Source organism: Neovison vison, chromosome X (assembly GCF_020171115.1).
Source record: "Neovison vison isolate M4711 chromosome X, ASM_NN_V1, whole genome shotgun sequence".
Classification (NCBI taxonomy): Eukaryota; Metazoa; Chordata; class Mammalia; order Carnivora; family Mustelidae; genus Neogale; species Neogale vison.
Genome location: NC_058105.1, coordinates 46,614,354 through 46,902,711, shown reverse-complemented (window position 1 = coordinate 46,902,711; position 288,358 = coordinate 46,614,354). Strand labels below are relative to the sequence as shown.

Here is a 288,358-nt window from a genome sequence, read left to right as displayed (position 1 = left end):
TATGTATACAAAAAAATGAGGTTAAATATAATGAAAGGATAGAATATGAGTATAAAAATGAAAATTAAAAAGGATTTTTATTTTTTTAAAGATTTCATTTATTTGCCAACGAGAGAGAGCACAAGTAGGTAGAGCAGCAGGCAGAGGTAGAGGGAGAAACAGGTGCCCTGCTGAGCAGAGAGCCCGATGCAGGACTCGATCCCAGGACCCAAGGATCATGATCTGAGGCAAAGGCAGATGTTCAACAAACTGAGCCACCCAGATGCCCCTAAAAAGGATTATAAAAAATGTATTGAAAAGATAAAATAGTTATAATAGGTTAAAATAGGGGCGCCTGGGTGGCTCCGTGGGTTAAAGCCTCTGCCTTTGGCTCAGGTCATGATCCCAGGGAGCCTACTTCCCTTCCTCTCTCCCTGCCTGCCTCTCTGCCTACTTGTGCTCTCTGTCTGTCAAATAAATAAACAAAATATTTTTTAAAAAAATAGGTTAAAACAGGAAAGAGGAAAAATTTTCTAAAAAAAGAAAAATAGAAAAAGAAAAAATAACGAAAATTTTAAAAATTTAACTTTGAAAGACTAAAGCGTCATGGGAAAAGAGTCATGAAATCTGTATTGCATTCCCTTAGCTATGGAGTTCCACTGTTCTCATTGATCAATGGACTTGGTTTGGTTGGATGTTCTTGCTGATCTTTGAGGGAGGGGTCTTTTGCAGTGATTCTCAAATGTCTTTGCCTGAGGGGGAATTGTACTGCCCTTGCAAGGGGCCAGGGTAAACAATCTCCTTGGGTTTGTTCTCAGGAGCTTTTGTTCCCTAAACGCTTTCTGTACAGCTTTGGAAGATGGGAATGAAGATGGCAGCCTCCCAATCTCTGGCCCAGAGGAGCTGAGAGCCCAGGACCCCACTCCTCAGTGCGCCCTCAGAGAAAAGCAGTCAGTCCCTCCCATCTCCCTGGTCTCTGGCTGCACTCTGAGCTCACCCAGCCTGTGACTGAGTGTTTCTATCTCTGGTGCATGGCCCCGTTTGGAGTCTCCAAACCCAGCAGATTCCTGCAGTGTGCTTCCATGCCACTCTTCCCAGTGGAGGAAGGGGGGTGCCCCCGATCTGCCACTTGTGGGGTCCCTGCTTTGCCACTTGTTGGGTCCCTGCTTGAAGAGCAGTGGCCCAACAGAGCCTCGGATCACTGTTTAAGGTAATTCCGAGCTGAGAGTCCACTCCTCAGCTCTGTCTCTGCAGCCGGCTTCCCTGCTCCAATACCTGGGAGCTCTGCCACATTCAAGACACCCCTGGTCTTTTTGTGACCCTGCAGTTCATGAGACCACACTGTACCAGTGCGGGCTCCACCCCCAGCTTAGCCTCTTGAGTGACGTCCCTCAGTGGAGCAGACTTCTAAAAGTTCTGATTTTGTGCTGCGCTGCTCTACCACTTGCCAGGAGCCCCCACCCCCCGTCTATCTTCCCATATATATCGCCTCAGATTCAGTTCTCCTCACATCCTACCTTCCAGAAAGTGGTCGCTTTTCTGTTCTTAGAATTGCTGCTCTTCTCTTCGATCTCCTGTTGAGTTTGTCGGTGTTCAGAATGGTCTGATAGCTATCTAGCTGAATTCCTGAGACCAGATTTAGGTTTCCTATTCCTCCACCATCTTGCTCCTCCCTGGGCAGTAGAGACATTTTAGCAATATTTTTTCTTCCAATCCATGAGCATGGAATGTCTTTTCATTTCTTTGTGTCATCTTCAGTTTCTTTCATCAGTGTTTTATAGTTTTAGAGGGTTTTCACTTCTTTAGTTAGGTTTATTCTTACACATTTTACCATTTTTGGTGCAAGTATAAATGGGATTGATTCCTTAATTTCTCTTTCTGCTGCTTCATTGTTGGTGTATAGAAATGCAACATATTTCTGTACATTGCTTTTGTATCCTGCAACTACTGAATTCATTTATCAATTCTAGTAGTTTTTTGGTGGAGTCTTTAGGGTTTTCTGTATATAATATCATGTCATCTGCAAATAGTGAAAGTTTTACTTCTTCCATCCTGATTTGGATGCATTTTATTTCTTTGTGTTGTCTGATTGCTGTGGCAAGAACTTCCAGTACCATGTAAAAGTGTACTCCAGTACCAGAGTAAAAGTGGTGAGAGTGAATATCCCTGTCTTGTTTCTGACTGTAAAGGAAAATCTCTCAGTTTTTCCCCATGGAGGATATTAGCTGTGGGCTTTTCATATATGGTCTTTATTATGTTGACATATGTTCCCTCCAAAACTACTTTGTTGAGGGGCGCCTGGGTGGCTCAGTGGGTTAAAGCCTCTGTCTTCGGCTCAGGTCATGATCTCAGGACCAGGATCGAGCCCCGCATCGGGCTCTCTGCTCAGCAGGGAGCCTGCTTCCCCCTCTCTCTGCCTGCCTCTCTGCCTATTTGTGATCTCTCTCTATCTCTCTGTCAAATAAGTAAAATCTTTAAAAAAAAAACTACTTTGTTGAGGTTGGGTTTGTTTTTTTTTTTTTTTGGATGTTGTACTTTGTCAAATGTTTTTTCGGCTTATATTGAGATGATCATATATTTTTTACCCTTTGTTTTATTGATATGGTGTATCACATTGATTGATTCGTGAATACTGAACTACCCTTGTAAACTAGGAATAATTCCCCTTTGATTGTGGTGAACGATTTTTTAAATGTATTGTTGGATTTGGTTTGTTAGTATTTTTAAAAAAGATTTTGTGTGTATTTATTTGACAGAGAGAGAGAGCAAGCACACAAGCAGCCAAGCAGCAGGGAGAGGGAGAGGGAATGAGAGGGAGAGAAGGAGGCTCCCTGCCGAGTAGGGAGCTCCACATGGGGCTTGATCTCAGGACCCTGGGATCATGACCCAAGCTGAAGGCAGATGTTTAACAGACTGAGCCACCCAGGAGACCCTTGGTTTATTAGTATTTTATTGAAAATTTTTGCATCCATATTCATCAAAGATATTGGCCTATATACGCCATTCTTTTTTAGTGGAGTCTTTATCTGGTTTTGGTATCAGGGTAATGCTGGCCTCATAGAATGAATTTCAAAGTTTTCCTTCCTTTTCTGTTGTTTGGAATAGTTTGAGAATAGATATTAATGTTTCTTTAAATGGGTAGAATTCACCTGCAAAGCCATTTAACCATGGACTTTTGTTTGTTGGGAGGGTTTTTTTTAATTATTATTACTGATTCAGTTTCTTTGCTGGTTATCAGTCTGTTCAAGTTTTATATTTCTTCCTGTTTCAGTTCTGGTGATTTATATGTTTCTAGGAATCTATCCATTTCTTCCATGTTGTCCAGTTTGTTGGTATCTAGTTTTTCATAATATTCTCTTATAATTGTTTGTATTTCCATGGTGTTGATTGTTATTTCTCCTCTCTCATTTGTGATTTTATTTATTTGGGTCATTTCCCTCTTCTTGATAAGTCTGGCTAGAGGTTTATCAATTTTATTAATTTTTCCAAAGAGCCAGCTTCTGGTTTCATTGTTTTGTTCTATTGTTTCTTAGTTTCTATATCATTTCTGCTCTAATCATTATTTTCTTCCTTCTGCTGACTTTAGGTTTTTCTTATTATTCTTTTTCTAACTCCTTTAGGAGTAAGGATAGGCTATTTGAGTTTTTTCTTGCTTCTTAAGGTAAGCCTGTATTGCTATATACTTCCCTCTTAGGACCACTTTTGCTACATCCCAAAGGTTTTGAGTTGTTGTGTTTTCATTTTCCTTTGTTTCCATGTATTTTTAAATTTCTTCTTTGATTTCCTGGTTGACCCATTCATTGTTTAGTAGCATGTTGTTTAACCTCCATATGTTGATGGTCTTTCAAAATGCTTTCTTGTGTTTGACTTCCAGTTTCATTGCATTGTGGTCAGAAAAGGAGCATGGTTTCACTTCTTTTGTATTTGTTAAGGTCTGATTTGTGACCTAATATGAGATGTATTCTGGAGAATGTGCCATATGCATTTAAAAAGAATGTGTATTCTGATATTTTAGGATGGAATATTCTGAATATATTTGTTAACTCCATCGGGTCCAGTGTATCATTCAAAGCCATTGTTTCCTTGTTGATTTTCTGTTTAGATGATCTCTCTGTTGATGTAAGTGGGGGTGTTAAATTCCCCTATTATTGTAGGAGATGAATTAGATCATTTATGTTTGTTATTGTTTTATGTATTTGGTTGCTCCCATGTTGAGTGTATAAATATTTATAATTGCTCACTCATGCTCTCTCTCCCTGTCTCTCTCTCAAATAAATAAATAAAATCTTTAAAAAAAATATTTATAATTGCTATATCTTCTTGTTGGATTGTCCCTTTTATTATGATGTAGTACCCTTCTTTGTCTCTTGTTACAGTCTTTTTTTTTAAGTCTAGTTTGTCTGATACAAGTATTGCTACTCTGGCTTTCTTTTGATAGCCATTTGTATGATAAATATCTCTCTGCCCCTCACTTTCAATCTGCAGGTGTCTTTAGGTCTAAAATGAGTCTCTTGTAGGCAGCACACAGATGGGTCTTTTTTCATCCATTCTGACACCCTGTGTCCTTTCATTGGGGCGTTTAGTCCATTTCCACATAGAGTAATTATCAATAGATATGATATTGAGTTCCATTTTATTACTTGTTTTGTCATTGTTTCTGGGGATTTCTCTTATCCTTTCTTCCAAAATATTCTATAAGTAATACAAGATTAGACTAATTAGAAAAGCTAGTTATGTCTTCTGCTCCCTCATTTCAGTCTCTTCACTTCCTTTATTTGTGGTTTGTTCTGTCCAAAATTTACTAAGGGATTTAATCTTAAGTGTTCTCACCACACAGATACACAGACACACACAAAACTAAACTATGTGAAGTGACATATATGTCAATTAGCTTGACTGTGATAATAGTTTCACAAGGTATACATATAAAAACATAATCTTGTACACTTTAAATATATACAAATTTCACTTATCAAGTATGCCTCAATAAAGATGGTAAAAAAAATTTTAAAGAACTTATAGAATATTTTGGAATACAATTAAACATAAACACACAGGACTTATTTGAAGAAAACTGTAAAATCTCATTACAAATATTTTATAAACATGAAACAATCTCATGAACCCATGAAAAGGCACATTCAGTGTTCTCAAATGGGGAGACTTAATGTCATAAAAATGTTGATTCTTCCAGAATTAGTATATAAATGTAATGTAATTCTGATTAGAATCCCAGCAAGATTTTTTTGTCAAGGGAGTTGGATATAATGAGTAGCCAAGAAAAGTAAAAAATAAGAACACTTAGTGAGGGTTTTCCTTCGTAGGTGTTAGGAAATGCTATTAAGCCAGTGTGATCCAATCAGTCTAATAGTAATACAAGATTAGACTAATCAGTGCAGCAGAATAACAAATCCAGAATGAAACTCCAGTATATACAAAAAGTTAATGTATGACCAAGTCAATAGTTCAATGGGAAAAGGATAGATTATTTAATAATTGAAACTGGCACAATTGGCTATCCATTTCAAAGAAAATAAGAATGGATTCTTACACAATTTCAAAAAATAAATTCCAGATGTCTCAATACTTAATATACAAGTAAAATGGTACATATACAGAGTCTGGCAGATTGGGGGTACAGGGCAGGAGCAGAGGATATCTTTCTAATAATGATTGTATATCAATAACACTATATAAAAGAAGAGATAGAACTATTCAACTATGTAAGTATTAAAAGTATTTTTTAAAGAAGAAAAATAAATTAGTTCATTCTGATATTTCCAGTTCAAAATTAAGATTATTGAATTTGTACTCAACTTCTTTGATTTTATAATTGTATCTCTTTTCTCTTGTGCTGAAATCTCAGTTGCTAGTGATATTAACATAATTATTTACTTTGTTATTCTAAATATCTAATAATTTTAAAATAACAATTCCAGTATTGTTGCTAACAAATATGATTATTGGATTAATTCAATATTTCTGTGTGATTCTTTTTGTCTTTGGACTATAGCCCATCACGTTAGTCATATTACTGTGCTTTAAAGAAAACTGAAATAATTCTCTGGGTAGTTCTGCCAACAACTAATACATATTTAGAGTTATTTTTTGCATTTTTGTTTTGTCCTGTTTTCAACTTTTAGGGATCTTTGGTTACATTTTTGTTATAATCATGAAAAAAATTTACATGATTTCAGAGTCAAAACTATGAAAGATACATTCAGAGAAGTCTAGCCTTCATCCCTTACTGCCAACAGCCTGTTCCTTCTTCTCAAAGTTAATAATTTTTATTAACTCTTAGTTTATACTTTCATTGTTTGTTTTTGAAAACAAATAGCTATATGTTTTTATTTTCCCCTTTATTTCATAAAAGTTAGCATACTGTAATACTGCTCTGCACTCTGTTCTTTCACTTAACGGTATATACTGGAGATCACACCATAGCAGCATATAGAAAGATTTCTTATTTATTTTTATAGCTGTATGGCCTTCTGTTGTTCCAATGTACCATATTTTACCCAGAAAATCTCTTATGAAGGAAATTTGGGTGGTTTAAGACTGGCTATGAGGGGAAAGGGTATTGTGAAATAAAAGAAAACATACGTTGACCTCTGCCCCCAATTCCTGGCACAAAGCTCCTAAAACCCTTGCAATTGCCTAAGTGATAAGAGCATCAGTACCATTCCCCCCAATATTTGGTTTTTAACCTTAGTTCCTGATACAGAGCTCCTAAATCCCTAGGAGTTTCCTGGGTAATAAGGCTGTCGTTTAGTCTAACAAGGCAACACTTCATGGACTCTTTAATGACTTCAGGAGTCATTCAGGAAACTAGCCATCAGAAAAACCAGGCCATGATTACAAGCTTGGAACTTTTGTCTCAGCCCCCAATCCTCCAGGAAGGGGAAAGGAGCTGGAAACGGAATTAATAATCCATCATCCTATGTAATGAAGCCTCCATAAAAATCCCAATCATATAGGGCTTAGACAGCTTCTAGGTTTGTGAACACATTTACATACTTCGGGGGTGGCATATCCCAGCTCAACAGGGCCGAAAGCTCCTGTGTTCAGGACCCTTCTGAACTTTGCCCTATTTCTCTTCATCTAGCTGCTCAGTCACTGCATTTATTATATCCTTTATAATAAACCATAAACCTAATTAAGTGTTTCCCTGAAATTCATAAGCCATTCTAACAAATTACCAAACCAAAGGAAGGGGTCATGGGAACCCTAACTTATAGCTGGTCAGTTAGAAGTACAGGTGACATGCACCCTTAACTTATAGCTGGTCAGTTAGAAGTACAGGTGACATGCACCCCAATGTTTATAGCAGCAATGTTCACAATAACCAAACTATGGAAAGAGCCCAGCTGTCCATCGACAGATGAATGGATAAAGAAGATGTCAAAACAAACTGAAGGTTGCTGGGGGGAAGGGGGTATAGAGAGTGTGGTTGGATTATGGACATTGGGGAGAGTATTGCTATGGTGAGTGTTGTGAAGTGTGTAAGCCTGACGATTCACAGACCTGTACCCCTGGGGCAAATAATACATTATATGTTAAAAAAAAGAAATATGGCCACTAAAAAAAAAGAAGATGTGATACACACACACACACACACACACACACACACAGGAATATTATGTGGCCATCAAAAAATGAAATCTTGCCATTTGCAATGACATGGATGGAACTAGAGGGTATTGTGTTAAACAAAATCAGTCAGAGAAGGACAACAATCTTATGATCTCACTGATATGTGGAATTTGAGAGACATGGCAGAGGATCACAGGGGAAGAGAGGATAAAATGAAACAAGATGAAACCAGAGAGAGAGATAAACCGTAAGAAACTCTTAATCTCAGGAAACAAACTGAGGGTTGCTGGAGGGGGGGATGTTGAGGATGGGGTAACAAGGTGATGGACATTGGGGAGGGTATATGTTGTAGTGAGCACTGGGTATTATATGAGACTGATGAATTGGAGACCTGTACCCCTGAAACATATAACATTATATGTTAATTTTTTTAAAAAGGAGTACAGGTGACAACCTGGGACTTTGAACTGGTATCTGAAGTGGGGCAGTCTTGTGGGAATGAGCCCTTAACTTGTGGGATCTGATGCCAACTCTAGGTAGTGTTAGAACCAAACTGAATTGTATGACACCCATTTGGTGTCAGAAGTATTGCGTAGTAGTACTGTGAGAGTAATAGAGAAGCACAGGAGGGAGAATATTTTTTTCCATACAGGTATTCTTACACATTGATGGTAAAAATATTTAGTATCATAGTCATGGTAAGCAATCTGGCAATATAAAAAATGTTGAAGATGCATTTAATATGATCCCATTTTTTAAAATAATCTATGATCAATAGCATATCTATCTGTCTGTCTGTCTATCTATGTATCTGTCTATCCTTATCTAAGTATGGGGGAAATAGAAAGATAAATATTAAGTTGTTAATATGTATGACAGGGGTAGAAATGGAGAAGAGTTGGGGTAGCCAAGCTAAAAATGAAGACAGAATGGAAGGAAGGAAGGAAGGAAGGAAGGAAGGGAGAGAGAGAAGAAAAGAAAAAAAAGACTGTACATGTTAGCTAACTGAACATGATTTAAAAAAGAAAAAGAAAAGAAAAAATGTTGTAGTTAATAAATATGGTACCCATATATTCACATTTATTCATTTAGGTAAAATTGTGTGGATATATGTGAAAATATTTTTAATTATTTTCAAAATATGGGAAAAAGATGCCATGTCCTATAACACTGTAAAATTTTGAACATTTTTCTTCATTTAAAGGTTTTATTTATTTATTAGAGAGAGAGCACGAGCAGGGTGAGGGGCAGAAGGAGAAGCAGACATCCCGCTGAGCAGGGAGCCCGATGCAGGGCTCGATCTGGGGCTCAATTTCAGGACTTCTGGATCATAACCTGATCTGAAGGCAGACCCTTAGCCAACTGAGCCACCCAGGCACCCAGCAGTGTAAAATTTTAGATTGCTTAGGAATAAAATATATGTAAGGGCCTATATGGAAAGAACTTTGAATCTTTAATGAGAAACACAGGAGAAGACTTGAAAGAAGTATGCCATGTTGCGTGAGAGGAAGACTCAATATTGCAAAAAATATGGTCTCAAAAATATTTACAATTATAATGCAAGCCCAATAGGATTTTTATTTTGGAATTGGGTAAAATATTCTGAATTTCATCTAGGAGAGGAATCAGCCAGTTTTTGGAGAGAACAGTGATAGGTACTTGCTCAACTAGATATTGAGATATATTCTAAAGTAACAATAAGATAGTATGGCAATGGCACAAGAATAGGCGGTTGATAGGGCAACCAAACACCCCAGTTGGCCTGGGAGTGATTGGTTGCCCAGGACACAAAACTCTCAGTGCTAAAACTGAGACACTTCTGAACACACTAGAATGGTTGGTCATCCTAACAGTGGAAAAGAAAAGCCTAAAATCAAACCTTAATAAATAAGAGGGAATCACAAATCAGTGGGAAAAGGAAGGGTTTGGGGGTGCCTGGGTGGCTCAGTTGGTTAAGCGTCTGTCTTCAGCTCAGGTCATGATCCCGAGGTCTCTCTCAAATAAATAAAATCTTAAGAAAAGAAAAATTTTGGGGGCGCCTGGGTGGCTCAGTGGGTTGAGCCGCTGCCTTCGGCTCGGGTCATGATCTCGGGGTCATGGGATCGAGTCCCGCATCGGGCTCTCTGCTCTGCAGGGAGCCTGCTTCCTCCTCTCCCTCTCTCTGCCTGCCTGTCTGCCTGCTTGTGATCTCTGTCTGTCAAATAAATAAATAAAGTCTTTAAAAAAAAGAAAAGAAAAGAAAAGAAAAATTTTGTAAGAGAGGGTTTCAGAGAAATGGCAGCTATTTGGAAAAAATGAATTAGGCCCCTACTTCATAACATATACCAAAATAAACTCCATATGGATTGGTGAGTTAGATATAAACATAAAAAGTGAAAATGTGAAACAGTAAGAAATTATGTAGGTAAACATTTCCCTCATTTGGGTATAAGGAAGAACTTTCTAAGTATAAAGACAGCAGAAGATATCACAGAAGAAAATGTTGAATATATAAGAAATGTTGAAAATACTTGAATTTAATACATATATTCTATGTATAGAATTTAATTATTGTACACATCAGAAAACAGCACACATAAGTGAGAAAAGCAGATTATAAATAGAAAGTAAAAAAATTTGCAAAAATATATGATAGACTAAAACAGCCACAGCCAAAGGAATCAAAGGACACATGACAACTAAATGTATTGTGGTATCTTGGATGAGATTTGGAACCAAAAAAGACAATAGGTGAAAAATAGGGAAATGTGAATAAAGTATGGACTTCAGTTAATAATAATGTAGCAATATTGGTTCATTCATTGTGACAAATGTACCACACTAACATAAGCTGTTGACAGCAGAAACTGAGTGTGGGGCATATAAAACTTATTGGTACAATCATCACCATTTTTCTTTTTTTGAAAGATTTTATTTTAAGTAATCTCTATACCCAGCATGGGGCTCAAACTCATTACCCAGAGATCAAGAGTCACATGCTCCACCCATTAAGCAAGCTAGCCAGGTGTCCCATTCACAACTTCTTGAACTCTAAAGCTATTCTAAAATAAAAAGATGGTTAAACTATATATATGATATAAATACAAACTGGTGGTTGCTAGTGGCACAGGGGTGGGGAGCATGGGCAAAATGGGTGAAGGGGAATGGGAAGTACAGGCTCCCAGTTATGGAATAAATAAGCCATGGGTATAAAGATACAGCACAGGAAATACAGTCAATCATATTTTAATAGTGTTGAAAGGTAACAGATGGTAGCTACACTTGTGGGGAGCATAGTACAGTATGTAGACTTACCTAGACTTGTGGAATCACTTTGTTGTATACCTAAAACTAATGTAACATTGTGTATCAACTGTACTTCAATATAAAGTACATGAGAATCACAAAAAAAGAATATACATATACGTGTGTGTGTGTGTAAAGACACTGACCAATATGTATAAAACTATATGTGAAGGTTAATATATGCCAATATATTATATGTAACATGTATACACATATAACATATATAATATATATAACATGCAAACAAATTAGAAAGATGAACATCTTTAAAGAAACATGAGCAAAAGCATATAGATAAGTGGTAAGTATGTGAGAAGAAATGTTCAACCTTTCTCTCATACAGTACCAAAGGTATGTAAATGATTTTGACCTTTCTGGAAAGGAGCTTACCAGCATATAAAAGCTTTAAAATGTTCATACTTTTTGACTTAGTAAGTCCCCTTCAAAGTAACTACCTTAAAGGGTTTATCTAACTTGCACACAGTGTTTTATGGTCGAATATATTCTTCACTGGGTTATCTGTGATAGGAAGTAAGTGAAAAAGGTCTAAATGTGCAACATTTAGGGCATATGGTGGTGAGCTTTATGATCTGTACATACTCTGAAGCCATTCAAATATATCAAAGAAGAATGTAGCCTAATGATCAAGAACATAGGTTTTGGGGTTTTTAAAAAATATTTTATTTATTTATTTGAGAGAGAGCGAGTGGGGTGAGGGGCAGAGAGAGATGCAGGCTCCCCGCTTGGACTCAATCTTGGGCCTTCAGGATCGTGACTTGATCCAAAGGCAGACACTTAACCGACTGAGCCACCCAGATGCCCCACAGTTCTAGAATTATTTTTTTTTTTAAATTTGGTCTTTGGTGTGTTTTGTGTTTTGTTTTCTGTTTTGTGTTTGTTTGCTTGTTGTTTTTTGTTTTGTTTTGTTCAGTGAAGCCAAGAGGCTGAGGAAGTACATAGGGGTGTGGAGGCCAGAATCTAGCCTGATGAGCAGGATGATGCAGGTTCCCCAGCATACCGTCAGGTACATACCCAGCAACAGGACAAAGAACACTGTTCGTGGCGCTAGCCGGTTGGGGAGCCCCAGGAGAAGGAACTCAGACACACCACTCTGGTTCTCTCAGCTTATGTTCGTCTTCTGCTGGGGAGAAAAGGATAGTGAAAAAAGCAGAAATCAACAAATGTTGTTTTAACAGCTGATAGATTGAAATGAGATCCTTTCTACTGATGAAGAAAATTATTTGTTCTTTTTTTTCTAAGTGTCCTTTTCTCATGTTTTCAATTATGTCTGTAATCATTTTACACAGAGTTCTGGTGTTCAATGATTCTAATACTGAAGAGTTACCTGAAAATTTGGAGTCCAATTCTGCTATTGTGTCTTCAGGCATTGGCTGTTGGCGGGGTATTGCTTCATGTGTTCTGTAATATTTTTATTATAAATCATGTTCAGTGTGGTTTTACCTGTGGGGATCTTGTGGAAGATTCGTCCGATTAGAGCTGTTTTAGGTTACTTCTGCCAGGTATTTCAAGGGGTATCAACAGCTAGGAAACACTTTCTACTAATTTTTTGACGTGGGGGTATTCTTGGACCTTACAGGATGTTTTAAATCCCAAACCCATGTGAAAGCAGGCTTGAGATTACCAATTCTTACAGGGAGACCTTTTTACTGCCTTCCCAGGTATGAGGCTGTCTGCCCTATACCGGTGAATGGAATTTAATCTAGTTCACTCTTATCATAGGGGTAGTCCCTGAAAGTTTCAACTTTCTACAGGAGTCTTAGTTCCAATCCCTGTCTTACTTTTAGGCTCAAGGCTGTTTCCTGGCTCTGCCTAGTCTTCAAAATCTAAGCCACCTGCATCCCATCATTAAAACAGCTAAATCCTTCCATAGTTTGGCGACCATGGCCATTGCTGCTATAAACATTGGGGTACAGATGGCCCTTCTTTTCACGACATCTCTGTCTTTGGGGTAAATACCCAGGAGTGCAATTGCAGGGTCATAGGGAAGCTCTATTTTTAATTTCTTGAGGAATCTCCACACTGTTCTCCAAAGAGGCTGCACCAACCTGCATTCCCACCAACAGTGTAAGAGGGTTCCCCTTTCTCCACATCCTCTCCAACACATGTTGTTTCCTGTTTTGTTAATTTTGGCCATTCTAACGGGTGTAAGGTGATATCTCAATGTGGTTTTAATTTGAATCTCCCTGAGGGCTAATGATGATGAACATTTTTTCATGTGTCTGATAGCCATTTGTATGTCTTCATTGGAGAAGTGTCTGTTCATATCTTCTGCCCATTTTTTGATGTGTTTGCCTGTTTCGTGTGTGTTGAGTTTGAGGAGTTCATTATAGATCCTGGATATCAACCTTTTGTCTGTACTGTCATTTGAAAATATCTTCTCCCATTCCGTGGGTTGCCTCTTTGTTTTTTTGACTGTTTCCTTTGCTGTGCAGAAGCTTTTGATTTTGATGAAGTCCCAAAAGTTTATTTTCGCTTTTGTTTCCTTTGCCTTTGGAGACGTATCTTGAAAGAAGTTGCTGTGGCTGATATCGAAGAGATTACTGCCAAGATGCCCTTCAACGGATGAATGGATAAGGAAGATGTGGTCCATATACGCTATGGAGTATTATGCCTCCATCAGAAAGGATGAATACCCAACTTTTGTAGCAACATGGACGGGACTGGAAGAGATTATGCTGAGTGAAATAAGTCAAGCAGAGAGAGTCAATTATCATATGGTTTCACTTATTTGTGGAGCATAACAAATAGCATGGAGGACAAGGGGCGTTAGAGAGGAGAAGGGAATTTGGGTAAATTGGAAGGGGAGGTGAACCATGAGAGACTATGGACTCTGAAAAACAATCTGAGGGGTTTGAAGTGGTGGGGGGGTGGGAGGTTGGGGTATCAGGTGGTGGGTATTATAGAGGGCACGGCTTGCATGGAGCACTGGGTGTGGTGAAAAAATAATGAATAATGTTTTTCTGAAAATAAATAAATTGGAAAAAAAACAGCTAAATCCTGCTAAATGCTCTGGTTTGAGGTTTTCCACTTTGTGTTTGGACCTCTAGTGACTTCCTTTACTTACTTGCACACCCAGCTATATTTCTGAAAGGGCACTATATTCTATTCTGTATTCCTCCATGTTTTACAGTATGGACAGACTTTCAGGTTACTTTCACCACATTACTAGAAATGGACATGAAAGATTATTTTTGAAGGAAAATAGTCTTAGGATGGCAAGAAGCACTGGCTTAGATGTTAATCCTTCACTGAGGAGGCCATCCCCCTTTCATGGAAGAATGTAAACAGATATTTTTCCTGCCCTACTCCACTTTAAAATATTTTTGCTTGCCTAAAAAGGAAACAAAACTGTCGACCTATCAGTTACCTAAGGTCTACTGCCTCTTTTATTATTCTTTTTACCTAAATCTTGGTATATTTGGCAGAATACCAGATTTCTTGCCAGTTTCTTGCCAAGGACTATAGTGAAGGTGGGGAGGATACATCTCACATATGCACATATGCATATATTATGGATGGGTCATTTTTAGTATGAGAAAATTGATCAGATGAATGACTCTCCAGTTTTTTGGTGAGCTCTGTTACAAAGGTAAAAGCTGTTTGGCGTGCCTTTTAGGAAAAAGAGAATAATTTACCTCCTTTCACATATTTCAAGAATGAATGTATAATATAATATGGATACAGAATAAGTTGTGAATGGGTGAAACTTGAATGGTTGGTCATCCTCATTTCTTCCCTCTTAGTCATCAAAACCCAGCCTATCTACCTCAGAATTGCCTTTCTACCTTAAAAAGCTATCCAGTCTCCTCCTCTATTCTTGTCCTTCTGTCCTTGGCACTGTTGTGATTGTCCTCTTCCTGAAACATATGCTTAAAATATTTTAGATGCTCCCCATCACCCTCAAAATAAAATGCAAACTCCTTAGCATAGCATAACTAAAATAGTCCATGTCTACCTCACGATTCTTATCTCGAGAGTCTCCGGTATATATCTTGCATTTCAGTTGCAACAGATTACTAGCACTTCCCCCAAACTCTACATGTTCTTATTAGGCCTAAGAAAACACTTAATAAAAATATTATCGGTTTTAACAAAAATATTATTGATGAGTTTTCTTCCATTTCGGCCAGGAAAGTAAACCATAATAAATTCTGGTATTGGTGTAAATAGAATATTGAACCTTAATGCTGTAAGCTTTAATGTATCTACGTTTCAATTTTTCAACTGCTTTAATGTTCTGGAAAAAATTAACCATTCAGGAATACTTAAAATCATGTATATGGGGCCCACATTTTTCCTTTTGCCTCAGGCTCCAGTATGGCTCAGTATGGCACTTTTGTTGATCCTGTCCTTACTGAAAATTTTGATTTCTGTTCATCATGGATTTTTGCATTAATTTTAAATGACAAATACTGAATTGTCTAGATTAGGGAGGTTTTCTTTTTGTATCCCCTGAAATTCTGCGCACACAGTGAATGCCTTATTCATCCCACCCTTATCCCACACTTGCTTGAGATTCTTAGGTATATAAATCATCCATTTGTGACTAGTGGGCATCTTAAAATATTGCAGTTGAAATACAGAGCTTTTATTCCTGGAAGTGGTTTCCACCATACCTCCCCACATTTTAGTACAGAGCTCAGAGTTCTGAAGTGGGAGAAATTTTATTTTTAAAATAATATTTATTTTTTGAATAGGTAATACAGTCACATGATTCAAAATTCAAAAGGCATACAGAAAAAATGTAAAGTCTCCTCCCATCCTTACCGTCTAACCACCTGGCCCCTCTCCTTGGAGGCAAACAACACCGATATTGTTTAACAATATCCTTCAAGAGATAAGTTATGCTTATTCAAGCAAATGTGTACATATATTTTAATCTCCTTTTACACAAATGGTAGCACATTGTGTCTTGTATCTTGCTCTTTTAATTTAACTATATATTGGAGCTCAAGTCATATTGGTATGTAAAGGCGTTCTTCATGCATTTTTATAGCTGCATAGTTAAGTATCTCATTGTAGGAACATTATTTAATCAGTATCTCAATGAGAGACACTTGGGTTGTTTCTAGTCTCCTGTTATAATGCCACAGTGAATAACTTTGTCATTGTGAACATGTGAATATCTATGGGATGAATTCCTAGAAGTCAGATTTCTGGAATAGATCTGTACATATATAATTTGGTAGATAATATTTAACTGTTGTCCATGGAGATGGTACCAATTTACACCTCCACCAGTAATGAAAGGACAACTGTTTAGCTTACACTGGCCACATGTTATCAGGCTTTTGCTTTTCCAGTCTAACAGGTAAGAGATGGTATCTCAGTGTAGGTTTTTATGGGCCCAGCACGCTTCTGCTGTGCTACTCTGCTTCTCAGTGTATGTTTTTAAATTTCTCTTAAAAAAAAAAGACTAGACTATGGACTGTAAAAAACAATCTGAGGGGTTTGAAGTGGCGGGGGGTGGAAGGTTGGGGTACCAGGTGGTGGGTATTTTAGAGGGCATGGATTGCATGGAGCACTGGGTGTGGTGAAAAAATAATGAATGGAAAATAAATAAATAAATAGGAAAAAAAGAGAAACAACAAACAGGAAGCAAATATTTGAAACTTTTCTACAAAGGACTAATTTCCTTATTATATAAAGGGTCCCTATAAATAATAAAAGACCATTCAATAGAAAAATGGACAAAGGGTATAAAGAGACAATTCAAAGAAAGGAAATACATGTGGCTCTTGAACATGTGAAAAGATGTTTATATTTAAGAGAAATTTTTTTTCTTTTTTTTTAATTTATTTTCAGAAAAACAGTATTCATTATTTTTTCACCACACCCAGTGCTCCATGCAATCTGTGCCCTCTATAATACCCACCACCTGGTACCCCAACCTCCCACCCCCCCGCCACTTCAAACCCCTCAGATTGTTTTTCAGAGTCCATAGTCTCTCATGGTTCATCTCCCCTTCCAATTTACCCAAAAGCACATACCCTCCCCAATGTCCATAACCCCACCCCCCTTCTCCCAACCCACCTCCCCCCAGCAACCCACAGTTTGTTTCGTGAGATTAAGAGTCACTTATGGTTTGTCTCCCTCCCTATCCCATCTTGTTTCATGGATTCTTCTCCTACCCACTTAGGCCCCCATGTTGCATCACCACTCCCTCATATCAGGGAGCACATATGATAGTTGTCTTTCTCCGCTTGACTTATTTCGCTAAGCATGATACGCTCTAGTTCCAACCACATCACCGCAAAGGAAGATGTTGCTGCAGCTGAGGTCGAAGAGGTTGCTGCCTGTGTTCTCCTCAAGGATTTTGATGGATTCCTTTCTCACATTGAGGTCCTTAATCCATTTTGAATCTATTTCTGTGTGTGGTGTAAGGAAATGGTCCAATTTCATTTTTCTGCAGGTGGCTGTCCAATTTTCCCAACACCATTTATTGAAGAGACTGTCTTTTTTCCATTGGACATTCTTTCCTGCTTTGTCGAAGATTAGTTGACCATAGAGTTGAGGGTCTATTTCTGGGCTCTCTATTCTGTTCCATTGGTCTATGTGTCTGTTTTCGTGCCGGTACCATGCTGTCTTGATGATGACAGCTTTGTAATAAAGCTTGAAGTCCGGAATTGTGATGCCACCAACTTTGGCTTTGTTTTTCAATATCCCTTTGGCTATTCGAGGTCTTTTCTGGTTCCATATAAATTTTAAAATTATTTGTTCCATTTCTTTGAAAAAGATGGATGGTACTTTGATAGGAATTGCATTAAATGTGTAGATTGCTTTAGGTAGCATAGACATTTTCACAATATTTATTCTTCCAATCCAGGAGCATGGAACATTTTTCCATTTCTTTGTGTCTTCCTCAATTTCTTTCATGAGTACTTTATAGTTTTCTGAGTATAGATTCTTAGCCTCTTTGGTTAGGTTTATTCCTAGGTATCTTATGGTTTGGGGTGCAATTGTAAATGGGATTGACTCCTTAATTTCTCTTTCTTCTGTCTTGTTGTTGGTGTAGAGAAATGCAACTGATTTCTGTGCATTGATCTTATATCCTGACACTTTACTGAATTCCTGTATAAGTTCTAGCAGTTTTGGAGTGGAGTCTTTTGGGTTTTCCACATAGAGTATCATATCATCTGCGAAGAGTGATAATTTGACTTCTTCTTTGCCGATTTGGATGCCTTTAATTTCCTTTTGTTGTCTGATTGCTGAGGCTAGGACTTTTAGTACTATGTTGAATAGCAGTGGTGATAATGGACATCCTTGCCGTGTTCCTGACCTTAGTGGAAAAGCTTTCAGTTTTTCTCCATTGAGAATGATATTTGCAGTGGGTTTTTCATAGATGGCTTTGATGATATTGAGGTATGTGCCCTCTATCCCTACACTTTGAAGGGTTTTGATCAGGAAGGGATGCTGTACTTTGTCAAATGCTTTTTCAGCATCTATTGAGAGTATCATATGGTTCTTGTTCTTTCTTTTATTGATGTGTTGTATCACATTGACTGATTTGCGGATGTTGAACCAACCTTGCAGCCCTGGGATAAATCCCACTTGGTCGTGGTGAATAATCCTTTTAATGTACTGTTGAATCCTATTGGCTAGTATTTTGGTGAGAATTTTTGCATCTGTGTTCATCAAGGATATTGGTCTATAGCTCTCTTTTTTGATGGGATCCTTGTCTGGTTTTGGGATCAAGGTGATGTTGGCCTCATAAAATGAGTTTGGGAGTTTTCCTTCCATTTCTATTTTTTGGAACAGTTTCAGGAGAATAGGAATTAGTTCTTTAAATGTTTGGTAGAATTCCCCCGGGAAGCCATCTGGCCCTGGGCTTTTGTTTGTTTGGAGATTTTTAGTGACTGTTTCAATCTCCTTACTGGTTATGGGTCTGTTCAGGCTTTCTATTTCTTCCTGGTTCAATTTTGGTAGTTTATATGTTTCTAGGAATGCATCCATTTCTTCCAGATTGTCAAATTTGTTGGCGTAGAGTTGCTCATAGTATGTTCTTATAATAGTTTGTATTTCTTTGGTGTTAGTTGTGATCTCTCCTGTTTCATTCATGATTTTATTTATTTGGGTCCTTTCTCTTTTCTTTTTGATAAGTCTGGCCAAGGGTTTATCAATTTTATTAATTCTTTCAAAGAACCAGCTCCTAGTTTGGTTGATTTGTTCTATTGTTTTTTTGGTTTCTATTTCATTGATTTCTGCTCTGATCTTTATGATTTCTCTTCTCCTGCTGGGCTTAGGGTTTCTTTCTTGTTCTTTCTCCAGCTCCTTTAGGTGTAGGGTTAGGTTGTGTACCTGAGACCTTTCTTGTTTCTTGAGAAAGGCTTGTACCGCTATATATTTTCCTCTCAGGACTGCCTTTGTTGTGTCCCACAGATTTTGAACCGTTGTATTTTCATTATCATTTGTTTCCATGATTTTTTTCAATTCTTCTTTAATTTCCCGGTTGACCCATTCATTCTTTAGAAGGATGCTGTTTAGTCTCCATGTATTTGGGTTCTTTCCAAACTTCCTCTTGTGGTTGAGTTCTAGCTTCAGAGCATTGTGGTCTGAAAATATGCAGGGAATGATCCCAATCTTTTGATACCGGTTGAGTCCTGATTTAGGACCGAGGATGTGATCTATTCTGGAGAATATTCCATGTGCACTAGAGAAGAATGTGTATTCTGTTGCTTTGGGATGAAATGTTCTGAAAATATCTGTGATGTCCATCTGGCCCAGTGTGTCGTTTAAGGCCTTTATTTCCTTGCTGATCTTTTGCTTGGATGATCTGTCCATTTCAGTGAGGGGAGTGTTAAAGTCCCCTACTATTATTGTATTATTGTTGATGTGTTTCTTTGATTTTGTTATTAATTGGTTTATATAGTTGGCTGCTCCCACGTTGGGGGCATAGATATTTAAAATTGTTAGATCTTCTTGTTGGACAGACCCTTTTAGTATGATATAGTGTCCTTCCTCATCTCTTATTATAGTTTGGCTTAAAATCTAATTGATCTGATATAAGGATTGCCACTCCTGCTTTATTCTGATGTCCATTAGCATGGTAAATTCTTTTCCACCCCCTCACTTTAAGTCTGGAGGTGTCTTCGGGTTTAAAATGAGTTTCTTGGAGGCAACATATAGATGGGTTTTGTTTTTTTTATCCATTCTGATACCCTGTGTCTTTTGATTGGGGCATTTAGCCCATTAACATTCAGGGTAACTATTGAGAGATATGAATTTAGTGCCATTGTATTGCCTGTAAGATGACTGTTACTGTATATTGTCTCTGTTCCTTTCTGATCTACCACTTGTAGGCTCTCTCTTTGCTTAGAGGACCCCTTTCAGTATTTCCTGTAGAGCTGGTTTGGTGTTTGCAAATTCTTTTAGTTTTTGTTTGTCCTGGAAGCTTTTAATCTCTCCTTCTATTTTCAATGATAGCCTAGCTGGATATAGTATTCTTGGCTGCATGTTTTTCTCGTTTATTGCTCTGAAAATGTCATGCCAGCTCTTTCTGGCCTGCCAGGTCTCTGTGGATAAGTCAGCTGCCAATCTAATACTTTTACCATTGTATGTTACAGACTTCTTTTCCCGGGCTGCTTTCAGGATTTTCTCTTTGTCACTAAGGCTTGTAAATTTTACTATTAGGTGACGGGGTGTGGGCCTATTCTTATTGATTTTGAGGGGCGTTCTCTGAACCTCCTGAATTTTGATGCTCGTTCCCTTTGCCATATTGGGGAAATTCTCCCCAATAATTCTCTCCAGTATACCTTCTGCTCCCCTCTCTCTTTCTTCTTCTTCTGGAATCCCAATTATTCTAATGTTGTTTCGTCTTACGGTGTCACTTATCTCTTGAATTCTCCCCTCATGGTCCAGTAGCTGTTTGTCCCTCTTTTGCTCAGCTTCTTTATTCTCTGTCATTTGGTCTTCTATATTGCTAATTCTTTCTTCTGCCTCATTTATCCTAGCAGTGAGAGCCTCCATTTTTTATTGAACTTCATTAATAGCTTTTTTGATTTCAACTTGGTTAGATTTTAGTTCTTTTATTTCTCCAGAAAGGGCTTTTATATCTCCCGAGAGGGTTTCTCTAATATCTTCCATGCCTTTTTCAAGCCCGGCTAGAACCTTGAGAATTGTCATTCTGAATTCTAGATCTGACATATTGCCAATGTCTGTATTGATTAGGTCCCTAGCCTTCGGTACTGCCTCTTGTTCTTTTTTTTGTGGTGAATTTTTCCGCCTTGTCATTTTGTCCAGCTAAGAGTATATGAAGGAGCAAGTAAAATACTAAAAGGGTGGCAACAATCCCAGGAAAATATGCTTTAACCAAATCAGAAGAGATCCCAAATCGTGAGGGGGGATTTCCCCCCTCACGATTGGGTGAGGGATCTCCTCTGATTGGGATCTCCTTTGATTGGGATCTCCCAATCTCTTCTGATTGGGATCTCTTCTGATTTGGGGATAAAAAGAGGTTCGAAAAAAAAGAAAAAAAGAATTAAAATAAGAGATTGAATTAAAAATTCAATCAAGAATTTAAAAAAGAATTAAGAAAAAAAGATTGAAGAGATTAGTATCTCTTCTGATTTGGGGATAAAAAGAGGTTCAAAAAGAAAGAAAGAAAAAAAGAAAAAAAAGAATTAAAAAAAAGAAAATGAATAAACAAAAGTATAAAAAAGAAAAATATATATATATTAGATAATCTAGTTAAAAAACGTTAAAAAAAGAAAAGGGTAAAAGTTATAAAAAATTTTAGCAGAAGAAGAGAAAAAAAATGAAAAAGAACAAAATTAAATTAACTGCAAGACTAAAAAATCACAGGCAGAAAGCCATGAGTTCCGTGGTTTGTTTTCTCCTCCTCTGGAATTCTGCTGCTCTCTCCTTGGTATTGAAACTGCACTCCTTGGTAGATGAACTTGGTCTTGCCTGGATTTCTTGTTGATCTTCTGGGGGAGGGGCCTGGTGTAGTGATTCTCAAGTGTCTTTGCCCCAGGCGGAATTGCACCGCCCTTACCAGGGGCCGGGCTGAGTGATCTGCTCGGCTTTGCTTTCAGGAGCTTTTGTTCACTGAGCGCTTTCCGTAGAGTTCCGGAGGACGGGAATACAAATGGCAGCCTCCTGGTCTCCGGCCCGGAGGAGCCGAGAGCCCGGGACCCCACTCCCCTGTGCGCCCTCAGCGAACAGCTCCCAGTAACTCGCGTCTGCCTAACCTCCGGCCGCGCTCCGAGCTCACCGAGCCTGCGACCGGTTCAAGGCAACTCCGAGCTGCGAGCTCACTGTCGGCTCTGTCTCTGCAGCCGGCTTTCCCGTTCCAATATCCGCAAGCTCTGCGACACTCAGACACCCCCGATCCTTCTGTGACCCCGCGGGACCTGAGGTCACGCCGACCCTGTGTGGGCTTCGCCCCGGTTTAGCCTCCGGAGCGATGTCCCTCAGCGGAACAGACTTTTAAAAGTCCTGATTTTGTGCTCCGCTGCTCCGCCGCTTGCCGGGAGCTGGCCCCTCCCCCCGGGGTCTATCTTCCCGTTGCTTTGGATTCACTTCTCCGCCAGTCCTACCTTTCAGAAAGTGGTTGTTTTTCGGTTTCTAGAATTGCTGTTCTTCTCTTCGATCTGCCGATGGATTTGCAGGTGTTTGCAATCTTTAGATAAGCTCTCTAGCTGATCTCCTGCTAGCTGAGGTAGTCTCAGCCTGCTACTTCTCCGCCATCTTGACTCCTTCTTCTGTTGTTTCTCTTTTAACTTTGCTTATAGAAGTTTTTGCTGTTCAGAATTTTATGTAGACAAAATTAAAAACCTTTTATTTTATGGCTTCTGAGTTTTGTGTGAAGTGAGGAAGCTTAATGAAAACTCACTCAAGAATAAAGACAAAGGGGATCTTAATAATCACTATATCAGTAAGGAAGGGAATGTGAATCAGCTGACCATTAGAAATTTCTAAAATTCCATAACCTCTGCAATTTCCCCATATTTATTCTGTATTTTGTCCCCATGTCTATCTCCCTAGAGTGATTAAAACAAAACCCTTGACATGTTGAGGGCCTATGTGTTTGTCTTGAATAGGAAGAATGGGCTGAATTGGGAATAATATTTAATCTGATAGGAAGAAGACTCCTGAAGTATTGGCAGCTTTAAGAGGAAAAGAAAGCATCTCTGGGACCTGCCTGAGGGAAGAAAAAAAGAAGAAAGTGCTTGAAAAATGGGGATCAGTTCTTTCGACCTGGTGGTGTAACCTGCCTCACAATGATAATGAAAGACAGCTGTTTAGAAAAAGAACTAGACAAAAAGGAAAAAAAGAAAATTAAAAGAACTAGACAGTGTTGATAATGTTTCCTTTTTCATGACAAGGTACAACTAGCAATATCATGACATTAGATTTTTAATTTGAACAACACTGGTTTAGTACCCAAGTGAGTTATATCATATAGAAAATGGCTTAAGCCTTTAAGGAAGTGACAATAGGTCTCAAGTACAGCTCAACAAATATTGCTGAGTCCCTGACTCTTGTTTCCTTCTTTTTCCTTTTTGTCATTCTACTCCTGTCTCACTTCTTTACCAAAGTACAGTGTTAAAACCAAGTGGGATTTTATCTTACTTTTTCATGGCTTGTTTCTCAGCTTCCCTGTTAAAAGTTTATAGAACACTAGAGGAGCCCATGTAGCTCAGTAGGTTAAGCAACTGCCATTAGCTCAGGTCCGCACAGGCCATGATCTCAGGGTCCTGGGATAGAGCCCCCACGTCGGGCTCCCTGCTCAGTGGGGAATCTGCTTCTCCCTCTCCCTTTGCCCCACCCCTCCCCCCCAGCTCATGCTCTCTCTCTCTCTCAAATAAATAAAATCTTTTTTAAAAAGTTTATAGAACATTGTATTTAAGTATTTCCAACATTAGGGGTATGCTTATGTTCCTTAAATTGGAAGATGTCAAGAAACACTTCCAGGGGTTACCCAGACACTGGAACTATAGAATGGGGATGGCCATTTGTCTACCTTCCCTTCTGCAGCCTGTTCAACGTGATTAGTTAACTACCATCCTCTCTCCCTACTCAACTTTGCTGCCCTTTGAACCTCAAGGTACCTCTCATTGGCACATTATTCTATACCCTGCCTCCTTTCCTATCTGTTTTACTCCCTTTCCATGTTACTCCAGATTTCTCTCACAGCTCCCCCATATTCTTAATATGTCCCCAATTGCACTATTTAAATCCAATCCTACAGTGTCTTGCCTGAATGAGTGAAATACTCTTACTACTATTCTGCCTTAATCCAGCTACCATCTAGCTGCTAAAGTGATCTAAATACATACATGACAGTAAGGGGAGGACTTTGATTCATTTCAAACAATTCTATACTGTTTTAAGTTTTAAAACATGCATATAGTACTGTTGTCATTAAAAAAGCACAAATATCATATTACTCCACTGTTTAAAATCCTCCAATAGTTTCTCATTGTGAGATAAAACTCAAAATTCTTAGTATCATACAATCCATTAGCTCTGCCACTTCAATTAGTCAACTTCATTGACTTCTTTTCTCTTGTTCTCCCAGATAATGACTTTGCCAGGGTTATCAAAGATGCTCAGTTCTGAAAAATGGTAATAAAGAGCTACGGTTTAAACATCTGGAGTGTGCCAAGTGCTTTACATTGTGATCTCATCTTTCAACCCTGGTAGGTGGGCATTACCATTTCAGTTTTATGAAGACACTGAAGATCAGAGGTTAAGTGACTTCCCTAAGGTCACACAAATGTTGGCAAGTAGATTCAGGATTTGAATCCAGTTCTGCCTAACTCTCAAACCTATTCTCTCTCCACTATACCATGCTATCTCTAGAATGAAATGTTCCAGTCACTCTGGCCCTACCTTTTAAAAAAGCATTACTTCCTATCTTTAGGTAGGAAGTTTAGGAGTTAGTTTAGCATCGTAGTTCAGACCATTAGTTCTGGGGTCAAACTGCATGGATTCAAATACCATCCCTTTAATTTATTAGCTTTATAACCTTGAATTAAGTTAATTTCTCTTGAGCCTCAGCTCTCTATCAATAAGTGGGTATGGTAGTAATAGTTCCCATCTCATAGAGTTGTAATTTTTAAAAAGATGACCCATGTAAAATAATATGTGGCAAATAGTACGCATATCCTCAGCAAAGCACAGCTATTATCAATATATTGCAGATACATCTCAAAATTCTGTTGGCCCTTTTGTTCCTCTAGAGTTCCTGATCAGTACATCTGAATCTTGGCTTGCTATATCCTAATTGTTCCTTCTATGTATTTCTGTGTAAAAGAAAGTACCATAATTACATTGTATAGGCAGGCTTTGCCTTTAGTTTTTTTCTTTCTTTCTTTTTTTAAATTAACATATAATGTATTATTTGCTTCAAGGGTACAGGTCTGTGAATCACCAGCCTTATTACACAATTCACAGCACTGAGTGATTTTTTTTAAAGATATTGCTTCAGAGGCACCTGAGTGGCTCCGTCTGTTAAGTGTCTGCCTTTGGCTTAGGTTGTGATCCACGGGTCCTGGGATCAAGTCCTACTTTTCTTCTCCCTCTGCCTCTCACAAATGACTAAAATCTTTAAAAAAAGATACAGCTTTAGATACAGACAACAAATTTTATTAGTTCTTACATTAAATGACTGATTGCTGAAATGTTCCTCATTTGCTAAGGTATCACAGAATGTAATGATTTAATTGTCAAACTGCTTTAGCATTTCTTATAGGAGTACTAAAAGTAGCAATGGAATTATTTTCTTCTATCGCAGGATTTGTCAGTTTTGCTATGTGTAGTGACCAGCTCCACTTGCTTGTCTTCAGAGTGGGACTTCATGATGGCCCGGATAACCTACTAGTGTATATTCCTATCTGCTCTCGTTGGCTCACTTTCCATGTCGGGTATCAAGTTTGGGCATCACCTTGAAGCAGCTGTTTTAGGGAAGTCAATCACAAAGCCAGCTCTCAACTGGATACTCTTGACTTGTGATTGGTGTAGCACTCAAATGAACTATCTAAACAAGGCCTTGGATACTTTCAGTCCCTACACAGTCATGGCCATGTACTGTCTGCCTCTCCAAACACCTGTCCTCACCTTCTCTCCCACTCTTTTTAAGGAATGGCAACATAGGCCCTCAACAGCCTTGGCTGGTACCACCTGTGGTTTCCTTACCATAGTTCTTGGACTTTTTGCTGCCACACTTTTTTTTTAATAGACAGAGATCACAAGTAGGCAGAGAGAGGAAGGGAAGCAGGCTCCCTGCTGAGCAGAGAGCCCAATGTGGGGCTTGATCCCAGGACCCTGGTATCATGACATGAGCTGAAGGCAGAGGCTTCAACCCACTGAGCCACCCAGGCACCCTGCTGCCACACCTTTTAAGATGTCCCTTGTGGTCTGTCTCTGTTGCCCTTTGACTGGAGATTAATCTAAGCAATATTCTTACTCTTCCATGGAATAAACATGCAAGTTACCAGACTTTTCTGCATCAGCCTCTTTTGAGTCCAGATGAAACTGGAAGAGAGTATGAAGAGTTTTAAAACACCACTGAGTGGTCTTTGAAATAAAATCTTCCTAGGCCAAGATTTTTTTTATTAAGGTACTGATAGGAGTGAAAAGTTTTCTTTTTTAAAGACCACCGATTGCTTTGCATGTAAATGTTATCTTACATGGGGTTTATTGACATATTTTTTAAAAGATTTTCTTTCAGAGAGAGGGAGAGAGACCAGCAGTGGGGAGGGGCAGAGGGAAAGAAAGAAGCAGACTTCCCGCTGAGCAGGAAGCCTGATGCCCTCTGGGTTCATGACCTGAGCCGAAGGCTGACTCTTAGCCAACTGAAGCACCCAGGTGTCCTCTAACTTGTTATATTTTATATCTAGACTCCCTCTAGAGATTTGTCACCATAAATAAATACAAAGTTCTTGCTTGGTTTCCTTGTATCTGTTATCTCTAATGTTCATTTATAGACTCATGAGCAGGGGCCTTAGGGATAGTCTTGGTCCAGTTTTCACAGTATGTTTAATAAAACCCGGAGGTCCTAAGACAGTGCCTTAGGCACCACAGAAGTGGGTAAAATGGGGGTGGGGGTGACAACAGTGGGCCTCTTCCAATGCAGCTTTGGTTTTCTATTTTATATACTAGGCTTTCAAGTAAGATTTCATTTCAGAGGAAGATTCTGCTAATGCAATCCTTTTGTTTCATATTCAGAGTCTTAAGCATTCTACCCTGAATATTGAAATGAGAACTTTGAGTTTTATTAGGGCTGAGAGTACCACCTTTCTATCAAGATACTGAAGTTTCTGAGATTGACAAAGCAAACAAAAGCTCATATTGTTGCTCTGGTATACCTAACCTCCTTGACAATGAGGACAAATGTTCTACCTTTTCTCTCTCCCATTATCTGGTACCAAGTAGTACTGAACATATACTTGGTGCTCAAGCATATTGTATAAATCCGACAGACCCTCTCTCTCATTATGTACATTAGCTGAGCAAGCAGTTAATATTGTAAAAGAAAACAGTTACATTTGTGTCTAAATGTGATGAGAGTATCTTAATACCAAATGAAGGAAGACTAAGAAGGAATAGTTAATAAATTAAAAAACAGTAATATATAATAAAAAGGAGGAATGAGGGGCACCTGGGTGGCTCAGTGGGTTAAAGCCTCTGCCTTCGGCTCAGGTCATGATCCTGGGGTCCTGGGATAGAGCCCCGCATTGGGCTCTCTGCTCAGAAGGGAGCCTGCTTCCTCCTCTCTCTCTCTCTCTCTTAGCCTACCTGTGATCTCTGCCAAATAAAATAAATAAAATCTTAAAAAAATAAAAAGGAGGAATGAATTCAAGAAGGCAAAGACTAAAGGACCCTTCGTTTGACTTGAGGTTTTCTGTGAACACACTTAAATTTTGTAGAGAAAAAAAAATCAAAGAGGATATATAGACACAAATTATATGCTAGATACCTACCCTAAGAGCCTGATTTCTCCTGGACTTCAAAATGCCATTATTCTTACTACTATACACATACATGTTCTCCAAACAGCAGCCAGACCCTCCTAAAACTTAAGTTATATCACTCATCTGCTAAAAACCCTCAAATGGCTTCCCATTTTGCTTGCTAAAAGCCAAGTCCTTGCAATGGCCTATAACCCCCTACATGATCCGTGCACTTACCCGCCTCCCAGCCCCAATCTGTCTCATGCTTATGTCTCTGACTTTATTTACTCTTCTCCTTACTTATTTTGTTCCAGCCCTGTGGACTTTGACTGTTCTCCCTCAGCATCATGGCATGCTGCTCTGACCATGGGATCTTTGGACCTGCTGCTACCTCTGCCTGAAATATTCTTCCCAGATACCAACATGGCTTAGTCACTTAATTCTTTCAGGTCTCTGAGAACTGCCACATTCCCAAGGAGGCCTTCTCTAACCATTTTATCTCAAATAACAACAGCCCCACAAACATTCCCTAATACCCCAGACTCCGCTTTCTCTCCATGGCACTCATACTGGCATATTTATGGGTTTGTTGCCTGACTCCCCTCTCATAGAACATAAGGTCTACATGCGCAAGGACTTTGGTTTTTTGTGCACTCTTGAAGCCGTGGCACCAAAAAGTGTCTGGCACAAAAAAAAAAAAATCACTTGAAACTTTTGTGAATTTCTTCACCAGGATTTAAAAAAATTTCCTCATAGTACCTATATGGTGGAAAACTTAAAGGACTTGAGGCTTCTAGAAATGTGTATTTCCCCAGCCTTCATAGATCTGAACTAGAGGCTCCCAAGTAGTTCCATATTAGGTCTATACTTCAGTCTACTGGCATTTGAAGTTGGGAGGGGAATCCAGTCAATATAATCTCTTCTACTACACTGTGGGAACTGACTGTCAACCCTGAACCCCTTCCCTCCCCATCTCATCTCAAGGTTCTCCTTTCTCACAAAAACGCCACACAGACATCCCTGGAATACCATGCTGTTCCTCGCACAGAGCAAGTGCCCAGACAGGCACTTCAGTCTTGGAACCAGCCTACACCAAATCTCTCCAGGGTGTAGGTGATAACCAGAATAGAAAGCTTTCTGAATCAGAGTTGAATTTTGTAGAAGCCTTTATTTCAGTGATCAAAAGAATGCAGTAAATGGAGTCTACACTGATTAACATTAGGCATGCATCTCTACTTGAAACTGCTGTTAGTTTCTGACTGGCCTAAATCTTTATCACCTATTTAGGCACATCTTTGAATATTTTGGACTCTGATATACAGGGTAAGTAAGCTTCTTCCTTGTGGCAGTTTAGTAATGAGAATTATGCTCACTTGCTAGATTCCTTTATAACTAAAGATCTCTAGACACTCAGGCTACCTGTACTACCTTGAGACCATACCTTATACATTAAAGTAAGTCACAGCATACGGGAAGGAGAGAATCTAGAAAGCTCAGTGTATTGTTTAAATATCCCATAGATTTTTTTCCAGCACTGATAGTCAAAACACTAGATAAGGAGGCCTAGAGTTAAGTACCAAATTACTCTTCTCCCACTGCTGCCCTTTCTGAGAGACAAAAGGTGTATATCCAATCTCCCCAGAAATCTAAAATGAATCCACACAAATGACAGATTTTACCTTATGTGGTCCCACAATCAAATTATAGAAAGCAGTTCCACTATCAAAATTATACGGAGCAGTTACTGGGACTTTGAGAAAGCACAGTCCCACATACAGTAATATGCATCTATTAGAGTTTTCCATTCATCTGTCAATTGTTTTCACAAGATTAGCATTAAAAAACACAACCAAGTACACATATGACCCTCAAAACCCACCCCCCGCACACACACACGTGCGCGTGCACGCACACACACACGTATTGGTCTTTGTTCATTCTCAGATGACAGGATGTCCCAAGAGTGACAAAGGTGGGAGCCAATTCCCCCATAGCCTTTTCTTTAATTATCCCATCAACCGCTCTTCATTTCTTGAAGTACCTTCCTTTTCCAAAGACGTAATGCTGAGATTAGTCAGAAAGGCTTTCTGAGAAAACTGGCTTGGATTTCTGGGTCTGTTCCAGTCGATTCAAGATGAACTGGCTTGTATCAATGAAGCGCTCAACACAGTTCACAAAACAGGCCTCAGCCCGACTGTCCAACTTTGGCCCAGGCTTGTCCATGCACTTCTCCTGCCCAGGACAAGATACAGAAACACAAAGAGAACTTGAGAAAAAAATCAGGAGGTGGGGAGGGAAAGGTTACTTCTTGTTATTTAGAGGAAAAACTTCACCTAAAAACAGTATCTGATATGTTACTATTTCACATTTGACATGTAGCAAGCAGTTATCTAGAGCCTTACATTAAATTCTCCCAACAACCCTACAAAAGAGATACTATCATTAATCCTCATTTTACAAAGAGGGAAAGAAACCATGGCAGAGATATCTTACCCAAAGTTATTGGAACAGAAAATGGGGGCGCTATTATAGAGCCAAAAAAAAAGGAGGGGCGGGGGGAAGCAAAATGCAAGTGAAGTAAACTTTCACTGAATTTGGTTATAACTCCAGAACGCTGCCACCATTAAATGCCTTTAGAGTAACTGCAGGGGAAAAAAAGGGTGAAAGAATAAATCACAGCAGTGACACCCCAAAACCTACCAAAGGAAAAAAGGAATCTATTACCCAAGATTCTATAACCTTTTCTACTTAAGCCAGAAATTCTTGAATGCTCTCAAGATGAATGGAAAATTATATAAATTATTCCTAAAGGGCCCAGAGCTTACAAATTCTTAAAGGAGTCCTTAACCACACCCCCTCCCGGCCAAAATGTAATGAATCACATTAAAAAAAAAAAAAAAAAAAACACCAAGGAGTATATAGGTAAGCATCTGTTAGGGGTCAGAGTCCAACAATACCATAAGCTTATGTGAAAGGGACTATGGAACTGATGACTACATTCAGTTCAAGATAAGTGGTTCAAATGAATTTTATTCGTTATTATCTGCTGTGTGCACAAGCTTCACACTCTCCACTTCCAAGAAAATTATCCTTAGCCTCTGAATACGATGAGGGTTTTTTTACCCCCCACAAGCTGTCCTTGGCAGCCAGAGAACATTTTGATCCCCAGCTGCAAATGCCTTTCACCCTTCTGCCAAAGTCCCCTGACATGCATACTCAATTCCTCAACCTTCAGACCTGAAAGAGCCTGGTATTACACAACAAGAAAGCAAGTAAGTGTGTGTGGGGGGTGGGGAGGGTAGATATATTACGCCACTTTTACAGTTACTGGGCTAGAGCCACTCATTTCTCATGGACGATGGTTAAAGCAACTGGGTAATCAGGTAAACCCCGAGTAGCCCAGGAACAGGAGACTCACTCCGTGGGACTCGGGGCTCCAAAAAAAAAGAAAAAGAAAAAATCTCTGTGCTGGTGGCTCTCATCAGTGTCGGTGGCCAGCACTAGGCAGCTTCAACCTCAGGTGCATAATGAGCTGCTTGGGACAGGGGAAAAGTCGGCTGCGATCCCCAGTCCTCTGCAACAACAAAGCCAAGGTCTGGGGTGAGAGTCCCCCGAGAAGCGGAGTCACCTTCACCTTTTCTATCTTCCGGCTTGATCTGAGAAACCTGAGGAAACCAAGGGGGTGCTACCGGGTCCTCCCGCTCCCCGAATCCCAGACGTCCTGGGCAGCCCCGCCGGGCAAGAACAGGGGGAAAGTAGGTACAGTGGCCAGGTCCCAGCCCCAGGCTGCTTACCCAACAAAGTTCCGTCATCTGGTGCACCAGTTGCTGGAAACGCTGCTTCTGAGTCTCCACCTCGATGAAATGTTGCAGCTGAGGGTCCACCGAGCCCAAACCCGCCGCGGACGAAGACGAAGAGGAATCCATCCCAGCGCCGCCACGCTTGCCAAGACGAACTCCGTACCAACTCACCGACCTTCACGTGTCTCCGCGACGGAACCGGAACCACAACCTGACTGTCTCTGGGCCCGCCCCGTGAGCGCACTGCGCTGGCGCGCAGTCCTGAGCGTGGCCCCGCCCGCCGCTCCTCCCAGCCGCCTATGCGCCCGGCTCCCGCCCGCGACACCGCTGCGGCGCTTCAGGTGGACCCTGAGGCCTCACGGCTTTGCAGCCCAGTGCCGCGGTGCTGAGAAGAAGCTTTCCGAAGAGAGAGGGAAAAAACCTAACATCACGTGGCCGGTTTCCGCCGGCCCAACAGCCCCGCCCCTCCCCACTTCCAAATTGGCCCGCGCTTTTCGTGTTACAGTGCTGGTTCTGCCAAGGCCCAGACACTTGGCCCATCTGTTAGCCGTCCTGGGGTTCCAGTTTTCTTTGAGGGTGTATTCCCACCTAACGGAGGAGAAAGAGACTCCAAAGGAAATTGTCTCCAACTTGCGGTAATATTCCGGTAATATTACATGCCTGCTGTGTGCCAGGTGCTTTGGTGCTGGTGCTTTGCTTGTGAGTTTGTCTCTGACTCAGAGCAGGGTTAAATTGCTGAGGATCTTGTGGAGTTCTTAAAGAAGGAATATGCCAAACCAATGCCACACAACAGTTTTCTGGAACACTGAGATAGGGTGCTTCAGGGAGGTTAGGGTGCTTCAGGGAGGTTGCATGACTAATCGAGATAGCAAGAAACCCTCATGCTTTCCAGTAATTTTTATTTTATCAAAACACCCTCCCCTCCCATTTTTATGACACCATTTTATTCTTGCCATATTCTGCCTCCCTCCCCCCAAGTTCTAATGCCTACCCAAAGATCTGTTGGACTCCTTGTCAGGCTATTTACACCCCTCCCTCCCCTAAACTTTGCATCCCAAATTCCGTCTGTCCTGACTCCTGGAAATTGGAAAATTTTCTCTCTGAGGTCAATACCAGGCACAGAAATTCCTTGGCTTTTGCTCAGAAGGTACTATCTCAGAGAATCAAAGAAGAGAGTCATTCTTAGATGTAGAGAGAGGCCCTTGTGTATTCACTGAGAGCGTGGAGGCTCCAGGACCTGTAAGCCTGGATTTCCTCTGAAGAAGTGAAACTGGGGCTTGTGGAGGAGAGGAATGGAACCAAGAAGCTTATTGGTGAGCTCAGGATTCTTCATCCATGACATCTAGGATGTTGCTCAGAAGAACTTTGAAAGTGGGCCTTTCCTCTGCTTTCTAAAACCAAAGAAAAAGCAGTGTGTTACAGTGGGCTAGAATCCAGAATTCAAAGGAAATGCAATGAGTAAGCAGAAATGTTTATTAAGTATATACTATACGCCCTTTTGTATACCGTGTCAATTACACACACACACACACACAAGAAAGAAAAAGGAAAAGAAATAGAAGTGCTCCATGAAGTCCTTGTTCACTTTTCATTTTTAGTAACTGAGGTTATTAATGTGATGATGACAATTTGCAGATTAAACTGACAAACACTGATTAAAAACTGAGGGTGAGGGGCACCTGGGTGGTTCAGCCGTTAAGCATCTGCCTTCTTCCACTCAGGTCATGATCCCAGGGTCCTGGGATTGAGCCCCCATCCCATCAGGCTCCCTGCTCTGTGGGGAGCCTGCTTCTCCATCTCACACTACCCTTGCTTGTGTTCCCTCTCTTGCTGTGTCTCTGTCAAATAAAAAAAAAAAAAAAACTGGGGACGCCTGGGTGGCGCAGTTGGTTGGACGACTGCCTTCGGCTCAGGGCGTGATCCTGGAGTCCCGGGATCGAGTCCCACATCAGGCTCCCAGCTCCATGGGGAGTCTGCTTCGCTCTCTGACCTTCTCCTCGCTCATGCTCTCTCTCACACTCTCTCTCTCAAATAAATAAATAAAATCTTTAAAAAAAAAAAAAAAACTGAGGGTGAATTCATTACAGAATTGTACAACAGTGCATCATTATTTTGGATCCTCAAATGAAAAATGGCTACTAAACAATGTTTGCCAGAACTGAAATCTTGTAAACTTTCAAGCACCGTTTTCTCATCCCATAGCCGAAGTTTTACAGAGGAATTAACATTTCAAGACCATGGGCTGCATCACTGAGCAGGGATCCTGAGCACCTGGGACATTTTATTACCACTGTCTGGCCTGTAGACTGAGGCCCTTTGTGACAGTCATGGTCCATAAACCCCTGAGGTATTTAGTGATTCACAGCATCTTCATGCCAGAAGGGTCTCAATCCATCAGAACCAAAAAGTCATCAGTTTCTTGTTCCTTTGAATCAGTGGCTCTTAAACCTAGCTGAGTATCAGAATTTCCTGGGAAGCTTAATTTTTTTAGATTTTTATTTATTTATTTGACAGACAGAGATCACAAGTAGGCAGAGAGGCAGGCAGAGAGAGAGGAAGGGAAGCAGGCTCCCCGATGAGCAGAGAGCCGGAGGTGGGGCTCTATCCCAGGACCCTGGGATCATGACCTGAGCCAAAGGCAGAGGCTTTAACCCACTGAGCCACCCAGGCACCCCTCCTGGGAAGTTTAAAAGGGCATTTCTGGGTTCAGCTTCAGACATACCTAACTGGAATCTCTGAGGATAAGGCCCAGTCATTTGCACTTTTAATTTAGAGTTCCCCAGAGATTCTGACATGCATCCAATTTCAAGAGTATTACTTTAAACAGGCTGTGGAGAAAGGGCCTGTCTGAAACAGTTTAACTAGCAGAGTGAGGATGTCCTAGCCGGGAGGGAGCATAGTCAATCCCCCTTAATCCTGGATGGCACAGGAGAGAGAAAAGGGAAATGGTTGTCCCTTTCTCCATGCTTCCTTTGTGACCTCAGTCATTTGTTGAAGGGAAAGGAGCCGCGCTCTGATCCAAGTACCCACTTTTCACCCCACCAAGAGGGCTCCAGATTCACATATGTGCTTGTTGGACACCGCCCTGCCCTGTTTCTACTGTGCAGCATTCATTTCCTACTAGAGGTTGCCAAATTAAGGTTGCCAAGAAACTACTGAAAAGTGGAGAAAGCACCTCTGAAATAACCCAAGTTCAGAACACCAAAACATTTTAGTAATAGTGGGACAGACTTCTTACTTTCAAAATACCACATCTACCCACATACTCCATGATGTACCCTATTTTAAAAAAATGAATAAAATTAATTTTAGTTCCCTTTCAGGAGGGTTTTTTTTAATTCCAGTAGGACTACAGCCAGAAAAGTTGGCAGCTAGTTAGTAAAGTCCAAGAAAGGTCTAATGGCTTCCAAAGGAATTAACATAAATTTTAATAGCTTTTCTTTTTATGTGTCCATACATTTACCTGAGTGCCTTTAGCTGCCAGCTTATGCTAGGGGATGTAGCCTCACAACATCCCCTCCCCTAAAGCTGAGTTGGTAATGGGGTCCGCTGAGACAACTCTAGTGAGAACTAGATAAGCCTGGGAAAGTCTCTGGCCATTAAAGGAGTGGGGTACAGGTGGGGTTCCAGAATGTGTGTGGCTGTCAGTGTGTCCCCAGCTGCCACATGGCCAGGGAGAGTGGGGACTGGGGGCCTGGCTGGCTAAATGGGAAAGGAGGCTCAAGGAAATAATTTAAAAGATCCCCCCCAAAACACTTACCTCATGCCAGCAGCTGTACATGATGGTATATACCCTTTCTGAAGCCAGATGAGGCCTATAGAGGCGTAGGCCTTGGGTGATGTGTTCAGCGGTTTCACTGTTAGAAAATCTTTCATATGGCATCTTCCCCAGAGAGTAAATTTCCCACATCAAAACCCCTAGAAAAGGAAAAATGTAGTAAGCTGATTTGCAGTCTCTTTGGGTAGTTGGGATCCTCGTCTTCCTAGATTAACCTCAAATACTAGATTCCGCTGATTCCCTACTCTGTGAATTTTACATTCCTTTCAAACTTCTTCTCTAGTACTGACCACACTGGAGGATAATCAGGGTTGTACTGGACAATTAGCTCCTCTGGAGTGAGACAGCCTCTTATTTGTCTTTGTAACTAGCCAGTCTGGCAGAGTCCGTTGGGACATAATCAGTATTCAGAATCTGTGGAATACTGAATAAATTGTTTGTTCCTCTCAATATATTGCTTAAGTTCTAAGAAAGCAGGGATCATGTCTAGGTTATTTTATCCTCAGGAACCCCTGTGGTGCCTGACAATAGTAAGCACTCCCTAAGGATTAGAAGCAGGAAAACAACACATAATAATCTCTCTGTGTGGTTACAAAATGCCAATTTCCCCATTGCATTCTTCTTTTGAGCTGTGTAATCTGTATATTTCCTCCACTTACCAAAAGCCCAGATGTCAGATTTGCTGCTGAACTTGCTATACATAAGGACTTCTGGTGGAGACCACCGGACTGGAAATTTGGAGCCTACTGAGCTGGTATATTCATCATCCAGGACATACCTGCCAAGGGTTCAGGACTTGTTACTGTTACAATTTTGAAGAGCTTGACATTTACAATTTCTTGGCTTGGCACAGTGGCAGGAGCCGCACAAATACATGCTTGCTGGCCCCACTGTCTTTTACAAATGTTTCTTTTAATGTACTCCTGTTTTCAGATCTGATTTAGCTTTCCTGATGGACAATATGGTTACAGCAAGGATGACGTGAAATAAGATCTATTGGGTACTCCCTTCCTCTTCTCTGTCCCCCTCTCTGTTTTATCCTTCCTTCTATTCTGCCATTGCCAGTGGAATTAGACTGCTTAGGAAAGGAGGAGGCACAGGTGGGGGGGTTGCTGGTAAAGACAACAGGATTAACAGATCAAGGTAAGGTATTGGGGAATATTCGCTTGAAAAAGAGGGAGGGAGAAAGGCAAGGAGAGGGATATTACAATAAACCAAGAGGAGGAAAGAAGGGACTTAAAGAATTCAAAGAAAGAGAAGGAAGAGAAAGAGGGTGAAAAAGACTAGAATGAGGGAGCAACCAGAAAGGGAGAGGATACAAAACAATAATGCTGTTTCATGTATGTACTGTGCTATTTTTCCTCTTAGAGGGAAAGGTGAAAAAGGCACACCCACCTGGAGAGGCCGAAGTCAGATACTTTAACAACTCCTTGATCATTTACCAAACAGTTTCGAGCCGCCTGTAGTAACAATAGGTACCAGTGAGACTCTGTCCCTGGCACACGGGTTAAAGGCACAAAACTCCTGCCCACCGTGGGGAATGAAGCCAGGGAAGCCTCATTTCTTTCAGCTCCAGAGACCTTTTCCCACCCAACAGGAGTCAGGTGATGCCACTGAGAAGCTCTGATGTGTTGCCACTACATCTAAAGCAACCTGCTGTCTAGACAGAATTCAAGCACCAGAGCGCACGCAGAATGATTTCGTTCACACTGACAATTCTCCAACACCCCATCCTTTACTGAATTGCTGAGAGAATTAGGGAGAACCAAAGGCAGGTGTGTTTTGTTTGCTTTTCTGCCAGTGGGACTAAGACACTTTGAGCCTTGGTCTGGCTGAAATAAACAGGGCCACAAAACTCTGATGCCTCCAGAGGCCAGGTGGGCAAAGTGATAGAGGGACTCAGAGTGCAGGAAAATTCAGAGCACACCATTGCGTCTGTAAGAGAAGCTGCTCCTGGGCTCCAGGCGACTGTTAGCATGGCCTATGAGAATGAGCCTGGTGTTTTAAGATGGCCAAGACTGTCAAGAGAAGCTGGAAATTCAGGTTTTTTAAATGTGTTTTTAAGTGTTTGCTAGCTAATAAAAAAAAAATTAAAACAAAACAAAAACGAATGACTCTGATGTAACCAAACCATGGCTCTGTGCCAGGAGCAGCCCCACTGAGAAGCGGGGTTGCCCCTCCGTCCTGGGTGGGGGACCCCACCATTTCCTTGTTGCCGTTGGGGGCTGGGCGCGAGTGATGGCTCCCACTCCCACTATGGCTCGACTTGTAGCGTTGAGGCTGGAGATCCTTCACTGGCTGACCACTGGGGCACAGGCCCACCTAACTCATAATGCTTTCTAGATAAAACTGAGATGATGATCCCGGCCACCCTCCTCATCCAGAGATATCATTCCACTGTTACTTCCACCCCCTCAGTCCTTGATCTCAGACCAGTCCTTCTGAGGTCCTACCAGGTCTCGGTGAAGGAATTGCTTTGACTCCAGGTATTCCATGGCTTCACAGACATCCTTGCACATCTCCAGCAGCTGCTGAGTCTGGAAGCGGTTGCGCATTTCCCTCAGGTAGTTCAGGAGGCAGCCATTGGCCATGTACTCAGTGATGATGAAGATGGGGCGCTGTTTGGTGCAGACGCCATACAACTGAACCAGCTTCTCATGGGAAAGATTCCTATGGGAGAGGCAAAGACCCAGTCCTTCTGGCTCTCCATACTAATGAGAAAGGGGCTGGAGAGGAAGGGGGCTGGTCCGGAAGTAGAGCATCAGATAAGGGACCGTGATAACAAGTGGAGTTTCCTCCTTCCCACCCTAAACCCCGGAAGTGCCTAATATGTGAGGGCGGGGCAGGGATACAGAGCCCAGACAGAACAGAAAATAAGCCCAGGGCTAACTGAACACTAAGGCTAGTCAGAATCTGTCTTCTCTTTGAAAGTCTAATTTTTTAACACATATCACCCAATGCTACTGAGCTAGTACACACCCAGTTCCGACACTGCTATCGCCCATATCCAAAGCAAAGAAATGGTTACCTTAGCAGTTAGTACTTCTGCCAATCAAAGATTGACCTCAGGCCCTGGCCCCAAATCTCTCTCACTCAAATTCACCTTAAGCCACAGTGGAAACTGTTCTGGTAATTCCTAGACTCCAGCAACTGGACTGAAGGTTGAGTTTGGGCTGTAACTCACATCATGACTTTGGCTTCTTCAATGAACTCATCCTCAGACATGGAGCCTTCTTTGATCATCTTGATGGCCACGTCGTACTGGCCTCTCCATTTCCCATACTTCACTACCCCAAACTGTCCAGTCCCCAGCTCCTTCAAGAAGGTCAGGTCCTTTGGATCAATTTCCCATGATCCTATAACAGCAAAGCCTAGATATGATTTTTTTGGGAATTGTGTATGTATAATTCCTATAATAGATAAGAATCCCTACTAGGGGTAGAAATAGGCAGGCAGTACAAGGGAAATGCTCAAGAGTACTAATCTATCTTTGCTCAGATAAATCTCAGGGACAGGGTGGTTACTGGTTGGAGGGATTGGAATTTTAGGTGCCAGGCAGCCATAAAGGAAGGAGAAACTGGACAACCTCTTAAAAGCCCTTTATGATTTTTTTTAATCACACAATTAAGAAGTAATCCCTTCATGAATCAATGTGTTTGCAGTGCCTGTAGGAGCCACCAGAGGGAGAAAAATTATTAAATAATTTGCTTGGCTCTGCCCTAATCTTCCTCGAGGCAGCTAGTGCAGAGCAGCGTGCTGCAAGGTCTACTTGGGTCTGCCCAAGGTAGTCCTTGTCACTGGCCATCCATCCTCCCCTAGAGAAATAAGCAGTTACCGTAGCCCAGGCCTGCAGTGGAAGGTGCATTCTTGTTTTGTTGAGACACCGGATATTTGAGTCTAGATATGAGCCCTGAAACATACAGAGGAGACGGTCATGTTGCTGGTGCAGTGTAGGAGACGGGATGATGCACACACCCTCACATAAAGCCTCGCACTTCTGACAGTCATCCTTCTGGTACATTGTGAATCCCAGAAGATCTCCATGAACCCAAATGTTTCTGGAAGCTTCTCCTCTCACAAAAGAATTTTCAGAAGAGAAAAAAAAAAGACAGAAAATACTAATTGATGTATACTCCTCAACTAAATATATCCCCACCTCCCAGCCCAGACTTAGCTCACATCTAGCTTCTGCTTTTGTTACTTCAGTAACAAAAGCATAAGGACCCCCTAAAATGACAGTCTTGACACCTGACACTTGACACTGCCTTGCGTGGAGGTAGCAGAAAGCAGCAAGTCTTCCCAATGAAGCTTATCCCATGTCTTTATGTCCTCACCAATCTCCAGGTTTTTAAATGTCTACCCTACTTAGAAACTGTCTTTGGGTATTTTCTAATCTGTATGTTCTCTGAGGGCAAGGACCTTGACTGATAATTTCACTGTGTTCTCCTCCAGTACCGAGAACATTGCTGTGTATACAGTAGGAGCTCAATGAGTACTTGCTGATTTGTTAATTACCAGGATCTTCTATGGCTTTCCTTAGCACTGAGTATCAGCCACCAAATAAAAAGTCACTCACTACTTGCTGTAAAGTCACCCTTTGACTTCCCCTTTACTTGATCTTGACCTGGCATCCTACGGGTTTTCTTTCACCAAATTTGCACTGCCCTGTGAGGCTTTTTCTTCCCCTCACCACCTTGTCCAGAATTGCCTTTCCTGGTTCTTGTCACGTGCTTCTTCTCTGGTGCCTCTGATACTCACCGGCAGAGTTATGCTGATGGTAGTTGATGAGCTCAGGTATGGTGCTGAAAAGGTGCTTCTCTGCCAGGTAATACTGGCTCTGAGGTGTGGAACACACAACATAATGGCGGATCACCCCTTGAGGGTCCCTGAAGAAGTGGAGGCTGGGTCAGTGACTTGGGAGCAAGGGTCAGGAGGACCCAAGAAGTAAAGCGAAATGAATTTTGCGTGTAAGGGGCAGAAACCATAGGAGGGACACACCATGAAAACACCTCTGTCCTTTGTCCCCAGGGCCTTGACACAGTAACACTCACCCTGTTGATTTAGCAAACACAGACACGGTATATTTTCCAGCTTTGCTGGAGTCTCTGACAATGAAACCTCCTTCTTTCCCCTGAAACAACAAAAAAGAAGCCAACTTTAAGGAGGAAGTGGCATTCACACCTGCCCGAACTTGAGAGAAAAATTGAAGACTGAATTTTACTGCTGAGTGAGTGCCATGTTTTAGCAGCAACATCACTGCTTTTGATAGTGAAAAGTCTAATTGAGACCACCACCCCCCATAATATGACAGTCTTGACACTGCCTCGCTTTGAGGGGACAGAGAGCAGAAAGCCCTCACTTGTTGTGCAAGGAGACTGCCATTTGCCTGTGGTCACACCCTTACCTCTTGCTTTAGCAGCTGTTCAGCTTGACTCCGGGTCATGTGTTTGGAATACCACCTGTAAAGGGAGAATGTTTCAGTGGCTCTTAGGCCATGGCATTAGCTGCTTAGAGGTTAGAGCGCCTTCCACAGTTCATCTATGCCAGTGGTTCAATCCAGTTCACTCAGCTCCTACTTATGGAGTACCTATCATGTGCATAGTACCCTGCATCTTTTTCCCAGAGCCTGGTTGGAATTGAAGAGTAGAGGACAAAAGGCAGGTGGCAGAGGGATGTAGGGATGAGATCAGGGACAGGGCACCCAAGGACAATCCATTTCCACAATTCAGGAGAAGGGACAGTGACAGAAGGTTGACATTTTCACCCTTTCAAATGCTTCCTATCCAGCCGTCAAATCCTTTTCCTTGGTTCTTCTGGATTTGGGGGGAGGGCATGATGATCTATCCAGCTCTCATAAGCAAAGGGTGTTTGGAGTGAGGGTAAGACATAGCTACTAATTTAAGGTGGTGGCATCATTTGACCCAGTTGGTACTGACTTTAATAAGTATCTTGAAATAACATATTGAAAGTATAAACATGTATATACTGTATTCAGTTCCTCTGGGAAGACTGTGCTCTGGGCACATAAGCATACTCACTCATACATTTCTATGGAGTCTTCTGCTTCGGTGACATAGTTACTAGGGATGTAGCCTTCCTGCCTGAAGAGGAGACAATGTGGTAGATCACCCAGCACTTCCCATCCTTGTGGGAGGAGGGGGGATAGATTCATATGCACCCCGTATCTCTGAGCTCAGAACCAATCTCAAATGGAGATCTATAAGCCACTCCCCTCCCTCAAAGAGGATCATGCCACTGATGCATGGCTAGGCCAGTGAAGTGTGTGGTTTCTGCACATGCGGCACTGATATATGTACATGGCAACATATGGCCCAGACCCTATAGGCTTAGAGATGTGGCGACAAGCAAAGCACTCTGGGAAGGATTTGGCAGGACAGCATATTCCCTTTGGGGTGGAAAGAACAACTGCTGACTGGGATACCACGTAGGGGAATTAAGCTGCAAGCTTCTGCACACGTGTGGAGAGGGTTCCAGAAGAGCTGGAGTGGACTCACCCATTTTTATCCCGTGCTCGCCACCAGGGTAAGTTGCTCTCCTCCAGGATAAAATACTCGTCACCCTTTCGTAGCTGTAGGTCATTTGCATTCATCGGCATGTAATCATAAAGGGCTACAACCTTTTTCAGCTCACTTGTAGAGACAGGTGTTGCTGTTGGCTCAGGGGGCAGTGGCTTTTTCAAGATCTGTGTAGTTGGGGGAAAAAGTAGGGGTGTTTGGCTAGATTTGAAGCACCCACCTCTTCTCCCACAACTCTCTGGCTTACTCGAAACACCAGTCTAACCTAAATCAGGCATAAACAAAAAAGGTTTATTCAGCATTCATTCAACAATGATTCTCAAGTATCTGTGCTGGGCTCTCAGCCTCGAGTGCACGTTGGAATCATCTGGAGAGTGGTTAACAATCCCGGGCAGTTTCCTATATTAATCACGTCAAAATCTCAGGGGCGGGGCCCAGGCATCAGTATTTTAAAGCTTCCTGGACAAAAACCACGAACAGCCACGATCAAGAAAGCTTGGCACTAAACTAGTACATGGATCTGCTAAGTGGCCCTGAATCTTGGTTTCCTTGTTTGTATAATGAGCATAACTCCTACCCTGCTTACTTACAAAGTATGAGAAAGTGCTTTTTAGACTTCAAAAAGTAACCAAAAAACCAACTTTTAAAATAATATATTAGTGGTAGGGTCAAGTATTGGGTATATGGGTGTTTACTGTTAAATTCTTAAAACTTTGTTTGAAAAATATTTTTTTTCAATTTTTTCCCATTTATTTATTTTCAGAGAAACAGTATTCATTATTTTTTTCACCACACCCAGTGCTCCATGCAAGCTGTGCCCTCTATAATACCCACCACCTGGTACCCCAACCTCCCACAAAAAATATTTTTTATTTAAAAAAACAGGATTTGTTTTGTTTTAAACAGGTGATTGGATTAAATTGTTGCCAAGAACATCCTAACAGCCCCCTCTCTCACCACCAAAGAGTGGTAAGATTTGTCCTATTCAGGACAAATCCCATGTCTCCACATGAACATCAATTAACACTGCCAATTCCCATGGGAGTTCTAAGACAGGTGTGTTTTCAGAGTGTTACTGTAAGATTCCTTTTTTTAATTTAAATTTTATTTTTAAAGTGATCTCTATACCCAACATGGGACTCAAACTCACAACCCCAAGATCAAGAGTCACAAGCTCTACTGACTGAGCCAGCCAGGCACCAGTGTAAGTTTCTATTTAAGCAGTAACAGCATAATTTCCCTGTATACCTGGTCCTCCTCAGGCGTGGGAGGAAGGGGCTTTTTTGTCTTTCTGTGCGAACTCCCAGGTTTTAAGCCTGCAAAGTAAGAAACCAGTATTGATATAGAATGCATCTTAGGAAAGGGCCAGGGACAGATTTGCTCAGGAACTTAGCTTTTGTACACAGTTCCTTTAAGACAGTTCGGAGAAGTCTGAGGGCGTACAGCCTTGTGAGAAGTCACATGGTTTGGAGAGCAGAGCGCCAGTGGTATTTGCGCCCCGACTAATCCCCCTCCCCAGGCCCCTCTGTGCATTGGCCAACCCTTTAAAGAGTGACGGATAGAATCCAAAGAGACAGAAATTTATCTTGATCGTATCTCTTACTTCCATTCCGGTTCTCCAGAATTTGGCAGCCCATCGCATTTTTGGCTGTCTGAGAGCAGCAGAGATACTGCCCATCTATCCAGAAGCAAGGGTGGTATTTCTGTACCAGGTCGCTATTGTACCGGATTACTGTAAGAGGGAGAAAAGAGAGAAAGAGATCACATCTGATGTTCTGAAGAATTCACCATTTGCATGTTTTCCTCTTTGACAAAGGGTAGTGGTGAGCTTCAAATAACTCTCCCTTCCTCCCCCACCCTGAAGGAAAGCAGACGACAAACCAGTTAGCTCACATCCCTGGCCCTGGAAAGTTCGTATGCAGTTCTCTGCAGTGGGCTGTCATGATGACTGTCTCCTGACTACCAAGATAAGAATATCTGATGTCTCCAGAGCCCAAGAGAAACACACACACACACACACACACACACACACACACACAGAATCTGTTTTCCCAGTAAGCATTTCAATCCTCTTGTAAGACAAAGTGTTGATGACGGTGTTCTTTTCCAGATACAGGAAACAATGTGCCCAAGCCAAACTCTTATTCCAGTTCTTAGCATACCAGTGTTCCAGCCACCTGAGTGATCTTTTATTTTATTTAAGATTTTATTTATTTATTTGACAGACAGAGACAGGGAACACAAGAAAGGGGAGCAGCAGGCAGAGGGAGAAGCAGGCTCCCAGCTGAGCAGGGAGCCAGACATAGGACTCTATCCCAGGACTCTGGGATCATGACTGAAGTCCAAGGCAGATGCTTAACCGACTGAGCCACACAGGCGTCCCCTAAGTGATCTTTTAGAGATATTTGCTTTGGTGAGAATGTCTGCATCAGGCTTTCGGTGTTCAGAGAATAGTCAACAGAATGGAACTCAGGAGCAAATGAAGTGATTCTTCCTGGTTCCATTATTCCTAGGGCCACTGAAGTGGCCTGAGCTCATTGTGGGAAACAAACACAGCACCTCCATTTCCTTCACAGAGTCATGAGGCTCAAAAGAGGTCCCAGAAGCCAAAGTCCTTTGTAAAGAATACAATGGTTTGCAGATAGGAGGAATTGGCATCACTTTTTTTAATACTGTGGTATCTCTAGGATCTTAGCATGAAGTCAATTAGTCAAGTCCTCCTGGGATCATGTTGTCAGATGACAGAGAAGCAAAGACAACTGAAATAATTGACAACAGCTAGCATTAGGGCAAAAAGACCTTAAATGGTCTAAGAAAATGCACATCTGAGGGACACCTGGGTGGCTCAATTGGTTAAGCCTGTGCCTTCAGCTCAGGTCATGATCCTGGGGTCCTGGGGTTGGGCTCCCTGCTCAGTTAGGAGTGTGCTACTCCCTCTCTCCCTGTCCCTTCCTGCCATGCTCTTTCTCTCTCTCAAATAAAAAAATAAAAAATCTTAAAAAAATACAATGTGCGGGGGGTGGGAGGTTGGGGTACCAGGTGGTGGGTATTATAGAGGGCACGGATTGCATGGAGCACTGGGTGTGGTGAAAAAATAATGAATAGTTTTTCTAAAAATAAATAAATTGGAAAAAAAATACAATGTGTACATTTGAGGACCTACACATTTCAGTGTTTACTGCTAAGAGGAAGTCCATATAACTTCTTTAAAAGATTAAAAAACAAGTCAAAACTTTCCTCTATAGAGAACAACTCAAGTTCTTAAGAGCTTGCTAGTTACACTCATTCACTTAAGACTTTGGGGGAAGCCTAGAAGCTTCTGATGGCCAGGCGCATTTTACAGGCAAATGAACAAACGTGCTGTTTTTTTTTTTTTAAAGTACTATTTTAATGCTTTTCTAAGAGCATTTGAAGACTTCTAACCATTAGTCCCAGTCCATCCTCACCCCTTACTTTCTTAGCACTCCCTTTCACCATCTTACCAAGCACAGTGTGGTGGGAGCTATTCAGATAAGGAGTTGCATTGTCTGTAGAGAATTTTATTTTATTTAATTTTTAAAAATATTTTAAAGATTTTTATTTATTTATTTGAGAGAGAGAGAGAGAGCATGCATGGGGGGGCAGAGGAAGAGGGAGAAGCAGACTCCCTGCTGAGCAGAAAGCCCCACAATGAGAGGCTCCACATGGGGGCTGGATCCCAGATCCCAGGATCCTGAGATCAGAGGTTTAACGGATTAAGCCACCCAGGCACCCATCTATAGAGGATTTTAAAACAATAATAAAACCAACCCAAAGTCTTTCTTTTATTATTACCAGCCACTGGCAATTCTGAACCATGTTCCAGATATCAACCGAACTGATTGCTCTCACTATTTCCACTCTCTGCCCACCCTCCCCCAACCATTATTCTTCACTCAGGGATTTGAAGACCCTCTGGTCAGGCCTAGACGTTGGTAGACCTGTAAAGAATTGTTTCTCTCTCTCTCTCTCTCTCTTTTTTTTTTTTTTGGTTGTATATAAGAATTTCTTTTTTTTTAATTAACATATAATGTAATGTTTGTTTCAGGGGTACAGGTCTGTGAATCATCAGTAATACACAATTCACAGCACTCACTATAGCACATACCCTGCCCAAGGTCCATTACCCAGGCACCCCAAACCTCCCAGCCCTCTCCCCTCTAGCAACCCTCAGTTTGTTTCCTGAGATTGAGTGTCTTATGGTTTGTCTCCCTCTCTGGTTTCCTCTTGTTTCATTTTTCCCTTCCCTCCCCTATGATCCTCTGTCTCATTTCTCAAATTCCTCATATCAGTGAGATCATAGGATAATTGTCTTCTCTGATTGACTTATTCTGCTTACCATTAATACCCTCTAGTTCCAACCACATTGTTGCAAATGGCAAGATTTCAGTTTTTTGTTTTTGATCTGCCAAGAATTCCTAATCAACCCCTGGCTACTCTGATAAAATAAGGTATGCAAATAAGCTAATGAGGGCACATAATGCTTTCTGCCCTCTCTACTTCCAGCAGATCATAAGGAGCTCACCATATGTTCCCAAATACTGCCTGCCTCTTAAGAGGTCCCTTGAAGATGACACCTTTTCCTTTTGTTGCCCAATCCAGAGCTGGTATTTCTAGCTACTTAGTTGAGAATTGCCAAAGTAGAGTGTTTGTCATGGACTGTGTCCCTTCCACCCCCGAAATTCATATGATAAAGCCCCTCAATGTCATGGTATTAGGAGATGGAGACTTCGGGAGGTACTTAGGTCATAAAAGCAGAGTCCTCATGATGGAAATAGTGCCCTTATAAGAAGAGACTTGAGAGAGATTCTCTCTCTCTGGCATATGAGAAAGTAGCCATTCTGCAAGCCAGGCAGATAGTTCTCACCAGAAACCAAACCCACTGGCACACCGATCTTGGACTCCCAGCTTCCAGAACTGTGATAAATCAGTATTTGTTGTTTAAGCCACTTGGTCTATGGTATTTTTTTTTTTATTAACAACCCAAGCTGACCACCACTGTGTCCAAGTGAGAGGGCCAGGAAAGACTACTGCACTGATGCATAGGGCCAGTCCTGTCTGGGAATATTAATGGTTGGTGCACATATCCTAAGTACTTGATGGGCTGAAACTCTGCTTCAGGCATGCACGAAGTAGCCCTCCCTATACTGGTTGTTGGAGTTTTGCCAATGCCCCTCTTTCTTTCATTATCGGTGAGCTCAGGCCTTTTGCTTATTTTTGATATTGCAATTTGGAGAGGATCTACTGAGCTTGACCAAAGAAAGATTCTAGAGAAAATGCAGACAACTATCTGTGGTGCTATACCATTAAAGTGTGCACTGCTGTGTTCAAGGAAATGGAAGAAGAGAGTGTATGGCTACGTCCTCAGGGATGAAACCTCTGCATGGAAGGTGCCACTGAAAAAAGATGGCAGCTGGATATGGGGCACCTGAAGCCCTACTTTTATTTTTTTTATTTTTATTAAAAAAATTTTTTTAAAGATTTTATTTATTTGACACAGAGAGAAAGAGCACAAGCAGAGGGAGCAGAAGGCAGAGGGAGAGGAAGAAGCAGACTTCCTGCTGAGCAGAGAGCCGGAGGCAGGACCTGATCCCAAACTCCTGGGATCATGACCTGAGCCCAACATAGCCACTTAACCGACTGAACCACCCAGGCATCCTGAGGCTCAGATCCAGGACTGGAGAAGTTTCCCTCATGTACTTTCATAGCTAATACCCCTGCAGACGTAGCCAGTACCCTGATGAAGTCTCCTTCTCATGTTAGTGATTTGCAGTTGGTGCATTTCATCCTACAGTAGGATAACTTAACCCCGGAGTAGGATTTTATGCTGGCTAGATTAGTTCATGACTGGCATTGCCAAAACCTGGGGCCATTCTGGTGTTGTTAGAACTTGCACCTAAATCTCCTAGCAACTGTGGTATTTGTTGCAAGGTCCTTCCTTTTTGGGTCATGTTGTTGGCCCAGGCAGGCTCAACAAGACACACACCCAGGTCTAGAACAACTGGAAATGAAATGCCTTCCGTCAAATGCAAGAGAGAGAAGGCAACAATGCACCTTAACTCACACTAACCATCCACACTCATAACCCAGTTGAAAGGGTGGTGTTTTCTGTTTGTTTTGGCTTTATTTTTACTGTTGTAAGTTTACCTGCCCAGTGAACTTTAATAATAGTGTATAACCAGAATAATAGGTTTGCCATTTGAGTCAGTAAACCAAGTTTACAAGCTGAATATTCTTATCCTCTGTCATTGCTCATACCTTGAATGTAGAGGGCACTCTAGAAGTATTTGTTAGGCTAATCTATGACTGGTTTTGAAATTCGTCGTTTAAGTGTAAAGGAGTTACTAACTTGCACATGTTACATTTTTTTTCTTTTCTGATTCTCCCTCAGTATGTCCCATCATCCCCTATCTCCAAACTAAATCCTAGCTGTCCATCAACATGGAGCCCAACTACCCATGGTGGTTGTTTACCCTTACAGAAATATCTGTTGATACAACAGATATGCTCCCTTTCTGTATGCAAGGCACTGTATGACACACTGTGGAGAAAACCAAGGAAGTACAAATATATAGGCCCTCTGTGTACTCGTTTTGTACCCCTAGGGCTAAAGCAGGCCTCTTATTTCAAAACATGCCAAGAATTGGACTTCGTGGTACAAGATAGCACCAATTTGCAATCTCAACATGGCCTTCCTCTAGAATATCTTGCAGCCAACTACAGGTGTACTTTCTGGACTTGAGAACACCCAAGCAGCATGACACTAGGCAATAAGCTTAGGTTCTGGAGTCCTACAGACATAGGGATGTGGTGAAGACCCAGGCTTCACCTCTCTGCATGTCTCTGAGTGTGACCATGAGCAGGTTACTGAACCTCTTTGAACCTCAGTTCCCTCATCTGTAAATAGGGGAATGATACATACTTCATAGGCTTATTGTAAGGATTAAAAGCTAGTTTACTTGAAACAGTTGGCACTGAGCCTGGAACATACTAAGTGCTCATTAAGTGAGTAATTAGTAATTACTATACGATTGTCTTGAACCCAAGGTAGCTGTGGGAATTCAATGAGATAATAAATGTAAGATATCTAGCTCAGTGTCTGGCATGTAGCAAGGATTCAATAAATGACCCCTTTCTTCCTTTCTCCTCTCCTCTTTCAGCTTGAAAGATTTGGTGATGTTTATTTTGGCCAATCAGACTTGCATTCAAGGGAGTGAAAAAGGGTGGTACAGTGAACCACTGAATATCAGAATCTAAATGTTAAGACAAAGGGCTGTCGTGCAATAACCCAACCATGCTGTTATCAGTCTGCCATCCTTCCTGTTTCTCTAGGCAGCCTTTCCTGATGTCAACTCAACCAGTTAATCTCTCAGTCACTTGACATGTGGCTATATATACACACAAATATGTCTGCATGCATCCTGTGCTGCAAGCCTTTAGAGTCAAGTTTATCTCAGCACACTGTATGGGCTATGTCAAGTGCTGAAACTGTGTTCAAGTTTAAGTCCTCACAAAGCAAGGAACATGAACATGTTCCTTAGAAAATATTTAGCCACAGTGAAGAGATGTACAGTGCTTTTCTGTACAGTGTTTTACAGTTTTCTAAGGCTTTCACACACATTACTTCATTGGATCATTCGGACAACCTTGGAGGTAGGTATGGCAGACATTGTTATGATTTCTCTTTCAGAAGAAGAAATGATGCCTCAGAAGAAGCTTCTTGGCCTACATTCCAGAGGTCACCCAGTTTATTTGTGGTGGGAGAGGGCTTGGAAGGAGATTCCCCACTGTAACTTCAAACATTCTTATGATAATCTAATCATTGGAACTAGGTATTTTATATTTAGGACTTGAAATATTGCAATGACCATTGAATGACACACCACACCACCCTCAAAATGGGTGTAAAGAGTGGGACTGTTTTATAGATAGAGAAATAGAGGTGCCTACAATTGTAGAATTGCACTAGAGAGATAGTGGTAGAACTGGGTTGAAACCCTGAGTCTAGCACATTATATTTTATTCATAAAAGGGAATATGAAACTCAATTGTATCACTAATAATGGAGAAAATGCATTCTACCATCCTTGCTCTCTGTCATCCTCCTTCCCCCTCCCTCCTCTCTTTCCTTCCTTCCCTTCCGCCTCTTCTCTTTCTTCTTTCTCTCACCTCCCTTTTTCCATCCATTCTTCTTTTCCCTCTCCTTCTCCCTCCATCCATGTCTCTTTCTCCTTCCTCTCTTCTCTCTTTTTCTCCATCCCCACTTTCTTCCCTTCTTTCTTTGGAAACTTTCTTTTCCAAATAATTCTCACCATTTTTGAGCTGGTGAATCCAACGCTTCCGCAGTTCTTCAGTTGGGGAGAAGACATAAAGAGGCCCTTCATCATACACAACCTGAATGAAGCAATGGACACACAGACTTCAGCAGTTAGGATTCAGAAGAAAGAAGAAAGTCTTTGAAGGAACTAATCTTAAGCTACAATTTTGTATATCCATAGTGGAAAACAAAGAAAGGTAGGGTCTTCTGTCAGTATCCAGGGTTGTAGGATTTAGAAATTCTTAGCTTTTTAAATAGTCCCAGATCCTCATGACTTATGTTTCAGTTTGTGTGTAAACTTAGTTCATAATATTTCCCCCAGCCTTGGTGGAGACAGGATTTGTGTTTATTCAACAAAAAATATTTTATGATCTTATTAAAACTTGAGTTTGTATAGAAGAGAAATGGAAGTAATGATTTGTATAACTTAAGTCTTGTTTGGTAGATGAGGGTTATTCACTTGGATAGTATGAAGCAAAATTTTAACTTATGGCTAATTTTTCTCCTACTGCCTAGAGGCCTCCCCTTGCCAAAACAAACCAAGTTTGAAACCACAAAAGAGTAAAGTATATATTTACTTCAAAAAGAGAAAAATATATATTAAGCTTTGTCTTCAGATCAAACAGGCAGTAATTTTTTGAACACTTCACATGTACAAGACATTGTGTTAGGTGTTCTGGAGGTTCATGAAACATGTGGTTCTAATCCTCACAGACTCAACAGACATTACGTACTGGATTCTGAAATCAAATGTAAATTAATTTGAATTATCTGGTATTTGGCATTACCCACTAGGCCAACCAAACAACATCTTGTTGAAAGACGATAGTAAAAACTATGTCTAAAACACTCCTCCTTCACAGGTTTTGTCGACTTTGATATAGTCAGGGACATGAACAAGATCCTTGCACATTTTTCTCTTTGGTTCTTAATCTAGCTGTGCTCATAAATCCATGACAGAAAGCCCCCTCCCCTGAGACTTTCCACTTCCTTTTCTGGCTTTCACTGTTTGCAGAGGCTGCTATGTTCACAACATGTGACCTACAGAGTTTTTAGGACACAAGCAAACCAAATTGTAGATTGAATCTGAAGCTTTACTCTCCTTCATGGGTTACAGTGCACCTCTGAAACAGATGTCTATGTGGCTCTTCAGTTACTTCAGACTAGAATAGAATTTAGGTTTATGGGTAATGTAATGAGCCTTCCCCATACCGAACTTCCTAATAACTACTCCTTCCCTCCCCTTTTCTGTCTTTTCAACCCACATGACCACCACTAGACAGATAGGCAGAACCAGAAGGAAGTGAAATGCTCACCCAACAAACAAAGCATCTTTCTCAATGCAGTTACCATAGACAAGACACACTATAATAGAATTACTGCCATTATGGATTCTCTTTGAGGTGTAGGGACTAAAAGGTACCATGTTAAATTGGGAAAATAGAAAAGAAAACAGTCTTAGCCCATGTCAGTCTCATTTCTCCCTTCAGCTTCCTTGTCCACCTCAAATTCTGTTCACTGGGACCTAGTATTCTTCACTGTGCCCTGCACCCCAACCCTAATTATTACATTACAGGTACCTTTGAGAGATGGTGAGAGAAAACACTTTACCTGGAATGGGTAAGGGAACCTTTCAATGATTGAAATCTGCTCCATTTCACTGGACTCTTCACCCCTTCTCTGCAATGAAAGATGAAAGCATATGCCACTGTAGAAAACAGTGTGGAGATTCCTCAAAAAGTTACAAATAGAGCTACCTTACAGCCCAGCAATTTCACTATAGGTACTTACCCGAAGAATACAAAAACACTAATTCAAAGGGATATGTGCACCCCAGCATTTACAGGAGCATTACTTACAAGAGCTGAGATATGGAAGCAGCCCAGATGTCCATCAATTAATGAAAGTATAAAGAAAATGTGATATATTTATATAAAGGAATGTTATTAAGCCATTAAAAAGAATGAAATCTTGCCATTTGCAACAACATGGATGGAGCTAGAGAGTATAATGCTAAATGAAATAAGTCAGAAAAACACAAATACCATATGATTTCACTCGTATGTGGAATTTAAGAAACAAAACAAACAAGCAAAGGAAAAAAATGAGATAGTCAAGGCAAGAAACAGATTTTTGAGTATAGAGAACAATCTGATGTTTACCAGAGGGGAGGTGGGTGAGTGGGTTAAATAGGTGATGGGGATTAAGGAGTGCACTTGTGATGATCACAGGAAGATGTATGGAACTGTTGTACTATATTGTACACCTGAAACCAATATAGCACTGCACGTTAACAAACTAGAATTAAAATAAAAACTTAAAAAAGAAAGCATAGTTATTGGTTGATGCATTGTTCTTTTTTGGATTTCCTTAGGTATTGGGAGTCCTCTGTAGTCGCTCCAGAAGAATTTCCTGCCTAGACAATGCTAATTATTAGAGATTGCTTTCTTTAACCCAGTAGGGACACATGTCCATAAGATTCAGCACATACATGTTCAAAAAAAACCTCAGGCATCTCAAACTATCGAGGAAAGGGAGGTTACCACTACTTCTGGTGTGTGTGTTGGGGGGGCTATTTCACACCATACATGAAAGTAAATTCAAAAGCTTAATGGATGGATTCAAAGCTTAATATAAAAATGGAACAATGAGTGGACAGAGAAAAGAAATAAATGACTATATATAATTTTATGGGAGACAAGACTTCCCACTATAATGCTAAAGGTTAGACTCATTAAGAAAAGATGAACTAATTTGATGACATAGATTTTAAAACCCAGAATGGTAAAAATGAACAAGTAAAAAACACCATAAACAAAGTTCAAAGATAAATGAAAAACTGGGGAAAATATTTTCAACATGTATTATAATTAAGGATTGATTCTTTTAATATATCAAGATCTCTTTTTTAAAGATTTTATTTATTTATTTGACAGACAGAGATCACAAGTAGGCACAGAGGTAGGCAGAGAGAGAGGAGGAAGCAGGTCCCCTGCTTAGCAGAGAGAGCCCAATGCGGGGCTTGATCCCAGGACCCTAAGACCATGACCAGAGCCAAAGGCAGAAGCTTTAACCCACTGAGCCACCCAGGCGCCCCTATATCAAGATCTCTTAAAAAGTACTTGCAATAAGGTAAACATTTCAATGGAAAAATGGCAAAAAATAAACAGGCAATTCACAAATGGAAAAACATAAATGAACTGTAAGACATATAAACGTTCAACCTTATGAGTAACCAAATATTGAAAAATAAGTCAGCAATGAAATATCACTTTTCTTGGCTGTCAAATTAACAATCATATAAAATATCTGGTAATGGAAAGAATGTAGAGAAATAGAGATACTCTCATGTATAGCTTGTAGGAGTGTACAAAATTTAAATTACACTGCTAGAAAATAAAATCGAATAAAAAGATAAACATAACCAAATTGTGCAGATTTAATAAAGAGAAGAACAATATTTTACTTCTAGGAAGTTATTATAAGGTAAAGAATAGCAAAAGTTCGTAAAGATGTATGCAAGGATGTTCTCAGTGTGGTTATAATATCAAGTTGGAACAACTTAAATGTGTAATAGTAAGAGATTGGTTAAACAAATTGCAGTATATTCATAATAGAGAATACCACACAGCCATTAAAATCACATTATTAAAGAGTATCTATTCTCATGGGAAAAATTTCCATATATTGTTAAATTGAAAAAGTACATTACAAATCAAGATGTGTAGTATGATTCTAAGTTTTAAATATCTAAGTACATAGGGGCACCTAGCACACTCAGTAGGAAGAGCATGTGACTCTTGATCTCAGGGTCCTGAGTTTGAGCCCTACATTGGGTGTAGAGATACTTAAATAACATTTTTTAAAGATTTATTTATTTATTTTAGATGAGAGAGAGAGAGAGAGGAAGAGAGGGTGCAAGTGGGGGGAGGGGCAGAGGGAGAGAATCTTCAAGCAGCAGACTCCCAGCTGGGCCTGGAGTCCATCACAGGGCTGAATCCCAGGACCCTTGAGATCATGACAGGAGCCAAAACAAAGAGTTGGATGCTTAACCAACTGAGTCACCCAGGTGCCCCCTAAGTAAATAAACTTTACAAAAATAAATACACAACATACATATTAGTGTGAACATAGGTGTTGCAAGTGGAGAAAAACAACTCTAAGTCTGTATACCAACATACATTAGTCATTTCTAACTGAATAATGGGATTATGCATGATTTTATCATCTTTATTGTGCTTTTTTGTATTTTCTAGAGTTTCTATAATAGGTACACACTACTCTTGTAATTAGGAAAAAATAATAAATGATATTTTTAAAAGACTCAACTCAGAAATCCATAGGCATTTTGCCTTGGAGAGGCTCTGGGAAATGAGAGGAGAATCAAGAGTGAGTTGTTAAAGAATCTCATGACTCAGGGGTGCCTGGGTGGCTCAGTGGGTTAAGTCTCTGCCTTTGGCTTGGGTCGTGATCTCAGGGTCTTGGGATCGAGTCCTGCATTGGGCTCTCTGCCCGGCAGGGAGCCTGCTTACTCCCTCTCTGCCTGCCTCTCTGCCTGCTTGTGATCTCTGTCTGCCAAATAAATGAATAAAATCTTTTAAAAAAAAAAGAAAAGAAAATTTCACATATTGGGACCCCTGGCTGGCTCAGGCAGTGGAGCATGTGACTCTTGATCTCAGGGTTGTGAGGTGGAGCCCCACGTTGGTTGTGGAGAATCCTTTTATTTATTTATTTTATTTTTTATTTTTAAAAATAATTTTATTTTTTTATGTTAGTCACCATACAATACAACATTAGTTTTTGTGTAGTGTTCCAAGATTCATTGTTTATGTACAACGCCCAGTGCTCTATGCAATACGTGCCCTCTTTAATACCCACCACCAGGCTCACCCACCCCCCTCCCCCCTCCCCTCTAAAACCCTCAGTTTGTTTCCCAGAGTCCATAGTCTCTCATGGTTTGTCTCCCCCTCCAATCTTCACCCCCGTATTTTTCCTCTCCTTCTGCTAATGTCTGGAGATTCCTTTTTAAAAATAAAATCCTTCCAAAAAAAAAAGAGAGAAAATTTGATATGTCTTCGTAAAATTGGTATTAGAACATTTCAACATTAAGTGAGTTGTTCTGCATCTGGGGGAAAAATGCTGAAACTCAGTATAACCAAGAACAGAGTGAAGAATTTTGTGAGGGAGCTTTAACACATTGCACAGCATCACGGGTTTATTTACAGAGAGTTGAAGTGTTCTAAGTTTCTCACCACCCATTCCTGCTCTGACAACAGGCTCTACTTACTGGAATCTGTCTCTCAGGGGGAGGATTTTTTTCAGGAACCACTGTTTCAACGCAGGTGATCTTCTCAACGTCTATCGAGCCCTTCTTACTGCCTCTTCTCTGAGAGAGAATGAGGAAGAAAATGGAGAAAGATTAGGAGTGACTAAGCAAACAGATAATTAGATTTTGTTATCTAATCATTGAACCTAGTGAAGTGACACCCACACCCTATCCATCAGGACCTGCCATTCTGGGTGGGGGGGGGGGAGCAAGAACACTTCCAGATCTATTAATCTAAACTTCCTTGACTACCAGATAGAGGGCAAATACTATAGAAGAGTGGATGACTGTGTGTGCCTTTACCATAAAAAATAAATAATTTTTGAGACTTGGATTTCCTTCTCAAAAATATTTAATGAATGATTACCAACTGCAAGATTCCAATGGTAAGATTACCCCCTCCTCGCCCATGGTTTCTTCGCACCTTTGAATTTTTGCGCCAGTGTGGATGCAGTTAGTTCTAGGCTAGGAAACATTTTCCCGAGTTTGAAATAGACCTAGGTCCCTACCCACCTCCCTCCTCCAACCAAAAATTATCTACCTCCTCAAGGAAGATCTAAGGCCAAATCCTAGATACTCAGGTTTCACAGCAGAGAAACTTACCCCACGTTCAAAGTCATACTCATAGTAGGAAAGTTTGTGCACAGTCAAGAGAAAGAGGCGCTTCTTGAAGTTTAAAGGCGAGGTCTTCTTTTTCTGTTGGGATCGCTTCAGAAAGATGCTCTCCAGTATCACGGCAGCCATAGCTTCTTTCTGGAGCTCACTTGTGTGCTGTTGATAAAGAAAGTTCTTGAGGACCCAGCACATAAATCCTCATCCCTCCTGGTTTCCCCTTAGCCTGGCCACTTAGTTTCAAATGGAACAGAATCATGAAAAGCTAATGAAGAGCCTTCCTCCTACCTTCACATCCTTCTTCCACAGCCTCCATCTCGGCCAGTATTCAGGTGTAATGGATGCGCATTGAATAGGGAGGACGGGTTCAGCGTGAGTTCATGTACACTGGTTTTTTGTATAAGATCATGGAATGCTCTGGAGTCAAAGGCCATGTACCTGTGTGCTTGGTAATGTCTGGAGGCCATTTTATACTAACCACCTTTTATTTTACGTGCAGGATCTGTGAACAGCAAAAGTCTCAGTGCAACTGTTGATTCTGATATCCCCAGAAGGGACAATGCAGGTGCTAGAATTCCACTGAGGCAGATATTGGACTTTCAGTTCCCAGTTTCCTAGACAGTGAATGCAGTTTTTCAAACAGTGTCCCACCGGGTCTGTAACCCAGGGGTCTAGTAAGAATACGGAGGCTGCACCTGCAGTTATGGACGTATACTAACTGCCGCCCAACCGATTTTGCCCATCAGCCACTGGCTGAGCTACAAAGGATACAAGCTTTGTTCTAAAACTGAAAAACAATTTTGGGGGGAGGCAGTTATTGGTTGTTTTTGGTTTTGGTTTTGGTTTTGGTTTTTTCTCTCCTTTTTTTCTTAGATTGGTTCTTGTAGACATTGTCATACAGAAGTGATGCAACTGTCTTGCTCTTATGAATGCCATCTCTGATTATTTACGAAAAGTAACCTGTTTACCCTCTCTAAACTCACAATACTCTAGAAAGACTCGGTTTAGGTAACTGAAGTACAAAAGTGCAAAGAAAGTTATGAAAAATCACCATTGGCTCTTTTGATTCACGCAAAACATGCTTCTTATTAGTTATTCACTTAAAGTTTATGCACAATTGCATAGTACAAATTCCAAACCTTCCTTAGAAAGATAAAGTGAAAACATAAATACTGTCACAAAATGGGGCACTAAATAAGTATTGAAAAAATCACCAGCTCACCTCAAATTTTGTTACATGTGGGTTTTTCTTAAGGGGGAAATAGATGGCATTTTGTAAATCTAAACTCCTTGTGCTTCTGGTGGCATCGTGGATTCTGGATAAATAAAGTCAGCATCATTTTTTTTACCTGCCAAGCACAGATTATTGCTCACACCAGGGAAGCAAGGGAGTGGTTTTTATCAAAGTCTGAGGCTATCCGCACCGTTATTTTGCTCTTTCCTGTGGTGTAGAAAATTCTATTACCATACTGGGGAGACATTAAAAATAGGTTAAAGGAACACCAGGGATGTTCAGAATGATCACTTTGCCACTTATTCACCATGTTGATGCGACTCTCTTCTGGTGCTGGATTCATTCAATGGTTTATAAATGATCTTTTGAGAAAAATTAGGCCAAGGAGCGTACCTCTTCCCACACCTTGCCACACAGTTCCCTGACTCCTTGGTTTAAATGGTCTCCTGCAGGAGTGACGAACTGATAAGACTTTACAACCGGAGGACTTTCTAATGCTCAACACCCACAGAGATTTCTGTCAAACCTGAAATTATTCAATTATTCAGAAGTAGTGGTAACCAAGTAATGATACCGTATTCTCAAGAACTGTCAACGTATAGAGATCCTTGTAACAATACCATTTTTTTCCACAGTGAATTCCGATTAAGTACCTCTTCACAATCAAAAAGACTCTGATTACAGAGGAAAAAATAAAGCCTTAATGAAAGTGAGTAGCATGAGCAGTAAATTGGATCAGAAGCCTCCCAACAAACTACATCCAGTTTTCTTTCTGTTAGCTGAATAAAGCATACCCATCATTTTACCTTCAGTTTTGTTGCAAGCTCTTGATGGACACATTCCCTGCTCTGTCCCAGCATCCGCTTTAGTCTTGGCCTCTGCTCTTACTTCCTATAAGATAGGTCCTTCTGGAAGCTGCCTCTGCTCTTTTTCTCTTTTAGAACAAATCCAGTTTGTACAAGAGGACGCCTTCCTCTCTTTCAAGTGTCTATTGGGTTAGGGTTCAGTGCTGGTCTAAGTATGAGGAAGTAAGCGAGTCTCTCACTAGCCATCACCCCTCAGAGCAAGGGGTGAAATGGCCTCTACGGCTAGACTATTGAGTTAAAGGATTGCCAGGATTTCCAAGGTCTGGTTTCCCCATCTTTGACTGCTTTCCCCTTAATTCCTTGTGATCCAGTCCAGACACACAGCCTGAAAATGTGGTAGTTCCTCCTTAGCCATCACCGATCCATCCACCAATATAATGTGAAAGGAGGTAAATCTGTCTTTATGTCTTCCTGAAGGTTGGTGTGTGATGGACCCTCTGCATTGGAGGGCAGCTGCAACTTATTTGTGGAAGTTTCTAAATTTCTTTCTAACCATATCAGCAGCTGACAGTCAATTTGACCACAAAGGACGCACCGTGAGGGCTGACCCTCCACTTCACTCAGACAGTGGGGGTGGGGGTGGAAACCAGAAGTGACATGAATATTATACACACACACACACACACACACACTGTTGTTCATATAAAGAAAGAGGAAGAAAAATAATAGAAAAACACAGAGCTCTTCATTTAAAATACAGAATTCCAGCATTAAAATGTTCTCTTTATTATACTACAAATTCAAGGATTTTCATGTAGCCACATTTGCAGCCTCCCAGCTCCCTGTGGAGCAGCAGAATTCATAAAGAGAATGCTTGTAAGAGCTCAACCATCTTACAAACTTCACTATGCCAAGGAATTGATACAAAAAGCACCTGCAGGATCCGTAAACTAAACCTTTGGCCCTATCATTTGGCCTTTGGCCCTATCATTGCTCAAGCTAAGAGAAACACTATCAGGGACAACACCAGAGCAAAATTCAGAAGACTGCACAGCCTGCCTATGATTGGGAAGAGTCCTGGAGATGCTAGTTAGAAATAACCAGTCAGTCATAGTTCAGATAGCTACTTAGCCAGAATATCCAAGAAATAGCATTCTCTCTTTATTTCTCCTTTAAAGCATTACTCAATTGCCCAGAGCCTATCTATTTGGTTTTCTCCCCAGGGAATGGGAGGAAACTTGTGTTTCTTTCAGTGCAGTCTATACTCATTATTTATACTCATTATTTCATTTATTTCTCTCAACACAGAGCTGAGGAAAATGAGACTCATGGAAGTTGTGTGACTTGCTCAACCTCATCCATTTGTGACTCCATAGCCCTTGCTGTTTCTGTGATACCTACCTCATTGCCTCCCGGATATATAAGGCATATATATATATATATATATATATATATATATATATAATTATTATTTTTTTGCCTTCAATGAATTTTGATGCTATCTACTTCAGCACCCTGTCATCCCCCATGGTTATCATCAAAGAGCAGTTGGGAGAGACCCTCTGCATCTTCTAGGAACATTTGGCAAAAGAGGAAATGGTGGTAAGTTCAGGGGATGAGAGAGATTGCAGGGTCCTGGAGCATTTTCCTCTGCAATAATCCTCCAAGTAAAAAGGATGATTTAGCTCTGTTAACTGTCAACTGTACCTTCTCCCACATGTGGACTCTTTTTAGTCATGCCAGATTTTCTTACGTTTTCTTTTAAATCTTCCACAAGGAGATCCTAACTGGTGTTACTTGCTGTTTTCTTTTCAGGATTTCTTTTCATTGTTGATGGGATAAAAGCATAAGATTAGGTGAAACACCCATCCACTCTTTGTCCCTAGGGTTGTTATTGCATCCTGTGAATACAAAATTTTGATCAAATGTATTTTCTTTTACACTATAAAATGTTTCAAATAGATGGTATAGAGAAGAACAGTACACCCAGGTACTCACCAAGCTCTAATACAATCTTAACATTGTGCCATAATTGCTTATGGTGTTTTCAGAAATAAAATACTACCCATAGAGTCAAAACCTCTTTGGATACTCCTTTGCAACCAATCCCCGTCCTTCCTCAGAGGTTAACAATATCTTGAATTTGGTGTTTATCATTTCTAGGCATGTTTTTACATTATTACTGCATATGTAAATATCCACAAAAGATATTTAATTTGGTTTGCATGTTTAACATTTTTTAAAAGATTTTATTTATTTATTTGACAGAAAGAGATCACAAGTAGGCAAAGAGGAAGGCAGAGAGAGAGGAGGAGGCAGGCTCCCTGCTGAGCAGAGAGCTCAATGCGGGGCTCGAACCCAGGACCCTGGGATCATGACCTGAGCTGAAAGCAGAGGCTTTAATTCACTGAGCCACATATTCTTCAGCAGCTTGCTTTTCTTCTCAGTATAATTTTTAAAGAATGATTTACTTATTTATTTGAGAGAGAGAGAGAGAGAGAACACACTTCGGTGTGAGTGGGGCGAGGAGCAGAGGGAGAGAGAGTATCCCAAACAGACTCCCAGCTGAGTGTGGAGCCCTGCATGGGGCTTGATCTTACCACCCATGAGATCATGACCTGAGCCGAAATCACAAGTGGGATGCTTACCCTACTGAGCCACCCAGGTGCCCCTCCCAGTATAATAGTTTATGATTTATTTATGTTGGTAGCTCTAATCTATTTCTATATGTTTAAAGTATTCTGTATGATGAATTCATCACATTTGGTTTGTCCATTCTCCTATTGATGGATATTCAGATTGCTTGTTTTCAATTATAAGCGATGCTGCTGTGCACATCCTTGTGCAAGTGATCATGGTTTTCCACTCTCAGAATGAATTCTCAGTTACTCAGACGAAGTGGCAAACCCAGGTCTGGCTTATCTGTTGGCCTATGTGCTTTGTGTTATCCCTTGTTCCCGTTTCAGTCCTGTCTTCCTGAAGTTTTACTATGGAATGTGGTAGAATTAGCAACTGTCTGAAATTAGAATAGGTATGACGGGCTAAATTTAGCTTCCCCCCAAATCTCTTCTCAGTCCCAAGAAGCATCTCTCAGGTTCCGATTGAGATTTTCACTGAGAATTCCTTGGCCTGGGAACCAGAAGAGACGTCTTCTTTAGAATATAACCATAGCAACAAAGAAACCAAATTACTCTTGCTAAATTCCCAAGAAGCTCTAGTCATTATTTGATAAACTTCATGGTCAGTGTAACAGGTGACCAAATTTGTGGTGAGGCCCTCCAGCCAAAATCAGTTTTCTGGCTGTGTGTTGCCCAGGGAACTTCTCACCTCCCGCAGTCCTTTCTAAGAGGTCTTGGGTCTCTGGTTCTTCTTCAGCCTCTTGTCATGTTAACATTGACTGTGGGAGCCAGATAGTTAATCTGAAGTCTGCACTCAGCATCAGACTGGTGCTAATACTTTCAGCACTGTCCCTCTGCTCTGAGGGTGACTCCTGTGGTGTCCATTTTTAGCTCTGGACTTGAGAGGCCCTTTGGCCTTCTCTTTAGGTTCAGTTTTTGTTTTCCATGGCTTAAACATATGCTTTGTTTTCTCTTTCAATAGTAAATGAACACATTTAATTATAAAAAATGTTTCAAGGACAAGAATATTGAAAAGAAAATCTCAATTACAAGCTCATTTTGCAAAGGCATTAATCTTGGGGCATATTACCTTCCATTTTTTCTTGTGCATTTCTCTTAGGTTGGAGATCGCGTTATGTATAGTATTTGCAGTTTCCTTGCATTCCTGAACATTATCTATCCATCCATCCTCCCAACACACATTTTCCCCAAAATATCTGAAGGTCTTGTTTAACAGTATTCCTGAGTATTTTTCCGTGGTATTAGTATCTCTATATAAGTATCATTTACCAAGTCAGAAAGTGCGTGCATTTTGCATTTGGAAATATATTGACAAAGTAGTTTCCAGAGGCATTTTACCAATTTCCACTCCAGACATCAGTTTTTGAGAGTCTGCTTTTCCCATTTCTTTATTTATTTTCAGCTCCATTTCTAGTCAGTTTTTTTACTCTGTTTTTATTGCCGACTAGTCTGCTTTTTCATTGAGCCAGTGATCTGGAACTCCAGTGTATTCCAACCTACAACTTGTCTAAAATTTAACTTATCTTGACTCTATAGAATCTTGTCTTCTAGGGGTGAGCTAATTAACTATAGTTTATTGTTTTTAGGGAAGCAAGGCTGTGAGATGAGCTTGACGTTCAGATAAGCAACATTAACTCTCAGGGCATCTGGTGATGCTTCTCCGAGAGTAAGAAGGAAAGCCTGGGATTAAGGATTTTGTGTTTCAAACACCCTGTGTCAGTGCACAGGAACCTCTATAGAAACTGAAAGTCACACGTGGCCTATTTGTTTCAGGGTCCTCAGAGGAGTTCTCTCTCCCCCTCCCCTGATGGCTTCATTTGCATAACCAAGCAGCTTTGGAGTGAATTAGGTCAATGTCTTGTTTCTAGCTTCTTGTTGAATACTGCCTCACTGAAAATTCTAGCTCTCCCTTATTACCAGGAGTTAGCAATTGGTCTCAGCATAGCATCTTTGGGCAAACAGCAGCAGGGATCTGGAAACTCTTTGGAGAACATCTGAACTCGTTTTCAAAAGGCATGTCTTCCCCTTACACCTAAGTCACTTCCTGGTATGGGTTGAGTCCACTGAAAGGAAAGTCTCTGTAGGAGATTTGTTCAAATGGAAATAGTATATCATGGTGATGATAATTTAAAATTGCACCAAGACCCTTGAATTGGATGGAAAATTGCACTGTTTCTCACCATAAAGGGTTCACAAAGGGCTCCAGACAAACACATCACTGGCCATAAGCAACAGAATTTGGGCTTTAACACAAACAGTTTAAACAGTTTGGCTATAAAGGAGGTCAGAACAGAGCAAACAGGGTTAGCCTTAAGGGATAGTGTTTTGGTTGAATGCTTTAGGTTCCATGAGTATTTGCATTTTGTGGCTTATTAGGAGGATGGCATTGTTTTATCAAATAACTGAGGCTCCCAAGAGGCTATAGCACCCTGGTTTCAGGGGCTTGGCATGCAAAAGGAGGGAAGGAGCAGAGCTAGAACACAGCTAACAGTACAGAGGACAGTCCCTCAGCTTTATAGAGCCCTACTTCTGGGCTTTGCTGCTGTTCTGCGTCTGGAAACCCACAACATGCCATAGAGATTTGGAGCTTGGAGAACTGGGTGATCAGGAAACTGGGCCAGGACTGGGGCGTCTGGGTGGCTCAGTAAGTTAAGTGTCTGCCTTTGGCTCAGGTCATGGTCCCAGGGTGCTGGGATCGAGCCCTGCATTGAGCCCCACAGCAGGCTCCCTGCTCAGCTGTGAGCCTGCTTCTCCCTCTCCAACTCCCCCTACTGTGCTCTCTCTCTCTGTGGCAAATAAATAAATAAATAAATAAAATCTTTTTTAAAAAGTTAATTGGGGATGCCGGGGCGGCTCAGTTGGTTGGGTGGCTGCCTTTGGCTCAGGTGATGATCCCAGTGTCCTGGGATCAAGTCCCACATCGGGCTCCTTGCTCCGCAGGGAGCCTGCTTCCCCCCAACCCTCTCTCTGCCTGCCTCTCTGCCTGCTTGTACTCTCTCTCTCTGACAAACAAATAAATAAAATCTTTTTAAAAATAAAAATAAAATAAGAAAGGAAATCGGACCAGGATTCCATTTGGAGGTCTAATAGCTCATCCAAGGATGTCTTGATCAGGGTCACCAACCACTTTTATTCTAAATGCCACACCATCTGCCCTAGGCAGAGCCGCTCAGGCAGTATAAAAATCAGAGCAAACATGGAGATATTAGCACTTACAATTGCCAGGCTTTAACCGTTTTATATATATTAACTGAATTATTATTCATGACAATCCTATAGGGAAGGTACTAGAAAGGGAAAGGAAAGGGCAGGAATAATCTAATGCAGTTCAACAACTGTTCATTAAGCTCTGAACCTATTCCCGGGAATGCGGTAATGAACGAGATAAAAGGGGGGTGTATAAGAAGAGGGAATACAAGTAGAGAGAGTAGGGGGAGGAAAAGGAGTAAGGGGACGGAGAAGGGGGAACGGAGAGGGAGAAGAGAAAGGAAGAGGAGAAATGATGAAGACAAAAGAAAGCCGTGCACATGGCAGGCAGTGCTAATAGGAAAAACTGGCCCCATGACCTCAGGGGTCAGCCCCACTGTTTGGGCTGAGGCTGAGGCTATTTTCTTCTGGCCCAGTCTGTGACCCACATCACCACGAGGCTGGCACACACAATCCTTCCAATAATCCAGCTCTGCTCCTGGCAACAACGGCCCGAATTAGCCCATGGCAGGCAACTTCCCCCCAGGGTTAGCCTGGGCTTTTCCCCAGTTTACAAAGGCACGTGAGCTTTTACTGTTCTCTCAATGTGCCTCTTAGATTTTCTTCTCCTAAGGGCCTCTGGACACAAATCTACCTTTTGCATCTTCAGGCAGTATTTGACCAAATGGCATATTTGTATCCTCCTGCCATCACCAAGATTCCTCTTTTGCCAAGGTTTGCAAGGGTGCCCACTTCCAACAGTTGCTACCTGTTCCAGTGGTCCCCTCATGTCCCTCTTTGCTCTTTTTCTTCTTCCCCCCACAACCTGACTCAGAAGGAACACTTCAGTCCCTTCTGATCATCGGGAAGGACTGCCAGGGCCTTGCACTGATGACATTGCTACCCTCTGTCAGCCTCCTTTTCGGGCAAGACTATATGGCATGAGCCATGCTTTCTCTCCTGCCTTGAGGGGGGCCCCCATGAAAAGGATTTGCGGCGGCTGCCCAGCCCCTGCCATACCCCAGACCCACCTCAGTCCTGACTTAATGCAGGTAGCTTCCCAGATGCATTGAGATGCCAGGACTTTGAAGGTGTAATTCGATCTCAGAAGACACTGGCCCTGGAGACATATTCTTACAGTCCAGAGAGGAAGGACAGTCTGAGCAAACCCCACCCTTTCACAGCCACTCAGTTCCCTTTTTTTGTTTCCTGACTTAAACCAATGTCTTTTTTTTTCTTCTTCTCAGCAGCATGGTATCTGGTTCCCTGCTGCTGTCCTTATCCCCCCACCCAACCCCCAACTGTCCTCGCCCTTCATTTGCTTGGGACCTCTGACACTCCTGTCTTGAATGTGCTCTTGAAAGTGCTCTGCTCAACATTACTGGGGCCACTGAGACTCTAGATGGGGCTGGGTTGGCAAACAGCTTACCATGCTGACCTCCCCAAGGTAAAGGGACCTTGTACCCTAAAGATCTGTGGGGATAATCAGCAGAGAGCAGAGACTTAGAGGAAGGACAAGAAATACAGACCTGCAAAGACAAAACAAAGGGTCTAATGAGGGAGAGTGTCTTTAGAGCCTCCTGTCCTTGAAGGCAGTGGACATTGGGGGGTCACACGGTTAATCTTGATAAGGAAATATGGAGAGTGCTCACAAAAGGGACCCCAAAGTGCAGAACCCAAGAGAGAGAGGTAGAGACAAGACTTCCCCCTGCTGAGTCATTTTCTAAGAAAGCATTTTTTCCCCCTACAGATAAAAATGTCTGAATGTAAGCCCACACAAAGACTTGTGCCGTTCCCCATTTTCTGTGGATGTTGATTTTCTCCCTTTCAAATTTGGCCTCAGGGATTAACTCTTCAATGTACACCTTTCTCTTTAACTCTGTAAACCCATGAACCCAAGTAAACACGTCCCTCAAAGCCCGAATGTGTCCTCAGCTACTTCCTAGCCTATGTCTAGCCACAGTCATCTCTCGGAGCCTTCTCCTAGAAAATGCAGCTGGTCGTGGCTGCCGACCAGGATGGCAGCATGGCCCCGGCTGACTGGTCTGCAAGCCCACCTTGACACAGGGGGCATGGCCATGTTCTCGCCCCCAGGTGCTGGATCTTAACGTAGGAGCAGATCACAGATCTCACTAGAAGTCTGTCTGTCAGAGTTTTTAAGACAACAAGGTTTTTTTTTTTTTCTAAAGCATTTTGTAGGAATAGTAGAGTGGGTAATCCTCACATCTGCACAAAATAGATGGGCAATAAGTCTTGCACGATCTCACTATATCATTGACAACATACATCGTCTTACTAGCCACCTTTGAACAGCTGCTCTAGTCTCCTGAGAGTCGCCGTCACAGACAATTTCCTTCCCTCCCCTTTTCTTCAGTCAGATGCTCCCTGTTGTCACCTGGCCCATCTCTTCACAAGATCCATCTTGGGGTGGAGATTGGAAATTGATAGGCATACAGTGGAGGATCTGGACAAGGGAGAGTGGGACAGGGGATAGGGTAAGATAGACCTAGGCAATTTTTTTAACCATCTTCCCAAGACCCCTTCCTTAACACACTTGTCTAGATGATCTAAGGGCTGCACCCAAATAGTGCAAATAAATGGCCTAGTGTCACCTCAAAATAGTTCCAAGGTAATATAAGGTTCTGGTTTTGGTAGTATCCTGTTTAACATTTTTCCTAATGAGCTTTGAGGAAGATACAGAAAGTAGCCTAGTTAATTTGTGAATGCTACAACGCTCTCGGGGGCAAGACTGGGTGATGGAACCAGAGCAATCGGTTTGTAAAAAGATCTTGATCACCTGGTATGAAGAGCAAGTGTATTTTACCAGAGCTAAGGGTCATGTCCTGTAATGGGGCACCGAACTGAACTTCAAAAGACTCCAGGTGAAGGTGGAATAGCAGTAGGATTTGTGCAAATGGTTCAGTGGTTTTTGCTGATAGTAATGAAGAGAAACGTCATGTCAGTAACATGGCTGCCAGAAAATCCAAGGTGAAAATAGGCTTCCTGTAAAATATCTAGATAGAGGAAAGTTAAATAGGCCACCTACTCTGCAAGGTCAGGCCATATCTAGACTCCTGTGTTCAGTTCTGGTGCCTCATGTTAGGGAAAATTAATGAGCAGGAGCATGTCCAAAACACAGACCAGGATTAGTGAAGGGAATCAAAGCCAAAGCCACGCCATACAAGGTGTGATACAAAGATCTAAGGTTGACTAAGAGGGGCCCTGTTCACTGTCTTCATAATTCCATGTTACTAACATCAAAAACCTCTAGAAACCCCTCAAAGTCCAGTGAGACTGCCTAAGAGCCCAAAGAGAAGAATATGCTGAAACTATGGGCTGGCTGTCTAGCAAAGAAACTTTTAGGAAATGTAGTAGCAGGTAGGGGTACTGTTTTCATTATCTCCTTCCCAGAGACCACCCAACAAAAAGGGGATAATCTGAGAGTCAGCTCTGGACCCCTGGGTATTCCTGGAGAATTATGCAAGCAGGAGACCCCAGGCTTTCATAGTTCCTTAGCCCCTAATCACTGGTACCCCTTCCTGAGTCCCTGCTCAGTTCTTCATCAACCTCTACCCTGGTTGCACTGTGTGATGACATGGTTAGGTGCAAGGCTGTGGTGCTAGAAACTACCTGGGATGAAATTCCAGCTCCATGAAATAAACACCTGTGTTGTGCCTCAGTATCCTCACCTGTTAAATATTAATAATGGTACACAGTGCATGGGGTGGTTTGGATTACAAGAGGTAGTAGATGAGGTGTTTAGGAAAACGCCTGGTATATATTAAGTGCTCAGTAATTGTTAACTATTATAATTTTCAGGCCACAACAGCCATACTGTATAATGGTAAAGAAACCCAGGCTCTGGAATCAGATCACCTGTGTTTGTGCCCTGGTTCCACTAAATACTATCTACAGTGGGCAAAATGTTGATGAGCCTACGGCCTCAATTTTCTTATCTTTAAAATGGGTATGATAGTACCACCTACCTCCTGGAGTTACTGTGAGAATTTTATGAGACAATCCATTTTAAATACTCAGTACCCTGCAGTCTTCTTCTGCTACACTCTTGAAACCTAGCACATGACTTCTGCTAGGTATGCAGGGAAAGGAAGAGATGCTGGATATTTTTTTTATCTCTTGGCCTGTTGATTGTTATTGTGCGAGCTGAACAATTTCATTGTCACTTTTCAGGGCAGCCAACTTGTTCCTTCAATAAAAGGGGGCTGCTTGAATGCCGATCCTTCATACTGTTTTACAAAGTACTTTCTAATTATAAATTTATGAGACTGATTATCTTGTTACCGTGTCCCTGCCCTAGAACAGCGCCCAACACAGAATAGGAATTCAATTAACATTTGTGGGATGAACCAAACAGCCATGTGATAAACGAATTAGAGCACTGGCTCCCTCCAAGCCTTCAGTTAACCAGTTTCCCTGTCAAAGATATTCCCAGTGTCCTTGATATGAAACAGTAACGGAACCTGGGTGTGTAGGGCTCCTCCCTTTGATCCTAGTCCTCGCTTCCCTCAGAGATTGGGACAGGGACGCCCAAAGGTCTAGAACGAGCACTGTTTCCCTCGTTTAACGCTGCTACCTAGCGGCGTCCGCCAGAAGTGATGAAGTGAGGAAAAACTGCAAAGCTTGGGCACCGGACCAGAGTCAAAGATAGGATCGGCCTCAGGCCTAGCCCTTCCTTAAGCTCCTATCCACGGCTCCGAAGCGAGTCCTCTCAGCCGCCAGAGGGCGGTGCTCACAGAGCCTTAGACTCTATGGTCCTTCTCGGCACTCCCATGAGCAAGAGCGACCAGAAACCTCCTATATACTTCCGTTTCCGGGCACGTCTCTTCCTTTCTGTGTGGATTGCGCTCTCGCAAACATGGTAGGATTTTGGGAGCGGGCCCGGTAACATCCAGCTTAATCTTTTCACCCCCTTCGACGGAGGCCGACCCAGGCTGGCTTTAGGTCCATTCCCGGACTCGTTGTACCAAAGAAACCCAGCGCTGCTGGGATCGGCCCCGAAGGCACTGGGCTTCGGGGTCAGGAAATGAAGTGATGGGATCAAAGAGGTATACTAAGCCGGGGTTGGAGGGAACATGCGCGCTCTCCACTTCGGGGCCCAGCGGAGGCCGCTGGACCTGAAGCACATGGCAGCTGTACCACTTTCTAGTCAGGTGGTGTGCGCTCGCGAGGACTGAGAGTCGAGCCTTCGGGGGATGTCTTAGGTTCGGCTGGGTTGTTAAGGGCGTTGTGCAATGGGTATCTGACAACGCTGCTCGTTCTGAACGGTTTCTTTACCTGAACGGTTTCTTTACTAGGTGAACGTTCCTAAAACCCGCCGGACTTTCTGCAAGAAGTGTGGCAAGCACCAACCCCACAAAGTGACACAGTACAAGAAAGGAAAAGATTCTCTTTATGCCCAGGGTAAGACGGCCTGTATGTAATTTGATTTTAATTATTCAGGAACTAGTGGAATACATACACCGTGTCGTGCCCCGTCCCTCACTGCCACTTGGGTATTGTTTTTCTGCTGGAAAACCAAGATAAAACGTGTAAGAAGACTTCGTGTGGCAGTTGTGATTATCTTTGGTATATCGTAACAAATAACCTCATTCTTTCAGGAAAGCGGCGTTATGATAGGAAGCAGAGTGGCTATGGTGGGCAGACGAAGCCTATTTTCCGGAAAAAGGTTAGTAGTAATTACCATTTGACATGCTTCTGTAGTAAAGACTTTGCATTTTTCTCTAGTCTAAATACAGTACAGGTGTGTGTTTTCATAGTTTCAGCGATCCCTACGTTACCTGCAGTGACACATCTAGGAGGCAGTGTAGCTATGAGCGCAACCCCGGTCTGACTCTTGTCCGACTCCAGTCTACAATCTTGCAGTATCTTGGTGTTTTATTATTTTTGTCCTAACCTTTTTGAAGAGGCAAATTAAGTAAAGAGGAATGTGCTCTGATTTCCCAAGGACTGAAGTTTCAGTACACCGGTGAATCCTTTCTTCATTACCTTTCATACCCTAGTGAATCTTCAGCCCTTGCTTGCAGTGAGAATTGCTCTCTTACTTTGCTTCTCAGTTCAGAAGCCTGCATACTGCAACCAATCTCGTTTGGCTTTCAAAGTTCCTTAAAATCCTCATGTAAGCCTTCCACTGCACTTCTGAATTCTCCTGTCCTCCTCATCCAGGCCAAATGAGTTTCTGTTCTGCCCTAGGTGATCTGGTGCCCCTTAAAGTACATAGTGCCTGGAACAGCATTCCTGTGAACACAGAATTTCTTTTGGTGCTTTGCTCATTCAGCCTCCTGCCAGAAAGTACTAAGGAATAACAGTTGTGTTCATTTAGGTGCCATAAATGGTTTGAGCTCAAAGTGGTAAAGATTGCCTTTTTGCATTCGGCTAACTTGTTTAGAAGGTGGGAAGATTCTGCCTAGGCTTTGGTTTTTTGGAGAACTGTGAATAGGCAGAAGTAGAATTCTGATTATAGGAGTAGTCTTAAAAAGTTGATTCCTGTACCTTGAGTTAAATAGATACAGTTGAATACACATAAATTGTAGACATAATTTTAGGTAGTCTCTAGAGAATTGATAAATCTGAAGTAACAATTATTAAATTCTGTTTAGTGAGAAAGTTGTGTTCAGTTCATAGTTTCAGGGATTTGGTTGGCCCATTTTTGTTTGTGGGGAGTACAAGTATGTAGAGCTGGTGAAAGGCCACAAGTTCAAGGTGGTGTGATAAATGACCATTTGGTAAGAAGCTCTTCGGGGTGTTTGATGGGAATAGAGGATTTGATGGCAATTAGATGATCTACCTTTGCTATTAAATTTCTTAAATGCACTGATTTTCACATTTCTGTTTTCTTCCTATAGCTAAAGACAAATTGCTAAAACTGTCATTTGCAAAGTTTCCCTTTAAGTAGTACTTAACCCAACAGTCCTCCATTTTGAAGAAAGATTTTCTGCAGTGATTTATGAAAGGATTGACTTCATTTTTTCCAGGCTAAAACTACAAAGAAGATTGTGCTGAGGCTTGAATGTGTTGAGCCCAATTGCAGATCTAAGAGAATGCTGGCTATTAAGAGATGCAAACATTTTGAACTGGGAGGAGATAAGAAGAGAAAGGTATATAATTGCAGGTGGAAGGTGCAATCTTTTCTGTTGGGTGAGGTGAACATTTCTCTCCACTTAAAACTGAAGGTGGAATCTGGAATGGGGCAATCCTCATAAAAATAACTAGATCCATAGCTGAAGGTATGAGGTTTTGGTATAATGGTTTTGGTGTGAGTAGTAGAGGGATAATGAGGAGACTTAATTAAAAGGAGGTGATCCCTTTAGGGGGATAATTGTGTACTTGAGAGAGTAGAGGTTCTTTGCAAAATAAAAACTCACTTTTTTTTTTCTGTTCCATTACAGGGCCAGGTGATCCAGTTCTAAGCTTCATATTTTTATATTATGAAGACAGTAAAATCTTGGTTATGTTTACTTCATTTGGTTGCAGTTGGTCTTTTAAGATGGAAATAAAGTACTGGCATCAATAAAATTCCTCTCGTGGGGCAGTTTATGCTTGAGTCTTCTGGGTACTTTGTTTATTTTGGATTGAATTTGGACTGGTTGAACTCCTGTCAAACGTGGTGATCTTCCAGTTTGGCACTTAAGTTACATGAGCTTTCATGGGATTCCTTTTGCTGTTAAACAAGGGTTATTAGTTATCATGGTATGTAAGTAGAGTCCCATGGTAACTATCAATTATACCCATAGTGAATGTAAAGTTTACCTAGAGTAAAATAATTTCTCTCCTATACCCTTGCTACTTCAGTCCTTCAGTGAGGAATTTAGGCTGTTTTTATGCACAGCATACTGTATGGAGCACACTATATATATTCTATGTTCTCAGACTTAACGCTAACATTGTTCAGACCTTTTGACATACCCCCTCAGATTTCAAAGTAGACATAAATTCTCCTGTTTAAATAACAGCAGAAGATAAAATTTCTAGTGAATTAAGCTGCCTGGCAGAATTTAACAGGGATATATGCTGATTTTTAAAGATGTCTAATCATTGCAAATTTTATACTTTTAAGATTGATTTTATTTGGCAGAGAGCACCAGTAGGCAGAGAAGCAGGCAGAGGGGGAAGCAGGCTCCCTGCTGAGCATAGAGCCTGATGTGGGGCTTGATCCCAGGACCCTGAGATCATGACCTGAGCTGAAGGCAGAGGCTTAACCCACTGAGCCACTGAGGCACCCCTGTATACTTATTATTTCATTTTTTAACTTCTTATTTTTATATACTGATTCTTAACTGATGTTCAGCTTTTCATACTTGTGCAGCAAAACTGGAGGCAAAACATAGAAGCTATACCTTTCAGTGACCAAGTACATCTTCGTGGGATGGAGCAGTTCCAAACTGCCTTGTTTCTGTGGGTGATTAAGTCTGGGTTTGCCAGTTTTAGCAAATGATTACTCCAATTTTATTTACAATAAATGGAAATCACCTGACAGGCAAAGGAATTGTTAACAACATGCACTTTGTATTTGGAGGGCCTTTGTCCCTCGCTAATTTTGTGCTGTTGCACAGATGGTGGAGCTGCTGCCTTTGGTTCTGTGGGAGAAGGCTTACTGTGAATGGAGAGGGGATGAGCAGGCTTGAAGCTTTGACTACAGATTGGTCCTCAGGCAAATGGTAGGGAAAGGAGAAGGTTCTAATGTCTGGAAATGCCTTTAAAATGATCCATTCCCTGTGGCACCTGGGTGGTTCAGTCACTTAAGTGTCTGACTTGATTTTGGCGCAGGTCATAATCTCTGGGCTAGGAGATCGAACCCCACATCAGGCTGGGTGCAGGGCCTGCTTGGCATCCCCTTTCCTTCTGCACCCCCTCTTAAAAAAAAAAAAGGATCCATTCCCACATACCCCAGTCTGAAGGTCACTGCCTCGTCACATCCTGGAAAGGAGGCAACTTAAAGGGGAGAGGGTGTTCTGGCCAGAGATCATAATGGAGCAACTACTGCTTGTGAAAGAAAGTAAGATACCTGCATTTGTTGGCTCTAGATTGCAAAAAAAACTTAGGATTTAGAAACCTGTGTGGTGGAATGTTTCTTGAGATGGTTCCATTAACATTCAGTAATGTGGTCTCTTGGGTTGCCTCTGTAGGTTATTCCTACTGGGTTATTTTTTTGCCCTTCAATTAAAGTAGCTTTGTTTTTGTCTTCCCTTTGGGCTAAGATTATACTTAAAGAGTGCCATCCAAGCACCTCAGTAGGTAGTAGTTTAAGGGTTAAAAGTCTGGGCTGAAATCTTGCCTATAGTTCTGTAGTGGATAAGTACCCACCTCTGTTGGTGAGGATTCAAATAGCTTGATAGTTCATATATCTAGAACAGTGCCTGGCACATACTATAGTGCCCAATAAATTACAGCTATTATTTAGCAATTTGTTTCAAAAGCCTTTCCCCAAAATGTTTAGAGATACCTTTGCAAGTTTTTCTTACGGTCCACTGTGGAAAATTTTATTGAAGGAAAGAAGGACAGCTAAAGTGGGAATGGAAGGGAAAGGAGACACCAGTGGGGGAGTCAGTTTGGCAACAAAACACACATTTTTTTCCTTTTGAAGTAGGGGCTTAAACTCATGACCCTGAGAGAAAGACCTGAGCTGAGACAGAGTCAGACACTTAATCAATGAGCCATAGGAACCACAACAAAATACGTTTTAAAGAAGGTTTTTTAGTGTAGTCTAGGTTGCTGCCAGCTGAAGTAAGACGGTGCCTGTGGGATTTATCTTGGTCTTTAAATCTGAAGTCCACTGATAAAACCCAAGCTCTCTCTTCTCAGGCAGGAGCTGTGTGATCACGCAGTCAGGAATACAGGCCAGCCCCTGACCCAGGGAAGCAATAGAGATGGTATGAAAACGAGGTCCACCAATCTCCTGCAGGTTTACCATAGCCACAGCCCATGCTAAGTCTGAGAGGGGGCGTTCCCACACTTCAATGTTGTCTTCCTGAAAAGTAAGCCAAGAAAATAGGTGTGAAAGCTTGGTAACAGCAAGAAGCTGCCTTGTTGGTAGTGGCACTCAGTATTATTGTCAGAACTACTGAGCACTTCTGGGAAAAATTAAAATACTACAGCATGCTTTGGAAATAAGGTAATGGTCAGCAAAAAAAGGAGCCTCATTACTGATTATAACATGAAGATTAAAAGTAAATATTCTTAAAAGATGAGTGCACATCCTCTTATTTAACAGATTTAGGCCCAGGACAATGTGGTACTTGGGCATAAGACCATTCCATCTTAAAATGCACAAACATTTGGATGAACCGTAAACTAGAAGGCAAGAGTATGTTCCTGGCCAATTCCTATTTTCTCCCATAGAACATTATTTACTGTACCTTTCTAAGCCGGTACCCCTGCTTGCCCAAGGGGTCTTGGTTGATGGCAATTACATCCTTATTCTGAAGGAGGGCTTTGGCTTGAGGGCTGATGTGTCGGAGGTCATTGGACATGAGTAATGGAGCGGCCATGATAGCCCACAGGGCCATCTGAGTTACCTGCTGATCCCAGCTGAGACCAAAGTTACCAATCACTAACTGGGACAAAGAAGAGCAAGAATTTAAATTAAAAAAATGAAACATTTTCAAAGTTACCTAGACATAAGCCACTTTCTATGGCACCCTGCTCTGAGTATTCTCAGGTAAGGCTTGCTTCCAGAAATTTTCCCTTCTGATTTACCTTGAAAAATCAAATAGGAAACAGGTCCACTGCATGGGCTTGAACAAGGAGGGCTCAGGTTCTTACCATATCTGGGTCATTCCAACCCCCTGGTCCTGCGACATCAACAATTCTCTTCTGGTTAGATGATGTCCAGGCCAAGATACTCTTTACACTTTGCCAAGAATCATAAACATCCTCAAAATTTCTCCAGTGATTGCAGTACTGTCGGATTTCTGTGTAATTGGGCTGTGAAAACAGACATAACTCTTATTTACTTTCTACTACCATTCTTGCAACATGAAAACAGTCAAGTTTAAAGGAGGCACCTACAGCTTCTTTAGTGTACAGATTAAAGGTATCCTATGAGAAGAGCTAAATCCCTATTATAATGGAATTTCACTGTAAGAAGTCTACTTCAGAAGTAGGCCATATAACTTAAAATCTCTCCTTTAAATGGCTTTAACATTGTTTATGCTGGAAATTTGCCAAATGGTAACTAAGTATCAGGATTATGAAGATTTTAACTTTTTTCACAACTTACTGGATTTTCACACTTTCTTAAAATGGACATGTATCACTTCTGTAATCAAATAAATAAAATGATCTGTATAAGTAAAAATAAAGGCTGCAAAATTACACAAGACAAATAAGCATAGGATAAGGCAATCTGAATCTGAGGTACATAATTTATTAATGGAACGAATACAAGTTTGTAGATAGGGAGAGAGAATATCAGGTTTACAATGCTGAGAAAGGGGAGAGTATTTTGCAGAGATTAGAAGCAAAGAACAGGGATTCATTCTATAAGTAATTATTAAACACTTACCATAAGCTAGGGATACAGTGATAAAGTCAGACAAGGTCCCTGCCCTCCTGGAGCTTACATTCTAGTGGGGGAGACAGACAATAAGCCAGTAAACAAATAATTCCATACAGTGCTATGTTCTTACAAGGAAATTCAGCTGATCAATATGATAAAGAATAAATGGATAGAGGGCTATTTGAGAGTACAGAAGAGCTGTTTGAATATGTAGCATTTGGTTTGAGACTTAAACGTTAAAAGGAGACAGCCATTTAAAAATCTTGGATGAAGAATGTACCAGGCAGAAAACAAAATGCAAGTGTAAAGACCCTGGGGCAGCAGCAGGCTTGTGTGTTTGAGGGAAAGAAAGAAAACCAGTGCAGTCATGGAAAGAGGGAGGGGAGGCTAGAGGAAGGCCAGGACCACATCAGTGGAGTGTGATTTTATTCCAAATGCAATGGGAAGCCAGTTAAGGCTTTTTAAAGCAGGGGAGTGATAGGATTTACATTTTAACAAGATCACTGTGGTGCTGCTTGGAAAACTGATGGCAAGATGGTGGAGATGGACTAGGCTGAGCAGAGACAATAGTGGCTGGAAGACCAGGGTGGATGCAACAGAGATGGAAAGAAATGGGCTGATTCGGGATGTGTTTTGTAGATAGTACTGACAGGATTGCTGGCGAATAGGCTGTGAACTGCAGGACAAAGGGAAGAATAAAAAATGACTGATTTCCGGGGCGCCTGGGTGGCTCAGTGGTTTAAGCCTCTGCCTTCAGCTTGGGTCATGATCTCAGGGTCCTGGGATCGAGCCCCACATCGGGGGTCTCTGCTCAGCAGGGAGCCAGCTTCCCCCTCTCTCTCTGCTTGTCTCTCTGCCTACTTGTGATCTCTCTCTATCAAATAAATAAATAAAAATCTTTAACTTTCCAAGATTAGAATTCAATTACAGCAGGGGAGAGGGTGAGAAGTGGCTGGATCCTGACAGAGATTGTAGGATGAGCCTGTTAAACAAGACTGGACGTTGAAAGAGACCCTTCAGTCTCCTTTGTTCTTAAGTTCTGAAAATCTATCAGCAAGGCTCTGTTGGATTGTGCGCTCACTAGCTCACCTTACGAAAAGGCCACATATAAAGGGGCCACTCACAGGAATACACAATGCTTCTGCCAGTCCTGTTCAGGGCCAAGGACATATGCTTATAACCTGTATGAGAAAACAATGGGTAAAATGAGGGAAAGAAAGGAATTTCCAGCTGGCGTTGTGTATTTTAAAAAGAGGCTGCCTGGAAGGGCTGTGGCTGTATTTTAAACCAGGAGCAGTGATGGGCGGTTACTCTGTGATTAAATTGTGTTTAGTACCTCCCAGACTGCTGGGATTGTTCTCAGGAGGTAGGGTGGGATGGTGCATACACTGAGGAAAGGGAGGAATGTAGATGCTCTTTTTTCTGGAACTAACATTCCAGATGCTTTCCCAAGTGATGTTATGGAAAGTTATAATTACTATCTGTAATAAACTCAGAGCCCTCCTGAATGAACCGTGCACATTATTAGCCATGATTAGGCATGCATGGATTTAACATGCATGCATGAAGGAATGCATGGACAAACTGAAAGAAAAGAGGTAGGAGCTCTGGCACATTGAGAATAATTATTTCCGGTGTTGTGACTAAGCATTTAAAATGTGATGATGAGCTCTTTGGAATGCTCCAGTTACCCTGGCCTCCAAGTTTCTTCCTTTGCTCATGGGTAAATCATACCTTTTTCCAAATGTTCCACACTGTCACAGTAACAACCATCAAATTTTAGCAGATCTACTCCCCAGTCAGCAAAGGTCTTGGCATCAATGTCATAGTGTCCAAAACTCCCAGGGAAGCCTGCACAGGTTTTATTTCCAACATCTGCATAAATTCCTAGCTTCAGTCCTTTGCTATGAACCTGAAATGAGAGAAAAGGATCACCACAATAGAAGGGCAATCATGAATTAGAGAGAACCACTCTACGCTGGGGGCACAGATAACTATATTTCACTAGGTATCAGGGGCTTTTTTCACAAATCCCCAAAATTATCCAGATGAGTTAGCTGAGAGACAAAGTCTCCAATGCTGCTGAGTTCAAACTACATATGTAGGTTATGATACAGAACTAAAGGGAAAGCTATCACTCTTATCTTTTTCTAATGGGATCCTAAAAGTTACCTTTCCATGGCAGTTATACAGTTATCTGGACAAAGACTCTCACCATGACCATACCTTAGGCTCCTCTGTGCCCTCTTCTCAAGTAGGTCTTACACTGTTTCAGCAAGAATCCTGCTAAGTCATCGCCTTACCCTTGATATCTAATCAAGTTCCTCATCCCCCTGCTCTTCATGTCTAACTCCTTGGCCTGCCTGCCTTTAGAGAGAACCCTCTTGCCCTTGATGTCTCCTCTTGGTAATTTTCCATCCACTGACCCCCTCAAGTCTGCTCATTGACTCTAAAACCCCACTCGTCTTTGTTGTATTTGAAATTGATCTTGGCTCTTTCCTCTATTACAGTAGTCCTGAACACATCTGTCTTCATTGCCTTTAATTAGCATCCAACTCTGTCACTCCTTAATTTCCAGAATATATTCCTTCTGTCTTCTACTTTATACTACAATTGTAATAGCTTCACAAAGCATATGGAAATATATGCACACATGTCAAGAACCAAGTTCCCTTTTCCTCCTAGAGAATTCAGTGGTTTCAGCAAAAGGAGAACTTCTTCAGTACTGGCCTCAAGTGCTACTGAAATACAGGGATCTGCTGATGGAATGAAAATTCCATCTGAGAAACCTTACAATTTGATATTTAGATAATAGATGCTATTTTACTTTCTCAGTTTTTCTGAATAAGCTTCTGTACAAAAGTGCTTACAGTCTCCTGAATGAAAGAGCATTATATGTAAACTCACATAATCAGCAAGGCCTCGGATCCCACTTGGAAAGCGTTTAGGGTCTGCCTGAAGTCTGCCTTTTGAATCCCTTTTGGGAGCCATCCAACAGTCATCAATGCAGAGGTACTCATAACCTACATCCTTCCAGCCATCTGACTCCATGAGTTCTGCCATCTGCATGAAGAGCTTCTCACTGAAAGAGAAATTCCAAAAATTGTTGTAATTCATTGAACAAATAATAAGGCATCTTTTGCTTTTGCAAGTTTTTTTTCCAACCCAGTTTCTACCCAGTTCAATAGTAATCAGCAAGGTAAAATGGACTGGGGCCTTTTTTTAATTTCCCCCTGGCCAAATACTTCCATCCTAAGAACCTCAAACAATTAGGAATGAGAAATACATGAAATTGAAAAGATAATTAGAACTAAGATGAAAGTTCAGTAAAGTAAGAAACCATAAAGTTACTATAATCAACAGCTTCTTAGATATTAACAATAACCTGTTTGGAAAAAAAAAAACCAACAACAACAAGATACCACGCACAAGAGCAACTGAAAAGAGTCACTTATGGTTTGTCTCCCTCCCTATCCCATCTTGTTTCATGGATTCTTCTCCTACCCACTTAAGCCCACATGTTGCATCACTACTTCCTCATGCTGGGGGGAGGGGGGTTGGGAGAAGGGGGGTAGGGTTATGGACATTGGGGAGGGTATGTGCTTTTGGGTAAATTGGAGGGGGTGGTGAACCATGAGAGACTATGGACTCTGAAAAACAATCTGAGGGGTTTGAAGTGGTGGAGGGGTGGGAGGTTGGGGTACCAGATGGTGGGTATTGTAGAGGGCACGGCTTGCATGGAGCACTGGGTGTGGTGAGAAAATAATGAATACTGTATTTCTGAAAATAAATAAATTGGGAAAAAAAAAGAGCAACTGAAAAAACAACACAAAAACCTAAAACACCTAGAGATAAATTTAAGACATGTGCAGGATCCATATGAATAAAACTATAATGCTCCCAAATGATTTCAGTAAATGGAGAGATGTTATTTTGCTCTGGGATAAGAAAACTCAATATTAAAACACACTTTATACATTGTTTAAAATAGGCTCAACGCCAGTGTGGATCCCAACGTGGTGCTTGAACTCACGACCCTGAGATCAAGACCTCAGCTGAGATCAAAAGTAGGATGCTTAATCCTACTGAGCCACCCAGGCATCTCTTATACATTTAACAAAATCCTGACCAAACCCCAAAAGGACTTTTTTAATAAAAGATTTTATTTATTTATTTGACAGATAGATAGATAGAGAGAGATCACAAGTAGGCAGGCAGAAAGAGACGGGGAAGCAGGCTCCCTGCCAAGCAGGTAGCCCGATGCAGGGCTCCATCCCAGGACCCTGAGATCATGACCTGAGCCAAAGGCAGAGGCTCAACCCAATGAGCCACCCAGGTGCCCCCCCCAAAAGGATTTTTTAAGGAACTTGGCAACATGGTTCAAAATTTCACCAGAGAGATAAAACATATGAACATTCTACAAAAGATAAATGAAACTGGTACAGTACCAGTAGCATTAGAATACACAAATCAATGGAATTAAAGAGAAAGTTCTGAAAGAGATCCTTCCAGCCATCTGGTATCATGGAATCTAGTATATACATATTTTTTTAAAGATTTTATTTATTTATTGAGAGAAAGAGTGAGAGCATATGCACGGGTGGACGAGGAGGGGAGAGGCGGACAGAGAGGGAGAAGCAGGCTCCTCACTGACCCTGGAATCCTCACCTGAGCCGAGGCAGACCCTTAACCGACTGAGTCAACCAGGTATCCCAGGAATTTAGTATATATCAAATGTGGCTTTCCTTATAGGAAAATAAGGTCCAGGTGGATTAATGTTTAAATATTTAAAAAATCCATTTTAAAAAAACTACTAGAAAATGTAGGTGACTATATTATCTTCGGGTAGGTAAAGATTTTCTCAACAAGATGCCAGAGCCAGAAATCATAAAAACCAACAAAAGCTGGAACCACCATTTTCATAATATATGATAGACCAAACACCCATACACACACAGCCCCAAAACCAAACCCAAAATATTTCAACTAAAAAATAATTAAGTGGAAATAAAAACACCAGATTGGCAAAGTTTTAAAAGAATGAGAAAAATGCAGCGTTGGCCAGGGTGTGGGGAAATAGTCATTCTCATACACTGTTCTTGGGAATGCACATTTGTAAAACTCTTGGGGAGGATAGTTTGATATGTAACAAACCTTTGGATCCAGTAATTACACTTTCAGGAAAGAATCTTACAAGAATGTAAAAGGATGGTTAACACAGCTTCACAGTAATAAAAAAGAAATTAAAAAAGAAATTTGAAGAGCTTGAATAGCTATCAAGAGGAGGTTGCTTAAATAAATTATATACATATAATTTGCATTTGTGGAGCGCTTATTCTGTGCCAGGAAAACTTTATTTTCATTATACTTTTCTTTACTATCTACATTTTTTTGCATTTTCATGCATTAGTTTTATTACCACATATAAAAAATAAACCCACCACTGCTTAGAAAAAAAAGGAAAAGACAAAAAGAAATATGTGATGGGAAGTACATTCAGCATCCCTGTATTAAGCCACCACAGCTTTGAACTGTGCCTGTAGGAATCTGTGATTTATCCCCATTTATTTTGTGCATCAAAGCCAAGAGAGGTTATATTTTGGGCCTGGGAATGCTCAAAAAATTTTCCATATAAATTAATGGTAATTCTTCACTTTAAGCCATTTCCGCTTATGGAACTCTCAACTTTTGGACACCAGGGGAAACCCTCATAAAGTTCCTCCAGGTCAATCTTCTAGCCAGATGCCACTGGCTAGGGTGGCTGGGGGTGGGGTATTTCAGAGACTCCGTGGTTCCTCTAAACTTCCTCCAGTTACAGCCAAGGAACCCCTGGCCCCCAAAGCAGAAGAAACAGCACGTGTCTTAGTCCTCTGTCTCTCCTACTGACCCCAGCTGTGGTCACTACCAGTGCGTGGCAGAGGCAGAACAGCGGTTCACAAGAAGGGCCTGAACAGAACTGGATGGTGAATGGATCAAGTTCCTAGTTGGTGATCCAGCACGGAGAGATGGAGAAGCAAGGGCTGCTGGCCCGACTCCTACCGCAGGAGGGGTCACGCCAGAGAAAGTTTAGTTCTCATTTCCAATCAGGGCAGTTTGCTGGGGATAAAAAAGCAGCAGCAGTAGGGCGGCCCTCCCTCAGGCCCAAATGTTCTCTCTGCGACCCTCTATCCTCCCAAATAGAGAAGACAAACTCACGGAAAGGCGAATGCAATGGGGTACTCAATATCTCTCATACCTGACACAGGAATCCGGCTCTCCTTGGCAGTCAGTGTTGCACATGAAGCGCTCCCAGTGCAGCCAGCCCATGGTAGGAGTCATCGCCAAGCCATTGTCCAGGGTCCTGGCACCAGGGAAGCTCCAGAGAACCAGGGCCAGGAAGCGAAGTGCCAACAAGAAGCCTGACTGCGGCACTAGGCTTTTCAGCTTCATCGCCACCGTAATGCAGTACGAATTTCCACCGGTAATCTGGGCTTTTAAGTTTAACTTTAGAAGCGGACCAATCACCGGTGAGTTATTAAATACTGACGTTATTGTTTCTCAGGCAACTGGGACGGTTATCCCCAGAGGCGGACCAATGATCAGTCACGTAAAACACACCGCAACCAATCACACTCTGCCTTTCTCGATATTGGCCCGCCCTGTTTCTATACCAGAAGGAAGTGCGGCACTTTAGAGATCCCGAGTCTAAGCCGAGAGTTGCTCACGTGACCGAGATCTCACATGACGTAGGCGATCACGTGATCACTCGCTTACGTGAGCAGAAGTAGTTCTGGTCGTCGTCTACCGTCTCGCTATAGCCGTTTGAGGGAAGAAGGAGGAAAATTATCCGGTATCGTTAGAGGTTGGTGTGTGGGTGGGAACTGGGGGCCCGAGGGTGGTGATGCTGAAGACTAAAGTAGGATCCGCGGGCCGCCTCCGCCTTTTTCGTTCCCCGCTTTCCCCTCCCCCGCTCCCCCTCCCCACCCCCATCCCCCCCCCTCGCCCAGTGCCGGGAAGCCGCCTTTGCTGCGCCTGGTGGGGAAATGGTGGACGTTCGTGACTGTGTGTGTGTTTTTGTGTATCTGTCTGTTTGGGCGGGTCTCAGGGGACCCTTAAGAGAAACTCTGAGGTGAAAACGCTTGAAAACCACGTCCCTGGATAAGGAAAAACAAATATTGAGACCAGTGGCTGGAGTGCCGGTCCATCCATTCAGGCACTTACTTCCCACTGATTGTCTGTAGGGGGAGGCACCAAGTGAATTTATCTGTAGAGTCACATCTAGGCAGATGCTGTGTGCCTGACAGAGGTGCTCAATAAATGTTTCTACTAAATTGAACATTTAAATAACGTCTGTTTTTCTACTTACCATAACAAACTACATGTTCAGTTTCGGACATTCAAAAAATAACAGTATACTATAAATTTTTTAAAAAATTACACGTAATTAATCACCGGGAGATAGGTACTCAGCATTTTGGTGTATAAAAAGTATGTGTATAACACACGTAGAAATACAGTTTCTTGACCCACAAATGGAATCCTGGTTTCTACTTTAGCAACTTCGTACTGGTGGCCCAGGAGATACAGTAATGAACCAGAACCTCCCTGCCACTATAGAGGGGATGTTAATTTCTAGAGTGCTTAAGGCATGCAAAAAACCAGTCCATAAATCATCACTCAAGCCTGAAGATGGTTTATAGGGAGACTGTTATTTGTAGATGCAGTGTGCCAGGCATATAATAGGCAATTAATACATGTTTGTTGACTCCTCAGTGTAGTTTTATGGCAGTTATTACACTTTGTACTTTCTTTCCAAGATGTCCAGTGTTTCCAGACCATGTCAGATAAGCCATTCACATACACAAAATTAGAAAACTTTATAAAAGCAAACATTTAAATTTAATTTTTTGCTAAAATAAAATTAATGCATACAGAAAATTAAGAATGCACAAGAAATTGAAAAAATAACATTGAAAAAGCCAGAAATCTGCCACTATTAACATTTGCTACATTCCCCACGTATATATATTTTTCTAACATTTTGTTCCAGTGACAGTGATTTTTAAAAATTAAAAACTGTAAAGAAGTATCTTGGGTAAAGAGTGAAAATTTACCTCACTCTACCCTCTAGTTCCTGTTTTCTCAGAAAACAAACTTGTATTATGTGCTTTCAGATCCTCTGTGCATTTACATGCATAATACGTGCATGCTTATATTTTAAAATAAGTAGGATCATAACTATGCACATTTTATTTAATACATTTTGGAAATCTTCCTAGGTCAGGGCAGATCTTTTTCCTTAACAGCTGCATAGAATTCCATCTTAAGGATACCGTATATTGTAATTCATTCAACCATTTCCCTATTGATGAATAGTTAGGTTCCTAATTTTCAGCCATTACTAACAGTGCAGTAGCAGTGAACGTAATATGAGTATTTCTGTTGACCAGGTTCCTGGAAGGAATTTTAGTAGGGTCAAAGGATGTGTGAACATATATATATATATATTTTTTTCTACCTAGTTGAGATTATGATGTAGCCATGATTTTGGTTCGTAAGATTATCGCACATGTATTTCCTCATGTTATTAAATATTTGTATAATTTTAAAATTAACTAAAGTTAAAATTAATTTTTAAATAAGTAATATTCTTTCTTAATAAAATACCTTTTGAAGAATATATAGCTCCATAAATCTTTGAATTTCAGGTCATCTCTTAGGGCACGTAATCTGAATGGATTTACTGTATCAAAAAGTGTGATACATGTTTACAAATTGCTTTCCAGAAATATTGTATCTACTTTCACTCTTCTAGGAGTTTTCAAGAACCCTGAATATTAGCATTGGCTTATCCTTACTGTTTAATTTTTATTGTCTTGGGTGAAAAATATTGATTAATTCTGGTTTTAACTTGGATTTCTGATGATTGATGAGGTTTGAACATTTCCTAGACAATTTTCCTGTTTCCTCACATCTATATTTCCCTTGTATTTAATCTGTTATCAAGTCCCGCAGAATCCACTGCTTTCTTTCTAAATTTTTGCTTTATATTTTTTAAGATTTTGTTTATTTGAGAGAGAGAGAGAGTGTGTGCACAAGCGGAGGGGTGGGGGAGGATAGAGGGAGAGGGAGAAGCAGACTCCCCACTGAGCAGAGAGCCTGACCAGGCGAGGTTCCATCCAAGGACCCTGAGATCATGACCAGAGCTGAAGGTAGCCAGTTAACCCACTGAGCCACCCGGGTGCTCTCCTTTTTTAAAACTACTGTTGTCTTAGGGTGCCTGGGTGGCTCAGCTGGTTAAGCCTCTGCTGCCTTCTCCGGTCCTGATATGGGGGGTGGGTCCTCACTCAGTGGGAACCCTGCTTTTCTTTGCCCCCTGCCTACTGCTCCCCCTGCTTGAGCTCGCATGCTCTCTCTCTCCTGTCAAATAAGATCTTAAAAAAGCAAACAGAAGAAACTGCTGTTGCCTTAGGTGAATCCCTTATGTCTGCCTCAAAGTGACTAGGTTTCTAGCTGATCTTGCTGGTGTCATACCAGCCCCCTCTGTTTGAGTTCCACACTGTTGCCAGGGTGATCTATTATTTGAAAGGGCTTTGATTACATCATTTCCCTCCCCTCACTCCCCTGCCCACTTCCCTCTCCTCACTCCCTTACCCTCTCCCCTACCCTCACTCCCCTGCCCTCACTCCCCTGTTTAAAATCCTTAGAAGGGCCTTAGTGTTTGTCTATCAAGTAAGGTCTTTGGGATCTTATGTCTGCCTTGCCAGCCTTACCTCTCGCCGAGCCTCATCCTATTTTATGCTCCATCCGTAATTTTTAAAATTTACTTGTGGATCCCTGAACTGGTGAGTCTGTTTTATTTAACAATTCTGTACCAACTGTTAGAATTGACCAATTAGTCCCTGTTTTATACCACCTTTTCACCTTGCCCAGAAATTTGTCATAGCAGGGATACTGTTTATTTGCCCGTTTGACTTTAGGTAAAGATGTATAATGCCCTTATAGGACCATAAACCCTTTCTGGGCTTATTGATGCTTGTATCCCAAAGACAAATACTGGACTTTGCAGTTAAAAAACATGAAAGTAAAGTGTGAATTACCCATAATGTCTTTTTTTCATTTATCTCTTAGGCCTTAATATTTCCATGATTTTACTAATTGGCATGAGTTTTTAATATAATAAGGATAGTAATGTATTGGTGTATGTATTTTTTCAGGTGTATTGTTTTGTATTGTCTTTTAATTCTTTTGAATCTTATCTTTGATGTAATGAAGTTTTTCATTTTTATGTAATCAGGGATAACCAACTTGTATTTGTTCACATCTTCCAATGATTTTGTTGATGTTAGTTTTTATGCTTTTATGTTCTGACTGTGATGTTAATATATGTTCAGTGTAGAAAACTTAGAATATACGTGATGTTAACATATGTTCAGTGTAGAAAACTTAGAATATACAGAAATGTCCAAAGAAAATATTCCTTTAGTCAAAAAGTTCCCATAATCCTACTGCCCAAAAATAACAACTGTTAATGGTATCCAACACATAATAGGTATGGAGTAAATAATAGTTGCATAAACAACATAAAAATTTGGTGTAGTCTTTTTATTTACATGAATGTTTTAGAAAAAAGCAATACATGGGAGTTTTACAGTACTAGTTTGCTTTTTTCTCTTACTATACTGTGAACATTTTTCCATGACAGTAGTCTTCTAATTTTTTTCAGCTACACCGAAATCGCATTGAGCCAAGCTTGCCAATAAGATCCCAGCAGTCACCATGATGCTGAGCACAGAAGGCAGGGAGGGGTTCGTGGTGAAGGTCAGGGGCCTACCCTGGTCCTGCTCAGCTGATGAAGTGATGCGCTTCTTTTCTGATTGTAAAATCCAAAATGGCACATCAGGTATTCGTTTCATCTACACCAGAGAAGGCAGACCAAGTGGTGAAGCATTTGTTGAACTTGAATCCGAAGATGAAGTGAAATTGGCTTTGAAGAAGGACAGAGAAACCATGGGACACAGATACGTTGAAGTTTTCAAGTCCAACAGTGTTGAAATGGATTGGGTGTTGAAGCATACAGGTCCGAATAGTCCCGATACTGCCAACGATGGCTTCGTCCGGCTTAGAGGACTCCCATTTGGCTGTAGCAAGGAAGAGATTGTTCAGTTCTTTTCTGGGTTGGAAATTGTGCCAAATGGGATGACACTGCCAGTGGACTTTCAGGGGCGGAGCACAGGGGAAGCATTTGTGCAGTTTGCTTCACAGGAGATAGCTGAAAAGGCCTTAAAGAAACACAAGGAAAGAATAGGGCACAGGTACATTGAAATCTTCAAGAGTAGCAGAGCTGAAGTCCGAACCCACTACGACCCCCCTCGAAAGCTCATGGCTATGCAGCGGCCAGGTCCCTATGATAGGCCAGGGGCTGGCAGAGGGTATAATAGTATTGGCAGAGGGGCAGGGTTTGAAAGGATGAGGCGTGGTGCCTATGGCGGAGGGTACGGAGGCTATGATGACTATGGTGGCTATAATGATGGGTATGGCTTTGGGTCTGATAGATTTGGAAGAGACCTCAATTACTGTTTTTCAGGAATGTCTGATCATAGATATGGAGATGGTGGGTCCAGTTTCCAGAGCACCACAGGGCACTGTGTACACATGAGGGGATTACCTTACAGAGCCACTGAGAATGATATTTACAATTTTTTCTCACCTCTTAACCCCATGAGAGTGCACATTGAAATTGGACCCGATGGCCGAGTTACTGGTGAGGCAGATGTTGAATTTGCTACCCATGAAGATGCTGTGGCAGCAATGGCAAAAGACAAAGCTAATATGCAACACAGATATGTGGAGCTCTTCTTGAATTCTACTGCAGGAACAAGTGGGGGCGCATATGACCACAGCTATGTAGAACTCTTTTTGAATTCTACAGCAGGGGCAAGTGGTGGTGCTTATGGTAGTCAAATGATGGGAGGGATGGGCTTATCCAACCAGTCTAGTTATGGGGGTCCTGCTAGTCAGCAGCTGAGTGGTGGCTACGGAGGTGGTTATGGTGGTCAGAGCAGTATGAGTGGATACGACCAAGTTCTGCAGGAAAACTCCAGTGACTATCAGTCAAACCTCGCTTAGGTGAAGGAACACTAAACACCTATTCCACAAATAAAAGCTCTGCATTTATGGGAGTTGTAGAATGAGAGTGATGTCTAGTATATCCAGTATGATTGGTAAATGGGAAATATCATTGATTCTGATCACTCTTGGTCAGCTTTCTCTTTTTTTTTTCTTTCTTTCTTTCTTTCCTTTTTTTAAAGAAAAAAGTTAAGTTTAACAGTTTTGCATTACAGGCTTGTGATTCATGCTTACTGTAAAGTGGAAGTCAAGGTTTTACAACTTTAAGCTCAGTAATTTCGAACACTGAAACATTCATCTAGGGTATAATAACAACGTTCAGTATTGACCATAACTGTTAAAACAATTTTCAGCTTTCCTCAAGTTAGTTACGTTGTAGGAGTGTACCTAAGCAGTAAGCGTATTTAGGTTAAAGCAGTTTCACTTATGTTAAATGTTGCTCTTATACCACAATACATTGAAAACTTTGGATGCATGTTGAGAAACATGCTTTTCTGTAAAACTCAAATATAGGAGCTGTGTCTACGATTCAAAGTGAAAACATTTGGCATGTTTGTTAATTCTAGCTTTTTGGTTTAATATCCTGTAAGGCACGTGAGTGTACACTTTTACTTTTTTTTTTTTTTTTTAAAAAAGATCTGGGACAGTTTTGAGATGTAATACCAATACCTTAGGAGTTTGGTCATGTTGTTTGTATGAGATTCTGAGGCTTTGATTTAAATCTTTCCTTGTATTGTGATTTCCATTAGATGTATTGTACTAAGTGAAACTTGTTAAATAAATCTTCCTTTTAAAAACTGGAAAAACAATCTTGTACGGTGTGACTTTTTAAAAATGTTCTGTTGGATGAACCATTTTTTTATTATGTTCAGTTAGCCAACATACATACAGTACATCAATAGTTTTTGATGTAGTGTTCATTAGTTATTGATGTAGTGTTCAACGATTCATTAGTTGCATATAATGCCCAGTGCTCATCCCAATACATGCCCTCCTTAATATCCATCACCCAGTTACTGTATCCCCTCATCTCCTTCCCTTCTGTAACCCTCAGTTTGTTTCCTGGAATCCAGAGTCTCTCATGGTTTATCTCCCTGATTTCTTCCCATTCATATGAACCATTTTTTTAAAAAAAGATTTTATTATTTGCGAGAGAGTGCACAAGCAGGGGGAGAGGTAGGCAGAGGGAGAAGCAGACTCCCCACTGAGCAGGGAACCTGATGTGGCACTTGATCCCAGGACACCGGGATCATGATTTGAGCCAAAGGCAGACACTTAGCTGACTGAGCCAGTTAGGCAGCCCAAACCATTTCTCTGATACAAGTCCTCTGCCCTATAAGTTGTTTTTAATTTTTAGATTTTTATAAATGCACATTAGTATCTTTATACATACGTTATTGCATATATCAGTAATTATTTCTAAACTATGTCCAGAAGTGGAATTGCTGAGTCAAAGATACCCACATTTTTTAAGGCTTTTGATTTTACATTATTAGAAAGATTATGGTAGGGTTACGGACATTGGGGAGAGTATGGGCTATGGTGAATGCTGTGAAATATGTAAGCCTGATGATTCATAGACCTGTACCCCTGGGGCAAATAATACATTATATGTTAATAATTTTTAAAAATAGGTTATGGTACTTCGTGTTTGCACCAGAAGTGTATCCCCCCTCTGCCTCAGTGATGCATATTATTGTTCTCGGTCTTGGCTAGTTTGTTAGTTGAAAAATGGTATCCCATTGCTATTTTAATTTCTGTGCTTAAGATCTAGGTGGAGTATTTTTCTGTTTCTAAACCTCTCATTTCCATCTCAATGTGCACAGGACTGTTGAGCTACTTTGGAGACTGGACTTCATCAAGAGAATTTAGCATTCTCTAAAAGCCAAGAAGTAAAGGCAAATAAATCCCCTTCTTTTCATTTAATAAGTGGAAAATTTAAGGCACCTTTATATGTTTTTAAAAAAGAAGGAAGCCTATGTTATATAAATAATTCAGTTTCCTCCATGAATTTATCAATAGTCTCTAACACCCTTTAAGGTTTTTCAGGGCAGTTAAAAGCTTGTTCTTAACCAATGGTTCTCAGAATCTGGTTCCCAGAATCATCTGCAGGGCTTATAAAAAACATTGAACCATGAGAGACTATGGACTCTGAAAAACAGTCTGAGGGGTTTGAAGTGGCGGGGGGTGGGAGGTTGGGGTACCAGGTGGTGGGTATTATAGAGGGCACGGCTTGCATGGAGCACTGGGTGTGGTGAAAAAATAATGAATACTGTTTTTCTGAAAATAAATAAATTGGAGAAAAAAAACATTGATTACTGGACCTCACTCCTAGAATTTCTGAAATTCGGTAATTCTGGGTTTGTGTTTAGGAATCTGCTGATGCTCTTGGTCTCAATGACCGCTTTTGTAGCCCATTCTTCTCTAATAGCTAAAGGCTCAGAATGCCAGCTTTAAGCAACTTCCTTTGTGATTATGCTTGCCTCCCCTAAAAAGTACAGATTGCATATGATTGTTTACAGTATCTTGCACCTCCCAGGAGGACTTCAAACGCCTGTGACACCAGGGGTTATCTTACATTTCTGCATATGTAGTTGCTGTTAGCAATTACACCTCTCAGTGATCTGCGGGCCCGGATGCCCTCAGGTCACTACCAGCTGCACCTGACTTCTACAAGTCAGTTTTGTGATCTCCTGACCAGCCAGGACATAGGTTATCTTTGGCTCTGCTTATAGCTTGGGGCCCAGAGAAGTGCTCTGAGAGGGGAAGCAAATTGGTATTACCCATTTATTCAAGGACACTTTTTACTGAGTATCATTTCTAGTAAATCATTCACACTGGGGGTATAGTGAGAGGTAACTTGAGATTCTTTAATGACTTCTAATTTCTGTCACAGCTGCCAAAAGAGCGAGAAATCCATTTTGACTCATGTCATACTGGCCAGTCATTACCTTTCCCTCCCAAGTGACTTCAGGAAGCCTTTCTCAGGGAGTTGACAAGCAGGTGTTTTTGCTTCTACTTTGCTCAATTTTCCAGAATGTTCTCGAAGTATGAGCATAGATTCTCCAGTTAGCCACTAGATGGCACCAAATGCCAGGAAAGGACTGGCTGAGACCTGTGCTCAAAGGTGTTTGTGGCTCTTGTTGGGTAAGGAAACTCCGAACATTTAGGGAAGAGAGAGAGAGAGATCATCCTGGAGAAGTTCAGCAGTCAGCACTAGAGGTGTGGAAAGGGACAGCAGTACCTGTGAGGGGAGCAACGCTGATGTACACACACACCCCCCACACACCCTTCTAACTCTCAAATTTAACACCCTAACACTACCCAGGAAAGTTCACTGGGAGGTAAAGTGGGAAACCCACCCATAGCTCCCCAACCGCCAAATCAGGGGCTTTATTTTAGACTGTAACCTGAGAGCTACTTGGCTGGCCCAGGCTGAAAGTCCGCAGCCACAACAATCATGGCCTAAGGGGGTCTCCGCTGATGGCTGATGCCTGTGGTTTTCAGAGTGTGCTTCCTGCACCAGCATCCTGACCTGGAACTTGTTAGAATTGCAAAGTCTCAGGTCCCTCCTAGACTGACTGAATCAGAAACTGGGGGTGACATCCCAGATCTGTGGTTTAACACGCTCCGCAGGTGGTTCTGATGCACAGAACCATTGGCTGATGTAGCCATCCTGTTATTCACCCATTCGTTTATTTCTGCATTCATTTATCCAATCCTAAAGGAGGTCACTAAACCAGAGACAATCTTAGCTGTACGCCTAGCATAGCTTTATATCTTCCCCTCCCAAACTGGTATGAAAACACATGGCAAATTCACTTACAAAGCAAGGTTCTTTCTCTTCGGGGAGAATTCCTAAGTTGTCAGCAAAAAGGAAGATTTCTCCAAGATGGGCCTCCAGGGTTGTGCAAGAACAGATTGTCGCTGTTGAAATGACATTCCACTCACTGCACCTGACACTTAGCTGGGAATGTCACAGGGTCTGTTTCACAACCTGCTCTCACAGGGACCAAAATTCAGTCTTGTGAAGGCAGGGCAGTCATGTCCATGGGGTCCCCAGGTTAGCTGGGTCCATGGAGCCCATGCAGAGGGTTAGCTTGTGCTTGGAGTCTGTCTGTGGGAGACGTCCTACCCCCTGGCAGCGATCTGCTCAGACAGATGCACAGAACGCACCTCCTGCCAATATCTGAGAATGGCTGTATCTTATTCAGTAATTATTTTGTGAACTATTTACCTATTCTAATGTTCTGTCAGACCAGTATACTAACTAGCACATCTACCTGTGTATCCTGAGGACCCTTTTCTAAGGTCCTTTTTCTCATTCCAGCCCTCCCTCTTCCTGCCAGCCCCCCCCTTCTTTGCAGGGAGTTTTGTTTCTCTTACACGCGAGGCTGTTACATGTCAATGCCATCCCCACTATAGAGATGCCCAAACTGAGTTCAGGAAGGGTGAAGACCAATCTGTGTTTGGGAAAGAAGCAGAATACTGGAGGGGAGGAGGAAGTGACGTTTAACCAGGGAAAGAGGTATGGCTCAGAGCCGAATAGGATGGTATAAGAGTAGCCGCGTCTTGGGACCTGTGTGGTGAGGGTGGCGGGGAAGAGCGCTGAGTCCAGCTCCTCCACTCTCGCTGCTCAGCCCGTGGTGGTCCCCTTACCCTACCGCAAGCCTGCCGAGAGGCAAGCAAAGGGTTGAGGGTGGGCGTGAGGCTTAGGAAAGCGGAAAGGGAGTTCGATAAGATTCGAATCCTTCCTTTCCCCTCCCGATTTCCGGAGACCCTCACTCCACATCCCCCGCCACCACCCCACTTGTGTTATTTCGTTTTTCCGTGGAAGGGAGAGGGGCGAGGCGGCGCGGGTAATGGCTGCCGGCTGGGCGGGGACTGGTGCGGGCGGCAGTGGGGGAGTGGTTAGCGCGGCTTTAGTCGGGGGACCGAAACCCGGGGCGGGGGAGTGGGGTGTTAACCGAGCTCTGAGCCGCGAGCCTAACGCTTCAATAACTGCGGCTGTACTAGTTAAGACTGGTCTGGGCACCTCGCTCCCCCTCCCAGGGCCCTCTCACTTCACTGGGCGCAGCTGGGAGCTGGGAGCAGGAGGCCATGGCCGAACCGGACTTTGGGGCACTGAAGGAACAGCCTCGGAACCTTGCTGGGCGCCCCTTCCGTGGGTCTGTTTCCTGGGGAGTGGTGCTTCCTTTGCCTCGAGCTCCTCTGCCCCAGGGCAGCCCTGAGAGCAGGCGGGAGCTCGCCTCTGGTGGGTTGCGGAAAGCCGCTTTGCACCTCTGTGGAGCCCCTTGCCAGGCACACGATAGGCGCTCAGTACACCTTGATTTCAGTTGAGTGTTGATTCAACTTTTATGGCCGGTGATTAATCCTTTTCCTTCTGTTCTTGAAACTCCCATTGCCACTGGATCATGGACAAAGAACCTGCCAACTGTCACGACATCGTATTGGAACTTTATTTTTGCAAAGACATATTGCTTTATTATTATTTATTGTGTTATGTTAGCCACCATACAGTACATCATTAGTTTTTTTTTTAAGATTTTTAAAATTTTTTTTTCAATTTATTTATTTTCAGAAAACCATTATTCATTATTTTTTCACCACACCCAGTGCTCCATGCAAGCCGTGCCCTCTATAATACCCACCACCTGGTACCCCAACCTCCCCCCCCCCCCCGCCACTTCATTAGTTTTTGATGTAGTGTTCCGTGATTCATTGTTTGCATATAACACCCAGTGCTCCATGCAATACGTGCCTTCTTTAATACCCACCACCGGGCTAAACCTTTCCTTTGTTTCCCGGAGTCCATAAAAAGTTCTGAAGACAAGTTGCTTATTTTGTTTATTTCTCAACTCATAGTATTTTGCTGTTTGGCGGTGGGGGGAGGAGGGAGGTTTTCCTCTGCAGCAAAGCATTAAAATACTCTGCAGTCTTCCTTGAAACTTCTTCCCACTCATCAGTTCACAGCAGTTTGTCTTTTCTTACTTGTTTTTGAGCAAATAATCAGGTATTTCTTGGTGATTCTCTTGTTTCTTGGTGATTCTCAAGTTATTTCAGGTGTGGCCGTTTTGATTTTTGCTTGACTAGTTAGATTGTAGCCTTTTTTTAAAGTTTTTTTTAAAAGATTTTATTTATTTACTTGACAGAGAGAGCACAGGCTGAGGGAGTGGCAGGCAGGGGGAGAGGGAGAAGCAGGCTCCCCACTGAGCAGAGAGCCCTGCATGGGGCTTGACCCCAGGACCCTGGGATCATGACCTGAGCTAAAGGCAGAGGTTTAAACATGCAGCCCACTGAGCCACCCAGCAACCCCTAGGCTGTAGTTTTATCCTTGGACAAATAGGAGGGTCTTCAAAAGTTCCTATGCAGTGGGAACAGGGGTGATTGACCACAAATGGGCATAAAGGTCTTTTGGAGATAATGAAAATGTCCTCAACTCAGATTGTGAAGTCTTGCACAACTCTAAATTTACTCAAAGCCATTGAATTGTAATCTTAAAATGGGTAAACTTTGTGAATATAAATTATACCTCAAAGAAACTTAAAGTGCCTATGGAGTAACAAGTAAAGAATAGTGGAGATATAATATATCTCTATGATATAGACTAGTGGGAAAGGTAGGTTATAGTGCTAAAGAAAAATACAATGGCCTAAAGGGAATGACAGGTTTAAATTGGTTTTTCTAACACCTCATTTCACATAGGCCTTAGACTAGAGCCCTGTCCTGGGATTTAATCTGTGACATGCTTTGTTCAGTTTTAGCAAGAATTTTACTGTCATCTCCCTGCCCTTGACATCTGATCACCTTGGCCTGCCTTTAGCAAGAATCCCCCTCCCCTTGATGTGTCTTAGTAATTTCCTATACACTGACTCACTCTGTTTTTTGGCTACAATTCTCTACTTGCATTTGTTGTATTCAGAATTGAGCCCACTTCTATATTGAAGTCAGGTTTCCCTCATCATAATAGTACTGAATAAAATCTGTCTTTACCACCTTTAACTAGTGTCTGGTTCTGTTTTTCTTTGACAGAAGGCATTCTCAGAGCTTCTGGTAGTATATAAGTCGGGCCTGCTGGGAGGGCAATTCCTTTTTAAAAGACCACCTAAAAGTGCCTACCCACCCATTTGTTCATGAAATATTTGCTGAGTGCCTACTTATTGCCAGGCACTGTGCTGGGTGCTGAGGAAACAGATGGGAGCAAAAATCATCTACATTGTCTGTATTCTCATGGTGCTCATACTCTAGTGGAGGAGCCAAATAGCCTGCAAAGAACCATACAAGTGTGCACTTGCATTAAGAGCAAGTACCAGGTGGTGGGTATTATAGAGGGCACAGCTTGCATGGAGCACTGGGTGTGGTGAAAAAATAATGAATACTGTTTTTCTGAAAATAAATAAATTGGGGAAAAAAAAAAAAAGAGCAAGTACCAGGAAGAATGGGTCCATGGAGTTATGAGAATCTATAAATTAGCAGGAGTTGGCTTGGTCAAGGTGGTCAGGAGTGCTGCCCAGAGAACATGATTATCGAGTTGAGGTGAGGGGTAAAGATAAAGGAAGAGTATAGATGAATTAGGTTGGAAATAGGGCTTGGGGAAGAAGGTTTAAAGCTATTTGTTCAGAGGTAGCATGGTGAGTAAAAGAGACTGAAAGAATGCCAGTATGGCTGGAGTCCAAGAGAGTGGAAGAGCAGCATCGTGAGAAATGAGACTGTGCCCAGATGTAGGGGTCAGGACATACAGGACCTTGGAAGTCAGCTTGAACCATTTCATCTATATCCTAAGAGCCATTGGAAGCCCCGTGGGTTGCAGATAATGAATCAGATTTGTCTTTTGAATACAGTGTGGACAAAGGAGTGGGAAGGGCTCAGAATGTACTGAGAAGTCCCATTAAGAACCATTGCAACAATCTAGAGTCAAGGAGATGATCAGCTTGACTACAGTAGTCTTCTTGGTTTAAATGGAGGGAATAGGTATATTTTACTCCCAAGTAATTTCCCAATTACTTGTGAAGTAAAATCCATGAAACTTGGTGATAGACTGGAATTGGGAATGAGGGAGAGTGAGAAGTCAAGGAGGACTTCCCAATTTCTGGCCTGTACAACTGGATGTTTGGAGGTATTGATCAGAGAAGATAGTAAGTTTAAGGATGAAGTTTGTGAGTTTGGTATTAGATATCCTGTGTTGGAGATGCCTTTGAGAACACCAAGAGAGCCATGCAGATAGCTCAGTGGATGGATCTGGAGCTCAGAAGAGGAATCTAACCTGGAGACATAAATTGCATATGGGTAGTGATTGAAGCCTTGTGCATAGATAACATTGTCCAGGTCAGAGAGTATGAGAGGAAGAATGTAAGAGAGCATAGGATAGAAAGTAGCCTTGAGAAACTCCAGGATTTAATGTGGAGTAGAGGAGGATCAGCTTGCAATGAAGATAGGAAAAGAGCAGGCCGGGAGGTTAAAAAGAATAAGAGGGGCTCGTGTCATTGAAGCCAAAGCAAGAGACTGTTCCAAGAAGTAGGGAGTAGACTGTCAACAGTCTGCTGGTGCTGAGGGGTCAAGTAAGATGCAAAGTGGTAAGCAGGTGTTGTATTTAGGAATATGGAAGGTCATTGGGAACCTTACCCAGATCTATTTTCGTAGAGTGACAGGGCATGAACTGAAGTGTGGTTAGTAGGGTGGGAAAGGCAAGGAAATGGAAATAGAGAGTATAGGCAATTATTTGAAGCAATTTGGCTGAGAAGGGCATGGGAATGTCAGGGTAGTCACAGGATTGGGATTAGAAGTCCAGAGAAGCCTATTTATTTAAACAAGGAGAAATTTTTTTGATGTGTCAAGTTTATAATGCAGAATCTATTGGGAGTTGTGTGGTTGAAAATATAATGGAGAAAAGGGATAGATTATAGGGTGCATTTGCTGAGGAAGAGGAGGGTCTGGGAGCCAAAGCAGAGGTGGAGAATATAGTGTTCAGTAGAAGAGAACATATCTGTCTAAACTGAGGGTACTGCTGACATAATGTCAGCTAGTGTCAGATGTTTGGTGTTAAGGAAAATGAGGGAGCTCCCTTCTGAAAGCTCCGCCTGTTATTATTTCTGTCAATGAGAGTGTGGTCATCTGTCTGTAGTGAGAATAGAAGACGAGGAGGAGGAGCTGGAAGTTCAAAGAGAATGGAGAAGGTTTAATCAGTTGTAAGGGTGAGAGTGGCTTGACCAGAGAATTGTAGAAAGAATGGGGAGTAATGTTGATGGCCAATTTCTTTCAGGATGTTGATGGTAAATTTATCATGAAACAAGCTTTACTTGTTCTAAGTGCTTTTCTGCGTGTCCCAGTATTTTATCTTATTTAATCCTTAAAGCAGCCCCACAAGGTAGATATTATTATCCCTCCCTTTTCACAGATGATGAAATGGATATTTCATCCATGAAATGGATACAGCAAAATGACGTCACTTGTTTAAAGTCAAAGATCTTACATTGGAGCCAGGTATCAAACCAAATATTCAGTCTCCAAAACCCGTGGTCTTAACTACTACACTAAGGTAAGTCTCCCAAATAGGTCCTGGTCACACTTTACTATTGCTAAATATAGATCTATAAAATCATATTTAATGACTGTATTGTGTTCCATTGTATGGATATAGCACATGTTAGGATGTGACGTATACATTTTTCTCTTAATAGGCACAAGCTCAGTTTCCAGGACAGGAAGGAACTCTGTCATGTGTTTCTTTACCCCGACTGCCATGTAGTAAGTAGGCTCAGGAAGGCTGGGAGAGAACATGTTTTTTGTTTTTGTGTTTGTTTCTGTTTTTACATTCTGGGGATGAATAGAGGCTCCATCCAAACTATTCATCACAGTATACTGGGCCCTAACTCTCTCATAGAGGGAGACTCCATGGATTTGTAAATTGGTTTTATGCTTGACAGTCTGCTCAGTTAATTTTCCAGAAATTCTCCAACTACAATTCTGCATTCTCAAGCCAGACAATAGTTGACCTTCAGTTCCAGAAAGAAGATAGCTTATTTGAGGCTGAGTTACAGGAGCAATTCCCCCTCTTTCTGCTTTGCTGGATTTTCCAATGTTTTATAGGGAGTATATGTAATTTTCATTTTGTGGGGAAAAATGAAGTTAACTTGCCTAAATAAAAAGCCAAGTTATGCAGAGGATAGAGGTCTAAGATTTGGTGCTTTTGAATCTACTATAGCTAAACTTAATGCTTACTCTGTGATCCAACAATTTCTTCCTTAAGTACATACCCAAGAGAAATAAATGCATATGTGTACATAAACGTGTACATGAATATTAATAGCAACACTTTTGTAATTGCCCCAAATCAGATACAACCTTAATATGCATAAATAAATGAGTAGATAAACAAACTACAGTACAGCCATACAGTGAGATTCTACTTAACAATAAAATAAATAAATCCCCAAATAATAATGCTGAGTGAAAGAAGCCAAACCAAAAAGACAGGAGTATATACTGTATCATCCCATTTATACAACATCCTAGGAAAGGCAACTGATGTATATTTACAATAATTAGATCTGTGGTTAGTTCTGGAGGTTGGGATTAACTGGGAAGAGGCCCAAGGGAGCCTTATGAGGTGATGGAAATGTTGTATATCTTGGTCTTACATGGACAGATACACATGTAGAGTTCACTGAGCTGTACATTTAAGATTTGTGCACTTCACTGTGTGAAAGTTATACCCCAATAAAAAGGTTAAAAGAAAATGCAAATGCTTTTGTCAGTCCCCTTCCTCCTTCTTTTGACCTTTTCTTCTCTTTCTCCTTCTCTCCATCCCACTCTCCGTTTCTTGTATCTTTTTGGGAGAGAGTTGATGACACATCTAGGCACTGATGCCAATCTACCCATAATCCTGCCTATCAAATGTTCACATACCCCTCAAGTGGAAAATACAGAGGACAGTTTATTCAGGGAGTAGGATTTAAAAAGTTTGGGGTTGAAGGATGGCTCCTGGGAATGAATGTTCTTTCCTCTTCCCTTGCATCTGGATTAGATATGTATCTTTGGACCCTCGTGTCCATTGCGGTCTTTCTTGAAGAGCTAATGTCTTTGGAGTCAGGCAGATTTGCCTTTGAATCTCTGCTGCACCACTTATTAACAGTTTGTCTTTGGGGGATTGACTTAAGTTCTGTGGTTCTCAGTTTTTTCCATTCAGAACATGGGTGTAGCAATCCCTATACCCTGAGCTTGCTTTAAGAATTCAGTTTTGGTAACTACACTTATCATGGTGAGCATTGTGTATGTATAGAATTGTCAAATCACCATATTGTACATGTGAAACCAATATAACATTGTATGTCGACTGTACTTCAATTTAAAAAATGCAGTGAGGTAATACACGTAAAACACTGCCTGCTACAGAGAAACCTCTTGATTTTGGAAGTCTTTCTGATTTCCCCATTTGGTTGTGAACTTGTGCCTTTTGAATTTCTGGTGACATCTGGCCCTGCTCTGTTGGGACATTAAACCATCTCTCCTGTTGTTACTACTACAACAACCAGGAGGAAGACTAATACCTCCAGTATGATTCTTTAAAAAAATTTTTTTTAGGGGCGCCTGAGTGGCTCAGTGGGTTAAAGCCTCTGCCTTCGGCTCAGGTCATGATCCCAGGGTCCTGGGATCAAGCCCCATGTCGGGCTCTCTGCCCGGCCGGGAACCTGCTTCCTCCTCTCTGTCTGCCTCTCTGCCTACTTGTGATCTCTATCTGTCAAATGAAAAAATAAAATCTAAAAAAAATTTAAAAAATTTTTTTCAGTGTTCCAAGATTCACTGTTTATGCATCATACCCAGTGCTCCATGCAATACATGCCCTCCTTAATACACACCACCAGGCTCACCCATTCCCCTACCCCCTCCCCTCTAAAACCCTCAGTTTGTTTCTCAGAGTCCAGTCTCTCATGCTTCATCCCCCCCTCCGATTTTCCCCAATTCACTTTTCCTTTCCTTTTCCTAATGTCCTCCATGTTATTCTTTACGTTCCACAAGTAAGTGAAACCATATGATAATTGACTTTCTCTGCTTGACTTATTTCACTCAGCATAATCTCCTCCAATCCCATCCATGTGGATACAAAAGTTGGGTATTCATCCTTTCTGATGACAAAGTAATATTCCATTGTGTGTGTATGTGTATATATATATATATATATATATATATATATATAATGTTTTTGCATTTATTGATTTTTAAAAAAATTTTCAGCATAACAGTATTCATTTTTTTTTCACCACACTCAGTGCTCCATGCAATCCGTGCCCTCTATAATATCCACCACCTGGTACCCCAACCTCCCACCCCCCCCACCACTTCAAACCCCTCAGATTGTTTTTCAGAGTCCATAGTCTCTCATGGTTCACCTCACCTTCCAATTTCCCCCAGCTCCCTTCTCCTCTCCATCTCCCCTTGTCCTCCATGCTATTTGTTATGCTCCACAAATAAGTGAAACCATATGATAATTGACTCTCTCTGCTTGACTTATTTCACTCATAAATCTCTTCCAGTCCCGTCCATGTTGCTACAAAAGTTGGGTATTCATCATTTCTGATGGAGGCATAATACTCCATAGTGTATATGGACCCCATCTTCCTTATCCATTCATCCGTTGAAGGGCATCTTGGTTCTTTCCATAGTTTGGCGACTGTGGCCATTGCTGCTATAAACATTGGGGTACAGATGGCCCTTCTTTTCACGACATCTGTATCTTTGGGGTAAATACCCAGGAGTGCAATGGCAGGATCATAGGGAAGTTCTATTTTTAATTTCTTGAGGAATCTCCACACTGTTCTCCAAAGAGGCTGCACCAACTTGCATTCCCACCAACAGTGTAAGGGGGTTCCCCTTTCTCCACATCCTCTCCAACACATGTTGTTTCCTGTTTTGTTAATTTTGGCCATTCTGACTGGTGTAAGGTGATATCTCAATGTGGTTTTAATTTGAATCTCCCTAATGGCTAGTGATGATGAATATTTTTTCATGTGTCTGATAGCCATTTGTATGTCTTCATTGGAGAAGTGTCTGTTCATATCTTCTGCCCATTTTTTGATATGATTGTCTGTTTTGTGTGTGTTGAGTTTGAGGAGTTCCAGGATTATAGATCCTGAATATCAACCTTTTGTCTGTACTGTCATTTGCAAATATCTTCTCCCATTCCGTGGGTTACCTCTTTGTTTCTTTGACTGTTTCCTTTGCTGTGCAGAAGCTTTTGATTTTGATAAAGTCCCAAAAGTTTATTTTCGCTTTTGTTTCCTTTGCCTTTGGAGACATATCTTGAAAGACGTTGCTGTGGCTGATATCGAAGAGATTACTGCCTATCTATGTTCTCCTCTAGGATTCTGATGGATTCCTGTCTCACGTTGAGGTCCTTTGTCCATTTTGAGTTTATCTTTGTGTACGATGTAAGAGAATGGTCGAGTTTCATTCTTCTACATATAGCTGCCCAGTTTTCCCAGCACCATTTATTGAAGAGACTGTCTTTTTTCCACTGTATATTTTTTCCTGTTTTGTCGAAGATTATTTGACCATAGAGTTGAGGGTCCATATCTGGGCTCTCTACTCTGTTCCACTGCTCTATGTGTCTGTTTTTATGCCAGTACCGTGCTGTCTTGGTGATCACAGCTTTGTAGTAAAGCTTGAAATCAGGTAACGTGGTGCCCCCAATTTTATTTTTATTTTTCAACATTTCCTTAGCGATTCAGGGTCTCTTCTGATTCCATACAAATTTTTGGACTATTTGCTCCAGCTCTTTGAAGAATACTGGTGGAATTTTGATCAGAATGGCATTAAAAGTATAGATTGCTCTAGGCAATATAGACAGTTTAACAATGTTTATTCTTCTGATCCAAGAGCGTGAAATGGTCTTCCATCTTTTTGTGTCTTCTTCAATTTCTTTCATGAGTGTTCTGTAGTTCCTCGAATACAGATCCTTTACCTCTTTAGTTAGGTTTATTCCTAGGTATCTTATAGTTCTTGGTGCTATAGTAAATGGAATCGGTTCTCTAATTTCCCTTTCTGTATTTTCATTGTTAGTGTATAAGAAAACCACTGATTTCTGTACATTGACTTTGTATCCTGCCACGCACGTTGCTGAATTGCTGTATGAGTTCTAGTAGTTTGGGGGTGGAGTCTTTTGGGTTTTCCACTATTCCATTGTATATATGGACTGTATCTTCTTTATGATTCTTAACCCTGTCCTTGGCCTCACATGGCCTCTTTCTTACTAAAAAACAACAGAGAGGGCGTTTTCATTGGCCTCCACAACATTCCGGGATGGTTGATACGAAAAAGCTAGTTGTTGCTATCCTGTTAAAGAAGTGAAGACAAGGGACACATCTTGATTTCTCCAACATTCTATATAGTTGGCAATAGGTCTAGCATGGACAAGTCTTCTGTATCTTGCCTTTTTGGGGAGCATGTTAAGACACTGCAGTCACCAAAGTATATAAAATAGAGTTAAGATTTTTTTCTCTACCCCAGACTCTGTCAGACTCCCCCAATTCATTCCTACCACATGACCATGAAAGTCAACTGTAACACATATACCTATTTATTTCCCTCCTTGCTGACCCATTTTAGGCATTCTTGAATGCTAGTTATGCTAGTTAGTCGATCTCCAAGTTGTCTCTCTTTTTTTAAAAAAAAGATTTTATTTATTTATTTGACAGAGAGAGAGATCACAAGTAGGCAGAGAGGCAGGCAGAGAGAGTGGGGGAAGCAGGCTCCCCATGTGGAGGCCGAGAAAAATTAAGGCCATCCCACCTCAGGTTTAGCCTTAGCATAAGTACAGCTATTTTAGCTTCAGCATCCATCTCAGGCCCCTGTCTCCAAGGGCTGAACTTTACCCTACTTTACTTTAGTTCCAGGGACCCCCACCCTGCTTTAGTTCCAAGAAAGTACCCCCACCCTGCAACACCCTGGCAACAGCTAATCAGCTTACTGCAGAAAAGTCTGAAACTTCTTCTCCCCCTGCCAAAACTCTTGTAATGACCCATAAAAACCCCTGCCTTAACTAGCCTCGGGGTCCAAGTCCCTACTCCACTGCGCCAGGTATACTTGGGCCCAAGCTTAAACTTGTCAAATAAACCCTCGTGTGATTACCTCTGTGTTGGCTCCTTGGTGGTCTCTCAGATGCGAAAACTTGGGCATAACACCCCGCTGAGCAGAGAGTCCAATGTGGGGCTCGATCCCAGGACCCTGAGATCATGATCTGATCCAAAGGCAGAGGCTGAACCCACTGAGCCACCCAGGCGCCTCTCCAAGCTGTCTCTTTTAGGGAAGGTGCAGGGAAAAGAGAATGAATGTTTGTTAAATACTTCTCTGTGTCAAGCATGGAGCTATTTGTTTTATAGGGGTCTAAACAATCCTGTGAGAGAAGTACTACTATTGGATTTTGGAGATGAGGGGACTTGATTTTGGAAAAGACGATTAGTTCCTAGAATAGTCACTCAGCTAATATGTGGCAGAGGCAGTATTCCTTATCCTCATCCATCGATTTGATTTTTTTGGTTTATATTTGAATAAAGAACATGTGACAAATAGGCCAGCCTTTCTCTGTGTCAGCCCCTTTGCAGTCACCATCAGTCAAGATGTCTGCTTGAAACCAAAACCATTCAACTTAACCATAGAAACAAATCACACATTGATGGCCCATAATTTCCACCAAAGCTTTGGGCAGACATTCATCTACATATTCATCCCTTTATTTATTCCTTCAACAAATATTTATTGAGCAGTGACCTATTCTAGGCCTCCTGTGAGTGTGACTGTTAACCCCCGAGTGAAATCATCTCTCTTTCACAAATGAAGCATGGCCCTTATAGGGACCTGTGTTAGCAGTAAGCAGTTTTGGGTTTAGGGTAAGTGGGGATAGAGTCTCAGAAAGAAGAAAAGAAATATTGTGTCAGATACGTGGGATTCTGGGAAACTTATTAACCCCAAAAGGATTCTTGTTTTTAGCCTCAGGCAGCAGTATTTTGGATGGCTTCCAAATGGATGGGACCCTGGAGGTGGAGTTCTGAAGAGTCTGAGGCTCAGATGCTCCCCTTTTAGGTCTCTCTCCTCACATTCCCTGTACTCCTGGGTCTCAGATGGTCATGTGTGTCTCTGTATCCGAAACTTACTTTTTAGCATCTGTATATTTCCTCCCATGCTGTAAGGATATCTTCTTCACTTGGAATGGTCAGATTTGAAGCTGGAAGTCCTCCCCACTTTAGAGGGGTTGTCAGGATATACAGTGCATCTGGGAGAAAGAATGAGTTGGGTGTAGAAATCTATCACTGTGACCAAGGTTTGGATGAAAGATGAACTATGCCTTGCACAGAAGTGCCCCTTAATACATGTTTTCTATATTTAGTCTTGAGCATAGTTTTATGGCTCTGTTATACTCTGTACTTCCTTCTCAGAAGTACACAATGTTTCCTAAACCACTGATAAGAAGTTAAGGAAATGGGATGCCTGGTTGGCTTAGTCAGTCAAGCATCTGCCTTTCGGCTCTGGTCAGGATCCCAGGGTCCTGCCCAGTGGGGAGCCTGCTTCTCCCTCTCCCTCTGCTGTTCCCCTTGCTTGTACTCTCTCTCTCTCTGTGTCAAACAAACAAATAAAATCTTTAAAAAAAAGAAGTTAAGGAATTGACCCACATTGAGTCTCATACAACTTTATGTACTATTATGTACCAAAATCCTTAAAGGCAGATTACTTTTTTCTAGTTTTGTTAACAGTTGTTATTTGTTCTCTGTAGAAATTTATGAAAGTATATAAATATATATGCCAAAGGAAATTACTGTTGACATTTTGGCATATTGTTTCTAGTTTTTTTTAAAGATTTTACTTATTTATTTGACAGACAGAGACCACAAGTAGGCAGAGAGGTGGGCAGAGAGAGAGGAGGAAGCAGGTTCCCTGCAGAGTGGAGAGCCCGATGCGGGGCTTGATCCCAGGACCCTGGGATCATGACCTGAGCTGAAGGCAGAGGCTATAACCCACTGAGCCGCACAGGCGCCCCTGTTTCCATTTAAAAAATAAACCAAATCTTCAATATATAATCTTCCTTCTTTCCCCTGAGCTTTACTGAGATAACGTTGTGTACATTTAAGCCGTATAAGTTTAAGGTCTTGATTTGATATATTCACATATTGCAAAATGACCCTTGAGACCGCCTCAGAAAGCATTTTACCTGAGTCTTAAAAAACATCAAAATGAGGAGAGTGGAACAGAGGGTAGGAAGGGAACTAACATTTTATGAATGGCTTCTATGTGCCTGGTGCTGTGCCAAATGTTTCCCCCAGGGTTTCTCATTTAATGCTCTCAACATTATTGTAAGAGTCAGAATCCTAACTTTTTACTGAAAATGAAGCTAAGGGAGCCTGGGTGGCTCTTTCTGTTAAGGCTCTGACTCTTGATTTTGGTTCAGGTCATGATCTCAGGGTTGTGAGATCAATCCCTGGACTAGGCTCCGTGCTGGGCTTGGAGCCTGCTTAAGATTCTCTCCTACTTTCTCTGTCCTCCACTTGCTCTCTCTCTCACACTCTCTCTAAAAAAAAAAAATTAAGCTGAGCCTCACACTGGTTTCTAAATTTTAAAAGTTCACACAACTGCTAAGAGAACCTGCATACAAACCCCCAGAGTGCCTGGCCCCAAGCCCATGGTTCCCCCATTCCGCCATGAGGCTAAGGTTGCTGAAAGGCTCAGGGAAACAGGCAACCTACCATTTCCTTCATCTTGGCAAATCCCACCAAACCAGGGGATTTATTTTAGACTATAACCTGAGAGCTACTTGGCTGGCCCAGGCTGAAAGTCTGCAGCCCCAACAATCATGGCCTAAGGGGGTCTCCGCTGATGGCTGATGCCTGTGGTTTTCAGAGTGTGCTTCCTGCACCAGCATCCTGACCTGGAACTTGTTAGAAATGCAAAGTCTCAGGTCCCTCCTAGACTGACTGAATCAGAAACTGGGGGTGACATCCCAGATCTGTGGTTTAACACGCTCCGCAGGTGGTTCTGATGCACAGAACCACTGGCTGATGTAGCCATCCTGTTATTCACCCATTCGTTTATTTCTGCATTCATTTATCCAATCCTAAAGGAGGTCACTAAACCAGAGACAATCTTAGCTGTACGCCTAGCATAGCTTTATATCTTCCCCTCCCAAACTGGTATGAAAACACATGGCAAATTCACTTACAAAGCAAGGTTCTTTCTCTTCGGGGAGAATTCCTAAGTTGTCAGCAAAAAGGAAGATTTCTCCAAGATGGGCCTCCAGGGTTGTGCAAGAACAGATTGTCGCTGTTGAAATGACATTCCACTCACTGCACCTGACACTTAGCTGGGAATGTCACAGGGTCTGTTTCACAACCTGCTCTCACAGGGACCAAAATTCAGTCTTGTGAAGGCAGGGCAGTCATGTCCATGGGGTCCCCAGGTTAGCTGGGTCCATGGAGCCCATGCAGAGGGTTAGCTTGTGCTTGGAGTCTGTCTGTGGGAGGTGTCCTACCCCCTGGCAGCAATCACACAGACAGAGGCACAGAACACTCTTCCCACCAGCTGTCAGCCACCAGCTGCTGAAAAGAGAATGTTAGCTTTCTGAAAAAAAGAGATGTGTCCTGGGAGACAACATCCAAGAATCACCATGATTTATTCAGTAATTATTTTTGGAACATTTACCTACCCTGGACTATGAGGTGTTGGAATACGTACTATCAGGAGTCCTAGTCCCTATGTTATCATTGGAATAACCCTACCTCCCTAATGACAAGACTTTGTTTCTGGGCGGGTATCACTGTATGTAGCTCTCTTCCCACTGAGGATGAATTTCCTTTTGCATCAGACCTCTCTACCCCCACTATGACTTGAAATAGTCTTACGGCAAGGCAATTCTTCAGATGCACCTTGTCTCAAGCAGTGGACATAGCTTGAGTCCTTTCCTGGAGGTTCCTGAGCCTCTACTGCAAGCAGAATTTGATTGGGTCCATTTCATCTCCAAAGCCACCAACAGTCTCCTAGGTTCACCCCAAATACATATGAATCAAGGGTACCTTCCAAGGAGTCTCCTCAGCCCACACACATGTGGACTTGTGCAAGTCTTTTCTGCAGTCTTGCAAATCTGCCCAGTTCCAGTAGATTCCTGAGTATGCCCCCTCTGTATCTTCTTCACCCTGGGCACATCCCACCCAGCCTGCTTAGTCCTGACTGCAGGGGGCCTGCCTCAAGTTTTTGCAAAAAACTGATGGATGAAGGGATATGTTCTAAGAATAAACAGGGTCTGGTTCAAGCCCGACCATAAGGCAGGTTTACCTAAGCTACATGAAGGACAGAAGAGAGCCAAGTTAAGCTAAATGGGCAAACCCAGGTTTGCGTCCATGGCAACTAAGAGGGGCAAGAGGAGACCATGGGTGCTGCACAGTTGGGGGATAAGCTGTTGTGAATGTAAGGACCTATATAGCCAGAGCGACTCCATCTCAGTTAAATAGCCATTTTGTTGTTTGTGCAGTAAACTTAAATTGACCCTCCACCCCCCCCCCAAGAGAACCTTACTTAGAAGCAAGTCCAGAAAACCAGTAAAATGTAGTCAGCTAGTTCCTGATAACAGAGCCCAGAATACAAGGATGAGTCAGGCCAGATAGAGACATCTAATCAGTATGAAGTACTGTTTGTAACAGTGAGAAGGTCTTGCCCAAACCAAAATGACTCCATCTTGGGAAGGACGACGATCTCATTATTCACACTGAATATGTGAACTGACTAAGCCTTCCCAAAAAGTACTATTTGTAACAGTTCCTGATATGGGGTAATCTTGAATAACATGTCACCAGACCGGATGGAACTAGACAATCAGCAAAAGACACAAACCCGGTGGGTTGAGATGCCAAAATATGGGTTCCAGTCTTACCCAATAAAAGGCAGCCTGTAAGATTGGGAGGGGGCGCTCTCTTTGGAGGCAGCCCTGACCAGTCAGTCAGTCAATTCTTGAGCCTGTGAGCTGGGGGTGGTCACTTTCTTCGGAGATGGCCCTGGCCGGTCAGTCTGACTTCTAATGCTTGGCATAGAATAAAGCTTCGCATAACTTTAAATTTGTTTCGGTCTCATTCCCCTGGTCAATCAATCTGACTTCTAATGCTTGACATAAAATAACGCCTTGCATAACTTTAACTTTGTCTCAGTCTCGTTTGTTTGATCACTGACCTAACAGTGAAAGCTGCCATGCATGTTTGTAGGAGGTGGGGATGGAGCTGGGCGTGGGGCAGAACTGGAGTTATAGCCAATCAGCATAGTTGCTTCTGTATCCCAGGCTTCATGCTTGGGGGTTTTTTGGTTCTGAAATCCAGATATTGGGGCAAGACAGGGTTGCACATGTGTGAGTGGAGGCCCTGGGTAGCAGAACCATGGCTATTGCAATTCGTTAGACTGGACTCCATTTTAGAATGAAATACATAGGGCTTAGCAATTAGACAGGTCTAGGTCAGCATCCTGCTTCAATCTTTTATTTGATTTGTGATTTTGGACATGAAAACCTGTTTGAGATGATTTCCTCACCTGTGATGTGGAGGTAATAATGTTGTATGATATCATTACAATTTGTAATTTGCTACATGTAGCAAGCTGGAACAGTAGCTGTCACTTCTGAAATAAATTCCAAATTCACCTAATAACATTCATCAACTTGCCGTGGATCCATTTGCAAGGCAGCTGTCATTTTAAAAAATTAATATATAATGTATTATTTGCTTCAGGGGTACAGGTCTGTGAGTTATCAGTCTTACACAATTTACAGCACTCACCTTAGCACATCATACCCTTCCCAGTGTCCATAACCCAGCCACTCGATCCCTCCCCTGCAACCCCCCAGCCACCCTCAATTTGTTTCCTGAAATTAAGAATCTCCTATGATTTGTCTCCCTCCCTGGTCCCATTTTGCTTCATTTTTTCCCTCCTACAGCCGTCATTTTTGTGTCAGTGCTGGTACCCCCCCACCCCCCCGACCAGAATTGCCAGGTGCCAGTTTGGATTCAATTTCCTATATCCTATAAATCTTTGGACTTATACCCGAATTTAGAGAGATAAGGAAAGGACCAGGAAGGAAGGGCAGGCATGACTTTGCAGACAGAAAGAAGAGGATCAACACAGGGCAGGCAGAGATCATAACCCCAGCTGACGGCAAACGTTTCACTGACATCCACCCAGGCACCCCCTTTTTAAAAGATTTTTTTTTATTTGAGAGAGAGAGAGTGAGTGAGAGAGAATGAGCACAAGCAGGGGGAAGGACAGGGAGAGAGGAAGAAGCAGACTCCCAGTTGAACAGGGAGCCCGACACAGGACTCGATCCCAGGACCCCAGGCTCATGACCCGAGCTGAAGGCAGATGCTTAACCAACCCAACCACCCAGGCACCCCTTCTGTCATATTCTTGAGAGCCATTTCTCCAAAAGCCTCAGAGAATTGAATTGAGAAAACTCAATTCAATGCTCAGGATGGGAGGCAGGGTTGTGTTTGGACTTCTGCAAGGAGCCTAGCTCAGGGTTTATATGGGAGAAAGGTGGCAGACTCCTGAATATGTTGCCCTCTGACTGTGAAGCAGATGGCCTCCCGTGGCTGTGGATCAGAGGCACTAATACCCTGCTTCCCGAAAATCTCCTGCATGAGAATGTGTGTGTTCACCCAGAGACTGAGCCAGGAGTCACCTCCATTCATTCAGGACCACATACTGAGTGGCTGGTATGTATCAGGCAGGGTGACAATGCTGATGTTAGCAATGAGGTTGCTCTGCCTGACTGTATGAGTTTCCTGAGGCTGCTGTAACAAGTTGTCATCAACTTGGTGGCTCAGAACAGAAATTTACTCATTCTTACCTAGTTCTGGAGGCCAGACATTCAACATCAGTTTTACTGAGCTGAAACCAAGATGTTGGTAGGGCTATACCCAATTCAGAGGCTCTAGGGAGGAATCTATTCTTTGCTTCTCTCAGCTTCTGGTGGCTGTCAGCATTGCTTGACTTGTGGCCAGGTTACTCTAATTTCTGTTTCCGTGGTCACATTGTGTCCTCTTCCTCCTCCTCACCTCCTCCTTTTCCTCCTCCTTCTTTGCAAAAATGTAACTTTATTTCTGAATAACTAAAGTCAACCTATCTCACAAGTACAACCCCACCATCCTAAACCTTTTTAATGAGACCTGAAAGCTGAATTTGCCAATTCAGGATAACCTAGCTATTTCTGGGTTAGAACTTAGTTTCTTTATGATAAGCATGCTGACGAGATTCTCTCTGCCCTCTTCATAGTCCTGCCTTTTTCCCAGTGAGTAATTGCAACTGAAAGTAGAAGATTCATGTGAATATCAGGGCATACCCTGTATTTTTCCCCCTTCTGTTTGGTCTTTTTTTTTTTTTTAAGTTTTATTTTCTTTGTCCTCTTCTTCTGTGTGCAAATCTCCCTCTGCCTTCCTGCCTCTTATACATTCATTTGTAATGGCATTTAGGACTTCTCCAGATAATCCAAGATAATCTCCTCATGTCAAAATCCTTAATATAATTACTTATGCAAATTCTCATTTTACAAATAAGGTAACATTTACAGATTCTGGGGATTGGGATGTGGACATATCTTTGGGAGCCATTATTAGACTACCTCACTGGCCAGTGCCTCTTGACTGGAGGTATTACCTACAGGTCATTGGTAGGACATTCTCCCAGATGATCTGCTTCTTTCCATATTCCCAGGATTCTTCCTCTATTAAGTCTTTCCAGACTTCCCCTCACCCCCGTCTTTCTCTTCTGAGCAACTGTGCCTTGACAAAGACACTCTTCTTGACCAAACTTTAGTCAAGCTCCTCTGAACCCTCTTCTGAACTAGGCCATGACATTGGCCTTATGCCCTTGGCCTGTCTTTAGCAAGAATCCCCCTCACCTTGGGCGCTTGGGTGGCTCAGTGGGTTAAGCCTCTGTCCTCAGCTCAGGTCATGATCTCAAGTGTCTTGGGATTGAGCCCTGCCCTGCATCAAACCCCACATCAGGCTCTCTGCTCAGCAGGGAGTCTGATTCCCCCTCCTCCTCTGCCTGCCTCTCTGCCTACTTGTGATCTTTCTCTCTGTGTCAAATAAATAAAATCTTTAAAAAAAAAAAGAATCCCTTTCACCTTATCTCCTCTTAATATCTCCTCTTAATAATTTTCCATCCCCTGACCCCTTCACTCTACTCTCTGGCTGTAAATCTCTAGCTGTCTTTGTTGTATTTGGAATTGCGTTCAATTTCTGCCCCCTACTGCAGTAGTGTCAAATGAAGTCTTTCTTATTGTTCTAACAAATGTCAGAATAATTTCTCTTTAATAGTGCATAGTTGCTCAGATTGGTTTTCCTGAAGCTGGATGCAATCATATCACCTAGACACTCTCAGAGGCATCCTACTGTCTATCAACAGAACAACACACTGCTTGCCCTGGCTGTCACCTCCCTCCATTCTGCATCCCCTAAGGTCTTGGAATAACATTGCTGTCAGAAAGTTGTGAGTAAAATATAAGTGTTATATATGTACACAGCTTTATCTGAGATTAAATTTAGGAGTTGGGATTCTAAAAAATAAGACATGATGTATATTAGCCACAATAAATAAAATCTTGAATAAGTGGAAGGAAACAAAATAGAGCATGTGTATGTCATTATCACTTGAAATAATACCATCATTCTTGACATTCTTATACCAAAGTATCCCCACTCCTGCCCCGGACAACAGCCACTGACCCAGGCCAGATTTTCTGATATGATTTATAGAGTCCTGAGCTGGCACTCAAAGATCCTCATGCCATGGATTCAGAGAACATTTCTAGTCCTTTCTCCTAAGCCCTCTTTGCTCTTGGCAAACTGCACCATTTTCTGTCTCTTGAAGGGGTTCCTGCATTTTTTACACCCCTTTAGCATGCTGGCATTTAGTTTTCACAGGGTTTGGCCCTCACACATGATGTCATAATGACATGGTATTATTACAAGATCAGATCAACCCTGCAAGGAGCATTGTTATCCTCATTTAATGAATGAATGAATGTAGAGGGGGGAGGGGCAGAGAGAGAGGGAGAGAGAGGATCTTAAGCAGGTTCCCAAGCCCAGAGTGGAGCCCCGTGAGGGGCTCAATCTCACTATGCAGAGAGAGAGGGAGAGAGAGAATCTTAAGCAGGTTCCCAAGCCCAGAGTGGAGCCCCGTGAGGGGCTCAATCTCACTATGCTCAATCTCACTCATGACCTGAGTGGAAATCAAAAGTTGGACGCTTAACTGAGCTACCCAGGTGTCCCATTATCCTCATTTTAGAAAAGAAATCAAGTCGCAAAGAGGGAGAAAACCTTTGGTAAAGAAGCAGGTTTCTGGAGATGAGAGAAGAGTGGAGGAAATGAAGTTATTCTGGGTTCAGAAACAAAATGAATATAAATCTTTAGTTTATATAAACTACATAAATGATATTTATTACTATGAAGTCCCATTAGCAGCAGTGGCAGGAATTTTCTCTTTCCTTCTAGCTCTATTTTTAGATCCCTTGCCTTTACACTTACGTATTTTGTGGAGAAAGAGTGTTGAGGATGGAGAAGAGGAGAGGCAAGCCTGGGGAGGAGGGGTCTATACGTGGGCAGGAGCTACCAAATAGAGGGTAGTTAAAATAAGCCACTTTCCCCATGCAGAGTTCCTTGCCTGACAAACAACAGGTGCTCAATACAGGTTTATTTCCAATTGACAGTGACTTTATTGTTTGTGGATTGTGATGACATGTTTGTATTTTGTTCTAGAAGCTCTCATTGCAGAGTGTATCAAGGACAAATTGTTTACCCACTGTTATAACACTATCTTCACATTTATAGAAGGATATGTGAATTGTATAGGAAAATTTGCTACATATGATGTTGGCTTCTCCATTTGTTTCCAATTTAGTATTTTTCAGTTTTATCAGTTTACTTTTTGTTGGTTAGAAAACACAACTTTATTCTCCACAGAATATACTGCAAATGTTTTAACTCCTCTTTGAAGCCACTTTTACCTCTTAGAGGTAAAAGTTAGACACCTTTTGACTTAGAGGTAAACTAACTTAGAGGTAAAAGGTAACTAACTTAGAGGTAAAAGTTAGACCCTTAGACACCTTGATTTCTTGTATCCTGGTTATTTTTAAGCAGATTTTGGTCCTCTTTCTTTGGTCTCTTATAGTTTCCAATGTGCTAATTTTGCCCATTCGATTTCACCCCTAAAAAAATGCTATAACCGTCACAAAAGCTGATTGAGTAATACATTAAGAAGATTGAGGAATTTGAGATGCAGGATGGGGGGAGTTGTTTGGAGTAGGGAGAGAAAAACAAAACAAGATGGGACTGGAGAGGGAGACAAACCATAAGAGACTCTTAATCTCAGGAAACAAACTGAGGGTTGCTAGAGGGAGGGGGTAGTGAGGGCTAGGGTGGCTGGGTGATGGACACTGGGGAGGGTAAACCTGGGGAGGGTATGTGCTATGGTGAGTGCTGTGAACTGTAAGACTGATGATTTGCAGAGCTGTACCCCTGAAACAAATAATACATTATATGTTAATAAAACAACAACAACAGCAATAAAATAGATTAGATATGGTGGTGCCTGGGTGGCTCAATTGGTTATGCATCTGACTCTTGACGTCGGCTCAGGTCGTGATCTCAGGGTAGTGGGATCGAGCCCCATGTCTGGCTCTGCACTTTCAGTGGGGAGTTGGCTTGAGACACTCTCTCTCCCTCTCCCTCTGTCCCTACCCCTGATGACACACCATCTCTAAATAAATAAATAAATAAATAAATAAGATTTTAAAGAGGAAGAACAGATAAGTGATGTCTCTTATGGAAAGAATTGTTAAGCAAAACCTGGGGATATAAAGTAGCAACTTCAAGCATTGCTTCTAGTAATATATGTAAGTCTACTGTTTTGAGGGGAGCAAATTATTTGAAGTGTCTTATTAATTATCTATTGTTGCATAACTATTTCCCCCCAAATTTAGCAGTTTAAAAGAATAAACACTTATTATCTCACATGCTTCTGAAGGTCAGCTGGGAGTGGCTAAGTTGGGTGATTCTGGCTCTGGGTCTCTCATGAGGTTGCAATTAAGATGTAGCACAGAACAAAAAAATCTTTTAAGAAATGTTGGGGAGCATCTGGGTGGCTCAGTCGGTTAAGCATCCAACTTGTGATTTCAACTCATGTCATGATCTCAGGGTTGTGAGATTGAGGCCTGCATTAGGCTCCATGCTCAGCAGGGAGTCTCCTTGAGATTCTCTCTCTTCCTCTGCCTCTATTCCCCTCACATGCTCTCTTTCTTTCTTTCTAAAATTAAAAAAGAATCGTTAAGATGTAGGTCAGGAATGCAGTCACTTGAAGGTTTGACTGGAGTTAAAGGACACACTTCTATGATACCTCATGGAGCTGTTTGCAAGATGACTCAGTTCCTCACCATGTAAATATCTTCATAGGGCTGGCTGACTGTCCTCATGACATAGCTACTGGCTTCCTCCAGAGTGAATGGTCTGAGAGTCATTGTGACCTAGTCATACACTACCACATAGGGCATATTTTTTTAGTTGGAAGGAAGTCATTGTTGAGGTTGACATGGTCTTTTTTTCCCTCATAGCAGAAGCAATAACAACAAAACTCTGACACAACTCCTCGGGGTGTTTATAAAGCAGGGTGGGAGGTGGTAAGGGGCTGTCAGAGAATAATCAGATGATGAAATAAATACAAAGTGGAGAAGCTTTAATGGTGGTAGCCCTGGATTCTGAAAGGCTGTCTAGGAGCTTTGCTGTCCACCTGCCAGGTACTCAGTATTTCTGTCTGTCTGTGCTTATGTTCATGTTTTGGTAAGGAAAGAATACCAGGCTAAAATATGGTTCCCAGAGAGCATGGATGAATACAATACGCACCTCTGATAGTAACCTAGAGTCCAACAACTGAAACGGAATGTCACCAATTCATTTGAAAAGAACAGAACGTCTTTTCTTTCAACCCTAGTTCAATCAGAACAATTCATTGTACCACACAGAGATGGTACTGAATGTACATCGATGTGCAAATAGTGTTTACTTTTCTTTTTGCTCTTAAATTTCCAAAAGCTATTTGTGGCATGTTTTTTTTTTTTCTTAAGAATTCATTTACTTGAGATAGAGAGAGAGAGAGAGAGAGCAAGGGGAGGGTCAGAGGGAGAGTGAGAAGCAGGTTCCCCCGCTGAGCTGGTAGCCTGATGTGGGGCTTTATCCAGGGACCCAAGGATCATGACCTGAGCTGAGTCCATAGTCTCTCATGGTTCACCTCCCCTTCCAATTTACCCAAATTCCCTACTCCTCTCTAACGCCCCTTGTCCTCCATGCTATTGGTTATGCTCCACAAATGAGTGAAACCATATGATAATTGACTCTCTCTGCTTGACTGATTTCACTCAGCATAATCTCTTCCAGTCCCGTCCATGTTGCTACATAAGTTGGATATTCGTCCTTTCTGATGGAGGCATAATACTCCATAGTGTATATGGACCCCATCTTCCTTATCCATTCATCCGTTGAAGGGCATCTTGGTTCTTTCCATAGTTTGGCGACTGTGGCCATTGCTGCTATAAACATTGGGGTACAGATGGCCCTTCTTTTCATGACATCTGTATCTTTGGGGTAAATACCCAGGAGTGCAATTGCAGGGTCGTAGGGAAGCTCTATTTTTAATTTCTTGAGGAATCTCCACACTGTTCTCCAAAGAGGCTGCAACAACTTGCATTCCCACCAACAGTGTAAGAGGGTTCCCCTTTCTCCACATCCTCTCCAACACATGTTGTTTCCTGTTTTGTTAATTTTGGCCATTCTAACTGGTGTAAGGTGATATCTCAATGTGGTTTTAATTTGAATCTCCCTGAGGGCTAATGATGATGAGCATTTTTTAATGTGTCTGATAGCCATTTGTATTTCTTGATTGGAGAAGTGTCTGTTCATATCTTCTGCCCATTTTTTGATGTGTTTGTCTGTTTCGTGTGGGTTGAGTTTGAGGAGTTCATTATAGATCCTGGATATCAACCTTTTGTCTGTACTGTCATTTGCAAATATCTTCTCCCATTCCGTGGGTTTCCTCTTTGTTTTTTTGACTGTTTCCTTTGCTGTGCAGAAGCTTTTGATTTTGATGAAGTCCCAGAAGTTTATTTTCGCTTTTGTTTCCTTTGGCTTTGGAGACGTATCTTGAAAGAAGTTGCTGTGGCTGATATCGAAGAGATTACTGCCTATGTTCTCCTCTAAGATTCTGATAGATTCCTGTCTCACGTTGAGGTCTTTTATCCATTTTGAGTTGATCTTTGTGTACGGTGTAAGAGAATGGTCGAGTTTCATTCTTCTACATATAGCTGTCCAGTTTTCCCAGCACCATTTATTGAAGAGACTGTCTTTTTTCCACTGTATATTTTTTCCTGTTTTGTTGAAGATTGATTGACCATAGAGTTGAGGGTCCATATCAGGGCTCTCTACTCTGTTCCACTGGTCTATGTGTCTGTTTTTATGCCAGTACCATGCTGTTTTGGTGATCACAGCTTTGTAATAAAGCTTGAAATCAGGTAAGGTGATGCCGCTAGCTTTATTTTTGTTTTTCAACATTTCCTTAGCGATTCGGGGTCTCTTCTGATTCCATACAAATTTTAGGATTATTTGCTCCAGCTCTTTGAAGAATGCCGGTGGAATTTTGATCGGAATGGCATTAAAAGTATAGATTGCTCTAGGCAGTATAGACATTTTAACAATGTTTATTCTTCCGATCCAAGAGCATGGAATGGTCTTCCATCTTTTTGTGTCTTCTTCAATTTCTTTCATGAGTGTTCTATAGTTCCTCAAGTATAGATCCTTTACCTCTTTAGTTAGGTTTATTCCCAGGTATCTTATGGTTCTTGGTGCTATAGTAAATGGAATCGATTCTCTAATTTCCCTTTCTGTATTTTCATTGTTAGTGTATAAGAAAGCCACTGATTTCTGCACATTGACTTTGTATCCTGCCATGCTGCTGAATTGCTGTATGAGTTCTAGTAGTTTGGGGGTGGAGTCTTTTGGGTTTTCCATATAAAGAATCATGTCATCTGTGAAGAGAGAGAGTTTGACTTCTTCATTACCAATTTGGATACCTTTTATTTCTCTCTGTTGTCTGATTGCTGTTGCTAGGACTTCTAATACTATGTTGAACAAGAGTGGTGAAAGTGGGCATCCTTGTCTTGTTCCTGATCTCAACGGGAAGGCTGCAAGCTTTTTCCCATTGAGGATGATATTTGCTGTGGGTCTTTCCTAGATAGATTTGATGAGGTTCAGGAATGTTCCCTCTATCCCTATACTTTGAAGCGTTTTAATCAGGAACGGATGTTGGATTTTGTCAAATGCTTTTTCTGCATCAATTGAGAGGACCATGTGGTTCTTCTCTCTTCTCATATTAATTTGTTGTATCACATTGATTGATTTACGAATGTTGAACCATCCTTGTAGCCCAGGGATGAATCCCACCTGATCATGGTGGATAATCTTTTTAATGTGTTGTTGGATCCTGTTGGCTAGGATCTTGTTGAGAATCTTAGCATCCATATTCATCAGTGATATTGGTCTGAAATTCTCCTTTTTGGTATGGTCCTTGCCTGGTTTGGGGATCAGGGTAATGCTGGCTTCATAGAAAGAGTCTGGAAGTTTTCCTTCTGCTTCAATTTTTTGAAACAGCTTCAGGAGAATAGGTGTTATTTCTTCTTGGAAGGTTTGGTAGAATTCCCCAGGGAATCCATCAGGTCCTGGGCTCTTGTTTTTTGGGAGATTTTTGATCACTGCTTCAATCTCGTTATTAGATATCGGTCTATTCAGGTTGTCGATTTCTTCCTGGTTCAATTTTGGTAGTTTATATTTTTCCAGGAATGCATCCATTTCATCTAGGTTGCTAAGCTTATTGGCATATAACTGTTCGTAATAACTTCTGATGATTGTTTCTACTTCTTGGTGTTAGTTGTGATCTCTCCCTTTTCATTCATAATTTTATGAATTTGGGATTTCTCTCTTTTCTTTCGGATTAGTGTAGCCAGTGGCTTATCGATCTTATTGATTCTTTCAAAAAACCAGCTTCTAGTTTCATTGATACGTTCTACTGTATCTCTGGTTTCTCCCTCATTGATCTCAGGGAAACTAATATTTAATGAGTAATTACTACAGGCTGGAGACTTTATATAGGTTTCCTCTTTTAATTTTTATCACCACTATGAAAATAAAATACTATTATTTTTACTGTTAACTGATTAAGAAATAGATATTTAGAAAAGTTAAGTAGTTCTTTCAGGATCACTCAACAAGTAAGTGGCATAAGTAGAACCGAAACCCAGGCTTTGTTTAACTCCCAAGCCTATAGTGTTAGAGTGCTTTCTTTTCAGATGGTGAGCTTTCAAACTTCAGGATCAGATTGATTAAAATTGGCTATGTCATAGAGTTGGTTTTTTTGATTTAATGGTAAAGTGAATGTAAATCTTTTCGTGTTACATAAGTAGTATTTGTTATCATGAAGTGCCATTAGCATTAATACCCAAAACTCCATGACTCTAAGGGGCTAACTGCTTGGTTTCAGAAAATTCAGTGTTCTGTAGACCAGTGGTTCTCAAACTTAAATATGTATATGTATGACCTGGAGGATCTGTTTAAAATGCAGATTTTGATCCATTAGATCCAGACTAGAGCCTAAGACTCTCCAGTTCTAAGAAACTGACCGGTGATGCTGATGTTGCTTGATCTCAGATCATACTTTGGGTAGCAACACTAAAGAGTAGTCATTCATAAACATTCTTGGAATAACCAGGGGTGCTTCTGGTTGTCCATGAATTTGTAGTCACAGATCAAGAATGAATTTGTAGTCACAGATCAAGAATGGCTAGCTGAGTTAGAGTTCAAGCTTCTGGCCAGAGCTCTTTTATGGTAGTTCTTCTCTGCACCAGAGCTCTGCTTATGATACCATATCTGTCTCTTGTATATGAGCAGATTTGAAAACATGCTATGCTGAGTATTACTGGATCCATATGCTCTTGCAGGCCCTTGATATTAACTGTAAGAGGCGGCTGATGAACAATGGCAGCCAAGAGCAGGGTGAATCACAGAGGCAAACACTACGGTCTTTTCTGTTGCTTGATAAGATGAAGATGGAAGAAGCTCTGGACTGTGAATAGCATGGTCTATTCTGTAGGACAGACCTATGTGGTGTAGATGAAATACCTACATCAAGTCACAACTTGATGGCACAGTTGATAGAAAGTATCCAACTCACTCCCCTTGCTCTGAGTCCATGTTTTTCAGGCAAATATGTGATCATTGCAGATGGCGACCAGGAGCTGTTTTCTCTGCTAATGTTTCTCCCAGGGTTTGCAAATGTTTAACAACCATGGATTCTGAAAGCCATTCATCCAGATGAACAGTCTTGTCAAAGAGTAGTAATCCTAATTAGTACCTTCTATGAGCCACATAGATAAGATTCTAGAGATATAGTATCTCTACCCTCAAGAAAATTTCAGCCTGGAGGGTGAGATAGACAACCTGCAGTATGTAGTGACGGGTGTTAGGATATTATCAGAGCCCATAGCACAGACATCTAACACAAATTTGGGATATGTGGGGAGGAGGCAGGGCAGTAGTGTGCTGGTAAATGCTTAACAATCAGTTCTCTGGAAAAATAAAAGTCCTGATTTGTAGTGTTTTCTGATTTTCATGTTGTAAGTGCTTTCATTATGGCCAATTTCAAGCTGTCAATTTGATGTCACTGAACACAGAGTTGGGATGACATATGCATAATAGGCTCATGAAAGTCAGGGCAAGCTAACTCTAGTATGCCATTGGGATATAGAAGGCTTCCCAAAGTAAATTATGTCTAAGAAAAGATTTGAAAAGAAAGCAAAAGTTAGTCCATCAAATGTGGAGGACGGACAGGATTGCAGGTAGAAGGAACAGCAGATGTGAATGACTTAATGTGATAGGAAACTTGGTTGCTTTGGCAGTAAGCAATGATAGTCTGAGTTAAAGAATGGGAGTGGACACAATAGTCAAACTGTGGAAGGAACCGAGATGTCCTTGAACAGATAAGAAGATGTGGTTCATATATACAATGGAATATTACTCAGCCATCAGAAAGGATGCATGACATGGATGGAACTGGAGGGGATTATGCTAACTGAAATAAGTCAAGAAGAGAAAAACAGTTATATGCTTTCACTCCTATGTGGAATATAAGGAAGAGGACCACAAGGGAAGGGAGGGAAAATTGAATGGTAAGAAATCAGAGAGGGAGGCAAACCATGAGAGACTCTGCACTCAAGGAAACAAACTGAGGGTCACAGAAGGGAGGGGAGTGGGGGGATGGGGTAACCGGGTGATGGGTATTAAGGAGGGCACATATTGTGATGAGCACTGGGTGTCGTACGAAACTAATGAATCGTTGAATGCTACATCAAAAACTGATGATGTATTGTATCTTGGCTAATACAACATAACAAAAAATTTTAAAAAATTAAGATAGCACAAAAATGTCAAAAAAAGAGGAGTGGACAATGTTAGATTTCCCATATAGCATATAGCATATAGCATGAGCAAGTGGGCAGTCTTAGCCAAGGAGTAGGTAGGATGGAGGCCAGTGGATGACAAATTAAGGGAAACATCAGGGTTAAGGGGACTTGGACAGGATCAGATATCACCTGGAGGGGTGGTAGAAAATGAGAAACCTAATCAGATATTAAAAGGGGAAGGTTCTGGATAAACTTAGCAGGGCTCTTGCTAAAAGTGGATTTTACAAGTAAGTGCAAAAATGGACCTAGAAGGTTCAGGAACCTAACTAAAGTTTGGTCAAGCAAAAACTCTTTGTAGTTACTCCTCTTGTTCAAGGAAAGAAGAGACATTTTTCTATAACTTGAACAATGTAAGTTCACTTCTCATTTGATTGCCTTTTGTTCATTAAGGACCAGCTGAATCATCTCTTGGGACTTGGTAGTAGGGGCTTTTTGCTGGATGGTGCTAGTAGACAAGCATTTAATGAAGAAGATTTCTATGAAAATAAAAGGAAAACAAAGATTAATAATTTGAAATCCACTTTCTGAGACCAGCAGGCAGCTAGTTGAGAAGATTTCAAGATGTTGGACTCAAAGTATTTTTAAATGGTGGAAAGACAGCAGAGGTAATTCAGTGGATCTTCTGGTTTGCAGTTTTAATGTTTGTGCTCACGGCATTGTGTTTCAGGGAACTTTCTGAGTAGCCCACAACAGTGGCAGGCACTGAGGTTGCTCGTACATACACGATCTGTGATGGTGATTTCCTTGAAGGTCTTACCATGTCATCCAGCTTCAGCTTGCAGGGTCTTGGGAAAAGGACAGTTTTTGTTTTCAATGATTCCACTCAGAGGGAGAAAAATTGGAAATGTTAATTTGGAGAGTTGTAATATGACATTGAATGAAACTAAAAAGAATTCAGAACCAAATCCAGTTTACAGGTAGATTAAAAAAAATCCTTAAAGACAATGAACAAGGCTATAATTTAATACCTACAAGTGTATGCTATAGTTTTCTATTAAACATAATTTTTTTTCTCAGTACTCACCCCCGTTGCTATCAGAGATCATCACAATAATTAGTTTGCAAAATAATCCTAATCTCATTAAACTTGGCCTGATTATTTACCTAAGTGCAAGTATAGCAATTGACCATGTAAACTCTTTTTAAGGTTGCTTTGCTGAAACTTTTCAAAAGTGTCTTAGATTGGACTTCTAAAAGCCTTTCAAGGCAAAGAAGCCAAGCCAAGGAATAGCCATCAGACTTTGCATGCAATACCTATGGATTCAGGTGAATTCCTCTTTTTTGAGGTCCTCCAAATATTCTGAGCTTCCTGGGCCTGCCAGGAATTGACCTTCCTTATTCATATTATAGGACGGGGAACACTTACAGATACCAGGTGGCTTTTCCAGGGGCTTTATTGGCTCTATAAGTTTCCAGGTGGCATTTCCAAGGGGCTTAATTCTCCATAAAGTCAACCTTAGTTCATTAAAGCTGTCTGATCATATCTAATTCTATGCACATTCTCAAATATGACATTCCAGCCATATATATATATTTATATAAATTATACATATATCCAATATTTTCAATTTTTTCCTGTTTCAAAGGACAACAGATTCTTATTGAACTTACACAACTAACTATATTGAGATAAAAATAAGAATACCCATTAAAAGTTTCCAAATTCTGGAGGGATCAAAAAGAGAGAAAAAGTAATTGTTTCATTTTGTTCACGAAGTATACTTTCTCAAATTGCTGTAAGCTATAGATAACTTAAGAGAAAAGAGAAAAAGTTTCCTTAGAGATCTTAAAACAAAAATTAAAGAACCAGCAATGTTTCAAACAAAGACTCACAAAAAATTATAATTATCCTCATCTGTTCATTAAGTCTCAAGTAATTATAATTCAACTCTGGTTCTGCTTACAATTGAGTTAACAGTTTTATGACTCTATCAACTTCTTAAGTAGTTCTAGAAATCTTAGTCCAGTGGTATCATCTCAAGGTTATTCAAGTGATGTCATCACAGAGGATTCTTGCAGTAGCTGACTGAGAAGAATGCCTTCTGAGAACAATCAAATGCTCTTAGAGAAGAAAAACTGTGAATCATAAGTGACTTAAAATAGCCATGGGTACAGATCTGATGAAAGTAACTTTGGTAAAGAAATTTAGTTATTTCTGTGAAATACATTTTAACATAAATAACTGGACAAGGAAGGTATCGAAAAATTTCTGTGAACTTCACAATTTCTGCAGCATCTATATTTGTAATACGTATTCATTCACATATAAACTGAAAAGGTTTATCATCACTTATTTGACAAGGCTTCCCATGTAATTAAACATACCAAATAAATCTAATTGGCTTAATATCTTTCTTTTACAAGGTGAGAGACAAAAGCCTTTTGAAAATTTCCAGGGACCATCTGGGAAACTTCAAAATTAGTTTGAACTCAAAAGACTCCATCTAGAATTTTATTTGGGAAAGTTGTCAAAATGTCAAAAGGTTTAGACACTTGGCTAAATAGGATCACAGATCACTGTGAAACAGTACTTAGCTATCCATTTAACCAAAATGATAATTAAAATATTTCAAAGACAAATACAGAGAGTCACACAGCTATTAAAAATCTTAGCTCTTGGGCACCTGGGTGGCTCAGTGGGTTAAGCCTCTGCCTTCGGCTCAGGTCATGATCTCGGGGTCCTGGGATCGGGCCCCCCATGGGCTCTCTGCTCAGCAGGGAGCCTGCTTCCCCTCTCTCTGTCTGCCTCTCTGCCTGCTTGTGATCTCTGTCTGTCAAATAAATAAATAAATAAAAATTTTAGCTCTTAATATGAGAAATTCAGTTTTCTTAACTAATCAAAGACTTGATAAAAACAACACGAAGCACAGGAAATTTTTTTGATAAGACATAATATCTTGCTTTCCCAAGAAGATTAGTTAAAAGGTAAAGAAAAACATTTATATGATCCCTTTTTAAAGAGAAGACCAATAATCTAAGAAAACTCTGTCATTTTTAATAGAAAACCAAATTCTAGTCTTGCACCAGTGTTCTTTGTATATTGACTCATTTTTTAAAAACTTATAAATTTACTCTATCTTAGCAATTTGACCACACGTAAAATTCCATTTCCTCAAACGTCCTACAACTTATGTGTTAAGTATACATTCAGTTTTTCTCCTACTCTTTCCTCTTTCTCATTCTGGAACAATCAGTTGTTCTAATTTATGACAAAATTATTATTTTTTTCCTTATAAAAACACATCCTCCTTTCCTTGCACACAGAGGTTTTTTTCTCTTTCTAATTTATTTTTTAAAAATATTTACTTTAGAGGTGGGAGGGGCAAATGGAGAGGGAGAGAGAGACTCCCAAGCAGAGCCCCCATTGAGCATGGGACCTAATGGGGAGCTCCATCCCACAACCCCAAGATCACAACCTGAGCTGAAATCAAGATTCTTTTTTTTTTAGATGGAAGAGTTTGGTTTTTTTATTTTCATACAAGCCTGCAAATTTTATCAATTTTACATGACTTTTTACCTCTGTGACTATAATTGCATTTGCATGTCCATTATTTACATATTAGTCTCGTGTTTTTCTCCCCAAAAGTGAACTTTTAAACTAGATTAATTAATTTCCCTCTGATTCCATGGGAACTTTACCATTTATGCAAATATTTTGAGGAGCAAATTAGTCATGTCCTTTTGAGAGAAATTGCAAGGAGGGGCATCTGGTATGATTAGGGTATGTTTCATCTGGGAAGGATCTTCCTGCCTCCCCAAATTCCAGTTTGTAAGCTTTTATCATTCAGTTGTTTAGCTATCCATCTAGAAGTCTGTCTTTACTAAGCAATTGCTTTAGAGATTCAGGTAGTTTACAAAAGTATATAAACAGTCCAATCAAGACATATAAATGGCTATCAGACACATGAAAAAATGTTCATCATCATTAGCCTTCAGGGAGATTCAAATTAAAATCACATTGAGATATCACCTTACACCAGTTAGAATGGCCAAAATTAACAAAACAGGAAACAACATGTGTTGGAGAGGATGTGGAGAAAGGGGAACCCTCTTACACTGTTGGTGGGAATGCAAGTTGTTGCAGCCTCTTTGGAGAACAGTGTGGAGATTCCTCAAGAAATTAAAAATAGAGCTTCCCTATGACCCTGCCATTGCACTCCTGGGTATTTATCCCAAAGATACAGATGGAGTGAAAATAAGGGCCATCTGTACCCCAATGTTTATAGCAGCAATGGCCACGGTCGCCAAACTATGGAAAGAACCAAGATGCCCTTCAACGGATGAATGGATAAGGAAGATGTGGTCTATATACACTATGGAGTATTATGCCTCCATTAGAAAGGACAAATACCCAACTTTTGTAGTAACATGGACAGGACTGGAAGAGATTATGCTGAGTGAAATAAGTCAAGCAGAGAGAGTCAATTATCATATGGTTTCACTTATTTGTGGAGCATAACAAATAGCATGGAGGACAAGGGGAGTTAGAGAGGAGAAGGGAGTTGGGGTAAATTGGAAGGTGAGGTGAATCATGAGAGACTATGGACTCTGAAAAACAATCTGAGGGGTTTGAAGTGGCGGGGGGTGGGTGGGAGGTTGGGGTACCAGGTGGTGGGTATTATAGAGGGCACGGATTGCATGGAGCACTGGGTGTGGTGAAAAAATAATGAATACTGTTTTTCTGAAAATAAATAAATTGAAAACAAAAACAAAAACAAAAACAGAAAAAACACCACTATCCAGATATATCGTCATTTACATCTTGATCCAAGTCCTCCCAGTTCTGTTTTTTGGGTTTTTTTTTTTTTTTTGCGTATTCATAACACACTACTTTGGACTGTAAAATCACTGTTTATATACTTTTGTAAACTACCTGAAATCAAGATTCTGATGCTCAACTGGCTGAGCCACCCAGGCGCCCCAAGTGTTTTCTTTACTTTTATTATCCCTAGTAGTTTCACGTACATATATTGATTAAAATTTTTAAGCATTAGTAGCATCCTCCTTTTCTCTGGGAGAGAAAACTAGGAAGTAAGCGATTATAAACTGTCTACCATTCTGCAGCAAATTTAAGGATACTTCATTTAATTATTTCCAGAGGCATATATCTTTTTCATAGTACAATTTCTCATGCTTATTAGCAGACTCAAATATAGTTAGCTTCTTTAAATCATATAAAAACAAGATGTCAAAACAGCGCCTGGGTGGCTCAGTCAGTTTTGGTTTCAGATCAGATCATGATCTCATAGGTCCTGGGATCTAGTCTTGTGTCTGTCTGTGCTCAGCTGGGAGTCTGCTTGAAGATTCTTTTCCTCTGCCACTCCCCCCTCAAATAAATAAATAAATCTTAAAAAAAAAAAACCAAGATGCCAAAAGTAAATAAATTTAATCTTATGTTCAGCAATTACTGTTTTAATATTTCATCTTACTTGGAAATGACCTAGATATTTAATGAATATCCATCATTTAGGTTTCAAGTTATCAAAAAGACTTTTGAAACTATTTTTAAGCAGATATAAAGCATAATTACTGTTGAAAAGTTCATTTATAAACTCTTATCCCACTTACGTGGATTTAATTTACTTGTTCTTAACAATAATGCTTGAACTTGTCGTGAAACTTTCATGAGACATTAAAGTTAGCCATCATCTTCAGTTATTTTTCTTGTTGACAAATCAGAGAAGTGTTAGAAATATAATAGAAGCAAAGATCCTAAAAATTTAAGTAGATGGTTCTTCCATTCTTCCCCCTTTTTTACTGACATGCTTGACATGTATCACGTGATTGATTTATATTTTACATTTTGTTCTAGCTTAGATTTTTAGTTTTATAATTTTAAACATCGAGCGTTTAACATATACTTGTTTGATTAGTAAACCTAGGCAGAAAACCTTTTTATGTCTGCATCATATTTAATGCTGACAATTTTGAAGACACGCTTGTTTTGATTCTACCAGTGATTTTAAAACTAGCTTTATTTACCAACAATGATCCTAGGTCATGTGAACTTTAAAAACACATTTGGATTAGTTTCATTTCTACATTTCTGAGAGTTTTGGGCATACTTAATTTATTTAAATGCTCATTTATCACTAAGCCAATCTGAACAGAAGTTCTTTAAGTGATTTTATAAATCATTTTGGTAATACCTCCCAGAGACAAAAAAAAAATAACACTTATGCCTAATATACATGCATAGAGACATAAATATACAGACAGACACAAACAGAGGTCTTATATCTTTTCTTCTAAAATTATAACCATTAATCAGTAAAACTTAGTAATACAAACTCATTTATTTATATAAAATAGTTACCGCTCATCTCCACCTTATATTTTTATTTAAATAATGTTTCTGGCAAACAAGACAAATTAAGGTCACCTGTTTACTAATATTTTGAAGCAGACACTTATGGTTTTATTTTGCCATTATATGTAATTTCATGGAGGCTTGTGACCAAATTTTAGGCTAGTGACTGAGGAGACACCTAGCAGCTGTCTGGATATGTCTCTACAGCCATCTGAGGGATAAAACATCTAGTTCTGTTTCCCCTCCCCATTCAGCCTCAGGTGGTTACTTTTGGGAGTCCTTGAATTCCTTGAGGGACCTCAACAGAAGGTAAGGAGCCCACAGTTCAAGTGACTGTGGGGAGCTTAAGTGGGAAGGTAAGTCTGCCAGAATGGACAGAAGGATGGAGGAGGTAAGAGTTTGAAAGGGGACATAGCAAAGGATTCAAGGGAACTAAAAGGAAGATCAAAAGAGAAAGACAATTATCGTATGGTTTCACTCATATGTGGAACATAAGAAATAGCACAGAGGACCATAGGGGAAGGGAGATAAAACTTAATGGGAAGAAATCAGAGAGGGAGACAAACCATGAGGGATTCTGGACTCTAGAAAGCAAACTGAGGGTTACACAAGGGAGGGGGATGTGGTAGCTGGGTGATAGATATTAAAGAGGTCATGTGTGTTGATGAGCACTGGGTGTTATATGCAACTAATGAATTATTGAATACTACATCGAAAACTAATGGTGTACAATATTTTGGCCAACTGGTCATAATAAAAACATAATTTTAAAAAAGGTGAAACGGGGAAGGAAGAGCAGAAGTGATGGTCAGGTAAAGGCTTTAGAGGAACAAATCTGGGGGAGATCTTAAATTTCCCAAAGAAGCCTTTGAAGTTTCAGATTATCCTTAGTAAAAGCATGCCATTAGGAAAAGAAGGAGATAGAGTTGATGGAGTATATTGTCAGCAGGATTTAAAAAAACTTTTTTTAATTTAAATTCAGTTTAGTTAACATATACTATGTAATTAGTTTCAGAGGTAGAATTTAGTGATTCATCAGTTGCATATAACACCCAGTGCTCATCACATCAAATGCCCTCCTTAATGCCTACCACCCAGTTACTCCATCTCCCCAGCCCCCCCCACCAACCCTTAGTTTGTTCCTTATTAGTTAAGAATCTCTTATGGTTTGCTTCCCTCTCTGTTTTCATCTTATTTTATTTTTCCTTTCCTTCCCTATGTTCATCTTTGTTAAGTTTCACATGTAAGTGAAGTTGTATGGTATTTGTCTTTCTCTGACTGACTTGTTTCACTTAGCATAATACCCTTTAGTTCCAATGACATCATCGCACAGGCAAGATTTCATTCTTTACTGATGGCTGAGTAATATTCCTATATATTGATGGCTGAATAATATTCCTATATATCTATATATAGGAATATATAGGTATATATAGGTGTATATAGGTATATATATATATATGCATATATATATGTATGTATATACCATTTCTTCTTTATCCATTCATCTGTCAACGGATATCTAGGTTCTTTCTATATTTTGGCTATTATGGACATTGCTGCTATGAACTTTAGGGTGCATATGTCCCTTCAAATCACTATGTTTGTATCATTTGGGTAAATACCTAGTGATGCAATTGCTGGATCATAAGGTAGCTCTATTTTCAACTTTGTGAGGAACCTCCATACTGTTTTCCAGAGTGGTTGCACCAGTTTGCATTCCCACCAACAGTGTAAAAGTGTTCCCCTTTCTCTGCATCCTCACCAACATCTGTTGTTTCCTGAGTGGTTAATTTTAGCCATTCTGACCAGTGTGAGGTGGTAGCTCATCACAGTTTTGATTTGTATTTCCTTGATGCCCAGTGATGGTGAGCAGTTTTTTCACATGTCTATTGGCCATTTGTATGTCTTCTTTGGAGAAATGTCTGTTCATGTCTTCTGCCCATTTCCTGACTGGATTTTTTGGGTTTTTTTGAGTGTTGAGTTTGGTAAGTTTTTTATAGATCTTGGATACTAGCCCTTTATCTGATATGTCATTTGCAAATATCTTCTCCCATTCTGTAGGTTGCCTTTTAGATTTGTTGACTGTTTCCTTTGCTTTGCAGAAGCTTTTTATCTTGATGAAGTCCCAATAGTTCATTTTTGCTATTGTTTCCTTTGCCTTTGGAGATGTATCTAACAAGAAGTTGCTGCAGCCGAGGTCGAAGAGGTTGCTGCCCGTGTTCTCCTCTAGCATTTTGATGGATTCCTGTTTCATGTTGAGGTCTTTCATCCATTTTGAGTCGATTTTTGTGTATGGTGTAAGGAAATGGCCCAGTTATATGTGGCTGTCCAATTTTCCCAGCACCATTTATTGACAATACTGTCCTTTTTCCATGGGATCTTCTTTCCTGTTTCATTGAAGATGAGTTGACCATAGAGTTTAAGGTCTGTTTCTGGTTTCTCTATTCCAAACTGCCGTTTTTATGTTGCCTCTCCAAAGGCTACTGTTTCTTTAAGGGCAGAGGCACAGCTGTCAGTGGCTCTCCTGGCTCAGTTCAGCTGACTTTTAAAGCCCCAGGCTCCTAGTCCCACTGGTTTTACAAACTCATGGAATTCCAACCCTCTGGCATTTAAAGCCAGAGTTATGGGGATTAGTGTCCCCCCTGTGAACTCCCTAGTGGGAGGGCCTGTTTCTCTGTCCTCTCTGTACACATAGCTTCCTTCCTCCTGTAGGCAGCCTCTCTCTGCTTTTCTGGCCTTCCTAACCTTTCAGATGGAGCTTCTTCTCTATTTTCAGTTGTGGAGTTTGTTCTGTCAGTCTTCAGATCTCTCTCTGGTTTGTTGACTTGGATGTGGATGATATCTAGTTGTAAGCAGAGGATGGAGTGGCCTCAGTGTCTTCCTACTCTGCCATCTTCCCAAGCTCTTGCAGTTATTATTTTTAATGATACTGAAATTGGCCATTGTGACTCTTTTCAAAATGGTTGCTGAATGCTTTTGACATGATCCCAATTATCCTTGAGAGCTTTCTTGATTTCTGATATAGTTAATACAACAACATGAATAAGTAATTTGAAAAATGTGTGACATGTTAACTGAAGGATTGTGACTCAACTTTACCATTTAGTTGTGACTTTTATGACAGGATGTAAAAACTACCCTTGCTTCCAGTCTATGGGATGCAGTCAAAGCCTCTTTTAATTCAATAACCCACTGATTTCTGGCTTTACAGAGAAACAAGCAGACAGCACATGATTTTGCTTCCTAAACAAAGCATTCATTTACACTGATCTAAATATATATTTTAGTATACTAGTATAAGGTTGAATTTAATCATTTTAAAAAATGTGTTTCTGGAGCTGCTAAGAAATTTAAATTTTCAAAACGGTTGATAGAAACCATTCCTCTGTACTATAAAAGATGAGATGTACTGTGATGTCTGATAAGACAGTATAGGTATGCCAGTTCTAACTGGCATACTTCAACTTCTTTCTGTCTTGCTACGTCAGAGACCATGCTTTCCTTTCTTTTTTCTTCTTTCCTGAAGTCTTTAGTGTTTTTGTTAGCCACTCTGGTGGTTCTTCTCCTTTCTGTCATGTTCACACATTTTCCCTAAAGGTTTATCTTTTCTTGTTGCCTTTTGTTTTTGTCTTAGTTTCAACTTTTGCAGAAATGGGTTTGGCTGCAACCTGTGGCTCTCTTGGGTTCTTTCTTTACTGTTTCTTCAGCTGAATTGACTTTTTTCTTAAAAAACTGGGTGGTGGCCTAGGGACCCCAGGGTGGCTGAGTTGGTTAAGTGTCAAAGTCTTGATTTCAGCTCAAGTCATGATCTCAGGGTTGTGAGATTGAGCCCCACACTGGGCTTCACACTGGGTGTGGGGCCTGCTTAGTATTCTCTTTTTCTCTCTCCCTCTGCCCCTTCCCACCTCCCTCTCTAAAAAAAATTCTTGGTCATGGTCTTATTGGGAAGATGGGTGACTAGGGGCCTGTGGATCTTCACAAAGCTGGACCACCTAGCTATTATCACTCCCCACAGCTTGAATTCCAGATAGAATTGGATTGAGAGTCTACCTATTATCTTGATTTGATATAAAAGACCTATTTTTCTATCATTTCCTATCTCTATCATCTGTGTACTCATCCCTCCCTCTCTCCCCTTTTAGATAAATGGTAGCATGCTATTTATACTTCACTTTACCTTCCTTTTTTCTTTTTTTTTCTAAAGATTTTTAAAATGTATTTGACAGACAGAGATCACAAGTAGGCAGACAAACAGGCAGAGAGAGAGGAGGAATCAGGCTCCCCGCTGAGCAGAGGGCCCAATTCGGGGCTTGATCCCAGGACCCTGGAGGCAGAGGCTTTAAATCACTGAGCCACCCTTGCTTTTTTCACCTTAGTAATATCATCAGATCACTCCATGTAGCATATAGAATACGTATTCCCCATTCTTTTTACAGCTGCATAATACTCTGACATATGAATATATTAGAGTTGATTCAAGCAGTCACTTATTGATGGACTTTTTTTTTAACCTTCTGCTATCACATACAGGACTGAAATGCATAAATTAATACATATATCTTAATTTTTGTCAATGTATTCTTGGGATAGATTTCTAGAAGTGGGATTATTGGGTCAAAGTGTAAATACTTATGTAATTTTATTAGATTTGACCATTTCCTTTCCACTGGGTGGTACGATTTTATATTCTCACTGTCAAAGCACAAGAGTTCCTGTTCATAGCCTCATCAGAAATCTATGTGATCAAACCTTTGAATTTTTGTCAATCTGATGAGAAATTGCATCTCATTTTACTTTTAATTTATATGCTTTTTGTTATGAGTAGGGATGAATATTTTTTCACATATTTAAGAGTCATTTATTTATCTTTTTTGAGAACGATCTTAATAGTCTAAAAATTATATTCAATGTGTTTTCATCTAATATAGCCTTTAAAAAAATGCTCAGGTTCCATCTTTGGTCAGTAGAAGCCTTTTCAGGTTATCTCCTGTTTCCTTTGGCTATGACCTCAGTATTTTAATTTCCACCCCCCCAACACACACCAGCAATCTTTGACAGCTTCTTTGCTGAATGATATGACAAGATAGCCTAACCTTATCTTATATATTAAATACCCCAGAATTGGCATCAGCCATTTCTCCAAGCTGTTTACGTTATAATAATTGCATATTTAAAAAAAAGATTTTATTTATTTATTTATTTATTTGACACAGAGAGAGCAAGTTAGGGAGCAAGAGAGAGTCTGAGATCAAACACAAACAGGGGTAATGGCAGACAGGGAAGAAGCAGGCTCCCCACTGAGCAGGGAGACTGACATGAGGTTCAGTCTCAGGACCCTGGGATCATGGCCTGAGCTGAAGGCAGACACTTGAGCGAAGGAGCCACCCAGGCATCCCTAATAATTCCATCTATTAAGCCTCATATCCACATGCATATTCATAGCACACATCACTACCTCACATTATAGCGCATATGGTATTTTGTTGTTTACTATTTGTTTCTTCTTCTATATTCTAAGAATCTAGAATATAAGCTGCATGGGGGGGCAAAGACTTTGTTTTGTTCACTAATGTATCTCAAACATCCAGAACAAAGCTTGAGGCACAGTGGTGCTCAGAACCTGCTTCTTTGCATTTACCCGAGATCGTGATTGTGGCCCTTTGCCTGTTCCCCCTGCTTGTACTCTCTCTCTCTCTCTGTGTGTGTGTGTGTGTCAAACAAATAAATAAAATCTTTTAAAAAAAGAAGTTAAGGAATTGACCCACATTTAGTCTCATACAACTTTATGTAGTATTACGTACCAAAATCCTTAAAGGCAGCTTACTTTTTTCTAGTTTTGTGAACAGTTATTATTTGTTCTCTGTAGAAATTTATGAAAGTATAGAAATATATATGCCAAAGGAAATTACTGTTGACATTTTGGCATATTGTTTCCAGTTTTTAAAAAACAAATCTTCAATATATAATCTTCCTTCCCTCCCCTTAGCTTTACTGAGATAATGTGTAAATTTAAGCTGAGACTGAGCCTAGAAGTCACTATTATTTATTTATTAATTAATTCATTACAATGTACTGAGTGGCTGGTGTATTACAGAAGGTGTTCTAGGCGGGATGGTAATGTTTGCATTAAAGCCTTGAGGCTCAGATTTGCTGCTGTTGACTGCACATTGATAAACCTCTAGCCACAGTGATCAGTCAGGAATAATTCCCCTCCAATGTCAAACTTGCACTAAACTACTAAGGCCCAGTAAGCACCTGAAATAAAAGGAAATGGTGGGAGTATTTTTTTCCCTCAGAACTCACATCCATCAATGAAGACATGGCACCAAAGCTTATATGCTATGCAAATGTATGCATAATTTACTTCTTGCTTACATCTTCAGATGCTGTCTATGATAGCTGTGTTCCATGTAGTTTATGTCAAAGTCATTTTTTTAAAAGATTTTACTTATTTATTTCACAGACAGAGATCACAAGTGGGCAGAGACGCAAGCAGAGAGAGAGGGGAGGAGGCAGGCTCCCCGCTGAACAAAGAGCCTGATGTGGGGCTTGATCCCAGGACCCTGGGACCATGACCCGAGCTGAAGGCAGAGTCTTTAACCCACTGAGCCACCCAGGTGCCCCCAAAGTCATATTTTTTATTTGAGAGAGAAATTAAGGTAGGCCAGGACTAGTATATGTTGAAATTTTATTCTGTGCCAGTCATTATAACATAGTTTTCTCACTATATTTTCATTATAGTCGCAGCTAAGGAAACATAAGAACAACAGAGTACATTTTTAGGACAGTCTCGGGATATTTAAAAAAGGAAATGGTGTAAGGATTTTTGTTCTTTTCCCAGCTCCGGGAGGTAATTCATCTTCCAACACAGGAGTATCAACAGATACCATTTGCAAAGGATTTCCCATTTATTCCTCACACCACTGTGATGAAGTGGTGCAATTTTTCACACTCACTGAAGAGACTGAGGCTCTGAGAGGTGATAACATATAAAACTATCAGTTATTTCTGGATTAAAGCCAAGGATTTTCAACTTTGCCCTTTATCACCTGTAGGACGCTCAAAGGCTGATTGCTGGACTGCGTCTGGGTGAGGCCCAGGGATAAACATTTCTAACAAGTTCCCAGGTAATGCTGATGCTGTGGGTTCAAGGACTAGTCAGACAACTACTAATGTGGCTCATAGAAAAATAAACAGAAGTGTCATTTAGCCTTTCCAGAATACCTAGAGAATCACAGTGACCAGAGAGGGCTGGTGGATGTAGGTGGCTTTGTGTCAAAGGGGATGCAGTATACAGTGTACCCAGGCCCACTGTCTGGGCCATATACTCAGGCAGTGAGTGATACTATGTCACTCCCCTAAAGTATAAGGGGACTGGTCACTGGTCTATAAAATAGCTCATGTGGTGTTGTGATTTCATCCTGCCTTTCACCCTGGAAGGCCCTGTGTGTGAGGGACTGAGCACCAGGCTCCCAAGATCTCTCTTGATCTTTTTTTTTTTTTTAAGATTGTATTATTTATTTGACAGAGAGAGAGAGAGAGAGAGAGAGGGAACACAAGCAGGGGCAGAGAGAGAGAGGGAGAGGCAGGCTCCCCACAGAGCAGGGAGACTGATGTGGGGCTGGATCCCAGGACCCTGGGATCACGACCTGAGCAGAAGGCAGTCAATTAACAACTGAGCCACCCAGGCGCACCAAGATGTCCCTTGATCTTAACAGCTATGTGAGCTACTTGTTATATCACTAATTCAGATCAGGCCATAGGAAATTAGGAGAAGTTAAGTAAATTCGTAAATGCCTGCTTAGTAGTCAAGCCTGGAATTATGCTAAAGATTTCCCCTTGGGTCTTGAACCAGCCAGGGCTTCGATAAACTATTTTTTTAAAGATTCTATTTATTTATTTGATAGAGACACAGCGAGAAAGGGACTAGAAGCAGAGCAAGTGGGAGAGGGAGAAGCAAGCTCCCCACTGAGCAGGGAGACCAATGCAGGACTCCATCCCGGAACCCTGGGATGATGATCTGAGCAAAGGCAGACGCTTAACAACTGAGGCACCCAGGCACCCTGATAAACTATTTTTTAAAATGACTTTCAACTATTTATTTGAGAGAAAGAGGGAGAGAGTGAGCATGAGTGGGGTGAGAGGCAGGCTCTCTGGAGAGAGTCCGATGTGGGGTTCAATCCCTGGACTCTAGGATCACAGCCTGAGCTGGAGGCAGACGCTTAACAGTCTCAGTCACCCAGGTGCCCCTCAAGTGGCCAAGGCTTTGGATGCTCTAATCTCCTTGGGCAATCGATGCTGGCCAGGGTATTGCTTTTTTTTTTTAAATAGTGACTTGTATTACTTTTAAATTATAATATTACTGAAAAATTAAAAATGTTCTATGGCAAATAAACCCTCAAAGCTTGTCTGAAATAGCTAGAGTAAATATTTGCAAATTATCTGGGACTAACCGTCACGTTATAAGAAAACATTCCCAGTAATCCATATAGAGAGATGGGGAAATGATATTGCAGTAGGAAGTCCTTAAAATGGCCACAATGACCCAGGCCTCCTGGTATTCATGCATATGAGTAATGCGCAATTCCTATCACTGCGTGTGGGCTGAGTTAGCAGAAATAAGTAGTTACAGCTGGAATTACTCTAGAGCTTTGCCCTGTGTCCTGAAGCCTCCAAGGCTGAGTGCTCAAATATCCCTGGAGGTTGGCGTTTGATGCTTGGCAGGGTAGTGCTCAGTTTTTGTTAAATAGACTGTATTATGTACTTATGTATGTATTTATAAAATAGACATTACATAAATTTACTGTTTGAATCTTTTTTTGAAAGATTTCATTTATTTATTCATGAGAGACAGGGAGAGAGAGAGAGAGAAAGAGAGAGAGGCAGAAGCAGAGGGAGTAGCAGGCTTCCCCCTGAGCATGAAGCCCAATGTGGGACTCGATCCCAGGATCCTGGGATCATGACCTGAGCCAAAGGCAGATGCTTAACCATCTGAGCCACCCAGGTGCCCTGAATCTGTGTGTGTGTGTGTGTGTGTGTACAGTTCAGTGGTATTAAATACATCCATTTTGTTGTATAACTGTCACCACCACCCATCTCCAGAGCTCATTTCATCTTGCTCCATACGCCTTATACAGTAATTTCCTATGCTGCCATCCTTCCAGCCCCTGGCAGCCACCATTCCACTTTCTTTCTCTATGAATTTCACTATTAGAGGTATCTCATAAGTGGAGTCATACAGTGTTTGTCCTTTTGTGTCTGATTTCTTTCACTCGGCATGTTTTCAAGGTTTGTCCATATTGTAGCATGTATCAGAATTTCATATTTTTAAAATTTCTTTTCAGTGTAACAGTATTCATTGTTCCATGCAATCTGTGCCCTCTATAATACCACCACTTGGTTCCCCCAACCTCCCACCCCCCGCCCCTTCAAAACCCTCAGATTGTTTTTCAGAGTCCATAGTCTCTCATGGTTCACCTCACCTTCCAATTTCCCTCAACTCCCTTCTCCTCTCCATCTCCCCTTGTCCTCCATACTATTTGTTATGCTCCACAAATAAGTGAAACCATATGATACTTTACTCTCTCTGCTTGACTTATTTCACTCAGCATAATCTCTTCCAGTCCTGTCCATGTTGCTACAAAAGTTGGGTATTCATCCTTTCTGATGGAGGCATACTACTCCATAGTGTATTCGGACCACATCTTCCTTATCCACTCATCCATTGAAGGGCATCTTGGTTCTTTCCACAGTTTGGCAACCGTGGCCATTGCTGCTATAAACATTGGGGTACAGTTGGCCCTTATTTTCACTCCATCTGTATCTTTGGGGTAAATACCAGGTAGTGCAATTGCAGGGTCATAGGGAAGCTCTATTTTTAATTTCTTGAGGAATCTCCACACTGTTTTCCAAAGTGGCTGCACCAACTTGCATTCCCACCAACAGTGGAAGAGGGTTCCCCTTTCTCCACATCCTCTCTAACACATGTTGATTCCTGTCTTGCTAATTTTGGCCATTCTAACTGGTGTAAGGTGGTATCTCAATGTGGTTTTAATTTGAATCTCCCTTATGGCTAATGATGATGAACATTTTTTCATGTGTCTGATAGCCATTTGTATGTCTTCATTGGAGAAGTGTCTGTTCATATCTTCTGCCCATTTTTTGATATGATTGTCTGTTTTGTGTGTGTTGAGTTTGAGGAGTTCTTTATAGAGCCTGGATATCAACCTTTTGTTTGTACTGTCATTTGCAAATATTTTCTTCCATTCCGTGGGTTGCCTCTTTATTTTGTTGACTGTTTTCTTAACCCAAAAGACTCCACCCCCAAACTACTAGAACTCATACAGCAATTCAGCAACGTGGCAGGATACAAAGTCAATGTACAGAAATCAGTGGTTTTCTTATACAATAACAAAGAAAATACAGAAAGGGAAATTAGAGAACCGATTCCATTTACTATAGCACCGAGAACCATAAGATACCTAGGAATAAACCTAACCAAAGAGGTAAAGGAACTGTACTCGAGGAACTACAGAACACTCATGAAAGAAATTGAAGAAGACACAAAAAGATGGAAGACCATTCCATGCTCTTGCATCGGAAGAATAAACATTGTTAAAATGTCTATACAGCGTAGAGCAATCTATACTTTTAATGCCATTCCGATCAAAATTCCACCAGTATTTTTCAAAGAGCTGGAGCAAATAGTCCAAAAATTTGTATGGAATCAGAAGAGACCCTGAATCGCTAAGGAAATGTTGAAAAATAAAAACACAACTGGGGCCATCACATTACCTGATTTCAAGCTTTACTACAAAGCTGTGATCACCAAGACAGCATGGTACTGGCATAAAAACAGACACATAGACCAGTGGAACAGAGTAGAGAGCCCAGATATGGACCCTCAGCTCTATGGTCAATTAATCTTCGACAAAACAGGAAAAAATATACAGTGGAAAAAAGACAGTATCTTCAATAAATGGTGCTGGGAAAACTGGACAGCTATATGTAGAAGAATGAAACTCGACCATTCTCTTACACCGTACACAAAGATAAACTCGAAATGGATAAAAGACCTCAACGTGAGACAGGAATCCATCAGAATCCTAGAGGAGAACATAGGCAGTAACCTCTTCGATATCAGCCACAGCAACTTCTTTCAAGATATGTCTCCAAAGGCAAAGGAAACAAAAGCGAAGATGAACTTTCATTTCTTTTTAAGGCTGAATAGTATTTCATTTTATGAATATGCCATATTTTATTTATACACTTACCTATCGATGGGCATTAGGATTTTTTTCATCTTTTGGCTATTGTCGTTAAAGATAAACAGAGCTGGGGTGCCTAGGTGGCTCGGTCGGTTAAGTATCTGCCTTCAGCTCAGGTCACAATCCCAGGGGCCTTGGATTGAGTCCCTGATCAGGCTCCCTGCTCAGAGGAGAGCCTGCTTCTCCCTCTCTCTCTGCCTGCCGATTCCCTTGTTTGTGCTCTCTCTCTGTCAAATAAATAAATAAGATCTTAAAAAAAAAGAAAAAGAAAAACAGATCTGTATAGTAGTTAAAGTGGTAATGACAGATTTTATTCAGGAACTATTGTGATGGGGAAAGAGACTTCAATGTAAAACTGGGCTCAGTTCTGAATACAGCTCTAAATCTTCCTTGAGAAGATTCCACTGAGCCTGGGTGGCTTAGTGGGTTAAAGCCTCTGCCTTCCGCTCAGGTCATGATCCCAGGATACTGGGATGGAACCCTGCATCAGGCTCTCTGCTCAGTGGCAGCCTGCTTCCCCTCCCTCTCTCTCTGCCTGCCTCTCTGCCTGCTTGTGATCTCTGTCTGTCAAATAAATAAATAAATATATTTTTAAATCTTCCTTGGAGATTTATAGCCAAGGAACAGGGTGGAGATCAGGGTGGAAAATAGAAGAGGAAGCCTCAGGAGTATGGGAGGAATTCTAGTTAAAATGACCTGACCAGGATCCTTGCCGAAGGCAGGCTGGGTGATCAGACATCCGAGGTGGGGATTCTTGGGGAATTGACTTAGTGGGATTTTTGCTAAAATTAGGCTAGGCAAAGATGAACGTGGAAGTCCAAGATTGAGGAGAGGGTTCAGAGGTGCACGATTAAAGTTTGGTCAAGGAGAGAGTCTTGTCAGTTTGAATAATATTGCTATCAACATTGGTGCACAAATATCTGAGTCTCTGCTTTCCACACCCTCACCAACACTTGTTATTTTTTGCTCTTTAAAAAACAATATCCTTCCTAATGGATGCGATTATTTATTTATTTAAAATAGGAAGGCAGGGGCGCCTGGGTGGCTCAGTGGGTTAAGCTTCTGCCTTCCGCTCAGGTCATGATCCCTGGGTCCTGGGATCGAGCCCCCAATCGGGATTGAGCCCCTAATCGGGTTCTCTGCTCAGTGGGGAGTCTGCTTCCTCCCCTCTCTCTGCTTGCCTCTCTGCCTGTCAAATAAATAAATTAAATCCTTAAAAAAATAGGAAGGCAAAGTTTTATTTTATTTTAAAAAGATTTTATTTATTTACTTGAGAGAGAGAGAGAGAGCAAGATAGAGAAGAAGAGAGAGAGAGAGAGAGAGCATAGGAGAGGGGTGAGGGGTAGAGAGAGAGGCAAACTCCCCGCTGGGCAGGAAGCCTGATGCAGGCTCCATCCTGGGACTCAGGGATCATGACCTGATCCCAAGGCAGACACTTAACCAGCTGAGCCAACCAAGGGCCACTTATTATTTATTTTTAACATAAATGTTATTTTGTAGTAATTTTAGATTTACAAAACAAATTTTAATTAATAATATTCAAAATTTAAAACACTGTGTGGCAGGAAAAACTGTAAAAGTTATGTGAAAAGCAGAGATAATATTTGCAAAGTCTATAGGGTTCATATTTGTGATATGTTAGATGGGTAGGTCCATGATGTCAACAGAAAATTCACATACGGGCAATATTTGTGCACAGTAAACACTAGAAAATGAAATGCTAGTGAAAATCAGAGATTTTCATATTTTAATGAAATGGGCAAATTGCAGAAGAATACGTGTAACATGATTACAGCTTTGAAGAACATGTGTACTTTAGTATATTTTATGCAGTTTTCTTTATGTGTAACTACATCAATAAAGTACATACAGAGAAACATAACTGGAGAACATTCACCTGCCTATTTTCAGTGAATATCTTTGGGTCAGGGAGTGAGGGTTAGGTAAATGGGATGTACAGGATAATTGAATGTACACATATATGTTTTTGTCATGTTTAAAATTTTGTAATCAGGAAAATTTATTAAGATAAAATTGTAAAGAGCAAAAATACGTAACCCAAGTGACAAAATTTATGTGCACACATATTGTGTTTTGGAAACGTGCTCACAATATGGCTGTTTGCTGGGAAAAGAGTAAAGCAAGTGATTTGATGGTGTATCTGTGAATGTGTACTTCTATGTCTCAAACTTCTTTCCTCCAGATAATACACTCATATATGCAGCTTTCCCTTCAGCTCAGGCAGGAGACAGATGTCTAGTTTTAGGGCCACAGAAAGTCCTATAGTCAGAGATTGTTACCAGTAGATGGTAAATTCTAAGAAAACCTGGCTGAGGCCAAATGCAGGTCCCTCCCTTATTTCCTTCTCCCCTTGCAAAGCGTCCTGTCTTGTTTTTCAGTACTGCAATTCTGACTCTGATCACCAGGTGGCATCTGTCCCAATTTTTCCTCTTTTTAAATGAAAAAAACATTAAAAAAATTTATTATTGGAGTATAGTTGACATAAAATGTTATAACAGTTTCAGGCATACAACATAGTGATTGCACAATTCTCTACATTATGCATGCTTGCCATGATAAACGTAGTTACCATCTGTCACCATACAGTGTTATCACAGTATTATTGACTACATTCGCTATGCTACCCTTTTAACTCCCATGACCTGTTTACTTTATAACTATAACTAGAAATTTGTACCCTTAATACTCTTCAGCTATTTCACCCATTCCTCCAAGATGTAGTGTGTACACTCTCACACACACACACAGGAATATTACCTAGTCACAAAAAGTCATTTTTAAAGAAACAAAAGTTATTTTTATTTTTTACTTATTTTTGAAAATATTTTATTCATTTATTTGTCAGAGAGAAAGAGAGAGGGAGTGCACAAGCAAAGGGAGAAGCAGGCTCCCTGCTGAGCAGGGAGTCCTATGCGGTACCCCATCCCAGGACCCTGGGATCATGACCTGAGCTGAAGGCAGATGCCTAACCACCTCCCAGACATCCCCAAAATGTTATTTTAAATGTCTCTTATTAAATAGTATATATAAGATGGCATAAATTGTGCTTGAAAATGTTTTTTCATATACAAAGACTAAAAGACTATCAATGTGGTTTCATATATACTTTATTCATTGATTTCTCTCTTTCCTTCCCTCCCTCCCTTCCCTCTTTCTCTCTCTATCTCTTCATCAACGTCTGCTAACCTGTCTACATTGTAGAGAGGACGCTTTGGGAAGAAAGCAGGTGGCTTAAGCCCCAAGTACCAAGTACCAAGCCCATGTAATGGCTTCCCAAGTCTTCCATCTGCCTCTTTCCAGGCCACTTTACACACAGATGCCCAAAACAGTTTCTTTGCTACTGGCTCTGGTATTACCACACAAACACCCTCAGAGGCAATCTGCTACCTACCAAGAGAACAGCAAACTCCTTTTCCCACCTGGTGGATCCAGACTACATATCCAGCCTTTTTTACCAAGTGGTTTGTGTTCTGAGCAACCTGAACCATGGGCTGCTCCCTCAAAGGACCCTTGTGTTTCCTGTGCATCTCTTTAACTGGGTGGGGAGCAACTTGCCCTGAGCATTCCCTTTGCATGTTCATGGTGATATTACATACTGAGATCAACCTTTTGAGGGAGGATTGTTATCCACATATTAAAGATATAGAAACATGAAGCCCAGAGAGGGTGAGAACCTGGCTTATCTTTGGAAAAGATACCCGGGTTACAGAGGTAAGATAATCCAGTTATAGCTTAGTAATGAAAATGAGCTTTTTTATTTTGCTCCTTAACAAAGAGGAATAAGTATGGTGCTCACCAGCATTAAGTGCCTGCTATGTGTAATAGTTTTATTTTTATTGAATTTAAGTGATACACATTCTCTGTAACATTTAGAAAGTACAATAAAACAAAAATAATTGGAATAAACACCTACAATCTCACAACAGGAACCGCCCAACCCTTTCTAGGATTTGCTGACATCTAGTGGTAGAGTCGAGGATATCAAACACTACCTATACAGGAAGATAGGTCAAGATAGGATAAAAAGCATTTCCGGGTGACATCCACCCAAGGTTCTTACCCTGGCTTCGATATGCCTAACTTTCCAATTTTATCCCATTGCTTCCTCTTTTGGATGATGAGCTTCTAGGGATCAGGATTTGGCTATGTTACAACTGTTTCAAGTGGTGCATATATATTATGAAATGGTGCATACATATGGTTACAAGTTCATTAACTTTTCTTGATAGAGATGAGGAAAGGGAGATAAAAACCCTTTCCTTGTGGTAAAGGGCCGAGGCATAGAACCAAAATCACTGGTTTCCAAGGCAGTGGTGTGTTGAGGGAAAAAAGCACAGGCATTTTGAATCACAGATGGGAGTGAGGAATACAGCCAAGAGATCGAAAATTTATTTAGGAACGCTATAAACTAGATAGAAGGAAATGGAATTCTAAAAAAAAAATCAAGCAATACAAAAGAGGGCAAGAGAAAAGAGAAAAAGTAATATAGTATAGGCAGAATAGAAAGCAAATAAGATGGTAGATATATGTCAAAATATGCCAGTGATCACATCATGGGTAAACAGCCTAAACATTCCAATTAAAAGAAAAACTTGTCCAAATGGATAAAAAAAAACCCTACAGAGTGCTGAAAAAAGAGCCACCTTCAATATAAAGCCACTGTCTTTTTCTTTACCTCTACACAAATACTGCGAATTTTAATTTTGCTGAGAGCATATAATATTTCACTGTTGTTCAAATTTGCAGATTCTTGATTATGAGTAAGGTTAACTTTTTTTTTAAAGAGCCTTTGACACTAAATTCATATCTATCAATAGTTACCCTGAATGTAAATGGGCTAAATGCCTCAATCAAAAGACACAGGATACCAGAATGGATAAAAAAACAAAACCCATGAATATGGTGTATACAAGAAACTCATTTTAGACCCAAAGACACCACCAGATTTAAAGTGAGGTGGTGGAAAACAGTTTACCATGCTAATGGACATCAAAAGAAAGCTGGGGTGGCAATCCTTATATCAGATAAATGAGATTTAAGCCAAAGACTATAATAGGAGATGAGGAAGGACACTATATAATACGTAGAGGGTCTGTCCAACAAGAAGAGCTAACAATTTTAAATATCTATGCCCCTAACATGGGAGCAGCCATCCACATAAACCAATTAATAACAAAATCAAAGAAACACATTGACAATAATATAATAAGTAGGGTACTTTAACATCCCCCTCACTGAAATGGACAGATCATACAAGCAAAAGATCCACAAAGAAATAAAGGCCTTAAATGACACACTGGACCAGATGTACATCACTGATATATTCAGAACATTCCATCCCAAAACAACAGAATGTGTATTCTAGTGCACATGGAACAGTCTCCAGAATAGATAACATCCTGGGTCACAAATCAGGTCTCAACCAGTACCAAAAGATTGGGATCATTCCATGCATATGTTCAGACCACAATGCTCTGGAGCTAGAACTCAATCACAAGAAGAAATTTCGAAAGAACACAAATACATGGAGGCTAAAGAGCATCCTACTAAAGAAAGAATAGGTCAACAAGGAAGTTAAAGAATTGAAAAAATTAATGAAAACAAATGATAATGAAAACACAACGGTTCAAAATCTGTGGGACACAGCAAAGGCAGTCCTAAGAGGAAAATGTATAGTGATACAAACCTTTCTCAAGAAACAAGAAAGGTCTCGAGTACACAATCTAACCCTGCACCTAAAGGAGCTGGGGAAAGAACAACAAAGAAAGCCTAAACCCAGCAGAAGAGAAATAATAAAGAGCAGAGCAGAAATCAATGATATAGAAACAAACAAACAAAATAGAACAGATCAATGAAACTAGGAGCCTGTTCTTTGAAAGAATTAATAAGATTGATAAACCCCTGGCCAGACTTATCAAAAAGAAAAGAGAAAGGACCCAAATAAATAAAATCATGAATGAAAGAGGAGAGATCACAACCAACACCAAAGAAATACAAAAAATTATAAGAACATTTTATGAGCAAATATATGCCAGCAAATTTGACAACCTGAAAGAAATGGATGCATTCCTAGAGACATATACACTACCACAACTGAACCAGGAATAAACAGAAAACCTGAACAGACGAATAACCAGTAAGGAGATTGAAGCAGTCATCAAAAATCTCCCAACAAACAAGAGCCCAGGGCCAAATGTCTTCCCAGGGTAATTCTACCAAGGATTTAAAGAAGAATTAATTCCTATTCTCCTGAATCTGTTCCAAAAAATAGAAATGGAAGGAAAACTTCCAAACTCATTTTATGAGGCCAGCATTACCTTGATCCGCAAACCAGACAACAACCCCACCATAAAGAATTATAGACCAATATTCTTTTTTTTTTTTATTTTTTTTTAAATTTTTTTTTCTCAATTTATTTATTTTCAGAAAAACAGTATTCATTATTTTTTCACCACACCCAGTGCTCCATGCAAGATGTGCCCTCTATAATACCCACCACCTGGTACCCCAACCTCCCACCCCCCCGCCACTTCAAATCCCCCAGATTGTTTTTCAGAGTCCATAGTCTCTCATGGTTCACCTCCCCTTCCAATTTACCCAAAAGCACATACCCTCCCCAATGTCCATAACCCTACCCCCCTTCTCCCAACCCCCCTCCCCCCAGCAACCCACAGTTTGTTTTGTGAGATTAAGAGTCACTTATGGTTTGTCTCCCTCCCTATCCCATCTTGTTTCATGGATTCTTCTCCTACCCACTTAAGCCCCCATGTTGCATCACCACTCCCTCATATCAGGGAGATCATATGATAGTTGTCTTTCTCCGCTTGACTTATTTCGCTAAGCATGATACGCTCTAGTTCCATCCATGTTGTCGCAAATGGCAAGATTTCGTTTCTTTTGATGGCTGCATAGTATTCCATTGTGTATATATACCACCTCTTCTTGATCCATTCATCTGTTGATGGACATCTAGGTTCTTTCCATAGTTTGGCTATTGTGGACATTGCTGCTATAAACATTCGGGTGCACGTGCCCCTTTGGATCACTACGTTTGTATCTTTAGGGTAAATTCCCAGTAGTGCAATTGCTGGGTCATAGGGCAGTTCTATTTTCAACATTTTGAGGAACCTCCATGCTGTTTTCCAGAGTGGTTGCACCAGCTTGCATTCCCACCAACAGTGTAGGAGGGTTCCCCTTTCTCCGCATCCTCGCCAGCATCTGTCATTTCCTGACTTGTTGATTTTAGCCATTCTGACTGGTGTGAGGTGATATCTCATTGTGGTTTTGATTTGTATTTCCCTGATGCCGAGTGATATGGAGCACTTTTTCATGTGTCTGTTGGCCATCTGGATGTCTTCTTGGCAGAAACGTCTGTTCATGTCCTCTGCCCATTTCTTGATTGGATTATTTGTTCTTTGGGTGTTGAGTTTGTTAAGTTCTTTATAGATTTTGGACACTAGTCCTTTATCTGATATGTCGTTTGCAAATATCTTCTCCCATTCTGTCAGTTGTCTTTTGATTTTGTTAACTATTTCCTTTGCTGTGCAAAAGCTTTTGATTTTGATGAAATCCCAAAAGTTCATTTTTGCCCTTGCTTCCCTTGCCTTTGGCGATATTCCTAGGAAGATGTTGCTGCAGCTGAGGTCGAAGAGGTTGCTGCCTGTGTTCTCCTCAAGGATTTTGATGGATTCCTTTCTCACATTGAGGTCCTTAATCCATTTTGAATCTATTTTTGTGTGTGGTGTAAGGAAATGGTCCAATTTCATTTTTCTGCACGTGGCTGTCCAATTTTCCCAACACCATTTATTGAAGAGGCTGTCTTTTTTCCATTGGACATTCTTTCCTGCTTTGTTGAAGATTAGTTGACCATAGAGTTGAGGGTCTATTTCTGGGCTCTCTATTCTGTTCCATTGGTCTATGTGTCTGTTTTTGTGCCAGTACCATGCTGTCTTGATGATGACAGCTTTGTAATAAAGCTTGAAGTCCGGAATTGTGATGCCACCAACTTTGGCTTTGTTTTTCAATATCCCTTTGGCTATTCGAGGTCTTTTCTGGTTCCATATAAATTTTAAAATTATTTGTTCCATTTCTTTGAAAAAGATGGATGGTACTTTGATAGGAATTGCATTAAATGTGTAGATTGCTTTAGGTAGCATAGACATTTTCACAATATTTATTCTTCCAATCCAGGAGCATGGAACATTTTTCCATTTCTTTGTGTCTTCCTCAATTTCTTTCATGAGTACTTTATAGTTTTCTGAGTATAGATTCTTAGCCTCTTTGGTTAGGTTTATTCCTAGGTATCTTATGGTTTGGGGTGCAATTGTAAATGGGATTGACTCCTCAATTTCTCTTTCTTCTGTCTTGTTGTTGGTGTAGAGAAATGCAACTGATTTCTGTGCATTGATCTTATATCCTGACCCTTTACTGAATTCCTGTATAAGTTCTAGCAGTTTTGGAGTGGAGTCTTTTGGGTTTTCCACATAGAGTATCATATCATCTGCGAAGAGTGATAATTTGACTTCTTCTTTGCCGATTTGGATGCCTTTAATTTCCTTTTGTTGTCTGATTGCTGAGGCTAGGACTTCTAGTACTATGTTGAATAGCAGTGGTGATAATGGACATCCCTGCCGTGTTCCTGACGTTAGTGGAAAAACTTTCAGTTTTTCTCCATTGAGAACGATATTTGCAGTGGGTTTTTCATAGATGGCTTTGATGATATTGAGGTATGTGCCCTCTATCCCTACACTTTGAAGGGTTTTGATCAGGAAGGGATGCTGTACTTTGTCAAATGCTTTTTCAGCATCTATTGAGAGTATCATATGGTTCTTGTTCTTTCTTTTATTGATGTGTTGTATCACATTGACTGATTTGCGGATATTGAACCAACCTTGCAGCCCTGGGATAAATCCCACTTGGTCGTGGTGAATAATCCTTTTAATGTACTGTTGAATCCTATTGGCTAGTATTTTGGTGAGAATTTTTGCATCTGTGTTCATCAAGGATATTGGTCTATAGCTCTCTTTTTTGATGGGATCCTTGTCTGGTTTTGGGATCAAGGTGATGCTGGCCTCATAAAATGAGTTTGGGAGTTTTCCTTCCATTTCTATTTTTTGGAACAGTTTCAGGAGAACAGGAATTAGTTCTTCTTTAAATGTTTGGTAGAATTCCCCCGGGAAGCCGTCTGGCCCTGGGCTTTTGTTTGTTTCGAGATTTTTAATGACTGTTTCAATCTCCTTACTGGTTATGGGTCTGTTCAGGCTTTCTATTTCTTCCTGGTTCAATTTTTGTAGTTTATATGTTTCTAGGAATGCATCCATTTCTTCCAGATTGTCAAATTTGTTGGCGTAGAGTTGCTCATAGTATGTTCTTATAATAGTTTGTATTTCTTTGGTGTTAGACCAATATTCTTGATGAACATAGATGCAAAAATTCTCACCAAAATACTAGCCAATAGGATCCACCAGTACATTAAAATGATTATTCACCATGACCAAGCGGGATTTATTCCAGAGCTGCAAGTTTACAAATCAGTCAATGCAATACAATACCTTAATAAAAGAAAGAACAAGAACCATATGATACTCTCAATAGATGCTGAAAAAGCATTTGACAAAGTACAACATCCCTTCCTGATCAAAACTCTTCAAAGTGTAGGGATAGAGGGTACATACCTTAACATCATCAAAGCCAGCTATGAAAAACCCACAGCAAATATCATTCCCAATGGAGAAAAACTAAGAGCTTTTCCACTAAGGTTAGGAACACGGCAGGGATGACCATTATCACCACTGCTATTCAACATAGCACTAGAAGTCCTAGCCTCAGCAGTCAGACAACAAAAAGAAATTAAAGGCATCCAAATCAGCAAAGAAGAAGTCAAACATAACTCTTTGCAGATGATATGATACTATATGTGGAAAACCCAAAAGACTCCACTCCAAAACTGCTAGAACTTGTACAGGAATTCAGTAAAATGTCAGGATATAAAATAAATGCATAGAAATCAGTTGCATTTCTATACACCAACAACAAGACAGAAGAAAGAGAAATTAAGGAGTCAATCCCATTTACAATTGCACCCAAAACAATAAGATACCTAGGAATAAACCTAACCAAAGAGGCTAAGAATCTATACTCAGAAAACTATAAAGTACTCATGAAAGAAATTGAGGAAGACACAAAGAAATGGAAAAATGTTCCATGCACCTGGATTGGAAGAACAAATATTGTGAAAATATCTATACTTACCTGAAGCAATCTATACGTTTAATGCAATCCCTATCAAAATACAATCCATTTTTTCAAAGAAATGGAAAAAATAATCCTAAAATTTATATGGAACCAGAAAAGACCTCAAATAGCCAGAGGAATGTTGAAAAAGAAAGCCAGAGTTGGTGGCATCACAATCCCGGACTTCAAGCTCTATTACAAAGCTGTCATCATCCAGACAGCATGGTACTGGCACAAAAACAGACACATAGATCAATGGAACAGAATAGAGAGCCCAGAAATAGACCCTCAACTCTATGGTCAACTAATCTTTGACAGAACAAGAAAGAATGTCCAATGGAAAAAAAGACAGCCTCTTCAATAAATGGTGTTGGGAAAATTGGACAGCCACATGCAGAAAAATGAAATTGGACCATTTCCTTACACCACACACAAAAATAGACTCAAAATGGATAAAGGACCTCAATGTGAGAAAGGAATCCATCAAAATCCTTGAGGAGAACACAGGCAGCAACCTCTTCGACCTCAGCCGCAGCAACATCTTCCTAGAAACATCGCCAAAGGCAAGGGAAGCAAGGGCAAAAATGAACTATTGGGATTTCATCAAGATCAAAAGCTTTTGCACAGCAAAGGAAACAGTTAACAAAACCAAAAGAAAACTGACAGAATGGGAGAAGATATTTGCAAACGACATATCAGATAAAGGGCTAGTGTCCAAAATCTATAAAGAACTTAGCAAACTCAACACCCAAAGAACAAATAATCCAATCAAGAAATGGGCAGAAGACATGAACAGACATTTCTGCAAAGAAGACATCCAGATGGCCAACAGACACGTGAAAAAGTGCTCCACATCACTCGGCATCAGGGAAATACAAATCAAAACCACAATGAGAATCACCTCACACCAGTCAGAATGGCTAAAATTAACAAGTCAGGAAATAACAGATGCTGGCGAGGATGTGGAGAAAGGGGAACCCTCCTACACTGTTGGTGGGAATGCAAGCTGGTGCAGCCACTCTGGAAAACAGCATGGAGGTTCCTAGAAAGTTGAAAAATAGAGCTACCCTATTACCCAGCAATCGCACTACTGGGTATTTACCCAAAAGATACAAATGAAAGATACAAATCTTTCAAAAGATATGAAGGGGCACATGCACCTGAATGTTTATAGCAGCAATGTCCACAATAGCCAAAGTATGGAAAGAACCTAGATGTCCATCAACAGATGAATGGATAAAGAAGAGTTGTATATCTATACAATGGAATACTATGCAGCCATCAAAAGAAATGAAATCTTGTCATTTGCGATGATGTGGATGGAACTAGAGGGTATTATGCTGAGCGAAATAAGTCAGAGAAAGACAGTTATATGATCTCCCTGATGTGAGGAATTTGAGAGGCAAAGTGGGGGGTTTAGGGGGTAAGTAAGGAAAAAATGAAATAAGATGGGAGCAGGAGGGAGACAAACCATAAGAGGCTCTTAATCTCACAAAACAAACTGATGGTTGCTGGGTGGAGGGAGGTAGGGAGAGGGTGGTTGGGTTATGGACACTGGGGAAGGTATGCTATGGTGAGTGCTGTGAAGTGTGTAAACCTGGTGATTCACAGACCTGTACCCCTGGGGCTAATGATACATTATATGTTAATAAAAATTTTTTAAAAAAGAGAGCTTTTGAGGGGCACTTGGGTGGCTCAGTTGGTTAAACATCTGCCTTGGGCTCAGGTCATGGGATTGAGCCCCACATGGAGCCCCGAATTGGCTCCCTGCTCCACGGGGAGTCTGCTTCTCCCTTTCCCTCTGCCTGCTGCTCCCCTGGCTTGTGCTCTCTCTCTCTCTCTGTCAAATTAATAAATACAATCTTTAAAAAAAGAGAGAGCGCCTTTGGAAATGTAACAGAGAGATAAGTGCACAAACCATACATGTACACCTTGATAAACTTTTATAAAATGGACATATCTATGTGGCCAAACCCAGATCAGGAAAGAGAACATTAACAGCATCCCAGAAGCCCCACTGGTGTCCCCCTCCAGTCACAAAACTCTCTTCCCCTACCAAGAGTAACCATTGTTCAGACTTCTAGAAACAAACTAGTTTTGCTTGTTTTTGAATTTTATCTCTGCAGAGGACCATAGGGAAAGGGAGGGAACACTGAATGGAAAGAAACCAGAGAGGGAGACACACCATGAGAGACTCTGGTTTTGGGGGGTGGGGGGGAAACTGAGGGTTGCTGGAGGGGTGGGGGTGGGTTGATGGGGTAACCAGGTGATGGGCATTTGGGAGGGCACGTGATCTGATGAGCACTGGGAGTTATACACAACTGATTATTGAACACTGCATCTGAAGATATTGATATACTTTGTGTTGGCTAATTGAACTTAATAAAAAATGAAATTAATTCAGGCAAAAAGTAAATAAATAGATGGAATCATCCATTATGTGCTATTTTGTGTCTGCCTTCTTTCATTCAATATTACATTTGTGAGATTCATACATGTGGGTGCATATACAGTTGCAGTTTATTCATATTATTGTTGCATAATATTTCATTGTAAAAATATAATGGGAGATTTTTAACAGATCCCTACCTGTGTTGGTAAATTTACAATAAAGACAAAAAGCAGTAAGACTATATATGTATTTACTTTTTAAGAGCATATATTTAAATAACACAATTAATAATCTTAGCACAATCAATAAATGTAGACTCCTGCACTCTAAAATTGCAGAATACACTTTCTTTTTAGGTAAAAATGGAACATCTACAAAATCTGACTCTATGAAGGGCATAAAGCAAGTCTTGACAAATGGTGAAGATTGAAATAACACAGAATATGTTCTCCAACTGTTGTGAATTAAAGGTAGAAACTAGTAAAAATTAAATTGGGAATTGCTATGTGTTTTGAAATGAAGAAGTACATTTTTAAATAACCTATAAGTCAAAGAAGAAATAAACATGGAGATTGGAAAATATTTTGAACTAAGTGTTAATGAAATGGTAACATTAGAATTTGTATGGTGCAAAATCCCAGCAGGCCTTTTCTTGGATGAGACGCTGACAAGCTGATTTTAAAATTTATATAGAGGGGCGCCTGGGTGGCTCAGTTGGTTAAGCATCTGATTTCGGCTCAGGTCATGAACTTGGGGTCCTGAGATGGACTCCTCCCAGCCCCTGTGGAGCACCCTGCTCAGTGAGCAGTCTGCCTCTCCCTCTCCCTCTGCTCCTCCCCCCACTCGCTCCTGTGCTCTCTCTAATAAATAAATACATAAAATCTTTACAAGAATTTCTATGGAAAACAAAGAACCTAGAACAGCCAAAAAAAACTTTGGAAGAGAACAAAATTGGGGGGCTCACACTACCTGAAGTTGAGACTATATAGAATATAGTTGTCAAAAGAGTATGGTTTTGGGTAGAAAGGGTAGAGAGTGGAACAGAATAAAGAGCCCCAAAAGATACCCACAAAAATGGGCAATTGATTTTCAGCGAAGGTGCAAAGGTAATTCGGTGGAAAAAGAATAGTCGTTTCAACAAAGAATGTTGGCACAATTGGACATTCACATGGAAAAAAATAAATCCCATTCCTTACACAAAAATCAACCCAAAATGTATCATCTACCTAAATGTATGGGGTCAAACTCTAAAATGTCTAGAAAATATAATAGAAAATCTCTGTAATCTGTGTCAAGCAATTTTTTTTTATCTTTTAAGTACTTTTTATTAAAGTATAATAAATGCAGAGAACTGTGAAATTCTTAAGCATGCAGCTCAATTAATTTTCTCAATGTTCAAATACTCATATAATAAGTAGAGCAAGACATAGGAGAATAACAGGATCCCAGAAGTTCTCCTGTGCCCTTCTTAATCTCATCCTGTGTCTCCTTCCCAAAGACAATCACTGCCTAACACCAAAGATTAATTCTTCTCTCCTGATAAAGGAAGACTTTATACACAAATTTTATGTGAGTAGAATTATATGATGTGTATTATTTTGGGTCTAGCTTTGACCTACTCATAAGTCTGAGATTTATTCATGTTACTACATATAGGTGCAATTTATTTTCATTGCTGTAGAGCAATGAAATAAACTACCATTTATTTATCCATTCTACTGTTGATGGACAGTTGGGTTGCTATCAGGCTGAGGTTTTCATGGATAATTCTTGTGCATTCATGTCATTTAGTACACAGACATACCCCTTGTTGGATCATAAAGTATATGTAATTTCAAATTCAGCAGATACTGCTGAAATGTTTCCAATATGGTTGTGGTGATATTTTCTTCAATTTAACCAGTAACAGTTCTGGCTGCTTCACATGCTTACCTACACTTAGAATTTTGTGTCTTTTTCTTTGAAATCATGGTATTATGATCTCATTGTGGTTTTCTAAAACTACCGAAGTATAATTGACATACAATGTAATAGTAGTTAAGGGTGTACAATATATTCATTCGACAATTCTGTATATTACTCAATGCTTACCATGGTAAGTGTAGTCACCCTACAATGCTATTGCAATATTATTGACTATTTTATATGCTGTACTTTTCACTCCCATGTCTTCTTTAGTTTATAGATGGAAATTTATACCTCCTAATACCCCTCATCTATTTCTCCCAGTCCATGCCTCCCCCACTTTCCCTCTGGCAACAGCAGTTATTCTCTGTATTTAAGAGTCTTTTGTTTGTTTGCTTGCTCTGCTTTTTAGATTCCACATATTAGTGAACTCATATGGTATTTGTATTTCTCTGTCTGATTTAATTCACTTAACATATACCTTCTAGGTCCATCCATGTCCCAAATGGCAAGATTTCATGCTTTTTTAATGGCTGAGTAATATCCTAGTGTGTGTGTGTTTGTGTGTGTGTGTGTGTGTATCACAATTTCTTTATTCATTCATCTATTAGTGGACATATAGGTTGCTTCCATATCTTGGCTATGTAAATAATGCTGCAATAAACATAAGGTTGCATGTATCTTTTCAAATTACTGTTTTCATTTTCTTTGGGTAAATAGTCAGTAGTGGAATTACTGGATCATATGGTATTTTTATTTTTAATCTTTTGAGGTTCCTCCATCATTTTCCATAATCATTGCACCAACTTACATTCTTACCAACAGTGCCAACCTTTTTTCTATCTACATGCTTGCCAACAAGGATGTCTTTGTTATTTTTTGTCTTTGATTCTAACTATTCTGACTGGTGTGAAGAGTTATCTCCTTGTGGGTTTGATTTGCATTTCCATGGTGATTAGTAACGTTGAACATCTTTGTGTGTCTGTTGGCCATCTGTATATCTTCTTTGGAAAATGTCTATTCAGGTTGTTCATTTTAAAATTGTGATTTTTTTTAGTGTTGAGTTGTGTAAGTTCTTTTTTTGTAAAGTAGGCTCCATGTGCAATGTGGGGCTTGAACTCATGACCTTAATATTGAGAGTCGCATGCTCTACCAATTGAGCCAGACAGCCACCCTGAATTGTATAAGTTCTATATGTATTTTTGGATATTAACCCTGATATATCATTTGCAAATATCTTTTCCCCCTCAGTATGTTGCCTTTTTGTTTTGTTGATGGTTTCCTTTGTCATGCAAAAGCTTTTTATTTTAGAGTAGTCCCAATAGTTTAATTTCACTTTTGTTTCCCTTGCCTCAGGAGATATATCTATAAATATGTTGCTAAGGGTGATATCCAAGAGATGACTACTTATGTTTTCTTTTAGGAATGTTATGGTTTTAGATCTTACATTTAGGCCTTTATTCCATTTTGAGGCGAGTGTATGGTCTAAGAAGGTGGTCCACTTTCATTCTTTGGCATGTAGCCTTCCAAACACCATTTATTTAAGCAAAAATTTTTGATAGGACACAAGAAGTATAAACCATAGCCAATAAATAGGTAAATTAGATTTATTAAAATTAAAACTACTGCTGTTTATAAGATGCTGTTAAGAAAATGAAAAACCAAACATCAGGTTGGGGAAAAAATATTTGTAAATCAGCATAGCTAATATAATTCTGGACTTGTATCCAGAATATACAAGAACACTTTCACAGTTCAATAATAAGATAATATATAACTCTATTGAAAAATCTGGGCAAAAGATTAGAATAGCTACACCTATTAAAGTGGTTTTTTTAAAATGACAAAACCAAGATTGAAGTAACTGGAACTTTCATATAATTCTGGTGGGAATGTAAAGTAGTGCAGCCACTTTAGGAAATAATTTTTAATAGCGTTCAACATATCCTTACCATATCACCCAACACTCCCACTCCTAAGTATTTACTGAAGAAGTGAAAACAAAACTTCACGTGAAGACTTGTATGAAAATATTTCTTGCAGCTTCATTGGTAAATGGCTTAAACTGGAAACAACCCAAATGTTCAGAAACTGGAATGGATAAAGAAATCATGCTACATACGTACAGTGGAATACTGTTCAGCAACAGAAATAATTGCGTTGGGGCACCTGGGTGGCTCAGTGGGTTAAAGCCTCTGGTTTCGGCTTAGGTCATGATCCCCAGGACCCGGGGATGGAGCAGCACATAAGGTTCTCAGCTCAGCAGGGAGCCTGCCTCCCCCCACCCTCTGTCTACTTGTGATTTCTGTCTGCCAAATAAATAAATAAATAAATAAACCGTTAAAAAAAAAAAGAAAGAATCAGGTCATTAATACAAGTAAGAACATGGACAAGCTCAAAAGCCCTATGTTAATTGAAACTCAGACACTTTAATCTGATTCCATTTATTTGGCATTCTGAAAAAAGCAAAACTAGAGGTACAGAAATCAGATAAGTGATTTCCAGAGGCTGAGGTTGGGGATACTTGATTATAAAGGTACAAAGGAGCTTTTTGAGGATGAGGATAATATCCCATATCTTGATTGTGGTGGTAGTTACATGAATGCATACATTTGTCAAAACTCACAAAAATTTACATGTAAAGAAGTGAATTTTACTGTGTGTAAATTTTACTGCAATAAACCTGGCCAAAACAAACAAACAGAAAACAAACCTGTGAAATTAAGAAAAGTTGGAAATAAACCATCAAAGCATCTACTTCAAGAAGCTAAGGAAAAAACCCATAAACAAATTAAGCTGGGTTAAGCTGGTGATGACATAATACCTCTTTTGTAAAATTACACTTTTCTGCTCATGACCAGCATCTGATGATTTAAACATCTATAGATGATCCTTGCCTGAATCAATGATTTCATTGGGGATCACAAAGTGATAATTTTTGAATTCTTTCTTCTCTGCTTACTAGCTAACTTTCTTCCAATCTGTAAACAAGTGTTTTCGCTCATTAACTGGCCTATTTTGTTACTTGAAATACGGTTCCTGACAGAGAGGTAGGCAAATATTCAGTTCTTTTCCTTTAATGAAACGGATTGCTCCCAAGGCTTCTCTGCCTTGGTTTTGCTCAGTCTTAGTTCTGTTCGGTCTAATAGTTTTAGAAAATAAAAGAAATTCTATTCCAGTTCAAACTGTTGCTCTGACTGTCATTTAAAAAAAGAATAAGTTTGATTGTGTAGTGCTAAATTTATAAATTAATGTGAAGAAAAACATAGTACAGAAAAGTCTGTATAAGAATACTTTGGTGTTTAACCTACATATTTACATATAGATCCAAATATATATGGGAATTAAATATATGGTCAAAGTTGTACTTCAAATCAGTGGAAGATGACAGATACCATATGACTTCATTTACATGTGGAATCTAAAATACAAAACAAAAGAATAAACAAACGGGCAAAGCAGAAACAGATGCATAAATACAGAGAACAAACTGATGTGTTGCCAGATGGGGGTGGGGAGATGGGCAAAGTGGGTGAAGGACATAGAATATACAGGCTTCCAGCTATGGAATGAATAAGTTACAGGGGTGAATGGTACAGCATAAGGAATATAGTCACTGATATTGTAATAATGTTGTATGGCAACAGATGGTAGCAACACCTGTGCTGAGCATAGCATAATATACAGACTTCTTGAATCACTATGTTTTACATCTGAAACTAATGTAACATTGTGTGTAGACTACATGTTAATAAAAATATCAGTGGGAGAAGGGAAAACTCTTCAGCACATGCATTTGGGAAGCTGGGTATCTATTTGGAAAAAAGTGACACCAGAGACTATCTCATGTCACTTATTAAATTCTAAATTGATTTTTTAAAATTTATATTCATATCATAACAATATATGAGAGTATTTTTCATAAGCTTTAGTTGGGGAAGAAAGAAATCCTTAAATGAAAAGATGCATTTGATTACCTTAAAGTTGAGAAATTTCAGTCTATGGAAAGACAGGATAATATCAAAACAAGCCACAGACTGGAAGAAAATATTTGCAACGTACAAAACAGAGAAGCAAGTGCTATCCACACTAAATGCAGCTCTTCGGCAAAAATAATAAGATAAAGATAATACAACAGGAAAATATGAAAAAGATATGAACAGGCAATTTTTGAAGCTACAAATGTCCAATAAACATGTGAGTGGATGTGTGATTTCACCACTTAATAGAAAAATATAATCTACAACATTGGTATACCACTTCTCAGTTTTCTGATTGGCAAAAATTTTCAAAGAAAATTTTTGTAACATTGTTATTGTTAAAAATTAAAGAAAAGCTAAATGTCTATCAGTAAAGGAATGGCTAGATAAACCATACTATAGCCACACTATGGAATACAATGTAAGAGTTAAGAAGATCCACATTTGGGACACCTGGGTGGCTCAGTTGGTTAAGCATCTGCCTTCGGCTCAGGTTATGATCCCAGAGTCCTGGGATTGAGTCCCACATCGGGCTCCTTGCTCAGCAGGGAGCCTGCTTCTCGCTCTGCCTGTTCTGCCTGCAGCTCTCTGTGCTCCTGCCCTAGGAGGAGAAATAAATAAATAAATAAATAATCTTAAAAAAAACAAAAAAAAGAAGATCCACATTTATTGACATGGAAAGAGCTCCAAGATATGTTGATGAGTGAAAACTAACAAGTTGTGAAATGTATGTACAATATGATGCCCCCAACAACATTTCCATAGGTACATATATGTGTATGAAATTCACAGAAAAAGGTGTGGTATGTAATATCCAAACTAATAAAACGACTCTTTCTGGGGAGGAAATTGGGGTTTATTGAAATATAATTTACATGCAGTATATCACACATACCTTAAATGTTCAGTTTGAAGAGTTTTAACAATTTCATACAACCATGCAAACACCACACAAAATAAGCCATAGAACATTTCCATCATTCCAGAAAGGTCTCTTATACGTCTTTCCAGTTAATTCTTCTCTATTCCCCAGACAACCACTTGCCGATTTTTATCACCATGGATTGTTTTTGCTCTTATGTTTCATTTAAATAGAATCCTGTAATACTCATTTGTGTCTGACTTCTTTCACTCAACATACTGCTTTTGAGATTTATTCATGTTGTTGCATGTATCAGTATTTTATTAGTTGTTGCTGAGTAGTATTTTATTGTACATATGTGTAACAATTTGTTTATCCTTTCTCCTATTGTTTTCCTGTTTTGGATGATTATGAATTAAGCTGATACAAATATTCGTGTGCAAGTCTTTGTGTTGACATATATATATATAAGTTTTCATTTTTTTTCTTGATGAACTACTCAGAAATAAACTGGGTATTTCTCTAGGTCATATGGTAAGTGAATGTTAGACTTCATGAAAGGCTGTGAAAAAGTTCTCCAAAGTGGTTGTACCGTTTTACATCCTTAATGGCAATGCGTTAAATTTCTGGTTTCTCCATTCTTACCAACTTGGTGTTGTTAGTCTTTGGTTTTAGCCATTCTAGTGAGTGTGTGGTGATTTCAGTGTGGTTTCAGTGTACATTTCTCTGATTACTAAAGGTGGTGAGGACTGGATATCTTTCTTTGTGAAATGTACATTCAAGTTTGTGTCTCATTTTACATTGGATTTTCTTTTGATTGTTGATTTGTATGTCATTATATATAAGCAGGATACAAGTCCTTTGTCAGGTATAAGTTCTGCATATATATTTTTTCTAAGTCTATGGCATGTCTATTCATTTTGTTAATAATGTTTATAGATGAACAGAAAAATTAAATTTTAATAACATCTGATTTTCTCTTTTGTGACTAATGTTTTTATATCCTGTCCAAGACATCTTTGCCTATCCCAACGTCATGAAGATATTTCCCTATGTTTGATTCTAGACTAGAAACCTTATGGCTTTGGCCATGTCTCCTGACACTGCCAAATGTCCCATGGTGGATAAAATTGTCCTAATTTAAGAAACACTGATCTAAAAACTGATATGTGCTGGATTTCCTATCATTAAAAAAAATAAACAAAAATAAATTAAAAAAATAAGAAAACTCTGAGAGGCTTATATAAAAATGTCAACAATGATGGCCTCAAGGGTGACTTTTATTCTTTCCCTCTGTGTATCTGTATGTTCTCATTTTCCACAATGAATACATTTATTTTCCAAAAAAATAATAAAGCTAATTTTATGTAACAAAAAATAGAAATGCTGATCCAAAACTGATATATGCTAGACTTCCTATTACTATAACATTGAAAATTATAAATAAAATAAATAAATAATTGAAAATAAGATTTTAAAAGTATGTCTAATAAAATTATCTGGAAAAGAAAAAATTTTCATGGCTGATGGAAAGGGTGGAATAAAAATCAAATGTGATAGCCTCCAGACCACTATAGGTGAAATAAACTGGTTCAACATAAAGCAGGGTGGGAAGAGCAACAAAAGCATGGTAAATAGAGAATGTAAAAACAGGTGACAGAAATAAATCCAAATATATCATAATCAATTAAAGTCACTTTTTAAAAAGCAAAAGAGACTCTCAGATAGTGTTGAACCTGAAAGTAAAAATCCACTCTATATTGTATTAAATAAAAAGACAAATGAGGAAAAAACAAATAAAAAGAAAGCAAGTTGTAACATAATCTCAGGTAGAGTAAAACTTTAGGAAGCAAGGACTAAAAGGATCAAAGAGGGATATTTAATATTAACAAGCATGGTTATATTACCTAGAAAACAGCAGTTACAATCTTTTGTGTAATTAGCCATATAGGTTCAAAATACTTAATGCAAAATATAATTTAAATAGCAGGAAAAGTTGTTACATCTACAGCCATAATGAAAAGCTTACCATACCTCTTTCAGTAATCCACAGATTAGCAAGTATAGAGGGGATTTGGATTACACAATCAATAAGCTTTAACTAATCTCCTGAATATAAACAACTTTGCCCATAACAGAAAATAACATTCTTTTCAAGGGCACATGATTCACAAAACTTGTTCATGTGTTAGAACATGCTCATTCAACAGTTAAAATCCACCAATTTCATTAAAAAGAAACAGAAATAATAATCTCATAATTATTGGCCATAATTTATTTATTCAGCAAATATTTATTGAGTGCCTATTGTGTTCCAGGCCCTGTTTTAGCTACTGAAAATGTGGTGTTGAATAAAAGACGATGTTCCTGTTCCCAGAGAGTTTATATCTTAAAGAAAGGAATCAAATAATACCTAAACATATAAGCAAGTGATAAATCCTTTACTGGAAATCCAACTGGATGATGTTATAGAGGCGGGGTGGGGGGATATTTTAAATTGCGTGTTTAGGGAAAGCCTAGAAGAGGAGGTGACATGATATGATCAATAAAATTGGACATTAATACAAAAATTTCTCACCCAACCCAAAATGAAAAACAACTTCTCTAAATGACTCTTGGGTTCAAGAGGAAATAAAAATCAACACTTCTTATTATGTGGGGAAGAATGAAAATGAGAACATCATTTGTAATACCTGTGAGATGTGGTTAGAGCAATATCAAGAAGGTAATTTATAGACTCAAATACATATTTGAAAACAAGAAAGATTTAGGATAAATGAACTAAGTGCTCAACTCAAGAGTATGGAAAAGGGACAATAAACTGAATCCAAAGGAAATAGAAGGAAAAAAAATAAAAATTGAAAACATGATAAGAAACAAAACAAAAAGCACAGTACAGATTGATAAAACCTGACCTTGTTCTTACAGAAACAAATTTGGCAAATCTGATTAAGAAAAGAAAAGAAGGGGTGCCTGGGTTGCTCAATCAGTTAAGCTTCTGCCTTCCACTCATGTCATGATCCCAGAGTCCTGGGATCCAGCCCAGCATGGATGCCCCCACATGGAGCTCCCTGCTAGGCAGGAAGCCTGCTTCTACCTCTCCCACTCCCCCTGCTTGTGCTCCCTCCCTTGCTGTCTCTCTCTGTCAAATAAATGAATAAAATTTTTAAAAAAAGAAAAGAAAAGAAACATTAGGAACCATAGTTGCAAATATAGAAGACGTTTGGAAAAAAAAATACAAGAAAATGTCATGTCTTTGTACCACTAAATTTAAAATTTCAGGCAAAATGGATATTTTAAGAAATATTATAAAATATAAATATAATATATAAATATAAATATATTATCAATGTTTCAAGAAGTAAAAAAAAAGAAAATTTGAATAGATCAAAAACCAATGAAGATGTCTACAAATAATTAAAGACCTACTACTTTAAAAACAAACAAAAAGGAAAAACGTACAATTATCATTCTCAGACTGTTTTCTATTTTTTTTTTCTCAGACTGTTTTCTAGCAAAGTTCTCTCAACCTTCAAGGAGCAGAAAATTTTCTGGTTATATAAACAATTTCCAGAACATAGACAACTTTCTAATTCGTTTTACAAGGTTAGTATAAACTTAGCAGCAAAAACTAGAAAGGATGATGCACAAAAAAGGAAACTATAAAATAAACTCATCAGCAAACATGTACAAAAAATAGGAAATTAAATATTAGCAAATTGAAATCCAGCAGTGTATAAAAAATAGTCACTACCATGTGAGATTTATCCCAAGAATTCAAGTGCACTTTATTATTTGAACAGTTTTATTATAATCCACTGTAGTAAATCATTTAAAAATTATGTAAAATAATATTAAATAGTAGTGTGATATTAAAATATTAAAGTATGATTATCCCAGTAAGTACCATAAGATCATTTGTTGAATTAAGCACCCATTCCTTTTTTAAAAAATATTTTATTTATTATTTGACAGAGAAAGACACAGCGAGAGAGGGAACACAAGCAGGGGGAGTGGGAGAGGTAGATGCAGGCTTCCCCCTGAGCAGAGAGCCAGATGTGGGGCTTCATCTCAGGACTGAAATACCTGAAAAAATGCAAAACAAAAGGAGTAAAAACCCAGCAGGGGTGGAGTGGGAGTCATCATCAACAACCAAAGAAACGGGCACATCTTAATTACGCAAACTTCAAAAAGTCACAGGCAAGTAAAGAAACAGAAGATCCCAGAGCTGAGAACAGTGGGGCTAGGCAGTCAGATCCTTAACCTTGCCCTTGCCCCTCAGGAGCCATATAAGATATGGCATGTGAAAAGCCAAGAAACTAAAAGAGAAAAAACATACCCCAAAGTACAGAAGGAAATTTCCAATAAGTACTTTAAGCTATAGAACAACTTAATAAAAATATAGACTTAAAAAGAAACCCCAGGGGCGCCTGGGTGGCTCAGTGGGTTAAAGCCTCTGCCTTTGGCTCTCTGCTCAGCAGGGAGCCTGCTTCCCTCCCTCTCTCTCTGCCTGCCTCTCTGCCTACTTGTGATCTCTGTCTGTCAAATAAATAAATAAAAATCTTAAAAAAAAAAAGCACCCCAAAGCTCAAAGATGAGATGATAAGACAGCAGAATTAGATAAAAAGGAAGATTGCAAACTAAGGAACTAATTAGGCGCAAAGAACATTGTCATAGAAGTAATAAATTATAAATAGCTGAACTGGAAAAACATGGCTAGAAATTGAATTACAGACAGAAGAAGAGCTTGAGATGATTACATTGACTAGAGATAAGAAAGACAAAAAAAATTAAAGGAAATGAGATATAGTATATGTACACAGATATTAAGGATATATCCCTTTTTATTATTTATTTATTTATTTATTTATTTATTTGAGAGAGAAAGAGAGAGAGTGAGAATGAGTGGGAGGGGCAGAGGGAGAGAATCTCAAGCATACTCCATGCTGCGTGCAGAACCAGAATCAGAGCTCCATCCTAGGACTCTTGAGATCATGACCGCAGCCGAAAATCAAGAGTCAGATGCTTAACTGATTGAGCCATCCAGGCACCCCAAGAATATATTCTTTTTTTGTTGTTAAAGATTTAAAAAAAAATTTATTTGACAGGGATAGAGAGAGAGAGAGAGAGAGAGCACAAGCAGGGCAAGTGGCAGGCAGAGGAAGAGGGAAAAGCAGACTCCATGCCGAGCAGGGAACCTCATGGTGGTTGAGGGACTCAATCTGAGGACTCTGGGATCCTGACCTAAGCTGAAGGCAGACGCTTAACCAACAGAGCCACCCAGGCACTCCCCCCAAGAGTATATTCTTAAAGAATGAAATGCTCAGATCTAAACATACACTTTCCAGGGAGTTTGACTGTTCTTTGAAAATTTTATGCTTATTTCATGGTGTTGGAATCTGAGTGATAGTTTACCTTTCTTCTTTGTACTTTACTGCATTGAATCACTTAGTTATAATTAGCATGCAAGATTTTTTATATTTTTTATTTTTCAAAGATTTTATTTATTAGGGAGTGTGTGTGTGTGTGTGTGCGCACGCGTGTGTGCGCACGCATGCACAAGCGTGCGCATGCATGCACATGCATGAAGCAGCAAGCAGAGGAAGAGGGAGAAACAGGCTCCTTACTGAGCAAGGAGCCCGATTCAGGACTGATCCCAGGACTCTGGTATCACGACCTGAGCTGAAGGCAGACGCTTAACCAACTGAGCCACCCAGGCGTCCAGCATGCATGATTTTTATAAAAAGCTAAAACTGTTTTCCTAAAAACAAAAAAGAATATCATGTTCAGAAAGCCACCATTCACAATGTTAACCAAAACTTAAATATTTGGGAATACAGCAAATAAGAAATAATAAAAATCCTCATGAAGGAAACTGTATAATTGTACTGAAGGGCACAAAAGATATAAATAAATTTAAAAAATATTGGGGTACCTGAGTGGCTCAGTCCATTAAGTGTCTGACTCTTGATTTCAGGTCAGGTCATGAACTCAGGGTCTTGAGATTTAGCCCTGTGTTGGGCTCCTTGCTGAATGTGGAGCCTACTTGAGAGTCTCTCTCTCCCAGTCCCCTCTGCACATCTCTCACACATACTCTCTAAAAAAAAAAATTAAAAAAAAATACATGACTCTGGATGAAAATAATAATTTATTATTATGATTTTAATTATTCCCTAAGTTAATCTATGAACTCAATACAATTGTAATAGAAGCCCAACAGGATTTTTTAAAAATGAAACTTGGGGGGGTGCCTGGGTATCTCAGTGGGTTAAAGCCTCTGCCTTCGGCTCAGGTCATGATCTCAGGGTCCTGGGATAGAGCTCTCTGCTCAGCAGGGAGCCTGCTTCCTCCCTTTCTCTCTGCCTGTGTCTGCTTACTTGTGATCTCTGTCTTTCAAATAAATAACTAAAATCTTAAAAAAAATGAAACTTGAAACTTTATTTGAAATGCCCAAACATATCCAAAAACAGTTTGAAAAAGCGGAGCAATGAAAGATTTTTCCTCCCAGACACCTAAACTTGCTGCAAAGCTATACTGATTCCAAGTGTGCTATTGAGGCAGTTATATACACATATATACATACATACATATACATATATACACACACATACGGACACACATGTATATGTACACACACACATATATATCAGCAGAACAGAAAAGTCAATCCATGAAACATGTCTGAGTATAAATAAGAATTCAGCATAAGTAGTTTCTTTTATTTTTTTAAAGATTTATTTATTTGAGAGAAATATAGCGATTGGGGGGAGGGGCACAGGGAGACTCCTCAAGCAGACTGCCCCACCTCCCACCCCTCTGAGCAGAGTGTGGGGCCCAAAGTTGGGCTTGTGCCCAGGATCCTGAGATCATGACCTAAGCCAAAATCAAGAGTCAGGTGCTCAACTGACTGAGCCCTCTAGGCACCCCTAGCATAAGTCATTTTAAATTAGTTGAGGAATAATGGACTGTTACATGAATTGTATTGGAATTTGGCCATATATTTGAATATATATATATATATATATACCCACATATATATCATATCTATACATATGTGTTTATATTCAAATATACATAGCTTATATAACCCAGAAGCTATACAGGAAAAAGTTGATATATTTGACTACATCAAAATATAAAAATTCTGATATCAAAAAATACCATAAAATTAAAATGTCATGACAGGTTGGGAGAATTATATGTGCAACTTATATAAGAGAAAAATAGCTATTGTATAGGTGTATGCACAAGGAACTACAAATAGTGAGAAAAATATTGCTGAATGAAAAAAACACTCAAAGGATATAAACAACTAATGCTATGAAGAAATGCAAATGACCTATAAGCATATGCAACAATGCTAAAGATTATAGATATTTAGGAAAATGTTAATTAAAAGGACAACCTCATACATTTCTTTTGTCTCTTAAATTGACACTAATTATTAATTTACAGTGTGCATGAGAGCATGGGGATGGAGTGCTTGTCATGTGCTTGACAGGAGTGTAAATTGCCCGGTGTCTTTGGACGGCAGTTTGGTGGTATACCCATTAAATATATAACAACTCTTTTCCTTTCTTGGGCAGTACTGAATGTATAAAATCTCATACCCTTAAATGTAAGTAAATTTTATTTATATCAGAAGAGCCTAAAGAAATCCTTCCATCTGTGGATATCAGATTTCTCACTGTAGCCTTGATTTTGTTAGACCCAGACCCAGAATAATTTTATGTTCATCAATGGGGTGTTGGGAAATGAAATTAGATAACCAATAGCATAACTAAGCTATGGAATAGTACATAGCAGTTAAAAATAATAAAACATATTTAAATGTACTGGTATGTGGGTGTGTCTGGGTGGCACAGGCAGTTAAGTGACCGACTCTTGGTTTTGGCTCAGGCCCTGATCTCAGGATTGTGAGATTGAGCCCTGTGCTGGGCTCTGCGCTCAAGGTATAGTTTGTTATACCTAAGGTATAGTCTGCTATATCCTGCTATATTCTCGCTTCCTCTTCCTTTGCACCTCCACCTCATGCATACTCATCATGCTCTCTCTCTCTCTCAAGTAAATAAATAAATAAATAAAATATTTTAAAAATAAAAGTATTGGTATGTAGAGCTCTCTGAGATAATTTTAAATGGAAAAAATGAGTTGCAAAACAGTATGTTAAATATAATCCCATATATATTTAGTAACATATGCATGTATATATAATGTATAGAAAATAATTAAACATAACAAATTTATAGCAATGGGAAGGTAACTGTACTTTGGTTGAAGATAGTGGAGTTAAAGTGGTACTAGTGTTTTTCTGGGTTTGACTCTTATACTAGAAATATATTCTTCTGAAATTTGCATGTAATTACAGAAAATAAACAGCAAATAACAGAATACCCTAAGTATATTTCCATCAGGATACACAGAACTAAATCTTTCTTTTTATCAACCATATTGTATATTTAACATAATGTATTTAACCTTTCCCTTTATGTTTCTTCAGTTTTTCTTAAACCTTTATGGGTACTGCAATAGATATCCTTTATGAAATGCGCACATATCTTTGAGAAACTGTGCAGACATATACACTGGTTAAATCCTTAGTAATAGCATTGTTGGGTCAAAGCATTTGTGTGATATTATATTTATCATTTAATAGATTTTTGCCAACCCCAAAAAGGTTGCGGATGAGTAAACTGCCTCCAACAGAGTGTGGGAGTGCCCATTTCTTCACAAACCAATCAACAGTATTATCAAAATTCTATCCATCTATATTTTTAAGGGTTTAATTATCTATGAGAGGGAGAGAGAGAGAGAGAGAAAGGAGGGTCAGCAGGAGAGGGAGAGAATCTCAAGCAAATACCCTGACATCATGACCTGAGCCTGAACCAAGAGTCAGATGCTCAAACAGCTGAGCCACCCAGGCATCCCTCACATTTCTGTATTCTGATAAATGCCTAGCTGAAACAAGATAAGATATAATTGTTTGGATTTGCCTTTCTTTGAAGTTAGCATCTTTTCATGTTTATCAGTCATTTGTGTTTCATTTCTGTGAACAAATCCATTGAGGTCTTTGGCACATTTTTCTACTGGGTTATCATTTTACTAGTGATTTGTAAGTTTTTAGATTATTACAGATAAGCCACTTGTCAGCCTATGTTTATGGGTTTTGTATTTTACTTGCCTAAGGTTTTAAAAGTTTAGGTAACCGATTTCTGAATTTCTCCCTTCTATGGAGAATTTAAGTTGGTTACAGGCGACTGAGCTCAGAAAAGTCATTAGCAAGGTCCTTTGGCACTCTGGGCTCCCTGGCTCCCTTCCTAGTGGGGCCTCCCCCACACAGGGGCCCCTCACAGGGAGAGCTTCCTGCTGGGGTGTCAGATTTCAGCATTCAAAGAAAGAGGCTGCCTAAAGGGTCTATATTTAGAGTATGATTCCCTAGCAGGGACAGCTGAATGTCTGGGGACTAACTTCTGCATACTTTGTCCCTGAGTTCTGGGATTATTCTGAGGGGCTTGTAGGGGTGGTGCCATGAACTTGTATCAGAAGGCAGCGAGTGAAAAGGCCTCTCTCAGCCAGTGGTGACTGCTTGGCATCCTGTCAACTATGCTTTTCGTGAGGGAAAAATGGCACAGATTTCAGGGGTGTCGAAGTGATTCACAGTCACCCACAGAATCTCAGCACTGTCTCCACTGGAAGACGCTGAGCACTAGTGGCTGTTAGGGTGACAGACATACAGTACCTGAACAACAGATTCCGGAGCTATCTCACCAGTGTCATGATTAAATGAAAATTTCACCTGCTAAGCCTCATTTCCATCAGTGGGAGAGCAGTTGGTCCTGTCCAGCGTGTGATGAGACCGATTTGATCCCACGCTTGTGTAACATCCAAATAAAGTCCCTTGAATGGAAAGCAGGTTAATCTGGGAAGTCATCAGTTTTTAGGCACTGGGTTCATCAGAAGTTGGGTCTTCACTCAATCATCCAAGAGTCATCTGTGAGGAAGCTCTCAGACATCTGACAAAAGATCATAGTAAGTTCAGCCAGAACTTCAAAAGGTTGTAAATTTCTTGTGGGGAATTGCCAGTTTTAGAAAACGGAATGTCTTTCCGCAGATCAATTAATAGATCACATTGAAAACGTGCTGGTTTTGTTTAGGAAAATTTTGTACATAAAATGTCAATAATTACTAGTATGTGTTGAAAACTGAAATCGTTTATAGCAATTAATGAGGCACAAAATAATGTGAAGAAATAAGTCTTTTGTTATTTTTACGACCTAATTTTTAAAAATTATTATTTTATTATTTTTTTAAGATTTTATTTATTTATTTGACAGAGAGAGATCACAAGTAGGCAGAGAGGCAGGCAGAGAGGGAGGGAAGCAGGCTCCCTGCTGAGCAGAGAGCCCGACGCAGGACTCGATTCCAGGACCCTGAGATCATAACCTGAGCCGAAGGCAGCGGCTTAACCCACTGAGCCACCCAGGTGCCCACGACCTAATTTTTAAATGTCGAATGAAAATAACTTGCCTGCATTTCCCAATTACAAAAACAATGAATGCGATTTTAAAAGCGGGGTGGGGGGGCGGGAAGAACATTTTAAAAAAAGAAAGTTAAGCATCTACTTGCACTCTCTGCTTCCTTTCCCAACACCCCTTCCCTAGCCCATTTTGGTGCAGCGACGTACCCGATGGGGAGTGTTAGTCTTACAGTCTAAGAGAGAAAGAGGATTCCTCTAAGCAGAGAAAAGGCCAGAACCAAGGCCTGGGGAGGGTGATATGCCGACCCTCTCCAGTAATCATAGAAGGGCAAAACCCAAGCGCAAGAGGTGAGACCACTCACTAGTCGCGCCTCAGATTGGAGAGGAACAGAGCTGAGTGACTAGGCGCTCTGGGGCTCAGCTCGCAGACTGGTGGAGGGGGAGTTGGGAAGAACGGAGGTGGGGGACAGGGTCCGGTAGAGCTCCCCACAGGCCGAAGGGGTGGGGATGGGTGGGCAGAGAGCTCGCTGGTGACGCGGGGCCCTCACGTGACCTGGAGCTGCAGAGCGACGCAGCCTTCGGTGCAGTCGTCACTCGCGTCTGGGTACCGGTTCCCTGCTGTCCTGCGCCTGGCGGGCTGGCATTGGGCCCGAGGAAAGCGGAGCAGGTAAGGGCTCCCGGGCCTGCGCGCCGAGGGCAGGGCAGCAGTGGTCGGCCTACCCCGGTAGCCAGTTCGGTGATGGGGGACAAAGCGGGTTTAAGTTCCAGGAACCTTCTCTGTGATTGTCCCTAGTCCCCTCCCCCTGCCTCAGTCCGTGCCGGGGAACCTTGGGCTCTGACCGGGCGGATGGCTGGGGAGTGGGGGGCGGGGAAGTGTCTCTAGAGGGAAATGCACAGATTGAGATGTCCCATCCTCTCTGACTCTAATCGCTGACCGCACACGTCCGCCCAGCTTCCTGCTCATTTCAGTGGAAGACACATGCCACCGTGGCATTTAGAGAGAAAATGGTGGGCCTTGGTGACTGGACTGTGGAGTTGGTGGGGGTGGCGTCTGGGAATGCCGGGAGGGACGTTTGATAACCGGGATTCTGAATCCCGAAAGGTGGGTATTGGGATCTGTGTCCTGCGTGCTGGTCCAAGCACTCAGTGCCTTTACTTTCTCCTATCTGATGGACAGTAGTTCCGTGTGGCACTGTTTGTGGCGAGGCAAGGGAAGAAGGAGAGAAGAAAACTGCACGGGATCTGTGGAGGTTAGTGTGAGCACGGCCCCGCCTCTGAACATTTGAAGTTCTTTAGGAATTCTCTAGCACAGGAACTTAGGCGCCGCTGTCTGGTTGGGACATGGGCTGGGGCTAACTAGGGGGGACTTTCCCTAAATCACGTTTACTTGCTAAGCTTAGGGTTTTTAACTTAAATTGTATGTTGAAGACCAGTAAAGACAACAAACTTTTACATGGATGCTTTCATTTGCACTTCAGATACTATTAAGAAAATACAAACTGTTGTATTAAAGAACATTACTTGTTCTTTGACATAGCCTGTGCCAGGAGGGATAGCGATTTTGCAGAAGAAAAAGCCTTCTCACCCCTTGTTTCTTCTGCTGGAGACTCCTAGAGATGGGTTTAAGGGGAAGTAGATGGCAGTAGGCTCTGTTTGATTCGAGAGTAGGGGATGGGGGGCTCCATCTCTCTCTCCATTTTCCAGATTCCCCTGCCTGTCTGAGCACCTTGGTGAAGGAACTGATGGATTTTTGGGAGAAACCTTAGAATCCTACAGGTGGTTTTAAAATAATTTGCTCCATCCCTTCCCTTTTATTTCTCCTGCCCCCCTTTTACATGCTGCCCCTTTCAGTATTGGGAAAGCCCCAAGTCCTGCTTGCCAGAGAATGTGTCTCTAGATCTAGTAAGGCAGGTGCCGGAACCCCTGTTTTAGATGCTGGGGTGTCACAAGCACTCAACAGTTACCCTCCCCCTTTTCTCTGTTTGTTCCTAGGTCTTCTCCCATGGACCTACAGTAAGGCTGGAAGCCAGGGAAAGGGGGAGACTGGCATGGAACCATGAAGGTTTGTGTGAAGGTGGGCAGCACCTGGGGATAACAAGAAGGTGAGCACAGAAGGTGGCTGAGACTTGAGAGGGTCTCAGTATGGTACTTCTGCCTCTTCTACACTCTGTCCCATGTCCACAGTGTTGCTACATCCCTGCTGATTTCAGGGCAGGAGCCAGGAGGCATATTGGGGTAGGGGTGGGCTGGAGTGTGACTGAGAGAGGGCTAGAGGAGGGCTTTCAAGATGGGACACAATAGCAAACTGGACATGGGATCTGCCAAGGCAGGTACTGGGATCAGGGATCAGGGTGCTTGTGTGTTCTGTAAGGACTTGGTGTCTATTACCCCCTGTTTGTTTGCTTGTCCATAGATCTTCCTGCAGGTCTGCTGTAGGGCTTGAGATTACTGGAGGCAAAGAAACAAGGAGGAAATTGCCCCTGATCAGTATAGACTGGTAAGAGGATGGGAACTGCCTGGGTAGACCTCTACGGTGGGTTGGTGGAGATCAGCGTGCATCTAGTGTGGTCAGTGTCCAGTCTGGAGGATCCTTTGCCTCTCCCTTTCCCTGTATTTTGGTACAGAGAGTGGGGTGAACTGAGAGAGATAGAAAGGTAGTTTGATAATATGCCTGTCACATCAAGAACAAAATCTCCAGTACCATCTGTCCCTCCGTCTGTCTGTCTGTCTGTCTCTAGGTCCACTGATCTCATGAGTTAATAGATCTACTTTAGGGTATATCACCAATCAAGAGAAGGAAAGAGGAGGGAACTGCCTTGATCATTACAGGTTGGTATGAGGATGGGGACCTTCGGGAATGGTGACGAGAATAGGTCCAGTAAAAATCAAGGTCTGAGGGCTTCTCAGTCTCTCCCATTCATAGTTCCTCCCCCACCATCTTTTTCATTTTTCATTTGGTGTAAGGAAATGTGTGGATGTACCTTAGGGGAAAGTTGTTGGGCACTAGGGAAAATGGGAGGGGAGAAAATAAAAAGGATGGAGAGAGAGTTGGCTCATCATCCTCTTCTCACACCATGAACATCATTTCTACACTTTCCTGTCCTTCTGTGTATCTGTCTGTATGAGGCACAAAAGTAGAAGAGAAATTTTAGTCCATTTCCTTCCTCCACTTCTAGGTCCACCTCCAGTGGCAGCTGTAGTGGCCTTTAAGTGGCTGAAGACCAGCGCCCTCACAGGCCTACACCCAGACCTACTATACTACCCTCTTTCCCCATCCTGATTGAGCCCCTTGTGCCTTGTTCGTGACTTTACTAGGGGTGATTACATGGGCCGCGTTCAGGAAGTGTGCTGGGTGACTGCAGGACTGGTGGTTTGGGCTGGTACCTGCTACTACCTTTACAGATTAACCAAAGGAAGAGTCCAGAGTGTGAGGACACTTGCCAAAAATGGGTCCAGGGTCAAGATGGGGACCGTGGTTGGGGTACAGAACCAGACCCTGGCCACAGGTGAAGCCATGGGTGGGACAGAGACTGAGACTAGACCCAAGGCCACGTCTGGAGCAGAAGCTGAAGCAGGAGGGAGGGCTGGGGCTGAAGTAGAGATTACCACCACTGCTAAAGCTATACCCAAAGCCAGCTCTCAGGCCATGACAATGGCTGAGGCAGAGGCAGAGATACAATCTGAGGCCAAAACAGTGGCCAGAAAAGTGGGCATGACAGAGGTAGTGACTTTGACTGAAGCCCAGGTCAAAGCCGGGGAAGTAGCTGTGAAAGAAGCCGTGACCCAAACTGATTCTGAGGCTGGGAGAGTAGTCCGGAGAGAGGCTGTGACCCAGACCAAGGCTAAAGTTTGGCCACTGGCTGCCAGGGCAGAGACCAAGAAAGAAGTAATGACCCAGACCAAAGTGGAAGCTCGTATACTGGCTGAAAAAGAGACGAACAGAGTGACGGTGACCCAGAGTGAGGCCTTAGGAGTGACCAGGGAGGTGGCCAAGATGGGTGCCATAAGTAAGACTGGAATTGTGGCTGAGACCAAGGCAAGAGCCCCGGGAGAGACTGTGAGTGTGGCCAAGAGTCAGTCTGAGGCCAGGCCTGGTAACACAGTTGATGCTAAGGGAAATCCTAATGCCTCATCCAGGGCAGAAGTTGGAGCAGACATGAGGTTCTGTACACCATCTCAGGCTGTAACCAAGAGCCAGGTCAACAACGTGCCTGGTGCTGGGGTTGAGGTCAAGGGGAAACACAAAACCGTGTCTCGGGCAGAGTCTAGGGCAGACACGAGGGCTTCTGCCCAGCCTCAGATTATAGCCAAGACCCAGGCTGAGGCTATGCTTGGGGCAAAGGTTGATGCTGGGGCTAATACCAATGCCCTGTGTAAGGCAGGGGCAGGGGCAGATATGAGAGTTCCTATGCAACCTCAGACTGCGGCCAAGAAACAGGTCGAGACAGTGGTTGGTGCCAGGGTTGATGACAGGGGAAATACTGATGTCACATCTAAGGCAATGGCAGGAGGTGACATGAGGGCTGCTGCTCACCCTCAAGCTATAGCCAGTGCTCAGGCTGAGGCTACACTGGAGACCAGGCTTAAAGGTAGAGGCAACTCCAATGCTCTGTCTAAAACAGGGGTCAGGGCAAACCTGAGGACCAGTTCCCAGGCTGAGGCCTTGCCTGATGCCAGGGTTAAGACCAGAGACAGTCCCAATGCCATGTCTAAGATGGGGGCTGGGACAGACATGGAGCTCTATACACAGCCTCAGCCTGGGGCCAATGTCCAGGCTGAAGCCTTGCCTGATGGCAGGATTAAGGCTAAAGGCAATGCCAACACCATGTCTAAGGAAGCGGCTGGGACAGACACAAAGGTACAGTCTCAGGCTTCCACCAAGAGCCAGGTTGAGACCTTGCCTGGTACTAGAGGTAAGACAAGGGGAAAAGGCAAAAGCAAGCATAAAGCAGGAGTCGGGATGGAAATGAAAACCAGCGTGCAGCCTCAGGTTGGGCCCAAGACCCAAGCTGATGCTTTACCCGATTCCAGGGTTGATGGCAGGGGTGATCCTAATACTATTTCTAGGTCCGGGGCTAAGGCTGAACTGAGGGCCTGTGGGCAGCCTCAGACTATGGCCAGTTCCCAGGGTGAGGCCTTGCCTGGTGCCAAGAATAAGGTCAGGGGCAATTCCAATACTATGTCTAAGTCAGAGGCTGGACCAGATACAATGGGCTCTGCCCAGCATCATGCTGTGGCCACTTTCCAGGATGAAATGTCATCTAAAACTAAGAACAAAGTCAAGGGCAAGCCCAACGCTATGTCTGAGGTAGGGACTGGGCCAGATTCAATATGTTCTGTCCAGCCTGAAACAGATACAGCAGGCTCTGCTCAGCCCCAGACTAAGGCCAGTTCCCAGGGTGAGGCCTTGTCTGGACCTAAGAATCAGGTCAGGGGCAATCCCAATGCTGTGTCTAAGGCAGGGACTGGGCCAGATACATTGGCCTCTGGACAGCTCCAGGCTGTGGCCAGTCCTCAGGGTGAAGCCTTGTCTGGTAATAAGAGCAAAGTCAGGGGCAATCGCAATGTTGTATCTAAGGCAGGGACTGAGTCAGATACGATGTGTTCTGCCCAGGATGAAACAGATACAACAGGCTCTACTCAGCCCCAGGCTGTGGCCAGTTCCCACGGTGAAGCCTTGCCTGGTACTAAGAACAAGGTCAGAGGCAAGTCCAATGCCATCTCTAAGACAGGGGCTGGGCCAGATACATTGTGCTCTACCCAGCTTCAGGCTATGGCCAATGCCCAGGGTGAAGCCTTGCCTGGTACCAAGAATAAGATCAGAGACAAATCCAATTCTTTGTCTAAGGCAGGGGCTGGGCCAGATACAGTTGGCTCTGCCCAACTCCAGGCTGTGGCCAATGCTCAGGGTGAAGTCTTGTCTGGTACTAAGAATAAGGTCAGGGGCAATCCCAGTGCTGTGTCTAAGGCAGAGGCCAGGGCAGATGCAATGGGCACTGATGAGCCTCAAACAGATACAACAGGGTCTGCCCAGACCCTGGATATGGCCAATTCCCAAGGGGAATCCTTGCCTAGCATCAAGAATAAAGTTAAGGGTAAATCCAGTGCTGTGTCTAAGACAGGGGCTGGACTAGATACAGTGAACTCTGTCCAGCCTCAGGCTGTGGCCAGTTCTCAAGGTGAAGTTCTGCCTGGGACTAAGAACAAGGTCAAGGGAAATTCCAGTGCTGTGTCTAAGACAGGGGCTGGGCCAGCTACAGTGGGATCTGCCCAGCTCCAGGCTGTGGCGAATGCCCAGGGTGAGGCCTTGCCTGGTGTCAAGAAAAAGGTCAAGGGCAACCCCAGTGCTTTGTCTAAAGCAGGAACTGGGCCAGATTTAGCAGGTTCTGCCCAACCTCAGGTTGTGGCCAATTCCCAGGGTGAAGTCTTGCCTGAGACTAAGAACAAGGTCAGGGGAAATTCCAAAGTTGCATCTAAGACAGGGGCTGGGCCAAGTACAGTGGGCTCTGACCAGCTCCAGGCTGTGGCCACTTCCCAGTGTGAAGCCTTGCCTGGTGTGAAGAATCAGGTCAGCAGCAATCCTAATACTGTATCTAGGATAGAGGGCAGAGCAGATACAACAAGCTTTGCCCAGCTTCAGGATGAGTCTAAGGGTGAAGCCTTGCCTGGTGCCAGGAGTAAGGTTCGATGTAATCTTAGTGCTTTGTCTAAAGCAGATAGTGGGCCAGATATGGTGGGCTCTGCTCAGCCTCAAGCTGTGACCAGTTCTCAGGGTGAAGACTCCTCTGGCACTAAGAATAAGGTCAAGGGCAATCCCAATGCTGTGTGTAAGGGAGAGACCAGGGCAGATGCAGTGGGCTCTGCCGAGCTCCAAGTTGTGACCAGTTCCCAGGGTGAAGTCTTGTCTGGTAATAAGAGTAAGGTCAGGGGCAATTCCAAGGTTCTGTCTAAGGCAGAGGCCAGGGCAGATGTGACGAGCTCTGCTTGGCCTCAGGCTGTGGCCACTTCCCAGGGTGAAGTTTTTTCTGGTACTAAGAATGTCAGCAGCAATCCCAATGCTGTGTCGAAGGCAGAGGTTGGGGCAGATACAGTGGGCCCTGCCCAGCCTCAAACAGATACAACAGGCTCCCCCCAACCCCTGGCTGTGGCCAATTCCCAGGGTGAAGTCTTAACTGGTACTAAGAATAAGGTCTGGGGCACTCTCAGTGCTGCATCTAAAGCAGGGATTGGGCCAGATACAGTGGGTTTTGCCCAGCCCCAGGCTGTGGCCAGTTCCCAGAGTGAAGCCTTGCCTAGTGTCAAGAATAAGGTCAGAAGCAATCCCAATGCTGTGTCTAAGGTAGAGGCCAGAGCAGGTACAACAAGTTTTGCCCATCCTCAGGCCGTGTCTAATTCCCAAGGTGAAACCTTGTCTGGTGCCAGGAGTAAGGTCCAGGGCAATCCCAATGCTAGGTCTAAGGCAGGCACCAGGCCAGATATAATGTGTTCAGATCAGCCTCAAAGAGATATAACAGGCACTGCCCAACCTCAGGCCATGTCTAATTCCCAAGGTGAAAACTTGCTTGGTGCCAGAAATAAGGTCAGGGACAATCTCAATGTGGTATTTAAGGCAAGGGATAGGCAAGATACAGTAGGCTCTCTTTCACCACAGGCCATGGCCATTTCTCAGGGTGAGGCCCTCCTTGGCGCTAGAAGTAAGGTCAGGGGAAATACCAATGCTGAGTCTAGGGTAGAGGCTGGGGCACATATGATGGGCTCTGGCCAGCCTCAGTCTGCAGCCCATTTCCAGAGTAAGATCTTGCCTGAGACAAAGGACAAGGCTATACCCAAGTCTGAGGCAGAAGCCACAGGAGATGAGGGTTATGCAAAGCCCAAGGCTGAGGCCATGCTCACTTCTGAGAGTGGGAGTGGGACAGGTACTCAGGCCTGCAGTAAGACTCGGCCTAGGGTCCATGACTATTACTGGAATGGGATTGGTATCGAGGATTGGATTGCTTCTGAGAGATGGATCAAATTTAGGTTTCAGGCCAGGGATGGATACTGGGAGAATAGCATGTCTTGGGCTGATGATGAGAACGAAGCCAGTATTGAGTCCTGGAGTGGAGCTAGTCATAAGTCTGATATTAGGTCCTGGGCTGGAGCTAAGGCTGAGAATGAAGTTGGTTTTCCATCCTGGGCTGCAGCTGGGGACCAGGCCTGTGGTGGGCTCTGGGGTGGGAGTCAGGCCAGTAGGGGTTCTTTGTCAGAGGCTGGGGACATGGCCATTGGAGCATCCTGGATTGGGGCTGAGAACCAGGTCAGTGGGTGTTCTTGGGCTAGCACTGGGAACCAGGCTATTGGGGAGCCCTGGACTGGAGGTCAGGCCAGTAGGGTGTCCTGGGCTGGGGAAGATGCCATTGGAGTGTCCTGGACTGGAGCTGAGGAACAGGCCAGTGGAAGGTCCCAGGATGGTGCTGGAATTCAAGCTAATGGAGGGTCTTGGGCTGAAGCTAAAGCTGGGAATGTGGCTAGTATTGGGTATTGGCCTGGGGATATGGACCAGGCTAGTGGAGGGTACTGGGTTGGGACTGGTGGTCTGTCTGGTGGATCCAAGCCTAGATTTGAGGATCAGGCCAGTGAAAATGTGACCTGGGATGACACTGAAGACCAAGCTAGTGGAGGCTCCAGGCTGAGACCTATGGACCAGTCGGGTGGTGAGTCCTGGGCTAGGGGTGGGGAACAGGCCAGCAAAGGTTCTAAACCAGGGTTTGTGGACCAGTCTAGTGTTGGGTCCTGGACTAGCATTGGGAATCAGGCCAGTGGAGGATTCTTGGTTGGGACTATGGAGCAGGCCAGTGATGGGTCCTGGGCTGGGACTAGTGATCAGTCTGGTGGTGAGTCCAAGCCAAGATTTGAGGATCTGGCAAATGCAGAAGCATCTTTGGCTAGGGTTGGTGGCCAGGCTGATGGAGGGCCTAGGTTGGGGCCTGAGGACCAGTCCAGTGGAAGGTCCTGGGGTGATTCTGGGGACCAAGCCAATGGAGGGTTCTTGGTTGGGGCCATGGACCAGACCAATGGAGGGACCTGGGCTGTACCTGGGGATCAGGCTGGTGATGGGACAAAACCTAGATTTGAAGAGCAGGCAAGTGGAAGAGGGTCTTTGGCTGACAATGGGGGTCAGGCTGGTGGAGGGTTTAGGCTGAGTCCCAGGGACCAGTCCATTGCAGATTCCTGGGCTGGCACTGGGGACCAGGCCAGTGAAGAATGTAGATCAGGGCCTGAGGATCAGTCCAGTGGATGGTTCTGTGCTTGCAGTGGGGGTCAGTCTAATGCAAGTGGGGCCTGGGGTGAGTCTGGTGGCCATGCTATTGGAGGATCTAGACTAGGGCCCATGGTCCCATCCAGTGGTGGGTCCTGGGTTGATACTGGAAGTTGGGTCAGTGGAAGGTCTTGGGGAGGGACTGGAGATCAAGCTAGTAGCTGTCCCAAACCTGGGTTTGAGGATCAAGCCAGTAAAGGAAAGTTCTGGTCTGGTGTTGAAGACCAGGCTGTTGGAGGGTCTAATCCAGGGCCTGCAAACCAGTCTAGTGGTGGGTCCTGGACTGGCACTGGGAGTCAGGTCAGTGGAAGGTCTTGGGCTGGGGCTGGGGTTCAGGCTGATAGCTGTTCCAAACCTGGATTTGAGGACCCAGCAGGTAGAGAAGGCTCCCAGGCTGGCATTAGGGACCAGGCTAGTGGAAAATTGTTGGCTGGGTCTAGGCCTCATAATGAAGCCTGTAAAAGACCTAGGCTGGGGCTTGAGGACCAGGCAAGTGGAGGGCCCTGGGCTAGGGCTGGTGACCAGGCCAGTGGAAGACCCCAGATCAGTGCTGAGATGGAGGCCAAAGAAAGATCCTGGTTTAGGACTGGGGGTGAGACTAGTACAGGGTCTTGCCTCAGGAGAGGGGAAGAGGCTGGTATTGTATCCAAACCTGGAGATAAAAATGAAGCCAATATTGAATCCCGATCAGGGGCTAAAGAAGAGGCCATCCTTAGTTCCAGATTTGGGGCTGAGGATAAGGCCAGTATTGGGTCCTGGATCAGCTCTGAAGAGGCAGCCTGTATGGATTCTCTTGTGGGGGCTGAGGCTGGGGCTGAGGCAGAGGTCAGGAAGGAGTCTTGGCTCTGGGATGGAGATGCAGCCACTACGGGCTCTAGACTTGGGGCTGAGGAAGAGGCTTGCATGGAGTCGTGGACTTTGGCTGAGGATGTAGATGAGGATGAGCTAAGTAGAGCGTCTAGCCCTGATATTGAGGAAATCAGTTTAAGGTCCTTGTTTTGGGCTGACAGTGAGAGGAGTAATGAGTTCAGACCCAAGAGGGAGAGAAATGTCAATTTTGAGTGTGGAGCTGGAGATAAGGCCAATGCCAAGGGTAAGCTTGAGGCACCAACTGCTGGTGGAGTTGATGAAAGGTCTTGGTTCTGGGATGGTAATGAAAAGAGAAGTGAGGACAAATCTGCACCTAAGACTAAAGCCAAAAAGTCAGCTGAGTCAAGAGGCACATATCCATCCATGGTCCCTGGTGCAGGAATGGGGTCATGGGCAGGAGCCATGATCTGGACGGAAATGAAATTTCCATACCAAAATAAGTCCTGCTTCCCACCTGAGGATGAGCTCAGAAAGCAGATCAGGTATGAGGAGAAAACTCAGCCCTGGACCTGTCGCTGTAAACGCGAAGCAAATATGGATCCACGAGAGCTTGAAAAACTCATTTGCATGATTGAGATGACTGAAGATCCTTCTATTCATGAAATAGCTAATAATGCTCTTTATAACAGCCCTGAATATCCCTTTTCCCATGAAGTCATTCGTAATGCAGGTAGAATCTCAATTATTGAAAGTTTGCTCAATAATCCCTATCCCAGTGTTAGGCAGAAGGCTTTAAATGCACTGAATAACATCTCAGTGGCTGCTGAAAATCATAGGAAGGTGAAAACATACTTAAACCAAGTTTGTGAAGACACAGTCACCTATCCCTTGAATTCAAATGTACAGCTGGCTGGACTAAGACTGATAAAGCATTTGACTATTATTAGTGAATATCAGCATATGGTTACAAATTATATTTCAGAATTTCTTCGTTTGTTAACTGTGGGAAGTGGAGAAACGAAAGACCATATTTTGGGAATGCTTTTGAATTTCTCTAAAAATCCGTCTATGACAAAAGACTTACTCATTGCCAATGCACCAACATCACTGATTAATATCTTTAGCAAGAAAGAGACAAAAGAGAATATTCTTAATGCTCTTTCACTATTTGAAAATATAAATTATCATTTTAAAAGAAGGGCAAAAGTATTTACCCAGGACAAGTTCAGTAAAAATTCCCTTTACTTCATATTCCAACGACCTAAAGCTTGTGCCAAGAAGCTCCGAGTCTTAGCAGCAGAGTACAGTGACCCTGAGGTGAAAGAAAAAGTTGAGCTATTATTAAGTAAACTCTGATTAACTGTATGTTCCCAAACGAATCTGAGTAATATTTTGGTTTTGCAGTCTGGAAGTAATGCACATTGTAAATTGCATTACAACTTTGAAACTGATGTTACTTGTGATGGTCTGTAGCTGGATCACTTTATGGACATGAAATGTACTGAAAATACATGTGTTGACTATTACCTTGTCTGGACTGAGATATTTTTAGTATGCTTCATGAGCAGAAACTGACCTGATTCTTCATGAGTAAGGTAATTTTTGGTCCTTTGTGTGGACTTGTGTTTCTACATTTGAGACTATTTTTTATGTTATCAATAAAGTTGTGTGTTTTAAGCAGAAAAAAAGAGACACATCTTTGTCCTTGAGTTTATGATCTATTTGGAAAGGCAAGATGTATGGAAACAAAAACATACTAACAAAACCGCAAGCCTCTGTCCAAATCCTTCTTGTCAGTGCAGAAATGTCTTCAGGCAGCAGTGCTGAGGCAAAGTTGTGCAGAGGAGGGAGATGTTTAAATAAGCTGGGCTTGAAGGATAGGATAAAAATGGGGCAGGAGAGCATTGGAGGAGGGTGGAGTGGTGGGAAGAAAGGCATGGAGGTGGAAATCCCAATCCAGAGAGGAGGCTGGCCTGCCCAAAGTTCCAAGTGTGGGGAGAGGAATGACAGGAAATGTAATCCATCAGTCTGGGAGAGCCCCTTCATGCAGGATCCCTGATTGCTAAACCTGGTTATTTGAATGTTACTCCTTCCACCCTTGGGAGGCCCCAAAGCCTTCTGTGCCTAGAGGAATGAAAAATGAAAGGAAAAGGATGTAGCTGATTTGTGTGCAGGTTGGGTCAGATTTGGGATGGGGAAATGAGTGACCACTGGAGATTGGAACACCAGTTAGGAAGTCACTGCCATGGTCCAGGCATGAGATGATAGAAGTGTGAGACTTCACTACTGGCCACAGGAATGGCAAGGGGAGAAAGGAAATGAGAGACTCTTTGAACAAAGAAGTGATGGAACATATCTTGAGGGCATACAGAGAAGGACAATTTTATTTTAGGGTCCTGGTAGCACTTCATTGGAAAACACTCTCTTTCTTGGCCAAATCTGGTGTCTATGTCGGTAAATATATTAGTTATTTTTTGAAATAATAAGAAAGTATAATAGAAGAAAGAACAATATTTAGTGCTTCTATCAGGTTTCTTTTAGTAGGTTGACTAAGGCAGGGCCTTTATGGGATCATTGAGAGTAATATTGGCATCAATACCGTAGAAGACCCACCTCTCTCCCACCCTAGAGTGTGGTGAGTGTGTGGTGGGAGGGACACTCTCAAACTGGGCTGGTAGGAGCATACATCCGTACAAGGTCCATTTGGGTACATGTTTCAAAAGTCTTTAAGATATGTGTGCTCTTTGAACCAGTAATCCCACTTGTAGAAATTTATCTATAGAAAATGATCAAATAATTGGCTTGTACAAAGCTGTGCATCTTCGTAGTGTTTGAAGAGTGAAAACATGTGAATGACCCAAGGGTCTCAAAATAGGCACTTGGCTAGACAAATTAGTGTGTGTCTACACATTGAAACATTTTGCAGCAATTGAAAATGGTGATAGACATCTACATTTATTTACTTGGAAACAAATTAGCATATAATCTTAAGTGGGGGAAAATAGGCTACAAGAGCACATGCTGTACTTTTTATAAAGAAAAAGTATATATATTCAACTATCTCATATATAAGCTTTGGTGTATACTCTGAGACTATGGGTGTTAGGTTAAGGTTAATTTTACCTGTTTTTTACTCACTTGTATTTTCTGATTTTTATACAATACACAACAGGAGTTTTTGCATAATTTACCAAGAGGAAGTGGATGGATTTGGGCTAAGCAGACCTGTCAGTAGCACTTCAGGGAACCAGAGCAAAAGTATAAATAAATAGAGGCTCACATACTGGTGTCTAGCTATTTGGAAGGCATAAATTAAAATTTTAGTAAATAAATAAATATTTAAATAAAATTCTAAATATACATGTAAATGTTTGACAATTTAAATCCTATTCACCATTTTAAAAGTAAAACTGTTGTCAATTCTATTTGGCCACTAAATTTCTAGTGGAAAAAATGATGTCATGCTTGTGGCAGATTCTGCAATCTGCTGCCCTAATCCTCCTTCAGGAACAAAAAGGTTATTATTTAGTTGCTAGGAGTGCTGCCAACAGACAGCCCTCAGCTGTCATCCCTTTTCAGGAATTGCCTCAACTGGAAAGTCACCTCCCCAAAGGTCATGACTTCTTCCTGGGGTACTTCCATCCAATGGCTGATTACCATGGCCTTCTTGCCACAAAAGGGACAGCTTAACTTCTCCCTCTGTCCAATCCTGCTTCCTTCTCTTTCCTTCCACAGATTTTGATCTCAAGAGCACTCCCTAATAAAAGCCCTTCATGCTGAATTCTGAGTCTGCTCTCCAGGAAGCCAACCTACGACAGTTGGTATGAGGAGTAGTTCAGGAAAGCATTTTGTGGTGAAATTTTGAAGATGAATCACCTGCTGCCCAGCTGGCAATGAAGACTGTGGTGAAATTTTGAAGATGAATCACCTGCTGCCCAGCCGGCAATGAGGACCCCATCGCTGATGGTAGGTGGAATAGAGAAGCATCTGGAACAAGTGACAGAGGAATTATTAGAGCTTTCACTGACGGCAAACTGGGATGGCACTGGTGGAAGGGGGTGTATTAGCTGGTTCTGTATACCAGAATTTTGAGAAATATGTGGGAAATATTAACTATAAGGAAGTCCAAAAAATTGGATAGCTATTTCTATGCCTGACTTCTAGAAAAAAATAATGAAAAGCCAAATTAAATTAGTCAACAATTAAATGCTATATGTGAAAGCCAGAGGATTTCATTCATAGCATATAAAGAGGCCCTCATCTTTCCCAGGTAAAGGGTAGAGAAATCTGAGGACCAGGCCCAGTACTTACTCAAAGCAAGCTTTGAAGAAAGTTAAAATCCCAACTAAGAAAATTGCTATGCCAAGATCAGGGCCCTGGTTAGGAAGAAATGGGACCCTGACACATGGGATGGGGACTTCTGGATTGACATCCCTAAAAATCTTATATCCTCAGATTTTCCTGGAGAACTTGAGCATTCAGAAGTGTCCCACTCTTTCCTATTAAGGGCTAGTGCTTCACTTTGTTTGATCCTGCAGAGCCCTTTCTCCTGTAAGATAATATGCGTTTCCCTCAGAATCTGCCCCACTTCTCATCTTGGCCCCTGGGCCTATATATAAAGTTAAGTCACAGCATAACTTTGCTGGGGTTGTCCTGGGCCTAAGAAGGAAGGAAAGGGACTACCCCAGGAAGAAGCTATAGGACCTAGCCAGCGTGTACTAGCAGATACTGAGGGGGAAGGATGGGACTTAATTCTGAGGGCCTTGATCAGGGGAGCTGGAATATAAAATTAAATAAGGGAAAATTAATTCTTTTGTGAGTTCTCTCCCAAAATACAGTATTTAACACCCTGGGAAGGACACCAGGAGATTACGTGAACTCAACACTAGAACAGCTTCTCAGAGTGCAGGAAAAAAAAAAAGAATTAAGAGAAGTATAAATGCCCAAGTTGTTATAACAGAGGGAAGAGAGAGGATTAAAGGCTCAGGAAAGTGGGAGTGATAGAATAAATATATTATGTATGTCCAGAAAACCCTCTGGAAGACTGGATTCTGCAGGAGGACCCCAAAGGCACACTATTTACTAAAGCTATAAGGAAGGCACTGGTGAGAGGAATGGCAGCATTGCTAAGAAGTTCCCAGTAGGAGAAGATGTTAGAGAATGGGGATCACTGATAGAAATGGTGATGGCCTGAAACAATAGAGGCAGGATGATTGCACATAACCATCACAAGTCTGGTGGATGCAAATACCATAATGCACTATAGGGTCAGAGTGATAGGTGGGGGCAAGGGGGGTGATCCTCAGGGAGCTGTGGGGATGGCTAATAGAATACAGTGCTCCTGGTGAATAGATGGTTAAGAGGTAGTTAGTAGACTACATGGTCAATATAACACAGTGCCTTGGGGAAAATAAGCCAAGGGTCTGTACTCAACATGAACCACCAAAAGAAATAAAAGATGGTCAGGAACCTGAAGGATGGTGTCTCAGTAAAAAGTCACAATTCCTTGCTCAGCTTCTGATCTTAAGTTGGTTTTTGAACCAGGGTGCACTGCTTGAAGGAGAGGCTGGGGCGACTTGGAAGAAGAACCCTATAACATACATGTAGTCATGATTTCTCTAGTCCTTCTATTTATGCATGTAACTGTATGCAGGGGAAAGAAGAATACCCAAACATTTTGAGGACCAATGGACACTGGTTATGAGTTGATATACCCAGTGTACCCAGAGATCTAAAATGTCATTTTGTCCCCCTTCTTAGATTAAGGGCAGATAGGAGCCTGGTATTTAATGGACTCCTGGCCTGTGTTGGGTTCACAGTGGATCCACTGGGTCCACAAACCTACCTGGTGGCTATATTCCTGATCTCTGAATGTCTAATTGAATAGATATTTTGGTATTTCCTACATTGGTTTCCTGACCTGTGGAGTCAGAGCCCTTTGTAGATGAAAGCAGAAGTTTCTGAAACTGCCCTCACCCTCCCTGGCCAGGATAATAAATGAAAGCATATAGCATCTTGGGGAGGATGGCAGAAGTGAGTGCCACCTTTGAAGACCTAAGGGATGCTGGGATGTGGTCCCCATCATATCTACATTTAATGCACCAGTTTGGGCCCATAAAATGTAGGCAGAGCCTGGTAGATGACAGACACTGCAAACTCAACCAAGTACTGATACAAGTGCAGCCACTGTGTCAGATATAATATCTTTGCAGAATAACATGACCTTAGATACCTAGTAATTAACTATTGATTTGGAAAATGTAGTTTATCCCTGTCAGAATAAAACATCAGAAGTTCATATTCAGATAGAATAGATAACAGTATACATTTATATTTTTTCCTCAAAGGTGTACTAATTCTCTTGTCCTCTGTCCTATTATAGTCTGGAGATATCTGGACCATTTGAATACAATACTAATAGTCCACTATGTTGATGACATCATGCTAATCGGACTAAAATGAATAAGAAGTGGTTAGCATGTTGGAGGCCTTGGTGAAAAATATGTACACCCCATTATAGGAGGTAAGCCCTACAAAGATGCATGGGCTGGCAACATTAAGTGCAGGTTTTTGAGGTTGAATAACCCAAGGGTCATGCCAGGAGATCACCTCCTAAATTAAAGGGCAAATTATTGCACACATTATTTCCCACAAAGTAGGAAACTCAACATCTGGTAAGCTTCTTCATATTCTGGAAAAAGCACATTTCACACCTGGAATTACTGTTTCTACCCATATACTGGGTGACACAAAAAGCTGCCAGCCTTGAGTGGAGCCTAGAGCAAGAGAAGGTCCCATAGCAGGTCCAGGCTGTGGTTTCAAGTAGTCCTGTCACTTGCTCCGTACAATGGAGAGGCCCTATGGCATTAGAGTTATCTGTGTGGGCAAAAGATGCCACAGGAAGTTTTTGATAAGCCCCAGTGGGGAGGTCAGAACTTAGTCCAGAATTTAGGTTCTGGAGAAAACCATGCCATGTATAGTGGAAAATTATATATCTTAAAAACAGCTCCTCACATGCTACTACATCCTGATAGAGAAGGAATGCCTGGCCATAGGACATCAAGCTAAAACTTGTCCATCATGAACTGAATGCTGTCAGATCCGCCAAGGTGTAAGGGTGGGCAGGCCCAGCAACAAGATGGAAGTTTTACACACAGGATCAAGCACAAGCAGGACTGGAGAATACCAGCACCTACACAGTCAGCAAGAGCAGATCCTCCATGATAGCAGATCCTCCACTAATGCACTAGCATCATTCATTCACTATACACCTGTGGCCCCTTGGGAGATCTCTTTTTTATTTTTTTTAAAGATTTAATTTATTCATTTGAGAGAGAGAGAGCGAGCACACAAGCGGAGTGAGGGGCAGAGGGAGAAGCAGACTCCCCGCTGAGCGAAGAGCCTGATGTTGGGCTCCAGGATCATGATCTGAGTTGAAGGCAGATGCTTAACCAACTGAGCCACCCAGCAAGTATAGCAACACCAGCATGAGAAAGACATGGTGACCAGGAATGAGGGTCTGGGTCATACCACCAAGGAAACCACCAAGACCTTAAGACTGATGGAGATCTGTAATTGTCAGTGGAAGGGGAAAATGATTATCTGAAGCTTTGAGACCAGCTGCAGTACTGAGGGTTGTAGTTTGTCCTAAGTTTCTCTTGGGAAGAGAGGGACCCATCAGATTCCTGGAAGAGCTGATCCCAGAACATAGTGAAATGGATGTGGGAGGCTCAAGGGGTGGACTGTGGTGGATACTGCAATACCTTTCCCAGAGCTCCCTTTAACAATTAAGGCCTTATTACTTCAGTTGTTAGGAATACTGCCATCAGAGAGTCCTTGGCTTCCAGCCTTCTTACAGGATTGCATTAGCTGAGAGTTATCTTGTTTCAGATCACATCCCATTCTCAGGATGACCCACATCCAGTGACTCATTTATGCTGTGTACAAAGGCCTGGCCATCTTGCCTCTAACTGAGATAGTTTTGGAGTTTAATTCTGTCTTCATAATTCACTCTAAAGTATGCTTAGGCATTCTGTCGATAGTGCACTAAAATTTGATTTCTCCTGTTTTTCATTTCTGCTGCTTTCCTCCCTTTCCTTCCATAAGTGTCAATCCCAGGAGCACTTCTCAATAAACGTTCTATACTTTAATATTTGTCTCAGAATCTGCTTCCTGGAACATCCAATCTGTGACAATGCCTTAGACATGCTATATCTATCTGTCTGACTATCATATGTCTGTCTGTCTATCTATCTAATCTATCCACCCTAAAATTAAGAGTAATATAGTTGTTTAATATTATGAAATGTTCTTTAGCCTCTCTGTGCAACTGTTGCAAATACTGCACTATTTTTTTTTTTTTACCTCTGGAGCCGCAGACTGGGAAATAAAGACAGGCAAGAAAATGGGCACTACTGGGAAATGATAGTTTGTTAAACAAAAACCTATTGCATTCATGTATCTGAGAAGGCTTTGACAAGCTTGTTTTTTCTCTTCCATAAGTGCTTCTACTGCTTGAATCTTCCCCGCCTTCTGAAATAATGTCTGTCTCTTGGGTGAGCAGTGGCATAATCCACAAATGGTCATGGCATTTGGACACAGTTGCCTTTTATTTAGAAGACAGAGGGAAACAGATGTGGAGAAGCACCTTCCTGGAGCCTGAACAGTACTAGTCAACGTGCAGATGTTTGGGTTTATAAGTTGTACTGTGCCAACAATGAGCACCAGATCCTGTGTGACACAGGCACCCACATGTTATTTAATGTGTGTGTGTGTGTATGTGTGTGATATGCAGGACCCTTTAAAACATGGGATTTAAAGAGGACCCCACATGCCCAATTCTAAGGGTAGGACTGAGGCTAGGATAGCAGTGGATGACATTTCTAGATAGTTTGGAGAGTTAAGCGGCCTTATAAGCTAGTTCTGGGTTCCACTGTGGCTCCAGGTCCCAATTCTTAATCTAGTGTTGTAGCAGACTCAGAGTCAGGGGTTGGATTAAGGTTTGGGGTATAGTGGCCTTGCTGGGTCATGCAGGAGTTTAATACCACTTTTTGAAAATGAAAATGCAGTTCTTCTTCTCAGGCCAAAGGCCCATTTCTGGGAAACACATAAACTGATTGAACCTTAAGGCAGTGTAGTATAGGGGAGAGAGTGCAATCTGGAGTAGAGGATGAGGCAGCAAGGGTATTCCCATTTCTCTTTCCATTTTATTTTTCAAACATGAAGGAGCAGATTTGAGAGGGAAAGGGAATGAATCTGGTTTAAACTATTTGATTTTGAGGTGCCTATGGGACTTTCAAGTGGGATGGTCAGTGTTTATTTGAAAAGTGTGGATCTAGAGCTCAGAATCAAGGTCTGACTAAAAATATGTATTTTAGATGATAACTGAAGCCAGGAAGTGAGTCAGGTAGCCCCAGCAAAGGGTACAGATTGAAAAACGGAGGACAGAAAGCTGAGAAAGCTCAATACCTGTGGGACTTTGGCAGAAAGGAGTGCAGGGCTGCAGTGGAAGATGTGGTCTCTCATCAATATTTCACATATCTCTATATATTATTTTTCTTCCCTTTTAAAAAATTGTGGCAAAGTACACAAAACTTTTACCATCTTCACCATTTCTAAGTGTACGGTCCATTGACATCAAGCACATTCACAGTGTTGTGTAACCGTCAACCACAATCCATTTCCAGAACTCTTTCCATCTTTTCAAACTGAAATTCTATACCCATTAAACACTAACTCCATAATGATCCCCTCCTTCAGCCCTGGGCAACCGCCATTCTATCTTCTGTCTCTATGAATTTGACTACTCATGCATTTGACTACCTCATATAAGTGGAATCACACAATGCTTATCCTTTTGTGACAGGCTTATTTTATGTAGCGTAATGTCCTTGTATTAGTCTGCTTAAGTTGCTAGAGCAAAATACCACAGACTGGGTGGTTTAAACAACAGAAACTTCCTTTCTAACAGTCCTGAAGGCTGAGAAGTCCAAGATGAGGTGCTGAAATTTGGTTTCTGTGACAGTTCTCTTCCTGGCTTGTAGATAGCCACCTTCTTACTATGACCTCTCATGGCCTTTCCTTGGTGTGTGCACCTAGAGAGAGTGAGTGAACACTCTGGTACTTCTTCTTATAAGGACACTAATCCTATCAGATCAGGGACCCACTCTTTTTTTTTTTTTAAGATTTTACTTATTTATCTGACAGAGAGAGAGAGCACAAGCAGGGAGAGCAGCAGAGGGAGAGGGAGAAGCAGACTCCTTGTTGAGCAAGGAGCCCAGGACCCTGGGATCATGACCTGAGCCGAAGACAGATTCCTAACTGATTGAGCAACCCAGGCGTCCCACAGGGATCCACTCTTATGACCTCATTTAACCTTAGTTACTTCCTTAGAAGCCCCACCTCCATACACAGACTATACAAAATTCAGCGGATGAATTTTGGCAAGACACACACATTCTGTGCATAATAGTCCTCAAGTTTTCCGTGTTACATTATTTACACAGAATTGGAGTCCTATCCTATGTTTAGTTCCAGAACCTGTTTTTTTTTTAAAGGTAATTTTCATAGTTATTGCATACTGTAAAGCTTAGAGCAGCAACAAGAAAAATCTGCTGGAAGTTTGCTTCATCCTTTCCCAGGCCAGATTTCTGTTACTCCGTGACAATCACTTTGAAATCTTTTAACTCTTTCTCTGGCATCACCTTCATATTTCTAAATAACCTATTTACACTTTTTTTCTTGATTTTTAATTTTTAACATCAGTTATGACTTCAGTTAAGTATTAAGTTATCTTATACATCCAACTCCATATATAACCACACTTGTCCAACATTCTCCTAATATATTGTTGTTATATTGTGGTATTTTATTAAATCAATATTAAGTGTTTATATTATGTCTAGGTAAATATTATTCAAAGATGAATTATAAGAAGGAGTAATTGAGAACATAGAAGCCACCAGACAATTTCACTTCAAATCCTGGTTTTGTCACTTTAATAGCTGTGTGGTCTTAAGCAAATCTCTTAATCTCTCTCTGCCTCACTTTCCCTATATTTAGAATGAAAATAAAAATATCTATTTTTTTAAAGATTTTTTTATTTATTTCTTTTTGCCAGAGAGAGAGAGAGAGAGGACAAGCAGGTGGAGTGGCAGGCAGAGGGAGAAGCAGATTCCCCACTGAGCAGGGAACCCAATGTGAACTCGATTCCAGGACCCTGGGTTCATGACCTGAGCCACAGACAGACACCCAGCAGACTGAGCCACCCAGGCGCCCTAACAATATCTATTTTATAGGATTGCTGTGATAATTAAGTGATTAAGCACTCAGCAGAACTTAGAAATTGGCATATATTATATATTATTGTTATTCCTTGTATATATTTTTATTTCCCTTCAATTCTGTCTTTGCTTCATGTATTTTGGGGCTTTGTCATTAGGTCTGTATACATTTATAATTTTCATATCTTCTTTGTAGTTTGACATTTTCATCATTATAAATGACCCTTCTTAGTCTTTAATAACAATGTGTGTCTTATGGTCTAATTTTTCTGGTATTAATATAACCACTCCAAGTCCCTTTTGCTTACTGTTGCAGGGTATAACTTTTTTAATCCTTTGTCAATCTATTTGTGTCTTTGATTCTGTATGTCTTTTGTAGGTAGCATAGATCATATTTTAAAAATCCATTCTGCAATCTCTGCTTTTAAATTGGAGTGTTTAGGGGGTGCTTGGCTGGCTCAGTCAGTGGAGCATGTGACTCTTCATTGTGGGGTTATAAGTTGGAGCCCCACATTAGGTGTAGAGAGTACACAAAAATATAATCTAAATAAATAAATGGAGTGTTTAATACATTTATATTTAATGCAATCACTGATAAGGATAATTCATATCTGCTATTTTACTCTTTGTTTTCTTTTCTTTTACATTAACATTTTATTTTTAAATTTTAATTAATTAATTTAAATCAAATGAATTAACATATAGTGTATTATTAGTTCCAGAGGTAGAGTTCGGTGAATCATCAGTCTTATATAATACCCAGTGGTCATTACATCACTTGCCCTCCTTAATGTCCATCACCTAGTTACCCCATCTTCCCACCTTCCTCCCCTCCAGCAACCCTGTTTACTTCCTATAATTAAGAGTCTCTTGCAGTTTGTCTCCCTCTCTGATTTTGTATTGTTTTATTTTTCCCTCTCTTCTCCCATGATCATCTGTTTTGTTTCTTAAATTCCACATATGAGTGAGATCAGATGATAACTTTCTTTCTCTGATTGACTTATTTCGCTTTGCTATTTGTTTTCTATATGACTTATGTTCTTTTGTTCCTCTATTCCTCCACTGTTGTTTTCTTTTATGTCAAGTAGACATTTTATAGTGTACCATTTTCATTCCTTGTCATTTCTTTTACTATATTTTAAAATATATTCTCTTAGTAGTTGTTCTGGGAATTACAATGAGCAACTTAACTTAAAAAATCGATTTCAGATCAATACCAATTTAATTTAAAATCTTTGCTCTTAATGGCTCCATTCCTACCCCACTCCATTCCTAACCCACTTGCATTATTATCATACATATCACATCTCTATACAATGTATGTATATCAACATAGATTTATTCATATTGCTTTATGAAGTTGTCTTTTAAATCAAATAGAAAAAAATAGAGTTACAAAAAATACACTTATACTTTTATGTTTTCTATATAGTTGTTGTATGTATTTTAATCCTTTGTTGAGAGCTGGTTATTTAGGTAATATAGCAACCCTGTATACTGATGCTCCTCTCAGTGGTCATTTGTTTATTTGTTTGTTTACTTGGTGGGACTAATTCTGTGAAGTTTGTTCCCCCCAACACACACTCACTGTGTGCATCTTTGATGTTCCAGCCCAGATCTTTTCCCCTTGTTTTTATGTTTTAGCCTGGCTACTTAGGTTTTGCCTGTGGGTTAGCATGTCACTTACTGGTCAAAGGTGTGCTTTAGTTCCTTCAATTAGATATTTACCCTTTATCATTAGATATGTGTGTAGTTGCTCACATTTCAGTGAGTTTACATATTTTGCTCCTCTCCCCTTTAGCCAGGGACTAGTAGCTTGGAAGCCTCTTCTCTGATTGTTCCTGAAAGGATATAGCCTTGGACATTCATACATTCTTTCAGACTGGAAAGGATGACTGTGGCTTTATTTTTAATCTTGGCTTTCTAGGATTTGTCCCTGGGTCAGAGTAGCTTATGATTTAGTCGGTTCTTGGTCAGAGGTTATGTTTAAGCTCTTTCTGCCAGTGAGGCTTTTTGCCTGTGTTTATGGGTCTCTGTGTGGCTTGGGGAATCCCTTCAAGCCTGTTTCATATCTTTCTCTAATTATCCTACGAGGATGAAGCCTAACATACACACACAGTCTTCCTGGTCCTCACAGTTTTTATGTGATCTTAAGAGGGCTTTTATTGGTTGCCTCTTTCCCTGGTTCTCTCTAGGAAATTTGTGACTATTCTGACCTTTTTCTTATATTAGAGGTACTAGCCTCCCCACCAAAATCTCCACTGTTGTTTTTTTTAAACAATAACTGTTAAAATGCATGGAATTTTCTACTACCTTTTCCATATGATTTCAGTCCTTTAGGCAGAGCTGCAGCATTCCTCATCCTTGTGTCTTGCCTTTCTTCTTGGGAAGAACTCTTATACCACTGCATGAGAGCTGAAAGCAGGCACATGCTTTTACCTGAGTGACACTCCTGCTCTGTGAGATGGTGCTGGAAAGGGATAGAAGTTCCTGATCTTTTTGGCTTGCCCCTCCTAGAATAGGAAAATTATTTGAGGATATAGTTGTTAAACATTTTCCGGATGTTTTGAATGTCATAAATTTAGATTCAAGAAGGTCAATAAATCCCAAGCAGGATGAACAAAAAACAAAAAACAAAAAACAAAAAAACCATGACTAGGCACATCTTATCAAACCACTAAAAACCAAATGTAAAGAAAAAAAACATGAAGGAAGCTAAAGGAAAATAACACATTACTTGTAGGGGAACAGCAATTTGAAAGACTGTGGTTTTCTTATTGCAAACAATGAAGGTCAGAAAATACGGGAATAACAACATTTTTGGAGTGTTTAAAGGAAAGAATTGCCAAACCATAGTAATGCTTCAAGAACAGAGATGTAATAAAGATGTTCTCAGATTAAGGAAAACCAAGAGAATTTGTTGCCAACAGACATGTAAAAAAACGCTAATGGAAGGTCCCTAGCCAAAAGGGAAATGATACCAGGGGGAAATGTGGAATTCAGGAATGAAGGAGAACCAATAGAAATGGTTAACATCAGGGTATATATTAAAAAAACTTCTGTTTTTTGAAAACAGTAATGACATTGTATTAGTTTCCTACTGCTGTTGTAACAAATTATTGAAAGTTCAATGGCTTAAAACAGGACACATTATCTTACAGTTCTGGAGGTCAGAAGTCTAAAATGACAGACCTATGTTCCTTCTGGATGCTCTAGTGGAGAATTTATTTCCTTGCTTTTCCCACTGTCTATTGGTTGCTTGCATTCCTTTGCCCATCACCCCATGTCACTCTGATGTGTGATTCTGTCATCACATCGTATATGACACTTTTGCCCCCCTTTATGGACTCTTGTAAAACTTTTTTTAAAAGAATCCTTGTGATTACATTAGACCCACCCTGTCAATGTGTATAATCTCCTAACTCAGTATCCTTGAGTCATATCTGCAAAGTCCTTTTTGCCAAATAAGGTAACTCAGTCATATGTTCCAATATGTAGATATCTTTGAAGAGACATTCTTTTTCCTACCACAACATCATCAAGGATCCACTAATTTTTAAAATAATTTAATGTGCTCTAGAGCACAGGAAAAGGTGGAAATCTACCCAATTAATTCTATAAGACTTCATAAGACTTATATCAAATCCAAGAGGACTAGAACTAAAAAAGTAAACGAGAGGTCAATCTAAATTATAAGCACAAATGCAAAAGTCCAAAACCAAATATTATCAAATTAATGTAGCACTATAGAAAATAGAATAGCAATAATGATCCCTATTTTTTAATGTTTGTTCTATTAGATTTGCTTCAGTGTTATGGAGGCTATGCATGGGCTGAATAACATGACTTCCACTCACCAAGGTTGATCTTGTACTAACACTGCTAAGTGCCCAAACTGACAACAAAATAAGATTATGAAGAACCATTCAATACAATAAGACTGCATTTCCTGGGGGTACTAGTCAGCCCCATGGTGGTAGGATTGTTTTATGGGACACAGTTCATCATGGTTAGAACAGAAATTTTTCCTTATAGAAATAAATATTCTAGACACACATTTATCTTCTTTGCTCATGATGATTCTTCAGTGCCAGCATTCACTGACTTGCAGAATGCCTTAATCATCATCGGGTTATCCTATTGTCTCTGACCAAGGAACTCATTTAATGGTAGAAGTACAATAATGGAGTCATATCCAAAGATTCACTAGTCTGTATTATTTACTCCATCATGCAGAGGCAACTTGCCTGATAGAAAAGTAAATGAATTACTGAAAGCTTAGTTATAGGATCAGATGTTCCACGTTGAGAGTGCTATACTACAAGAATACAACGACTGTTTTAAAACCAGTGACAAGGGGTGCCTGGGTGGCTCAGTGCCTTCAGCTCAGGTCGTGAAGCCTTAGCAGGGAGCCTGCTTCCTCCTCTCTCTCTCTGCCTGCCTCTCTGCCTGTTTGTGATCTGTCTGTCAAGTAAATAGATAAAATCTTAAAAAAAATAATAAAACAAATATATGACAAATATGTGACAAATATATGGTAGTATTTCCCTCATAGTGAGGATACACAAGTCTGGAATGAAGGGGTGGAGGGGGGAGTGGCCCCTCTCACTATCACACCAATTAACCCAGTAGAAAAAAAAATATATTTTTGTCTCCACAACCTTGGGCCTAGCGGGTTTGGAGGTTTTATTTTTCCAAGGGATGAGTGTTCCCCACAGGGAATAAGGCCATGGTTCCACTAAACTAAAAACTGAAACTGCAACCTGGGCATTTTGGTCTCCTTATGCAATTGAACTGACAGCGAAAGGGGTTGCTGTACTGGCTGGAGTGTTTGAATCCCATTACCAAGGGGGAGTACAGTTGCTACTACACAATGAGAACAAAAGAAGTTTGCTTGGAACCCATTAGAGTACCTCTTAGTACTCATTTGCCCAATAGTCCTGGTCAAGGGGAAAATGCTGAAATCCCATAAAGATAGCATTGAAGGTTAGGGTCACTACACCAGGAAAAGAACTATGAAAAGCTAAGGGGAATATGAAGTAGATTTTTGACTTTGGCCTCATGACCAGCTACAGAGGGGAGCTGTGGCAGCTAGATGTATCTTTGTTGATATATTTTTTTCCTTCCTTTCTCTTATATATGAAAAATACTGGAGATGGTTGTTATAAATTAGGTTTCATGTGAAGAGTATGAATTAACATTACTCAGTGACAGAGGCTGATGGGTCTTTTTGTCCCTTCCTCCCTGTTGGAGATGAGTTGTTTTTTTTTTTTTTTAATTGGAGTAAAGGGCAAGAATGGATGCTGAGTAGCTAAAGGGGTAGACTGTGTTGGTTATTCTTTATTTTACTTCACCTTCTGATCAATTTCCTCCTCTTGGTTCTGTTCTATGCCCTGGGAGTCTGACTCTTATGAATAGTATTCCCTAGGCACCTTTCCAAGTTGGATTTGGATTTGGCCAATGGAATATACTTACAGGACTTTGGAGGAAAAGAGAAGACAATTTTTTTCTTCCCTGTTCCTTCACTGATTTGGGCTGTATTTTATTGGCAGTGACTGCCAATAAGAATATTGGCAATGACAGGCCAAAACTTCAGCTCCTGCAGAAGGTCTCTCTTCCTTGGCCCTGGTTTTCACCAAGAAGTCCCTCAGGCTTGAGGGACAAACACCAGAAACATTCTTTTTTTTTTTTTTTAAAGATTTCATTTATCTATTTGACAGAGAGAGATCACAAGTAGGAAGAGCGGCAGGCAGAGAGAGAGGAGGAAGCAGGCTCCCCGCCGAGCAGAGAGCCCGATGCGGGACTCGATCCCAGGACCCTGAGACCATGACCCGAGCCAAAGGCAGCGGCTCAACCCACTGAGCCACCCAGGCCTATATATCATGAAAAAGACAAGGATGCCAGTTTTTTCGCATTATTTAACACTGTTCTGGAGGTACTACTTAATGCAATTATCTGAGAAGGGAATGGATATTAGTATTGGAAAGAAGGAGATAAGAGGATCATTACTGCAAATGAAACAAATCTAAGAGAATCAACTAAAAACTATTTGAAGCTTAAGGAATTCCATAAAGAGGCAGGCTATAAAATCAACTGTAAAAACCAACCACTTTCATATATAAAACCAATAAACAGAAAACGTAAGATAAAGAAAAGATTCAACTTACAATAGCCATGGAGAAAAGTAAGCTACTTAAGAATGCTCTTAACAAAAAAATCTGCAAGATATACTCATTAATTCCACAAGTATTTATTGATAACTTATAGTGTGCCAGGCAATGCTCTAGGAGTCATTCTTTTTTTTTTTTTTAATTTAGAAATGGTGCTGAGGAAAAAGAATGAAGACAACTAGAAAAAATTCGTTCTTATATAGAAAGATATCATTTTTTCCTCAGTTTTACTGAGATATAATTGAATATAATGTTGTGTAAGTTTAAGGTGTACAGTGTGATGATTTGATACACATATATATTGCAAAATGATTATCACATATGAAGAAAATCTAGGCCTTCCTAAGCAGAACAGACAACCCCCAAAATGTAAAGACATAATTGATAAGTTTTGTATCATAAAGATTTAAAAATTCCATATTGCAGAAGTCCATAAATTATAAACTGTGAATATATTTGTAACACTTATAATAGTCAAAGAGCTCATTTCCTTGATTTACAGAAAGTTCTTATATATTAATAAGAAAAAGATGAAAATCTTAATGGAATAAAGGCAATTCATAGAAAGAAAGATAAATGGTTAACAAACCTATGAGAAGATGCTTAATCTCACATATAATTAAAGAAATTGAAAAATTTTAGAGCAGAACATGGAATATATACACATCAAAATTTAAGAGGTTAAATTTGGCAACATGGGTATAATTAAAAATGAACATCTACTTTGATCTGGTCAATCCACTTCTAGGAATTTATCATAAGAAAATAATGCCACAATTGTCAAAATATATATGTATGAAGGTTCCCATTTTAGCATTTTTGTAATAGACCAAGGTTGGGAAGAGGCTTAATATCAATCATTAATAGACTGATAAAATTTTGGTAAATCCACAATGCAGACTATTATTGTATCTGATAAAATAATGTACACAATATATTAGGTGAACAAATAGTTCACATTCTATGACCCCAGATTATTTTTAAAAGCTATATGTGTATATACACCCATACAATGTACCTACCTACATTTATATATGTGTGTGTATGTACATATATAGTTGATGATGATATATATTAAAAAAACCAACAAAACCTGGAGAGTCAATTGAAAAGTTAACAGTGATTTTCACAGGATTTATCCTAGGATTGAGGTATATGGGTTATCACAGTGGTTATCAGAAAGGTGGAAAATTTGAACATTCTTATCTCCAGCTCCCCTCCTTTCCTAGTTAATACTTGCTTTCCTTCAGTTTGGTTCAAACTTTCACTCCTTTTCCCCCCATAAGGAAGTCTTTTTTGATTCCCAGACTCTGCCACTTCTTTTATTATATTAGTATCTTCCATTCATTCACAATATCTTTCGGCTTATATGCATGTGTGATTATTTCCTTAAGGTCTTGTTTCCAGAATCAGTGTCTGTTTTTGTTCACCAACATATTCACAATAAGCACAGGATTTATGGCAATTCTCCCTAGTTTCCTCTCCCTCCCAATATTATGATATGGACAACTGAATTTTTCTGTCTTATATAAGGGGTTATGAAAACGCAGCTTTTATTTATTTTTAAAGATTTTATTTATTTGAGAGGGGAGGAAGAGGGCATGAGGAGGGGGAGAGGCAGAGGGATAAGAAGACTTCCCACTGAGCGGGGAGCCCAATGTGGGACGTCTGGATTCCAGGGCCCTGAGATCATGACCTCAGCTGAGGTCAGATGCTTAACTGACTGAGCCAACCAAGTACCCTAAAAGTGCAGTTTTTAGACATCACCCCATTCAAACAAAAACAGAAGGAGAACACATCAGAAACAAACAGCAAACTCACACTAAATGGTGAAATAGTAGGGGTTATTCCCATTTACTTCAGGGACAAGTTTGGGAGACCCTCAATTCACATTATTCAACATCTTTCTGGAAGTTCTAGTCAATGCAGTACATCCAGAAAATGAAAGAACAAGAGATATAAATATTAGAAAAGAGGAAATTAAAAAAAATCATTTGAAGGGGATTATGTATGCATACCTAGAAAAACCAAATGTTTCAACCGAAAAACTATCAGAAATACTAAGAAAGGGCACTAAAAATAAATATATCATGATTATTTTTCTTTAGATAGGCAATAACCTGGTAGAAAATATAATCATAAAGGAAATTTCATCCTTCAAAACAACAAAATAATAAAATACTTGGGAATAAACTTAGCAAGTAATGAGTATAACCTACTTGAAGAAGCATGAAATTTGTTGAAGATCATAAAAGTCAACATAGACACAATTTTTAAAGATGTCAGTTCTCAAAGTGCAGATTCATTGCACTTAATGTCACTGAATGTCAACCATTTCATTCTGTGTACTGTTGTTCAACTTGGAACTTGACACATGCATCCATATACTTATTACATTTGCATGAGGAAAGGTGGAAATTGTTAAAAGTTGTTGGTGGTGGAATAGGAATTGTAGGGCACATTCACATTCTACCTTATACATTTCTGTATTGTTTGCACATTTTTTTAAAAAATAAGAAATGTGCATAATGAGAGAGAGAGAGGCAGAGAGAGAGAGAGAAAGAAAGGAAGAGATTGATTTCTACACAGGGGATATATCTTTTTTCCTAGGCAAGTAGTTTATTATATTTTTAAAGTCATAGATGCCCACAAGAATCTGATTAAAGCTATGAGCCCTCTTTCCATGAAATGAGTATGTGTATGTGCATAACCTTATGTTCAATTTCAGGTACAGCACAGAAGTTGTCAGTTGAGAAACCCCACTCTAGGTTAATCGGTATGGTCAGTGGGGAGACTCCCTGAGGTCCTGGCACACATTCGGCTGAGGGGGCAGCAAAGTGGGTGTGGGCTGCAGACAGTGACCCTGCAGCAAGACCAGGTTCTCCCTGGGTGCCCTGCGGCAAGGAGGCCAGAGGTAAGAGGCCCAGCTGGCTGCACCCCTCCAGCCAGGTGGTAGCAGCAGTGTTAAGGAGCCCTGTTAACTAAGGCACCAGGAGAGAGGGCAGAGTAGGCCGATCTGGGTGCGTCTGCCAGCCAGCCAGCAATCACTTCTTCATGGGAACCCACAGCTGCAGGGCTCTCTGGGAGCAGTAGTCCCTCCTAGGCATCCCTGAGTTACACCTGTGGGAATTTGGGGGAGGGATTGAGAAAGGGAAGAAGCCAAAGACAGTTACTCAAGTTGGTCCCCTGAATAAAGGTGGTATTTACTACCTTGGTCACCAGTCCCTGTGTACTTTTAGAGCCAGAGATAGAGTCAAGTGGCTGAATGAAGGGAATGAAGGCTCAGGAATATGAAAGGAGGTAGAGGGTCAGCAACCTCCTTTCTCTCTTTTTGACAGAGCCGAGAGATCAGACCATTTATACATTCCCCACACCCTCAGCTGCCTCCTCCTTAGTGGACTGGAATCTAATCCAGGAGCAGGTGTTCAAAACAGCCATCAAATCACAACAGGTTCCTGCAGCATTGCGCCAAGACTTTGGGACATTAAATACATGTCTTTCTTTAATCAAACAAGACAGAATTGTATTGCTTTTGTTTTATCAAATTGTAAGTTGATCCTAAAGTAGAAAAAGTAGTGGATCATTTACATTAACTGGCCAAAATTAGATGACTAAAGATTAGATCTCTTTGTGGACTAATTCATAGATTGTATGAAAAAAATTGTTTTCAATTTTTTTTAAAAGATTTTATTTATATATTTGACAGAGAGAGATCACAAGTAGGCAGAGAAGCAGACAGAGAGAGAGAGAGAGGAGGAAGCAGGCTCCCTCCTGAGCAGAGAGTCCGATGCGGAACTCGATCCCAGGACCCTGAGATCATGACCTGAGCCGAAGGCAGCGGCCTAACCCACTGAGCCACCCAGGCGCCCCTGTTTTCAATGTTAAAATGGATTAGTATGTTTTGAAAGCTGCCATTTGGTTATAACCAGTAAAACCTTTTTCTTGTATTATAAATAAATGTAATTAATGAGGTCTTTTGGGTTTTCGCTCCCACTTAAATTCTCCACTCAAATGAAAATAGCATCATTTAATTTTCTCAATATAAAAGTAACATATTACTGATTTTTAAAAATGAACAGGAAAGTTTAAGAAAGTAAGACACTCCCACTACGTATATTCTTTTCTGAGATCTTTCCACCCATTGCACATAGGAGTGCAGGGAAAATGCTGGCTCTTCAAGGCTGGGGGTGGGGGAAAGTGAGAGAAGAGGAGAAGCAATTGGACAGAGAACAGAGAAGGGGAAAAAAAACTATTTCTCAAAGAGGAAGAAAAGACCAATGGACAAGGGAGCAGATGCACTTTCTCCCTGTTAACCAGAGAAAGGCAAATTCCAGCCACAAGGAGAAGCTCTCCTCAGCCTCTGGGATTGGCAAAAGAAAATGAGTGGCAGGACCTGATGTAGCCAGGAAGGAAAGGGGTGGGCCGACTCTTGCCGCACTGCTGGTGGGAGTGGTAATTGGGGTCTTGAACTCACGGGTGACGTGGCCCTTACGTGAGCAGGAGCTGACGTTTGCAGGCGTCCTTCTAATTCTGGTCCTGGTTTGGTCCGGTTACCAGCTCCATATTACCCAGAGGGCGGGCGGGCCTGTGGCCAGGGAAGGAGGAGGAGGTAACTGCCCGGATCCCAGCAGGTCTGTGTGTGGGTGGGCGCTGCCTGGGGGATCCGTGCGGAACTGGGAGCGGAGGGTGGAGACCAAAGAGGGACAAGGCCTGCTTTCTCCACAGGCTTGCACTATCCCTGGCCTTTACAAGAACAAAAATGGTGGACGCTTGGGTCAGGATTCCAGGGGACACCCCAGACCAGGAGGGAGGGGATCTGAAAACTTTGGCATTCAGGGCTTTGAGTTGGGAAGGACAGCTATAAAGATTCTTGCCCTGTGTGCTGATCCTTTTACCAAGCCAGAATCGTGAGGCTGTGCGTCTGTCATTCCCCGTGTCTTTCAGTAGGGCGCTGTACCACTCAGAGCAAAAGAGTAACGTATCTGCCCGGAATCCCTGCAGGTCTGTGCAAAGGTGGGATTGCCCTGCAGTCCCCGGAGGGGGTGGGAGTGGCTGAGGTCCTTGACTTAACTTGGGCCCATTTCTGACTCCAGCTGCCTTCCTGTTATTTTATGTAGGAAAAAGGATGTGACAGTGCCTGCAGGGAAAATGGCTGTCGTTGGGGGTGGAAATGCATCGGGGAGGGGGCTCTTTTGCTCCTCTGGTTTTCCCTACTCCGTCGCCCCGCCTTCTCCCTGTCCAGTTGTTCGAAAGGGGTGTGGTTTTTGCTGGGAAAATGGCCGACCACTGAAGGTGGGGGCTGCGGAGTGGGTGAATGCGCGCCGGCAAGAAGAGGGCTGATGTCAGCGGAGTCCTGAGAATAGGGGTAGGGGTGAGAGGCCAATATTGGACAACCAGGATCCTGAATTCGGAAAAGCTGCTATTGGGACTCTGTGAAGTGCTCTTCTGTCCGCCCAGCTGTCTGCCCTGTCGCTTGTGTTTCTGTGCATCTTGCACTTTAGGGCCAGTTCAACCCTAGAAAGCAGGAAGATTGTCCAGAAAAAGCAGGTCAGAATTAGGGTGGTGGCACTATTTGGGGACCCCTGGGGTGGAGAATTGTGAAGACTGCAAACCCGAGTGGACCCGGGCACCGCCTCCGCATCCCCCTCCTTTCCTCCACCTGATTCCGTTTTGGAGCTTTCGGAACAAAGTGCTTTGCAGTTAGACGACACAGAAAGGAAGGAAGTGGCTGGGGGGCGGAGTGTCGCCTGAAGTGGGGGTGGGGAGGATCTTGCTCCAAATTACTCTGTGGAGTACGGTGTCTAAGGTTTGCTCTGTTGGTCAAGCACTCAGCCCCAGAGTTAGCAGTCCTTGGGTTTCGTGGAGAAGGCAGAAACTGAGATGAGGGGGGAAGGAAATTGCTCCGGATCGGTGGAAGTTGGTATAATGGCTGGAGGGAGGAGTGTCCTGGTATCTCTGAGATGGTGGGGGTGGGAGAGGCAAGGGCAAGGGCAAGGGCGAGTTTTGTGCATTTTACAGTCTGTCTTCAGCACTCTCTCCACCACCTTCCATTTTATTACAGGGAAAGGGTTGCGGAGTCACTTTTGAAGGAAATGACCAGGGGGGATTCATTGAATTCTTGTTTCAATCAGAAACAAGGATTGAAAGAGATAAAGGAGATGGGGAAGGGAGATACTGAATTACGAAGCCATAGCTCCGCGACTGAGGAGTCTGCGGTGAGGAGTTGAGGGTTGGGCTACTCAGAACTGGGGCCAGAGATTCTGGAGAGGGAAGTGTATCCCATCCAGGGTGAAGTCCTGTCCCTTGAGCCTTCAGGATCCTCATCCCCACCCCTTTGTATGCAGGTTACAGGACACAGTGGACTTCCAGGCAAGGAAAAGAAGGAAGAAACTGCCTGGACCTGTGCTGGTGTATGTGGGGGTGTCACTACCCCAAGACATCTGGAGGGGTAGGGGAGGTAGGGAATTGATTAGATACCTTAAATGTAACATACTGGGGTGGGATGGTTGAACATGAGGTTGGAGGATCTGGAGGTGGGGAAAATTTTCAAAATTATCTTCCCCATGGAGGAAAGGAATCAGTGATCCAGCCCTGAGTCCCTGTCACGTCCCTGTCCGTTTGCTGGTCTGTAGTTCAGTCTGTCTGCAGGCAAAGGCACAAAATGAGGAGACTAATGCCTTAAATCTTTCCTTCATTCCTAGGTTCCACTGTATCTGCAAGCTGCAACCGGGCCTGCCAGCTGTAGCTGAAGACTCCACTCCCAACATAGAAGCAACCCCACTCTACCCTGGTTGAAAATTTGGTTCAGACGTTCATCCCAGCATGGGCCGTACTCGGGAAGCTGGCTGCGTGGCTGCTGGTGTGGTGATCGGGGCTGGCGCCTGCTACTGCGTGTACAGGCTGACCTGGGGAAGAGATGAGAATGAGAAAATCTGGGACGACAATGAGGAAGACGATGAAGAAGAATCTAGTGATATTGTAGAGACTGGTGTCCAGACTGGAAAAGGAGCTAAGGCTAATGCTGGGGTGGGGGCAGGGGCTAGACTTCAGGATGAATCAAAGGTCAAGGCTGAGGTGGGCATGGAACTCCAGAATGGTTCAGATGTAAAGGCAGAGGCCCACTTGGGGGCTCAGAGTGGAGGTGGCCTAGAGGCCAAGGCCAAAGCCCTTTTCAGCACTCTGAAGGAACAGGCAAGTGCAAAGGCCAGCAGAGGAGCCAGGTTGGGCACTATCTCTGGGAACAGGACCCTTGCACCCAGTTTACCCTGCCCAGGAGGCCGGGGTGGAGGCTGCCACCCCACCAGGAGTGGGGCTAGGTCTGGAAGTAGGGCAAGCGGAAAAACCAAGGGAAGGACCCGAGGTAAGAGCACCAGGACTCCAGCTACATCATGGCCTGTTCGCAGGGGCAAGTTTAACTTTCCCTATAAAATTGATGATATTCTGGGTGCTTCTGACCTTCAAAAGGTTCTTAACATCCTGGAACGATCAAATGATCCTTTTATTCAAGAAATAGCCTTGGTCACTCTGGGTAACAATGCAGCATATTCTTTTAACCAAAATGCCATTCGTGAATTGGGTGGTCTTCCAATTATTGCAAAACTGATAAAAACAAAAGATCCTATTATTAGGGAAAAAGCTTATAATGCCCTTAATAACTTGAGTGTGAATGCTGAAAATCAGGGAAAGATTAAGACATATATCAGTCAAGTGTGTGATGATACCATGATCTGTCGCTTGGACTCAGCTGTGCAGATGGCTGGACTAAGACTGTTAACCAACATGACTGTGACTAATCATTACCAACATTTGCTTTCCTATTCTTTTCCAGACTTTTTTGCTTTGTTATTCCTGGGAAATTACTTCACCAAGATTCAGATTATGAAACTAATTATAAACTTTACTGAAAATCCAGCTATGACGAGAGAGCTGGTCAGTTGTAAAGTTCCCTCAGAATTGATTTCCCTCTTTAATAAAGAATGGGACAGAGAGATTCTTCTTAATATCCTTACTCTATTTGAGAATATAAATGACAACATAAAAAATGAAGGGCTTGCATCATCTAAGAAGGAATTCAGCAGAAGTTCACTTTTTTTCTTATTCAAAGAATCTGGAGTGTGTGTTAAGAAAATCAAGGCATTAGCAAATCACAATGACCTGGTGGTGAAAGTAAAAGTCCTAAAAGTATTGACCAAACTCTAATTTGGAGTATGGTCCAAACAATATTGAGATAATTTTTCAGTGTGCACTGGGAACAATGCATTTTGTAAATTCTTTGTTTTCCACTGTGCTTACATGACAATGAGATCCTTTTGGCTCCTACTCTGGAAAAATGAATATCAAGAGTCATCAGTGATGTTACTTGTGGTGGCTGGTTTCAGTATGGAGCATTTTAATGATTTATTGAATACTAGAGCTTGTGTAAAGAAAGCATTTATTGATTCCATCTTGCTACCGAGATTGAGATATTTTTTACTCTTTACTCTAACTAAACTGACAGCAGACTAATCATAAATAAGCTACACTTTTGTATTGGTTTACATTTGTTAATCTTTGACTTGTGTTTCATCAATAAAGTTGTGTGTTTTAACCAGCAAAAAAAATTATTCTGTCCTTGAGTTTATGATCTATTTGGAAAGGCAAGATGTATGGAAACAAAAATACACTAACAAAACCACAAGCCTCTGATCATGGCCAAACCCTTCTCATCTGTGCAGAAACTTCTGCAGGCAACAGCGCTCAGGCAAAAGTTGTACAGAGGAGGAGGACACTTAAGTAAGTTGGACTTGAAGGATAGGGTAAAAATGGGGATGTTTGGATACCAACTAGTGACCGAGGAGACAAATTTTGTGTTATGTTAAATATTTTCATGGCTTGACAAGGATGCAGAGAAAGGGGAACCCTCCTACACTGTTGGTGGGAACGCAAGCTGGTGCAGCCACTCTGGAAAAGAGTATGGAGTTTCCTCAAAAAGTTAAAAATAGGGCTACCCTCTGACCCAGCAATTGTACTACTGGGCACTTACCCCAGAGATACAAATGTAGTGATCTGAAGGGGCATGTGCACCCGATAGCAGCAATGTCCACAATAGCCAAACTATGAAAGAGCCTAGATGTCCATCAACAGATGAATGGATAAAGAAGAAGTGGTATGTACATAATATGGAATATTATGCAGCCATCAAAAAGAAATCTTTCCATTTGCAACAACATGCATGGAACTAGAGTGTATTATGGGAAGTGAAATAAGTCAATTAGAGAAAGACAATCATATGATATGACTGATATGAGGGATTTGAGAAATGAGACAGGATCATAGAGGAAGGGAGGGAAAAATTAAGCAAGATGAAAGCAGAGAGGGAGACAAACCAGAAGAAACTCTTAATCTCAAGAAATGAAGTGAGGGTTGCTGGAGGGGATGTAGGTGGCAGGGATGGGGTCGCTGGGTGATGGACATTGGGGAGGGTATGTGCTATGGTGAGTGCTGTGAATTGTGTAAGACTGATGAATCACAGACCTGTACCCCAGAAACAAATAATACATTATATGTTAATTTAGAAAAAGACTTCTAAAAAATAGTGTCATGGCACAAAGTAGCACAACTGTATTCACTAGTAGTGATAGACTTCTTTTCCCTGTAGTTTGGTATCTCTGAAGTTATGATGCATCTTAACAGTTGTTGGCACTTTAACATTGTCCCACACTTTAATTGGAAATATTGTTTTCCTTTTGTAGTGTGTAAAATAATGATGCATCTAATAATCAAAGTCATATCAGTGAAATGTTGTTTCTAGTCAATGAGAAGAATGTAAAACTGTATTTAATACTTAAAGAGTGTGTTTACTTCATAATAAGTATATCATTTTGTTCTGATAGAGGTTCTGCAGTAGTTTAAGGAAACTGGCAGAGGGTTGAGGAGGAGTCATCAAGCTCCCTCTACTGAAGGAACGTTTAAGCATCCCTACTCCATTCATATTGCAGATGGTGATTTCGAGACAACAAAGCAACATTTAACCAATCTCATTAATGTTAATTTAATTTTTTTAGTTTTATGGCTGGGTCTATTTTTAATTTGTGAGTCTTTTTTATTTTAAACTTTATATGAGAGTGAAAGTTGATAGAATATGCTGCCCCAAAATATGCCCCTTTGGCATAAGGATTATTTTGAGTTAAAAGCATTTGGAAGGGTGCCTAGGTGGCTCAATAGGTTAGGCATCTGCCTTCAGCTCAGGTCATGATCCCAGGGTCCTGGGATCAATTCCTTTCCCTCTTTGGGCTCTCTGCTCAATGGGGAATCTGCTTCTCCCTTTACCCCTCCCCCTGCTCCCACTAGCTGTCTCCCTCTCTCTCTCTCTCCCACACACACACACAAATAAATAAATAAAATCTTAAAAGAAGTAATAGCATTTGGAAAATAGGTACAAGAAAGGTACTCTGACCTGCCCTTTTCTTCCTAAAGGCAGGAGATAAAAATCCCATGTGAAAACTGTCTTCCCTACACCAGAAGGAAAGACACATTCTTACCACCAGAGATGGGGAGCTGAGGCTGAGAGAATTCTGTACAAACAGATCTTGTTAAAGATAAAAGATCAAAAATTTTTTTTATAGTTTTTTTTTCCAATTTATTTATTTTCAGAAAAACAGTATTCATTATTTTTTCAACACACCCAGTGCTCCATGCAAGCTGTGCCCTCTATAATACCCACCACCTGGTACCCCAACCTCCCACCCCCCCGCCACCTCAAACCCCTCAGATTGTTTTTCAGAGTCCATAGTCTCTCATGGTTCATCTCCCCTTCCAATTTACCCAAAGCACATACCCTCCCCAATGTCCATATCGCTACCCCCCTTCTCCCAACCCCCCTCCCCCCAGCAACCCACAGTTTGTTTCGTGAGATTAAGAGTCACTTATGGTTTGTCTCCCTCCCTATCCCATCTTGTTTCATGGATTCTTCTCCTACCCACTTAAGCCCCCAAGTTGCATCACCACTTCCTCATATCAGGGAGATCATATGATATTTGTCTTTCTCCGCTTGACTTATTTCGCTAAGCATGATACGCTCTAGTTCCATCCATGTTGTCGCAAATGGCAAGATTTCGTTTCTTTTGATGGCTGCATAGTATTCCATTGTGTATATATACCTCCTCTTCTTGATCCATTCATCTGTTGATGGACATCTAGGTTCTTTCCATAGTTTGGCTATTGTGGACATTGCTGCTATAAACATTCGGGTGCACGTGCCCCTTTGGATCACTACGTTTGTATCTTTAGGGTAAATTCCCAGTAGTGCAATTGCTGGGTCATAGGGCAGTTCTATTTTCAACATTTTGAGGAACCTCCATGCTGTTTTCCAGAGTGGTTGCACCAGCTTGCATTCCCACCAACAGTGTAGGAGGGTTCCCCTTTCTCCGCATCCTCGCCAGCATCTGTCATTTCCTGACTTGTTGATTTTAGCCATTCTGACTGGTGTGAGGTGATATCTCATTGTGGTTTTGATTTGTATTTCCCTGATGCCGAGTGATATGGAGCACTTTTTCATGTGTCTGTTGGCCATCTGGATGTCTTCTTGGCAGAAACGTCTGTTCATGTCCTCTGCCCATTTCTTGATTGGATTATTTGTTCTTTGGGTGTTGAGTTTGTTAAGTTCTTTATAGATTTTGGACACTAGTCCTTTATCTGATATGTCGTTTGCAAATATCTTCTCCCATTCTGTCAGTTGTCTTTTGGTTTTGTTAACTGTTTCCTTTGCTGTGCAAAAGCTTTTGATTTTGATGAAATCCCAAAAGTTCATTTTTGCCTTTGCTTCCCTTGCCTTTGGCGATGTTCCTAGGAAGATGTTGCTGTGGCTGAGGTCGAAGAGGTTGCTGCCTGTGTTCTCCTCAAGGATTTTGATGGATTCCTTTCTCACATTGAGGTCCTTAATCCATTTTGAATCTATTTTTGTGTGTGGTGTAAGGAAATGGTCCAATTTCATTTTTCTGCACGTGGCTGTCCAATTTTCCCAACACCATTTATTGAAGAGGCTGTCTTTTTTCCATTGGACATTCTTTCCTGCTTTGTCGAAGATTAGTTGACCATAGAGTTGAGGGTCTATTTCTGGGCTCTCTATTCTGTTCCATTGGTCTATGTGTCTGTTTTCGTGCCAGTACCATGCTGTCTTGATGATGACAGCTTTGTAATAAAGCTTGAAGTCCGGAATTGTGATGCCACCAACTTTGGCTTTGTTTTTCAATATCCCTTTGGCTATTCGAGGTCTTTTCTGGTTCCATATAAATTTTAAAATTATTTGTTCCATTTCTTTGAAAAAGATGGATGGTACTTTGATAGGAATTGCATTAAATGTGTAGATTGCTTTAGGTAGCATAGACATTTTCACAATATTTATTCTTCCAATCCAGGAGCATGGAACATTTTTCCATTTCTTTGTGTCTTCCTCAATTTCTTTCATGAGTACTTTATAGTTTTCTGAGTATAGATTCTTAGCCTCTTTGGTTAGGTTTATTCCTAGGTATCTTATGGTTTGGGGTGCAATTGTAAATGGGATTGACTCCTTAATTTCTCTTTCTTCTGTCTTGTTGTTGGTGTAGAGAAATGCAACTGATTTCTGTGCATTGATCTTATATCCTGACCCTTTACTGAATTCCTGTATAAGTTCTAGCAGTTTTGGAGTGGAGTCTTTTGGGTTTTCCACATAGAGTATCATATCATCTGCGAAGAGTGATAATTTGACTTCTTCTTTGCCGATTTGGATGCCTTTAATTTCCTTTTGTTGTCTGATTGCTGAGGCTAGGACTTCTAGTACTATGTTGAATAGCAGTGGTGATAATGGACATCCCTGCCGTGTTCCTGACCTTAGCGGAAAAGCTTTCAGTTTTTCTCCATTGAGAATGATATTTGCAGTGGGTTTTTCATAGATGGCTTTGATGATATTGAGGTATGTGCCCTCTATTCCTACACTTTGAAGGGTTTTGATCAGGAAGGGATGCTGTACTTTGTCAAATGCTTTTTCAGCATCTATTGAGAGTATCATATGGTTCTTGTTCTTTCTTTTATTGATGTGTTGTATCACACTGACTGATTTGCGGATGTTGAACCAACCTTGCAGCCCTGGGATAAATCCCACTTGGTCGTGGTGAATAATCCTTTTAATGTACTGTTGAATCCTATTGGCTAGTATTTTGGTGAGAATTTTTGCATCTGTGTTCATCAAGGATATTGGTCTATAGCTCTCTTTTTTTGATGGGATCCTTGTCTGGTTTTGGGATCAAGGTGATGCTGGCCTCATAAAATGAGTTTGGGAGTTTTCCTTCCATTTCTATTTTTTGGAACAGTTTCAGGAGAATAGGAATTAGTTCTTCTTTAAATGTTTGGTAGAATTCCCCCGGGAAGCCATCTGGCCCTGGGCTTTTGTTTGTTTGGAGATTTTTAATGACTGTTTCAATCTCCTTACTGGTTATGGGTCTGTTCAGGCTTTCTATTTCTTCCTGGTTCAATTTTGGTAGTTTATATGTTTCTAGGAATGCATCCATTTCTTCCAGATTGTCAAATTTGTTGGCGTAGAGTTGCTCATAGTATGTTCTTATAATAGTTTGTATTTCTTTGGTGTTAGTTGTGATCTCTCCTCTTTCATTCATGATTTTATTTATTTGGGTCCTTTCTCTTTTCTTTTTGATAAGTCTGGCCAAGGGTTTATCAATTTTATTAATTCTTTCAAAGAACCAGCTCCTAGTTTGGTTGATTTTTTTCTATTGTTTTTTTGGTTTCTATTTCATTGATTTCTGCTCTGATCTTTATGATTTCTCTTCTCCTGCTGGGCTTAGGGTTTCTTTCTTGTTCTTTCTCCAGCTCCTTTAGGTGTAGGGTTAGGTTGTGTACCTGAGACCTTTCTTGTTTCTTGAGAAAAGCTTGTACCGCTATATATTTTCCTCTCAGGACTGCCTTTGTTGTGTCCCACAGATTTTGAACCGTTGTATTTTCATTATCATTTCTTTCCATGATTTTTTTCAATTCTTCTTTAATTTCCCGGTTGACCCATTCATTCTTTAGAAGGATGCTGTTTAGTCTCCATGTATTTGTGTTCTTTCCAAACTTCCTCTTGTGGTTGAGTTCTAGCTTCAGAGCACTGTGGTCTGAAAATATGCAGGGAATGATCCCAATCTTTTGATACTGGTTGAGTCCTGATTTAGGACCGAGGATGTGATCTATTCTGGAGAATGTTCCATGTGCACTAGAGAAGAATGTGTATTCTGTTGCTTTGGGATGAAATGTTCTGAATATATCTGTGATGTCCATCTCTACCAGAGTATCATTTAAGGCCTTTATTTCCCTGTTGATCTTTTGCTTGGATGATCTGTCCATTTCAGTGAGGGGAGTGTTAAAGTCCCCTACTATTATTGTATTATTGTTGATGTGTTTCTTTGATTTTGTTATTAATTGGTTTATATAGTTGGCTGCGCCCACGTTGGGGGCATAGATATTTAAAATTGTTAGATCTTCTTGTTGGACAGACCCTTTGAGTATGATATAGTGTCCTTCCTCATCTCTTATTATAGTCTTTGGCTTAAAATCTAATTGAAAAGATCAAAATTTTTAATCCAATTTGATAAGTAACACATTCAAGTATATTATATACATATATATATAATGTATATTATAGAAGAAAAACGTGGGTGATACCTAATATTTGTCAGACACTGATTGACATCTTTTATAGTTCCTACCCCCTCCACTTAATCTCCTCAGTGATCCTGTCAAGTAAATATATTTTTACTGCAGAAGAAATGAGACTTGGAGAAGCCAGGTGAGTTTCCCAGTATCACTTTATTAGTAAGAGGTAGAGCCAGCAGCCTTCCAAACTTGGGCAATTGGTTGTTTAATCATCCTGTATGGAACCAAATGACTGGATAATGCTTCTATTAGATACTTGACACAAAACTCTTCCTGATGAAGACACAGATGAAGATGATAATCTTTATGTTGAGTCCATAACTTTATAGATACCCACATAGTAAGGTGTAGAAGAAAGAGTGAAATCTTAGGAGTTGCCAATAGGTGAGGTTCAGTTGAGAAACAGAGAAAATAGTATTTATCTTGGTGCTCCTATATGCCAGGTAGGATGAGCAGTTTGGATATGGAGCAAATAATAATGACCATTGTATTGATATGTTCAAGTTGGGGTGCTGAGTTACTTTTATAAAATTAGACAATACTGTAACTAAATTTTTGGGAGCTGATTTAAAATTTTTTGAATTTTCTCCTAAAAAGTATTCATTGGAGATAACTCGAGAACATAGAGACAATAAAACTCATTTCTAACTCAGATGCATAGTTTGAATGTCTGAAAAAATATTCATGGGGTGCCTGGGTGGCTCAGTCAGTTAGGCATCTGCCTTCTGCTCAGGTCATGATCCCAGGGTCCTGGGATCAAGTCCCAGTCCCACATCGCATCAGGCTTCTTGCTCAACAGGGAGCCTGCTTCTCTCTGCCTGCCACTCTTCCTGCTTGTGCTCTCTCTCTCTCTCTGATGAAATAAATAAATAAATAAAATCTTTTAAAAAGAAGAAATACCACACCACGACAAATCAATCAATTGCTACAGTAAGAACTCAAACAATTGTCTCATTCCCAGTGTCCCTCTAACTTAATTTTATTCTTATATTATATTACATTATATTCTTATATTATATTATATTATATTCTTATATTATATTATCTCTATTAGTACTGAAAACTTGTTTAATGTTCTATCTGCACTTTACCCACTTTGTCAAACAGGATGTCACTCCCCCTTGCATGTGTTGGCAAAGATACCTTGATTAGCACTGCTCATGTGTTCAAGATCTAATAGTACGTTTTGTCCTTGGTTGCAAGGCAAGATGACAATATGTAATAACTTGAACAACAGAATTAGGCAGCAGATTTGAAAATGTTTAAATGCACTGATTAACTCATTCATTGTCATACATCCTGAGACAGAAGATATGAGTACCTTACCTACTGACTTATAATTTTTAGTCCAGACCACCTTTTCAAATTGTAGAATTTGCATAGCCCAAAGTATATTGTATCCTGTCCCCATTGTGCTTTAGCATCCTTCATAATGGATTCAACACAATTATTAGTGTCACATTTCTCCATTCAGTACACATATCATCAAAGTTCCACTTGGCCCAGCCACTTCCCCTCAACATTCCACGACTCTGCCAACTGCCTTGCTTGAAATCCAGAGGAAATACATCAATGGCCTTTATGCTGTTTCTGCCACTGCCATTGTCGCTGTTGTTCAAGCTACTGCTTGAGGAATGATCTAACATAGTGCCACCTAACAAGAAGAGACAGCTGCTGCTGCAAACTAGCCAAACTACACACATAGAAACACAGTGCAGTTAATGCTCTAATGGGTGAACTTTGACAAATGGAGATTAGCTACTTTCCCTTGATAACGGCTTTTCTAAGCATGATTATGACTATTTTCAATGTTAACTTTGTACATTCATTTTACATCATATCCCAGGCTGAAGGTTTTTTCTGGTTTCTCTATTTGAACTGCAGCTCTTCTGTGCCTTTAAACAAGAACTATCTTGCTGCCATCTTGGGGTGCAGAAAACCAAGATACTGGCCCCTGGTCTGCCTTGCCCTGAGGTGTGGTACTAAGCAGGATAACAGATATTTGTTTTTCAGAATGTTGTACCTCCACACTTGACCCTGTCCATTGGGTCCCCCTCAGGCCTTGTGTTAAGGGTTTGGGCAATGCACGTTTGGGGATAGGCCTGGGGGGAGGGAGAAGGGAGGTGGGGAGTGCAGGAAGCCCTATTGGAGGGGTATCTTTATCCTTACAGGTTCATGCACATATAATTCAGTCCACCATTGAGACTGGGCTTTAGGGTAACTCTCTGGCCCTGTTGACCTCTGAAAGGGTAAGTAATAATGCAAGATCTTTGGGCACAGAGTTCCCCGTTTGTTGAGCGTTTCTAAGTTTGCAGAGTAAGGGACATATTATCAGGTGGGGCAGAATTTCTTTTTGAAAATAAAAAAAGTGATCATTTCTGTTACTGTGAGAAAAATCATTGCCAAGTAGATCAAATTCTTAGTGTTTGCTTCTCAGAATGTTCTCTCCCTAACATCACTCTATCTCAGAAACCAAATTATTGTTAGAAGATTATTTATTTAGTGCTTAGGGAATCAGGGCAAACTGACTTCGCTAGATGTTGGTGCTGTCAAAGTAAAGTGTTTTTCCCCTTATACTATGTTGTTTTAAATCATGAATGGGGGTTGAATTTTATCTAATGCCTCTTCTGCATCAATGGAGATGGTTATGTAAGTTTTTCCCTCTAATTATAATAATGTGGCAAATTATACTGATTGATTTTTAAATGGATTTTTATTTTATTTTTTATTTTTTAAAAATATTATATTTATTTGACAGAGAGAGAGAGATCACAAGTAGGCAGAGCAACAGGCAGAGAGAGAGGAGGAAGCAGGCTCCCTGTGGAGCAGAGAGCCCAATGCTGGGCTCGATCCCAGGACCCTGAGATCATGACCTGAGCGAAAGGCAGAGGCTTAACCCACTGAGCCACCCAGGTAACCCTATTTATTACTTTTTAAGAGAGAGATTGTGTGAACAGGGGGAGGGAAGGGACAGAGGGAAAGAGACTCTTAAGCAAGCTCCATGCAGAGCCCCATGTGGGGCTGCATCTCAAGATCCCAAGATCATGACCTGAGCCAAATCAAAAATTGGATGCAAAACTGACTGAGCCACCCGGACACCCCTATATTGATTGATTTTTAAATGTTAACTTAAGCTTGCATTTTTAGAAGAAACTCAACTTGTTTATTATGTATTATCTGTTTTGTATATCACTCAATTTGGTTTGCTTTTATTCTGGTTTGAATTTTTTGCATCTAAATTCTTAAGAGGAATTAGCCTGTAATTTTATTTTTTGTAATATTCTTTTTTTAAAAAAGATTTTATTTATTTGAGAGAGAGAGAGAGAGAGAGAAAGCAGGAGTTGGGGGTCGAGGAAAGGGGCAGAGAGAGAGGGAGAAGCAGACTCCCTGCTGGGCAGGGAGCTGGATGTGGGGCTCAATGCCAAGACCCTGAGATCATGACCTGAGCCAGAAGCAGATGCTTAACCCACTGAGTCACCCAGGTGTCCATATGTTTTTTAATATTCTTTTCAGGTTTGGTATCATATATTTGTGTTCATGTCATAAAACAAGGTGGGTAGTAAGATAATTTTATGTGTCAACTTGGCTCAGCCACAGTATCTAGATATTTGGCCAAATACCAGTCTAGATGTTGCTGTGAAGTTATTTTTTAGACATGATTATTGTTTAAATGAGGGACAAGTGGGTGGCTCAGTGGGTTAAGCCTCCACCCTTGGCTCAGGTCATGATTTCAGAGTCTTGGGATGGAGCCCTGCATCTGACTCTCTGCTCAGCAGGGGGCCTGCTTCCCCTCTCTGCCCCTCTGCCTGCCTCTCTGTCTACTTGTGATCTCTCTTTGTCAAATAAATAAAATCTTTAAAAAAAGATTATTGTTTAAATCAGTAGACTTTGAATGAAGCAGATCATTCTCCATCATGTAAGTAGGTCTAATCCAATGAGTTGCAGGCCTTGAGAGAAAATGACTGAGGTTCTTTGGAAGAGGGAATTCAGCTTCCAGATTTTCTTCAGACCCAAGCAGGGAACATCAACTCTTTCCTGAGTCTCTAGCCTTCTGGCCCACATTATAGATTTTAGATTTGGCACCTTCCACAATTGTGTGAGCCAATTCCTTAAACTCTCTCTCTCTTTCTCTGTGTATCTTCCTCTATTTCATCTATGTCTATATCCATATCCATATCTATATATCTATATATACTTCCTATTGATTTTGTTCTGTGGAGAATCCTGATTATTTCTTTCTCTTTTCTTTGGAAGAGTTTCTATAAAATATGATTTTATCTTTAAGCATTTGGATAAATTTATCTGCTTGCTCCATCAGTTACTGAGCTAGGTATATTAAAACCTTTTTGATGGTGAATTGGTCTATTTCACCTTTAACTCTATCCATTTTGCTTTATATATTTGAATCTATGTTATAGTTACATCGAAATTTAGAATTCTAAAAGCATCACTATAAAATTCTCTCCTCCATCCCAAGTAACTCCTCTTGTCTTCTTTTGGTTAGAATTTGTAGAGTGTATTTCTTTCCATTTGTTTACTTTAGATATTTGTGTTTTCCTACACTTAAGTTTCATCTCTTATAAGCAGAATACAATTAGATTTCAATTTTTATCCAGTGTGGCACTCTTATTTTTCCAATTGGAGTATTTGAGATATATATATATATTCACTTTATTTACTCCATTGATGTCCAGTTTAGTTACTGAAAAGTTTGTGTTTAAGTCTAATGACTTAGAAAATTTTGAATACAAGTTCCTTATACAGTATGTGTTTGACAAATATTTTCTCCTAGTCGGTCTGTGGTCTGTCTTTCATTCTCTTTCTTTTGCAGAGCAGAAGTTTTTATTTTAGTAAATAAGTCCAACTTACCAATTTTTCTTTTGTGAGTCATGCTTTTGGTGTTATCTCAAAAATTCATCACTGAACCCAAGGTTACCTGAATTTTCTCCTACGTTATCTTCTACAAGTTTTATAGTTTTTCATTTTGCATTTCTGTGTAAGGTCCATTTGGGGTTAATTTTGTGAAAAGTTTAATAATATCCGTGTCTAGATTCCTTTTTTCTTTTTGTCATTGATCTATTTGAATATTCTGTCACAATACCAGGCTATGTTGATTACTGTACCTTCATAGCAAGTATTGAGGTAAGGTAGTGTCAACTTCTGACTTTGTTCTTCTTCCTCAGATTATGTTGGTTACTCTTTTGAATTTCCATATAAACTTTAAAATCAGTTTCTTGATAACCACAAAATAACTTGTTAGGATTCTGATTTGGATTAAATTGAATGTATAGATCAAATTGGGAAGAATCAACACCTTAACAATTCTGAGTCTTCCTATTCATGATCATGGAATATCTCTTCAGTTACTTACATCCTGTTTGATTTCCTTCAACAGAGTTTTGTAGTTTGCCTCATATAGATCCTGCACAAATTTCATTAGGTTTATGCCTAAATTTTTCTTATTTTTGATGTTAATGTGAATAGTGTTGCATTTTTAATTTCTTTTTTACTGTTTATTGCCAGTATATAGGAAAACAGTGGAGTTATGTATATAAACTCTGTATCCTTCAACCTTGCAATAATTACCTGTTAGTTTCAGTTTTTGGTTTGATTCCTAGGAATTTTTAAATATAGACAGTCATATTATCTGCAAAACGAAGACAGGGGGTTTGTTCTTCTCCAATCTGTGTGTATTTTATTTCTTTTTCTTGTATTATTATATTTCAAACACAATGTTGAATAAGAGTCGTGGGAGGAGCCATCCTTGTTTTGCTCCCAATCTTAGGATGGAAGCATGTAGTTTCTTACCATTAAAGATAAATTTCAAGGTGTAGTTTTTCTGTAGATGTTCTTTATAAAGTTGAAATCCTCTCTATTCCTAGTTTTCTGAAAAATTTTCAAACCATTAATGGGTGTTGGATTTTGTCAAATGCTCTTTCTACATCTATTGATATGATCATATGATTGTTTAGCTTATTGATGTGATGGATAATATTAATTGATTTTCTAATGTTGAATCAGTCTTCATACTTGTAATAAATAACACTTGTTTATTCTTTTTATATGTTGCTGCATTTGATTTGCTAATATTTTGTTGAAACTTTCTGCATCAATGTGGAAAATATTGGTTTATATCTTTTCTTTCTTGTAAAGCCTTTAGTTTTTACATTAGGGTAATGCTGGCTGCATATAATGAGTTAAGAAGTGTTCCCTCTGAAGGCACCTGGGTGGCTCAGTTGGTTGACTCTTGATGTGGGCTCAGGTCATGATCTCCGAGTTGTGAGATTGAACCATCTTTTGGGCTCTGAGCTCAGTGCAGAATCTGCTTGAGATTCTTTCTCGCCCTCTCTCTCTGCCCCTCCTCCCAATGGCGTGCTCTTTTTCTTTCTCTGAAATAAGTAAGTAAGTAAGCAAGTAAGTAAATAAATAAATAATGGGATGCCTGGGTGTTTCAGTCAGTTAAGCATCTGCCCTCAGCTCAGGTTATGATCCTGGGGTCCTGGGATGGAGCCTCGCATCAGCCTCCCTGTTCCGTGGGATGCCTGTTTCTCCCTCTCCCTCTGCTGCTCCCCCTGCTTATGTTCTCTCCCTCTCTGTCAAATAAATAAATAAAATATTTTAAAAAAATAAAATACTTTTTAAAAAAGGAAGTGTTCCTCTGAATATGTTTTCTGGAAGAGATTATAAAGAATTGGTATAATTTCTTTTTTAAATGTTTGGTATAATTCACCAGTGAAACCACCAGTGAAAGTACCTAGTCCCTTCTTTTTTGGAAGGGTATTAATTACTGATTCTGTTTAGGTTATCTATTTTTCCTTGTGTTGATTTTTGGTGAATTGTGTCCTTCAAAGAATTGGTCCATTTTATTTATGTTATCCAATTTGTGGGTATAGAATTTTTAATAATATTTCTTTATTTTCCATTTAATATCTACAGGATCAATAGTGATGACCTGTCTTTCATTTCCAATATTAATCATTTGTATCTTCTCCTTTTTTTTCTTGGTTAGCCTGGCTAGAGGTTACTCAATTTCATTGATCCTTTCAAAGAAACAGATTTTGGTTTCAATGAATTCCTCTATTGTTTTTTACTTTCAATTTTATTAATTTATATTCAAATTTTGATTATTTCTTCTCTTCTGCTTGCTTTATGCTCTTATTGCTCTTTTTTCTTAGTTTCTGCAGGTGGTAGTTTATAGATTTTATCTTTCTCATTTTCTTTTTCTTCTTTCTTGTTTTCTAAATATATGCATGCATTAAATTACATAAATTTCTTCTAAGCACTGTTTTCATTACATACCACAATTTTTGATAAGTTGCATTTTCACTCTTATTTAGTTAAAAATATTTTAAAATTGGGTGCCTGTGTGGCTCAGTCGGTTAAGCATCTGCCTTTGGCTCAGGTCATGATCCCAGAGTCCTGGGATCCAGTTCCACACTGGGCTCCCTGCTCAGCGGGGAAGTCTGCTTCTCCCTCTCCCCCTTCTGCTCTCTCTCTTTCTCTCTATCAAACAGATAAACAGAACCTTTAAAAAATATTTTAAAATTTCTCTTGGGACTTCATCTTTGACCCAGGTTTTATTTGGTAGTGTGTTGTTTTATCTCAAAATATTTTGAGATTTTGCATCGTTCTGTTTGATTTTCAGTTTAATACCATATGATCTGAGAGGATACTTTGTATGTTTTCTACTCTTTTAAATTTGTTAAGATGTGTTTTAATGCCTAAAATGTGATCTATCTTGGTGAATATTTCATGTGAGCTTAAGAAGTACGTGTATTGTGCTGGTGGTGTTGGATGAAGTATTCTACAAATGTTAATTTAGATACCTTTGATTAATGGTACTTTTTCTCCTCTTTACATGAAATAGGAAGTCTAGAATGGGGCTGGAGCTGGCCAGTTGTTTGTCCCCTGGGTCAGATAAGAAAAAGTAGCTTCTCTTTCAGGACAGCCCTGTTATGAAAAACACTCTGGACATATTTCAGAATGATCAATTTTCCCCTGGCCACAATTCAAAATGTTTATTTTCTCCTTCTGCCAGAAACACACGGGGATTTTTCTTTAATCTCCATCACGAGAACTTGTTGGGGTTTCTTGAGCTAAAATCAGTGAAAGTGTGATACTCCCCCTTTAAAATTCTCCCCCATGGGTTTTCACTTTTAAGTTAGTATACACTCAGCCTCTAGCAATTCATCAAAGTTACCACTTAAGTGTTCTAACCAGTTATTGGCTCCAGAGGCTTCTGTTTCAAGTAAACTCATCTTACCTGTGATTCTGTCTGTAGCTCCAGATTTGGGGGGTGTTGGTTTGCCCTGTTACCTTAGTTCTCCAACAAATCTTAGAAAAGTTGTTGATTTTCTATCAAGAAAATCTATTAGAAGGACTTCTAAGCTCCTTATATGTTGGAGATGAAAGTAAAAGTCACTATTATATTTTCTAGTTTTAGAATTTGTTTGATTTCCCTCTCTTCCATTTCAGTTCATGGATGAAACTGTCCGTCTTGTCATCTATTTTCTTGAACATATTAATTATAATTATTTTAAAGTCTATGCCTGGTACATCCAATAACTTAATCTCACACGGGTCTGTTACTTTTGTCTATTTTTTTTATTCGCTTGGTTTCTTTTTCTCCTTTTAAAAATAATTTCCATCTGTCATGTCTCTCAGTGTGTTTTATTCCAATGTTGAACATTATGAGAGAAAAACTCTAGAAAATTGAGATGTCATTTCCTTAATTTGTAGAGGATTTTCTTTCATTTTATAAAAGCAGTTTAGGAGTAAATTAGCTTAAGCAAATCAAGTATTGAACTATTTTGAGGTTGGATTTCAATTTTTGTCAGACCTATTCTATTTCCAGTTCACCCTTACTTCTAGGGTATAATCCTTCAGGATTACTAACAGACTGCCTGGGGTATTTATCAGTTCCTCTAACTTTGGAAATCCCCAAACTCCAATTTTTAAATGTTCACTGTACTTTGACGAAGCCAATAACTCTTCTTATCTTCCCAGCCTCTTAATTGCCTATTTCTGCTTTGTTTCTTTGCTTCTAGCTTTACATCTATTAAGAACTGGTGAATGTATCAAGAAGAAAATTAACTTAGACTGCCCATTTCATTTCTTTGTAATTTCCTTGTCTCCAGGAGATTAGCTTATTAAACCCTGGCTGTCTACTTGGCTCTGAGTTCCAGATTTTGAATCTAGATTTAGCTCTGTGTAACTGCTGCAAGCACTATTCAGGTTTCTGCCTCTTCACAGCTTCTTTTCAGCCACTTCACCTATGTCGATAATGAACTGGTCAATGCCTCAAAGGGAAAATAGGTGTAAAATGTCAGTTTTGTCTCATTAAGTTTCCCTTCTTTCCAGGTTTTTGATACCTGGAAAGGTATCAATCCTGGATGCTTTGGAAGCTCTTCCATAATTTGGAAGCTCTTCAATAATTTAATCTGTTTAAATACCATGAATATTTTTCAGCTTTTCTTGTCCTAAGTGGGAGATTAGTTTTCCATTAGTAGGTCTACTATAGCCAGGAGCAGAGTATCTTTCACAGCTTCAAGCACAATATTTTCATTACCATCCCATGCAAAATGTTTTCTAGTTGTAATTTTAAGTTCTTCTTTGACCCATGGCTTATTTAGAAATGTATTTCCTAATCTCCAAAATATGTGGATTTTTAGTTGCATTTTTTTTAAAGATTTTATTTATTTATTTGACAGAGAGAGATCACAAGTAGGCAGAGAGGCAGGCAGAGAGAGAGAGAGAGAGGAGGAGGAAGCAGGCTCCCTGCTGAGCAGAGAGCCCGATGCGGGACTCGATCCCAGGACCCTGAGATCATGACCTGAGCCGAAGGCAGCGGCTTAACCCACTGAGCCACCCAGGCGCCCTTTAGTTGCATTTTTATTATTGATTTCTAGTTAATGCACCATGGTTAGAGAACATACTCTATATGATTTTAATCTTTTTGAAATGTTAAAACTTGATGTATGGCCCAGGATATGTTCAATTTTTATACATGTTACATATGTTTTTAAAAATAACGTATTTTTTATAGTTGTTGAATATAGTTTTATACCAACCAAAGTTTGAACTAATTAGGTCAAGTTTGCTAATCATGCTCAAATTTTTTTATATCTCTGCTGTTTTTATTTGCTTATTCTGTCAACTATGGAAAGAGATATGTTATAACTTCCCACTCTATTATTTTTTGTAGTTATGTCCATTTCTGTTGTGTGTATTTTGAAGCTATGTTATTAGAGGTACACAGATTTAGAACTGTTACATCTTCCTGGTGAATTACACATTTTTTCCTCATGAAGTATCCCTTTTATCTGTAGTAATGCTTTTTGATGTAAAGCCCATTTTTAGTTGCCTACTTTTAGTTACTGTTTTCACAGTATATATTTTCCATTTTTACACTTTCAAATTTTCTGTATGTTAAAGGTATTTTTCCCCAAAGATTTTATTTACTTATTTGTGAGAGAGAAAGAGGAAACATACGTGGGGATCAGCAGGCAGAGGGAGAAGCAGGCTCCCTGCTGAGCAAGGAGTCTGATATGAGATTCAATCCCAGGACCCGGGGATCATGCCAAAGTAAGCCGCTTAATCAACTGAGCCACCTAGGATATATATATGTCTAATAAAGGCATTATCTGATAGATATGTGCATATATATGTCTAATAAAGGCATATATATGTCTAATAAAGGCATTATCTGATAGATATATACATATATATATATATATACACACACACATATATATGCCTTTATTTCACTGATACAGGTAAAGGATATTGTCTATGGGAATATAAATCTAAATTAGCATTAATTTCCTTTCAGCACTTTAATAATATTCTTCCATTGTCTGGCTTTATTTTTTCTGTTGAAAAGTTAGCTATCAGTGTAATTGTTGCTGCTTTGAAGGTAATCTAAGGTTTTTATTTATAGCTACTTTATTTTTACTATGTTCAGTTAACCAACATGTAGTACATCATAAGTTTTTGATGTAGTGTTCAACAATTCATTAGTTACATATAACACCAAGTGTTCATCACATCGTGTGCCCTCCTTAATACCCATCACCTGGTTACCCCATCCCCAGACCCCCTCCCTTCTGTAACCCTCAGTTTGTTTCTTGGAGTCCAGAGTCTCTCATGTTTGTCTTCCTCTTCGATTTATCTCCCTTTAGATTTCCCCACTTTCCCCTATGGTCCTCTGTGCTATTCCTTATGTTTGACATATGAGTGAAACCATATGATAATTGTATTTCTCTGACTGACTTATTTCACTTAGCGTAATTCTCTCCAGTTCCATCCATGTCAGTGCAAATGGTGGGTATTCATCCTTTCTAATGGCTGAGTAATATTCCATTGTATATATGAATCACATCTTCTTTATCCATTCATCTATTGAAGGACATCTTCGTTCCTTCCACAATTTGGTTATTGTGGACATTGCTGCTATGAACATTGGGATGCATGTACCTCTTCTTTTAGCTACATCTGTATTTTGGGGGTAAATACCTAGTAGTGCAATTGCTGAGTAAGATATTTTCCTTATTTTCGGCCTTCAATAGTTTTACTCTAATATGAATAGGTGTGATTTTCTAAAATTTATCTTGCTTCAGATTTGAAGAACTTCTTATATGTGGCTTCATGTTTTGCAAAGTTCAGAAAGTTCTCAACCATTATTTCTTCAGATATTACTTATGTCTCATTCATTCTCTCCTCTCTTCCTAAATTTCTTTTTCCTCTCTTCCTAAATTTCAAATACACATATATTGAACCTACTCTCTGTATTCTCTATTCTCTATCTCTTATCCATTCCTAATTTCTCTTTTGACTCTAGGATTTATTCTAGATCATTTTTTTCAACCCACTTTTCAGTTCAATAATTTTCTCTTCATCTATATGTACTCTGCTGTTCAATCCATCTATTTCATTTTTTTCCCAGTTGAACATGGAGCCCAATGTGGTGCTTGACCTCATGACCCTGAGATTATGACCTGAGCTGAGATCAAGAGTAGGATGCTTAACTGACTGAGCCATGCAGGTGCCCCCCATCTATTCAGTTCTTAAATAAGATTTTTAAATTTTTCATTTCTAGAATTTCTGTTTTATACTTTTTATAGCTTCCATTTATCTGCAGAAATCCTCTATATTGTCTCTATCTCCTCAAATATAGTAAACATATTTACTTAAAATCTATGTCTGATAACTCTAATATCCAAGGCCCCAATGATTCTTTCTCTATTGTCTATCATTTCTGGTGATTTCTGTTAATTTTGTCTTGTCTTCTTGTGTACTTGATTGTTTTCTATTGTGTGTCAGATATTGTATTTTATAAAACTTCAGGAATTATTTGAGGATGACATCATTTCCTTCCAAAGAAAATTTATATTTGTGCTACTAAGCATCTAGGAGGATTAGCACTCTGGGATTACCTTATTCTACTTTTCAGTGACTGAGATTATTAAAAGTTAAACTGGTATCTTTGTGACAGCCTGTCTACCCCTTATTATTCTGATTCTGAGATGTATCTTTTTCAGCATCACAACCTGAAAGACATTGGGCTTCATCAGGTATACCACTTGACAATATTTTGATTACAGTATCTGTCTCCCTAGCCTCCAGAGGCTGTCCAAAATTCTGCATAGCCTCTCAACAGTCCCCTCAATAACCGTATATGCTCCGTTGGTAAGAGGGGCCCTAACATTAAGCTCAACTTCCCCCAATCCTATTTTTTTAAAAGATTTTATTTATTTATTTGTCAGAGAGAGAGCGCGAGCGAGAGCGAGCACAGGCAGACAGAGTGGAAGCCAGAGTCAGAGGGAGAAGCAGGCTCCCTGCGGAGCAAGGAGCCCGATGTGGGACTCGATCCCAGGACGCTGGGATCATGACCTGAGCCCAAGGCAGCTGCCCAACCAACTGAGCCACCCAGGCGTCTCCCCCCCCCCCCAATCCTATTTTGAACCAGTTAGTCTTAACTATCTTTTTTTTTCAATTTATTTATTTTCAGAAAAACAGTATTCATTATTTTTTCACCACACCCAGTGCTCCATGCAAGCCGTGCCCTCTATAATACCCACCACCTGGTACCCCAACCTCCCACCCCCCCCGCCACTTCAAACCCCTCAGATTGTTTTTCAGAGTCCATAGTCTTAACTATCTTGTTAGCGCTGTAGTGCCCTCAGGTAAGTGAAAAAGTATGTTTGGTTCTGTTTACCCAGAGTAGCAGAAAGATTGGTTTCATTCACTCACCTCCCATTTTTGTAATTCACCACTGAGGCCTTTTGGTAAACTTTTGTTCAAGTATACCATAGATATAACAAAGTATACAAATCCTAAGTGTTCATCTCAATACATTTTCATAAAATGAGCAAGAAACAAAACATTAACAGTGTAGTGGAAGGTTTCTCCATTCCCCTATTTAGTCAATAACACATCCCAAGGATAACCACTATTCAGATTTCTAACACCATAAATTAATCTTGTGTTCTTTAAACTTCATGTAAATACAATCCCATAGTATATATTCTTTTGTATCTTTTTTTGCTAACATAGTCTGTGAGGTTAATCCATATTATTGCATGTATGATATGCATTGCCATTTGTGAATATACTATATTTTGTTTATCCATTCTGCTGTTGATGGATATTTGGAATGTTTCCAGTTTGGGGCTATTATGAATTATGCTACTATAGACATCCTTATATATGTCTATTGGTGAACATATGCATGCATTTCTATTGTGTGTAAGGTCATCAGCTATCATATTTTTGGACTGAAGACAAAATTAAGATGTGGAGCCTAGAGTATAGCAAACTAAGCAAGATAAATCCTGCCTTGTGTAGGCCTGTCTGGAAAGCCATTTGATCTTGCCCTAGAGACAGATATGTTCATCTCAGTGTCCCATAGACCTTAACAGTTAGCACTGCAGCTAGAATGTGTTTTGTATTAAAGCTTATCCTCAGAAATAACCTGTGGTGACATTTTAGCAAAAGACACTGCAGAAAACTCCCTAAACATATAAAATCAAGTACAAATTTTTTTCAAATCTAGTTTTCCAAGACACAGGAGCAGAGAAAATAAATAAATACTTAAAGTTTCCCTTTCATGCCTTATTTCATGAAATCTGCTTTCTCCTGGGTCCAAGAAAGATGATGGATATTAGTGGCTGAGAAGAGGGGGAGTGAAGATATGGGCTATTGCTCCCTGTATTCTAGAAGAAAATAAAACATATAAAGAGAAATAGTTGCTCCATGAGAAGCATGAGAAGCATTCCTTTCCTGGAAATTAGAGAAAGACAAAATGGAAATGAATTTTCTTTTGGATTTAAGAGTGGCAAATTAAAAAATGGGTGACAGGTCTGGTGTGCTAGGGCAAGGGAGAGAAGTGGGCAAACTCCTGAATCACTGGTGGTGGAAGGGGAATTTGGAGACCATGGCTCATTGGTCATGTGTATCTCAGGTGACTAAGAATTGTGAAAAGATGATCTTTTGGGGGCGCCTGGGTGGCTCAGTGGGTTAAGCCGCTGCCTTCGGCTCAGGTCATGATCTCACGGTCCTGGGATTGAGTCCCGCATCGGGCTCTCTGCTCAGCAGGGAGCCCGCTTCCTCCTCTCTCTCTCTGCCTGCCTCTCTGCCTACTTGTAATCTCTCTCTGTCAAATAAATAAATAAATAAATATCTTAAAAAAATAAAAGATGATCTTTTTGGTTTTCCATCAGCTTCCTGTTGAACTTAGAAAGATGTGTTTGTAGCTGAGTGAAGAAGGAAAAAACTCTGGTTGGGTACAGATTGGTGTGAGAGTGAGCATTACCTGGGGAGACTTGGGGTCAGGGTAGGGCTGGGGGCAGAGATCTGAAGGGGTAGAGTCAGATTTTCCTACACCTCCAGACTACCCACCAGCTCATTTTAGTTCTCTAAATGATGAATGGGGTCAGAGGAAGAACTGATGCAAGGGTACAGGCGTGAAAGGTGAGAATCATTTGACAGAGTCCTGAATCAGTGAAAGACAAGAATTGTGGTTTACCACCCAGACCTAAATCTCCACCAACCACTACCTTTTGGTTTCCTTGCGTGCCTGTAGGGGGCGGCACAACTCAAGGGAAAGGAAGAGAAAAAGTATTATGGGATATTTAGTCGAAACTGGTTTCTTCAAGGAAATGTGGCGCCTAAACTGGCCACAGGGGGGTGGTAGAAGCAAACTTGCAATCAGCGCCCATTTGTCCGCTCCGATCCTGTCCGTCTTCAAAAAAGAAACAAAGAAAACAATACTTAATCCCAATCCCTTTTGGCTCTGGGGGAAGCAGCAAAAAAATTAGTGGGGTAGAAATGAAGGGTAGGTGGGCATTTGAGGGAAGAAAGTGAGGTGAAGAGAGTGGCGGAAGCACAAAGAAATGGAAAAAGTAAGCATTTGATGGTGGTAGCGGGTGGTGATGAAAGTATTTGGAGCATAGGGTGGAGGGTGTGTCTGAGACCTGTATGGGAGACATTTGAAAGCTAGATTTCTCATTCTGGAGAGAGGATATTTACGTGCCAGTACATCTACCAATCACCATTCTCTCTTGCCTACCTGTAGACATAAATTTAGGCAAAGAAGGCAGAAAATTGCTCTACGCAGTATGATACCCTGGAGGTAAGGGTAGGGATAGAGATGTTAGAGTGGATGGTAGTTAGTACAATTGTGTTGAGGAAAAGAATGTCCAGCAATCACCACAAAGAGTTTTTAGAAGAGGGTGAACCTTCTGTGCGTTGCGTAAGTGTAGGATGTACTCAAATGGGTGAATTAGTGAAAACAGGTCAGGAGGTCAGAGGTAGAATTTACTACAGTGTTTACCCACACTAATCAGAAGAGATTGCAACCACATTAAGCTTCAGACAAGGTGAGGACAGTTGAGTGTTCTCAGCTTTAATCAGAGATCTAAAAACAAAAACAAAAACAAAGATCTAGGAAAAGCAAAGTCCAGAGTATGAGGCTCAATGAACCCTGGACAGTAAGAATACAGGGACTCCCAAAGAGAACAGTGTCCTAATAATAAAAGAGAATCACCCTTTCCCCAATGAAAATTATTATATCTTTTGTGATGCTTAGGGTATGACAACCTCCAGGTGTGTACTTGACCTCTCTAAGTGTCCTTTCATTCAGGGAAAAATGTGGTTTGCTCAGCCCAAGGATGCTGGTTTTTCATTTAGCCATGATATCAATAGTCAGTCATTTGGCCAGCCTCTCCATTGTTGGAAACACGATCCCCACTCCCGACCCTATTAGGGAGAAGGCTTTCTGTACTCTGGATAACTTGAATGCAGGAGTTGAAAACCAGGGCCAGATTAAGATGTCCATCAGTGAAGTGTGTCGGGAGACTGTGTCATGTTGCTGCAACTCATTTCTGCAGCAGGCCGGATTAGATTTGTTAATAAGCATGACAGTTATTAATAACATGCTTGCCAAGTCCGATTCAGACTTGAAGTTCCCTTTGATATCGGAGGGGAGGGGATGTGCTGAGGTTCAGGCTTTGAAACTGTGGATGGGTTTGTCTGGAAAGCTGGTCTGGGCAGGGGAATCGCTGGGTGCCCAAACGCTGCTCTCATCCATGTCCCTCTTGATCAGGAACGGAAACACACAGGTTCTCCCTGACACCCTGGCCTCGTAGAGGGCCATCTGGAGCGGAACGGAACCGAATCCACCCAAAACCCTGCTGGAGAACACCCACCTGTGTTCTCATTCAAAGAATCTACAGTGGGTGCTGTTGAAGACCCGGCCTTAGCCACCACATCACGGGGTGAAAGTTACACTTGCTCCACCGAGGACCACGCTCTTCTGGGCCAGGCAGGGGTGCCCCCGGAGCTCTGAGTAACTTCTTGGTTTTGCAGTCTGCAGGCAAAGTGCATTGTCAGTTACTCCCTTGCGGCCTTCCTCCTGCGGTAAAGGGACCTTTTCAGCAGCCAGCTGTGCCTACAGAACATCCTATGAGAGCATGGCCGGGGAGGTCTTGCCTCCGGTGGTCTCCCTGTGACAGCCGGACTGTTTTGAGGAGACCGGGCGCGTGTCGGGGCTGGAGCTGCAAACGCATCTGTTGCCTCTTAGGTTGAATTCTTTCCCACTGACTCCTTCTTCGCTGCGAGCTGATGGATGGTGAACCTAGTCATCCACAAAGGACACTCCCCTCCTCTGTGCTCTCCTGACTTGACCTCCTCCACCCAAGGCTACATCTGTACGCATCATCAATAAAGTTGTGTGCTTTGATTGGCAAAAACGGGACGTGGAACTTGTCCTTGAGTTGACAGTCTACACGCAGAGGAAGACAAAAGTAGGTGACCAAGGCGAACCACCTGGGGCCTTTGCTCCCTGACAGGGGCACTCTTACCAGGTGCTCATAGGGGGCAGGGGTAGAGGTGGGCTGGAGTGCTCAGGAGAAGGGTCTGGGGGCCAGGGGCGGAAGCCAGGGAGCAGAGGTGGGGTTCGTGGAGATTGCAGGGTACAACACCTGTGAAGCCAGCGGCATTGTGCCTGGCACCTGGAGCAGAGAAATCCCTCCATGAAGGTGTCTCTCCTTGACTGCCAGCCTGGGCAGGAGGGTCAGTATCCTTGGGGTCTGTCTACACACCCTTGGGGACCAGTTGGCAACCCACCCCCCTGCATTTAACGCACAAGACTGGCAGCGATGGTTGCCGCTCGCTGCGTGCCCACTTGGCGTCCTTCTCCCTCCCCTGCAAAGCAGCTGTTAAACCTACTTCCAGGCCCACTCCCTTCCTTGGGAACCCAAGTCCAAATTCCTGGCAGAGGGAGAAGGGTCGGCCCCCTCTTCCTTCGAGGGAACCTCTTTTCTGCCCTCTCCTCTGTCCCTTTGGTGACTTCCATCCAAAAGGAGCCGGTGGAGCCCTCCATGAACTCCCCATCAGGGTGGTGGGGCAGACGCTGAGGGGGCCTGGCAGGGCTATGGCCGGTCCACTGGGAGACACATCTCCGTCACCCCCACCCAAGCTCCTGGCACCCCTTGCGGGAAAGGAGGAACCTAGCCCTGTGCATGGACCCATTCTGTGGATCTGGACACCTCCTGCTGCCACCCCTCCCAACACTGCCAGACCTCTCCCAGCAACCCTGGGCCCCTGCATCACCAAAGCCAGCTTCCCTGCGTGTCTTTGACGTGTCAAGCAGTGGTCCTCTTTCCCTGAGCCCTGGCCCACAACACAGGCAACAAGAAACTTCCCTTGGGCAGCGCTGCCTCTGTGCCCGGTGCCCTCTCCTGGTCTCTCTGGGATGCGGCGCTGGGCCACTGTGCCCTGGGCATCAGCACTCTGTGCCTGCTCTGCCTTCTGATGCTCTCCTCCACAAAGACCATAGTTGTATCGGTTCCTCCCTTCTCCTGGAGTTTGGCTGGCAGGTGGATTACAACCCCTCAGCTTTCAACCGACCCTCCCAACTCCCTACCGTCTCTGGGCTGACTAGAAGGTATGGGGACCTGCCAGGTCCCAGGACTATCTCTGGGGAATCTTCCAGCCTACAACGGGGACACCACCTCTCCCCAGGCACTGGCACCTTGGATGGCCAGAACGTGACTTGTGGTTGCTGTGACAACACACCCCCATCAGGGCGCTCTCTCTCTCTCTCTCTCTCTCTCTCACACACACACACACACAGCCGGACACACACACACAGCCGGACACACACAGCTTGCCACCCCTCCCCAGGCTTCCTCTGCTGGCTGTCCTGTTTCCTAAGAGTTGCTAATGCGACCAGCCCTTTCTCCCAAGCCAGCCTCGGGTGGACTGCGCAATGTTTCCCAAGTAGGAGTGCCCTGGACACTCCAAGCGGAGCCTGCTGGGCCAATGCTGTCTTCAGCGACACACCTGTTTGTGCTCAGCCTCTTGAATCTCAACACAGAGGCAGGTCTTCTTCCTCCCGGCTCGGGCTCCCAAATTAACAGGCGCCTCCCCACTCTGGGCTCTGCCAAATCCCCCTTCCAGTGCTGCCACAGGCAATTGTCCCCCATCTCCAAGGCAGGCCCTTGGCCCTTTCAGGCCACCCCTGACTTCTACCTCAGGGAGGGCCTTGGAGACTGTCTGCTCATCTCCTGAGCGACTATCTGTCCCAGAGAAGACTGTTGGCCTCCAAGGGTCTCCAGGTTGTGGTCCTGGCTCGAGGCAAGAGCCTCCTGTGCATCTGCTGGCCCTGCCCTTCCCAAAGCCTTCCCCCTGCACCTGAGAGCTCGGGCCCCTGGTCTGCCCTTTATCCCTTGGATGGTTGCTGTGCCAGGCAGGAGCCCCAGGGGCAGTGGAGGGGGTTCGGGGGCATGCCTGCCAGTCAGGGCCCGATGAAGACATTTGGAGGCTGTCAGCAGCAGGAAGACCATGGTACACCCCCAACACGTAATGCCGAATGGAACGGCATGGGACCACCAAGCCCCATGCCTGCCTGCCCCTGCCTGCCAACTTGCCCACCTGCCTGCTACAAGGAACAGATTCTTTCCGGGCTTCCCCATGGTAAACAGTTGTCAAGGGCATCAAAGCTACAGCTTGGCACACTGTGTCGGGGAAGGACCCTGCCTTGATGGGGCCCACCCCAGCCTGGCCTGCCTCTGGGGAAAATCTGGGGGGCCCATCCCCATGGACTGCCTTCCAGCTCCACCAAAGGCCTGGTCTTGCTTCTCAGGCATCTCCCAGTGACGTCTACATCAGGTGCCTGCACGTACTGGCTGCACACTGACTCCCAGTGCCCTCCCCGGCTTGCTACCCCTCCTAGAGGTCTTGGGATTTGACCTCCCAGCCCCCCCTGTCCCTGTGAAGAGCACACGCAGGAAGTTGCAGACTTCCTGCTTCCCAGCCCATACAGCCAGTCTCAGACTCTGCCTCCTCACTGGGACCCCAGCTAGCTCCAGTCTCACTGCAGTTCCCCCCACCAGCCCCTCACTTTGATGTGCCCACCCCACAGAGAGGCACGGCCCTCACCAGGCCAATCTTTAAGCTGCCACAGCACCGTTCAGCGGACAGCTGGACAACTGTGGCCAGGGCTGGCCCCAGGCTCCCTTCTGCTCCCAGTGCAGCTGGTCTAGGATGCAGGCGAGTGCCTCACTGCAGTCCAGCGCAGTCCCACGGAGGATGAGCCAGTCCCTCGTGTGCCACACATGCTGCGGGCCTCACCTCACACCCTGTCACTTCCCTCCTCCTCTCTGCTCATGGCGTCTGGGGCACCCTGAGGCCAGGCTCCTTTCCCCTTACTGCCTCTTGTTTTTGTGTGTGGCCTGGGATGTTCTCCCTCATGCCCTGATTACAGACAGAGTCTCCTGTGTGGTTTCCGAATTCCTTCACACTCTTCCACTGAAAGGGTTGTCTCACAGATCAACTTGGAATTTACGTCTGTGCAGGCTGGGAGGGGTGACCCAAATTTTACTTCTCCCCCTCCCCGCCCCGCTCCACCCCGTGGATAACAGGTTAACCCAGCACCATTGATCACTCCGGGCTCACGCTGCCTGTCGTGTGGCACATCTGGGACCCTCGTGCACCCAGCCCAGCTGAGCATCCCCTCTGTGGCTCCCTGGTGTGAGTCTCCCCCGAGGCACACCTTTCTCCCAGGAACCTCTAACTGACTGGGGGACCCTCAGCTCACCGGGGGGCCTGATGGTAGGTGCTGTGTGTGTTAGCAGGGAGGTGAGGGTGGGTGGGTGCCTGTGAGCAGGCCTCTGCCCCAGGTTTCTTCTTGGGACACATTCTGGCCCACAGGAGACGTAGGAACCCTGTCGCCTGGCTGACTTTAGCAACATGGGAAAGTGGAGACTGGTTTCTTCCCTTCCCAAAATTACTTGATTTGTGTGAAAGAAAAGCAAGTAGAATAGAGTGCTGTGTGTATCTTCATAAATATTATGTTGTTGCATCATATATGTGATTTTATATTTTCTATGAAAATATAAATTATCTTTGTAATGCTACACAAAGAATGGCATGGCAGTTTCTACCTGTTGACAGATACATTGAGCTTGCCTGGGAAAAAGTAAGAGATTCATTTTTTTTCTGTTTTATTGTGCCTTTCGAATTCTTTACATATATATTTTTTCATTCTAAAATATTTAATACGAAACAATTGTTGTTGATTTATATAAAAGTTCTTGATGGAGCATCATCATCCTAATGTCATTTTTGTGAATGCTTATTAATTTTATTATTTTGTTTCTTTTTTCTTTCTGACTTTTAAGTAGATATACATAGTTCACAAATTTTGACAGGTTTATCTCTTCCTGTTCAATATTTTATACCTCATTTCTTTTTCTATCTCATTGCAGTGTCAAAGACCTCTGGAACAATAGTATTGATGATACAGTACATACTTGTCTTGTTTCCTATTTTAATGGTTGATGTTTCGGTAGTAAGGTTGATGTTTGCTGTGTAGGTTTTTGAGTAAGTAATCTATCATATATATATATAATAGAAGTATAAAGCAGTAAAAATGAACGAGTTAGATCTTTATATATCAATCTAGACAGTTCTCAGAAACCTAATGTTGTGTGAAATAAGCAATTTGTAGAAAGATATGGGTAATGTCATTTATATATTTTTAAGCATATGAAACATTGCTATGTATTATTTTGTATAGATAAATTTCCATAATAATTCAAAATGGGTACTGAAAGATGCACATCAATTTTACAATATCAATTACTTCTGGGAAAGGATGGAAGAAAGTGTGACTCTAATAGTGTATGTAGCTTAATTTGATCTGTTAATACAAAGATATTAAACAAATAAAAGAAAAAGTATTAATGTTTGTTAATTATGGATGATATATACATATAATCTCATTTTTCTCTGTATCTTTCTTTTTTTAAATAGAAAGAAAAATGAATTTTTTGTGCAATACAATCAATAAAAAAAGACCTTCACAGAGATGCCTGGATGGTTCATTCTGTTAAGCATCTACCTTCAGCTCAGGTCATGATCTCAGGGTCCTTGGATCAAGTCACCTTGGAGCCCTGTGTCAGACCCCCTGCTCAGCTGGGAGTCTGCTTCTCCTTCTCCCTCTGTCCCTCCCCTGTTCATGCTCTCTTTTTCTTAAGTAAATAAAATCTTTGAAAAAAGGTCCTCACCTAGACACATCTTCAAATAATTTCAGAACAATAAAGATTAAAAGGAGACCCTAAAATCTTTTGAGAGTAGGGGGAAAGTCATCTACGAATCATATTGACATCAGACTTCTTATTCAAAACACTGGATGGTGAATGTGAATGAATAAATGCCTTTAAATCCTTAGGAAATATACTTTTCTCTATTATTCTATCTCTAAACACATTATCAAGTAGTTATGTGATGACAGTAAAGACATTTTTAAGACTGAAAGCACTCACAAAGCTTTTCTCCTATGGACCTTCTTTTAGGAGTTATTTGAACATGTCTTCCAACTAAACAAGGTAGTACTCAAGTCAAAAGAACTATAGAATCAAGGAAATGGTGATCCAAGTTGGGAAAGCAATGAAGGTTAATTTTAAGATAACACCCAACAGCACATTTGGTTGACCAGATCAAAGTGGAACAAAATGGCAGAGGATTTGAGGTACTCGGTGAACTCATGAATAAAGGGAACTTGGTAAAATTAGTTGAGAGGTTAGAAATATTAGAGGCAAATAAGGGAGGAAAACAATTAGCAGAATTTCTAAGAAAATATTACAGTGATACTTCCCAATGAACTATGCCTTCTTGTATCCATACCATTGTGTAGTCCCTTCCCACCTTGACTTTGGACCTGGCCTTGTGAAACTTTTTGGGCATTATTTATTTGAAATTCAAATTTAACTGGGCATCTTCTATTTTTATTATTATCTGTAACTACCTTAGCTACAGGAAAATCAGGCTGTAGCTAATCTGCCATCTGACTTCAGCCACATGAATAACCTCAGGCAAGATTAGCAGAAGAACCAACCAGTTAAGCCCAGTGCAAGTCCCTGATCCACAAAATAATGATCACAGAAGATGGCTGTTTTAAGCTACTGAGTTTTGGAGTGGGTTTTGTTTTGTTTTGTTTTGTTTTTTGTTTGTTTTGTTTTGTTTTTTGTTTGTTTTGTTTTGTTTTGTTTTTTACATAGCAATAGACAATAGATATACAAAACAAAAGAAAAATGTGTACTTGCTCCAAATATGCAACATATTAAGATAGAGTTCAGCATTTGACAGTGTTTAAGGAAATAGAATCTATGGAATCTCGAAATTAAGAACAATATCCCTTAAGTGACTCAAGAGCCTTGACTTTGGATTCCAGAACATTTCTAAGAAACTATAGTGACACCAGAAGACAGGAGATAAGTGGACCATGGCTGCAGGGCTCTCAGAACAGTCTGAAGTGACCAACTGCATGTAAAGGGAACCCCCCGCAACGTTCCACAAAAGATCTAGGTTGAACTTGTGAAAGCACCTGAGAGAGCCAGTGGTGTCATCATCAAAGGAATGCCTTTATGGGGTCTTGAAAGCAAGAGGAGCTTGTCCTTCTAATGGAGGAAATGCTGCTGATATTTCTTCTTTATATACCATATGCATATCTAGCTATATCATCCATATCTACATAGTAAGTTCCAGTTTACATTTTTTAAAAAATATTTTATTTATTTATTTGACAGAGAGAGATCACAAGTAGGCATAGAGGCAGGCAGAGAGAGAGAGAGAGAGAAGCAGGCTCCCTGCTGAGCAGAGAGCCCGATGCAGGACTCGATCCCAGGACCCTGAGATCATGACCTGAGTGGAAGGCAGTGGCTTAACCCACTGAGCCACCCAGGCGCCCTCTAGTTTGATATTATATTATGTTCTGTAACAACTGAGTCTCCCAGTAAGGTTTTCTGCTTTGAACTCTGAAAGTTGAAAATCATGAACAGAATTTAGATGATTACAACTATATAAAATGATGCTCGTTGTTGAGCCATGTAGTGTCCTAATACTCAAGTCCCTTTTGTATAGTTATAGAAAATGACTCACCTATCACTTGGGGATGATATTTCAAGTTGGCAAAAAACTTAATAAAATACAGCTGGCAGAACTAGGTATGTAAAAGATGATAAAAGAAGAAAGAACAGTAGAGCTGGTACCCTCATTCTATAAAGTGAGAAGTGAACAAATCTTGGTGGAGGTTTAGGGAAAAAATAAATGTTTATATATATCATTTAAAGTTGCATTTACTTTCTGTATTTTAATTGATTTCATGGCCTATTTACTCCTTAAGAAAGCAAGCTTCCTAAGGGCTACCCCTGTCTTGCTTGCTACCAAATTCCAAATGCTTTAAAGAGTGTCTGGCACACATGTTGCTCAATAATAGTTGTTGGCTGTATGATTAAACTATGATTACTAATAATACTATAAGAATAGGAATAAGAATGGGGGAGCAAGAATTATGAAATAAATGAGCTTCAGTGTCCTATTTTCATAGCAGAAGGTCATTAGAGGTATAAGTGTATTTTTGACATTTTGAAGATAACCTCAACAGTAGTTCTCAGTCTTGGCACTACTAACGTTTTGGGCTGGAGACTGTTCTGGGTATTGCAGGATCCCTGGTCTTTACCCACAATATGTCGTTAGTGCCCTTGTCCTCAGCTGTGACAACAAAAAATGTTTCCAGACACTGACAACTTTCTGCTGAGGGTGCAAAATTACCCTGGTTGAACATCACAGCAACAGAAGGAGCTAAAATCAGAAAAGGTAAGAAAGGTTGCCACTGGACTCTAGAGAGTGGTACTATGTCTAGGGAAGTGCAGGAGGGGAAATTATTCATTTTCATCATAAATTCTGTACTAATTGCATTGTTATCATATGTATGTATTGGTCTGAGAAATACTGTTTATAGAAAAACAGTAGTGAAGTGGAATCAATAAAACTTTGAGACAAACTAGCCATACAGGGTAAGGGAGAAGGAAGAAATCAGTATAACCAGGTTTCTGGCAGAGGCAACTGGGTGGATGGTGGTTGTGTCCATGGACACAGGGAAGACAAGAGGGGAAAACATTTTGATGTGGGACTGGAGAATGATGGCTCCAATTTCAAACATGTTTACATGAAAAAGCTGCAAGATATGCAATCTGTAGACATTAAATAAATTAATCTTAAACTCAGGATATATTGACATATGAGTCATTAGCATACAGATGATAACCGAAGCCATAGCAATGGATGAGTTCCTGAAAAGAGAAGAAACTGAGCAAGATATAGAGTGCGCTACATTCTGATTTTTTCATGCTTCTGCATTTTAAAAATTAATTAGGACCATATTGTAAATGTTGTTTAATTAATTTTAAAACAAATTTCTCTTTCCAAACATAATGCTTATTTATTGAAAATATTTAAAAAATAAATAGATAAGGATGAACTCCTGTCCAGAATCAGAATTGCAGCTTTAATGCTAGACAATCAAATTGAGTAGGCACTGAGCTCTAAGTACATGTGAGCCAGATGGAGATTCAATAGTAAACAAAACAGTCACCATTCTTGTGTTCATAGAGCTTACCATGTAGTGGGGAATACAGGCAAAGAAAACAGAGTATACAATGGAGTCTGATGAATGCCAAGAAAATTAGTGCTGAAAAGCCACTTCAACTAAAGATGCAATAGGATGCGATTTAAGCATCTTTTGTGTTACTCATTTTTCTCTTAATCGGCATGAGCTCAGTTGCCAGGGCAGGAAGAAATTGTGTTGCATGTTTCTTTGCCCCCTGTGCTGTGTAGTAAGAAAGCTCAGAAAGGCTGACAGAAAACATGGAGTTGTTTGCCTTCCTCAGCCTGACTAGAGACTGTCAAAACCAAGTCTGGGCATACACTGAGCTCTAACTTCTTCACAGAGAGCATCTCTATTAATTTAAATTGGTTTTATGCTTGACAGTCTGTTCAGTTAATTTTCCAGGAACTCTCTAGTTGCATTTCTATATTCTCAAGTCAGCTACTAGATAATACTGAATTTCAGAAAGGGGAGAGATGGTATATGTATTTCTTTCTTTTTTTTATTGTAGTAAGGACACTTAATGTGAGAAATATCATCTTAATAAATGTGTGTATTTCTTAAAGGTAAGAAGCATGCACAAATTGACAATAAAAGCCACCACGGAGCAGAAGATCTATAATAAGAAGCACAGACAAATGGGCAAAATAAGGAATACAGTGACAGGTCAATTTGCAAGAAGTAATCTGTCTCCAAGGTAGCACTGTAGATCAGTCTTACCCCAAGCAGCAAGAAGAGGAGAAACTGAACATTCAACAGCCCCTTAGCTACCTCTGTGTAATGACTTGGGGCATAAGGTAAATTCTTGGTTTCAGAGAAAACAACTTGGAACCTTGTCCTTGATGGATTTTCTAAAAAAGAACTGGTTCTATGAAACCTGAATATCTCTCAAAGATGGGGAGTCAAAATGGCATAGCACAATAGATAAAGACAGGTAAGGGAGAGAATGAGAAAAAGGACCTGAAAAATGCATGGCAGATAAAGAAAACTCATCTGGAAAAAAGTAGATGAAAATTGTCACCAAATATTTTACCATGAATTAGAAAGTTTTAATGAAGCAATTAAGCAAGAGCTCAAGAAAGGGATGGCAAGATAAGAATGAACTACAATATGAGCTGTCAGGCCTCGGGGAAAATGTAAGAGAATCACAAAGAGGAAAGCAAAAATGACAGAAACACAGGCAAGAAAGAAACTATAGCAAAACTCTAGGAATTAATGTCAAGTCTATGTAAATTTAAGACAAAGACCAAAACAAATGTGGTGCTTATGGTAATGGAACAAATGTAATGGTGATAAGCCAGATGAAATAGAAATTATATAATTAACAGCAATTGGGAGAGGAAAGAAAAGGTGGGAGGTAATATAAGTATGTTGATTTTCTTATCCTTAGTAGCTGCAGTCAAAAGATACCATCTAAAGCAGACAAACTTGGCAAAAGAATCTAAGTATATTCAGTAGCACAAAGAGAAACACTAAGAAATATAACTTAATCAATGAAAATTGGTGGATCATAAAAGGAGAGGGAGAAGGGAAGAAAGGAAATACAAATAATCATTGAATCATTATTTGAAATATCAAGAAAAAATGGGGAATAAAACACTAAATATCCACACATAGGGGACTGACTAAATAATTATAACATATTTATGCCACAAAATATTATTCGGCTGTAAACTAAAAAACTATTTTATGTAATGATATCAAAAGACTGACAAGATTATTATATGTGTGTGAAATATATATATATATATATATAAATAAATTTCTCTGGACTTGTGCATAAGAAACTCGTAATATTGCCTGTGGTGGGGAAGCACTGGGTAGTGGTGACAGAGGTGGGAAAGAGAGTTTTAATATATACTCTTTGTTATCTTTTGAACTTTGAACCAGTAGGATATAACTTATTTTTAAAAAACAAATTAAATTTAAGATGAAATGTGAAGAGTTGGTTGACTTGTCTTTGTACAGTCTTGTGGCTATCATGCTATGGGAGTTGCCTGATAGATACTTTGTAGAGCTTCCTAACTTCACATACAATGTTTCTTGTTCTAACCCCCAAAGACTGAGGCAAATACATAGCAAGGGCAGTGTTCTGGTTGCCCACGTGGCCCCCTGCATCCCTGCCCATTCTTAGTCCCTTTAGCAAGCAAAAATGATAATGTTATAAAAATATTGAACTAAACTATATAAAAGTCTCCCTGTAAATAATGTTGTCATGTAGCCCATTCACCATTAAAGCTACTTAAAATTATTACCTCACACAAGGAGAAGTAAGCTACTGCCTATACCTTGCTCAAGAAACTTGAGTTCTCAAAGCTAATTTTAAAAACTCATAGCCATCGAATATTACTCAGCCATCAGAAAGGATGAATATTTACCATTTGCATCGATGTGGATGGAACTGGAGGGTATTACGCTGAGTGAAATAAGTCAATCAGAGGAAGACAGTTATCATATGGTTTCACTCATATGTGGAATATAGGAAACAGCAGAGGACCATAGGGGAAGGGAGGGAAAATTGAATGAGAAGTCATCAAAGAGGGAGAAAAACCATGTGAGACTCTTATATTTTTTTATTTTATTTTTTTAGAAGATTTTATTTATTTATTTGAAAGACAAAGATCACAAATAGGCAGAGCGACAGGAGGAAGCAGGCTCCCTGCTGAGCAGAGACCCCCCCCCATTGGGGGCTTGATCCCAGGACCCTGGGATCATGACCAGAGCAGAAGGCAGAGGCTTTAACCCACTGAGCCACCCAGGTGCCCCCCATGTGAGACTCTAAACTATAGGAAGAAAAAAACTGAGGGTTGCTGGAGGGGAGATTAGTAGGAGGATGGGGTAATTTGGTGATGGGCATTAAGGAGGACACATGATGTGATGAGCACTGGGTGTTATACTCAACTGATAAATTGTTGAACACTACATCAGAGACTAATGATGTACTATATGTTGGTTAATTGAACTTAAATTTAGAAAAAGAAAAAAAAAACCTCATAGCAATAAATTTAGAGTTTTGCTAAATTCCAAAAGCTCTCATTACATATCAGAAAGCAGGCCTGGAAAACTCTGACAATAGATCTTTGCTAGATGCTATAGGTAGTACGAGGTAGTAAGAGGCACCTAAAGGGAGTGTACCTGGGAGAGGAATTTTGTGGAGGGAAAGAGAAGAAGGAATCACAGCCAGCCATGTCTCCCGACTCAAATCAAGCCCTAGATCAAAACTCTGGGAGAGGGGTGGGATGGGGATTAGAAATGACTAGATGCGATATTGGAGTATCTCAGGGCATTGGGGTTAGTTTCTCACTTCCCTAGGCACGAACTTCAGAAAGTGTGGGGTCTGGCATGGGGCAGCCCAAGTGGCAGGGTAGAAAAGGCTGAAAGAGAAGGCTGGTGGGAACACACCCCCCCCACCACTTCCCTTACCTCCACATGTCCTCCCTGCCCTGTTTAGAAAGTCACCAAATCCATCTACTACCCAGTTTAAGTTTAAGTTAAATAGTGAAAAATACAGAACTTTAGGTACATATTTACATAATGACAATTGATCCTTGTGAGATTCAAATATTTATTCAAAGGAAGATACATGGCATGGTTATTTGAAGTACTCATTTGTGGTCATAACTTGAGCCATCAAGTTACCTTTCCTTCCTTCAATACCGTCCCATATCCATGCATCCAAGAACAAAGAACAATAGAATACTGACAGCTAAATTTAATGGAGACCTTGCCAGGGTTAAAAAAAAATGATGGAATAAACCAGAAGAACCAGTTTGAACTACTCCACTGCCAGGGGAGAGGGAGCAAGAGGATATAAAGGTAAACTGGAAAAAAAAAAAAAAAAAGAAAGGGTTTGTAGGGAGAGTTGGGGGCAGGGAGAGCACTGTGGAACAATAGGACTTAATTCTTGTCCTTTTCCTTTTCCCTCATCTTTAAGAGTGACTGTGGTGAAGCACTTGACCATTCCCCTTTTTTACTGCTGTCCCCAAAGCAGTGAGAACCACAGATAATGTCTAGTGTGTTGGCACATGGACTAAGAACGGTGGAATCGAAGTAGAAGTGCATTTTAAGAGAAGGTATAAAGACCATGCCTATTCACAAGCTAACAAACCCAAATACATGGAACTAAAACCCCAAAAGAAATGGGAAAGATCATTATTAAAAAACAAAAACAACAACAACAACAAACATCACTAAATGGAAGGATTTAGATAAAGTGCCTAGATGAGAAAATTATAAAGATGCCATTGCTTGCCAATTAATCCGTAGACTCAGGGCAATTTCAATGAAAGCATTACAAATCGGATTCTGCAGGGACTGGCGGACAGACGAACGGGGACTGGTCCCCCCGCTCTCCCGCCGCCGCCAGGGCGGGCGGGCGCGGGGCTGTGTGGCGAGGCCCGATTCCTGCAGCGCGGGCGGGCGGCATCACAGAGCTCCGCGATCCTGAGTCGCCTGGACTCTTGCAGTTCCTGGCCGAGTGCGTGCCACAAAGCAGACGCTGTGAACAGCAGAAGCTTACGATTCTACAGATGTTCTACGGGTGACAAAAGAGCCCGTCGGTGGAGGATCCTATCTCACCCAAATCTGTGAAAGTGATTTCCCAGCAACTGCTCTGGTTGATACAACCCAAGAACAGGATTCTTTTCTTTTTGGCCACTAAATGCCTCAGTGCACCGCACATTCCATGAGGGAAAAAGGGCGGAGCTTCTTGGATGATGATGGGCATTCCGCTGGACAGAATGAGGGCAGAGTGTGACATCTGCACCACAACCGTGCAGTGTGGACTTCCTCATCTCCCTTCCCGTCCAGCTTCCTGCCTTCTCTATCCACCATGGTGTTTGGTGAGTTTTTCCATCGCCCTGGACAAAAGGAGGAACTTGTCCATTTTAACGTGGCGGGGCGTGGGGGCTGGCGAGGCGGGGGCACTTTACGCAGTGCATTGACCAAAGCAACCTCCTGGACGGTTTCCTTACACCAGACTCAGAAAGCTGCTCACCTGCCCCTCAGAAGACGCCATTCTGGAGCCATAGGATGACTGACTACAGTGAGGCCAATAAAGTGAACTATTTTAATTGGAACACCTTCTTATTGAGTTATGTTCTGCATTTTCATTTCAATGTCATTGGAAGCTGCGATGTTATTGGAAGAACTGTACGTGTTTTCTTTCTGCCAGGAGATGGAGTATTGGGGCATTGAGGAGCTCTCTTCATCACCTTCCACTGCACAAGCGCTACCAGGAGCCAGAAACGCAAGGAAGAAAACCACAGAAAAGAACTGGGACCAGAAGAGCAACGACATGAGTACCAGCTGCCCCTGTGAAGAGTCTTCCCTGAGAAGGAGCTAAAGAAGTTTGACGAGAGGTGATTTGGTCAGTTCTGGAAGAAGATCTGGATTCTAATGGAACACCCAGCCTACTGCCTGCCTGTCTGCCAAGATCATTGCTATCTCCTCCGTGAGCATGATGCTGGTCTCCATTATGGCCCTGTGTGTCCACAGTATATTGGAGCTCCAGAATGAGAATGGAGAAGTGAATGACTCCATGCAGCAAGACTTGGAGACCGCGTGCATCTCTTGGTTTGCCTTTGATTTTGCCATCTGGCTGGTTGCTGTTCCCTGTCAAAAGAGATCTGAAAAATGCTCTGAACATAATTGACCTTGTCTTCATTATTTCCTTCTATGACAATTTGGATCTAGACACCAAGGTGGAAGAGTGTGAGGACACTGAGAACATGGGCAAAGTGGTTGAGATCCTCAGGCTTGCGAGGCTTTTCCAAATCCTCAAGGTTGCCTGGCACTACACAGGACTTTGGTCTCTAGGTGCCACACTAAGACACAGCTACCATGAGGTTGGGCTGCTGCTTCTCTTTCTGTTTGTGGGCATTCCCATCTTTTCTGTGTTTATCTACTTTGTGGAGAAAGATGACCACATGTCTGGTGGGGGGCCACCATCAGCTTGACTACTATGGACGATGGAGACACCCACAGAGTCACCTTGGTCAGGAATCTTATTGCCAGCACATGCATCGTCTGTGGCATCTTGGTGACTGGGTGGGTGTCTCCACATTATCTTCCTTCAGCAAGTTTTCCAGAAGCAGAAGGACGCTGATCTGTACCAGTGCAGTGAGGACCCACCAGGGAAGTGTCATGAGCCATCTTGCTTTAACATTGGAGATATTTGTGCACATTGGATGCACGTCTTCACTATAGTCTATCTTCTGTGGGAGCTGTGGTGAGCAATCCCAATTCCACAGATGTTTTAAGCATCAAAGACAGTGAGAATGTTTATAACACAGCATCCTGGGACAATTATACTGCAAAATGAACAGGGACCTTTGTGCCTATATCTTGTGTCCCTTCCTGATGTTAGGTTAACACAGCTTTAATAAACCTCAGTGGGTTCATTAAAATAATTGGATTCTCAGGGTATACCTTTCCGCCATACTTGGGGGTTTGTTGCTCCAAAATGATAGAATCTTCTTTATTTTCCTCCATAAAGTGAATTAAATGCTTGTACTGAAATTATTTTTTTATGAGAGAGATGAGTTAAGATTTTTGGTAAATGGTATTGGGTGGGATTTATTGCTATGGCTTATGTATCAGTCTGTGTTTCTCATCTACTCACATTACCTTAACTGTTAATTAATGATAAGCAGAATCAAAGGCTCAGCAACTGAAGACTCCATGCATATTAGATCCACAAAATGAGACAATGCATGTAAATCAAAGTTCATATTCTAGACATGGAAATTAGGACCCTAGTTATGGGGGGAAATTGGATTCAATAACAAAGGCATTAGTATAACTAATTATTCTTCAAGGAAAATTAAGATACAAAGTCTTCCTATATGCAAATATACAAATGTTAACAAAACATGTGCACAAAAACGCACACATTACACATACACACCACTGGTAGGTAAAAAAAAAAAAAGGAGCTAACTCTAAAAAGAAAACTGTATTTATATTAAAAGGAAATATAGGCAAAAATTTTCTAGTAAATGTGGGATGTGAAGACTGTCCTAAGGAAACAAAACTGTAAAAGTAAAGTAGAAAACATGGACAAAAACAGAAAACTTAAATTCCAGATTGATGGAATGTACAACACCAAAAAAAAAAAAAAGTCAAGGAAGGGGTGGAGAAAAACCATTGCAACATGTGAGTTCAACATGTGACAACAGTCATAATTCAAGTAACAGCTAACGACAACCCAAGTGCAAAGTACGGTAAGTCTATACATAGAAAATGAACTTGCTTTTCTTTCACACAAATCAAGTAATTTTGGGAAGGGAAGAAACCAGTCTCCACTTTCCCATGTTGCTAAAGTCAGCCAGGCGACAGGGTTCCTACGTCTCCTGTGGGCCAGAATGTGTCCCAAGAAGAAACCTGGGGCAGAGGCCTGCTCACAGGCACCCACCCACCCTCACCTCCCTGCTAACACACACAGCACCTACCATCAGGCCCCCCGGTGAGCTGAGGGTCCCCCAGTCAGTTAGAGGTTCCTGGGAGAAAGGTGTGCCTCGGGGGAGACTCACACCAGGGAGCCACAGAGGGGATGCTCAGCTGGGCTGGGTGCACGAGGGTCCCAGATGTGCCACACGACAGGCAGCGTGAGCCCGGAGTGATCAATGGTGCTGGGTTAACCTGTTATCCACGGGGTGGAGCGGGGCGGGGAGGGGGAGAAGTAAAATTTGGGTCACCCCTCCCAGCCTGCACAGACGTAAATTCCAAGTTGATCTGTGAGACAACCCTTTCAGTGGAAGAGTGTGAAGGAATTCGGAAACCACACAGGAGACTCTGTCTGTAATCAGGGCATGAGGGAGAACATCCCAGGCCACACACAAAAACAAGAGGCAGTAAGGGGAAAGGAGCCTGGCCTCAGGGTGCCCCAGACGCCATGAGCAGAGAGGAGGAGGGAAGTGACAGGGTGTGAGGTGAGGCCCGCAGCATGTGTGGCACACGAGGGACTGGCTCATCCTCCGTGGGACTGCGCTGGACTGCAGTGAGGCACTCGCCTGCATCCTAGACCAGCTGCACTGGGAGCAGAAGGGAGCCTGGGGCCAGCCCTGGCCACAGTTGTCCAGCTGTCCGCTGAACGGTGCTGTGGCAGCTTAAAGATTGGCCTGGTGAGGGCCGTGCCTCTCTGTGGGGTGGGCACATCAAAGTGAGGGGCTGGTGGGGGGAACTGCAGTGAGACTGGAGCTAGCTGGGGTCCCAGTGAGGAGGCAGAGTCTGAGACTGGCTGTATGGGCTGGGAAGCAGGAAGTCTGCAACTTCCTGCGTGTGCTCTTCACAGGGACAGGGGGGGCTGGGAGGTCAAATCCCAAGACCTCTAGGAGGGGTAGCAAGCCGGGGAGGGCACTGGGAGTCAGTGTGCAGCCAGTACGTGCAGGCACCTGATGTAGACGTCACTGGGAGATGCCTGAGAAGCAAGACCAGGCCTTTGGTGGAGCTGGAAGGCAGTCCATGGGGATGGGCCCCCCAGATTTTCCCCAGAGGCAGGCCAGGCTGGGGTGGGCCCCATCAAGGCAGGGTCCTTCCCCGACACAGTGTGCCAAGCTGTAGCTTTGATGCCCTTGACAACTGTTTACCATGGGGAAGCCCGGAAAGAATCTGTTCCTTGTAGCAGGCAGGTGGGCAAGTTGGCAGGCAGGGGCAGGCAGGCATGGGGCTTGGTGGTCCCATGCCGTTCCATTCGGCATTACGTGTTGGGGGTGTACCATGGTCTTCCTGCTGCTGACAGCCTCCAAATGTCTTCATCGGGCCCTGACTGGCAGGCATGCCCCCGAACCCCCTCCACTGCCCCTGGGGCTCCTGCCTGGCACAGCAACCATCCAAGGGATAAAGGGCAGACCAGGGGCCCGAGCTCTCAGGTGCAGGGGGAAGGCTTTGGGAAGGGCAGGGCCAGCAGATGCACAGGAGGCTCTTGCCTCGAGCCAGGACCACAACCTGGAGACCCTTGGAGGCCAACAGTCTTCTCTGGGACAGATAGTCGCTCAGGAGATGAGCAGACAGTCTCCAAGGCCCTCCCTGAGGTAGAAGTCAGGGGTGGCCTGAAAGGGCCAAGGGCCTGCCTTGGAGATGGGGGACAATTGCCTGTGGCAGCACTGGAAGGGGGATTTGGCAGAGCCCAGAGTGGGGAGGCGCCTGTTAATTTGGGAGCCCGAGCCGGGAGGAAGAAGACCTGCCTCTGTGTTGAGATTCAAGAGGCTGAGCACAAACAGGTGTGTCGCTGAAGACAGCATTGGCCCAGCAGGCTCCGCTTGGAGTGTCCAGGGCACTCCTACTTGGGAAACATTGCGCAGTCCACCCGAGGCTGGCTTGGGAGAAAGGGCTGGTCGCATTAGCAACTCTTAGGAAACAGGACAGCCAGCAGAGGAAGCCTGGGGAGGGGTGGCAAGCTGTGTGTGTCCGGCTGTGTGTGTGTGTCCGGCTGTGTGTGTGTGTGTGAGAGAGAGAGAGAGAGAGAGAGAGAGAGCGCCCTGATGGGGGTGTGTTGTCACAGCAACCACAAGTCACGTTCTGGCCATCCAAGGTGCCAGTGCCTGGGGAGAGGTGGTGTCCCCGTTGTAGGCTGGAAGATTCCCCAGAGATAGTCCTGGGACCTGGCAGGTCCCCATACCTTCTAGTCAGCCCAGAGACGGTAGGGAGTTGGGAGGGTCGGTTGAAAGCTGAGGGGTTGTAATCCACCTGCCAGCCAAACTCCAGGAGAAGGGAGGAACCGATACAACTATGGTCTTTGTGGAGGAGAGCATCAGAAGGCAGAGCAGGCACAGAGTGCTGATGCCCAGGGCACAGTGGCCCAGCGCCGCATCCCAGAGAGACCAGGAGAGGGCACCGGGCACAGAGGCAGCGCTGCCCAAGGGAAGTTTCTTGTTGCCTGTGTTGTGGGCCAGGGCTCAGGGAAAGAGGACCACTGCTTGACACGTCAAAGACACGCAGGGAAGCTGGCTTTGGTGATGCAGGGGCCCAGGGTTGCTGGGAGAGGTCTGGCAGTGTTGGGAGGGGTGGCAGCAGGAGGTGTCCAGATCCACAGAATGGGTCCATGCACAGGGCTAGGTTCCTCCTTTCCCGCAAGGGGTGCCAGGAGCTTGGGTGGGGGTGACGGAGATGTGTCTCCCAGTGGACCGGCCATAGCCCTGCCAGGCCCCCTCAGCGTCTGCCCCACCACCCTGATGGGGAGTTCATGGAGGGCTCCACCGGCTCCTTTTGGATGGAAGTCACCAAAGGGACAGAGGAGAGGGCAGAAAAGAGGTTCCCTCGAAGGAAGAGGGGGCCGACCCTTCTCCCTCTGCCAGGAATTTGGACTTGGGTTCCCAAGGAAGGGAGTGGGCCTGGAAGTAGGTTTAACAGCTGCTTTGCAGGGGAGGGAGAAGGACGCCAAGTGGGCACGCAGCGAGCGGCAACCATCGCTGCCAGTCTTGTGCGTTAAATGCAGGGGGGTGGGTTGCCAACTGGTCCCCAAGGGTGTGTAGACAGACCCCAAGGATACTGACCCTCCTGCCCAGGCTGGCAGTCAAGGAGAGACACCTTCATGGAGGGATTTCTCTGCTCCAGGTGCCAGGCACAATGCCGCTGGCTTCACAGGTGTTGTACCCTGCAATCTCCACGAACCCCACCTCTGCTCCCTGGCTTCCGCCCCTGGCCCCCAGACCCTTCTCCTGAGCACTCCAGCCCACCTCTACCCCTGCCCCCTATGAGCACCTGGTAAGAGTGCCCCTGTCAGGGAGCAAAGGCCCCAGGTGGTTCGCCTTGGTCACCTACTTTTGTCTTCCTCTGCGTGTAGACTGTCAACTCAAGGACAAGTTCCACGTCCCGTTTTTGCCAATCAAAGCACACAACTTTATTGATGATGCGTACAGATGTAGCCTTGGGTGGAGGAGGTCAAGTCAGGAGAGCACAGAGGAGGGGAGTGTCCTTTGTGGATGACTAGGTTCACCATCCATCAGCTCGCAGCGAAGAAGGAGTCAGTGGGAAAGAATTCAACCTAAGAGGCAACAGATGCGTTTGCAGCTCCAGCCCCGACACGCGCCCGGTCTCCTCAAAACAGTCCGGCTGTCACAGGGAGACCACCGGAGGCAAGACCTCCCCGGCCATGCTCTCATAGGATGTTCTGTAGGCACAGCTGGCTGCTGAAAAGGTCCCTTTACCGCAGGAGGAAGGCCGCAAGGGAGTAACTGACAATGCACTTTGCCTGCAGACTGCAAAACCAAGAAGTTACTCAGAGCTCCGGGGGCACCCCTGCCTGGCCCAGAAGAGCGTGGTCCTCGGTGGAGCAAGTGTAACTTTCACCCCGTGATGTGGTGGCTAAGGCCGGGTCTTCAACAGCACCCACTGTAGATTCTTTGAATGAGAACACAGGTGGGTGTTCTCCAGCAGGGTTTTGGGTGGATTCGGTTCCGTTCCGCTCCAGATGGCCCTCTACGAGGCCAGGGTGTCAGGGAGAACCTGTGTGTTTCCGTTCCTGATCAAGAGGGACATGGATGAGAGCAGCGTTTGGGCACCCAGCGATTCCCCTGCCCAGACCAGCTTTCCAGACAAACCCATCCACAGTTTCAAAGCCTGAACCTCAGCACATCCCCTCCCCTCCGATATCAAAGGGAACTTCAAGTCTGAATCGGACTTGGCAAGCATGTTATTAATAACTGTCATGCTTATTAACAAATCTAATCCGGCCTGCTGCAGAAATGAGTTGCAGCAACATGACACAGTCTCCCGACACACTTCACTGATGGACATCTTAATCTGGCCCTGGTTTTCAACTCCTGCATTCAAGTTATCCAGAGTACAGAAAGCCTTCTCCCTAATAGGGTCGGGAGTGGGGATCGTGTTTCCAACAATGGAGAGGCTGGCCAAATGACTGACTATTGATATCATGGCTAAATGAAAAACCAGCATCCTTGGGCTGAGCAAACCACATTTTTCCCTGAATGAAAGGACACTTAGAGAGGTCAAGTACACACCTGAAATTTCTAAAGCTTTGAGTGCTCCAAGTATTTTTATGTTCATAGGGGAATGGGCGCTGTTTTACTGGGTGTGTTCGGTTGGCCTTGCCCCCACCTGAGGGCCTGTCCTCCGTGCCACCAGGGGCCCCCGGTTCGGTCCAATCCCCATTCTCACTCCAGGGCCGAGCCATAGTTGTGAAATCAAACCAAAGCTCAGGTTCCTCCTCATCCAGCTCCTGGTCATCATCCCATTCCTCTTCCTCCTCCTCCAACTTGTCACTGTCATCTCTTCCTATGGTTAGTTTGTAAACACAGTAGCAGGCACCAGCCCCAATCATCAGTCCTGCTGCCATCCAACCCACTTCCCGAGCCCTGCCCATGCTCAAGTCCGTGCCAGGCTTTGGACAGGACAGGAGAGGGCCTTGTTCCACCTGATTCAGGAGGATTCTGAGGGCTAGGGTGAGTAATGGTGGAGCAGCAGTCCTCTTCAGCCTCTCCTGGGCTCCTGTAGCTCTCCTGTGATGAATCTATGGGTGCAAAATGGCATTAAGGCGTTGTGTTGTGTCTGAGTTTGTGTCTCACTATACAAACAGAGTGGAATTTGAGTTCTGGTTGAGAGAGGTTGATTATTAGGAAACTAGTTCTTTGTTCCTTTTTGTCATCCTCTATCTACCCCCACGACCCACCACTTCTCTTCAGGCCCTACAGAAAAGGGCAGGGGTTGGGGCTGTGCTATGATTGCCAGGAGGGTGACATCGAGAGGCAAAGGCTCAGGTAGTTTCCTCCACCGCCACCCCTCCCCCAAAGATTCACAGGTAGGTTTCTCCCACCAACCTCTACCAAAGTCAGGTAAATTTCTTCTTCCCTTGTCTTCTGTTGTCAGCACTCCTTCCGCGGAGACTGATGGACAGTCTGGCAGAAGGTCGGAAAGACAGATAGCTGGCTTTGGAGAACTGAAAGTGTGGTGGCTGGGTCAGCACTGAGAACACGGTTCCTAATACCCGCTTTTCTGCATTTTCAGCCTTTGACTTTAAATTATTTCTCACACCTCCCCGACTTTCCAAACGCCGGTTCCTCCGCGCCCCCCCTCCCGCCCCCTTATCGTCCGCCATTTCCCCAGCAAAGGCCGCCACACCCCTTTCCCTGCACTGAAACGGGAGGGGGTGTGGAGAAAGAAGGGGCCAGGAGAGGGCGACTCGGACCCGGCCCGCCCAGATCCCAGCCCTTTCCTCCTCCACCACCCCCAACGCCACCCCCAGCCAGGGTCCAGGTCTCATCCCACCTTCACACGGACCTGCACGGTCCCAAGGCAGTTTGCTCCTTCCCTCGGCACGACGTTTGAGGCGACCTATGGGCCAACAGACCTACAAACCTGCAAACAGGCAGGAAACCGAGGGGACGGAGTGCTTGGTGGACGGAGCAGGACTCGGGACACGAGTACCGTGATTGTTGCACCTTTCTTCGGAGTCTCTGTCTACCGCCCTTCACTCCCTTCGACCCCCCACCCCCGAAGTCCGCCGGTTCTCTCTACTAAATGGGCACAAGGGTGGTGGGTGGGGGGCGACAGTATTTAGAAAGTAGGCGGGAAGGGGACCCAGCCCAGTTGAGCCCGAACCTGGATCCGGGACGCCCTTGGCCCTCTCCTCTCCCCACCCGCCTCTAAGCAGGAGCCCAGGCTCGTACCGACCTCGCGGTCCGGGGCTAGTTTCCTTCTTCCTTCACACGCCTGCAGAGTAATAGGGGGCTGGTACCCAGACGGAGGCGACTAGCAGGACTTCGGTTCTAGGCTGCTCTTGGTCACGTGATGACTACGTCACCAGTGAGCTCTGGCCCCCAATTTCCACTCCCACAAGCAGTGCGGCAGGCGCCAGCCGGCCCCGTACCTCCCACCTTCGCACTGGGCCCTGTCACTCCTTTCCTCTATAACAATACTATTGAGCCAGAAGTGGCCTCGTCTCTCTCTGGCCTTTGAATTTGCCTTTCTCTAAGTATACGAAGGGGCCGCATCTTTTCGTGGGTCTGCCATTACTTCTTCTGGGGGGAAATTTCTTCTCCTTTCCTTGGCTCTGAAACGCCTGCCCCCCGCCGGTTCCTTAATTTCTACCCCTTTGCACATCCAGTCTCTGTACCAAAATGGGGGGGGGTCTCATAAAAGGAAGCTCAAGTAGCAGTGAGGTTTTTATTAATATTTTTCATACATTTATGTTCTATTTCATCCTTCCTTTTTTATTGACTCAAACTAGCCTATTTTGTAACCAGAAAATACAATAAATCTATTTCACTTGGAGAAAAAAGAATTCAAGTTATGTACGTGTGTGTAATAAACAAGATTTTCCAGTTAATAGAGAGGCCTCATTGATTTGGTTAAATTAATTTGTGCCCTGTTGAAAATGTTTTCTACTGACTGCACAGGAAATAGCAGCTTTCAAACAGCATATTAAAATTTAAATGCATACCTTTACAAACAGAACCAGTGTGCTTTCAGATGATTTATGAATTGGTAGAATCTATAGTGAGGTGGTCAGTGTTTTAATTGTGGCAATTTTTGTTAACTGAATCACTATGCTTTTCTTATTCTTGTAGTATTAAGTGTCAGATGGCTGAGAACTTCATAGAAGATCGCTGGATGGCTTTCACTCTGGCTTCAAAGGGCCAGCTTTATGCAGACCCTAAATTCATATGAATCTTACCGTTCAGGTGAACTTCAGAAATTAGTAACCTTGCAGGTTAGCCTGTCTTTCATTCAGAAGTTTTTATTTAAAATCTATGCTGAAGTTTCATGGTGTAACTCGTAAACAATCCATAAATTAGAGTTGTCCCTGTTATTAACACCCCTGAGGAAAATGAGACTCAACAGACATAATTTTCACTTAATCATGACACTGGTGAGATAGCTCCGGAATCTGTTGTTCAGGTACTGTATGTCTGTCACCCTAACAGCCACTAGTGCTCAGCGTCTTCCAGTGGAGACAGTGCTGAGATTCTGTGGGTGACTGTGAATCACTTCGACACCCCTGAAATCTGTGCCATTTTTCCCTCACGAAAAGCATAGTTGACAGGATGCCAAGCAGTCACCACTGGCTGAGAGAGGCCTTTTCACTCGCTGCCTTCTGATACAAGTTCATGGCACCACCCCTACAAGCCCCTCAGAATAATCCCAGAACTCAGGGACAAAGTATGCAGAAGTTAGTCCCCAGACATTCAGCTGTCCCTGCTAGGGAGTCATACTCTAAATATAGACCCTTTAGGCAGCCTCTTTCTTTGAATGCTGAAATCTGACACCCCAGCAGGAAGCTCTCCCTGTGAGGGGCCCCTGTGTGGGGGAGGCCCTTTCAAGAGGTAAGCCAGGGAGCCCAGAGTGCCTTGCTGGTGAATATTCAGAAGTCAAGAACACATCACAACTTTCTGTTCTTCCTCAAAACTTTTACAATCCAAACTCCTTCACCAGTATCATACCCTTTTCTCTAAATAACAGCTTACCGCTGTTGTTCTGCATCATCTCCCTCCACTGTTCTTTTTGTCTCCCTTTACTTTCTTCTCCTAGACAAGCGAATTGCTTTACTGACAAATCTAACTGTCCATCATTCAATTTTTAGTTGCTAGGTAATTATATAAGTGACTTTTGTTTGTTTTGAATGTATACATTAGAAAGAACTAAGGAGTATATAAAGCTTAACAAAGCTTTAAGGACAAAAGTGCCACTCTTCCCTCTCCTTACAAGTAAAAAATATCTCCCTCCCCCACTTTGGTATGTTTTCCGGTTATTCCAATCCAACGTGTAACTCCCGGCCATCATTTTCCCAGTCTGTCAGATTTTTCCCTGCCAGACCTTTCCCGTTTGAATCCACTCCCTCTCTAAAACATCCTATACTCCATGGGAATGATAAGCCTGTCAATTTACCTCACTTCTTTGTCATTTAGATCTACAATTTCTAACGAACCTAAAAACTGCCATTTAAAATCTACTTTGCTCTCCATTATACACCCATCAACAACTACTTAAGGACATGCTATTTGCCTGACAAACCGTTTCAAAAGCAAAAAAGGAAAATCCTTAAGCAGTTCCTCAGACAAGCCTGTTAAAAGCTCCGAAGCCTGCAGAAGGCTATCTGAAGCCACCGCTGAAAGGAACCTTTTCGCTCAAATTGGTATGTAGTCCCAGGTGATAGATATCTGAGAGAGTGCCCCCAAATAAAAAAGGATAGGCAGATGCTAACGCTGATGGGATTTAGAGAGTGAGAAAAAATATAGAGAAAAGATTTTTATTTTAAAAAGTAATATTACTCTTTGTATCGTGTTATTTGTTTCTGTGTTTTGTATTAGTTAATTTTGTTTGGTTGCAAGCAACAGAAACCAAACCTGATTTAACTGAAACAATGAGGGAGTGTTGCAGACCAGGGTCAGCTCTGAGGAGGATAGGCAGGAGGAATTCACAGAAAGTCTCTTCAGGATGTCATCCTTCCGCTGTTTTTTAAAAAATCTGTATTCAAGATTTAAATTTTAGTAAGAGAGTATGGAGTTGGTCTCCTTTGGGCACAATACCCACCCTTTTGCTGGGGGGAAAAGGGGGATGTAAGGGAAAAGGGGGGATGTAAAACATTAAATGCACTTCCTTTCTTTTCCCAGAGAGAAACGTAAACTGTTTCAGAGGGTTGGTTTGCTAGAGCCTTTTAAGGACTTTGGATGTTAACCCGTTGTCCAGCTATGAAACGTGATGCTGGGGGCCTGTGTGTCACAAAATGTCTTGGTTGTGATTTTTCACAGTCACTAAACATCAGAGAGATACAGTTCAGAAATGGTGATGCACAGGATTGTATTCTAAGTCAAACTGACCTGGCTTTCCTGACAGGATTCCACAGGGTTGTATTTATAGTTTAGTGTCTTGCCCTGGTTGTTGCATGATCAAGCCCTGACTTTATCTGAAAGCGAGGTCTCTGTCAAGACTCCCATTCACAGAGACTTACATGTAAATCTAGATCTGAACACCGGAACCCACGCATCTCTTTTCCCTCTCTTTAAGTGGGCCAAAAGGGAAGCTAAGGACCAGTAAGAGTGACAACTGAATAACTTACCCTGAAAAATACAACTGTCAGAGGGTACTGGATGTTTCTGACCATTTTTACAGTCCATTCTTTCTGTAAGCAAGCTACTACTTAAGAAGCAAGCAACCTCAGAAGCTGCTTGGTGAACCTGCAATCAGAGCAAGGGCACTGGTTCACCTTAAGAAGTGGCTTTCTATTAAGGGAGTCCGAAGGACCCTCACACATTATAGGGATGGCTCTGCCAAGGAAAGCTGAATGTTCCATTCATCTTAGCCAGGCCTCCCTCTCCCCAGACGAAACTTGGGTGGGAGCTACCATCACTTTCCTCTGACTCTTCTTTTCTTACATTCCCATGCTTGAATAAGCCCCATGCTGCACATGATCTTTCTCTGAACCCAGAATCACATAGCTGATGTGGTTTTCTGTTTGCTAAATTTCAGTCAGATCCTTGTACTGCCTCCTAGAAGTTACACAGAACTTCTCTGGAGTTCTGCCTATTCCCAAACTCTCCAGTCTCTTGATTTACTTCCGTATTATCTGTGGATTGTAAAAGTTATACTCAGATAATTACCTTATATTTGAAGTATTAAGGACAATCTCACTGTAGATCCCAATGTTCTGACATTACTTTTATTACTTTTCCCAGTATAAAAAAAGGTTCAATCATTGCTGACTGGTGAATCACTGAGCTCACCAAAGCAGTCAGTGAAATGGTTCCACACTAATTACTAGAGGCCAGAGGCCGAGTTCAGCCAATTTTATCTTGGTCTCAATGTTCCCCTAATACTTTTATTTAGAGGTGATATTCTCTATCTGTATCCAAGTATATTTCATAATGTTCTTTTATGCTACTTACTTTGTCAGTGTGCATGCCTTTTTGGACAGATTTCCACCAGGTAATTGTGACTCCTGCTCAACCTTCTCTGTATTACTGCCTTCTGAGGGCTCCACGCCTCTTCCTTGCTAAGCCATGCAAGTGAAAGTCTGTAACGCTCCTGTTTAGAACACTGGCTAAGTCAGAAGATTTATGCAATCTTAGATACTCTAATGAGCTAATTCAGGGTTGTGTTATGTGCTAGGCCTCAAGACATTAAGATTGTTTGGAGTGAGGTGTGTAACACTCCCCATGAGTGAGAAAATGTAGGGCTTTTGGAGGCCATCACCCAACATCACTCTTCCAACTCCCACTTTTTTTTTCCCCCTCAAATGAGAGTAGCTTTATAGTAATTTTTCTTCTCACAAAAGAATGCAGGCTGGGGGCAGGAGAGGGCAGGACAGAAAGAACAAAAAAAGTATTAAGAAAGTTAAAAAAAAAACACACTCTCACTCCAGGTCTCCTTTTTTAATGGTTTTTCATTTCAGATCTGGGACTAGATTTCAGAGGAAATGGTAGACATTAATAGCTGGGAGGAGGGGAGGTTGAAGGAGAGGTTGTTGTCCCAGGAGCTTAGGGAAGGAAGAGGCAATTTTTCAAAAAGTACAAGTGGCCAGTAGCCCCAGGGGAAGATGCTGTCCCTTCCTGGTAATCCGAGGAAGGCAAACACAACTACTACGGGGAGATGGGATTAGCAAAGAAAAGAGTAACAAGGCCTGGTGTGGGGGAGGGAATGGAGGGGGGCGGGCCCTTTTCTGCCGCACTGCTGGTGGGAGGGGAAATTAGGGACCCGAGTTGGTGGATGACGTAGATCTCACGTGACCAAGAGCTGACGTGTGCAGAAGTCCTTCTTGTTCTGGTCCTTGTTCCCGTCTGAGTACCAGCTCCCCATTGCCCTGAGGGCCAGCGGGCCTGCGGCAGAGGGAAGGAGGAGAAGAAGGAAATTGTCCCGGATTCTTGCAGGTCAGTGCCTGGGAGATTCCATAAGGTCGGGGGGCCAAGGGCGTAGGGTGGAGACCGTCGCGGGTCCCCAGGCGTCTCCGCCGTCTCTTCCACTCTCCGCCAGCTTTCCAAGACATCTGCCCTGCCCGCAGCCCATTTCGATGCTGCGAAATGGTGAGCGGGGGGCTGTCTGGGGAGGAGCCCAGAGAACGGGAGTTGGGAATCTGCTGGGAGCCGAGGCCGTCATCCGGAAAAGGAGCTGTGGCCTGGGTGTTGGCCCCCAGTCCTTCAGGACAGCGCCAGCGGGGAAAGGCTGGACATTTGGGGAGGGGGAAAGTACAACGGGATGTCTGTCGGCAGAGCCCTGAGAGGGGTTAATAGGGGTGGGGAAACCTTTGAGAACGAGGCCTCTGAATTAGGAAAGAGTTTCATCTTCTGGGGACTGGTCGTCCACCAAGCGCTCAGTAGCGGCCGTTTCCCGTCTTTTTGACTGTGGCTGTGTCTTCCTGACTATGGCTCTGTGTCTAGGGGGTCCGAGCCTCTTCTGGGTTTCCAGTCTTTCCGTAGGTTGTGGCACTACGCCAGGCAAGAGAAGAGGAAGGAAATTAACCCCAATCGGTGAAGGTCGATTTGAGGGTAAGACTATCTGGGGACCCTAAGAGGGGCGGGCGGTGCGGGGGTGGGGCGGGGGTAGGGAGAAGCCAGAGATGGCAATAATCTAGGTTAGGGCTGAGGCTGAGTGTGTTTCTTGCATGTTTGGGACTGTGGTGAAATGGCGTTCGAGGTGTTTGTGTGTTTGTGTGTTTGTGTGTGTGTGTGTGTGTGTGTGTGTCGCGGGAGGGGGGTGTGGGAGTGGGGGCTAGGGAGAATGACAGAAGGAAAACCTATCAGGGAGTTCGTTCATAATCCTCCTCTCTCAACAGCACTTAGTCCCCATGTTTTCGATCTGTCATCCTGCAGGTCTGCTGTAGCAGGTGGCACCACTTGAAGAGAGGGAGGAAGTTTCCTCGGATCAGTAGAGGTCGGTGTAGGCGTGGGGGGCTGCCTGGAATGGGGGAGGGGCTGGAAATCAGCCACATTTGGACAAGCTCACCCAATCCTACCTTATTTCCCTAATATCCCTCCCCTTTCAGGTTAGGGAAGGGGCGGGCTTCTGCATGTTTTGGATGGAATAGAGGTTAAAAAAGGTCTGACAGCCTGAATGGTGAATTAGGAAGGCTGCGAATGTGAACAATCAATCCATCAAGCCCTCAGTTCTCACTGGCTCTGGTTTCTCTGCAGATTAGGAGGGTTGTTGGGCGTGGCACACCTCTAGGGGAGGGAAGAAGGGACAAACTGCCTGTCTGGAGGAGGTTAGTGCAACAGTGCCACTCCATGGAGACACCCGAGGTTGGGGTGGTGGAGGGCCCAGCAGAAACTAAGGGCTCCATTGCCTTTATCTAAGCTTGGGGAGAGGGTAGGCTGGGGAGGGTAGAGGGAGGCTGAAAGGAGGAGGATATAGAGGGTTTGTTAACAATCTACGTTTCCTACCAACTACTCATTTATGACTCTCCTGTCCTGTGCAGCTCTCTGCATGGGGCAACACAAAAGAGAAACTTAAACCCTATTTCCTTCCTCCACTCCTAGGTACACCTCCAGTATCAGCTACTGTGGCCTTGACGTGGCTGAAGACGATCACCTTCCACAGGCCTGCACGCAGGCCCATAGCCCTCCTCTCCCAGCCTGACTGAATACTCTCTTCCTTGGTCCCTGCTTTTGTCAGGGACGATTGCATGGGCTACGCCAGGAAAGTAGGCTGGGTGACTGCGGGACTGGTGATTGGCGCTGGAGCCTGCTATTGCATTTATAGACTGACCCGGGGAAGAAAACAGAACAAGGAGAAAATGGCTGAGGGTGGGTCTGGGGATGTGGATGATGTTGGGGACTGCCCTGGGGCCCGGTACAATGACTGGTCTGATGACGATGATGACAACAGTGAGAACAAGGGTATAGTGTGGTACCCACCTTGGGCCCGGATTGGGACTGAGGCCGGAACCAGAGCACGGGCCAGAGCAAGGGCCAGAGCTACCCGGGCTCGCAGGGCTGTTCAGAAACGGGCTTCCCCCAATTCAGACGATACTATTTTGTCCCCTCAGGAGCTGCAGAAAGTTCTTTGCTTGGTGGAGATGTCTGAAAAACCTTATATTCTTGAAGCAGCTTTAATTGCTCTGGGTAACAATGCTGCTTATGCATTTAACAGAGATATTATTCGTGATCTGGGTGGTCTCCCAATTGTAGCAAAGATTCTCAATACTCGGGATCCCATAGTTAAGGAAAAGGCTTTAATTGTCCTGAATAACTTGAGTGTGAATGCTGAAAATCAGCGCAGGCTTAAGATATACATGAATCAAGTGTGTGATGACACAATCACTTCTCGCTTGAACTCATCGGTGCAGCTGGCTGGACTAAGATTGCTTACAAATATGACTGTTACTAATGAGTATCAGCACATGCTTGCTAATTCCATTTCAGACTTTTTTCGTTTATTTTCAGCGGGAAACGAAGAAACCAAATTTCAGGTTTTGAAACTCCTTTTGAATTTGGCTGAAAATCCAGCCATGGCTAGAGAACTGCTCAGGGCCCAAGTGCCATCTTCGCTTGGTTCCCTCTTTAACAAGAAGGAGAACAAAGAGGTTATTCTTAAACTTCTGGTCATATTTGAGAACATAAATGACAATTTTAAATGGGAAGAAAATGAACCTACTCAGAATCCATTCAGCGAAGGTTCACTGTTTTTCTTTCTAAAAGAATTTCAAGTGTGTGCTGACAAGATTCTGGGGATAGAAAGTCACCATGATTTTTTGGTGAAAGTAAAGGTTGGAAAATTCATGGCCAAACTAGCTGAGCATATGTTCCCAAAGACCCAGGAATAACTTCTTGTTTGTAGTTTAGAAGCGACACACATTGTAAACTATTCCTTTTTCTCCACCTTGTTTATATGGTAAAGGAACCCTTTCAGCTGCCAATTTTGAGTGATGAATATCATTGTATCATCAATGCTGATGTTTAGCTGAGTTGGTTTTCAGGTCTAAGCTGGGTGAATGAATATCACTACCTGTTCTGAAAACATGTTTGTTGCTTTTTATCCCGCTACGTAGATTGAAATATTTCTACTATTTCTTTTGCGTGACAGTGAACCAGTTGGTCATAAGTAAGCTCCCTCCTGTCATTTGCATTAACTTTGTGTATCATCAATAAAGTTGTGTGTTAATGTTGAAAAAGAAAGAAAGAAAAGAGAAAGAGACCATCCTTGTCCTTTGGTTTTATAATCTAGTTGGAGAGATAAGAACTACACAAAAAGATAGCAGAATATCTGGAGCATATACTCATTGTCAAATGTGTGTTCTCAGAGGGTAGAGGATGCAAAGGCTTCTGGGGGATGTAGCAATCAGCTATAGATTCCTGGAGGAAGCCACCTTCTAAAATAAGTCCGGAATAGTCTAAGTTGTTAGGCTTTCCAAGAGTGGGAGTGCGGGGACACTAGGCTGAGAAAGGCATGGAGGTAGGAATCCTTTTCCTATGACAAGTCTACCTAGAGTGGAGAGTGTGGGGAATGGAAGTTTGGAAAGCTGAGTGAAGTCAGTTTGTGCAGAGCTGTTGGAATATTATCCCACAGAACACCAAGAGCCATTAAATATTTTTGACTAGAAAGGATAATTGGAATTCATATAGCAGTCTCTCTCTCACCAGCTGTGCAGTGTCTACAAGGGTGTGGAGAAATGGATGGTACCAAACTCTGGTGGTAGGAATGAGTTTACACTGAATTTGTATGGATTTGTGGTGGGCTATTTGGTAATACAGATATAAGCCTTCAAGTATGTAAACCCTTTGTCCTGAGGAAATAATTGAATAATTGGCTAAAGACTCTATGTACAAGGCTATTCATCCCAGCACTGTCCAAAACAGTAAGAACTGGAAGCAACCTAACTGTCTAACACACTGGATTGCTTCAATAAATTAAGGAACATTCACATGGTATATAAGATAACTATGTTGAGTCAAATCCATATTGCCAGGAAAAGATACTCATTCTGCATTGTTCAGTGAGAAAGGTAGGTTAGATAGCAGTGTTCATCGAATGATTCATTTCTTTTTGAAGATAGTAAAACATATTTAAAGGTAGACACAACTATGGAATTATAGTTATCCAAACAGTAGCTGGTATATTTGAGTGGAAGGATAATTAGTGATATTTAACCTTTTTGCTTTTTATTCATCTGTGTGTTATTTGTATAAAATGAACATTGTTTTGGGGGAAATTTTTGAAAAAGGAAGTGTTGGGAATGAAGCAGGTGGGTAGTACATGTGCTGAATAGAAAACAATTGAGATTAAAAATGAGATGGGTTGAAGTTTCCTCTCTGCAATGCTGGATGAGTGATGAAGATGGGGTTTGTCATGAGGGTTAAATTGAATAATACATGCAAAATACTTCGAATGTTCTGGTACAGAGCAGTTAATTAAGAAAAATGAGCACCTTTATTTCCCTAGAATGCCGGGTTGATAGGTTTTTTTTTTTTTTTTTTTTTTGGTTGACCTTTGTTTTGCTGGGGGAATTCTGCCATGTGTCAATGTCATTTAATAAATAATAACAATAAAGGTTAGCATTTATTAAGTGACTAGTATGTAGAGTTCTATCATTCCTGCAAAACAACTGTTAATTTCTCAGAAGAATAAGGTTTTCTTATTTCCCAGGACTCAGTGTTTCCTCAGACGTGATCTCACCAGCCTCCACAACATACTCCTAGTGAGATCAGGAAAGGGTAAAATCTTCTGTTCAGTGACCATCTGCTTCCAGCCCCAGGCTTCCACATACTTACCTTAATGTTGTCTATATTAGATGAAAGGGTCAGGAACTGGTTGGCTTCAAGCTGTTGCATATGGTGACTTTATTGAATCACATCCAAAGTGGAGACTCATTTGACACTAGTTTTACAGATATGCTCGGGGAAAAGGCAGCAAAGATTTTTCTTGCTCTGCGGCTAGGTGGGAGAAAAAGATTTGGGAGGGGAAGACTAATCCACTTAAAATAAATCGAGTTTGAGGAATCCTTGTGATATCAAGATGAAGACAGCCTATTGTCATTTGAATGTATTCAGGGAGCACTTAGAGGGGGAAAAAAGAAAAAGATGAGGGAGCCACGGGGAGGATGAATGGTAATTGAGGGCATGGAAGTGGATGTGATTCCTAGAGAGAAGGTACAAAGCGTAAGAGTGTAAGGAACTGGCCTCTGGAGAGAGAAGCACAGAATCGAAACTGAGTGTATACACTTTCAGACACTTTTATTATCCATATTTCTATATATTCTGTACATAAAATTGGATGATGCTGTAAATTTTTGGAGCCTGATTAAATTTTTTTTGAATTTTCTCCTAAGAAATATTCATTGGAGATACTTGAGACAGTAGAGACAACGAAACTTGTTTTCTACCCCAGATGTGTAGCTGGAACATCTGAAAAAAAAAAATCATGGGTCGCCTGGGTGGCTCATTCAGTTAAACATCTGCCCAGGTCTTGATCCCAGGGTCCTAGGATCTAGCCCCTGCTTCATCAGGCTCTCTGCTCAGTGGAGTCTGCTCTCACCCGGCCCCTCCCACTTTGCTCCTACTCTTGCTGGAGCTCACTCGCTCTCAAATGGATAATTTTTAAAAACCCTTAGAAAATATTCACATGAAGCCATGTTGAATTTGGGGTGCTGAGTGAGTTTTATTACTTAACCTCATTTTAAATGTGGGTAAAAATGAGATCAAGTCCTAAAAAGCCACCATTTAGCAGAGGCACAGGCCTGATCAGCATCCACCTGCTCTTGGCAGATTTCTCATCTTCCTTCCCATTCTTTTCCCCTCTTCCTGTCTCCCATTTCAATCTTTATTTTCTCCTTCTGGGGGATCACTGGCTATAGTCTCCTTGTGCTTCTGTGACCATTTAATCCGCATGACACCAGTTCACCCACCAGTGAGCATTTAATACAGAATAATAACTGTAATTGCTGTAGTAATGTGGTGATCCAGGGTGTGACTGGATGCCAAACATTTTCTGGAAGTCTTGTGGAACAGAGACCTAGAACGAACTAGTCCTAGTGTGGCGCAGCCCTAGGGGCACTGCGTGGACTTGGGGTGTCCCACGCCGGGTATTTCTTGGAACCGAATCGCCTGGACTTTGGGAGGTGCTGTGTGAGACAGATGTGTGACAGCCTGGTCCAGGCAGGCCACATGGTTGGTCAAGCCACACGCTGATGTCCTGATGTTTTCACATTGCAGGTGGCCACTCTCAATCATTTTGGGAAGGGCACAACTCTAGTATTGTGACCATGACTGTGGCAGATCATGGGGGCGGGGAGGAGGCAGTGTTCTCTCTTTAGAGATGATGGCAGCTCCCAGGAAACCGAGGAAATTAGAAACTGGGAGGCTATTTTGGTTTTGTTCTCATCTAAAGGTTTTAGGAATTTAAGTTGGTCTACCCCAGTCAAAAGTGTTCAAAGGTAATTTTACAAAAAGGGAGTGTAGTTCTTTTATAAATTGTCACCCAAAGCATAATATTTCAAGGCTCAGAAAACTGGCTTTCTTTTTTTAAAATTCGTATCTTACTTGCTTTGTCTCAATAAGCATCCCAAGTGTGGGTTTAGCAAATTGACGTGGTTCAGGTAAATTTTGTGTTTATACCTCTTTTGGTTAATTTCTCTGCTAAGTTCCCTTGAAAATGGCTTTTCTAAGCATGATTATGACTATTTTCAATGTTAACTTTGTACATTCATTTTACATCATATCCCAGGCTGAAGGTTTTTTCTGGTTTCTCTATTTGAACTGCGGCTCTTCTGTGCCTTTAAACAAGAACTATCTTGCTGCCATCTTGGGGTGCAGAAAACCAAGATAATGGCCCCTGGTCTGCCTTGCCCTGAGGTGTGGTACTAAGCAGGATAACAGATATTTGTTTTTCAGAATGTTGTACTTCCACACTTGACCCTGTCCATTGGGTCCCCCTCAGGCCTTGTGTTAAGGGTTTGGGCAATGCACGTTTGGGGATAGGCCTGGGGGGAGGGAGAAGGGAGGTGGGGAGTGCAGGAAACCCTATTGGAGGGGTATCTTTATCCTTACAGGTTCATGCACATATAATTCAGTCCACCATTGAGACTGGGCTTTAGGGTAACTCTCTGGCCCTGCTGACCTCTGAAAGGGTAAGTAATAATGCAAGATCTTTGGGCACAGAGTTCCCCATGTTGAGCATTTCTAAGTTTGCAGAGTAAGGGACATATTATCAGGTGGGGCAGAATTTCTTTTTGAAAATAAAAAAAGTGATCATTTCTGTTACTGTGAGAAAAATCGTTGCCAAGTAGATCAAATTCTTAGTGTTTGCTTCTCAGAATGTTCTCTCCCTAACATCACTCTATCTCAGAAACCAAATTATTATCAGAAGATTATTTATTTAGTGCTCAGGGAGTCAGGGCAAACTGACTTAGCTAGATGTTGGTCCTGTCAAAGCAGGAGAGCCTGGTGCATCCATGTCTCCTGGGGGGATTGACTAGTTGCTGAAATCAAATACTTGTATTCAATAGTAAGAGCATATTTCTCCCTCGAAACAAATATAAATTTTGTCTGTTTGGATACCCCCATGACAGGGGCTGAGTATCAGTGCATGGCAATTTTATGACTATAAAGATGTATTATCAATTAGCTTTCATATGGAGTTTGAGAGATGTATACTTTAACAGCAGGAGGAAACTAGTATCTGCAGTGCATTCTTCTCTACATGTTGATTAGTCTCTCCCTTTTCTGGATTATTTTTGTTTCATGAGTAATGACAATTTGTTATTAAATTTTTCTTAAACCAAGAAAAATGAATTTTCATCTCTTCAAGTACTTTTTTCTATTTCCATTTCAGTCTTCTGTTCACTGAAATGTGATTTAACTGAGTTCACACCAATTTTTGTGACTTTCTTTTGATAAGCTCTAATGACAATCCAGACATAATGACATGGATTCATAACGGAAAACTTTTAGTTTTTACTTTCTTTTATCATTTAAAATGAGTTAAATTGATTTTCTTTTTGATATTAGAAAAATGGAATTTAGGCAAGAACAAATAAAAGTAGCAGTATTTAAAATATTTTATAAATCGGAAATCCATTTGAACTGACTTGGACAATGATTCCTTATAATCAATTACTATTTAACATCATCAGTCTTTACCTTTTGTTAAGCTGGCCCTTGTAATCTATAGCTGAAAATTGGAAGTGTTAAATCGCACTATGTCACCAATGAAAATTCAGTAAATTCTGGTTGATTTTCTTCCAATATAAAGGTTAAATCTTTATGTTGTGAATATCATGACTTGTGCAGGTCTATAAATGCATATCACACATATGTGATTATGTTTGTTTAGGTGGATATGGATATAAACAGGGAAGTATTACGATATCAGTAACACCCTGGAAATGTTTTTCAACTGTTTTTATATTGCTGATAGATGTCCCAGATATATTAGTTCAATATAGAGAGGGGAAAACAAGTGTCTGGGGAAGAAGGCCATAGCATAGGCTCTGCATTGACTTGTTGTTGACAGGTAGACAACATTATGCCTCCAGCTGGGCATTTGACTACCACTTTGAGACAGATTTAAGAGTTACCAGCATTTTGAGGAGTTATTTTTCACAATGAACTCAATTTTAATCTTCTTTACTGTGTTATCTTAAACCACAGAAATGACTCATGCTTACTAAAAACTAAAACAGGTAAACATATAAAATAAAATGTAAAACTGCCCCCTTCTTACCCATCTTTGCAATTACCCACTATTACCAGTCTAATGTGTTCTGTGCACATACGAAAATAAATGATATACGTATTCACATTTTTTATTTATTTTTCATTTTTTAAAGATTTTTATTTATTTATTTGACAGACAGAGATCACAAGTAGGCAGAGAGGCAGGCAGAGAGAGAGGAGGGGAAGCAGGCTCCCCACCAAGCAGAGAGCCCGAAGCAGGGCTTGATCCCAGGGCCCTGGGATCATGACCTGAGCTGAAGGCAGAGGCTTTAACCCCAGAGCCACCCAGGCGCCCCTGTATTCACATTTTTATTGTGAATAAAATATGAATAAAAATGAGTAAATAAATATGTGTAAGTAAATAAAAATGTGAATAAAAAATGAGAAATTGAACTCACAGTCCATTGCTCTGTTTTGCAACTTTTATTTCACGTAAAATATATAATGTGTATTTTTCCATGCATCTCTTACCTCATGTAACTTTGTTCACGTTGTCCTTTTCTGTAAATGATCTACATTTTTAGGTAGTCATATCACTTTGCTTTTCCCTTTAGGGCATCTAGGTTTGGCCTCATGCTGAGGCAGACTTTTGCCACCCTGGGGTTTTAAAATAATTTTTTATATTTTCTTCAAGCTTTTAAAAATGTGTGTGTGTGTGTGTGTACGCGCGCACTTAATCCTAATATATACTTTTGTGAGTGGTATGAAGTAGAGAAGTAATTTTACTTCTTTTTCCCAGGCCCAGACTTTGAATATGCCATACTTTCCTCCACTTTTTGGCGTAACTTTTCATACCTTATTAGTCATAGGTTATTTACAAAATGTTATTCTTCTCTGTAAACAGAAACATTATTGGTCTTTTTACTATCTTGGAGGTATGGTACACTGAGGACTGTTGGTGAAGTCTTCTATCACAGAAACATTTTTATCAAAGATGAAATTAATAGTAGTGGGTTGCGATATTAGTAATTCATTGTGCTATTGAGTCTATTATGAAGACCTTTAAAACACCAGAAGGTTAAATACAATACACTTTGGGCTATGAGAATGCTACAATTTTTAAAAACAGTCTAGCAGATGACTTTGTGACTATGACAACACTTCACTCAAAGCAACCTTAACATTGTCCTGGGACACATGACAGTGAATGAACTAATCTATGTGTTTGAGAATTTGAGAATCTGCTAGTTAATGCAATCTTCCAAACAGGAGAGTTATTATATATTGTTAAATGTTCCTTGGAACCAAAGATAAGACATTGATCTTTTTGAAACATGGAATGAACTGTTAGATCTAGAGTGCTTGAGCACTATGAATTAAGGCATTTCGGAGGACACTAACAAGATAAAGTAATATTCTCATAAAAAAAACTGGAAAAGATAGAGATTTAAACCTATAAAACATATATGAGTACAAAATGAGAAATAATAAAAAATAATAATAAATGAAATAAATATCAGTGGGACATTGACACTGGGACAATATTAAGCTGCAATCCAGCTTTTTTTGCCCAGCTTCTGGGTTCTATTTGTTTATATGTTATATAATTTGTTAGTATTTTGATTTTACATTTATTGTTAGTATTTGTTTATAATTCTCTTTTATGTACTATCTTTAACAGGTTTAGCTTTTAGGGTTGCTAACTATAAAATTCATTAGATAACTTTCAGTTTTTTTATTCTTTTCTGGTAGAGCTTGAATAACATGGATATTATCTCTCCTTTAAAGGTTAGATAGAACTGAACTGTGAAATCATTTGATCCTGGTTCCTCTTTTAGTGGTAGGACTATAATCACATTTCTAATCCTATCTCTAGTAGCTTGTTTACTCAAATCCTCTGTTTCTTGAGTTAATGTTGGTAACTTCTATTAGGAAATCATCTATTACGTCTAGAGTTTTTAATTTGATGTCATAGATTTGAATGTAAAATAATTCTTTTGATCATATCTATGTAGTTAAACCTCCTATTATTCATAATTTGTATACTTTTACTTTCCCTCTGTTTTCACTTAGTTGTACTCATGAAGAGTGTGTCATTGGTCTTTTCAAAGAACCAGCTTTTAATTAATGACTTTTATGATTGTTTATTTTGGTCATTATTTTTGTCTTTAACTGTCCTAATTTCTTCTATTTTTGGATATGTTCTATTATATTTATTTATCTTTATTTAATTCTTTAAGAAGAGTACTTATGTCCTTTATTTATGGTCTTCTTGAAAAATAATGTGATTAAGACCTTATTTTCCTCTGAGAACAGCTTTTGTCATGCCCCATAGGCTTTGATATGAAGTATTCTCATTTTCTCTGCTTTCCAGATAACTTACAACTTTAATTTTCTCTTTGACCTCGTGGTTATTTTAGAGAACAATACTATATTATCAGGCAGTTACATTTTATGGTGATCTTTTGTTATTTATTTCTAATTTTGTTAAGATAAGAGGGTATGCCTATAAATTCTCTAATTTTTAAAGTATTTCCTTCTTCATTTAATGAGTATTTAAATTTGAAAATTGTGCTTTCCAATCCCCAAAATCATTTTTCTAGCTTTAATCATAGTCCTTTAATTGCTATTTATTTATTTTGCTAAGGATTATACCTGACTCCTTCAATAGTTCTATTTCATTGAGAGATAATATAAACATAAACAAATAATATATTCTATTTACTTCTGCTAGGGCCATATACATTTCACCCAGTTCCAGATTATTTTTATGTTAATTTGTGTCCTTTGGGTTATCAAAAATGTAGGAAGTGTGAATTCAACCCTGCACCTATGGGTGTTGGCGTGGGTTCTGATTGCTTCCAGGGGGATCTTTGCCTACATCTTCAAATGAAAGATAAGCAAAACAGTATTTTTGCTGTGAGGAAAGATTTTCTAGTCATCATTTCTTGTCCTGGTTGTGTTTGTTTGGGGTCTGGGTTTAGACAGGAGCTCACTACCAGCTTCCCATCTTCCACTGCCCAGAAGCATTGCCTTCTGTCATTAGGTGGGATTAAAACCCTGGCCCCCAGCCCTTAAACTAATATCCATCTGTTTGTCTTTATTTCCTGCTCACTGTTGTTAGTTCCTTTGATGCTTGGGGATTTCCATTTCATGATGAACTTGACTATATTACTAATTTTAGAGGGGGTGCATATTCTATCATTTCTGTGGGAGTTTCATGTGGGAAGAGGAAAGCTTTCCAAGTCAGTTCAATCTGCCACTGACAGGAAACTCCTCAGATAGGTTTGTTGGATTGGATTGTGTAGGTGACTTATAGTCATGTCTCTTAAGAGACATTTGGAGGTGTCTTCTTTATATTACTTCTAGCCAGGATAGTATAGGGTCTTACCAAGCTTTCTATGTCTCCTCATAACCATGGCAGGAAGCAGCAGAGAAAGTCTTGATTGATCAAGGATGACACAGAAGCAAATAGAGAGCCACCATGTCTGAAGGGGCCACAGGGAAGGAATGAGAATGGTGAATTTTGTAGATGACATCAGAACCATATGGACTCCTTCCTTCCAACACTCTAAGGCACTTTATAAGCATCCTTGAACTTAGATGCAACCATAGAGAAAAGTAGTAGATCTGAACTCATACCATTTTGGTCACCCCCATGCAGTGAGACTACAAAGTGGAAATGATGAGTATTGCTATAGAAAATAAAAGTTAGATGTCTTAAACACTAGAATTTGTGGACTGAGGTTTATTCCAATTACATAAAAATATACACATGCATATATACATACAGATTTGTGTGAGGACAGTAAAATAGCTGGAGAGTAAAATGCCTTAGCTATGGCATTCTGTAGCAGTGAATTACAAGATATTTATAATGTCTTTTTTGCCTAGTTAACTATGTTTTTCCTTATTTCAGCTCAAATTTCACTTCCTTAGGGAATTCTTCCTGTCCCCTATCAACTGCTTCAGAGTGTGTCTTGGTCTTCTGGTATATACTCTTGTATGTCTGTGTTCTAGTCCTTCTCTGTACTTAAATGAAATTTTAATTATACATACACTTGTGTGATTTCTTGGTTAATGTATATCCTCCACTGGTCTGTGAGTTTCATGAGTGCAAAGGCCTAGTCTGTTTTTCTCACCATTGTATTTTTCGTAACTTGCTGAGGCACTCAATAAAGACTTACTAAATAAATCAATGGATACATTTCTGCATTGCTTGAATATTTTTACAATGACTGTACTATTTCATTATTAAAAGTAAATAAAAATCATCCTATTTAGAAAAAATAGAAACAGATCTTCTATTTAGTCTGAGTCTTAATATCTTTGAGGGTCATACTTACCAACAAGAATATGTTATTATATCCTCTCTCTCCTGAAAAATCCACATACACCCTCCCTTCACTCCCAGCACATAATCTTGCATATATTTTCCAGGTATTTTTTACACGACTAGAGAACACTTGGTCTAGGTTAATCAGTATGGTCAGTGGGTGAGAATTCCTTGGATACTGGCCTAAGCCTGGCTGAGGAGCCACCAGGGAGGTGGTGGACTGGTAGGCAGCAATCTTGTGGCCTCCTGGGTTCTCTGGAGTTTGCGGATGAGACACTCACCAGGCTGCACTCCTTAGGCCAGGTGGGAGGCAGCAGAAATGATTCAGGGCAGTTTCTACTCAAGCATCATGAATAAAGACTGAGAACAAGTGGGTCTGGGGAGCTTTCCCCACAGCAATCATTTCTCTGGGCTTCATGGAAACCCTCAGTTGCAGAGGTCTAGAAGGGATCTTGTTCTGGTTTCCATTGGTAGGAATAATGGTCCCATCTATGCTGGGACTGAATTATCTCTAAGGGAACCTGGGCCAAAGACATTTACTCAGGTTACCACCTTGGTCACCTGTCCATATATATCCTTGGAGGGAGCAACAGAGTCAAGTGCCCGAATACAAAGAATGTGAGGCTCTGGAATATGGGAAGGGGTCAGGAGAGAGCACCTTGCCTCACTCTTGACAGAACAGGGAGGATCAGACATCTCTGCATCTATCACATTCCACATGCTCATCTCTCTCAGCCTCATAGCTCTTCCCTTTGTCCAGAGTTGAATCTCTTCGTTCAGAAGGATTCAGTCTAAAAATGTATTAAATATCTTAGCATGTTTATTAACCCTTCTTCTAAAGAAAAATGATAATAATTGTAAAACTTAATTGGACTAAGGCACTTGAAATGATGCCTCCCTCTTAGGTTGGAAAATTTTTTTTTCAATTTATTTATTTTCAGAAAAACAGTATTCATTATTTTTTCACCACACCCAGTGCTCCATGCAAGCTGTGCCCTCTATAATACCCATCACCTGGTACCCCAACCTCCCACCCCCCTGCCACTTCAAACCCCTCAGATTGTTTTTCAGAGTCCATAGTCTCTCATGGTTCATCTCCTCTTCCAATTTACCCAAAAGCACATACCCTCCCCCAATGTCCATAACCCTACCCCCCTTCTTCCAACCCCCCTCCCCCCAGCAACCCACAGTTTGTTTCGTGAGATTAAGAGTCACTTATGGTTTGTCTCCCTCCCTATCCAGGGTTAGGAAAATTTTTTTATGTTAGTTTTTTTGTCATATTGATTCCTTGTTAATTTTTCAGTGAAAATAATTTCATTGCCTTTTTTTGATGGTGAACATGATTGCATGCTGATGCTTATTTTTAAAGGCTGAAATAGTACTGAAAAATATGAGGAAGTAAGTAAAAATCTCATGTTCACTCCCTGACTCTATTGCTGACCTCCTGCACACTCTGTAACCCCAATCCCTGCCCACCCACACTGCCGTTTTGGTGGATGGTGATGGTTGCTAGGGAAATGGAAGATAGTACTATCTATAGGATTGAAGGGGGAGTGAGGGGCCTGAGGCCTGGGGATCAGGCCAGCCCTGAGAAAGGTATCAGTGAGTCTGAAGACATTTAAAAACTGTTACCCAGAGTCAGAAAAAGCAGGCACTGTGACCAGCATCCTGAATGATTAATATCTTTTGATAACATTTTATAATCCCTTTTACAAAGCTCTTGCACATTGTGGCAGAGGCTGTTAGTGCTCTCCAATATCCATGCTGTCTGTTTCCTCCTGGGCACCCAAGTAGATGGCAATGATCAGTGTCCCTTATAAATGAGTGTGCCAGTAAGACTGAATTTATATTGAATTATAATGAATTGCAGGAGTGATGTATATCATTTCCAGATTTTCCCTCATAAAACTCCATGCCTGATCTGTGCTACCATTTGAATGGGCAGAACTCTGAGTACCTAGGGGAAAGTGGGGTATAATAACACGGAATAAGCATGGGACCCTGAATGGCCACGTGCAGCAGAACGCCTCTGCTGACCTGGAACATTAACCTGAGGTTCTTTTGTGAGTGGGAAATAATTTTTTAAAGAGTCATACTATTTTTGAGTCTTTTGTTACAACAGTTTTAGCTTTTTATGCTACTACAACATTAATAGACTTCTTTCCTTCCTTTTTTTTTTTTGGACTTCAGATGATGAGGATTATAACTATATTCCTTTCTTCATATCATACCAGCTGCATTGGTCTAAACAAAACCTTTCCCTCTTTTCTTTATTCATTCATTTATTACTTTGTTTCTTCTCATCTCTATTCCTCACTTACATTCTCCCCAGAGGCTACTGTTCTAATATATTTGATGTGTATATTTTTGTCCGAGTTCTTTTTAAACTTACATTATTTTGTATGCATGAATTTTTGTGTATTTTTATTTTAGGGGGGCAATACTTGATATACATCATACATTTATTAGTAAATATCCCTCTAAAATCGGCAATGATTAAAAAATCATTGTGCTACTTGCTCAAGCACAACTAGCAATTTTCATTTTTAAAAAAGTATTAATCTGTTATAAATTTCAATCAGTATACACATATATAATACAACATACTAGTTATGTTAAATGCTTCAAGACCATGTGAATCCAAAGGAATGGAAAAAAAAAACCTACATATTCAAGTTTTAAGAACCATTTTTTTTCTTTCTATATTAGCATTTTCTCAAATACATATATGGGGAAAATGAGGTAACTGTAAAATGTGCAAGGAACAGACCCCCACCCCCCACCTCCAAATTGCATCACAGAACACAGATGCTGGGCCCAGCCAGAGCTAGGAGCTGAGGGATGGTGCCCACTGTCCGATGGAGGACAGACATTGGTAAATAAATGACAAGCCCCCACTGCAGGAAATCATGGGTAACATGATGGTATTTATAGCAAGGTCGCCAAATCACAAACATCCTAAATAATTGTTTCATAAATTTTTTTGGATGATTTTTTTAAAAATGTTGTGTTTCCCTCCCCTCCCCACCCCCATAGCTGCTTGTCCTCGGAATCCTCACTGCAGCCAAGGCACAATCTGTGAGCCTGTTTCCGCCTGCCCCAGGAACTTTAAGGATTCTGAAAACCTTTGTTGGGGGTGGGGAAAGGTCGGGGGTGGGAGAGGGTGCTTTCCTGTGCAAAACACGTGGGGTTTCAACACTGCTATAAATATGGAAAAGTCGCCTGGAGTTATATACAGTAAGACTTTGGGTTCTCCACGGGGGTGGGGGGCGGTAGGCTGATGGGGCCCCTCAGCAGACTGAGGGGAGGCAGGGAGCCAGGGCCGCTGCAGGGAGAACGAAGGTGGTTGGAGCATCCTTGAGGCTGCAGGCGCCAAGGGCTGCCTGCTAGGATGTGACTACCCCACACGTAGTTCATTCTGGGCAGCAACCGCAGCTGGGGGGTTGACAGGGACCAAGCAGGGAGAAGGTGGGAGCCCAGCCAGACCCTATGTTGTGCTTCCACCAGACCTTGGAGGGCTGGGCTCAGGCTAGGAGTGGGCCCCACGACCTTCCTGGTCGCTGTCCTCTGGGACTTTCTTGGAGGAGACTTGCCCAGTCAGGTGCCAGATGGGCCCTGGCTGGAGGGAGAAATGCCCTGAAAAGCATATGGTCCCAGAAGGCTCTGGGGACGTGTGCAGTACAGTGCCTGGCAGTTATCAATCAGCTGAGTACAGACCACCCCCCCAATTCCACCCACAACAGCCTGCCAGCTGCCCAGCCCAGCCCCAGCCGCATAGGTGCATGCGGAACAGGGGACACCACCAGACCCTTCCCTTCCTCCCTGGCACTTGGCCCTGATTGGTGTCTACAACCCCCCTTAAACCAAAAGAAAACAAATTGTTTAAAAAATCCACATCCCCAAATCCTACGCTACATTTTGGGCCAAATGAGTAAACAATAACTGCAGCTCCTCACGTTCATGCAAAACAACAGAGAGGAGAGGTGGGGCGTGGGTCTGGCCCCCATCGCAGCCAGGGAGGGATGGCCGCCAGGAACACAGTAGGTCACTCTCCCCTGCATGGCCCAGGCCCCCTCAGGATACATGCCACCCTAGCTCAGGGCTTGTCTCCCATCTGTTCAGGAGGCTGGCTCTGATTTTTTAATTTAGATAATGGTATGGTGCTGTGGTTCTCATTTTTTTCCCCCTGCTCAGCAGTATTTAAAAAAAAAAGTTACATGTTACTCTGTGTACATCTAGGCTATAGTTTCTAACTGTTGTGTGATGTACTACAGCATTCATCTACTTTAATTTACTTCCTCATTTTCCTAGAAACAAAATCTAGACTGCTTCCAACTGTATAATACTTCCTCAAACACTGTTGTGAAGGTCATTACACATGTCCCCTTATGTGCCTATGTGAAATGTGTTCTGGAATATATATAAAATAAATGGAATTGTTGGACCACAGGGAATATATATATAATTAATTTGATTAAGTACTGTCAGATTGTTTTTGGAATAGCATTCCAATCTAAAATCTAATAGGCTGTTTGTGTTGAAGTTCCTGTATCTCTGGACCCTTACTAACCATTGGCTTGTCACAGTTTTCTAATTGCCGGCCAAATAGGTGTAAATATATTTGTAATTGTATTTTAATTAGCAATTATATGACAAACAATAAATTTGAACATCATGCATTTCTAAACATTTTGGTTTTCCTCTTCTTTCAGTATACTTTTTATATATTTTGCAAATTTAGGGTGGTGTGATCCTGTCCTTTTCAATTTGTAGGAGTACTTTATGTATGCTAAATATTAATTCTTTGTTAGTTTAACATATTGCAAATGTGTTTTTTCGATCTGTTATCAATTAATTTTTTCCTGGTGTCCTTTATTGAATAGAAACTCTCATTTTTTATGCAATCAAATCTATTAATCTTTTTTGTCTTATGGTATGTAGTTCTGAGGTTTTGTTTAAGCCATTATCATCCAATTGTAGTCCACAAAGATGTTCTTCTCCATTATGTTCTATTAGCTTCATACTTTTAACTTTCATATTTTGGTCTTTCGTCCTCTGGTATCCAGATTTATATTTGGTGCTAGGCAGGGGTCCAGTTTTATTTTTCTCCAAATAGTGATCCAGTCTTCCTGATACCTTATACTAAACTGTGCATCCTTTCTCCATTGATTTGTGGTGCCAGTTTTATAGTATATTAGGTTTCTGTATTATATCTGTCTCTAGGTCTTACCATTTAACTATCTCTTCCATATTGTTTTTATTACCAAGATCTGGCAGGGGTAGCTAATACTCACTAAATGATCTTTGTATTTCCTTACTTTCCCAGTCTGCCTTGCATTTGGATTGGGGTCCCTTGACTAGACCTGGACAGGGTACTACAATAAGCAAAAGTAATGTGAATGACTTCTGGGCCAAGGTAGTTTAAACATGTGTAAAAAAAAAAGGCCATGTATTAAGATGAAAGAGCCACAAGATGGACAAGGCCGTGGATCAGTGAGTAACTACATGGAAGACTTCAGAGCTGCCCAAACTCTATTGAATTTTATATAAGCAAGAAATAAACCCGTGTTTATTTCACTGAGATTCTAGGGGTTCATTTGTAATGTAGCAGAGCTTTATTTCACTGAGATTCTAGGGGTTCATTTGTAATGTAGCAGAGCTTGTTGTTACCCTGACTAATATATTTGGTTTTATAATATATCCTACTATCTGGTAGAATAAGTATCTCCTCTTTATCCTTATTTCTCAAAATTGACATAATATTTTTGAAGTTTAAAACCTCCATATAAGTGTTAGAATGTGTCAATTAAGGTTTGCTGGATTTTTTTTTAATGTTAAGCCAATTTTGCTTTCCAATATTGATTGTGACATATTTTACTACTTTGCTGGATTCTACATGCTGGTATTTTATTCCAAATTTCCACATATATGTTTATAAGTGAGACATCTATAATTTTCCTTTTTCATAGTGACTTTTTCTGGTTTTGATATAAAGGTTAGTACTAGTCTTGTAAAATGCATTGGATAGTAGTACTTCTTTCTGCACACTGGAAAAGATTGTATAAACTTACAATTATCTATTCCATCTGGGCTATTTTGAGGGGGAGTAGAGGGACTTTTAAACTACTTATTTCCTCAGTGGTTATAGGACACTTTGGGTCTTTCTTTTTGAGTAAGTTTTGCTAAGTTTTATTTTCCAAGGAATTCATCAATTTCATCCATGTTTTCAAATTTATTATCATAAAGTTAGTCACAGTACTATCTTTAAAAATCTCTGCTTATGCATTATTATTGTTTATTTATACTTTTTTCTTGACTAATCTCACCAAAGGTTTGCCTTTCTTATTATACCATACAAAGGAACAACTTTTGTCTCTGTTAATACTGCCTAATGTATTTTTGCTTCCTATTTTATCTATCTTTTGCTCTTGTCTTTTTCATCTGTTTTAAAGTCTTTCTCTTAGTCTTTTTCTGCTTAATTTGGATGCTTAGCTTATTGATGTTTAGTCTTTTTTTAGTCTAACATAAGATTTTAATATAATAACAACGCTTTGAGAGATAATTTGTGTACCAAACAATTCACCATTTACTATGTATAATTCAACATTCTTAAATGTATTTACAAGGTTGTGCAACTATCACCATGATAAATTTAAAACATTTTTGTCACCTCCCCCCAATCCCTGTATCAATTAGCTGCCACTTTCCATTTCTCCTCCACTGCCCTTCCAGCCCTCATCAACCACAATTCTACTTTCTGTCTCCATAGATTTTCCTCTGCTAAATATAACATATAACATAAAAATTTAAGGCCACAAATTTCCCTTGATATACTGTTTTTACTGAATTCCACAAATTTGATCTTCAATATTTTAATTATTCAGTTCTCAGTATTTAAACATTTCCATTATGTTTCCTTTTTTAACTAATGAATTATTTAGAAGCATGCTTTAAAATTTCCAAACACATGGGTTTTTTAAATGTTATCGTGTTATTGATTTCTATCCTAATTGCATTTGGTCATATAAGATTGTCTTTATGATACTGATACTTAGAAATTTGTTGAGACTTGCTTTGTGGCCAAGTTCATGATTAATTATTATAAAGGTTCTATGTAGTTTAAGAAGAAAATGTGTTCTCCTATTATTGGGTGTAGGATTCTGTATGTCCTTTAAATCAGCTTGTTGATTGCATTGTTCACTATTCTATATCTTTACAATTTTTTTCTCCTTGTCTTTTGAATACTTTACAGAAGTATGCTGAATTTTCTCATGTGATTGCTGGTTTGTTCACTTCTTTGTATAGTTCTATAACATTTTTCTTTATATATTTTGAGGTTACTTTATTAAATGCCCATACATTTAAAATTATTTGTGTGTGTGTGTATTGAACATTTTACCATCATTCAAAAATTCTTTATCTTGAAATAATAATAGATTTATTGCAAAGATAGGACAGAAATGTCTTCCATACTTTTCACACAGTTTCCCCCAATGGTTACACCCTACATAACCATAGTGTGAAAACAAAATTAGGAAACTGAATCAGTACAATGTGTGTGTACAGTTTTACACTATTTTATCACAACACTGCAATCAAAATGCAGAATTATTCCATTACCGAAAGATCTCCTTTGTGCTACCTCTTTCTAGTCACACCCACTCTTCACTCCACCAGACCCCAATGCCTGGAAACCACTAATGTGTTCTCCATCTCTGTAACTTTTTCATTTCAAGAATGTTATATAAATGGAATCACATGGTATGTGATTCTTTGAGACTGGTTTTTTTCCCCACCCCAGTCCAATCCCTTTGAGATTCATTCAGGTTGTTGTATCAATAGTTCTTTCCTTTTTATTGCCAAATAGTATTTCATCATATAGATGTACAGTTTGTTTAACCATTCAATTATGTTTATCTTTAATAATGTTTTTTGTCCTAAAATCGATTTTGTCTCATATTAATTTGGCTATGCCAACTTCCTTTTGGTTAGTGCTTGTATAGTATATTTTTGTATTCTTTTACTTTTCAAGTTTCTGTATACTTATTTTTTAGCATGTGGCTGGTTCTAAAAAAATCTAATGGTATCTTTTAACTACTAAGTTTAGCTCATTTTCACTTATTATGATTACTAATACATGCAAACTATTTTGCTTTCTATTTGTCTTGCTTTTTTGAGGCTCCACTTTTCTCATTTCTTACCTTCTTTTGGATTTTTTGTTAGTGCATTGTTTTGTTTACTGTCTTAGACATTATACACTCTCTATTATTTTAATGGTCACTTCTGAAATTTTATCATTCATATCTATCTTAAGTCTAGAGTTAATCAGTATATAAATAATAGATTACAACCCCAATCGTAATTAATATGGACTGATATAAACTTATGTTCTTAGGCACCCTTAAAATCTATAATTCTTTTTGTTCTGATATTGTAGTATCAATCTATAATTCTTTTTGTTCTGATATTGTAGTATCACCACCAGACCTAAGGTGTTTTCATAGTTCAAAGTGTGAGCCTCAACGAGAAATATGAGACAAACTGTTATTTATTTTCTTACAAGCAGGGCTTACTGTGAGCTATTTTTTAAAGGCCTAGAAAGGCTCAGGATTTTCCAGATCATGTATTTTGCTTACCGGTGTTCCCAGTTTTGCTGAAGAAATGTGGTAAAGTGGTGAATTCAACTGATATTACACTGAAGTAATAGACCAATTTTAGTGCCTTCTTAGTGCAGTAGACAGCACGTCAGTCTCATAATAGACCAATTTCTAAACTCATTCTTCAAGTTGTCTTGGTCTTCGGCTTTAAGTGGAAGGAGATTCTTGTAGTAGAATTTTGTAATGGCTCTATTTTGTCTTTTACATTGAATCAGGTATTCCATAATTTAGTCTACTCATTGTTTCACTAGAAGTTGCTCAGCATCCTTAGAAACAGATACCTGATCCCACCTAATTCCTTTTCTCTATGAGGTCATTCTATAGGAACAACTACCTTGTCACGTAGAACCCATTATAAGAGGAACAGCGCTCAGTTAATTGTAGCCTATTAGTTTTCAATCCCAGATTGTGGAGGGAAGTCTCATTTGTACTATTCCCATCTCAACCCACATATCCCATGTTTTCTTGAGACTCTGTTGTTAACGACCCTATTTCTGGCTTACTTTTTGTCTGTTGCCACTTGCTTAAGCATACAAAAGTAATAAAAGGAAAGATACTGTGGTATATCTTACAAGTAGTGGAAAAACTGAATAATAAGTGCAGCTCTAGGGATTCGAAAAACAGTAGTTTGTATCATTTCAACTTTGTGCTCTACCACTAAAATAACAGCAATGTATTCTCAGTCCTTGCATTTATCAAGTCATATTATTAAAGAAAAAGAACGTGATCACTTCATGATCCAATTGTTTATGCAGACCAATTTACTTAGCAAGGAAGTCAGGACTATTCATTGCTAATGTGGTTGTGAGGATTGTCCCACTTCACCCATGCCCAGGACACATAATGTAAAAGGTTAAAAACCGTAGTACAGAATGTCTAAGGAATATTTCACTAGTCAAATTTAGGAATAACAGAACAGCATATAGCTGGTGCTTAATTCCTGGTACCTATTATTGTTTTGTGACTATTTGTTATATTAAGTTAAATCTTATAAAATAAATACTCTCTTTTAAATTTTTAAAAAGATTTTATTTATTTATTTGACACAGAGAGTAGGCAGAGGCAGGCAGAAAGAGAGGGGGAAGCAGGGTCCCCATGCAGGACTCTATCCAAGGACCCTGAGATCATGACCTGAGCCGAAGGTAGAGGCTTATCCCACTGAGCCACCCAGGCGCCCCTCAAATAACTACTCTTAAGACTCAGCCAGGAGCACCTGGGTGGCTCAGTGGGTTAAAGCCTCTGCCTTCGGCTCAGGTCATGGTCTCAGGGTCTCAGGGTCTTGGGATCGAGCCCCGCATCGGGCTCTCTGCTTGGCAGGGAGCCTGCTTCCTCCTCTCTCTCTCTCTGCCTGCCTTTCTGCCTACTTGTGATCTCTGTCTGTCAAATAAATAAATAAAACATTAAAAAAACCTAAAAAAACCCAAAAAGACTCAGCCACACCTGAACTATACTGTTGATCTTTCACATAGAATGTGATTTAAGATGCAAAACCTCAGACTTCAGGAAATGAAATATTTTCCTATTGTGTGATTCTTAGCTTATTCATAAGGCCAGATTTACATGTCTCTGTGCAGGAATAGGTTTCATTTGAAGTGGATGGAAGTTTCCACTGTTAATCAGAGCAAATGAAGGTGGGTGGATTACCCGAATAGCTGGAACCAAGCCAAGAGATGCTAATGTACCCATCTTCAGTATATGAGCTCAGACACCACCTCTAACTCACCCAGAAGAATACATTACTGTTCCAGGATTTACATCTTTTTTTCATTTTTTAAAAGATTTCATTTATTTATCTGATAGAGAAAGAGAGAGATCACAAGTAGGCAGAGAGGCAGGGGTTGGGGGGGGCAGGGAGCAGGCTCCCTGCTGAGCAGAGAGCCCGATGTGGGGCTCCATCCCAGGACCCAGGGATCATGACCTGAGCCAAAAGCAGAGGCTTTAACCCATTGAGCCATCCAGGCGCCCCTTTTTAAAATTTTTTAAAAATATTTATTTTCTCACCATAGCACATACACTCCCCAACGTCTATCTTTTCAGATTCTCCTTACTAAAGGTTCAAACAATCTTGGGTCTATCCTTACACAGGGTCACCTTGTTACTACAGCAATGATATTCTTTATTAAATGGCCATGGGCTTGATGTCATATGGATTACACTGGTCATAGTAAAACCGAGGAAGATCAACCAGTTGAAACCTGGAGTCCTCCATCATTTCTCTTCTAGAGGGAGAAAAAAAAGCCTTTCCCCCATTATCAGTATCACTACTGATTTCTTCAGAAACTCCTTGAAAATTCTGATTTTGTTTGAAAGTTTTATTGTTGGTGACAAATACAGTCAGTTGTTTTCCTTGAAGGTCCACACATTTTTAAAAATATTTGTTTATTTGAGACAGAGAGAGAGAGCGCTTAAGGGAGAGAGACTGAGAAAGAGCAGGGAGAGAGACAGAGAGAGAGCAGGGAGAGAGAGAGAGAAGGGACAGGAGCAGAAGGAGAGGGAGAGAGAGAATCTCAAGCAGACTCCTTATTGAGTGCAGATCCACATGCAGACCTTGATCCCACTACCCTGAGATTATGACCTGAGCCAAAATCAAGAGTCAGAAACTTAACCGACTGAGCCCCTCAGATGCCCCTCACACATTCACATTTAAGAAAATGCCTGCCTGGGGCACCTGGGTGGCTCAGTGAGTTGAGCCGCTGCCTTCGGCTCAGGTCATGATCTCGGAGTCCTGAGATCGAGCCCCGCATCGGGCTCTCTGCTCGGCAGGGAGCCTGCTTCCTCTTCTCTCTCTGCCTACTTGTGATCTCTCTCTGTCAAATAAATAAATAAAATCTTAAAAAAAAAAAAGAAAAAGAAAATGCCTGCCTAATATCTAAGTCTGAAAAAACCAGAGTTTTTCGGCCATTTTTCCAAGTAAAAATGGTGCTCCATATAAAAAAGCAGCTCATTCAGGGCATAACTCAAATGATCATGCAAATATATTTTTCGAGACAACCATTGTTTTAAGTTGTGCAGCAGAAGTGCTTTGTGCACACTTCCCATTTTATCACACAGAATATTAAAAAAGCATGCAGTGGGGCACCTGGTTGGCTCAGTCCTTAAGCATCAGGTCATGATCCCAGGATCCCAGAATGGAGCCCCACATCGGGCTCCCTGCTCAGCTGGAAGCCTGCTTCTCCCTCTCCCATTCCCCCTGCTTGTGTTCCCTCTCTCGCTGTCTCTCTCTCTAATAAATAAATAAAAATCTTTGAAAAAAAAGCATGCACTCAAGAATTGAGATTTAATAAAAATAATAATTTTATTATAAATAATGACTCTTTTCATGACATTTTTAAATGAATCTAGATTTAAATTTTTTTTGCATGTGTGACTGTAAAAAAAGTCAATCACTTCTAATACAGTTTGGCTAAGCTAAGGCTCCAGCAGTTTTACCCACCGTGACTTTTGCAGCATTAATGTAAATGTCAACCTAGTGAAAAATAGCAAATACCATGTTAAATTCTCTTGAAAATAATTTTGACCTTACCTTTCCAGGGATCTGCAATGGTTTGTGAATATGCTGAGAATCTCTGATGTATGATATGATTCTGATTCTGTGTAAGGAATACACAGAGATGATATGAACATCTGAAAGAACTTACCTGACTTCAGTTGCTGGAGCCTTTTTTAGACTGATGCCACACTCTTATATATGGTGAAAGTTTTGTCATACCAACAAAATAGAAGCACATTGCAAATTTTAATAGTTGCATAACATTTTACTGTGTGGACATACTGCCTATTGTTTAGTCAGTTCCACAGTGTTAGACATTTAAGTTACTTCTAATTCCCCGCCCCCTTAGAAACAGTGCTGAAATGAACATCCCTTGTGTATTTCTCTGTGTAAAATTATTTGATTATTTCCTTAGGAAAAAATCCTACAGGTGGAATGCTTGTCTGAAAGTAAGTACATCTTTATAGCTTCTTTTTCCTTTTTTTTGGTTTGATTTCAAGTTTTTATTTAGATTCTAGTTAGTTAGCATATATGGTAAATTGGTTTTAGGTGTAGGATTTAGTGATTCATCACTTATACATAACACCCAGTGCTAAACACAAAACATGCTCTCCCATTTAGCCCATCCCCTGTCACCTCCCTCTATCAACCCTCAGGTTTGTTCTTTATCATTAAGAACCTGTTTTATGGTTTGCCTCTTTTTCTCCCCCTATGTTCATCTGGTTTGTTTCTTAAATTCCACATATGAGTGAAATCATATGGTATTTGTCTTTCTCTGACTGACCTATTTAATTTAGCATAATATGGTCTAGCTCCATCCACATCATTGCAAATGACAAGATTTCATGCTTTTTGATCGTTAAGTAATATTGTACGTGTGTGTGTATATATACTATATATGTGTATTATATATATGTCAACATATATATGTGTATATATATACACACATATATGATCACTGATCTTGATCAGTGTTGATGTATATATATATATATATATATACACATACATCTTGATCAGTGTTGATTATATATATATATATATATATATATATATATATACTTTCTTCTTTATCCATTCATCAGTGTTGATGGACATTTGGGCTCTTTCCATAGTTAGCTATTGTAGATAATGCTGCTACAAACATCAGGGTTCATGTAACCCTTCAGATCAGTATTTTTGTATTCTTTCGGTAAGTACCTAGTAATGCAATTGCTGGGTCATAGTGTAGCTTTATTTTTAACTTTTTAAGCAACTTCCATACTGTTTTTCCAGAATGGCTACTCCAGGTTGCTTTCCCACCAACAGTGGAAGAGGGTTCCCCTTTCTCTTCATCCTCTCCAACAACTGTTGTTTCCTGTGTTGTTAATTTTAACCATTCTGACAGGTGTGAGGTGGTATCTTATTGTGGTTTTTATTTGTATTTCCTTGATGATAAATGATGTTGAGCATCTTTTCATATGTGTTTTGGCCATCTGGATGTCTTTTTTGAAAAAAAATTCTATTGATGTCTTCTGCCTATTTCTTAACTGGGCTATTCATTTTGGGGGTGTTAAGTTTGACAAGTGCTTTATTAACCCTTTATCAGGTATGTCATTTGCAAATATCTTCTCCCATTCCATAGGTTGTCCTTCAGTTTTGTTGATTGTTTCCTTATCTTGACAAAGTCCCAGTAGTTCATTTTTGCTTTCGTTTCCCTTGCCTCCTGAGATATGTCTAGTAAGGAGTTGCTGTGGCCCAGGTCAAAGAGATTGCTGCCTGTTTTCTCCTAACATCTTTCTAGCTTCTTATGCAGATTACCAAATTGCCTTCCAGATAAATTGTACCAATATATAATACCCATCTGTCCCTTTTCTATGTAACCCCCTCCCAGGAGTCCTTATCTCTATCCTTGCCTCATGTCACCATACACTTGCATAAGAATGATTGTTCTGTAAGGGGTGTCAGGAAAGCAGGCTGGGTTTGAAGAATCTCTGGGACCTTCCCCATTTTCTACTTTCATTGCTTTGGTGGGTCAGGGAGAAGAACAAAGAAGATGCATCTGCTCTCATATGAATTTAAGGGTGAGGGTGGGCTTCCCATAAAGGCTTCACCACTCCCCCTCTTCTAAGAGAAGACAGAGCTAGATCTCTAACCCTAGGGAAAAAACTACTCTTTGCACTGAATTATTCTCTGTCATAATGCTTTGTCTCATCATTAGAAATGATAACTCATTTTGGCATTTCATGGTCACCAGAACTGCCCAAGAAAGAGGGCTTTCTTTGTTAGGACCTGCACCAGCTCGTACAGTTCTCCATCTTTGTCAACCTACAGCCAAGTCAGGCAGCAGAGCTTGGTCTTTTTCTTTTTTTTTTGGTAAGCATGTTTTCCCCACCATTCCTTGACAATTCTTATAAGGTGGTGACTACCATCTTATTTCATCCTTTACCATCTCATTTTTGGTTTATCATAACTTTTTTTTCAAATTTATTTTCAGCATAACAGTATTCATTGTTTTTTCACCACACCCAGTGCTCCATGCAATCCATGCCCTCTCTAATACCAACCACCTGGTTCCCCCAACCTCCCATCCCCCGCCCCTTCAAAACCCTCAGATTGTTTTTCAGAGTCCATAGTCTCTCATGGTTCACCTCCCCTTCCAATTTTCCTCAGCTCCCTTCTCCTCTCATAACTTTTAACAACATTCTCATTCCAGTCTTTTTAAAAAAGGTTTTATTTATTTATGAGAGAGAGCATGAGTGGAGGGTGAGGGTGGGGTGGGGTGTGGGATAAGCAGGCTCCCCACTGAGCAAGGAGCCCAATTCGATTAGGGGCTCAATCCCAGGATCCTGGGATCATGACCTGAGCTGAAGGCAGATGCTTAACCGAGTCAGCCAGGTGCCCCTCATTTCCAGTCTTGATGCCTAACCCCATCCCAGCTCCAATCAATTTTGCACACTGCCACCAGATTATTTTTCCCTTTGTCAAAAATGTCTAGTAACTCCCAGGATATGACAGGGTATTTCAATCTCAGTAGGGGTTTGGGATCTCCCCCCAGATTTCCTCACCCTTGATTTCCACCCTTTTCTCTCATCACTTCTTTTCCCACAGCTTCCATTTCAGGCAAATTGGTTACCCTCTTATCATAGGAAGAGATTTCCCACCTCACGACTATCTTCAAACTATTTTCCTCACCTGAAATGCTCTTCTGTGTTTTCTCATGCTGTCCTTTCAGAGCCCAGCTTAAAGCTTTCTAGCAACTTCGTCATTTAACCAGACAGCACATATCTGACTATGAACATTGCCCAGGTGCTATTAGTCATCCTTTTGCATTTATGTGGCTTATCTCACCAGCTAGATTTAAAAACATGAGAACATTTTTTTTGGTCAGTCAAAACATACAACTTTATTGATGATACACAAATGAAGTCTTTGGTGGATAAATTCAAGTCAAAACAAATGACAGAAGTGTAGGCTATTTATGATGGACAGGTTCACTGTCAATTCACATAGAGGAACCAGTAAAAATATTTCCATTCAAGCAGCACGATTAAAGTCACAAATGCGTTTTCAGTACAAGAAGACTATTTATTTGGTATTCATAAAATGGTTCAGCTTCAAGCTGGAGACTGTCACAGATAACATCATTCTGGATGATACATTATTCAAAACTGGCAGCTGAAAGGATCCCTTTAGTACATGGACAAGTGGAAAAGCAATAACTTTCAATTTTCATTGCTTCCAGACTGGAAAATCAAGAAATTTCTTCAAGTCTTTTGAGAGCACATAGCCAATCAGAATTTGTCCACTAGTTTTATAACTTTCACTTTCACCAAGAGGTCATGGTGATCGGCTAAGGCTCGAATTTTCTTAACGCACACTCCAGATGTAGTGCATAAGTAAAAAAGGGAACCTTTATTGAATTCTCTGTAGTTGAATACTTCTGCTCTGAGATTGTCATAGATGATCTCAAACAGAGTAAGGGCATTAATAAGAATTTCTGATTCCACATAAGAATTATAAAGGGAACTAAAGGATGATGGCACTTGGGTGCTAAGCAGTTTTTTTAACATATCTGGATTTTCAGCAAAATTTGAAAGTATTTTCAAAATCTCAACCTTGATTTTTCCACCTCCCTGAGATAACAAACGGAAAAAGTTTGCAATGGAGTTGACAAGCAGGTGCTGGTAGTCATTGGTAATTGTCATGTTTGTTAAAAATTTTAGTCCGACTACCTGTACTGCTGAGTTCAAGTTAGAGGCCATGATATCATCCATTACTTTATTCATGTATACCTGAAGTCGGCCCTGATTTTCATAGTTCTCACTCAGGTTATTCATGGCCATTAAGGCTTTTTCCTTAATGTGGGGATCGGTTTTGTTGATCATGTTTGCAATAATTGGGAGGCCTCCCAATTTGCGAATTGTGTCTTGGTTGCATGAATAATTGGCATTGTTGCTCAGAGTAAGCAAAGCTACCTGTTGGATGAAAGGATCATCAGATTTCTGAAGCAAAGCAAGGACTTTCCTGAGGTCTCGGACACCGAGAATCTCATCTATTTCATAAGGAAAGGGGCGCTTCTGCATGGGAACAGGTCTCCTCCCCCCTCTCCCTCTCTGTTGGGTTTCAGGCTCAGAGTCTGACTCGGACTCTGTGTCAGTCCACCCGGATTCCCCTTCCTCAGAATCAGGGACCTCTGCCAGGAAAGCCTGTCCCCCGTTAGCGGAGGCTGCAGCAGCTGCCGCAGCCCCATCCCCAGGGCGGAAGCCCAGCCCCAGTTCATCTACTTCCACCTTGTTTTTCTTGCCCTTGCCCTTGCCCCCAGTCCGAGACCTGGTTGCCTTGGCTCCACCTTTGGGTACAGCTCCAGCCACTGACCCAGCCTTCGGTATAGCGCCGGTATGAGCCCCAGGCGTTGCTTTCTTGGAGGGTGCTGCTGTTCTGGGGTATCCTGAAGTCCCAGGAGCCTCCGCAGCCCCAGTAGGCACTGTTGCCCCAGAAGGCACTGGTGCGGCAGGAGGCATTGTGGGTACAGGAGCCTCCGCAGCCTCTGTAGATGCTGCCGCCTCGGTAGGCGCTGGCGCCCTGGGAGGTACCATGGGCACCCCGGCAGCCTCTGCTGTGCCAGGGGATTCTGGCGACTTGGGAGCCCTTGCCACTGTGGGGGCTTCTGCAGCCATGGAAGCCTCTGCCTCCCCGGGGGGTGGTGCCATTGAGGAAGGCGCTGTGGCCCTTGCTACTGGTTCAGCCTTAGATCCAACCCCTGCCCCTTCTGCTTCCTGGACCTGATTTCCTGCCCCACTCTGAGCCTCAGCGCTGGCTGCAGCTGGGGCCACTGCCTCATCTCCAGCTGCTTCCAGAGCAGAGGCTTCATCCTGGGCCCTGTCCTCTGTCCGAGTGCGGACTGGGGTTGGAGGACCGAATCCAGGCCCAAGGTCAATTGTGAATCCAGCCCTTGGTCCGGCTCTAGCCCTGGCTCCATTCCCAGCCACAGCCCTTGTCCTGGGCTTGGCCATTCTCTTCTTTGTCTGGTTTCTTCCCCTGGCATATTTGTAGACACAGTACCAGGCACTAGCCCCAATCACTATCCCGGCGGCGACACAGCCAGCATCTCGAACTCTGCTCATGGTGCAGCTGGAGTAATTCTCTGATCCAGGGTGTGGAACTGGCTTTCCTAAATGGGATGTGTGCACGTCTGGGCGAGGCACTTCTGCTCAGGCTCACAGGTTTTCCACAGGCTGCAAGCAGAGCAGGACCTGGGACAAAGGACAGAAATGAAACTTAAGGTTCTGGCTCACTTTGTGCTTAACCAAGCCAACACAGAGGAGCGCTTGGAAACACAATGCTTGGTGCGTGGGCTAGTACCCAGACACAGGACCCAGGTTGTCTAAGGTTTCTTACACCTTCATCCCTAGCTGGCCCTACCCAATGCCAACACATAATTTCCCAGCCCCGAAATGGGGGATGAGAGGCAGTATGGACACTAGGAAAGCTGGTGGAGAGCAGAAAAACAGTAAAGACCCCAGATGCTGCTCTGACTCCCCCCTCAGTCATGCCCAAGGATTCCCAGATGGTGCTCATGCACATACCAACCTGCTGGGAACACGGGCAGTTTACTTTTTTCCACCAAGCTTGTACTTGTGCAGGGCCTCAAATTCAGGCAGACCTGCAGAGAGAGAGCCCAGAAAGGGCGTTTTGGGGTCGTTGGTAGATGGATTCCGTTTCCCGTGCCGATTTGAATCCTTGTGGGTGAAGTTTTCCGTCTCAGGGATCCTCTTCCCCTCTTTAACCCTTCCTCATCAAACCATTAATTAAGAAGGCAGATGCCACACCCCTTTCTCTGCACCAAAAAAAGACAGGCCCAAGGCAAGCGTGTCTCCCTACAGAGGGAGGAGATGGGGGAAGAGAAGCCTCTGGCCCCAGGCTCTGCTCCGGTTTCTGCCATACCCACACCAGGGGTTCCCAGACAATTCCCACTCTCCACACTGACCTCCAGGGATTCAGGGCTGTTTCCTCTTCGTTCAGTTCAGTGAACGCTTCATCCTAAGGACAGACTGAAGGGCAGAAATACAGACACCGGAGGTTGGAGACTGAGCCCGGTGTTTGGAGACCCAGGCCACAAGTCCCCATAATTGCCTTCTAGCTTTCGCGTAGCGTAGAATGACAACCTCTCAATTCCCTCAACTCTTCTTACCCCTCCCATCCCACACCATCTCCCCCCTCCTGCGCAGACTCCCCAGGCACTCAACCACTCCTTCCTTTTGCCCCGCCCCACCCGTCCGCCATTTCTCTGGGACACACAGCCACACCCCTTCTCCTGCACCCAAGCGGGAGGGGGCGGGGCGAGGGTGCAGCAAAAACTGGATGGGACGCGGGTTGAAGGATTACTGCCAATCTAGTGTCTTCCTCCCATGATCAGCCGTCCTTCAGTCCCCAGCCCCCCGACGTAGCATAAGCCTGCAGATCAGAGGCCCCGATGTCTGACCTTTCGGTTTGAGGGTCGTGATTTTCCACTGTTTCTCCGTTCTGGGCTCCGCCTCCCACCCCCCACCCAAATCCCCTAATAATCGCTATGCCTCCCTCCAGCGTACCAGAACTCCCTTTCCAGAACTCAATAAACGGGGGTGAAGGGCTGTGTGGGTTGGAGGTGTCTGGAAAGCAGTCTGGGAGTTAGCACAGCGGTTTAATACCAGATTCTCTCAGGGTCCCCCCCTTCCCGTGAAGTCCAGACAGCGCCAAACCCGCCATCTCCCCTACAGAGGCTGGCACACCCATTTTCCAGCACCCCCAAAGGACCGGGGGCCGGCAGGGGGGCGGGGGAGGGGAAAGTGGAAGGCGTAGTCGGGGGAGGTATCTGCAAAGTGAGGGTGAGAGTGAACGGGCCAGGCCGGCTTGTTTCCAATTGCGTCCCCTCCGGTCACCCTTGCCCAACCACCCCGCTGGCCTTATATGCGGTGCCACGTTTATTTCTCTCCCTCCTCCTCTCAAAACAGGACGGGATGTGGGGGTGCGGGACCGAAGTGTCAAACACAAAACCAGAAAACATTGACTGGGAGAGGAAGTAAGCGGATTCTCCGCAAGTATATCAGTCTTTAGGTTCCCCCCTCCCCCTCTCCCCGCCGCCCACCAAAATGAGCTGCGACTGAGCGCGGGGATCGGGAAAGCCGGCCAGGAGCGAGCGAGGCAGAGGCACCCGCGGCCTCAGACGCCCGCCTCTCTGAGCTACCCCTTTCAGGAGTGCCAGGCTATGCCCACCCTCACACCCACCTGCCCGGATCTGGGGGAATTTTCTCCTCCTCCTCCTCGCCTGGGTTAAACGCACGGCAGTGCGCGGCGCAAGAGAGTTGGTACCCAGAGGAGGACGGAGGACGGCAGTCAGGGCTTTAAGTACCTTTGCCCACGTCAGCTCCTGGTCACGTGAGGGCTGCATCGCCAGTAAGCGTGGGTCCCCAATTTCCACTCCTACCGAGAGCATGAGCCCCCTCCTTTAGCCCCCCTCCTACCTCACCCCACCACATCAGGTCCTGTCACTCTCTCTCTCTCTCTCTCTCTCTCTCTCTTTTTTTTTGTCTTCGTAGTCCCAGAGGCCAAAAGTAGCCCCTTCTCCCTGTGTTAGAATTTGCCTTTTTCTAGATACCGGGGATGGATGCATCTTCTCGGAGGGCTACTGGTAAAATTTACTTGTGTGTGTTGTGTGTTGGGGAATTGTTTCATTCCTTCGTAGGCAACTGGACACTCTCTCCTCGCTCCACCTTCAATCCCCCATCCACTGGTGCCACCGTTTCCTTTGCAGTCAGGCGCTGTTTCCAGTATAAGTAAGAGGCAGAGTGTCAGAAAGGAGACAAGGAATGGGAATGGGGTCTGTATTTTTGTAACATTCCTCCGATTTGTTTTTAAAGCGATCACCACCCTTTATTAATACAGTAAGAAAATACCACAGTGTGGGAAGCAGCAACAAAAAAGAGTTGCATGATTTATAGAGATTTCCCACTAATATTTGAAGGCACCATTAATTTTGGTTAATTTTTACCACACAGAAAATGAATTCTATTGACCACATAGGAAATAGTTTTCAAAACATGTTAAGGGATTTGAACATCTAAAAATGGAATTTTCCCCAACTAGATAAGCATGTTTTAATGTGATCTGTAAATTGATCCATGGCGAGATGTTAGGTTGTCCAGTCTTATTTATTTTGGACAAATAATATCCTACTTTTTGTCCTTCTGGGACAGCTTTTCAGTTGGATAAATAAATGATCCTGTCTTGTTCTGTTAGAGAAACATTTATTTAATGTTCCCAAACCATTGCTGACTGCTGTGTGAACCTCCTGTAATTTGATGGCTGTAACCATGACAGTTTTGAACACCTGTCCCAGGATTAGGTTCCACTTTCATGATTCAGCTCTGGGCAAAAGGAAGAGCTGTTAGGCTGAGGAAAGGACAAAGTGAGGGATGCAGAAATGGCCAAATTCCCCCTATTTTGTCAAGGGTGGGGAAGGTGCTGACCC

General features: G+C 41.4%; 10 protein-coding genes, 1 long non-coding RNA gene and 2 pseudogenes across 33 annotated transcripts; 7 read left to right on the top strand and 6 right to left on the bottom strand.

Annotated features, from left to right (window-relative positions):
* Window positions 1-28,924: 28,924 nt before the first annotated feature.
* TIMM8A (translocase of inner mitochondrial membrane 8A) lies at window positions 28,925-31,786 on the bottom strand. Its single transcript, XM_044235383.1, has 2 exons — window positions 31,571-31,786; window positions 28,925-30,008 (listed from the first exon to the last, which is right to left on the bottom strand). Exons 1-2 carry the CDS (start codon window positions 31,700-31,702, stop codon window positions 29,847-29,849), a joined length of 294 nt encoding a protein of 97 aa, XP_044091318.1. The 5' UTR covers window positions 31,703-31,786; the 3' UTR covers window positions 28,925-29,846.
* Window positions 31,787-32,458: 672 nt separating this feature from the next.
* BTK (Bruton tyrosine kinase) lies at window positions 32,459-65,184 on the bottom strand. Of its 4 annotated transcripts, none has more exons than XM_044235095.1 (19): window positions 65,060-65,184; window positions 56,155-56,322; window positions 55,513-55,611; window positions 51,837-51,905; window positions 50,221-50,302; window positions 43,494-43,622; window positions 43,139-43,206; window positions 41,870-42,057; window positions 41,393-41,455; window positions 40,759-40,813; window positions 40,406-40,485; window positions 40,113-40,240; window positions 39,190-39,264; window positions 38,539-38,710; window positions 37,808-38,024; window positions 36,750-36,814; window positions 36,014-36,132; window positions 35,337-35,494; window positions 32,459-32,967 (listed from the first exon to the last, which is right to left on the bottom strand). In XM_044235095.1, exons 2-19 carry the CDS (start codon window positions 56,293-56,295, stop codon window positions 32,896-32,898), a joined length of 1,980 nt encoding a protein of 659 aa, XP_044091030.1. In that variant the 5' UTR covers window positions 56,296-56,322; window positions 65,060-65,184; the 3' UTR covers window positions 32,459-32,895. The 4 variants fall into 4 exon arrangements, with proteins under 4 accessions (XP_044091030.1, XP_044091031.1, XP_044091029.1 ...); XM_044235096.1 differs by lacking the exon at window positions 65,060-65,184 and adding an exon at window positions 59,957-59,962; XM_044235094.1 differs by lacking the exon at window positions 65,060-65,184 and adding an exon at window positions 59,911-59,942.
* A 3,656-nt stretch (window positions 65,185-68,840) lies between these two features.
* Window positions 68,841-71,589, top strand: RPL36A (ribosomal protein L36a). The gene is made up of 5 exons (XM_044235384.1): window positions 68,841-68,907; window positions 69,344-69,449; window positions 69,647-69,714; window positions 71,021-71,143; window positions 71,435-71,589. The coding sequence occupies exons 1-5, from the start codon at window positions 68,905-68,907 to the stop codon at window positions 71,453-71,455; spliced, it is 321 nt and encodes a 106-aa protein (XP_044091319.1). The 5' UTR covers window positions 68,841-68,904; the 3' UTR covers window positions 71,456-71,589.
* A 2,130-nt stretch (window positions 71,590-73,719) lies between these two features.
* Window positions 73,720-82,048, bottom strand: GLA (galactosidase alpha). The gene is made up of 7 exons (XM_044235200.1): window positions 81,779-82,048; window positions 78,451-78,625; window positions 77,278-77,455; window positions 76,633-76,724; window positions 74,808-74,969; window positions 74,402-74,599; window positions 73,720-74,013 (listed from the first exon to the last, which is right to left on the bottom strand). Exons 1-7 carry the CDS (start codon window positions 81,970-81,972, stop codon window positions 73,750-73,752), a joined length of 1,263 nt encoding a protein of 420 aa, XP_044091135.1. The 5' UTR covers window positions 81,973-82,048; the 3' UTR covers window positions 73,720-73,749.
* A 216-nt stretch (window positions 82,049-82,264) lies between these two features.
* On the top strand, window positions 82,265-88,457 carry HNRNPH2 (heterogeneous nuclear ribonucleoprotein H2). Of its 2 annotated transcripts, none has more exons than XM_044235090.1 (2): window positions 82,265-82,384; window positions 86,249-88,457. In XM_044235090.1, the coding sequence occupies exon 2, from the start codon at window positions 86,302-86,304 to the stop codon at window positions 87,649-87,651; it is 1,350 nt and encodes a 449-aa protein (XP_044091025.1). In that variant the 5' UTR covers window positions 82,265-82,384; window positions 86,249-86,301; the 3' UTR covers window positions 87,652-88,457. The 2 variants fall into 2 exon arrangements, with proteins under 2 accessions (XP_044091025.1, XP_044091026.1); XM_044235091.1 differs by having other exon boundaries at window positions 82,271-82,372.
* An 8,710-nt stretch (window positions 88,458-97,167) lies between these two features.
* On the top strand, window positions 97,168-203,833 carry ARMCX1 (armadillo repeat containing X-linked 1). Of its 15 annotated transcripts, XM_044235017.1 has the most exons (9): window positions 168,242-168,340; window positions 168,851-168,923; window positions 169,378-169,449; window positions 169,666-169,775; window positions 170,087-170,170; window positions 170,412-170,502; window positions 181,517-181,747; window positions 201,578-201,690; window positions 201,935-203,833. In XM_044235017.1, the coding sequence occupies exon 9, from the start codon at window positions 202,056-202,058 to the stop codon at window positions 203,430-203,432; it is 1,377 nt and encodes a 458-aa protein (XP_044090952.1). In that variant the 5' UTR covers window positions 168,242-168,340; window positions 168,851-168,923; window positions 169,378-169,449; window positions 169,666-169,775; window positions 170,087-170,170; window positions 170,412-170,502; window positions 181,517-181,747; window positions 201,578-201,690; window positions 201,935-202,055; the 3' UTR covers window positions 203,433-203,833. The 15 variants fall into 15 exon arrangements, with proteins under 15 accessions (XP_044090956.1, XP_044090952.1, XP_044090953.1 ...); XM_044235018.1 differs by lacking the exon at window positions 169,378-169,449; XM_044235026.1 differs by lacking the exon at window positions 201,578-201,690.
* On the top strand, window positions 170,902-179,307 carry ARMCX4 (armadillo repeat containing X-linked 4). The gene has a single exon (XM_044235015.1). It carries the CDS (start codon window positions 170,999-171,001, stop codon window positions 179,135-179,137), a length of 8,139 nt encoding a protein of 2,712 aa, XP_044090950.1. The 5' UTR covers window positions 170,902-170,998; the 3' UTR covers window positions 179,138-179,307.
* Window positions 203,834-225,987: 22,154 nt separating the features above from the next.
* On the top strand, window positions 225,988-227,151 carry LOC122896561 (annotated as a pseudogene).
* Window positions 227,152-240,178: 13,027 nt separating this feature from the next.
* Window positions 240,179-241,669, top strand: LOC122897130 (annotated as a pseudogene).
* A 5,096-nt stretch (window positions 241,670-246,765) lies between these two features.
* Window positions 246,766-247,642, bottom strand: ARMCX6 (armadillo repeat containing X-linked 6). The gene is made up of 2 exons (XM_044234710.1): window positions 247,308-247,642; window positions 246,766-247,147 (listed from the first exon to the last, which is right to left on the bottom strand). Exons 1-2 carry the CDS (start codon window positions 247,640-247,642, stop codon window positions 246,766-246,768), a joined length of 717 nt encoding a protein of 238 aa, XP_044090645.1.
* Window positions 247,643-247,664: 22 nt separating this feature from the next.
* On the bottom strand, window positions 247,665-249,090 carry LOC122896751. Of its 2 annotated transcripts, none has more exons than XR_006382428.1 (4): window positions 248,977-249,090; window positions 248,572-248,661; window positions 248,124-248,242; window positions 247,665-247,816 (listed from the first exon to the last, which is right to left on the bottom strand). It is a non-coding gene; the product is annotated as an uncharacterized LOC122896751 (long non-coding RNA). The 2 variants fall into 2 exon arrangements; XR_006382429.1 differs by having other exon boundaries at window positions 248,584-248,661.
* A 4,929-nt stretch (window positions 249,091-254,019) lies between these two features.
* On the top strand, window positions 254,020-258,803 carry ARMCX3 (armadillo repeat containing X-linked 3). Of its 3 annotated transcripts, XM_044235289.1 has the most exons (5): window positions 254,020-254,168; window positions 254,704-254,783; window positions 255,108-255,168; window positions 255,429-255,499; window positions 255,774-258,803. In XM_044235289.1, the coding sequence occupies exon 5, from the start codon at window positions 255,920-255,922 to the stop codon at window positions 257,057-257,059; it is 1,140 nt and encodes a 379-aa protein (XP_044091224.1). In that variant the 5' UTR covers window positions 254,020-254,168; window positions 254,704-254,783; window positions 255,108-255,168; window positions 255,429-255,499; window positions 255,774-255,919; the 3' UTR covers window positions 257,060-258,803. The 3 variants fall into 3 exon arrangements, with proteins under 3 accessions (XP_044091224.1, XP_044091223.1, XP_044091225.1); XM_044235288.1 differs by lacking the exon at window positions 255,429-255,499; XM_044235290.1 differs by lacking the exon at window positions 255,429-255,499 and having other exon boundaries at window positions 254,676-254,783.
* A 23,922-nt stretch (window positions 258,804-282,725) lies between these two features.
* ARMCX2 (armadillo repeat containing X-linked 2) lies at window positions 282,726-287,198 on the bottom strand. Of its 2 annotated transcripts, XM_044234513.1 has the most exons (4): window positions 287,116-287,198; window positions 285,839-285,902; window positions 285,442-285,514; window positions 282,726-285,104 (listed from the first exon to the last, which is right to left on the bottom strand). In XM_044234513.1, exon 4 carries the CDS (start codon window positions 284,973-284,975, stop codon window positions 283,143-283,145), a length of 1,833 nt encoding a protein of 610 aa, XP_044090448.1. In that variant the 5' UTR covers window positions 284,976-285,104; window positions 285,442-285,514; window positions 285,839-285,902; window positions 287,116-287,198; the 3' UTR covers window positions 282,726-283,142. The 2 variants fall into 2 exon arrangements, with proteins under 2 accessions (XP_044090448.1, XP_044090449.1); XM_044234514.1 differs by lacking the exon at window positions 285,442-285,514.
* Between the last annotated feature and the right edge of the window lie 1,160 nt (window positions 287,199-288,358).

Bases quoted from the DNA above. Each gene is read 5' to 3' on its own strand.
- ARMCX2 (XM_044234513.1), bottom strand. From the start codon at position 284,975: ATGAGCAGAGTTCGAGATGCTGGCTGTGTCGCCGCCGGGATAGTGATT.
- ARMCX6 (XM_044234710.1), bottom strand. From the start codon at position 247,642: ATGGCAGCAGGACTGATGATTGGGGCTGGTGCCTGCTACTGTGTTTAC. The intron at 247,148-247,307 runs GTGTGTACTTGA...CGACCCTATTAG, and splicing joins CAAAGCTTTAGAAATTTCAG to GGAGAAGGCTTTCTGTACTC.
- GLA (XM_044235200.1), bottom strand. From the start codon at position 81,972: ATGAAGCTGAAAAGCCTAGTGCCGCAGTCAGGCTTCTTGTTGGCACTT. The intron at 78,626-81,778 runs GTATGAGAGATA...TTTCTCTTTCAG, and splicing joins GAGCCGGATTCCTGTGTCAG to TGAGAAGCTCTTCATGCAGA. The intron at 77,456-78,450 runs GTGAGTTTACAT...CTCTCATTTCAG, and splicing joins TCCGAGGCCTTGCTGATTAT to GTTCATAGCAAAGGACTGAA.
- TIMM8A (XM_044235383.1), bottom strand. From the start codon at position 31,702: ATGGATTCCTCTTCGTCTTCGTCCGCGGCGGGTTTGGGCTCGGTGGAC. The intron at 30,009-31,570 runs GTAAGCAGCCTG...TGTCCTGGGCAG, and splicing joins AGATGACGGAACTTTGTTGG to GAGAAGTGCATGGACAAGCC.
- ARMCX1 (XM_044235021.1), top strand. From the start codon at position 202,056: ATGGGCCGTACTCGGGAAGCTGGCTGCGTGGCTGCTGGTGTGGTGATC.
- ARMCX4 (XM_044235015.1), top strand. From the start codon at position 170,999: ATGGGCCGCGTTCAGGAAGTGTGCTGGGTGACTGCAGGACTGGTGGTT.
- ARMCX3 (XM_044235288.1), top strand. From the start codon at position 255,920: ATGGGCTACGCCAGGAAAGTAGGCTGGGTGACTGCGGGACTGGTGATT.
- RPL36A (XM_044235384.1), top strand. The intron at 69,450-69,646 runs GTAAGACGGCCT...TCATTCTTTCAG, and splicing joins AGATTCTCTTTATGCCCAGG to GAAAGCGGCGTTATGATAGG. The intron at 71,144-71,434 runs GTATATAATTGC...GTTCCATTACAG, and splicing joins GAGGAGATAAGAAGAGAAAG to GGCCAGGTGATCCAGTTCTA.
- HNRNPH2 (XM_044235090.1), top strand. From the start codon at position 86,302: ATGATGCTGAGCACAGAAGGCAGGGAGGGGTTCGTGGTGAAGGTCAGG.
- BTK (XM_044235093.1), bottom strand. From the start codon at position 58,257: ATGCTGGGACAGAGCAGGGAATGTGTCCATCAAGAGCTTGCAACAAAA. The intron at 50,303-51,836 runs GTAAAGTGTTTT...TGCTTCATTCAG, and splicing joins GGTTCCCTTACCCATTCCAG to GTTGTGTATGATGAAGGGCC. The intron at 40,814-41,392 runs GTGAGTATGCTT...CTCCCTTTACAG, and splicing joins GACTCCATAGAAATGTATGA to GTGGTATTCCAAACACATGA.